This window comes from Globicephala melas, chromosome 3, assembly GCF_963455315.2.
Source record: "Globicephala melas chromosome 3, mGloMel1.2, whole genome shotgun sequence".
Taxonomy (NCBI): domain Eukaryota; kingdom Metazoa; phylum Chordata; class Mammalia; order Artiodactyla; family Delphinidae; genus Globicephala; species Globicephala melas.
The window spans coordinates 163,785,875-164,034,674 of record NC_083316.1 but is presented as its reverse complement, the minus strand read 5'-3'; the positions used below and the strand labels follow the sequence as shown (position 1 = coordinate 164,034,674).

General features: G+C 52.0%; 8 protein-coding genes and 1 non-coding gene across 32 annotated transcripts; 6 read left to right on the top strand and 3 right to left on the bottom strand.

Annotated features, from left to right (window-relative positions):
- The first annotated feature begins 11,675 nt into the window (after positions 1 to 11,675).
- On the top strand, positions 11,676 to 25,650 carry QTRT1 (queuine tRNA-ribosyltransferase catalytic subunit 1). Of its 2 annotated transcripts, XM_030879695.3 has the most exons (10): positions 11,676 to 11,938; positions 12,181 to 12,249; positions 12,345 to 12,483; positions 19,017 to 19,095; positions 19,236 to 19,351; positions 22,513 to 22,651; positions 22,885 to 22,960; positions 23,064 to 23,173; positions 23,261 to 23,348; positions 23,438 to 25,650. In XM_030879695.3, the coding sequence occupies exons 1-10, from the start codon at positions 11,696 to 11,698 to the stop codon at positions 23,588 to 23,590; spliced, it is 1,212 nt and encodes a 403-aa protein (XP_030735555.1). In that variant the 5' UTR covers positions 11,676 to 11,695; the 3' UTR covers positions 23,591 to 25,650. The 2 variants fall into 2 exon arrangements, with proteins under 2 accessions (XP_030735555.1, XP_060151576.1); XM_060295593.2 differs by lacking the exons at positions 22,885 to 22,960; positions 23,064 to 23,173.
- A 582-nt stretch (positions 25,651 to 26,232) lies between these two features.
- DNM2 (dynamin 2) lies at positions 26,233 to 119,006 on the top strand. 11 transcript variants are annotated; one of them, XM_060297125.2, is made up of 22 exons: positions 26,233 to 26,527; positions 59,242 to 59,315; positions 71,927 to 72,076; positions 73,455 to 73,658; positions 76,096 to 76,194; positions 77,806 to 77,966; positions 81,365 to 81,507; positions 86,080 to 86,215; positions 87,440 to 87,507; positions 89,356 to 89,494; positions 90,641 to 90,727; positions 92,981 to 93,051; positions 94,472 to 94,501; positions 96,857 to 96,908; positions 97,852 to 97,863; positions 101,680 to 101,793; positions 107,459 to 107,568; positions 110,345 to 110,456; positions 111,002 to 111,166; positions 115,062 to 115,294; positions 116,393 to 116,647; positions 118,609 to 119,006. In XM_060297125.2, the coding sequence occupies exons 1-22, from the start codon at positions 26,367 to 26,369 to the stop codon at positions 118,646 to 118,648; spliced, it is 2,616 nt and encodes an 871-aa protein (XP_060153108.1). In that variant the 5' UTR covers positions 26,233 to 26,366; the 3' UTR covers positions 118,649 to 119,006. The 11 variants fall into 11 exon arrangements, with proteins under 11 accessions (XP_060153108.1, XP_060153107.1, XP_060153106.1 ...); XM_060297124.2 differs by lacking the exon at positions 118,609 to 119,006 and adding an exon at positions 117,236 to 118,174 and having other exon boundaries at positions 26,234 to 26,527; XM_060297123.2 differs by lacking the exon at positions 118,609 to 119,006 and adding an exon at positions 117,233 to 118,174 and having other exon boundaries at positions 26,235 to 26,527.
- On the bottom strand, positions 118,737 to 121,932 carry TMED1 (transmembrane p24 trafficking protein 1). Its single transcript, XM_030879706.2, has 4 exons — positions 121,629 to 121,932; positions 120,838 to 120,935; positions 120,515 to 120,698; positions 118,737 to 119,763 (listed from the first exon to the last, which is right to left on the bottom strand). Exons 1-4 carry the CDS (start codon positions 121,809 to 121,811, stop codon positions 119,545 to 119,547), a joined length of 684 nt encoding a protein of 227 aa, XP_030735566.1. The 5' UTR covers positions 121,812 to 121,932; the 3' UTR covers positions 118,737 to 119,544.
- Positions 121,933 to 126,614: 4,682 nt separating this feature from the next.
- Positions 126,615 to 138,388, top strand: C3H19orf38 (chromosome 3 C19orf38 homolog). Of its 4 annotated transcripts, none has more exons than XM_030879741.3 (8): positions 126,615 to 127,323; positions 128,000 to 128,100; positions 129,162 to 129,492; positions 131,695 to 131,787; positions 132,749 to 132,776; positions 133,514 to 133,557; positions 134,762 to 134,796; positions 137,739 to 138,388. In XM_030879741.3, exons 1-8 carry the CDS (start codon positions 127,299 to 127,301, stop codon positions 137,883 to 137,885), a joined length of 804 nt encoding a protein of 267 aa, XP_030735601.1. In that variant the 5' UTR covers positions 126,615 to 127,298; the 3' UTR covers positions 137,886 to 138,388. The 4 variants fall into 4 exon arrangements, with proteins under 4 accessions (XP_030735601.1, XP_030735603.1, XP_030735599.1 ...); XM_030879743.3 differs by having other exon boundaries at positions 126,628 to 127,323; positions 129,184 to 129,492; XM_030879739.2 differs by lacking the exon at positions 126,615 to 127,323 and having other exon boundaries at positions 127,858 to 128,100.
- A 1,616-nt stretch (positions 138,389 to 140,004) lies between these two features.
- Positions 140,005 to 181,176, top strand: CARM1 (coactivator associated arginine methyltransferase 1). Its single transcript, XM_060297114.1, has 15 exons — positions 140,005 to 140,230; positions 164,429 to 164,554; positions 166,848 to 166,954; positions 167,902 to 168,006; positions 169,870 to 169,980; positions 171,052 to 171,229; positions 173,396 to 173,486; positions 173,668 to 173,749; positions 177,919 to 178,004; positions 178,196 to 178,285; positions 178,731 to 178,868; positions 178,959 to 179,048; positions 179,145 to 179,257; positions 179,411 to 179,488; positions 179,726 to 181,176. The coding sequence occupies exons 1-15, from the start codon at positions 140,005 to 140,007 to the stop codon at positions 180,097 to 180,099; spliced, it is 1,995 nt and encodes a 664-aa protein (XP_060153097.1). The 3' UTR covers positions 180,100 to 181,176.
- Positions 144,061 to 144,133, bottom strand: TRNAE-UUC (transfer RNA glutamic acid (anticodon UUC)). Its single transcript has one exon. It is a non-coding gene; the product is annotated as a tRNA-Glu (tRNA).
- Positions 180,602 to 186,240, bottom strand: YIPF2 (Yip1 domain family member 2). 6 transcript variants are annotated; one of them, XM_060297116.2, is made up of 9 exons: positions 186,107 to 186,240; positions 185,891 to 185,951; positions 184,965 to 185,119; positions 184,796 to 184,876; positions 183,779 to 183,866; positions 182,400 to 182,516; positions 182,148 to 182,314; positions 181,888 to 182,070; positions 180,602 to 181,800 (listed from the first exon to the last, which is right to left on the bottom strand). In XM_060297116.2, exons 2-9 carry the CDS (start codon positions 185,919 to 185,921, stop codon positions 181,687 to 181,689), a joined length of 936 nt encoding a protein of 311 aa, XP_060153099.1. In that variant the 5' UTR covers positions 185,922 to 185,951; positions 186,107 to 186,240; the 3' UTR covers positions 180,602 to 181,686. The 6 variants fall into 6 exon arrangements, with proteins under 6 accessions (XP_060153099.1, XP_030735595.1, XP_030735594.1 ...); XM_030879735.3 differs by having other exon boundaries at positions 180,602 to 181,589; positions 181,669 to 181,800; positions 185,891 to 186,178; XM_030879734.3 differs by having other exon boundaries at positions 180,602 to 181,572; positions 181,669 to 181,800; positions 185,891 to 186,176.
- A 48-nt stretch (positions 186,241 to 186,288) lies between these two features.
- TIMM29 (translocase of inner mitochondrial membrane 29) lies at positions 186,289 to 189,611 on the top strand. 2 transcript variants are annotated; one of them, XR_011377356.1, is made up of 3 exons: positions 186,289 to 186,438; positions 186,515 to 187,274; positions 189,472 to 189,611. XR_011377356.1 is itself a non-coding variant. In XM_030879726.2 (2 exons), exons 1-2 carry the CDS (start codon positions 186,345 to 186,347, stop codon positions 187,201 to 187,203), a joined length of 783 nt encoding a protein of 260 aa, XP_030735586.1. In that variant the 5' UTR covers positions 186,289 to 186,344; the 3' UTR covers positions 187,204 to 187,326. The 2 variants fall into 2 exon arrangements, 1 of the variants encoding a protein (XP_030735586.1); XM_030879726.2 differs by lacking the exon at positions 189,472 to 189,611 and having other exon boundaries at positions 186,515 to 187,326.
- Positions 187,469 to 238,812, top strand: LOC115865209 (GTPase HRas-like). 4 transcript variants are annotated; one of them, XM_060297121.1, is made up of 6 exons: positions 187,469 to 187,536; positions 189,472 to 189,662; positions 189,768 to 189,927; positions 190,413 to 190,609; positions 213,190 to 213,269; positions 235,823 to 238,812. In XM_060297121.1, the coding sequence occupies exons 2-6, from the start codon at positions 189,508 to 189,510 to the stop codon at positions 235,825 to 235,827; spliced, it is 597 nt and encodes a 198-aa protein (XP_060153104.1). In that variant the 5' UTR covers positions 187,469 to 187,536; positions 189,472 to 189,507; the 3' UTR covers positions 235,828 to 238,812. The 4 variants fall into 4 exon arrangements, with proteins under 4 accessions (XP_060153104.1, XP_060153102.1, XP_060153103.1 ...); XM_060297119.2 differs by lacking the exons at positions 213,190 to 213,269; positions 235,823 to 238,812 and adding exons at positions 196,690 to 196,823; positions 200,634 to 201,371; XM_060297120.1 differs by lacking the exon at positions 235,823 to 238,812 and having other exon boundaries at positions 213,190 to 214,506.
- Positions 238,813 to 248,800: the final 9,988 nt, after the last annotated feature.

Here is a 248,800-nt window from a genome sequence, read left to right as displayed (position 1 = left end):
TCCAAGTAAGGTCACGTTCACAGATATCGGCTGTTAGGACTTGGAAATAGTGTTTTGGGGGACAGTATTCGGCCCAGTACAAGGCTGGGTGAAGGTTTCATCTTCATTGATGCAGGCACAGCCCTGGGAGTTTGTCGGACACAGACAGGGTTACCGTAGTCAGGTCTGGACGCCACAGAGCCAGCAGCATCTTTGCAGCACAGGTAACTGTCCTGAGGAGACAGCTCGTGAGCCCAGATCCTTGGCACCCTGACTGTGCTCAGGGACCTCACTGGTGGTGATGCAGCTGGCCAACAACAGTATCCCAGCCCTCAGGACCACCCCAGGAAGCTGGGTTCAGGAAGATGTGGCTGACACCTTGAGCATGAAGAAGGCCTTGCTGCTGGTGCGTCACTCCTTCAAAGCTGACTGAGGCCTCCGCCCAGGCCTATTGCCCTCCAAGTCCAGGAGGCCAGCCTGGAGGAGGTCCTAGCAGAGCTGCTTCTCCAGCTCCTCCTCCTCAGCCAGGGCCATGGTGGGCAACAGCTGGCTTAGGAAGAGATGTCTTGGCCCACGTGTTGCTGGAGGGTGGTGTCATGCGTCCTGGAGTCACCAGCAGAGAGCACCAGGAGTACCAGCAGAAGGGTCGATGGCCCACAGCCTCAGCAAGTTGATCGGGACAGGGTGCTTGGTGGATAGGCCCTGGGGGTCAGTGACCTGGGACTGGGCACCACCCTGGAGGATGTCTTTGGAGGGAAGGTAGGAAGGGAGAAAGCACGCGACTGACACCTCATGGCGGGATGAGATGATGTCCCAGGGAGGGGCAGGGCCTTGCCGGGAATTTGAATTGATCCCAGGGATAAGTATTGGGGATCAGAGACCTAGGATGAAAGGGGGCTGAGCAGGAATGGGGGAGGCAAATCCAGGATTTGCGCCTCTAGATTTAGCAGTCACTGGGGCCCTGGTTGTCCCTGGGGTCCAGCCTGACCTGAAGTCACCACCCAGCTGCCCGACTACCCTGCCAGGGACCTCCGATCATCAACCAGTCTTGTGTAACCAACAGGGCTGGCCCTGCCCCTAGGGACCCAGGCCTGGACCTCTCTGCAGCTGGGCTGTCCAGCCTCAGGAGTCCATGTCCAGGTGTGAGCGCCACGCCGGCTCTTCCTTCCCTTTGCTGGCCTGTTCCAAGACCTCTGGACACAATTTTGGGCAACAGTGCAGCACGTGTTTTTGGCTGAGAGGCTCATTCTAACCCATCCCGGAATAAATGGAAACTTCATGTGCTCATTTGTTTCATTCACGCAACATGTATTTATTGGGTATTGCTTACGTATCAGTCCTGTACTGCAGGCTGGGAATGTGGCAGTGAACCTGGCCCCTGCCCTCATGGAGCTTCCAGGCACCAAGAGGGCCCTGTCCCAGCTGGGGCAGGGAGTGTCAGGCAAGGTTTTCTGTGTCTCAAGACAGTGTTGAGGGGGTGAGCCAAGGGTATGCCATGCCAAGGGAACAGACGGCTCAAACAATTCTGAGAGGTGGCAATGGACTGCAAGGAGCTAAAGTCAGATGAGTGAGGCATTTGGGTTGCAAAAAGGAAAAAGTGTGGTTTGATGTAATCCTGGAGCCACCCAGTGCTGGGCCTTGACAGGCAGGCAGAGGTCTTCTAACCTTTATCCTGAGGACAATGGGGAGCCATGGAAAGATTCTGAGCTGGGAAGAACCCAGGCCGAGTGATGCTCAGGAACAGTCCCTTTGGCTATTGGGCGAAGAACATGTGTGTGGGAGAGGTGAAAATGGAGGCTGAGAGACCAGAAAGAGGCTTGAGTTCTGGAACATCCGAGCTGAGGTTCAGAGTGATTATGTGGCAAAAGTCCACTGGACTTGGTGAGGGATCAACTTCCAGACCCAAGAGGGGATAAAACTGAATATCCCAGACAGCTGACTGGGACCAAGGGAGATGCATTGCCTTGCCCCAGGACACAGGAGGGAGAGGGGTCCAGACTCACCAGCTCTCTGCTGTGCTGTGGGAAAACAAGCAGGAATGTTTAAGGAGTGGCCACAGAGGTCATTCCGCACAGGTCGCAAGTCCTGGCCCTGTGGCCTTCCCAATGTTTCCCAAAATGCTGGCATCCTGGCACCAGGTCTGTGGGGGCCGAGACTATGTCACAAGACAGCTCCCACCCCCAGCTGGATAAACCAGAGAAAATATCATCCAGGCTTCTGGGAGCCCTATTTCAACATCAGAGGTATTCAAACCCCCAACTCTCATCCAGAGGTTCTGGATTTTCCACTCCACGCCCAGAAACTCCTGCCCTTCTGGGTTCCTGGACCTTAGTACCCACTCCTTAAGGGCAGTCCCCTACGTCTAGTTCTGGGGGGGCGGGGTACGCTGCGCAGTTGCGGGGACGCCAAGGAAGGGGAGGTTGGAGAATCTACTGAGAGTACCAACCCCGGTCACGCACCTGGAAAGGTACGCGGGCTTCCACTTGAGGGGCGCAGAAATCACCCGAGGACTCGCTTGTGCAAACACCACCCTTTCAAAAACGACGTCCTCCTTGCCCCTAGGACCGCCTCTTGGGGCACCGACGCTTCAACAGGGCCAATCAACAGGCCCCGCTCCGAATGGGTGCTTTTCACAGGCTCCGCCCCTTGACATCCTACGCTGTGTCATCGAGCCAGCGCTTCTAATTGGACAGTTTCTCAAGCTTCACCCATGGCCCCGCTCCTATGGGATGGGCACTTGCGCAAAGCGCGCCGCTTTTAATAGGCCGCTTCCGCAGGCTCCGCCCCGAGGGCGGCTGCCTCCCTGGTCTCCGGGCGACGTGCGCGGCTCTGTCCAGAGTGCTGAAGCCGCGCTCCTAGCGCTGCCTCAACGGGCGGTCTTGTGGCCCCCCCACAGCCCTCCCTGCTGAGAGGCGCCGAAACGGTAAAGGAGGTGCCACTGCACCCCACCTCCAACCCCGACTTTACCTCTGGTGATAGAAAAGGCTCCCTTCACTCCATGCTTCTATCTAGCTCAGAGGAACGCCAAAGTCCCCATCGCAAACCAGAGGCCTTTCAGGATCTCACGCTGTGACCTTGCCACACTCACCTTCCGCTCCTTCCTTCACTCCCTCCAGCCACACTGCTCTCCCTGATGCACTGCAAACGATCCAGATACATTCCCACCTCACAGAGCCTTCGCTCTCACTGTTCCCACTGCCTGAAATGCTCTCTCGGATCTCATTTGGCCCCTCCCTCATCTCCTTCAGGCCTTACCTCAAATCTCACCTTCTCAGTGAGTCTGGTCCTGACCACGCTACTTAAAATAGTCACCTCCCATCTCCTCTCCTTTCCTGCCCTCTTTATTCCCAACACTCATTACCACCCGAGACATGACGTGTTTTACAATTTTTTCTTGTTCACCCCTCCAGGGAATGGATTTTTGTCTGTTTTTTCACTGCTATGTTGCCCGCTGTGAGAACAGTGCCTGACACAGAGTGGGTGCTCCGTAATGTTTATTCATGTGTGTATGTTGGCATTTACTGTGTACCTTCATAATGACCCTCTACACCAATTTAAAGATGGAGACACTGAGACTCACAGAGTGGCCATCGCCTGACTAAAGTCACCTGGCTTCTGAGTGGCAGAGCCTGAATCCCCTCTTCCACTTCCTCTGGCTGTAACCCCTTCGCCCCTGCTCTGTGCTGCAATCCCTAACACTGCCTTCTTCAGGAAAAGAAGCTGTATGAGAGGGCGGCTTCACAGGGCTCAGACAGGCCGAGATTTCAATTCCTGTTCCTGGATTACTACTCCTGTGACCAGGAGGGAGTTAGTAAATATCTCTGCCTCAATTACTTTATTCATAAAATGGAGATGATAATAGTACCCACCTCATTGTCCTGTGAGAGTCCAATAAGGCAGTGACAGCGTATGGCTTACCAGACACCAGACACACACTGGCACCTGCTCCATTAGTGTTGGCAGCGTTGGCTCTTAATCATCATAATTTTTGGGGAGAACGAAAAGAAATATTGGAAAATCAGGAGAATGAGGCTAGAAAAGCTATAGGAAGAATGTTTCAAGAAGGTGGGAGTGGGCTTCCCTGGTGGCGCAGTGGTTGAGAGTCCGCCTGTCGATGCAGGGGACACGGGTTCGTGCCCTGGTCCGGGAAGATCCCACACGCCGCGGAGCAGCTGGGCCCGTGCGCCACAACTACTGAGCCTGCGCTCTAGAGCCCGTACGAACCACAACTACTGAGCCTGCGCGCCACAACTACTGAAACCCGCCCGCCTAGAGCCCGTGCTCTGCAACGAGAGAAGCCACCACAATGAGAAAGCCGCGCACCGCAACAAAGAGCAGCTCCCGCTCCCCACAACTAGAGAAAGCCCATGCACGGCAACGAAGACCCAATGAAGCAAAAAATAAGTTAAATTAAATAAATTTTTTAAAAAAGGGAAAAAAACGCATGCTTTAAAAAAAAATAATAACACAGAGTTACCAGAGTTCTCCTGTTAAGGGGGCAGGTGAAATGGCGTTGGAGAGGCTGTGCAGAAACAGGCACTTCCATATACTGCTTGCTGGTGAAGGTGCAAACGCCACAAACCCTATAGAGGGCATTGAATAGGATTTATTATTCTCTTTGACGTAGTCATCTAGCTGCTGGAAAATCTTCCTAAAGAAATACTTGCTGCCCTGTGAAATGACTTAAATACAAAATCATTCACTGCAGCCTTGTTTGTAGAAGCAAAAGATTACTCACAAGTGAGAATCAACAGGAGACCCCATAAGTGAGAGCTGGTCTACCCATACTTTGGAATACTAGACAACTTTTGAAAAAGAACAAGGATGGGAATTTCCTGGTGGTCCAGTGGTTGGGATGCCTCACTTTCACTCCAAGGGCCTGAGTTCAATCCCTGGTTGGGGAATTAAGATCCCACAAGCCATGCAGTGTGGCCAAATTTTTTAAAAATAAATTAATTAATTAAAAAAGAAAAAGAACAAGGAGACTATGTACTGACATGGGATGGCCTCCAAGGTGTACACAAGAAGGGAAGTGCATGCGCCACGGTTACTAACAAGCCTCCTTTTGTGTATAAAGGGATAAAAGTAAGTATTTAACTTAATATTTGCTTCTGTTTGCATGAAAAAACACTAGAAGGACGCAAGAATCTGATAAAACATGTTACTAGGAAAGGCTGAGTTGGAAAGTGAGTGTGGGGGTGATGAGTTTGTTCACCTTTTGTACTTTCTGAATTTTTTATACATTCAGAAATGTGAAATATTACAAATACAGAAAAGTGCATAAAATACAAAAGTGCCGTTCATTGAACACTCTTGTAGTTACAACCTCCAAAGACCAATATTTTGTATTTTTGTTCCATATGAAGATTTTATATATATATATATATATATACACACACACACATATATATTTTATTTTATTTTAAAATTTATTTATTTATTCATTTAGGCTGTGCCAGGTCTTAGTTACGGCATCTTAGTTAGTTCTTAGTTACGGGATCTTTAATTCGAGCTCTCAGTTGTGGCATGCATGCGGGATCTAGTTCCCTGACCAGGGATCGAACCCGGGCCCCCTGCACTGGGAGCACGGAGTCTTAGCCACTGCACCACGAGGGAAGTCCCAGTACATATATATTTTAAAAAGGAGTGTTCAGCTCAGCTGTGTTGAATTCTGCTGCCAAATCATCTGAGTAATGAAAGATGTCAGTAAATGGCTCAAACATCTGAAAATGTGTTCAATCTCAGCAGCATAAAATCATGGAATGCACATTAAAGCCAAAGGAGATGCCATTTCTCAGTCACCCGATCGGCAAAATTGAACAGTTCTATAAATATAGTTGGTGAAAACCTGATGAGGAAGCTTATCTACACTGCTGTTGTGGATGTCAATTGGTGTGATCACCTTGAAAAAAGTTGGTCCTGCCTTTTCAAGTTGAATATCCACCTGATCTAGGGTCCTGCAGTTCTATTCCTAGGATTCTTGCAGAAGTGTACAATGAGATGCACACACAAATGCTCAGAGCAGCACTGTTTATAATAGCAAAACCAAACACACAAAACAAAAGCTGGGGACTTCCCTGGTGGTGCAGTGGTAAAGAATCTGCCTTACAACACAGGGGACGCTTCGATCCTTCGTCAGGGAACTAAGACCCCACATGCCGTGGGGCAACTAAGTCTGTGCCACAACTACTGAGCTCGCATGCCTCAACTAGAGAGCCCGAGTGCCGCAAACTACAGAGCCCATGCGCTCTGGAGCCTGTGCACCACAACGAAGAGCCTGCGTGCTACAACAAAAGATCCTGCATGCCTCAACGAAGATCCCGCATGCTGCAACTAAGACCGGACACAGCCAAAAATAAATAAATAAATAAATGATGAATGAATCTTTAAAAACAAAAACTGAAGAGTTCACAAGTCCATTGACTGGAGAAATTATAAGTACATCGTGGTATATTTATACCAATACATAAAAAAGAAATGAATGGATCACAACTACATACAACACAAATGAATTTTACAAACATACTTGTAAGGAACATTAAACAAATCACAGGGACTAGATGTGGCATAATATGATTTTATTAGTGGAATAGCTGTGGGACAGACGGCAATTTCTCCCATACCTCCTTTTTGCTATTGAGTTAAAAAAAAAACTACTATGAAACTTATACTAGAGTAAGTTGTAAGGGTTTTGAAATTTTTAGACAATTCCATGAGTCAGTGATCCATGACTAGTGGAAAATGACAGTTCAAACACTCTGTTAGTCTATGAAAGATTCCAGAAGATTAAAAAAAAAAACTCCACCATTAGTATATTGAGATGAATCAACCCTAAACAAGACAACTGCAACAATAAAGTACATATTTTCTTTTATATGCTGAAAAATATGTAAGTATAGACAAGAGTGAATACTAAGGACTTCCCTGGTGCCGCAGTGGTTAAGAATCTGCCTGCCAATGCAGGGGACAGGGGTTCGAGCCCGGGTCGGGGAAGATCCCACATGCCGTGGAGCAATCGAGCCTGTGCGCCGTACTACTGAAGCCCCCCGTGCGTAGAGCCCGTGTCACCGAAATGGGAAGCCACCGAAATGAGAAGCCTGGGCACCGCAACGAAGAGTAGCCCCCCATTCGCCGCAACTAGAGAAAGCCGGTGCGCAGCAACGAAGACCCAACGCAGCAAAAAAAAAAAAAAAAAGAAGAAGGAAAAGAAAAATGAATGCATACTAAACATCACTTAATATTAAGAGGTTAAAAAAAAATTAAGAGATGAGAACTATTTACATGGGACAGGCATGGGAAAGATAATTCACAGTATACATTTTATGTGTATTTTTTAAGCATGTATTATCTATTTAAAAAACTTAAATCTATTTAATTAAAATGGAATCATAAGTCAAGTTTATTAAATTCCTGAGTTCTCAAAAACTTCTTTGTATTTCATACATTTTTTGTTAGTGCACACGTTTTATTTACATATATATATTTACCATATACTGTGGTAAAATATAAATTTTACCATTTTAAACTTTTTTCATATTTTCTAAAAGATTTCTTCCCCCCTTTTATTGAGATATAATTAACATATAATATAACACTGTACTAGTTTAGGTGTACAACATAATGATTTGATATATGTATATACTGCGAATATATTTAATTTTTTGAATGGGAAATAAAAACATCAAAAAATATTAAAAAGGTAATCGATCTTCTGCATGCTAGCTTGAGGAGCTTCACAGATCCACTTCTTAGTGAAACGTGAGAAGTATTATAAAACAATCATTTAAAGTCTCTGGAAATAATCTCAAGGGCATACAGTAAATGAGGAAACAACTATTGAAAAAAATCTATGAGTAAATTCGGCTAGACCAGGGAGCTGGTATTTGATATCTCCTACCTCCCTCCTTTATACCAGTTCAGCGAGATGGAAACTCCAGTCCAGACTGGAGTAACCAGTAGCAGGAGGTTGCTCCCCAGTCGGAGGGCTAACTTCTCAGGAAGGGCAGCAAGTCAGTATTTCTCATTCTACTCACAGCTACCTGTGTTGAGGCTTAGTTACAGACAAGTGCAGCTCTTCAAAGAGAGAATAACTGAGAATTTGCCAAAATTATGGAAAGACCACAATCCTCACATCCAAGAAGTCCAGGGAATCCCAAACAGGATAAATTAAAATTATTAGATACATCATGTGAAATTGCAAACTGGCAAAGATAACGGAATAATTTTTAAAGGAAACCAGAAAGACAAAAACAGATCTCAAGAAATAGCATTTACATTTACATTACAATATCACTTACTATTTCTTAAGTGATAATAGAAGCCACAAGTGGAATAAATTCAATGTGCTAAGAGAAAATAATTGTCAACCTAGAATTCTATATTCGGTGAAACAATTTTTCAAGCGCCAGTGCAAAATAAATTTCTTTTAGGTAAACAGAAATTTAGAAAGTTTATCATCACAGGGTTCTTATTATTGAAAAAAGTGTCAAAGAGGTACTTCTGACAAACAGAAATTGATCTGAGATCTGTGAGTAGAAGTTATAAGCAAAGATATTGCTATATATGTGAATATATTTATAAACATTGATTGCATAAAACAACAAGAACAACAATAATGCCAAATTTGTGAGGAAAAAAACCCCGGTCAAGATATCAAACACTGGACAGACAAGCCTTCTGAGTTCTGAGTTCAACTGTCTAGAAACCTTAAGTTGATTGGGACCATGGTAAAGGTAAAAATCTATAATTTGTTAAGTATGCCACTTAAAATTGCTAGAGCATCTACCACAAAAATATAAAGTGCACAGAAGTTTCATAAAATAAGAGGGAAAATGAATTGAGAAAAAATTTTTGATTGATTCAAAAGAAGGCAAGAGAGATAGGAAAGAAAAAACAAATATAAGAACCCACAGAAGCTACAAGAATAGAAAGCCTGTAAAAAGATGGTATCAGATCCATTATAAATGTATATTGGTAACCATTATAAATGTAAATCGACTAAACTTATCAATAAAAGGCAAAGATCATTGGAACGGTGGAAAAGTACAAAAATCCAGCTTTTTGTTGTTTTCTAAATATACACAAACAAGACAGAAAATTTCTAAATAGTGGGATATACAAAAATATTTAAGGGTTATCATAACATGAAAGTAATTGGGGAGGTTATTTTATTTTATTATTTATTTATTTATAAAAATATTAAAATATTTATCTATTTATTGGCTGCATAGGGTCTTAATTGCGGCACGTGTGATCTCTCGTTGTGTCTCACGGGCTCTTCGTTGCGGTGAGTGGGCTTCTCTCTAGTTGTGGAGCACTGGCTCCAGAGTGTGTGGGCTCAGTAGTTGCGGCGCGCGGGCTTAGTTGCCCCGCGGCATGTGGGTTCTTAGTTCCCTGACCAGGGATCGAACCCTCGTCTCCTGCACTGGAAGGCGGATTCTTAACCACAGGACCACCAGGGAAGTCCCCTGGAGTAGTTTTTTTTTTTTTTTAATTTATTTAACGAATTTATTTTTGGCTGCGTTGGGTCTTCATTGCTGTGTGCGGGCTTCCTCTAGTTGCGGCGAGCGGGTGCTATTCTTCGTTGCGGTGCGGGGGCTTCTCATTGCGGTGACTTCTCTTGTTGCAGATCACGGGCTCTAGGTGCGTGGGCTTCAGTAGTTGTGGCTCGCTAGCTCTAGAGCACAGGCTCAGTAGTTGCAGCACACGGGCTTAGTTGCTCCGTGGCATGTGGGATCTTCCCGGACCAGGGCTCAAACCCATGTGCCCTGCATTGGCAGGTGGATTATTTAACCACTGAGCCACCAGGGAAGTCCCTGGAGTAGTTATTTTAATATCAAATAAAAAGATATACACGGGCTTCCCTGGTGGTGCAGTGGTTGAGAGTCCGCCTGCCGATGCAGGGGACACGGGTTCGTGCCCCGGTCCGGGAAGATCCCACATGCCGCGGAGCGGCTGGGCCCGTGAGCCATGGCCGCTGAGCCTGCGCGTCCGGAGCCTGTGCTCCGCAACGGGAGAGGCCACAACAGTGAGAGGCCCGCGTACCGCAAAAAAAAAAAAAAAAAAAAAAAAAAGAATACCATGACCAAGCTGGATTTATTTCAGGAATGGAAATAAAATGTATATAATAAATTAGAAAGTAAATATTATATGATTGGACTTTCTTTTCTTTTCATTGTTTTTTTTTTTTGGCCCCCTCCAAATCACAGCCTGGCCAGTAGTGACACTAATCTCTCCAAACCTTTAGGCCTTTTTTAAGTTCAGTCCCAGAGGTGGAGGGCATGAGCTGGTACTACTGAGAAGGGGAAGACGGAGGTAGGTAGACAAGCTTGGGAGGACAATCATGAATTCTGCTTTAGACATGTGGAGTTTGGATGTCTACAGATGCCCACTGGGGGTGTCAAGGAGGCATCTCTCAAGAGGAGATGGGAGTTCAGGAGAGAAGACTATGCTGAGAATAAAAATTTGGGTATTGTCAATGTATAGAGGGTTTTTTTAAAAAAATTAATTTGTTTATCTTATTCATTTATTTTTGGCTGCTTTGCCTCTTCATTGATGCACGCTGCAGTTCTCTCTAGTTACAACGAGCGGGGGCTACTCTTCGTTGTGGTACAAGGCCTTCTCATTGCGGTGGCTTCTCTTATTGCAGAGCACAAGGCTCTAGGCGCGCAGGCTTCAGTAGTTGTGGCTCGCGGGCTCCAGAGTGCAGGCTCAGTAGTTGCGGTGCACGGACTTAGTTACTCCGTGGCATGTGGGATCTTCCCAGACCAGTGCTGGAACCTGTGTCCCCTGCATTGGCAGGCAGATTCTTAACCACTGCACCACCGGGGAAGTCCTGTATAGAGGTTTTTAAAAGCATCATATCAATTACAGGATATGTGATATACAGTCATCGGTGGTGGAGGGTTTTTAAGATTGGGGGAGTCAGGAGCAACTGACGGTGAAAATGTGAGCCAGTGTGGGAATATCAGATGAGTGTTGCTGACAATGGCAATAGCAAGTTCAAAGGCTCTGAGGTGGGCTTCATTGGTGGGCGCTTTCCAGACGTGGACTCAGTGAGGACTCCACCACACTGAGAAACTGGTAGCATTAGCCCAAGGCTTCTAGGTCAGGCTCTTGCTGAGATCAGCCGGGCTTTCGGCGGGTGGTCTCGAAAGGAAGGCTTCTGGGGCAAACGCGCCCTCTGCTGGCCAGGTCAGATATCAGCTCCATTTCCAACCATAAGATTATTCAAGTATTAATATATATCTATACTGTTATTATTAGTGGGTTAGGACCCAGGTTGTATCCCTGGTCGGGGAACTAGGATCCCGCAAGCTGAGAGGGGCGGCCAAAAAAAAATTGACAAAAGATTACGTCAGGCACTGTGTAAAAATCTATATACATCCATCCTGTCATTCAGTATTCGCAACGTCCCTATGTCTAGATACTATTATTCGGCCCATTTGATGGAAGATAAAATTATAGCTAGAGAGGCTTTTACTTCGAGGAATTGGCAGGAACGGGCCTCCAAACCAAGACAATTTTAATGTTTCGCAGCAGTGTGCTGCCTGTGGGAACTAACTGGGCGCAGCGCAGAGACAAGCTCGCAGACGTCCGTTTCCATGGTTCATCTGACGCTCTCCCTAAGCTTCGGCCCGCGTCGCGCGCCACGTGACCTCAGCCAACATGGCGCCGCCCAGGGTGTTCCACGGACCACGTGGTTCCGGCAGGCAAGATGGCGGCAGTTGTCAGCCCGACGTCCCTGGAGTCGGCTCCGCGCATCATGAGACTGGTGGCCGAGTGTAGCCGCTCTAGGGCCCGGGCAGGGGAGCTGCGGCTGCCACATGGGCCGGTGGCTACTCCAGTGTTCATGCCAGTGGGCACGCAGGCCACCATGAAGGGCATCACGGCCGAGCAACTGGACGCGTTGGGCTGCCGCATCTGCCTGGGCAACACCTACCATTTGGGTCTGAGGCCGGTGGGTGGGCTGTGCCCCGGGCTGGGCGGCGGTGAAGCGTGGGGGAGCCCAGGAGATTCCCTAGACCCGGGCACGCCTCCTAAACTCTATCGACAAAACGCATATCGAGAGTCCCGGATGGCTCAGGCCTTGTGCTGGGCGTGAGGAACCAGCGAGGATGGAAGTTGGCCAACCCTGTCGCCCCAATATGAGCCCCAAGGGTTGCCCTCACCCCTAGCCTGACCCTTCTTCCCCCACCCCAGGGCCCTGAGCTGATCCAGAAAGCCCGCGGTCTCCACGGCTTTATGAATTGGCCGCACAACCTGCTGACGGTAAGGCGGGGTCAGCGCCGGGATCCGAGAGCCCTCCTTGGGCGTGGATATTCCCAGTCCCGTTCTTGTCAGCCCTGCGGTGGGGTTTCCCTCAGGACAGCGGCGGCTTCCAGATGGTGTCCCTGGTGTCCCTGTCCGAAGTGACGGAGGAGGGCGTCCGCTTCCGCTCCCCTTACGATGGTGACGAGACCCTTCTGAGCCCCGAGAGATCCGTGGAGATCCAGAACGCGCTGGGTGAGCGGATACCGGGGAGCCGCCCCTTCCCCTGCCTTTCGGAGGTGGAGGTGAGGCGGGCCTGCTCTTTTCGTGCTGCTCGGCTTTGGGCAAGTCACTCCCCCTCCCTGAGCCTCACCTGAGGGGATAGTTCACAAAAATGACGATGTAATGTCAGTAAATCTCTTATCACAATGCCTGACATGTATTAGTAGCTTTTCGTATTATCTTTCTTGTTACTGTTTCTCTTAAATAGTAAATTAGCTGGGCAAAGATATGTTGAAATAATGGGGGCAACAAGGGAGGTATCGGGGAGGCTTTAGACCCCTCCCATCTCCATCAATATCCCCTATTCCTTGATAAGGATAACTAACATTTCTCAATCTCATAAAGTGCTATGGAAACAGGTTCAAAACTTCCCATCTTCCAAACAGACTGGTGCTTTTAGACCCCTCTATGTACAGATTCTGTGGCTTCTGCTTATAGCAATGGGCCTGGGTGCTGGTGCCATACCATCCGTGGAACTTACAGTCCAAAAGGGAGACAGGCATTGGTGAAAACATCTTAATTAGAAAGGCAGAAAAAAGAGAAAAAAAAAAACCCCCAAAAACAGTGCAGGTAGAGTGCATTGTATATTTCCATTTGTATTGGGGAAAAAAAACCCAAATTCCAAACACATGATTTGCTTACGGTATCTCAGGAAGGAAAAATAAGAAACTAGTATAGGTTCTCGGAGGGAAGGGAACTGAAGAGCTGGGTAGACAGGGAGCATTTAAATTCTCTTCCTTTTTAAAAAATTGGGATATAATTGACATGCAATAAACCGCACATATTTGAAGTGTACCCTCTGGTACGTTTTGACACATGTATACACCCATGAAACCTTCACCATAATCAAGGTAGTGAACATGTCCATCACCCCTAAAGGGTTACTTGTGCCCCTTTGTAATCCTTCCCTTGGTGGGCAAGAGACTTTTCACCAAATATCCTGTTGTATTTTTTTAAATTGGGGGTGCATTTAACATTTTGAATAATTATATATTATTATTAAAATAAGTTATTAGGGAATTCCCTGGTGGTCCAGTGGTTAGGACTCTGTGCTTCCACTGCAGGGGGCACGGGTTCGATCCCTGGTCAGGGAACTAAGATCCTGCAAGCCACATGGTGCAGCCAAAAAAAAAAAAAAATTTGTTTTAAAGGCACAAATAGATATAAGGTTGGGACCCTGACTGTGAAGGCCAAGTACATGGGACTTTTGGCATGATTCAGTCTGTAGGCTCAGGGAATGTTGCCCTAGGCCTAAAACCTATATGGATGAGGAGGAATAAACTAGATGTCCAAAGGGGCGAAGTATGTTCTGGAAAGAGGAAGCAACCAGTGCAAAGGACCTGAAGCAGGACCAAGACTGGCATGGCTGGAGCTGAGTGGGTTAGGGGGAGTGTGTGTGTGTGTGTGTGTGTGTGTGTGTGTGTGTAGGGTGAGGACAGGGAGGTGTTGGGGACAGGTCCTACAGGACCTTGTGAGTTTTGGTTTGTCCTTTAAAGAAAAAACTTGAACAAGAAAACATTTTGTATATATTTCTTTTTTTTTTTTTTTTTTTGCGGTACACGGGCCTCTCCCGTTGCGGACACACAGGCTCAGCGGCCATGGCTCACGGACCCAGCCGCTCCGCGGCATGTGGGATTTCCCGGACTGGGGCACAAACCCGTATCCCCTGCATCGGCAGGCGGACTCTCAACCACTGCGCCACCAAAGAAGCCCTGTATATATTTCTATATAAAGATGTGTGCAGGAAAGAGTGGTCTTCCCATGCCTATATTCTATCCATCTCTTTCACAAGTCACCACTGTTTCTAGTTTCTTATGTATTCTTCCAGAGTTTATGTAAATACAAGCAAGTTCAAATCTATTCTTATTTTTTCCATGATGAGAGCATGCTATTTATGGCACATTCTTCTGTACCTTGCATTTTTATTAATTTTGGAAAATTTCAAGTGTATACCAAAATAGACACAACCCCATTGACCTGTCACCCAGCTTCAACAATCACCAGGTCACAGCCATTATGTTTCATTAGTATCATAGCCCACTTTGCTTCTCCCATGTTATTTTCTGTGGGAATTTGCCTAAGATTGGTGTTACGTTTCATAGAATTGTCCAGTAAATCCCCCTGGGCCTGGAGTTTTGTTGTGGTAAGGTTTTTAATGATGAATTCGATTTATTTGATGAATTCGATTATAATGATGAATTCGATTATTTATTTTGATTTGGCTATTCAGATTTTGTGTTTCATTTTGGGTCAGATTTGATAAGTTGGATTTTTCAAGGAATTTGGCCATTCCTTGAACTTTATTTCAACTTTCTTGGCATAAAGTTGATCATTAATATTCTCTTATTAACCTCTTAATGTTATAGTGCCTGTAGTGATGTCTCCTTTTTCATTCCTGATGTTAAAAACTTGTGATCTCTTCTTTCTTGGTGTCTGTTAGGGGTTTATTGATTTCGAGTTTGTTGATCTTTTCCAAAAACCAACTTCTGGCTTATTCATTTTCTTCATTTGTTGGTTTTCTGTTTTGTTGACTTCTTTGTTTTTTTTTTTTTAAATGGCTTTATTGAGATATGATATACAGACAATTCACCCATTTAAAATGTACAGGTTGGGACTTCCCTGGAAGTCCAGTGGTTAAGACTCCATGCTACCAATGCAGTGGGCACAGGTGTGATCCCTGGTCGGGGAACTAAGATCCCACATGCTGCACAGTGCGGCCAAAGATAAAAAAAAAGAAGATCAAAAATAAATAAATAAATAAATATAAAATGTACAGTTCAGTGGTTTTCAGTGTATTCACAGAGTTGTACAACCATCACCACAATCTAATTTCAGAACACTTTTATCACCCCAAAAAGAAATCTTGTATCCATTATCAATCACTCCCTATTCCTCCCTCCTCCAGTCCTATGTAATCTACTTTCTGTCTCTATAGATTCGTGTATTCTAGACATTTTATGTAAATGAAATCATACAATAGGAGGTCTTTGTGAATGGCTTCTTTTACTTAACATAATGTTTTTCAGGTTCAGCTATGTTGTAGTATGCATCAGTACTTTATTCCTTTTTATAGCCAAATAACATACTAGTTAATAGAAATGCTTCATTGATTTCATTTTATTTTTTGATAGTTGCAATCTTATGTATCTTGTTTATTTTTAAATTTTTCGCTAGTTTTGCATTGGTTTTCTTTTTCTAGCTTCTTAGTCTCCGTAGATCATCTGTATTATATCAAACCGAATCTCAGACGCCCTACCACTTCACCTCTAAGTATTTTAATTTTTATCTCCAAAACATAGTTTTTTAAAAAAATTTATTTATTATTTTTGGCTGTGTTGGGTTTTCGTTGCTGTGCACGGCTTTCTCTAGTTGCGGTGAGCGTGGGCTACTCTTCGTTGCAGTGCACAGGCTTCTCATTGCAGTGGCTTCTCTTGTTGCGGAGCACGGGCTCTAGGCACGCAGGCTTCAGTAGTTGTGGCTCATGGGCTTTAGTAGTTGTGGCTCGCGGGCTAGAGCGCAGGCTCAGTAGTTGCAGCACACGGGCTTAGTTGATCCACGGCATGTGGGATCTTCTTTGACCAGGGCTCGAACCCGTGTCCCCTGCATTGGCAGGTGGATTCTTAACCACTGCACCACGAGGGAAGACCCATAGTTTCTTTTTTCTTTTTTTAAACATAATCACAATACCATCATCCCACCTACAAACAATTAACAATAATTCATTAACATCATCAAATATCTGGCCAGTGTTCAACGTTCCAGTCATTTCATAAATGTCAGTTTTTCTTACAGTGTGTTTACTTCAGGATCCAAATAATGTGCAGATACTGCAGTTGTTTGAAAGATCTCTTGTCTTTTTTAGTATATTATATATATTGCATATCATATAGTTCTGCCTTCCAATTCCATTTTTTTTTTTTAGCAATTTGCTTTTTCTTTTTGCTTCTTTTTTTTTCATTAAATTTTTTTTTTTTTTTTTTGGCCGAGCCGAGCAGCTTGTGGGATCTTAGTTCCCCAACCAGGGATGGAATCCATGCCCCCTGCAGTGGAAGCCCAGAGTCGTAATGATTGGACTGCCAGGGGATGCCCCAGCAATTTGCTTCTTCTTTTTTTAAAAAAGATTTATTTATTTATTTATTTATTGTGGCTGTGTCGGGTCTTAGTTGTGGCACGCAGAATCTTTCGTTGAGGCGCACGGGCTTCTCTATAGTTGTGGTGCACGGGTTCCAGAGCGTGTGGGTTCAGTAGTTGCAGTACACAGGCTCTCTAGTTGTGGTGCGTTGGCTCAGTAGTTGTGGTGCATGGGCTTAGTTGCCCCGCGGCATGTGGGATCTTAGTTCCCTGACCAGGGATCGAACCCACGTCCCCTGAATTGGAAGGCAGATTCTTAACCACTGGACCACCAGGGAAGTCCCAGCAATTTGCTTCTTGAAGAAACTGGTTCCTTTGCCCTATAGTGTTTCACCGGGTCTGAATTTTGCTGGTTGCATCCCCTGGGTGTCGTGTAATAGTTTTCCTCCACCCTCTAGATTTCTTGTAGGTTGGTACTTGGATCTAGAGGTTAGAGCCAGATTCAAGTCGTTCTTCCTTTTGGCAAGAAGTCTTCACAGTGTGTCTGTCCATCAAGGGGCATCTGATGTCTGCCTGTCTCTCCCAGTGAGCTGTCATGCTCCTCCCCAGGAACCATTATTAGGAATTGCAAACCGGTGATGTTCCAATTCTGTCATCCTTTCTTCATTTATTAGCCAGATTACTTCTGTAAAGAGAAACATTTCTCACCTACTCCTGGGAGAGCAAGCAGTTTAGTTCACACAGGAAGAGTGGGATTCATTCTTTTCCCTCATTTACTAGTTTTTATGGGTTGATTATGTAGCATCTTCTAGCAATGATAAACTAATGTTTAGTTTTTTAGGATCTCCATGCACTCATGGGTTTAAATGTATTTGATACACTTCAATCAATTGCAGTTAAAATCCTTATTGCTTCTCAAATCGCCCCATCTTTGGCTAGTGTGGTACACTGTGCTTTTTTCCTATAATGATACATCTTGGCAATATTTCCTTGTGATTTCTAACCTATAAGTCCACAGTCTCTAATCTGAAATTCTTGTGGCCAGATAGGTGTCAGAATTCAGAATTCTCACATTTTAGAAAGATAATAAAGGGTACATACCATTTATTACACAGTACCTCGATTGGGTCTGGGGCAGTACCCTGTGGTATTACACTTCACTTTTTTTTGTTTTTTTCGGTACGCGGGCCTCTCACTCTCGTGGCCTCTCCCGTTGCGGAGCACAGACTCCAGACGCGCAGGCTCAGCGGCCACGGCTCACGGGCCCAGCTGCTCCGCGGCATGTGGGATCCTCCCAGACCGGGGAACGAACCTGTGTCCCCTGCATCGGCAGGCGGACTCTCAACCACTGCGCCACCAGGGAAGCCCACTTCTTTTTTTTCAATTAAAAAAAATTGTGTTAAAATACACATAACATAAAATTTACCATCTTAACCATTTGTTTTTTCTTTTTTTTGGCTGCACTGTGCGGCATGCCGGATCTTAGTTCCCTGACCAGGGATCAAACCCATACCCCCTGCAGTGGAAGTGCAGAGTCTTAACCACTGGACTGCCAGGGAAGTCCCTACACTTCACATTTATTGCATTAACACTTATGAACCTTCACAGCAAATTAGGTTTTTAAAAAGATGACAACTATTGGGCTTCCCTGGTGGCGCAGTGGTTGAGAGTCCGCCTGCCGGTGCAGGGGACGCGGGTTCATGCCCCGGTCTGGGAGGATCCCGCGAGCCGCCGAGCAGCTGGGCCCGTGGGCCATAGCCGCTGGGCCTGTGCGTCCGGAGCCTGTGCTCCGCAGTGGGAGAGGCCACAGCGGTGAGAGGCCTGCGTACTGGAAAAAAAAAAAAAAAAAAAAGATGACAACTGTCTCAGGTTTTGCTGCCAAATGAGGATGCCATAAGCATAAGAAAAATCCTATGATTTTGAGAAGTTTCTGGATTTTGGATTTGTGGGAAAGAACCTTCCATTAAGGCCTGGACCATGGTTTACTTAACTAGACCCCTGTGACACTTGGACTCCCATCTTGCTATTACCCAACACACTGTGAAGAATCACTTGCTACACACGTCATTTGGTTCTTGAAGGGTAAATCTGCAGAGGTGGGATTTTTTTTTTTGGCTGCACCGCACAGGTTGTGAGGTTTCAGTTCTCCGACCAGGGATTGAACCCGGGACCTCGGCAGTGAAAGCGCCGAGTCCTAACCACTGGACCGCCAGGGAATCCCCGAGGTGGGATTTTATTCTACAGTAGTGCCAGGGCAGGGTTTTAGCTGGTGGGTGGCAAGATCAGATGTGCATTTTGAAAAGCTTCCTCTGGTTGCTGTATAAGCAGATTGGGGGTTAACTGGGAGTCAGCAAGACCTGGAGAGGGACCTGGGGTCCAGCTTGTCCTCAACGTGGGGACTTTCCCAGTGACTGTGTTCCTGTCTCACTCTCCAGGCTCAGACATCATCATGCAGCTGGATGATGTGGTCAGCAGCACTGTGACAGGGCCACGTGTGGAAGAGGCCATGTACAGGTGTGTGTGTGTGTGTGTGTGTGTGTGTGTGTGTGTGTGTTCGGAGAGGGAGGGGGAGAGGGAGAGGATCCTGGTCCTGCAGCCTTGTCTCCCTACCCCTCACCAAGTCCCTATGGCTTACAACCAGGGTCCTCTTTCAGATCAATCCGCTGGCTGGACCGGTGCATTGCAGCCCATCAGCGGCCGGACAAACAGAACCTCTTCGCCATCATCCAGGGTGGGCTGGATGCGGATCTCCGGGCCACCTGCCTCGAAGGTAAAGCCATGTGCCAACAGGACCAGGGCTTTTCCATTGCAGAGAGCCCCACGTGGGCCTGGCATGCGATGGTGCTGAGAGAGTTGGCGGTTTTTTTGTTTTTGTTTTTGGCTGCGCTGCGGCTTGTGGGATCTTAGTTCCCCAACCAGGGACTGAACCCAGGCCCTCGGCAGTGAAAGTGTGGAGTCCTAACCACTGGACCGCCAGGGAGTTCCCAAGAGTGATTATTATGTGTTGTTGTTTTTTTTTAATAGTTTCCTTGTTTTTTTTGATGTGGGTTGCTTTGTTTTTGTTTTATTTTTGTTTTTGTTTTTTTTGCGGTATGCGGGCCTCTCACTGTTGTGGCCTCTCCCGCTGCGGAGCCCAGGCTCCGGATGCGCAGGCTCAGCAGCCATGGCTCACGGGCCCAGCTGCTCCGCGGCATGTGGGATCTTCCTGGACCAGGGCACGAACCCGTGTCCCCTGCATCGGCAGGCGGACTCTCAACCACTGTGCCACCAGGGAAGCCCCTGATGTGGGTTGCTTTGAATTTTATTTTTTTCTGATGTTAACATTGCAACACCTATTTTTATTTATTATTTTTTCTCTCTTTTTAAATTTTTATTTATTTATTTTTCTGGTTGCATTGGGTCTTCATTGCTGCATGCAAGCTTTTCTCTAGTTGTGGCGTGCAAGGGCTACTTTTTGTTGCAGTGCATGCACTTCTCATTGCGGTGGCTTCTCTTGTTTCAGAGTACAGGCTCTAGGCGCGCAGGCTTCAGTAGTTGCAGCATGTGGGCTCAGTAGTTGGGGCGCGTGGGTTCAGTAGTTATGACTTGTGGGCTCTAGAGTGCAGGCTCAGTAGTTGTGCGGCACGGGCTTAGTTGCTCCGCGGCATGTGGGATCTTCCTGGACCAGGGATCGATCCCGTGTCTCCTGCATTGGCAGACAGATTCTTAACCACTCCGCCACAAGTGGTTGGACAAGAAGTCCAAGAGTGGTTATTAATTAACAAAAGAGCACTCTAGGTGGAAGGAACAGCTGAAGCAAAGGCCCTCAGGCAGCATGGAGCAGAGTGTGTTTGGAGAATAAAAATTCCAATAGCTATCAATTTTCGGGTGTTCACCAGGCACTATGCCAGACGCTGGTCATGGACTGACCCATTGAGGTTTCATAAAGATCCTGTAAGGTGGGAACTACCAGGTTCCCAAGGTTATAGGAGGGGAAACTGAGGCACAGAGCTGTTAAGTTACTTACGCCCAGCCACACAGCGTGCATGTTGCAGAGCTGGGATTTGAACCCAGACCTTGGGCTCTGGAACCTACAGCATTAACAGATACATGGAGCTGCTCCATCCCTGGGGAGTGAGACATGCAGTCAGTCAGGAGCAAGGGGTTGGGCCCGAGGCATTGTGCTGCTGGTGGAGGCCCTGGGACAGCACACCGAGCTGCTGGGGAGCTATGGAAGGCTGTTGAGTGGGAGAGTGGGAGAAAAATCCCAATGAGATAGGAAGCGTAAGGCCCATAGAGGAAGCTGGAGTAGTTGCCCAGGGGGAGGGTGACAGTGAGGCCTGAACCAAGACCGTGGTCATGGAGACAAAGTGGAGGCAGAGATGGGGGCTCAAAGGCAGTGAGGTGTCACGGACAAGACTCTGGGTTCTGGAGTCCACACAGCTGGATCCAACCCCCTGATCTGTTGCCTCATGGCTGTGCATCCTTAGGCTAGTGGTTTGGCCTCTCTGAGCCTCACTTTCTTCCTCTGTAAAATGGGAACATACTCCCAATGTCATGGGATCGAAGTGAGGAATAAATGGGAAAATTTGTTCAAGGTGTCCCACCTGCACCTGGCATCAGTGTATGCTGTTGTGAAGACTGTCCTGTTGTAATTCCTTTTGTCCTCAAACTGCCCACCACCCCCAGTCTCCACCCCCACCCTGGTCCAGTAAGTCTTTTTAATGGAGACCCACAGTCAGAAGTACATTTCTTGTCATGGCTCTGGATGCGTGCACATATATGAGAGTGGAAACCAAGGCTTCCTGAAGCATTTACCATTATACACGAGAGAGTCTTTGATACAATATTTTCTATTCTCATTTAAAAAAAAAAACAACAGCAACAACCCTGATCTCATCCCATCAAATCAAATTCATTTCTCAGCCACCTGCAGTTTGACAAGCACTGTCCCGGTGGTGCTTCTCAGTGCTCTGAGTCTCGCCTGCACCAGAACCCCCCAGGCTCTCCCTATGACTGGGTCAGAGTCTGGGGCCAGGACGGACCTGGGAAGCTGCATTTGAACAACTCATCCCCAGTTGGTTCTGCTGCTCACTCCGGCTTCAAAACCCAGCCCCAGACCAGGCCTGCTTTGTCAATGCTGTGGCCTCCCCCCTAGTTGAACTGGGCAGCTGGGGCCAGAGATAAGTCTTGGTTTTGAGGCTAGACCTGGGTTTGAATCCAGCCTCTGGCATATGTGGCCTGGGGCCAGTGGTTTAAGCTCTGCATGCCTCAACCACAGTGCAGATCTGCAGCTCCTGCCCTGCAATTCTGGAGCCTAATTGCCCACTTCTGTTTTTTCTTTTTCTGGTCTTACTGCGAGGCATGTGGGATCTTAGCTCCCTGACCAGGAATCGAACCTGCACCCCCTGCAGTGGAAGTGCAGATCCCTAACCACTGGACCGCCCAGGAATTCCCCTGCCCACTTCTAATATCCAAAACACGCAAGAATTTGCAATTCATTTGGTGGCAAGATCAGACTTACTGACCCCAGTTTGTTAGGAGTCTTTACACATTTTGTTGTCAAAATGTTACAGCGTTTGATGACAGGCTGTTCTTCAGCATGTAGGATGTTCACTGTTCTAAAACCTAGAAAATTTTGAAACACATCTGGCTTCATCTTAGGTTTCAGCTAAGGGAGTGTGGGCCCTGGGCCTCTCTCCTGAGGATTGAAGAAGAAGCCCTGACATGCAGCAGGCATTCTATAAACGGTAGCTGAGATCACCAGCAGCCCCCAGACACACATACACCACACATATACTCTCTCTCTCTCTCTCTGTCACATTTTCTTTTCCTGATGGCCTGTGGAGGTCTGGGCAGGGTCTGCCCTGAGGGTGAGGAGGAAGAAGAGGAGGAGACTGTGGCCTATTTCCTTTTCTCTGATCACCGCTGACCTTGCCTCTGCACCCCTAGAGATGACCAAGAGAGACGTGCCAGGCTTTGCCATCGGGGGCCTGAGCGGGGGTGAGAGCAAGGGCCAGTTCTGGAGGATGGTGGCGCTGAGCACCTCAAGGCTGCCTAAGGACAAGCCCCGATACCTGATGGGGGTCGGGTATGTGGAGGAGAGGGGAGATAGCCCTGCCTACGGGGAGGGGATTCCTGGGAACCCCTGCCTCTGGGGGTCGGGGAGGGGGAAGGACACAGCCCTGCTTGGGAGGGAACTGAGGAGGACATGGCCCTCTGCTGGGGGTGGTTCTGAGGGTGCCATTCTTGGGGATGGGGGCCCTGGGTATGTGACCAGGGCTTGAGGTTCTCTGCTCCCCTCCCCCACGGCCCCACCCCCAGCTATGCCACTGATCTGGTGGTCTGCGTGGCTCTCGGATGCGACATGTTTGACTGCGTCTTCCCCACACGGACAGCGGTGAGGCCCTTGGCAGGGGAGAGACCGGAGAGGGATTGCGGGGGCCAAGGAGGGGGGGGAAGACCTGGTTGACCCACCTTCCCCTCCCCCTGTCCACCCCCAGCGCTTTGGCTCTGCCCTGGTGCCCACGGGGAACCTGCCGCTGAAGAAGAAACAGTATGAGAAAGACTTCCGCCCCATAGACCCAGAGTGTGCCTGTCCCACCTGCCAAAAGTAGGGGAGGATGGAGCCTGGGGGCAGGGGGAGGGCAGGGAGGGGAGCAGGACCCGGCACTGCTGACCCCCCTCCTTCTGTCCCCAGGCACAGCCGGGCCTTCCTGCACACACTGCTCCATAGCGACAACACCGCGGCCCTGCACCACCTCACTGTCCACAACATCGCCTATCAGGTGGGCCTGTAGCTGGGAGGGGTGAGGCAAGGGGGATGGGGGTCTCCCCTATGCTGGTGGCTGATTGCTGACCCCCCTCCCCACTGCAGCTGCGGCTGATGAGCGCTGTACGCGCCAGCATTGTGGAGAAGCGCTTCCCCGACTTCGTGAGGGACTTTATGGGCACCATGTATGGGGACCCCACCCTCTGTCCCTCCTGGGCCACTGAAGCCCTGGCCTCTGTGGGAATCACACTGGGATGACCCCGCTTGGGGGAGGGAGGGAGGGAGGGGATGGGAGATATTGAAGGATTTTTTTTTTTTTTCAATTATAACATAGAGTGTGTCCGTGTCTTCTTGGGGAGGTGGCCTGTCTAGGTTCCCTTCCTGGTCTGAGTGTCACTGGGGCCCATGTCACCCCCACCCCCAATTGATAATAACAACAAGTAACCATAGCAGCAGTTGTTATCTGGAAACTGAGCATGTAGGAAGTGCTCAGAGTGGGAGCTGCATTCCTTTCCTGTGGCTCAGGCCCCCCAGCCATCCTGGGGGTGGAGAAACAGGTCCAGAGAGGGGGAAATCACTTGCCAAGGTCACCATCAAGGAAGAAGCACCTGGGCTCCAAAGCTCTGGTTCTTGACCTTGACTCTTCAGACTTAATCTAGTTGTCAGTAAACACAGTGATAATAACATGTGTGATCTAGAAGGTGCTTATACTGTGCCTGGCACTGTTCTAAATGGTCGTCAAGTGTGTTTAATTCTTGCAACTTTATGGTTCCCCATTTTACAGATGAGGAAACTGAGAAATGAAGTCACTTGGTCATTATCACCCAGCAAATAAACAGGCCTAGGATCTAATCCAGATATGGCCGATTACAGAGCTGGTGGTGCTCTTAGAAGCTACAGTTTTTTAAACTGAAAAAGTAACACTTGTAGGATCTACAATTCAAATATCATAATTATCAATTTGTGTATTCTTCCATAAATTTTCCATGTGTACATTTTTTCATGAATGTCAGCATCCTATACATGCAGTTCTGTACCTTGCTTTTTTCCCTTCTCTTAGTGTATCTCAAATTGTTTACACGTCAGTACATGAAAACTTCCTCAATCTTGTTTACAGATGCTGCATAGTATTTATTTAATGAGCTCTATGGATGAGCAGTTAGGGTGTTTCCAGGTTTCTGTGATCGTGGTCAAGGCTGCAGTGCCAAACATTGTCAGTCATTTTGCCTATCTCTGAGACTAATAGTTTTGGGTCATGGACCAGGCATATACCTTTGGCCACTCTGCCATCCTCCTACTCCTTCTTTCTCCATTCCCCTGTTACCACCCCGCTCTGTCAGACTACTTCCCCACCTCCTTTGCTGCTAGCTCCTTACTGGGCTGTCTCTCTGGCCTATGTATGCCCAGCATAATCAAATCATTTGTCTTAAAATTGTTCCACCTATTCCCGGCCTCTTTTACAAGTGGTCAAGAGTTCCCAGTTCCCAGAACCCCCAACGTTACCTGCAAAATAACGTGTTTTTTCCTGGGGAAAGGGTCCGTTGAGTTTCATCGGGTACTCGAAAAGATCCAGGGGCTTCCCTGGAAGAATCTGCCTGCCAATGCAGGGAACACGGTTCGAACCCTGGTCCGGGAAGATCCCACGTGCTGCGAAGCAACTAAGCAACTAACAACTACTGAGCCTGTGCTCTAGAGCCCGCCAGCCACAACTACTGAGCCCGCGTGCCACAACCACTGAAGCCCGCACGCCTAGAAGCCCATGTTCTGCAACAAGAGAAGCCACTGCAATGAGAAGCCCACGCACTGCAACGAAGAGTAGCCCCTGCTCGCTGCGACTAGAGAAAGCCCACACGCAGTGAAGACCCAACACAGACAAACATAAAAAATAAATAAATTTATTTTTTAAAAAAAGATCCAAGATGCGTTGAAGTTCAAGAGGCAGGGGAACAACGTTGGAGCGTTAGCCGCATCAAGACAGGCGTGAGCGGAACGTATTCCTAGGGGAGAGCACAGCGTTTGCAAGGGCATGGAGACGTCTTAATAGGAATGAAAGTGGGAGCCAGCGAGGCCGTGCTAGACTGCCTCTCCCTAGGAACTATTAACAGCCTGACTCTCACCTTCAAAGTGCATTGGGACCCCGCGCAGGGAGCTGATTTGCAAGCCCGGGCCCGAGACGCATTCTGGGACTTTTAGTTTTCTCTAGAGCCCAGAAACTCACAAGTGAGGATCGCCACTGCATCCTACCAGGAGGTGGCGCGCGTTGGCGAGTACTGCGGGCCTACCCTCTGCTCCGGAAGACTCCAGTAGACACGACAATCACAAGAACGGGAGGAGGTTCTTTGATGGACAGGTACAGTTTTCAATCAGAGTCAAGATTCGGAGGTTAAGTCCCACTCTCTTGATTTGTTGGCTGATGAAACGGGGTGATATTTATATAAACCAATGGGAAATTTTTAGGGAACTAGGTAGCGTCAAGTGACAGACCGTGGTTAAGAACCGATCCCTAGTATCATTGGCCAGCTTTGTTGACTGGCGATCTCCCTGCCAATAAGATTGGCGGATGTTCCTGCTATCCTGGAACTGCCCCTAATAGGCGGGGCCAAAATGCCTTTTCCCGAAACACCGCCTCCGGGCCTGGATAACTCGCTTCCCGCCGCTATTGGCTTCTAGCACAATAGCGACAGTTCTTTCGTCCAATGAGTCCGAGAGAAGGTCCCCAGGGGGAAGACTCATTTGGCCGTAGGCCCGTGCTTCGCTTTCATTGGCTTGTGTGCACGAGTGACAGCGCAGCCGACCAATCGGGGGTGGCGCGAGAGCTTTGGGTGCAGCCCCAGGGCCCGGGCGGGAGGTCGCTTGGGTCGGGTGTTGCCTGAGAACCGGATGAGGCGGCGACCGTGAGGCCGAGCCGGGAGCGGGCGTCGCGCCGAGGCCCGGGCGGGCGGGGAGCAACGGCCGCGGACGCCGCGGGGCCGCATCGTCGAGGGCCAGGGGCGGGCGGGGAGCGCTGGGCTCTCGGGCCGGGGCCGCCGGCGCCATGGGCAACCGCGGGATGGAAGAGCTGATCCCGCTGGTCAACAAGCTGCAGGATGCCTTCAGCTCCATCGGCCAGAGCTGCCACCTGGACCTGCCGCAGATCGCCGTGGTGGGCGGCCAGAGCGCCGGCAAGAGCTCGGTGCTCGAGAACTTCGTGGGCCGGTGAGCGAGCGGGGCGGCGACAGCGGGCAGGCGGCGGCCTAGGGCGCGGAGGGCGGACCGGGAATGGCGCGTCCTGCGCCGCCGGCGTAACTGCGGCGCTTGCGTGCCCGCGACGGGGACGGGGACAGGGAGGCGGGCCCTGTGGGACGCCCTGGGCGGAGGGCTCCCTGCCGGGGCTGGGGGGCGTGGGCCAGGAGGTGCGGTGAACCCCCGCCGACTCTCTGGCCCCCGGCTGTAGTGGGTGAATTATGCCATCTGGTTGTCTGTGGGTCAGGGATAGGTTCCCCTTCTCTGTCCGAAACCTGTCACCTAGATATATATTGGGCCGATCCCTGCGGTCTGGCTGGCTGTTCATTTATCTGGAGCAGTTTCTGTCGTCTGGTTGGCTGTCTCTCTGTCCTGGATAGGTTTCCCCGCCGCCACCATTTGGCTATCCATCTGTCCAGTACCGCAGGGCAGCCCCCTGCTGCCTGGCTAGCTATCCAGAATGACCTGTCCTGTCTGGTTGCCCATCCGTGCCCTTCCCAGACTTTAACACTTAGCTATTCCTCTGTTGGGTTACCCAGCTGGCCTCTGCTGTCTGTCTGACTGGCTGGCTGGACCTAGGAGACCCTGTTGTCTGGCTCTCCTGGGCTGACTCTTCAACTTGGTGCCTGGTGAACGCTGGCTCCTCTCTTCCAAGTGGACCCTTTTGTCTGTCTGTCCTGGTGTCTGTCCTTCTCCTAATCTGCCTGTCAGTGCCCTAGCCGTCACCTCTGTGGCAGGGGGTGGTGGGAGCAAGCAGAGGAGAAGGGAGCTGAAGGATGAGACCTGAACTCCTTTCTATTGGAAGTAGGACCCCAGGGGGAACTTCCTCCAGGAGTCTCTCCTGGCCCATGTCAGGGTGCCTCCGGGGCCCTGGAACATAGGGTCCAAACCCCAAGCTGGTATGCAGCCTTCCCTAGGCAGCCCTGAGAAGCCTCAGATTGCCCATCTGTCCAGTGGACAAATTCCACTCTCTGGGCTGTTTCCAGGATTCAGGAAGCTAATGGATGCGAATGGACCCTGTGGCCACTGAGGGCGGTTGGTTCTCCCCTCTCCCTTCCCCCACCTCTTGTCCTTCTGCCTCCCAGATGGGTGGCCACTTCTGCATTCTGGGAAGGACTCCATTTGTGACTGTGGCTGCCAAATAATAACGTCATAGTCATCATTATTATTATTGTTGTTATCAATGTTAAGAGATAATGTTCATCCAGCAGGCCCCAAGCTGAGTTGTTTCTTGGTTCAGCTCAGAAAAGACTTGCTATTTGCCCAAGGCCACCAGGCTGGCACTCAGTGGAGCCCAGCTGGGCACCCAGCCCCGCCCCTGCCTTCCCAGAGGCCTGGGATTTTGCTCCCAGCAGCACGAATTTCCTCCTTTGCTGCTTTGTCTCTGGTTCAATGCCCTCTGTCTACTGTGGCGGAAAGGTGTGTACTTGGGATCAGCGCGGCCTGGGTTGAGCCTCGGGCTGGGCTGTGGGCCCCCTGCTTGGCCATATTCCCATCTGCCCAGGCTTCCGGTGAGCGTCTGTAAAGCTCTGTCCATTTCACCTGCCTTGTGACCTCGCACAGATTGTTTGACCTCTTTGAGCCTTAGTTTCCCCTCTGAAAAATGGGGCGATGGACCCTCAACAAGACTGTTGCAAGGATGCAGTGACATGGTGTGTTGAAAGTGCTCACTTAGCATGGTGCCTGGCACACAGTAGGTGTACTTGGATGGGGCTGTTACTCCCCAGGCTGGTTCCTTACGTATCGACAACAAAGGCTAGTAAGAATTAAAAGTGCTCTGCAGTTACACACTGGACTTCATTTAAGCCTTATGAGACTGGCACTGCTGTGATCCCATTTTCTAGAGCAGAAAACTGAGGCTCAGAGAGCTGTGCATTCTTGCTCGAGGTTGTTCAGTGAGGGATTGAGGGCTCTGGGTTGGAGACCCCGGGTCTCTCTCCCATCCCCACCTCTTCTCGGGCCCCCTGCCCTTCACCTTTCCCTCCCACCCACCCTGGCATCTGGCAACGGCCAACTGCTATTGAGCTGGCTCCTGTGACGACCTCCTCCTAGAGCCTGCAGCGTGACGTCGGTCGTTAAGCGCATTAATTCAGGGCCCGAGAGCCAAAGCTGTAAAAAGGCCTCTCTTTGGGTATGGGGTGCTCAGACAGGAGCCAACTTCTTTTTATTTCTGGAGTGTGGGTAAGGCTTCTCAGCTACAAAGCCCTGCCATAGGGGGATGGCAGGCAGGCCTCGCTTTGAGTCCCACTGCCTGCTTCTTTTTGTGACTTTGGCTGAACTGTGCTGCAGCTGAAGACCCTTTTCCTCCCTTGCGCCCTGGACCCACACAGAGGGTTTCCCGGCTGGTTTCAAGGAACAAACAGGAGAGCATATCAAGCTCTGTGCCTTGGGGGCAGCACGGGCTGCTCTGTTTCCTTGCCTCCTCCTTGTGGCTTTTCTAAGAACTTGATCCGAGAGTGAGAATAGCCCAGATAGCCCAGCCCCGTACCAGGGGTTGCAGGTCCATGGCCACGGGGGCCGAAGCCTGCTTGCTCCGTCTTTTTTTTCACCAGCATGGAGTTTAAAATGTTTTGTTTTGTTTTTTATAAATTTATTTATTTTATTATTTTTGGCTGCGTTGGGTCTTCGTTGCTGCACGCGGGCTTTCTCTAGTTGCGGCGAGCGGGGGCTACTCTTCCTTGCCGTGCGCGGGCTTCTCACTGCAGTGGCTTCTCTAGTTGCAGAGCACGGGATCTAGGCGCGCGGGCTTCTGTAGTTGTGACGCGCAGGCTTCAGTAGTTGTGGCTCATGGGATCTAGAGTGCAGGCTCAGTAGTTGTGGCGCACGGGCTTAGTTGCTCTGCGGCATGTGGGATCTTCCCGGACCAGGGCTCGAACCTGTGTCCCTTACGTTGACAGGCAGATTCTTAACCACTGCGCCACCAGGGGAGCGCTAAAATGTTTTGTTTTTAATTAGCTGTCAACATTTAAAAGTGAGATTTTGCATCAAAATCAGATTTTGGTCATGCTAGCAAAAACCCCAAAGATGTTTAGGGTTTAGTGGTGTAGAGCACAGGCTCTGGGCCCTAGGCCTGGCTCTAGCATGTTTGGCTGTGTGACTATGGCCCGATTCCTTTTCCGTAAAATGGGGTGATTACTAGGCCCTCTCTGCAGGACAGGGTGAGCTAACGTGTGTTGAGTGCATGGACCCTGTACCCGTGGCTGCTGCTGTTATAATCATCGTATTCTGGCCTCCCTGGGCCTGTGCCTGGCACCAACTGCCTGGGTCTCAGAAGCAGCAGCCACTGGCTGCCCCATCAGACTAGGAGTGGCCCCTTGAGCTGCCAGAGTCCCCACTACTCCCTAGTGCTTGCCCAGGCCCATTTCATATTTGTCCGGAGCCTCCTGGCCCCGGAAACCTTTAAGGTTAAGGCCCAGGGCTTGTCCTGCCCTGTACCAGCAGATAGACCTGTGGCCCTAAAGAGAGGGGAGGATGTGGCTCCCTGGTGACCCTTGTCATTTAGCCTCAGGGTCTGGCAAAGGGAAGGGCTGTAGAAATATTCCCTTGGGAAAAGAGCAGGAAGGGGAGGCAGAGGTTGAGGCCTCCAGCTTGGAGTCTCCCAGTCTTGGACTTGATCCTGTCAGTCTTTGTCTTCCGAGCCTCAGTTTCCCCGGCTGGGAAATGGGGCTCTTAACATTACCTCCTCATGGGCCCCATTCAGGCCACCAGGTTGGGTGTGTTTCACCTCTTAGGGCATTGAGGGTGGAGTGAGGATTAAATGAGTCTCGGAAGAGTGTCTGGTGTGAAAAAGCACTTAAGAGGTAAAAGGTCATGCATTTTTCATTCGTTCACTGAAAAGTGTTTTCTGAGCATGTTCACTCTGTGCCCGGTTCTGTTCTAGGGCTGCAGACACAGCCCTGAGCAAGATACCAAAGCCCCTGCCCTGGGGGAGCTGACCTTCCAGCAGGACGCAGATAAAGAAGAAACAAGGTAGAAGATAACCGTTTTATGGAAAAAAAAGAGATTATGGAGAGGGCAGGGGGAGGTTATAGGTTTAAAAGGAGGGTCAGGGAAGGCCTCCATGGGAAGGTGACATTTGAACAGAGACTTAAGGAGGTGAGGGAGGACCTGTGGAGATCTGTGGGAAGAGCGTCCCAGGCTGTGGGAACAGCCAGGGCAAAGGCCCTGAGGTGGGAGTGTGCCTGGAACACGGTATAGTGGGCGAGTGGGGGGAGGTGAGGTGAGGGGGGTACTGGGGTGGGGCGGGGTGCAGGCCACGTGGAGACTTGGAGGCCAGGGAGGGCCCTGGGTAGAGGGAGAGCTGCTGGTGGCACTGTTGTGATCCTTCTGGATCTGGTTCTGGGCAAGCTGAGGGCTCTTGCCTTTGATGTGCAGCTCCGCCTCGGCGCTCTCAGTGAGTAGTGGCTGTGAGCACATGTAGGGCCCGGTGCCATTTTTCTTTTGACAAGAAGCAGTTACCCACGGACTCTACCGTTTCCAGCTGCGTTTCCATTTGGTCTCGGGTGATGGGTCCCTGCAGGGAGACGTAGCTGTATCATGGGGCCGCTGCGGGGCACACAGTGGGTACTGGATGAATGCGTGTCAGATGACTGTTGGCTCACGTCCCTGCCAGACTGAGGGGTGGGCACATGGCTTGCTCTTTGGGCTGGTTTGTCCCTTAACAGCTCTTCGGTGTTCAAATGACAGCTGCTGTTTCCATGGTCCTTCCTTTCAGGCAAAGCCGAAGGGCCTTTGCCTGTGTGATCTGTAGTACCCAGGCCAGCCGGAGCAGGCAGAGTCCAGAGGCACCTGCGGGAAGGTGGCATCCATCAGCTGAATGACCTCACTTCTTGGGCCTCAGTTTCTTTGTCTGGAAAGCGGGGTTCATGATGGTTCCTCTCTCCTGGGAGCGGGCTGAGCATTCGAATGAGCTATGAATGAAACATTAGACCTGTGCATTTTGTATAGCCCTGGGTCAGGACTCTGAAGATCAGTTGTTAATTTTTCTTTCCTTAAGGAAAAGGAATTCATGATTGTTAATATAAGTAACGCCTCATTTTAGCACAGACACTCATTGAGCACCTGTCAGTGTACTTTGAGCTCTGGGGATGCAGCTGGAACCAGCTGGTGAACCAGGTCCTGAAATGCTTGTGGGAGCCCGTTCCTGCTGTTTCTCAGTGGGAATGGTGACTGGCCATGAGAGTTTTTTTATGCTCATTCAGCATATGATGGTGGGAAATTGGGAGCAAAAAAGGCCCAACAGTATCGAATTGACGAGACAATGTGTCCAGACAACCAACTACGAAATAACTACTCAGAGTGATCTAGAAGAGAATTGAATGACCCAGAAAGCCTGTGCAAGACCTGTTAGGGCCCAGACCAAATGGACGTGTGAGCCCATCTTATTCCAAACAGTTGTATTTTCATAGTAAAAAGCCTGGAAAAATGTACAGCTTCGAACCCCACATGTGGGTTGTCTCCCCACATAAGTCTTTATTCGTTTTGGCTCATTTGGGGATTATGTTTATAACCAGGAAGACAGATTTCTCCAGAGCTCAGCTCTGGGCTGCCCAAATGCTTTTCAGAGTTATTTGTCTGGGGATAATGGCCCTTGCTAGGTACACGGATTGAAATCCTCTGGTAAAAAGTCCAGTTCATTGTGGGTGAGGGCAGAGGATGGCCTCGTGGACAGTTCCAGATTTGGAGTTTTCAAAGGTAGTGCGGGCAGAAAACGCTGGGCATGGCATGGAACCCTGTGTCTCTCTGGTGTTTGCATTTGGTTCAGAGCCACATCTGCCAAGCTTTTGCCCGATTTGAATGAAAATGCCGAAATTACAGGCCCCTCAGCTGCAGAAAGAAATGGGGACGTCGGCTAACCCTTAATTTACTGGGGTTGCCAACCGCATACTGTAATTAAGCCCTTATTGTTAGAGCTTGGAAAAATGCAAGCCAATAATGAGATATTTGTAGTCCATTAGCCCCAATCCGAATAAAGAAAAAAATTACCCTGCCTCCGAGGCAAAATGGCACTAGAGAGAAAAGGCTCCTGCTTCCAGGTACATTGGGGTTCCTGTTAGTATTGGCAGTGAGGTCCCTGCTAGATGCTGGGGATTTTCCCCTTTGGAGTCACCCTCACCTTGAACAGGGAGCTGGGTGGCCCTTTCGGTTTCACCTGCTGCTGGATGTTTATAACACAGTAAGAGCTGATGTTTGTGGAGAGTCACTGTGTGTCGTGCCCCAGGGACTTATGTCTAAAATCTGACCACATGGTCCCAGCCGTCCTTGGGGGCAGATACTGCCCTTAGCATCCCTGCTTCACAGGTAGGGAAACTGAGGCCTCAGAGGTGGACTGGCTTGAAGTCACATAGGGAGGAGGGCAGGAGCGGGCCCTGAGCCGGGCCTGTCTCCTCCAGAGCCCACTGCCCGGGGATAGTGGGGTTGGGAAGGTGTGGCCATGGCTTTTGGCTGTCAGGTCAGTAGTGGACACTACGGTGCTTGTATCTGGGGCTGGGGCCGAGGTGACGGATGGAGCGATTTCTGGCTTTCCGGATCCTTGAGGTTAACTCTGTGTCTGACAGCATGCCGGGTGCTGGGGACCCAGTGGGGACTGAGATGGACAGAGGTCAGCGGAATGGTTAAATGAGCAGTGACATTCTGAAGATGGAGAAGTGCAGTGAAAACGATGGGGAGAGTGAGAGAGTGGCTGGGCAGGGGCTGCTTCAGACGGGGTGGTCAGGGCGGGCCTGCAATGGAGCCAGCCCCTTGCAGACCCCAGAGAAGGGTGTCCCAGGCAGAGGGCTCCACAGGTGCCCCCTTCAGATATGGAAAGGGACCTGAGTCGAAGGCAAGACCACTGGGCCCATGGGGGTCAGGAAACTGCCTGTCAGATGCCTATTTTTCCTAAGTTTTTGTTTGTGTTTGTTTTTTTTTTTTTTTTGCGGTACGCGGGCCTCTCACTGCTGTGGCCTCTCCCATTGCGGAGCACAGGCTCCGGACGCGCAGGCTCAGCGGCCATGGCTCACGGGCCCAGCCGCTCCGTGGCATGTGGGATCTTCCCGACCGGGGCACGAACCCGTGTCCCTTGCATCGGCAGGCGGACTCTCAACCACTGCGCCACCAGGGAAGCCCCCTAATTTTAATTATATAAGTAGAACACTGAAGACTGAGTTCTCCGAAAAAGGGAAACCATGACAGATGAGGAAGGATACATTGCCCACCCTGTCCCTTCCTTCCAGCTCCATGTGGAAGCACCATTGTCAGTTTGGCATATATCCTGTCAGAGCCCTCTCGTGTTTACGTACATATGGACACGCTGGTACCTATAGAAAATACACAGCACTATTCGGGGTTACTTCTTTTGGGGGTACATCTTCTTTCCAGAACTGGGACTACCCTGTTTATATTGTTCAGAAACTTGTTTTCCAACCACGCAGCACATCCTAGGGGTCCTGCTTCGTCGAAATGTTTGTAACTGCTGCTTGGAGCTTCCTGACCCTCCCAGAGCGGTAAGAATGGAGGTGGGGGGCCAGCAGGAGTCACTGCGGCTGTCCCAGTGAGAGAGGACAGTGCTGTCTCACGTGCTGCTTGCCAGGATCCATGCTGGGACCTGGGTACAAGGCGCCTCACCTACTTCGAGGCCAGTGCTTGATCTCCGTCTACTGACGAGGAAACTGAGTCGCAGAGGTTTGCCCAAGTGGCCAGACTTGAACCCAGAGCCTCGGCCTTCATGGGTGGCCCCCTTCCCCCAGGCCTGCTGGCCTGTACCTGAAGTAGCATCCTCACCCCTGGCTCCGTTGGATTTTCCAGCCTCCCTTTTCCCCTTGGCTCCAGCTTCACAGGGTCCAGTTTTCCCTCCCTCTGCACTGCATTTGTACCTCAGAAGTTTCTGGAACAAAGCCGGGTGTTGAGGAATAAGTGAAGCCCTTGTGGGGATTTTTGCAGTGCCCATTGGGGTGCCCGGTGCCACGGCTCAGCTGCTCGAGTTGCCTCCTCTGGTGGCGATTGGGGGGCGGCTCTGGTCTTCCTGTCACACTGAATGGACTTTCCATGCCCTTGACATACTCACCATGTGCTAGGCACTGAGTGCTGTCTGTACGTCCTCTCAGCTTGGCCCCATTTTACAGATGAGGCAGTTGAGGGGCAGAAATGGGGCAGGCGGTGGGGGTGAGGCTCTGAGCCCCATCCTTACCCACTTGTTCACTCTACCTGAGAGGCCCTGGAGGTCCTTCTCTGAGGAGGTACTTTCCAGTGAGAAGGGAGTGGAGGCATGTGGGAGACGGTGGCCCCATAGGGAGCCTTGGGGTGGGAATGGTGGTCAGGGAATGCTTCTTGGAGGAGACAGTAGGTCTTTCTGTCTAGACGAGGACAGGCAGCAGCTGCCTGGAAGCAGGTAGGTGACTGCTACACGAGGACCTTTGTGCCCATCCTGCCTGGCTGTGGGCCCTGGCTCGAGGCTCATGGCCTGTTACACAGGGTGCTTTCTTGTTGTCACGGCTGCATAGTACTCCATGGTGCAAAGCCACCTTTGTTTGTTCACCAGCCTCTTGGTGGTGATGGATGCTCAGGCTGTGTCTAGTCACCCGCTCCCAGGATTTGCACGTGGACATGGGACACCTGTGTAGAACACATGTCTACACAGAGGAGGACATGGGGAGATGGATGGCCAGCACTGGGTGTGTGGCCCTCCCCTCCCTGGGTGTGGAGGCCAGGATGCTGCCTGGCAGCTGTTCACCTGGGTTGAATGAGTGGACTTGGGATTGGCCAAAGAGTCCATCCCAGGGCTCCCACATCAGCGTGTCCTCGCCGCGCTTCACCCGTCCCGACCCCTTCCACGACCTGGACCAGTGCAGCTGCCTCTGCCCTGGTCCCCTGGCACCCGCCCTGCCTCCCCCACCGCCCACAGTGTCCACAGGGTACCTGTGAACACCTGAGTCTGGGCATGTCCCTCTTCTGCCCACCACGCTCTGCGGCCCCCACACTTGGGCTAAAAGTCCAAGTCCTCCACTGGCCCCCCAACACCCCCGCCCTCGCCTGCTCCCACTGCCCCCCAAGCTCATCCCGCCGGCCACACAGCCTCCTGGCCGCCCCTGAACCCCCCAGACTCACGCCTACTCGGGGCCTTTCTCTTCCTTCCTCCACATCTCCTCTTTGTCCAGAGTTCTCCACACCCTGCCCCTCTCTCCTTGGGTCCCTGCTCAAACCTCACCCCTCTGAGAGGCCGTCCCTGACCTACCCTGGTTCACACAGGGCCCTGGCACTCAGACCGCGTGCCTAGATGTGTTTTCTTCAGAGCTCATCTTAGGACCGGAAACTGTTTTGTGTGTTGTTTTCTCCCCACCCCGCGGACGGCAGGTCCACAAGGGCAGGGATCTTCGAGCGTTCCTCGCCATTCTGGCACAGGGTAGGAGCACGCATATTTGTTCCGTGAAGGTACCTTAAGACCAAACTTGGATTAATTTCACTGCACAGATGTTCACTGAGAAGGGGACCAGCGGACAGCCCTGTGACTTGCCTTTAGGGGCTCATAGCCCACCTGGGTTGTGTGGGACTGAGAATAGAAGAGGGTTTTGGGGTGCTCCAGGGGGGACAGAAGCAAGTGTATCCTTTTTATGGGGAGGGCTGTGATTTGCCCTTTGGGCACAGGGTAATAACAGTAACAGGCTAAGACCTCGGGGCCGGCCAGGCATGGCTGTCTCTCTGGACCGGCTTCCTGGCTGTGAGATGGGGCCGAGCAGGGCCCCCTCCCTGGGCTGAGGTGACTGAGGTCCTGCACAGCTTCCAGTGAGCCATCCCTTCCGACTCTTGCTTCTTGCCTGGGTACCAGGCAGCCACTCTGTCTGGGCGCTCGCACACTCTCTCAACGGGGACCCGAGGTCTGAAGGCAGCTTCCCTCCCACCCACCCCCCCACCCCCCTGCCCGAGGATACCCAAGTGCCTGCTTGGACCAAGAACCAAGGAAAGGAAGCTGCTGGGGTCATCGCTTCTGAGTCCTGGCAGCCCATTAGTGTCCGTCACGGGGAGATGCCCAGTGCCAGACCCCTCCCCAGACCAACTTGAAACTCCCAGGGGGATTCCAGTCAAATGCCACAGCATGGAGAACCATGCTCTGTTTGTTCTGGGAGACCTCCTTTGCCTAAACTTGAACCCGCTTGGATCACAGACCCATAGCGTGTGGACAGGTGGCCAGCAGAGCTGCCCAGGGCCCCGATGACACCCTGATGCCCAGACGGAGGAGGAGGACGAGGCACCCTGGAGACTCTGCCCCATGACACGTTTTCCCAGCCATAAGAGTCTCTAGGGACTGGCAGGCCAGCAGGCGAGCACAGCAGGCAGGAACAGTCCCAGCTGGGGTTACGTCTGCTTGCCGGGTGATACGCCCTGGCACAGCCAGGCCAGCCCTGGAGGAAGCCCCGGGGTGGGCTGGGGACACAGCCCCTACTGTCCCAGCCACGGGGCCTCTGTCTTCTGTGCTCATGGCCAGGATCCTTCTGGAGGGTCACAGCCTGCTTGCCTACAAGGCCCTCAGCAGGCCCTGCAGCCAGGGAGCCAGTGGCTTTGGCTTTGAGGATGATACCCTCAGAGTTGTTCTTTTCTGGCTGGTGGGGCGATGGAGTCCCAGGGATCTATAAGTCAAGATCAGGGGCCTGTGACCGGGGGCTGTGAGCCGCCCACTCAGCTTGAGAGAGGCTGCCTGTGGTTTGGGCTGACACGTCTCCTCATCTTGCGACACTTCCCCTCGTCTAGGCGGAAGCCATTCAGGAGGAAGCCCGGCTCCAGCGGCCTCTGCCCTAGTGGCATCTCCCGGTGGCACCGCCTGGCACAGGTTGACAGCAAGCTCAGAGCAGGCCACTTTCTGAGGTGGGGAGGCCCCCACCTGGAATACGCTCCTGGCAAAAGGATGTCCTAGCTTGATTTTTTTTAAATTAATTTTTATTGGAGTGTAGCTGCTTTACAATGTTGTGTTAGTTTCTGCTGTACAGCAAAATGAATCAGCTATACATATGCATATATCCCCTCTTTTTGGATTTCCTTCCCATTTAGGTCACCACGGTGCATTAAGTAGAGTTAACATAGTGCTATACAGTATGTTCTCATTAGTTATCTATTTTATACATAGTATCAATAGTGTATATGTGTCAATCCCAATCTCCCAATTCCTCCCACCCTCCCCTTCCCCCTTGGTATCCATACATTTGTTCTCTACATCTCTGTCTCTATTTCTGCTTTGCAAATATCTGTGCTATATTTCTAGATTCCACATATATGCATTAATATACGATATTTGTTTTTCTCTTTCTGACTTACTTCACTATGTGTGACAGTCTCTAGGTCCATCTAGCTTGATTTTTAATTACAAGAGTTCTTGGACTGTTTACTCGCTGTAAAATACAGTTCTCTCCTATAGGAAGAGTAAGGTGGAGGTTCTTCTTGCCTTTTGCTTGGGACCACCTTCATCAGCTTGTAGCTCTTCTCAGATTCTTTTTCTTTATTTTTTTTATGTGTGAATGCCCCACCACCACCACATTAAATGCCAGGATTAAGTCTGTCTTTTTGTTTGGTTTTGGTTTTGTGTTCTTCTTTTTTTTTGACTGTGCCGTGCAGCTTGTGGGATCTTAGTTCCTGACCAGGGATTGAACCCAGGCCCTGGTAGTGAGAGCTCTGAGTCCTAACCACTGGACTGCCAGGGAATTCCCAGGTCTTATCTTTGATAGTCCAAAATCTCGCTGGAATGTGTCATGCCTCATGCCAAGTTCTTTGCTATTTAGTGTCTTGAGGGGTTTTTGCCTTTGTTTTGTTTCTTTAAGACATTTTTTATTCTGGCATAACTTTAGATTTACAGAAAGTAAGCAGGCTGTAAACATACAGGAAAGTTATGGGGATAGCACAGAGAGCTCACATATACTCTTCACCCGTCTTTACCTAAGGTTAACCTCTTACCTTGCCGTGGTGTATTTCTCACAGCTAAGAAATTAACCTTGGCATATTATCATTATTAATGAAAGCCAGAATTGATTCACATTTCCGCAGTTGTCCCCAATACGTCCTTTTTCTGTCCCAGGACCCCATCCAGGATCCCACATCGCATTGGGTCATCCCGTCTCCTTAGCTTCCGCCCAGCTATGACAGCGCCACAGCCTTTGCTTTTCATGACCTTGGTTTTTTTTTTTTTTTTTTTTTTGTGGTAAGCGGGCCTCTCACTGTTGTGGCCTCTCCCGCTGCGGAGCACAGACTCCGGATGTGCAGGCTCAGCGGCCATGGCTCACAGGCCCAGCTGCTCCGCGGCATGTGGGATCTTCCCGGACCGGGGCACGAACCCGTGTCCCCTGCATCGGCAGGCGGACTCTCAACCACTGCGCCACCAGGGAAGCCCTCATGACCGTGGTATTTTATAGACTGTCCCGCAATTTGGGTTTATCTGGTATTTTCTCATGGTTTGAGTGGGGCTATGGGTTGTGGGGAAGAGGACCACAAAGATGAGGTACTCTTCTCACATCTTATCCGTGGTCCATGATATCAATAAAGCTTCCCGTGGATGATGTTGACCTTGATCTTTTGGGTGAGATGGCATGTCTGTCAGCTTTCCTTGCCACAAAGTTACTTTTTCTCTCCTTTTTGTACACTATCCCTTGGAAGCGTTGAAGATTCTTTTTTTTTTTTTGGCTGTGTTGGGTCTTCGTTGATGTGTGTGGGCTTTCTCTAGTTGCGGTGAGCAGGGGCTACTCCGTTGCGGTGCACAGGCTTCTCATTACGGTGGCTTCTCTTGTTGCGGAGCATGGGCTCTAGGTGCGTGGGCTTCAGTAGTTGCAGCATGTGGGCTCAGTAGTTGGGGTGTGCGGGCTCAGTAGTTATGAATTCCAGGCTCTAGAGCACAGGCTCAGTAGTAGTGGCACATGGGCTTAGTTGCTCCGCCTCATGTGGGATCTTCCCGGACCAGGGATCGAACCCGTGTCCCCTACATTGGCAGGTGGATTCTTAACCACTGTGCCACCAGGGAAGTCCGAGTGTTCTTTTTAATATAATTGTTTGAATAGGTAGTATGTCCAACATGGAACCAAGTTCAAAAATATCAGGAAGAATGGGGAGAGAGAAGCTTGCTTCCTGTCCTCCTACTTCTACAGCCATGGCTAACCACCCTCGCTCCTCTCCTGCGTCCTCCCAGTTTCTCAATGCAAATGGAAGCAAATATGAATTTGTGTGTATCCACTTCCCTCTCCCGCCCAGCTTAACACCCTGTTGTGAACGATGAGGTTGTCACTTAACAGTATTTCTTGGAGATCTTAGTGTATCAGAACACAGAGCATGCTCATTTTTGTGGGTTTTTTTCCCCCACCCTAGGTATAAAATTTACATATAGTGAACACACAAAGAGTTACCACCACAAACAATATATAGAACACTCTTATCACGCTCCAAAATCTCCTGTGTCCTTTTGCAGTCACCGCCCCCCCCGCCCCGCCCCACTCCATTCTATCGTTTTGCCTTTTCCAGAATGTCATATAAATAGACTCATGCAGCCTTTTGAGTCTGGCTTGTTTCATTCTGCATAACACCTCTGAGAGCCATCCAAGGCTGTGTGCCTTGATAGTTTGATCCTTTTTGTTGCTGAGGAGCATTTCATGGTGTGTCTGGATCACTGGCTGTTGAAGTGTTCACCCACTGAAGGATGCTGACGGATGCTGGGTTGTCTCCAGTTCTGGGTGCTTATGATCAATGCTGATATAAATATTTATCTGCACGTTTCTGTGTGCCTTATAACTGTGATGCATTTTGAGAGATTTTGAATTAATTAAGGTTTTAAAATTTGGCTGTGCCACGCGTCTTGCGGGATCCTAGTTCCCCAACCAGGGATCGAACCCGGCCCCAGCAGTGAAAGAGCCAAGTCCTAACCACTGGACCACCAGGGAATTCCTTGTTCTTTTTCAGAATTGTTTTGGCCAGTCTAGTTTCTTTACCTTTACATGTAAATTTTAGAATCAGCTTGTTGGTTTCTGCAAAAATGGTACTTGTGCCTTGGTACATGGAGAGCTTTGCTATTAGTTGTTTTTTTTTTTTGAAATAAATTTATTTTTTATTTATTTATTTATTTTTGGCTGCGTTGGCCCTGCATCCTTACCCTCCTCCCCCTGCCCCATCACCTCTCTCCCCTCACCTCCTCCTATTCCTCTCTTTCTTGCTCTGTTCCAGCCACACAGGGCCCCACACTATTCCTCAAACATGTTAGACACAGTCCAACCTCAGGACCTTTGCATGTGCTATTACCTCTGCCTGGAAAGCTCCTTCCCTCAGATAGCCGTGTGGCTCGTGTATCATCTCTGTTGGGCCTCTGCTCAAATTGTTTCCTCAAGAGGCCCTCCCTGGCCACCCTGCTAAAATGTCCCCACCCTATTACTCCATCCTCTTGCTCTGCTTATTTTTTCCTGGAAGCACTTGTCACTCCGCGTCCTTGTCCTACCTGTTTATTTGGTTTATTATCCTACCACCCAGTAGTAGGTGAGTGCCCTGATGGTGTGGCCTTGCTCCTAGGTGTGTGCCAGCCCCTTGTACTGTGCCTGGCGTGTATTAGATGCTCTCGAAATCCATCTCCCTTTCGGTGTAAACTCACCCATCTGCGTCTCCATCACGAAGTGGGACCCACTCAGCAAAGGTAGCAGAGCCTGTTCGGTACCAAGCTCTGACCCCAGCCGCTACTCAGCTGGGGCCAAACAGAGCTGGTCACCACTTGGAGTTAGACTGGTTTGTGTGGGTCAGCAGAAGTTCTTTTTTTTTTTTTTTTTAAATAAATTTATTTGTTTGTTTTTATCTTTGGCTGCGTTGGGTCTTCGTTGCTGCACGCAGGCTTTCGCTAGTTGTGGCGAGCGGGGGCTGCTCTTCGTTGCGGTGCGCGGGCTTCTCATTGTCATGGCTCTCTTGTTGCGGAGCACGGGCTCTAGGCGCGCAGGCTTCAGCAGTTGTGGCTTGCAGGCTCTAGGACGCAGGCTCAGTAGTTGTGGAACACGGGCTTAGTTGCTCCGCGGCATGTGGGATCTTCCCGGGTCAGGGCTCGAACCCATGTCCCTTGCATTGGCAGGCAGATTCTTAACCATTGTGCCACCAGGGAAGCCCAGCAGTTCTTTTGTTTGTTTGTTTTTTGGCTGCTCTGGGTCTTCGTTGCTGCATGTGAGCTTTCTCTAGTTGCGGTGAGTGGGAGCTACTCTTCGTTGTGGTGCGCAGGCTTCTCATTGCGGTGGCTTCTCTTGTTTTGGAGCACAGGCTCTAGGCACGCGGGCTTCAGTAGTTGTGGCGCACGGGCTTAGTTGCCCTGCGACATGTGGGATCTTCCCAGACCAGGGATCAAACCCATGTCCCCTGCATTGGCAGGCAGATTCTTAACCACTGCACCACCAGGGAAGTCCCTCAGCAGCAGTTTTTTATCTTAAAGCTTTTTAAGATGGACTTTTCCCCTTGTTGGTACATAGGTGGCTCTTGTGCTTTTTGTTCTAAAATGACATCTTTACTGAGATATAATTCACAGACCATAAAATTCATCCTTTTAAAGTGTACTATCCGGCTGATTTTAGTGTTTTCAGAGTTGTGCAGTGATCACCAGTATCTAATTTCGGAACATTTTCATGTCCCCAAAAGAAACTGTGCCCATTAGGCAGTCAAGTCACTCCCCAACCCCAGCTCCTGGCAGCTGCTCATCTACTTTCTGTCTATGAATTTGTCTGCTCTGGACATTTCGTATGAATGAAATCATATGCTCTGTAGCTGTTTGTGTCTGGCTGCTTTCACTTTGCATTAATGTGTTCAGGGTTCATCCTTGCTATAGCATCTATCAGAACTTCATTCCTTTTTATGGCTGCATAACATTCCACTCTATGGTTATGTCACCTTATGTTTATCCAGTCCTCACCTGATGGACATTTGGGGTGTTTCCACTTTTTGGCTCTTAGGAATAATGCTGCTGTGAACATTTTTGGACAAAGTTTTGTGGGCGCATATGCATTCATTTCTTCTGGGTATGTACCTAGGAGTGGAATTGCTGAGTCATATGGTAACCCTTGTGTTTAACCTTGAGAAACCCCCAGACAGTTTTCCATAGTGACTGCATCATTTTACGCTCTCACCAGCATTGTAGGAGAGTGCTGGTTTCTCCACATCCTCATTAACACTTGTTATTATCTGTCTTTTTGAATTCAGCTTCCTAGTGGGTGTGAAGTGGTATTTTGCTCATCGTGGGTTGTTTTTTTTTTCTTATTTTCCTAATGGCTAACGGTAAGCTTTTCATGTGCTTATTGTCCATTTGTATATCTTCTACAGAGAAATGTCTATTCAAATCCTTTGTCCATTTTTAAAAAACATTTATTTATTTATGGCTGTGTTGGGTCTTTGTTGCTGCACTCGAGCTTTCTCTAGTTGCGGTGAGCAGGGGCTACTCTTCATTGCGGCACGCGGGCTTCTCATTGCGATGGCTTCTCTTGTTGCGGAGCATGGGCTCTAGGTGCACAGGCTTCAGTAGTTGTGGCATGTGGGCTCAGTAATTGTGGCTTGTGGGCTCCAGAGCACAGGCTCAGTAGTTGTGGTGCACGGGCCTAGTTGTTCTGTGGCGTGTGGTATCTCCCTGGACCAGGGCTTGAACCCGCGTCCCCTGCATTGGCAGGTGGATTCTTAACCCCTGCGCCACCAGGGAGGTCCTCCTTTGTCCATTTTTAAATTGGGTTATTTGTCTTTTCATTTGTTGGTTTGCAAAAGTTCTTTACATCTGGTATCAAGAACAGCCCTTTATGAGATAAATGATTTGCAGATATTTTCTCCCATTATGTGGGTTGTCTTTGCACTTTCTTGTGTCCTTTGAAGCAGAAAAGTTTTAAATTTTGATGAACTCCTGCCTTTTCTTTCTTTTTTCACCTGTGCTTTTGGTGTCATATCCAAGAAGCCATTGACCAATCCATGAAGATTTACTCCTATATTTTCTTTTATTTATTTATTTAAATTTTTATTTATTTATTTATTTTGCGTTATGCCGGCCTCTCACTGTTGTGGCCTCTCCCATTGCGGAGCACAGGCTCCGGACGCGCAGGCTCAGTGGCCATGGCTCACGGGCCTAGCTGCTCCGCGGCATGTGGGATCTACCCGGACCGGGGCACGAACCCGTGTCCCCTGCATCAGCAGACGGACTCTCAACCACTGCGCCACCAGGGAAGCCCGTATATTTTCTTTTAAATATTTTGTAGTTTTAGCTCTTACATTGAGGTCTCTGATCCAGTTTGAATTAACTTTTATATATGGTGTGGGGTAGAAGTCCAATGTCATACTTTTGCTTATAGCTATCCAGTTGTCCCAGCACCAGTTGTTGAACATTCTTTACTCATTGAATAGTTTTGGCACCTTGGGTTAAAAATCAGTTGGGGAATTACCTGGCAGTCCAGCGGTTACAGCTCCACGCTTCCACTGCAGGGGGGCACGGGTTCGATCCCTGCTTGGGGAACTAAGATCCCGTGTGCCGCAGCACAGCCAAAAAAATAAAATAATAAAATAAATCAGTTGGCCATAAATGCAAGAGTATATTTCTGGACTCTCAAATCTATTCCAGTGATGTTTATGTCTACCCAAATTCTAGTACCCCACAGTCTTCATTTCTGTACCTTTGCAGTAAGTTTTGAAATTGGGTAGCGTGAGTCTTCCAACTGTGTTCTTCTTTTTCAAGCTTGTTTTGGCTATCCTGAGTTCTTTGCATTTCCATATGAATTTTAGGGTCAGCTTATCACTTATTGCAAAAAATGCTGTTGAGATTTTGAGGAGGATTGCATTGAATCTCTAGATCAATTCGGGGAGTACTGCTATCTTAACAGTATTAAGTCTTCCAGGGAGGAGGGATAAATTAGGCGATTGGGATTAACATATACATACTACTACATATAAGATAGATAATTAATAAGGACCTACTGTATAGGGCAGGGAACTCTACCCAATGCTCCGTAATGACCTATATGGGAAAAGAATCTAAAAAAAAGAGCGGATATATGTATATGTATAACTGATTCACTGCTGTACGCCTGAAACTAACACAACATTGTAAATCAACTATAATTAAAAAAAAAAAAGTCTTCCAATCTGTGAACACAAGCTGTCTTTTCGTTTATTAGGGCTTTAATTTATTTCAACAGTGTTTTTTAGTTTTCAATGTAAACGTTTTGTGCTTCCTTTGTTAAACTTATTTCTAAGTATTTTATTCTTTTCAATGCTATTATAAATGAAATTGTCCCCTTAATTTCATTTTCAGATTGTTCACTGCTGGTATGTAATAATATAACTGATTTTTGTATATTGATCTTGCATCCTGAAACCTTGCTAAATTTATTACCTCTTATTTTTAAAAATTTTGCGATTTCCTAGCGTCTTCTATAGACGTGATCATGTCATCTGTGAATGGTTTTCCTTCTTCCTTTGGATGCCTTATTTCTTTTTCTCCCTGACTGCTCTGGCTGGATCCTCCAGTACAATGTTGAGTAGAAATGAGGGTGGGCATCCTTGTGTTGTTCCTGATCTTAGAGGGAAAACTTTGAGTGTTTCGCCGTTAAGTATGATGTTAACTGTGGATTTTGTGCAGATGTCCTTTATCAAGGTGAGAAAGTTCCCTTCTATTCATAATTTGTTGACTGTTTTTATCATGAAAGGGTGTTGGATTTTATCAAATGCTTTTTCTGCATCTGTTGAGATAATCATACAGTTTTGTCACTTACTGTATTAATATGGTGTATTGTATTGATTGATTTTTCCCAATTTTGGACCAACATTGCATTCCTGGAATAAATATCACTTGACTCTTGCACGTAATTTTTTTTTTTAATTTGGGTGCGCTGCACGGCTTGTGGGATCTTAGTTCCCTGACGAGGGATTGAACCTGGGCCCCCAGTAGTGAGAACGTGGAGTCCTAACACTGGACCACCAGGGAATTCCTGCGCATAATTTTTTTTTTTATGTTGTTGGGTTTGGTTTAATAGTTTTTGTTGTTGATTTGTGTGTGTGTGTCTTTGTTCATAAAAGATGATGGATTTGTGGTTTTCTTGTGATATTTTTGTATGGCTTTGGTATCAGGGTAACGCTGACCTCATAGAATGAGTTAGAAAGTGTCCTGGTTCGGGCTTCCCTGGTGGCGCACTGGTTGAGAGTCCGCCTGTTGATGCAGGGGACACAGGTTCATGCCCCGGTCCGGGGGGATCCCGCATGCCACGGAGCGGCTGGGCCCATGGGCCGCTGGGCCTGCATGTGTGCTCCGCAGTGGGAGACGCCACAGAGGTGAGAGACCCGTGTACTGCAAAAACAAAAACAAACAAACAAAAAAAGTGTCCTGGTTTAGGGGAAGAGTTTGTGAAAGACTGGTATTAATTCTTTCCATATTTGTTAGAATTTACCTGTGAAGCCACTTGAGCCAGGCTTTTCTTTGTGGGAAGATTTTAAAAAATTAATTAATTTTATTTTTGGCTGTGTTGGGTCCCTGTTGCTGTGCGTGGGTTTTCTTTTAGTTGCAGTGAGTGGGGTCTACTCTTCGTTGCGGTGCGCGGTCTTCTCATCGCAGTGGCTTCTCTTGTTGCGGAGCACGGGCTCCAGGCGCGCAGGCTTCAGTAGTTGTGGCGCACGGGCTTAATTGCTCTGCGGCACATGGGATCTTCCAAGACCGGGGCTGGAACCCGGGTTCCCTGCATTGGCAGGTGGATTCTTAACCACTGTGCCACCAGGGAAGCCCTGTGGGAAGATTTTTGATCAGGAATTCAATCTCTTGTTATAGGTCTATTCATTTTTTTTCTTTTTGAGTCAGTTTCAGTAGTTTGTGTCTCTCTAGCAGTTTGTCCATTTCATATAGGTTATTTGATTTGTTAGCATAGTATTTCCTTGTAATCCTTTTTATTTCTGTAAGGGCTAGTAATATCCACTTTTTTTATTCTTAGTTTTAGTAATTTGAGTCTTCTCTCTTTTTTTCTTAGCTAACGTAGCTAAAGGTTTGTTAGTTTTGTGGATCTTTTCAAAGGACCAACTTTGATCTTACTGATTTTCTGTATTTTTCTATTCTCGATTTCATTTATATCCTCTCTGATCTTTATTGTTTTCCCTGTCTGTTCACTGTGGGTTTGGTTTGCTCTTCTTTTTCCAGATTCTTAAGTGGAAGATTAATTTTTGATTTGAAATCTTTCTTCTTTTTTTATTTTTATTTTTTATTTTTTATTTTTTTTTCTTCTTCAGCTAAGACAGCAAAAGATATGATTTATTGTTACATGTTACATTCAGCCACAACTGAGAATAGAACTAGTCCAGTATGTCAAAGGTCCAGGGCAAAGGGCCAAAAGGGGCCATTTTGATACGAGCAAGGTGGGTCTCTCAAAGGCGGTCGAGGCGATCAGAATGGCCATCGATGTTCCAGATCCACTGAGACAAATTCTAGACAGTAGGCAAGCAGTCCAACAATTTGTACCAGCGTCCCTGGCCTCTGGCTTCCCTTGTTTCTTCTCCTGTGGCTTCCATGGGTGTACAAGTTTACTTGGACCTCTGCCTCATCTTTCTTCTTTTGCGCTTCAGCCTGCGCATTCGCTTCTTCCTCCACTTCGCTCTCATGGCGCGGAGGTTTCTCCGAAGATGGCGCTAAGGCTGAGAGCTTTCTTCTTTTTTTAGAAAAATTTTAAAATTGTTTTTAATTTTAAAAATTTTATGAAGCTTTATTGGGGTATAATTGATATATAGAAATCTGCAATCTCCTTCTTTAATATATAGGAGCTTACATCTATAAATTTCCCTCTGACCTGCTTTAGTTGTATCCTATAAGATTTGGTATGTTGTACTTTAATTTTCATTCATCTTAAAGTATTTTTCTAATTTCCCTTGTGATTTCTTCTTTGACTCATTCGCTGTTCGGGAATGTATTGTTTAATTTCCACATGTTTGTGAATGTCTCAAACTTTCCTTCTGTTACTGTTTTCTAACTTGACTCCATTGTGGTCAGAGAACATACTTCGTATGATTTCATTCAGTCCTTTCACAGTTAATCAGTCTTGTTTTATGACCTCAAATATGGCCTGTCCTGGAGAGAATGTTCCACGTGCCCTTGATAAGAATGTGTATTCTGTTCTTGCTGGGTGGAGTGCTCTATACATGCCTTCAGGTCTTGTTGGTTTATGGTGGTGTTCATGTTTTCCGCTTCCTTGTTGATCTTTTGTCCATTGTTCTATCATTTGTTTTTTGTTTGTTTTTTTGGCTGCGTCATGCGGCTTGGGGATCTTAGTTCCCTGACTGGGGATTGAACCCAGGCCCCACGCAGTGAAAACGTGGAGTCCTAACCACTGGACCGCCAGGGAAGTCCCGATCCATTATTGAAGGTGGGGTATTGATGTCTCCAACTATTATCGTTGACTCGGCTGTATTTCCCTTGCCCTGTGCTTTCTTTACGGCTGTGTAGTATTCCTCAGTCCCACTAAATCCGGTCACTCTCCGGCATGAGTTTTTTTTGTTTGTTTTTGTTTTTTAAGTAGAAGTATAGTTGATTTACAATGTTGTGTTAGTTTCAGGTATACAGCAAAGTGATTCAGTTATACATATAGTATATATTCTTCTCCAGATTCTTTTCCATTAGAGGTTATTACAAGATATTGAATATAGTTCCCTGTTCCTTGTTGTTTATCTGTTTCCTATAGTAGTGTGTGTATGTTAATCCCAAACTCCTAATTTATCCCCCCCACCCTGACCCCTCTCTCCTCTTTGGTAACCATAAGATTGTTTTCTGAATGAGCTTTTAGGTTGTTTCCAGTTTTCTCCTCCTGACAGAGCCTTGGGCGTCGACCAGCTTGCACATCTGCTAGGCTCAGGGCTGATCCCTGGAAGGGGGCTGCTGTGTTGGAGAGGGAGCAGATATAGGATCATCTTGCCAGAGACCTTCTGGGGGTACCAAGGAGGGTCTGTGGTGCCAGGGGGTGACACCCCCCCTCCATCCGCATCACCCTTGTGAACTGTCCTGTGGAACAGGGCCCTACGTGTGCCGGGCATTGGGCTTCATGTGACTTGTCTTAGTCCTGCCAATGACCTGACGGGGTGGGCACTGTTATTAGGTCCATTTTACAGATGGAGAAACTGAGGCCCGGGGAAGTCCTGACCTTCACCCAGGTCCCACAGCAAGGCTGTGGCTGAGCTATCTGGCTGCAGACTGTGCTCTGCACCACCACACTTGGCTCTCCTGTCTCCACAGGCAGCCGTGCCTGGCTGTCCTGCCTTCAGCATTCAGGGCTCCTTTCCATCTTCATTTCCGGATGTGTGGTATAGTGACTGGGATGGTGCCTGACAGTGGGGACAGGAACGAGTCCAGCTGGATGGGTGCCTCAGTGGTTGGGGAAGAGGGGTGTGCTGTTAGCTGTGAGGCTTTGGTCTAGGTGATGACCTAACCTCTCTCGCCTCAGTTTCCCCATCTGAGAAACGGCGTGGGTGAGAGTGTCCGTGAGAGTGAAACAGGGACTTGCGTGTGCAGAGGCCAACTCAGGGCCTGCATGTCGTACCCCAGAGATGCCAGCCGGGCTTGCTGTTTGCTCCTCAGCAGGCATTTACTGAGCACTTGCTGTGTGCCAGACACCGGCAGTGAACAAAGCAGACAGGCATCCCTGTCCTCACGGGGCTGACGGTCTGCGGCGGAGGACCAGTGAGCAGGAAGGAAGCGTGGAGGGGTGCAGAGCCCGGTCCGGGGAGGCGGTGAGGGCAGCCTCTCCCAGGAGGTGCCATCCGGCCAGCGTCCGAAGGAAGAGTGGAGGGCGCTCTGGCGTGTCTGGTGGCAGAGCAGCCCAGGTGGAGGCCTCAGCCAGCAGGGCCTTGAGGTGGGAGAGGAGGGAATGGTAGGGAGCAATGGGGCACTGGTTCAGGCAGGGCCTTGTGGGCTGCGGGGAGGCCACAGATTTTGTCCCAGGGTGTGCGGGAAGCTACCGGTGGGTTTTAAGCACGTGACGGGCGGTTTGAAAAGCTCTCCCTGGCTGCTGGGCTAAGAACATACGGGGCCGGGAGAGGGAGACGTGGGTGGGGGAGTGTGGCTGTGACCCAGGGGACTTAGCCTAAGGATGTTGGGACCAAGCAGGAGAGAAGGGGATGCATCTGGGTCTGTTGAAGGCAGTGGCGACAGGATTTGCTGAGAGGTGGGCCCTAGGAGGTGGGAAAGAGACCACCCAGGGAAGGGCGGGAAGCCCGTCCTGTCTCGTGTGTCCCTGTGCCCCTGGTCTGCCTTGAGGGTTCCTCACAGTGTGACACCCCATCATGCTGGCAGAGGCTCTGGGAAGGAGACGGGGTGCGGAGGGGATGCACTTATCCCCAGAGGCCAATGCCCACCCTCTTGCTTGAAGGAAGCCTGCAAGGAGGAAGGCTCTGGAATGCTGGCAGTGGGCTGGGGCGCTGCCTGGCTTTCCTTTCCACGTATTTACCAACACCCTGCCCCTGCGTTCGGTTGGGCCCCTCTGGGTGGCGATGTATACAGAGCTAGAAATCCACATGTGGCTGACCACCGTCCAGGGGCTACAGCTTCACGGCGAGCGCCCACCACCTCCCCAGCACCTGCGATGTCTCCTCCCTCCCCCAGCACATCCCATTTTACGGGTGAGGACGCCGAGCCCAGAACATGAGTGACTTTGCTGCCAAGGTCGCACGGCCAACACTGCGCAAGTCAGGCCACCTGCTGCAGTGTAGAGCCGTGAGGAGGTGTCAGAGGGACGCCCGCGAGGGTGGAGTTGAGAGCTCAGCTCTCCAAAAACTGGTGGTTTCCCCATCACCCTTGAAAATGTGGCTTGGCTGACCAGTTGCTTTGGAGCCTCAGTACAAATGGAAAGTTATGAATTAGTGGGAATTCCCTGGTGGTCCAGTGGTTAGGACTCTGTGCTTCCACTGCCCAGGGCCCCCACAAGCCGCACGGTGTGGCCGGAAGAAAAAAAAACGTTAAAGTTACAAATTAATATTTGCCTGTTATAAAAGTTATTTAAAAAGTTATAAAAGACCAAAATCCAAATCACATTGGAGACTGTAAGAAACAGAAGATTTTCCATTCTTACTCCATAGACGACCTCCATGAAGGGCTCAGGGTGTCACCTCCAAACTTACTGTCCCTACACAGGCAGGAAAAAAAAATGGAGGACACAAACGTTCTGCATGTCACGCTTTGCTTTCAGCACTACGGCCTGGATTGCTCCCTGGGCCAGTTCCAAGCTTGATTTAGCCAATTGCCTGCTGACGGACCTCTAGGTTGTTAATGGGTTTCACTCTGGAAAGTACTGCCGCAGGGAGTGGCCGTCCTTGCAGACCCACTCAGGAGAATGAAAACCCAGTGACGTGGGGCAGGAAGGGTCAGAAGAGGACAGTCAGGCCTCTCAGAGGAGGTGGCATCTGAGTTGAGTCCTGAGTGACCAGAGGAAGCCAGGATTATGGAAAGGCTCCAGGGAGAAGGTCATTCCAGGCAGAGAATGAGCATGTGCAAAGGCCCTGATGCAGGAATTGCTTCGGCCTGCTTGCTGTACCTTGACCACCAGTGTGGCCAGAGGGAGTGCGCGAAGTGAAGGTCGGGGTGAGGGAAGGGGGGTGATGGGGTGATTGCCCAGGGCCTCGGAAGCCACAGGGAGCACTCTGGAGCAGAGGAGGGATGTGATCTCATATTGTGTTGGGTTTTTCTTCGACTGCATGGGGCAGATGGTCTCTTTTGGGCACCGTGGTAAGAACTTTTGCAAACCTTCCACTCTACCTTACCTCACTTAACAGATGAGGAAACTGAGGCACAAAGATGTCACCCCCCCTGCACAGGTTGTCCAGAAAGGATTCCAGCCGGGGTCTGAAAGGCCCAGAGCCAGGGCTGCTGTATGCTGTGGGCCACTTCCTGCTTTTGCTCCTGGCCTGGCTGCCAGATGAGACCACAGAGCAAGTGACACTATGGCTGAGTGCCTGGCGAACCTGCAGGATTCCTGAGCAGGGAGGAGCCTGCTGGGAATTTTGTGAAGGGTGACACCTGGAAGTGAGATGATGAAAGCCGGCGGGGGGCACCCACAACCTATCCCATCGTCCCATCGTCATCCGAGCCTCAGTCTCCTCATCTGTGCAATGGCAGGTTTGGTCCTTCGTCCCACAAGCATTGGTCCCCTGCCTCGTGCCAGGCAGAGGACCCTTTCCCCGTGAGGCTGCCACTCTTCTAATGGGCGGGTAGGTGGGAAGGGATAAACCACAGCCATGTGAACAAATCAGTAAACCAGAAGGGGGCGGTTATGAGTAGAAGAGAGAATTGAGCAGGATGGTGGGTGACAGCGGGGAGCTGCTCCATATCAGGGGGTGGGTGCAGGGAGGAGACCGTTTGGCCAGGAGTTGCCAGCTGGCCTTGTGAATGCTGCAGGGAGAGGGTTCCAGGTCTAGGGAGCAGCCCGTGCAAAGACCCTGAGGCACACTGTGCCTGGTGTGTTTGGAGAACATGGAGGAGGCCAGTGTGGCAGCACTAGGTCATTGAGGGGAGAAAAGGAGGAGGTGAGGGCAGGGAGGTGACTGGGAAGATCACGCAGGGCGGGTCACATGGGCCACAGGGAGGACTTGAGCTTTTTTTTTTTTTTTTTTTTCCCCTTGGCCAAACTTCATGGCATGCAGGGTCTTAGTTCCCCTGTCAGGGATCAGACCCGTGCCCCCTGCAGTGGAAGTGCGGGGTCTTAACCACTGGACCACCAGGGAAGTCCTCAGGCTTGGGCTTTTAACCTGAGTGAGGTAGTAGCCCTGGGAGGGCTCTGAACAGAGGGGGTCATGCCCTGACTTGTGGTGGGCAGCCTGAGAGGCAACCACTGCAGTGGTCCAGGCAAGCGCTGGTGGGCCAGGCTGAAGGCCTTGGATGTGGAGAAAAGTAGGCCCATTCAGGCTCCATTTGGAGGTGGAAACTGCAGGACTTGCCGCCTGGCGGGGTGGGGGATGGGAGACAGGAGGACCCCCCTGGTCTGTGGTCTGAGTCAGGGGCATAGTCACCGTACCTGGCCCTTGGGGGGACCACAAGGACACTGTGGCACATGCCTAGGGACACTGAGTGCAGGCTGGGCTCCAGGTAGCCGATGGTTACTGTTGGATGGTATCAAGAGGGGATGTGGACGAGGCAGGGACCAGGGCAGGGACCAAGGGCGTGTGCACAGGCCGGATGTTGTGGCCTCGGAGACTGAGCGATGATGACCTCTGCTTCTGTTCTAGCAAAATTACAGAGGAGGGGCTTCCCCGGTGGCGCAGTGGTTGAGAGTCCGCCTGCTGATGCAGGGGACACGGGTTTGTGCCCTGGTCCGGGAGGATCCCACATGTCGCGGAGTGGCTGGGCCCGTGAGCCATGGCCGCTGAGCCTGCGCGTCCGGAGCCTAAAAAAAAGAAAAACTACAGAGGAGTCCCCCCAGGCAGGTGGGGGTGACTGGGGGCTCTGCCTCATTGGTGTCCCACCCAGGTTCCCATCCTGATTCTGCTCCTTCCTTGCTGAGTGGCTTTTGCAGGTCTCGAAACTGAGCCTTAGTCTCCCCATCTGTGAAATGGGCGTATTGACCCTGGCATCGTTCCTTTGGCGTTGCTAGAGGGTTTACTGAGATGTTACCTAAAATGGGGTTAGAGCTGGGCCGGGTGGGCGGCCAGGGTTCCCTGTATGGACTTTTGTGAGAGCCTGAGAGAGTCAGGCCAGACATGACCCTGGGGCACATGCTCCTGCCCAGGGGCTCTTGCTGTGGCTGGCATTGTGTGTGGTCTCTCAGCCCCACTGAGGCTTTGGGTGACCCCTTGAGGAATTGATGATGAGGAGGGGATCCCAGTATGGGGCCCTTGCCTGGGCCCTCACAGGCTCTGGCTTCAGGCTGACTCATCCTCTGCCGGCTTTTGTGTTTGTTTTCCCTCTCCTGGGGTTTTAGTCTCCACTGTTCCTGCATCTCTACCCTCCTGGGGACTGCAAGTCAAAGTGCTCCTGGAGAGGCCTTGTGCTCCATTCAGAAGACAGTAAATAAACAGCCTGGGCTTCTCAGTGGCCCACGGTGCCACCTCCTGTTGCGCCCTTCCCCTCCCTGCCCCCTACTGCCTTTCCCGGAGCCCTCATCACCTTCTAGGGAGAGGCAGCCCATTTTAGAGCCTGGAAACTGAGGCTCCAAGAGGGTGAAGTGACTTTTGCCAGGTCACGTATCCCAGTGATGGGCGGCGTCCTCCCATCCCACAGGTGGCTGGGCCAGTGCCCAGAGAGGACAGAGACCTGCCCACGGTGGGAGCAGATCTGGGCTTTGAAGCCAGGCCATCTGGCTCCAGCGTCCACGTTCCTCCTGTCCATTCAACGTTTAATGAGCACCTGCTGTATGACAGGCTCTGTTCTAGGTGCTGGAGATCCAGTGGTGACCAGTTTAGGTGAAGAGGTCCCATCCTGACACAGGACTAGACCTCCACTGGAGGCCAAGTTGGTGGTAGTGGGAAGGGGCATGCATTTGGGAGGGAGAGGTGCGATCCGCTGCATCTGCAGAGCCTGAGAGGAAGGCAGAGGGAACAGCCCTTGCAAAGGCTTGGAGGCCAGCAGTGCAGGGAACAACCCAGAGGCTGGGGCCGGTGGGTGGGGGGCGGCTACCAGGGGGCAGCCCTGGGGGGGTGGTGGGATGGGCAGGTGGGGGACCCTGTCAAACCTGGGATTGGTCATGTGACCTCTGCAGGAGGGAGGCTTGGAGGCCCAGGTCTCTGTTTTAGGAGGATGACCACATATAGCCTGAGAGGAGGATGGGTCAGAAGCCTGGGACCAGGGGTGGGCCCAATGGCTTAGAGGCCAGAGATGGTGCTTAAATGACCATAGTTAACACTTATTGAGCACTTACTGTGTACCAGGGAGCAGAATAAACCCCAGATCCTGTTCTGGGGAGCTGACATGGGGGTGGTGAGGGGCAGACAAGAAGCAGATAAGTGACATACAAGGGGTTAGTGCTTTGGAGAAAAATGAGGCACGGGAGGAAGATGGGGGGGCGGGTGGAGCAGTGAATGAGGGTGGGAGAAATCTCCCTAGGGAGGTGTCGTTTGAGCCAGAGCTGTGGGGCGCAAGTCATGGGCGGCCTGTTTTGCTACCTAGCTGCCCTCTGAGGTGAGAGGAGTTTCCCCATTACTAACTAGGAAACCCAGATCAGAGAGGCTGGGAAGCTGGCCCAAGGTCACACAGCATGCAGGGCCACCTCGGGGCACAGTGGCCCTTGTAGCAGCTGGGAAGAGAGAGGAGGGGGTGGGCACTTTGAGTCAGAGGGAGGGACTTGGTGACCAGTGGAGTGTGGGTGGGGTCAGGGAGGAGGAAGCTGATGACTGAGGCTTGAAAGTCGCCTCCTGATAAGTGGACAGTCAGTGTTGCGGGCAGAGCTGCTTGGGGGAGGCGGTCTCCTTCCACCACCCAGGCCAGGAGGGCCCCAAGAGTGCTCCTGCTGCTGCGTGCCAGGAAACCCTGTGGGTGGGCCTTACGGCACAGCCGGGCAGGAGCCTCCTTACTGAGCCCCTCCGAGATTTCTGGGGGGCTGCTTTTCAGGGACTGTTGAGGCTGAGGGTGGGTGTTGCAGTCCGGCGGCTTCTGGATACACGTCCCAGCCCAAGTCGCAGCCTTCCCCTGCGAGGGCCCAGAGCTCTCATCACGCTGGCCCTCGTGTTCTTCTGAGGCTCGCATTGTCTGTTGTGTGTGGTGTCACCATCGTGCTCACGGTGCCTGGGCCTCCTGGACATACCCCGAGCAGTCACAGGACAGCACGTGTCAACACCAGTGGCGGAAAGCCTGGTCCTTGCCGGGGAGATGCCTGTAGCTTCCATGGCAGACATGCAGGCCCAGAGGCCGGGGCCCTTGGTGGTCAGAAGCTCAGACCCCATGGGTTTCAGTCTACACTCCTGCCACCCCTGGTTGCCAAGTGACCGTGGGCAGTTGCCCAACCTCTGGGCCTAGTGACCTCCGTAAAATGGAGCTCACAGACCACCTTGTTGGATCTTGTCATGGTTAAATGAACCCATTTAGGGGCACGGAAAGTTCTCAGCGTTTTGCCTGGCATACAGTGAGCTCTCGACAACTGTTAGCTACTCTTAAAAAAATTGTTTTTTGGAGTCAGTAATCCATGCGGATGATGCAGAATTCAGAGATGTTCCAAAACAGTGCAGTGCCTCTCCCCCACCCTAACCCCCTGCAACAGGCCCCAGCCACCCTGGGCTCTGTGTTGAGGCTTTTTATTTACTTACAAAACACACTCTTCCACACGTTTTGTTTTCCGCACTTAATACACCCAGAAGGAAATTCCATGTCAGGAGATAAAAAGCTCTTTTTTGTTGTTGTTTTTGGGTGTGTGTGTGTGTGTGTGTACATGTGTGTGTGGCTGCACAGTGACACGAATGGGCCATAATATAATTAGTCTCCCCCATGGGCTTTAAAGTTCTTTACATCTGAGCTATTACTGGGAAACTAGTAAGATTATAATGTTTTTTTTTTTTTTTTTGCGGTACGCAGGCGTCTCACTGTTGTGGCCTCTCCCATTGCGGAGCACAGGCTCCGGACACGCAGGCTCAGCGTCCATGGCTCACGGGCCCAGCCGCTCTGCGGCATGTGGGATTTTCCCGGACTGGGGCACGAACCCATGTCCCCTGCATCGGCAGGCGGACTCTCAACCACTGCGCCACCAGGGAAGCCCAGATTATAATGTTTTTGTGGGCAAATTTTAATGGAGTGCTTGCTTTCTCTGTGCTTTGTATCTGAAGTCTTCACGAGTGCGTGTTCCTGGGCCTCCTTGTGCTTGTGAGCTTGAGATTGAACTTAGATATGGTAAATTGTCCTAATCTTACATGTACACCTTCATTTTAAAAATAAATGCATGCACTGGTCAGATCAAGATAGAGGGCGTTGTCATCACCCCACAAAGTCCCCTCCTGCCCCGTCTAGTCAGTTCCCCCAGAGGGGACCAACTGCTCTGATTTCTATCAGCAGAAACTAGTTTTGCCTGTTCAGGGTTAGGTCTGCCCTGTGACTCAGCAAGAGAAACAAGGGCATATGTCAACAAAAGGCGTGGATGAGAATGTTCATAGCAGCTTTATTTGTAATGGCCCCGAGCTGGAAAGACAACCCCTCGCTCCCCACCAAAAGCCGCATCAGCTTGCGAGCAGATGAACAGACTGTGGACCATCCACGCAGTGGCTCACGGGTCAGCTAGGAAAAGGAACCGGCCCTGATCACACACGACAGCGTGGAGGAGCCGCATGGGCGGGACATTGGGGATTCCATTCACATGCTGCTCCTGTCTTGTTTGGTCACTGACCAAAGCCCTCTTACCCCCATGATGTGTCTTCTTTGTCCCCACCCACACCGTCTCACGTGGTTCCTGTCAGGAGGTTGGCACTGGTGTCCCCAGCACCTCCAAGGTGCTCAGTACGTGTGAGTAATACTTGAGTGAACAAGCTTGTGACCTTGGCCAGGTCACAAATCCTTGCTGCTCCTCAGTCTCCTCACCTGCCAAATGGGAGAATGGGAGTCACGCTCAGGGCTTCACGCAGGTGTGAAGTACTCCGAGCAGGGCAGGGTTCTTTGTCATCCTCAGGAATGTGGCTCCATGGGGAGCATCTGAGGCCTGTGGAGGGTTGACCATGCCTGCCGCCAGGGGCTGTGGGCTTTATCCCCCCTGGGGCTTATGTGTGCCCTTGGGGCGTTCTTCCCTCTGTGTGCAGTTGCCTACTGCCTGCCTCTTGGCTCCCACCCTCACCCCTGAAGCTGCCAGAGGGGTCTTTTATTTTATTTATTTTTTATTGTTTTTATTTTTTGGCCGTGCCACGTGGCATGTGGGATCTTAGTTCCCCGACCAGGGATCGAATTCGTGTCCCCTGCATTGGAAGCGCAGAGTCTTAACCACTGGACCACCACCAGGGAAGTCCCCAGAGGGGTCTTTTAAAGCCACATACCTTTAAAAGCACACAGGGTTATGATCTGACTGTCCCTTAACAGTGACAGCAAGTGGCCTTGCTCTAAGAATGACGACCAGCCTTCTCCCCGTGACCTCCAGCACCACCGTCACCCCACCCCTCTCTGGGCCCGTTCACTTGTCCACTCCAGCGCCCCACTCTGCTGCTCACAGCGGCACCCCCATAGGACCTCCAGAGCCGATCTGCCCCTGGGATGTCCCTCATCTCACAGGCCGACCTGCTGCGTGGTCACTGCCGTGTCCCTGTGCCCAGCCAGAGGAGGCGCTGCATAAGCGTGGTGGGACCGCCCACAGGCCGATGGGGCGCGACCCTCATAGTGCTTGGCGTGCGGTGAGGGCGCGCCTCCTCCCTCATTCCGCCCACTGGGCTAACAGGTTCCCAGGGGTTCCGACACCCAGCCCATGCTGAGAACCAGCAACCTCCCCTGGGGCTCTCTCTGGTGTTCCCGATACAGGTAGGGTGCCCCTGAGACACTGGTTGTCACAGTTCCGGGGAGTGGTGTGGCATCAAGGATGCTTGCCTGTATGAAACACACCTGCCCAGTGTTCTGCACAAATTTCAGATAATCCGAATGTTTATCTGGGTGCAAAACTTGTTTAAAATTCCCTGAGCCCAGAACCTTGCTCCATTTTACATGGAACAACAAAGAATCCTTTGCCTGGCTTTGGTGATCTCTGAAAATGTTGCTTCTTTTGTGCCTGCCTGGACCCCTGCTCTTTTGCTTTCCTTTTTTTTTTTTGGCCGCGCCCATGCGGCTTGTGGGATCTTAGTTCCCCCACCAGGGATCTAACCTGGGCCTTCAGCAGTGAAAACGCGGAGTCCTAACCACTGGACTGCCAGGGAATTCCCTTGCTTTCCTTTCTTAATGGTCCAGGGTGGCTCCCGGCCTTCCCACTTTGCATGAATCCAGCTGTATTAGTGTAAGTCAGTGCAGGTAGTGCCTGTGTATTTCCATAGTGAAATACATAGCATATATATATATTTTTATTAAACAGATTTATTGAGGGCTCATTTACATGCTAGGAAATTCACCCATTTCAAATGCAGTGATTTTTAGTAAATGTATAGTAAGTATTAGTAAACAGCACTGCAGTCCAGCTTTAGGACATTTCCATCACTCCAGAAAGCTTCTCTGCTCTCAGTTTCCCACCCCTGGGGCAACCACTGATCCACTCCACGCCTCTATCGATTTGTCCTTTTGGGACAGGAAACACATCGTGTTTTGTCATTAAATATTTTCCTTTTATTTTAGTCTTTATATCATATGTATGGCATTATATTACTTTTAAAAATGTAGATGGGAAATGTACTGATCTGGGGACTTCCCCGGGCAGTCCAGTGGTTAAGACTCCGCACTTGCACCGCAGGGGACATGGGTTCAATCCCTGGTCAGGGAACTAAGATCCTGCATGCCACACGGTGTGGCAAAAAAAAAAAAAAAAAAAAAGAAGAAGAAGAAGAAATGTACTGATCTCTTTTGGGTCTGGGGGTTCAAATATTTGGCAGGGAAAGGGCTCTTTGGGCATGCTGGGTCTGGAGCATAGCCAGCTGGAGGGAAATGGTTCCGTTTGTCGCTAACCTCCAATCCAGCCCCTCCCCAATTCCTCTGTGGCCTCAAGACCCTCCAAGGCCAGAGCGTTCCCGGGTACCCTGCTGGGGTTGGTGTCTTTGCTGAGATCACCCAGATTGCAAGAGGGGATTGCTCCACTCCATGTGGCCACACTTCCTGGCCCCCCTGCAAGCTGGCCTCGTGAGTAATTTCTGACCCTTTCCCCCTCCCACAGGGACTTCCTTCCCCGAGGTTCAGGAATCGTCACTCGGCGGCCTCTCATCCTGCAGCTCATCTTCTCAAAAACAGGTACGATGGGGTGGCTTGTAGCCCAAACAGGAAGCGAACGTGGATGCGGTGCCCAGCGGGAGCCAGGGGCCTTCTGATGAGTCTCGGGTCCTAGGCTGCCATTTGGGTTTGAATTCACTTTTTCCTTGTATGCAGGGAAGTTGAAGCACAGTTCATTGAGCACCTCCACCCGCCCCCAGCATCCTCAGCTGTGACCAGGCCATCAGGTGCCATATTTCTGGCTCTGTCGTACATGACACGTTTTTGCTGAACACTTTCAGAATCAATAGCAGACACTGTGACACGTCAACCCGAAATGCTTCAGTGCATCTCCCTTTGCAATAAGGACACTCTCTTACACTCACAGAACCACACCCAAGAAAAGTCATCATTTCTGCCTGTTATCTTACACCCAGTCCATACTCATGTTGCCAATTGGCCCCCAGATATCTTCCCTGGCTGGTTCTACAGCTGCTCTGATCAGTCCCACACTACCCTTCATTGTCGTGTCTCCTCTTTTCATTAGAGCAGCATCCCCACCGTTTCTTTTTTTTTTTCCCCCACCGTTTCTTTTTAAACTACAACACTGACTTTTGGGAGAGACCCAGCCTGTTGAATGTAGAGTGGCCCACATGTAGATTTTTTTCTGTCTTTCCCTCGGCGGCCTCCGTTCTTCCCACACAATTCTGACATAACATGGGCATCTCTCCCAGCTTGAAACCCACTTGGCTTCCTTGTAAAGCATCTCAGGTCAGAGGCTGGAAGGGGAGAGGGGAGCCGTTGGGGGTGGGGCCTCTCTTCTCTCCAGAGCCCTCAGGGGGTCTCCATGCTGCTTCCCCACTGACCTGGAATGTCAGCCATGGTCGGTTCCGCACTCGCTGTGCCAGCGTCACCACAGGCCATGTTAAACACCCCCACTCGGGGAAGGCAGCTGACATATTCCCATTTTACAGATTGGGAAACTGAGGTTTAACCAGGTTACCTGCCTTTCACCTGGGATGAGTACCCAGGTGGGGTCAGACCTCGGACTCCACTCTCAGCTGGTTCTAGTCCCTTCATCTCACCTTCATCCTCCGGGCCTTCACCCAATCCACCTGCAGGAGGGCAGGACACCAGTGAGAGACGGCAGTTGATTGGTCCAGCGCCCGCCACGGGCAAGCCAATAGGCTGCCTCCTCTGGGTTCAGGTGTCCAATCAGCTGTGCCAGGAAGGGCAGCGACAGGGCCGCAGGTTTTCAGATGTCAGCGGGGTCAGAGTCACATAGGGCTTGGCCTATTGGGTTTCTGTTTCACATTCAGTAGGTTGGTGGGGGGTGAAGGGGTGAGAATCTGCATTTTTAATGAGTTCCCAGGTCATGCTGATGCTTTTGGGAAAACTACATTGGGAAAACCTCTGCCCTGGTGGGTGGGGGCTGAGAGCTAATACTGCCCAGGTTCAGATCCTGGCTTTGTAGCTTACTGGCTGTCTGGTCCCTGGGGAGGGACTGCTGCTCACAGCTGTGTTTCCTGTCTGGACAGTGAAGATAATAATAGTACTGCCTTTGTCGGTTGCCATGAAGACCGTATTATTCAGTACACGTACAGCCCGTAGAACAGTAGTGGTACCATCCCATTGGCTGTGGGTCTGTGCTCGCTGCCAGCCTGTTTGGGGACAGCTTGCTGTTTGGGGAACAGGTTGGCTGGCTTCCTGCAACAGAAGGTCCGTGGCATTGTCGTGGCGGGAGGGCTCCCCCATCACCTCCCCAGTGGCTGTCACCCAGCAATAATCCAGGGAGCACTGGCTGCATGCCGCAAGCTAGCGCAGGGCTGGGGCACAGTGGTGAGCAGGACCAGGGGTGCTGCCACCACCTGTCACCTTGCCTCTTGGTACTTCTTTTGGTGCTGAGGACAGTGTAGGGGGAGACTTGGGTTGAGAGCAGGAGGGAGACACATAGACATGGCCCTCACCAGATGCGAATATGTGTGGTGGTGGTGGGGTGACGCAGTCCATCGGTTGGGAGCATCACAGGGCTTCTCGGAGGAAGTGATGTTTGAGCCGAGGCTGACAGGTGCTTTGGGGTGTGTTGGGGGAGGGGAAACTCTCCCTCCTAGCAGAGAGTGGTACGCGTGAAGACCGTGAGGCAGCGAGGCCCAGTGTGGCCTGCTGGAGGAACTGAAATTCCTTCTGCTGGGGGAGAGAAGAGAAGCACATGACAAGTGACAGCCCTGTGGGGGCACATCTGCCCAACGCCTGCCCCGATGATGCTGAAATCTCCATTCCTGCCACCCCACTTTACAGAGGAGGGAACTGAAGCTTCCAAGCCCCTTGCCTGAGGGCACATGGGAGGGCCATCTTGAAAGCCAAGGCTTAAACTCATTCTGGGCGAGTGTGGCCTTAGGCCGAGGTGTGGTTTGATCAGATCCTGTGGCCACTGGTGGAGAAGAGACCACAGGGACCAGCTCTGGGGCAGGGGGACCAAGAAAGTAGGGATGGGGTGGCATCCGTGGAGATGGAGACATATAGTTGGATCCTGTTGGGCTGGGCCTGGGGGTGTGGGGTGGGGGAGAGGGGTCCAGGGTGTCCCACGTGGGAGTGCTTCTTGCTGTGTCCCAGCTTGCACAGTCTCCCGCCACCGACCATGGCATTCCCAGTCTCTCTTTTTTTTTTGGCTGCGTTGGGTCTTCGATGCTGCGTGCGGGCTTTTCCTAGTTGCGGCGAGCGGGCGCTACTTTCTTGTGGTGCGCGGGCTTCTCATTGCGGTGGCTTCTCTTGTGGAGCACAGGCTCTAGGTGCGTGGGCTTCAGTAGTTGTGGCATGCGGGCTCAGTAGTTGCGGCACACAGACTCTAGAGCGCAGGCTCAGTAGCTGTGGTGCACGGGCTTAGTTGCTCCGCAGCATGTGGGATCTTCCCGGACCAGGGATCAAACCCGTGTCCCCTGCATCGGCAGATGGATTTTTAACCACTGCGCTCCAGGGAAGTCCCTTCCTAGTCTCTTGATGTCCCAAGCAGATGTGAGCTGGGCCTTGGCCAGATGCCAGGGAGGCAGCGTGAGCACTCCGAGGGTCCCGGCCCTTCCTAAGCTCAGCCTGTTGGGTGCGGCACACGCGGGGTTGCTGTGGTCCAGCTGAGAGGGGAAAGCACAGGGGATTGTGGGAGAGTATACCAGACACTGGATCTACTTTGGGCCAGGGGCCCGGGGAGAATATTCTAGGCAGGGCAACAGCTGTGTTGTGAAGCTGTGAGGTGAGGCTGGGGAGGGCCTGGGAGGCAGGTGGCACATCCTGGCAGGTGTGATAAGGGGTTCAGGCATTGGGAACCCGAGTGGCATTCAGGGTGTGTAGAGACCGGCTTAGCCCATTGGCTGCCTTGTGGAGGAGGGATGGACAGGCGCAGGAGTGCGGGTGGGGAGGCCAGGGAGAGGTTGGCCTGGAGCCAGGTGAGAGGTGTTGGGGCCTGGCCCAGGGCCGTGCTGTGCTGGCGAGGGCAGAGTCTGCAGTGATCTCGAGGTGGGGAGCCCAGGTGACAGGCACCAAGGCACCAGGGCTGAGGGTGACACTGATAAGAGGGAGGAAGCTGAGCGCAGTGTGGGACTTGGTGATGGCTGGGGCTTTAGAGCTTTCTAGGGGCTACACGGGGCTGCATTGCTCCTAGAGATTAAAGTTTTGTTCAGGTGGTTCTCAGGGACAGGACTCCAGAGCCAGGCTGCCACTCCTTCCTATCCGCGACCTCGGGCAAGTAACTTCCCTCTCTGTGCCTCGGCCTCCTCGTCTGTGGAATGGGGTGGTAGTGGTGACTCCCTCGTGGCCCTGGCACCCCATGAGTCTGTGGTGTGGCTGTCGCCTCCTGTAGGGTCTGGAGTCCCTGGTACCATAAGTTCCTAATTCTCTGACTTCGGCAGCGCCCAGTGGCGCCCTGCTTCTCCTCGTCCAGGTAGGTCTCAGTGAGCCATTACTTTTAATTGGCTTAGTTTAAAAATTACGTTAGACCGCAGCCACCAGGAAGTTTGGTGGCTCACGGGGGAACCCTGCTCCTCCTTGGGAACCACCCCTGGACCTCGTAAACCCTGGGTGCTGGGGACTGTTCTTGTGTGGAATGTGCACGAGCCTCCCCTCCCAGCCTTGACCTTGGCCTGTGCTCACAGGAGCCAGAGAGGGGATGTCAGGGCTTGGCTCTCAGCTTCCTTGAGGCTTCGTGGCTCCCACGGGGCCTTGCTGGCCTCTGGGACCTCACCTCCTCCTGGTGCCACAATCTTCCTCTTCATCCTCAGGACCAGCTCGATTGTTCCCACCTCTGGACCTTCACCCTCACTGTGCGTCCCGCCTGGACCACCCTGCCCCATCCTCCTCCTCCCCTGGGTGAGCCCCACCCCAGTCACTGCTGCCTTAGTTCTTCTACAGCGTGCGTTATGAGGCACCGTCCTGTTCTCGCATTTCCTTTTTTTATTCCCTTAATACATATTTATTTATTTGTGCCGGGTCTTAGTTGTGGCATGCGGGATCTTCGTTGCCTCATGCAGGATCTTTGTTGCCACATGCGGGTTCCTTTAGTTGCAGCATGCGGGATCTTTACTTGCAGCATGCAGGATCTAGTTCCCTGACCAGGGATTGAACCCGGGCCCCCTGCATTGGGAGTGCGGAGACTTAACCACTGGACCACCAGGGGAGTCCCTTGTATTTTCTTTCTTTCTTTCTTTTTTAAATTAATTAATTCATTAATTATCTATCTATCTACTTATTTATTTATTCTTGGCTGCGTTGGGTCCTTGTTGGTGCGCGTGGGCTTTCTCTACTTGCGATGAGCGGGGGCTACTCTATTGCGGTGCGCGGGCTTCTCATTGCGGTGACTTCTCTTGCTGCTGAGCACGGGCTCTAGGCACGCGGGCTCAGTAGTTGCGGCACGTGGGCTCTAGGGCACGCAGGCTTCAGTAGTTGTGCCACACGGGCTTAGTTGCTCCGCAGCATGTGGGATCTTCCCGGACCAGGGCTTGAAGCTGTGTCCCGTGCATTGGCAGGCAGACTCTTACCACTGTGCCCCCAGGGAAGCCCCCCTCGTATTTTCTTGATGGTCTCTCTCTCTCTCTCCCCGTGCCTCAACATCAGTGCCACCAGAGCAGGGCCGCTGACCTGCTTTGTCCATCGCTCTCCCCTGTGCCCAGCATGGGGCCTGGCACCCAGTAGGTGCTCCGTCATCATGGGACAGGTGGCTAGCCATGCTCTTAAGGGCGGCTGCTGGGCTCCTTCTCTCCCGTGGGAGAGTATCCACGACTGTGTGTGCAGCACCTTTCCCTGGCCAGCCTGGCCCTGGCAGGGCCCTTTCTATAAAGCCTATAGACCCTGCCACGGTCGGGGTGTGGGCTTGTGTCTGCATAAGGAAACCAAGCTGGGAGCTGGTGAGGGTCAGGTGGGAGCCGGTCAGGATGGCAGGCTGGCACTGTCACCTTCTCCAGTGTGTGTTTTTTCCCACACCAACAGCCAGTTCTCCAGTTGTCAGTGGACACTGGTCCGGTGTGCTCCAGTTTAACTCAGTTCTGACACTCCCTACCTGGAGGCAGCATCACATCCCACAGGTCAAGGGGTCAGTCTCACCAGACTGTACCCCCGTACCTGCTTCAGATGCCGATCCCAGGTCCAAGCTGTCACCTGTGCTTCTGACCGCCCGACTCCAGATCAGAGGTTCCTGTGAGCCCCTCCTTGGGTTCAATCGATTTTCCAGAGTGGTCCACAGAACTCAGAGAAACATTTTACTCCCCAGATTCCCGGTTTATTATAAAAAGATATGTATAACTCAGGAAGAGCCAGGTGGAAGAGATGCATGAGGCAAGTTATGCGGAAGGGACAAGGAGCTTCTGCGCCCTCTCCGAGCTCGCTGCTCCCTCGGTCCCTGCACCTGCTCACCAACCTGGAAGCTCTCTGAACGCCATCCTTTTGGGGCTTTCTGGAGGATGTAGGGAATGGTTGATTAAATCATTCCCATTAGTGCTTGATTCAACCTTCAGCCTCTGTTTCCTCCCCGGAGGTCAAGGGGTGGGACTGAAGTTTCCAACCTTCTAATCACAGCTGGCTGGTTTCCCTGATAACCAGCCCCCATCCTTAGGTGCATTCCACGTCACCTCATTAACATAAACTTAGGTATGACTGAGAGGGGCTTATTATGAATATCACTCTTATCACTAGAACATTCCAAGGATTTTAGAAGCTCTGTGTCAGAAGTGGAGGGAAGACCAAATACATATTTCTTATTATAAATCGTAATGTCATACCTTCCCAGTGGCCAGAACGTGTCCTAGGATGGGAGGTGTTCACGACTTGCCTCAGATCTGGGGGTGGGGGGGGGGTTGAGGACCACACAGACTCGGAGATGCCACGGGCTTTGCCCCCTTCCTGCTCAGCTGAAAGCTCTGAAGAGTTCCTCAAGTCTGGATCCCTTCGGTTGTGTGGTGCGCAGGGTCGCCCAGGTGTCTCTGAGCCCCAGGTTGTTCCTCCTGGGCTGTGTCGGCCAGACCAGCATGCTTGTTGACAGGTTGGGGAAGGTAGACCCCCATCTCCGCTGCCCGGGGTCGGCCTGGTTGTTCTGCTCTTCGTTGGGTTGAGAATGGAGAAGGGATGGGACGTGCTCCCAAAGGTCAGGACAGAACCGTCACACACACCCCTGAAGCACCGAAACCCCAGGGAGCATCGGAAGTTGCCCTAAGCCCGGCAGCTGAGCTATCTGCATGCTGTCTCTGGGCCTGGCACTGTTTGATTGCTTTATCACATCGCTAACCCTGGGCTCTGTGTTGTCCTGTTTCACTGTGGGGAAACTGAGGCGCTCCCACCTCCCTCTCATCTTCCTGTCACCTCCCCAAGTCGTGCTGTGGTGCCTGACTTGTGTTCTCCAGGCCTGTTTTTTAAAAAAATTTTTAAAAAGGGGCTGTTTTTTTAAAAAATTCGTTTTTTTAATGCTTTATCAAGTTTTAGCATTCTGTATTTTTTTTTTCCTTATCAATTTATTGATTTTATTTATTTTTGGCTGCATTGGGTCTTCGTTGCTGCACGTGGGCTTTTTCTAGTTGCGGCAAGCGGGGGCTCCTCTTCATTGTGGGCACATGCTTCTCGTTGCAGTGGCTTCTTTTGTTTCGGAGCACGGGCTCTAGGCGTGTGGGCTTCAGTAGTTGTGGCACACGGGCTCAGTAGTTGTGGCTTGTGGTCTCTAGAGTGCAGGCTCAGTAGTTGTGGCGCACGGACTTAGTTGCTCTGCGGCACGTGGGATCTTCCCGGACCAGGGCTCAAACCCGTGTCCCCTGCATTGGCAGGTGGATTCTTAACCACTGTGCCACCAGGGAAGCCCCCGTATTCTTAAAGATATCCAGTAAATGTTTTCTTCTTAATATACATCTCTCCTATCTTTTTCTTCTTTCTATATCCTTGGTCCTTTTTCTTTTTTCTTTTTTTTTGGGGGGGCGCGCCACTCGGCTTATGGGATCTTAGTTCCCCGACCAGGGCTTGAACCCGGGCCCCCTGCAGTGGAAGCGCAGAGTCCTAACCACTGGACCACCAGGGAAGTCCTGAGGGCACCTTCTTGAAGGGCATGCCTGGGAGATGCCCGAGGCGGGGTGTTGGCTACTGAACACAATGGGGACCCACATGGGAGTCATGGGGTGGGGGAAGTCCTCCTACACTTCGGCACCTAATGCTTTGTAACAGGTCACCTAGTAATTAAGTTTTATTAAGCAGTTACTATGCACCAGGCACCGTGGAGTACAAAGACCAAAACCAAGTCCCTCGCACTCCCTTCTTGCAGCTCTGACTTTAGCAGGGGACACACAAGCACATGGTGGGTCAGTGTGAGGAGTGCCGCGAAGGGCCGGCTGGTCTGGGTGGGCCTCCCCAAGCAGCGTTGTTTAGAGCCAAGACCTGAAGGAGGCAGGGAACAAGTCCTGGGCGGAGGGCAGAACCTCCTTTTAGAAAAAAACTGCAAGTGCGTTCACTGACCCCATGGGACGCGGGTGGGATGCCCTGCAGTGGCTAAGGGTGGCTGGCTCTTCGGAGTTGGCAGCTCAGCTGCTCGCCGAGGGCCCGCTTTATCCTTGACTCCTGCTGTGCCCTGGGCTGGTCCCGTGGAGCCTCCGGGGACTGATCACATGTGGCTGGCCCTCCTTCCAGGGAAGCCTGCTGCCGGGCTCCAGTGGGGTGCCTGTGTGGCCGTCGAAATGCTGTGGCAGGGCCCAGGGACCTGAGGGACTGGCTTTGTTATCTGAGCACAAGGAAAGGAAGGTTTGAAAACGCTGCAGCTGCTCTGGGGATGGATGCAGCGGGGTCCGGGGACCAGGGCAGGCAGAGCTGGTGGTGGCTCGACCTGGGCTGCTGGGGATGAGTTGAGAGGGCGCTCTCCAGGCATTGCAGGCCCGTAGCTCAGCCTCAAGGCCCCTGAATTATTCTTTGAGACCGTACATCGTTAAAAAAAAATCACCTCCCCCATCCAAGCACTTACAGGGCTGTGGAAACCCAGGCTAAACACTCCGCCTATTTTTCTTTTTTTTTTTTCTTTTCTTTTTTTGGCGGTACGCAGGCCTCTCACTGCTGTGGCCTCTCCCGTTGCGGAGCACAGGTTCCGGACGCGCAGGCTCAGCGGCCATGGCTCACGGGCCCAGCTGCTCCGCGGCATGCGGGATCTTCCCGGACCGGGGCACGAACCCGCGTCCCCTGCATCAGCAGGCAGACTCTCAACCACTGCGCCACCAGGGAAGCCCATGTCATATTTTAATTTTCCTCACGGGGAAACTGAGACACAGAGGGGGAGCCTGGCCAGTGGGCATCCCCCCCCACCTTCTCTCCATCTCCTGTAGACTCCCCTGTGTCCAGAGCATCCTCAGGGCATGGGGAAAGGTGTCCACTTCAGAAAGATCACGCGGCCGTGAGGTAGGCCAGGGCTGAGTCGGGCAGGCCGCCCCTCCAGGAGACGCCTCCTAGTTCCTGGTACGTTGAGTCTCTCTTCTGAGCGCCTCTGGCACTTGCTGTGACATGCTTGTGCCGAGTCCATCTTCCTCGTCAGACCAGGACCCTGGCTCTGGGCTGGACCTGTGCCGTCAAGAAGTGCATTGGGAAGGAGGGAGGGAGGGGGAGATAGCAGGTGGTCCCATCAGACCCTGTTCCTGTCTAGTCTCCCGTATATCCAGCTTGGTGGCCGTGGTGGTGCTGGGCCACCTCACGGAAGCTGGAGCAGGGACCATGCTACCTTTCCGGCAGTCATTTTAGTTGTAAACGTAATTACAGCGCACCTACTGTGTGCTCAGAGTACTGTGCCCCGGGGACACAGAACAACACAGATTCAGATCCCTGCCCCGTGGGGCGGACCTTCTCCTGGGGATCAGAGAAAATACATAGGCTGACCAGGTAAACCATATTAGAAGGTGGCAGGTACTTGGACGATCCTAAGGAAGGGAAGGGGGAAAGAGACTGAGGAGGTTTGTCATCTCACTTTGGGGTCAGAGCAGGCCTCATGGAGAAGGAGAGGTGACATTCAAGCAGAAACCTAGAAGGGGGAGAGGGAGGGACCCGTAAGGGTATCTGTAGGTAGAGGGAAGAGTCAGTGCAAAGGCCCTGAGGCAGGAGTGGAGGGCTTGGAGTGTGAGAAACCAGGCAAGCCAGTGTAGCTGGAGGGGAGGGAGTTGGGGTCAGAAGCTGGGGGGAAGGAAATTTTGTAGCGCCCTGTGACATGTGGTGAAGACTTCAGCTCTTTTTTGGGGGGCGGGGGGCCGCACCGTGTGGCTTGTGGGATCTTAGTTCCCAGACCGGGGATCGAACCTGTACCCCTTGCATTGGAAGCGCGGAATCTTCACCCCTGGACCGCCAGGGAAGTCCCAAGACTGGCTTTTATTGGGGTGAGGTGGGAGCTATGGAGAGTTTCAAGGAGCAGAGGCTGAGGTCTGGCTTTAAGAGGGTCAGTGCTTGTGGGCGGAGAGGAAGGAGGGTTGGCAGAACCTTTCTTAGCTGGTATGAGCCTGGAATCTAGCCCATGGTTCCAAAGTGACGAGGAGCCCAGCAAAGAAGGCAGGTTGTGAGGGATGGGCCTGGCGGAATCCTTGACCTTCCTGTTAGGCACAGAGGGTATGGCTTCTGCTGTCCACTGACCCTCTGGGGAAGAAGCTGTGGCTCTCCAGCACCATCTCCTGCACATCTTTCAGTTACACAAAGGCACAAAGGGTCTGGCAGAAGGGAAGGCTGCCACACACACTAGGCTCTGGGAGGCTACAGCTGGCAGGTCCTGGTCCCATAAACACAATCCAGGGTGACCTGGCTCTGCCAGGGGAGGAGGTCCAAGGTGCACAATGGGGTTCCAGGTGGCATGGAGTCAGGGAAGGCTCCCTGGAAGAGGCAACAGGCAGGCTGGCCTGGCAGGGCAGAGGTTTGCAAGGGACAGGGCCTGTGTCCTGGTCCGCAGCCCCTTTCCCATCCTCCATTCCCCTGTACTCTAGGAAGGGGGATGGTACCTTGCAAGTGCTGAGCCCAGGGCCTTGAGCCGGAAGAGAGCTGAGGTTTTCTGTGTGGGTTGGAGGACTGTTCCATTTTTGGTGGCTGCTGCAGGAAGAGCAGCAGAGTATTTTCTCTTGTCCCTGTGGAGGGCTGGAGCACGACCGTCCTTGGGAACTGGGTCAGCTGAAGGGGTTGGGGTGGTTGGTCCTGTACCCTCCAGCCAGCATCTTCATTGCCCTGCTCCTGAGTGGCCAGCGCCCACATTGGGTAAGATCCTCAGTGATCTGAGCGCGGAGTCCCCCTGACCCCTGCAGCAGAGGTTAGAGAGGTGAAGAGCCTGTCCGTGGCCTCACAGAGGCCATGTGACTCGAGAGCGGCCATCTGGAGACAGATTATCTGAACTCCAAATCCCAGCTCCGCCACTGAGCTTGAGCCAGCTTGTGTCACCTCTCTGGCCTCAGTTTCCCTGTCTGTGATATGGGCATTATGGAGGTGCCTACCTGCTAAGGTGCTCACTTGTGAGGAACAAATGGGACCACATGCAGGGCCTGGCCAGAGCAAGCAAGGCCTGACTGTTGGCCATAGTTTGTTTGGTTATGGTGATGGGATGGCGAACCTCTTTGCATTCATTTCTGTCTGCTGTGTTCCACGTCTGGGTAGAGATTCCTCACCTGCCTGGCCTTTCTCTGTCGCAGGGGTCTTTCTCCCTCCTTTCTTCTGCTGCGGCTGATGGTAACACTGTGCTGTGATTTATGTAGCCAGGTCTCCTCCTGGTGGACATTGAGGCAATTTCTAGTCTTTTACTGTGAGAAACAGCGCTACAACGCTGTTTGCAACATCTTTGCATCTCTGCCATGGACCAGTTCTTTAGGCTGTTTGCCAGTGAGACTTACTTCCCTCTTTTTAGCATCACTTGCAGGAGCCATGCTCTCTGGGCCTAGAAGGTCCCCCATCCCCAACATATACTGTGAAAATTCAAACACGTGGAAAAGTCAGGAATTGTACAGCGAGTGCCTGTAGACTCAGCACCTACGTCCTGCGATGAACATTTTTTCTTCCTGCTTTATCCACATTGTGCTTTGGATTCCTCTGCCTTGATGATAGGACCAGCACTGTCGTTAGTCACTTTTATTTCCCTTCATCTCAGTGTCAGTAACGGCTTTCAGACACCCCGGGCTCAGAAGGCCTGAAGAAGCCAGAAAGCTTTTCTCTTGAGGGGTTCACGTCTAGGTTTGGGGGGCCCCATGAACAGCCAGGAGGGGAGGAGGGGCAGCGAGATGGGCTTTGGTGAGGCCAGTGGTGCTGCCTGTTCCCCATCCTGTGCGGGTGCCTTGGGGAAGGAGGACAGTGAGTCCCAGGGACACGCACCGGGGATCTCACCTGGCTAGAGGGAGCTGGCGGCTCAGGATCCCGCCAGGGCAGCGGCTTGCGGCCCTTTTGACTGAGATTCTGCGTCACGACCCAGGACCATCTCATGTAATATAAAACCGAAGCAGAAGCTTCATCAAACGTACATCACTGCACTCTGGGTGATGCATGCTTATCCTTCGTATCCTGTTCATCAGAAAAAAAGAATAAGTGCTGGTCACATCCACCTGTTCGTTGTTGTCTTTTGTTTTTTGTGGGTTTTTTTTGTTTTGTTTTTGCTGTACGCGGGCCTCACTGCTGTGGCCTCTGCTGTTGGCCACAGCATGGCCTCACTGCTGTTGTGGAGCACAGGCTCCGGACGCGCAGGCTCAGTGGCCATGGCTCACGGGCCCAGCCACTCCGCGGCATGTGGGATCTTCCCGGACCGGGGCATGAACCCGTGTCCCCTGCATCGGCAGGCGGACTCTCAACCACTGCAGCACCAGGGAAAGCCCTTTGTTTTGGTTTTGATTTTTTTTTATACTCATAATATGTCATGACGTGTTTTGCAGAATGTTTCATGAAAATGTCCGTTCCACAGAGTCAGGATTTTTGCCAGTTTTGTACCTTGTGGAATCCCTGAGGTCTGGAAGGGGGGCATGGTCTATAGGAGGGCCCCCCTCAAATACTTGTCAAGAGAATTAATCTGTTGCTCCCCAGATTCCTGGAAGGCCTGTAACTGATTGTTCACTTGCTCTGCTTGGCAAAGCACCTGTCCCAGAAGGCCCTCTGTTCCCCCGCGCACAGCGAGACCGCTTCTCTTTCTCATTTGAGCATCTTCCTTCCCTCTTCAGAATATGCCGAGTTTTTGCACTGCAAGTCCAAAAAGTTTACAGACTTTGATGAAGTCCGGCAGGAGATTGAAGCCGAGACCGACAGGGTCACGGGGACCAACAAAGGCATCTCCCCAGTGCCCATCAACCTGCGGGTCTACTCACCACACGGTAGGCAACAGGGACCCCTCACATACGGGGGCAGCGGAAGGCTGACTCCACGGGTCACGGGTCGGGTCGGCCTCACTCTCAAGAATACGGCCCCTCCCATTTCTCTTCACACACAACACAGCCCTCTGGATCCGTATCTTCCCACGTCTGATCTCAGCTCTAAGAAAAACAGCATACCAGGGAGACTGTCAGGAATGGTGGAGTCTGGGGTGAATTGCAGCTCGTATGCTCCTTTTAAAGGGGCAGCCACGGCTCTGCTCCCAGGTGAATGGTGGCCACACAGTGATGCCAGCCCAAGGCAGCCAGGTCTTCTGGTTCTTCAAGAGGAGCCAGAGAGCCAGATTTTTCTGCATAACGTCCCGATTTTAAAACTGCATCATTTAAACAAAGCAAGCAGCCTGTAGCCATGTATACCCTCTGACCCAGAGGCATGGATTGCTAACTTAAATGGTGTTTGGTGAATATCGCAGCTGACTCCTAACACCTCAGTATGGGTTCTTTGTGATGCGTTTATTTATTTATTTATTGGCCGTGCCATGTGGCTTGCAGGATATTACTTCCCCAACCAGGGATTGAACCCACGCCTTCGGCAGTGAAAGCGCAGAGTTCTAACCACTGGACCGCCAGGGAATTCCCAGTTTATTTATTTTTGAACAAATGATGCCTGTACATGGCTCATATTCAAGTTATAAAAGGGTATATCCAGCGAAAACCTACCTTGCCCCCCCAAATTACAAATATATTTCATGTTCTCGAAATGATACATCATGCCTATGTGGGCAGTTATGAACATGTATGTATATATTGTGTATGTGTGTTTCACAACTTTTACTCAAATCGTAGCATGGTATAAAAGTCGTTGATGCCTCTTTTTTGTATGAGTGCATCTCAAGAGTGTGTTTCTTACCAGAGTATCATCTTTTTGTTTTTAATAGTTCCTTGGTATTGGCTGGATCGATGGGCTGAAATTTGTTCGGCCATTGAGCGTAATTCCAGTCTGCAAATGCAAATGTCCAGATTTAAAACTGTATCGCTGATAATAACTGTAAATGGAGTATAACCTTAAAAAATTGTGAATCACTATATTATATACCTGTAACTTATATAATATTGTATTTCAACTATATTTCAGTAAAAAAAAGTAGTCATTTCATTAAAGAAACAAAGCTGTCTCACTGAAATAGACTACAGGAGGTGTCTGTAAGATGGGATTCCTAGGAGGGAGTTACCAGGTCAAAAGGTGGGATCCAGTTGGAGTGCAGGAGAAATCCTGAGGCCTGACCCCCAGCACTTGGAGAAGTGGGCCAGGTCCCTGCAGGGTTGTGCGTGCCTCCCTTGCCCTGGCTCTGACAGCCTCTCCCTCTGCTTTCCCTCCCAGTGTTGAACCTGACCCTCATCGACCTCCCGGGCATCACCAAGGTGCCTGTGGGGGACCAGCCCCCAGACATTGAGTACCAGATCAAGGACATGATCCTGCAGTTCATCAGCCGGGAGAGCAGCCTCATCCTCGCCGTGACGCCCGCCAACATGGACCTGGCCAACTCGGATGCCCTCAAGCTGGCCAAGGAGGTCGACCCCCAAGGTACCCCCCGAGCCCCACGGCAGCAGCTCCCTCTTCCCGGCGCCTTGGAGCATCACGACTTGCCCCACATCCTCGATTCCACGTCACTGGCATTCTCTTTGGCGCACAGCCTCCCCAGGAAAAGGCCTGGGACACAGAATTTCCCATGAGGGCCAGCAGTTCCGGGGGGCATCCCTTGGGAGGCCAGTGTGTGGCAGTTGGCATTGCTCCTTGGAAAGCTGGTCCCTGCTTCGCCTGTGCAGAAAGCTAGTCCAGGGGGGTGGGAAGAGGGCAGCCCTCCTTGGACACAGATGCGAGTCCAAATCCCACCTCTAGAAGTTCCTCTTCCTCCCCGAGGTTTGGTCCCTCCTGTCGAAATGGCAACAGCGGTCCTAACTTGTAGAGCTGTCAAGAGGACTGGAGGTCTCTCCATCACTGTTTGGGGGGTCTGGCAGGGAAGGTGAAAGGATAACGAGTTAATGAAGCCAGTTGGGGCAGGAGGGAGTGGTGGAGACTGGGGCATCTCTGGCCCAGGGCCTTCGTTCAGTAAGTGTCAGTTAAGCCCCGGCTACATGCCAGGCTCTGTTTCGGCCTTGGGAACCCGGCACGGGACAAAGTTGAGAGGGGCCCCCTGCCACCAGCGAGCTGATATTCCAGTGGGAGCGACAGAATCCCCCACTGGAAATAAGCAAGTGGAATAACTTCCGGTAGTCGTAAGCACTGGATGGAAATAGAACCCACTGAGAGAGGCTGGGTGGAAGGGGGTGCAGTCACGGGCCTCTGAAGATGTGAGGTTCTGGGCAAGATCAGAATGAGAAAAAGAGGCAAAACCCAGGAAAATGGACAGTGGGTGCTAAAGAGCGGGGGTGTCCAGGACACAGCAGGGGGACCGGTGTGGCCAGAGCAGAGTGAGCTAAAGGGAGGGCGCGGGAGCGAGGGCCGAGAGGGGCCAGGGCCAGTCGAGCAGGCCCCGTGGACTGCGGTGGGGAGCTGGGCGTGTGCTCTGAGAGCGGCGGGGGGTTAGCAGAGTACGACACATACCGAAATACATTCTCCAAATTGTCCGCTGACTGCCTGGATCCCACAGTGTTTTGGAAGGAGTTGGGGACCAGTGTGGAGTTGGGGGAGACAGGCTCTGTGGCTCACGCTCCCTAGTTTGTAGGCCTGGGGGACAGTCGGCAAAGGGGGCTCCTTTCCCGCCGGGACTGTGAGCTCCTCAAAGCTCAGGGCTCTGGCAGCTCTTCCCCAGGGTCATCCAGGTGTGCTTTCCTGGGAGGGGCCACCCCTGCCCACAGCGCCCCGCTCAAGCCTTCCTGTCCCCCTAGTCCAGTCCCAGGAAATAGTGTGTGACCGTGACTGCAGAGGCTAGATCAGGCAGTGAGGATGTGTGGCTGAAAACAGTTAAGTGAACTTGATGCTGGCATTCTTCCAGAAAAAAGCGGCTTTCTAACTTTGAAAGTATTCCTGATAATTATCCCCAAAATGTCACCATTGTAAAATGTAGGACCTAACATGTGACAGCTCCTCTCCCCCTGCAGATACTGGTGGCCACACTTGGCAAATATCCTTTCAGAGTTTGTTCTCCCACGTAAAGTTACATTTTTAGAAATGGGATGGTCTTTCCTTATTTTTCTGTAGTGGTGTGTGTTTGCCTATTACCACAGGGACATAGGTCCATAGCCATCCACCATGCGGCCCACTGCTGTCTTTGTTTTGTTCTTGAACATTTGGGTTGTTTCTGAGCTTTTAGGAACAGTGCTTCAGTGAGATTGGACATTTCTAATAAAGTAGATGCCCCCAGACCCCCTCCCCAGTCATCTCTCTCTACCTTGGGCTGCCTCTACCCTCCCCAAGCTTTGTGGGTGCTTGCACACACACACGCGCGCGCGCGCACACACACACACACGCCACACGCACGGCTAGAACAGAGGGGCCCTCAGGCACCAGCACGGGCAGTTGATCGATCTGCAGGGTTCCCTCGATTCTGGGCAACTTGGGACGAAGAGGAATTCCATGGGGTGGTTTCCAGTGTGGAATTTTGGCCATTCAGATGAGAGGTAACCCTAGAAAGAATTGTCACGGGTTAGTGTGTTACGTTGCATGCCACTCAGAGAGCACAGCATGGAGATTCTGACCTGGGGTTCAAGTTCGATGAGGTTGCCCCCTGATGCTGCAGCAAGACACCGTCGCTGGTCGTACCAGTGATGACGGTGGCCAGCATTTATTGATTCAACATTGGCCACATGCCAGGTTTATCCTCATGGACGACCCCCTGAGATTGGTGTGTTACTGCCTTCATTTGACATGAGGGAAACTAGGGTCCAGGCAGGTGATGTTATGGTTTGTCCCAGGTCACATGGCCTGGAAGTGGGGGGATCCCGCTGGGCCCCAGGTGGCCCGGGGTCGCCAGCCCGTGCTCCTTCCTCATGGTGCCCTCTGACCTCTGTGCTCTTTTCAGGCCTGCGGACCATCGGCGTCATCACCAAGCTCGACCTAATGGATGAAGGCACTGACGCCAGGGACATCCTGGAGAACAAGCTGCTCCCCTTGAGAAGAGGTGCGGCCCGGGAGGGCCTGGGGGCTACAGGGCAGGGGAGGGCAGGCAAGATGGGTGGGCTTGAGCAGCAGGAGAGCTGGTGCACCTTTGCTTTTGGAAAATGATTTGTTTTTGTTATCTTTACTGAAACCCCAGCAAATGCTCACAGATACAGTCACCATCCCATTTCCCCACTGCCCAGAAGTAACTGCTTTTCTGTTCCATTGTAGAACCTTTCTTTTTTTTTTCTGCCCGAGTGAACACAGGTAGCTTTTTCTTCTGATTTGCGTGCATTTTTCAGTTACACAGGGAATGCCTACTCACTCTGGCAACAGAAAACAAGTGTCCAGAAGAAGGAAACAAATCGTCCACAGCGCAACTTCTCCCCCTATTTAATACTCTGTGGTTCTCCTTCCCAAGAGTTCCCGAGGGTTTGTAACTTCTCTTAATGTTCAATACTTGCTTTCAAACATTCTCTCAAGTGGAGAGAAAAGTGCAAGGAGAACCACTGGCCCAGCCTCGCTGCTAATCACATACAGCTAACCTTCAATGCCCCCAATATCCTCTCCTGTTGTTCTTTCCTCCCTTGGGGGATCACGAAGCAAATCCTCGGCATCCTATCATTTGACACATAAATACCTACGATTCTGTTCAAACAGCTCCTCCTCCAGCCACTTTATCTGTACTGCTTCACTTGGCATCTGGCCATTGTAGTTCCCTATAAACCTGTCATTTGATCTAGACAGAGGCTGATGAGGCTCGTGTTTAAGTTTAGTTTCAGGTATTCTGACAAGAGTAGCCCAAGTATTTTTATTTTCAGTAAAATGAGAATAGCAAACATGTATTAAGTACCTATTACGTATCAGGCACGGTTCTGCACTGTTGGTGTGGAAGAACCCATTTAATCCCCGTAACAATCCAATGCAGTGGCTCTGTGCTCATTCCCCATTTTATGGATGAAGAAACAGAGGCACTGAGAGGCTAAATCCCTTGCCCCAGCTCGCAAAGCTGGCAGGTGGCGGAGCTGGTTTGGAACGCCAGCTCTCCAGCGCCACACCGCCTGGTGACCTGCTTTTCCATTTCACTTAGCAAAATAGCAGAATGTGTCCCTGTGAACATTCCCTTGAAGGCAAATACTCTTCAAGATGACTGTAAAAGCTCCTGTGGGGTCTCTCCTATGGGGGTACACGGACCATTACTCAGACCCCATTTGTTGGACACTTAGGTTGGTTCCTGTTTTTCACTGTGGCACAGTGTAGAATAGGTATTAATATCCAGCAAGATTAGCTGTCCCCCATTGCCCTTAATTTTGAAGGTTTTTTTTGCATTTCTAAAGCTCGGATTGTGGAATTCATCTTCTCCAGAGCTTTTCTCTGTCCAGCCTCTCACACCATGCTGAATATAACTTCTTCCTCCAAACACTTGGCGTTGCTTTTCAGGACTGTACTCGGTGTTTGCATTCCCCGTGTTGCTTCTGAGTAATGCGTATGGCTTGTCACCTCCTCTGTGAGTGACTTATAGGGCAAGATCCATGTCTACACCCACACACTGCCCGGTCCCGTGCAAAAAAGGGGACATCTGGGCTCCTTGGCTTGCCTGGCACTGCCCTGACCTGACCCTCTCTCCCCACAGGCTACATTGGCGTGGTGAACCGCAGCCAGAAGGACATTGAGGGCAAGAAGGACATCCGCGCAGCGCTGGCGGCGGAGAGGAAGTTCTTCCTCTCCCACCCGGCCTACCGGCACATGGCAGACCGCATGGGCACCCCACACCTGCAGAAGACTCTGAATCAGGTACGGCAAGGGTTTTGTGCAGTTGCTCAGGCTGTGCACTGCACAACAGCTGCCATGCACAGTGCCATTGGCCTTGGTCTAGAGCAGCACTTGTTTTAGCAAAATGGGTTCAGTGAACATTTGACTCAGGGCCTGGAGAAGAGTGGGTGTTCAGTAAGTCTGTCCTGGTACTGTTATTACCATCACTACTATTGTTACCATTATTTTATTTTTATTTTTTAAAAAAATTTTATTGAGGTATATAGTCGCTTTACAATGTTGGGTTAATTTCTGCTGTACAGCAAAGTGGTTCAGTTATACATATATATATTCTTTTTCATATTCTTTTCCATTATGGTCTGTCACAGGATATTGACTATAGTTCCCTGGGCTATACAGTAGGACCCTGTTGTTTATTACCATTATTTTAATTACCACCGTAATTATTTAGTCACGTACCCAGAAGTTTGCATACAGTTCCTGACACTGATGACCTGGGTTACGAATGCTTCGCCTGAACCAACACCGGGTGGCTAGCAGCGCTCGACAGTAGCCAAGCGGGAGGACTTCGGAGTCTGGCCTTCCTTGGTCCAAAGCCCAGCCCCGCCTCTCCGAGCCTCCCCGTCCATCAGGCGGGAATCATCCGCATCCCTGCCCCCAGGGCTGGCGTCTGCTCCATGAAATGCAGCACAGAGCAAATGCCAGCAGCTCTGGTATCTCACTGCTTTTCTAGTGTTATTTTTTTCCCACAGGTAGTATATTCACAGGGCTCATAAAAAAAACCAGTGTTTATAAGTATATAGTGGGGGGCTTCCCTGGTGGCGCAGTGGTTGAGAGTCCGCCTGCCGGTGCAGGGGACACGGGTTCGTGCCCCGGTCCGGGAGGATCCCACGTGCCGCGGAGCGGCTGGGCCCGTGAGCCATGGCCGCTGAGCCCACTCATCCAGAGCCTGTGCTCCGCAACGGGAGAGGCCACAGCAGTGAGAGGCCCGCGTACCGCAAAAAAAGTATATAGTGAAGCACCCCCATCTGCCCCTGCTTCCCACCCCTAGGGCACCACTGTTAACACCACCTGAGTTTCTTTCTGTTCATAAAAGCAAAAAGGAATTTTGAGAATCACATTTCTCTCTTTCTTGCATAGTCATGGATAACCGCCCCTTGGTTTTTGTTTTTTTTTTTTTTTTGCTCAGCAGTATCTCCTGGAGCTCTGTCCCTACAGAAAAAGCGTCCTCACTCTTTTTCGTGGCCCTGTAGTAGTCCCTGAACACATGGGTCTTAGTCTGTTTAAGCAGGCTCTTTTTGGAAGGCTGGTTTCTAATGTTCCTAGTCAGTAACAGGCTGCTGTTTAGTAACATCGTTTTGCACGTGTGCCACTTTCTACGAGAGTAAAATCCCTAATGTGGGATTATGTAGCTATATCTTAGCAGGCAGTGTGGTCCTTAGTGGCCCCGGGGTTACGAGGAATTCCCCCTCAGTGCTATATGGTAGCATCTCGGATGGGGCAGGGCCCGACAGCCTGAGTCCTTCATGACTGCAGTGGGACACAGTGGCAACGTGGGAGCTGGGCCCTGTCCTTAGGGAAGGGATGTTTCTAATTGGGGGCACCAGGTGGGGGCACCAGGTAGAGGCACAGTCGAGTGTTAGGCAGTGATGGGGCCGGGAAGAGAGCTGGCGCAGAGCCGGAAGGCAGAGCAGGCAGCTCAGCAGAACAAAGAGGGAAGTAAGTGTCTGGTGGGAGGGGCCCTCCAGGAAAGGAAGCAGCGGTCTGCCTGGGCAGGGGGTGGAGGGAGAGGAAGGGAAGTAAAACTCCCTGCAAGTGCCTGGGGCCCCCTCTGAGAGCCGCAGGTGAGCAGCCCAGCTCCACATCCTGGTCCCCCCACCCCTCCTTTGCCTCACGAGCTAAATGGGGCCACTGTAACGCCCCAGGATGCTGTCGGGGGCCGGAGTGGACTGCCACCCTTAGGGACCTGCAGCTTCCACAGGGAGGGGCCCCAGCTCACATAGGGCTTTGGGGTGACCATCAGATTCATTTGGCGGAGTGTGAGGCTCCTTCATGTGTTTTTCTCTAGCTTGATGGAGAGTTTGTCATTTCTTTTGTCTTGTAGGACAGATGTGGCCACAAAACACTGCTTTGCACTTTGTGGGTTTTAGCTGATGTTATGGCTATTATTCTTTTCTTCCCTTCTCTCTTTTTTCTTCTATCATAGCATTAAAAAAAGTCAGACAGTGCAAATATAGTGAATGTCCCATTTCCTCCCATCCCGCGATGGCTCTCTTCCCCTGAGGTGGCCAGTGTCACCACTTCCTGGGCTTCCTTCTCGAGACGCTAGACACTGATGTGTCTGTACCGCCAGCCTTCCTTTTCCTCCTGCTTCTCTTTTCCTTCTTTTCCTTTTCCGCCTTCCTTTTCACCACCTGAACAGTTAAGATATTTACCCACTGCTCTGTAACTAGCTTTTTCTTGAACGACCCATCTTGAGGCTCATTGCCTAACTTTTTCTGCACTGCTGCCCCCTTTTAAAATTTGTGAATAAGGAACAAATCCCCGTGGTTCAAAGGCAGAACAATAGGGCTTCCCTGGTGGCGCAGTGGTTGAGAGTCCGCCTGCCGATGCAGGGGACACGGGTTCGTGCCCTGGTCTGGGAAGATCCCACATGCTCCGGAGCGGCTGGGCCCGTGAGCCATGGCCGCCGAGCCTGCACGTCCGGAGCCTGTGCTCCGCAACGGGAGAGGCCACAACCGTGAGAGGTCTGCGTATCGCAAAAAATAAAACAAAACAAAAACAAAAGGCAGAACAATAGAGGAAAAGGGGGCTGCAGGGAAGGGTCCTTCCACCCACCTGGTCCATTCTGCCCTTCTCTTGTGAACCATCCTTCAGTCTGTTCGTGCAAATGAAAATGTGTTCTTACTTTCTCCCCGTCTTTACAGAGGGGAGCACATCATAGGTGTCTTCTGTGCCTTTTTTGGCAAACTGTTTCTGTTGTAGTTTGTAGGGCCCGTCCCCGTATCTGTACGTTCCCCCAGCATTCTGCAGTGTGGATGCACCATCGCCCGTCTGACAGTCCTTCTGTACCTGGGTCCTGCGTTGGCTTCTAGGCTTTTTTTTTTTTTCTCCCACCGAGCGGCACTTGTGGGAGGCTGTTCCCAGTCAGCACTTGGGTCCTGCTGCCTGGTCCTTGCGAACAGTTGCGTGTACTCCTTGGTGTGACAGCCTGGTTGATCTGCCCTCCCAAGGCCCCGCGGGCTTTTTGCAGCATCTCACGCTGTGGACGGAGCTGTGCCATCTCTCCCTGCCTCTCACGCCAGTGTGACTCCAGCTGGATGTTTCTGTTGGACCCTCGAGGCTGGGGGTGGAGCGGGCCCGCCCCTTCTCAGCATCCTGCCTGTGCTGACCTCTGACCTCTAGCCTCTCTCCTGCAGCAACTGACCAACCACATCCGGGAGTCACTGCCGGCCCTGCGTAGCAAGCTGCAGAGCCAGCTGCTGTCCCTGGAGAAGGAGGTGGAGGAGTACAAGAACTTCCGGCCCGATGACCCCACGCGCAAGACCAAAGCCCTGCTGCAGTACGTGCCCCTCCCCCCGCCTGGCGCTCCGGGGCCTCCACCTGGCCTCAGGCTCCCCCACTCATCCGTCCGTCTGTTCGTTCAACAAACACTTGGCCAGAGCCCCCTGTGTGCTAGGCCCTGTCTTGAGCACTGGGGTCTCCCCAGTGTGCTGGGCAGACACACCATATGCTCAGAACGGGGAGGGGGGAAAGGATGAGGCAAGATAAGTAGATGAGAACATGTGTACTCTGTGAAATGGCCGAGTATCAAAGTAAGGAAGGGGCTAGAGAGTGCCAGGGTAGTTATAGGGGTGCCATTTAAAATAAAGTGGCCAGTGAAGGCCCCCCTGAGACAGTGAGAGTCGGGAAGAGACCTGAAGAGGTGAGGAAGGGGGCCACGCAGAGTCCTGGGGTTGGGGGCCCGGCCAGTGCAAAGGCCCTGAGGCAGGATTTCATCCAGCATGTTGGAGAAGGCCCATATGGCTGGAGCAGAGTGAGCGAGGGGAGAGTGGGAGGAAGGGAGGGCGGGGAGGGAACAGGGTAGGGCCTACAGGGCCTTGTAGACCATGGGGAGGGCTTTGGTTTTTGCTCTGAGGTGGGAGCCATGGAGGGTTCTGAGCATTGGCAGGACGTGGCCTGACTCAGGTATTCACAGGCGCCCTCTGGCGGCTGCAGGGAGGACAGACATGGGGGGAGGGAGCCGAGCCATGTGTCAGCTACTTCTGCTTGCTTTCTTGGAATCCTCACCCTGACTCTAAGAAGGTGCTCCCGGCAGCCACCCAGCTGTGAGTCGGAGGAGTGGGTGTGCCCCGTGATCTCAGCTTCTCACCCGGGTCTTCTCCTGCCTCCGCACTCCAGGTGTCTGCCCTGCCGGGGACCCTTAGCTGGCTTGGCTAGAATGGGATCCAGAAGCTCCTTGGCACCTCAGATGGCGGATGGTGCCGCGTACAAGACCCCTCCCAGAGGGACACTGTCCTGTGTGGCCGTTATAGCCCTGACGTCCCCCTACCCTCTCTGCCAAGTGGCACTGCACACTGGTTGGATCGGGGGTGAGAATGCTTTTAACATCAGACGGCCTCAGCCCATTCCGAAAAGCTTTCTGCAGCGCCAGCGCTGGCCCCTTGCACGCTTTAGGAGATCTGGTGTAGCGCGTGCTGCAGAGGCCACGGCCTGGGGCTAAACCTGGGCCTGATGGGCAACCACAGGCAGGTGGCCACACCCCTCTGAGCCTCATTTTCTTCGCCCCTAAAATGACGACCACAGCCCGCAGCGGCTCTCAACGTCACGTGGCCATTGGGGAATCTTGTGAAGACGCTTTGGGGGCCCTTGGCGGGGCGGGCCAGGGGACACCCTCCACGACAGCACCCATCCCCCAAGGTTCGTGTCATCTTTCACCAGTGCCCTGAGGCCCGGCCCGGGCCCGGGTGGTTTTGACATCACAGCGGAGGTGCACTGCTATCATCTGCGGCCCCTCAGCGAGGGCTGGTGTTCCTTCTTTAGCGTCTTATCTGCAATCCCAGATCCTCCTGCAGGCTGTGGGCCACACAGACCAGCAGTCAGCAGAGGCCCTTGCTTCTTCCTTCCCTGCTGGCGGGCGTCCCTTTGAATGGCTTGTTGCGTGACCTCCTCCTCGGCCTTTATTATAAAATTGACTGCCTTCACGTGTACAGAGGGTGAAAACTTCCCCTCCCTCCTCTGCACCACGGTTCCTGTCTCCAGGCTCTTGTCTTACCAGAGAATGAGAACAGTGGCATCAGACTAGCCCCCAGTTCTGCTCTCTCGCGGCTGATGGAAGTGGCATCGAGAGCCTTCCATTGCCCACGGCCGCCTGGAGTATCCCATACGCTCTTCCCGTGACCCCATGCCCATAGGGGACATTCGGGTATTTTTTTGCTTCTTCGATAGATGCTTCTCAATTCATTGTTGAGCTCACAAGCGAGGATTCCCGCAGGGCAGACTCCTAAAAGAGGGATCACTAGCTTGAGGAGAACTTGAATTTGAATCAGTAGCGCTTCCGTGGCCTCCAGGGGGCCCCATGCCCGCTGGCCCTCCCGGCCTCGTTCTGGGCACCCCCTCAGGTCCCACACAGGTATATATGGTATGTGGCTCACTTGGAGCCAGTGATAGGAAAGCTAACTGTCTACTTTAATCATCCTCGTTACCATGATCGATTGTTCTGGGTCGAGCTTTTTCCTCCCAGGCACAGCTTGGTCCTTGCTCCGTGTCGGGGAACCAAGTTATACAATGACCTTCACCTCAGCTCCATCCTGTGCATAGAACACAGATCACTTAAAACCCTGGCAGGTTTTTTTCCCCAAGCAGAGGTGATCGGGGACATTTTTCAAACCAGCCCTTGTCCCTCAGCTTTTGTGTTTTGTGCCTGGATCTCTCTCCTTCTAGAACTAGGATCAGGAATGCACGTTCCCTAGACGTGCAGCTGTGGCTCTAAACTCAGGACCAGTCATCTCTAGGGACCGCTGGTCAGTTTTAGATATCTTACCTGCCCTGTACCTTGGTGTATTCATTTGCTGTGGCTGCAGCAAAGTACCACGAACTGGGTGGCTTAAAGTGAAATAGAAGTTTATTGGGAATTCCCTGGCGGTCCAGTGGTTAGGACTCTGTGCGCTCACTGCCGAGGGCTTGGGTTCAATCCCTGGTCAGAGAAGTAAGATCCCACAAGCCCCGCAGTGTGTCCAAAAAAAAAAAAAAAAAAAAAAGAAAGAAAGAAAAAGAAATGTATCGTCTCATAGTTATGTACACTGAGTGTCCAAAATCAGGGTGTTGGCAGGGTTGCTTTCTTCTGTGGACTTCGAGTGGCTTGCTGGCAACTTTGGGGTTCCCAATCTCTGTCTTATCTTCACATGCCGTTCTCCCTGTGTTGTGTGTCCAAATTTTCCCTTTTTCTAAGGACACCAGTCACAGTGGCTTAGGGGCCCACCCTTCTCCAGTATGACCCCATCTTAACTAATGACATCTGCAAAGACTCTTGTTTCCAAATAAGATCACATTCTGAGGTCCTGGAGGTCAGGACATCAACATGAATTTTGGGGGGGACACAATTTAACTCATGACAGTTGGTAAGTATGCTCTCTGCGTGCAGCGCGGACTCCAGGGCCCCTGGGAGGCTGATGCTCACGCATGCTGCGTCTTTTCCCTTCCGAGTCTGGCGGCAGCTGGCGTGGTCTTCATCCCGCTGCCTAAACCACTCCCTGCTCCGTACTCTGTCCTTGCTGTAGTGCTCAGCCTTTTACGACCTTGGCCCTGATTTGGCCACCGTTCAAGGTCCCCATTCCAGGTGCAGCATTAACGTAGGCCTTTTTGTGTCTCTGGGAAGGAAGTCAAGCGTGGGCGCTGTCTGCTTCACGTGGGCAGAGAGCTTCTGGGGATCTGGGACGCCCTGTGCGTGACCCCCTGGGTGTTCTGGAAGAACCCCATCCATTGGTGGCCGAGGCTGGCCGCCCTGGCAGCTTGCAGGCATCAGCTGTATTTGCCCGTAAGAGCCGGGCTTCTCTGTGCCAGGGAACTGCCAGCTCCCTGCTGCCAGCCCAGTGCGGGGCTGGTCCCGATTGGAGCAGCTCCTCTTCTGGGGAACCTCCACACAGTACTTGAGGAGATCCAGAATTGGGGGAATGGAAATGAGGAAATGATTCAGACAGACAGTGCAAGGGACTGGGGAAAACAATTAGAAATGCTAAAGAAGACCAAAACACTGATAAATATCTTGGTTCTTTACTGTTCACTTCTTCACAGCACTAATCAGCAATACTCTGAGACACTTTTTTTTTAAGGGCTGGGCTGGATTCTAAGGGGCCACGCGTGGCGTTTACCACATTTCATCAATTAGGTGTGCACTTAAAAAAATTTTTTTTTAACTTCTCAAACCAGATGATTCAGATGAATTACCATTAATTGGCAACATTTTTCTTTTTGGGGGGTGTCCAGGGCCATTAGTGCATTTGGGGACCAATGCCTGCTTTGAGTTGATGAAGTCTAGAAACTCCTTAAATCCTTATTACAGTGACCCTGTGTGGAAGTGCTGTTACAACCAACCCACTTTGCAGATGAAGAAACTGAGGCTCAGAGGGCAGAGCCACCTGTCCAAGGCCTCTCAGCCCATCAGTGGTGGAGTCCTGACCCAAACAGACTGGGAGGTGGCGGGAACCAGTGGAAGCCACCTGAATTGTGTGCAGGGGCTCCCTTTTCACGTTATGGTCCTGCTGGATCAGGCCAAACCTCAGGGCAGAGATTGCTAAACTGTGACCCCCGACACACACCCCGCACCTCCCTCTTGCCATCTGCAAAATGGGAGTAATAACTGCCCACCCCCGAGCCCCCAACTCAATGAGTGAATAGTCGTAGCAGGCCTATAGAGCGGGCCTGGTGTGTAGCAAGTGCTTGCCACTGGCTGCTCCTGGATTTTGTCTGGTTTTGCTGCTAAAAAATAAAAAGATGGGCGTTCCCTGGTGGCCTAGTGGTTAGGATACAGTGCTTTCACTGCGGAGGAAAGTAAGCCACGGCTTGACCAGGGACGTAATTCCGGAGCTGTGTTAAAACCTCTGCTTTGACCTTCGGGTCTTCTGTTTCCTCATAGGATGGTCCAGCAGTTTGGGGTGGACTTCGAAAAGAGGATCGAGGGCTCCGGAGACCAAGTGGACACGCTAGAGCTCTCCGGGGGTGCCCGGATCAATCGCATCTTCCACGAGCGGTTTCCCTTCGAGCTGGTGAAGGTAGCGCTGCCCGGCCAGGCCCTCTGGTCAGCCTTGACCCTTCTGCTCAGTCCACCTTGAACCCGGCCTCGTCCCAGGCCACGAGGTCTCGAGCTCCCACTTCCAGGCCCGGGCCTCCTTCCCTGAGCTTAGAGATTTCCAGCAGAGCTGTAGGAAAAGTTCCATTTTCTTCCTCTGAATACATGTTCTTTGCAAAGTACATAGAAAATATAGGTAAACTCACACGGGAAAATGTCCCCAGCATGTGGTTGAAAGGGAGAAAGCAGATTACGGAGCCAGCATGTACAACAGAACATACAGATGATAGTTACAACATCCTTCATATGAAATCATACACGCATGTCTAGATGTGTGTCTTTTTGCAGAGACAGACCTGCAAGAATATTCACAAAATGTCAGCTCTGGGTGCTGGGATTGGAGGTTTTCTTTTTGTTTTAATTGCTTGAAGTTTTATACTTTTTTACAGTGAGCACGTGCCACCTTTGTAAAAACCAGTCATGTTCTTTTCAATAGAAGAGCAACAGCTAAAAGGAAAAAAACACCCATAATCCTAACACCTACAGACAACGCCTCTTAGCACCTGGATGTGTGTCCTTTGAGAATTATTTCTGTGCAAATGCAGGCAAAAAGCCTCCCTGCGTCCACAAACACAATACATATATTCATCCATACCAGTGTGTGCATATGTATTTTTAAAAAAATTAATTATGCACCTTTGTATTCTTTTTTTTTTCAAATGATTTGCCATCTTTCCAAACTAGTATATACATTTCATGCGTTGTCAATGGCAGAACACTATCTTATTTTATGACTGTCCCATCGTTCATTTAACCAGTCTCCCATTTCGCGGCATTTAGGTTCTTTGCACATTTTTCAGCAGTTATGGCTGGTTTTGTGAATGTAGCTAATCCTTGATTAATTCCTCAAGATAAATTCCTAGAGCTCTTAAAAACGACCTTGTGACAGTATAGGTATGTTTTGATTTTTACTGTCACATAGCCCGGAAGAAAGTTTGAGTTGATTTTCCTTCCAAGAGAGCAAGAGTGTTAGTTTCAGAGCATCCTTGCTGAAACTGAGTTTTAATGTTCTTGAAAATTCTGACCAATTAAACATTCTGCCCTGTGAATGTAAATGGTACACAGGAGGTGACATTCCCTCGCTACAGACCTGATGTGGCGGTGCCTCAGGCACCTCCTTGCATGTGTTTGGTTTGTCTCTTCTCAGATGGAGTTCGACGAGAAGGACTTAAGACGGGAGATCAGCTACGCCATTAAGAATATCCACGGAGTCAGGCAAGTTCCACGGGGGGAGGCGCCGTGTTCCCTTCACCTCCATGGTGCCACCCTGCAGCGAGTCAGTCCCCACAATCCTTGGGGTGCCCCAACTGGGGGGGCCTGGAGAGGGCTCTGGGATGGTTTGCAGTAGCTGTCAGTCTCTCCCTCTGGGTCTCCAAAGGCACTCGAGGGTGGATGTGCTTAGTTCTGTGTGGATCTGTCGTAAGCCCTGCGGCTGTCCGCTGCCCTTGGGTTAAACATGGGTTAAAGGGCCCAGTTACCGTGGTCAGCCAAGTCGGAAAGCTCACTGCAGATTTGCCCTGGGGGGTGGGGAGGAAGTCAGACCCAAGGCACGATTGCAGGAACCCCAGCATTTGTCCCCGTCATGGGTGCCCCGGACTCCTCCTGGGTCCCCACCGTTTTGCTCCCGCCCTCCACGCTTGTGTCGCCGTGGGATCCTCACATCGCCCTGGGGGGGTTCCAGGTAGCGGACGCGGGCGTCCGACCCCCAGACTTGCTGCAACCTTGGCTCTCTCGGGAACCCAGCCCGTGCCTATGAAATCGCTGACCGTGCTTTGTTTCTCTCTGACTTATCTCCCTGCCCCCTCCCCGGGTACGGATGGTTTTAGGACCGGGCTCTTCACCCCGGACTTGGCATTCGAGGCCATTGTGAAAAAGCAGGTCGTCAAGCTGAAAGAGCCCTGTCTGAAATGTGTCGACCTGGTTATCCAGGAGCTAATCAATACAGTTAGGCAGTGTACCAGTAAGGTATTGGACCCTCGGCAGGGTGACTCCTGGCCTTGTGGAAACGGGGCTGTGGGAGTTTGGTATCAGGCTCCCGATGGCTGCTTGGCCTTTGCCCCGCTGGTCCCCCTCCCTCCCCTTCCCAGATTGCCTCAGTTTCCAAGAACGTGGCCTCTACCCAGAGGCTGGGGCAGAAGCGTTTTGGCCTGGGTGCAGCCTGGGGGTGCCAGGCCTCCAGATTCCAGACTGGTGGGCAGGGCTCCCTGGGACCCTGATACCAAGCTTAGCATGTGTCTGATGGGGGTCTTGCTGGGCTGTCGCTTTGCTGTCTTCTGGGAAGCAGAGAGGGACCTCGCGTCACCTGCTGGAGGCCAAGCTCCCTGAACCTCCCTGCCCCTCACAAATGCCTTCTTGACAAATGCCTGGCACCCTCAGGCTGTCCCGGAGCCAGCCACTTCTCTGTCCCCAAGGCGCCGAGAAAGGCCCAAACGCCAACGGCCTGAGGAGTGCTCGGCCCTGGGCTCGCCCCTAACAGCCTCCACCAGCTCCCGCAGGAGCAGTGCTGTCCCCAGGCAGTGGCCCTCGGACCCCCGGCCTGGTTCCCGGGGCAGCACGTGTTGGCCAAGGTGCTGAAGCGCTTCCTAGTGGCCAGTTTGTGCTTGCACGTCCCCCATGGCCGTGGAGCTCTGGGTCGGCCTTCCAAGGCAGGAGTTTCTGCTTCATCCTTCTGTTCTCAGTCTGGAAAAGCCCACATTTGCTTCTTAAGCTTCTTCGATTGGCAGAGGGAAGGGAAAGAAACCCAGGTGGTTTGGAGATGTTCGTCCTAGAGCCCATTGTCACAGATACGAAAAGGCAGGGCCTCCCCAAACCTTCAGCTGTTCGTAGGCTGACTCCCACCCGTAGCACTTTTGTAATTAAACCCCAGACTGAGCCCACCCCTTGGACCCAGGTCGCCTCTTGATCCGAAGCAGCTTCCGGGGCAAATGCGGGCGCAGGCTCCTCCATGCATGTCACTAACCAGCTGACTCTCGTTTCTTCTTTCTCTGTCTCCCGTCCCGCGTGTGTGGCCTGCACTGCCCCCTGGGTGTCTTTTTACCTCATCCCGCCCTCCGCATGACCCAGGACGGGGCTCTTCACCCCCGACATGGCCTTTGAAGCCATTGTGAAAAAACAGATTGTAAAACTCAAAGAGCCGAGTTTGAAGTGTGTTGATCTCGTGGTCTCAGAACTGGCCACGGTCATTAAAAAGTGTGCTGAGAAGGTAACAGAAGGTTTCATTATTATCACCTATGCCTCTGTCCCCCATCTCCTCTTTCCCATCGTGAGTCTTAACCCAAGCATCTGGGAAACTCTGCCTCGGCAGGAACCCCCTTCCGTGGGCCAGTGGTCGCTTGGAGACATCTCAACTTTGCCTTGGCTGACACAAGGGGGTGGGCCAGTCGCACTTGGGTTCCACCTTTGCATCTTGGGCCTCTGACGGGGATGGAAGGCCTTTGATGTCGCCAGATGCACTTACTAAGCAGGCAGCAGGGATGAGTGTCCATGCCCATCCCTGGAACGCTTTGAGAAAGGTGGTTTCCAAACTGCCACCAACGCGGTGAAACGCTTCGCCCGTGTGCTGGTCTGCGTGTTCTTACATCACAAGGCATCTGAGAATTTTTCAGAGTTCCTTGGCGGTCCAGTGGTTAGGACTCTGCAGTTCAGGTTTTGACCCCTGGTCGGGGAACTAAGATCTCACAAGCCGTGTGGTGTAGCCAAAAAAGAAAATGGAATTTTTCCTCTAGTGATTTTGACCATTGGCTCAATTTTTCCCAACTCGTGATCTTTCCCCAAACCATGGAAGGTGGGCTTCTGTGCGTTGGGTTGGTTGCTGCTGCAAAGGCTGGGGCAGTGGGGGTGCCAGAGGAGTGGATCCCAAAGGTGAGATGATTAGGAGCAGTTTCCCACCCCCCGCAAGGGAGTCCCTCCGAGGTCGATGGCCCAGATGCTGGCCCTCCCCCTATGCTAGAACGGGCGTTGCTGCGCACTCCTGAGCTGTGCTCAGGCCCTCGCCCTGGCGGCCCAGGGGCTTTAATTACACTGTGTCCTTGCTCTCACCCAGCACTTCAAGGGAGGGGGGTGGCTGTCACCCGCTTTCTCCACTTTCTGCCACTTTCCACCTCCGAGACGCATTCTCGAAAAGCACCTCTGCTTGTGTGCGGGCACCCTCTCGGTCTCTCCGGCCCACCGTCCCCTCACCGTCCCCTTCCTGTCTCCCGGCTGGAGCAGCTCTGAGACAGGAGCGGGGTGGGGAACCGGTGGGCACACTCCACGCCACCCCCCCCTCCTCCCATGTTCTCCGTTTGGCTCACTTTGCTGCCCAAGCCACGAGGACCCAGCCGACGCCGCCACTCTGCTCTCCCTCCAGCTCAGCTCCTACCCCCGGTTGCGAGAGGAGACCGAACGAATCGTCACCACTTACATCCGGGAACGGGAGGGGAGGACCAAGGACCAGGTACTGGCTTTTTGTTTCATTCTTCAGATACAGTTTATGTGCAGTAGATCTTGGTCGTGCAGTGTGAGTTTTTTTTGTTTGTTTGTTTTTTGCGGTACGCGGGCCTCTCACCGTTGTGGCCTCTCCTGTTGTGGAGCACAGGCTCCGGACGTGCAGGCTCAGCGGCCATGGCTCACGGGCCCAGCCGCTCCGCGGCATGTGGGATCTTCCCGGACCGGGGCGCGAACCCGTGTCCCCTGTATCATACGGCAGGCGGACTCTCAACCACTGCGCCACCAGGGAAGCCCTGTGGTAGCCTTTTGATCCTGTGTCCCATGCATTCAGGACTCATCCCTGTTGTTTGTGGTGTAGCCAAAGTGTGTCTCTTAGGACTGCCAAGTAGTGTTTCATGGTGCACGTGGACCACAGCCTGCTTATCCATTCACCCACCAGAACATGTTTGAGTGCTTTCTGTGTTTTCACACTGTCTTATGAAGACTGCATAAGCATACCCAAAGGTAGAGAGTGAGATGCCCCACACAGCCACAGTTCAAGTCTCACCTGTCACCTGCTCAGCCCAGGGCTGTCATCCTGCCTTCATGTGGCCCGACACCTGGTTTGGGTTATTTCCCCCACGGTGGTCCACTGTGTTCTCTCTCTCTCTCTCTTTTTTTTTTTTTTAAATTGAAGTATAGTTGATTTCCAGTGTGTGCCAATCTCTGCAGTACAGCAAAGCGACTCAGTTATGCACATATAGATTTGCTTTATATATATATATATATATATATATATATATTATTTTCCATTGTGGTTTATCCCAGGAGATTGGCCACTGTTTATTCAAACTGGAACCGAAACAAGCCCACCTGTTGTATTTGGTTGTGAGATCACCTTGTTTAGAACAGCTCCTCTCCCCTTGACATTGACGGAGAAGAAACTTACTCATTTGTCCTTCACAGGGTCCCCCATTCCCTCGAAGCTTCTGTAACCTGGAAGTTTTGTGAAAAGCTTGAGAGATTCTAATTTGTTTTGTTGTCATGGTTGGCAAGAATGCTACTGTCCCTTCCATACACACCAGAGCCCCCGGTTGCCCCACTGTTGTCATGGCTGGGCTCTGGGGCAATAGGACTCAGACCTTTTAAACCAGTGACAGTGTCTCCCGTGGACGGAGCACCCCAGCATTTTCCAACAGCCCCCCAAGATCCGAGTGCCTGGCCCGCTTTATGCTTGAGGGTTCAGAGGCACAGTGAAGTGACAGGGCTGTTTAAGGGCCCGTGTCTTATCTGAGACGACAACCTGGCTGGCTGGTGTGTGCCTTTGTGCCCGTGTGTTTCATTTTAATGTCCTTACCTGGCCAAATTACTTTTGCCAGTTTTTTGTTTGTTTTTAATTTTACCTAAGTATAGTTTTTCTGTTTTTTTTTTTTTAATTTTATTTATTTTTGGCTGCGTTGGGTCTTCGTTGCTGCGTGCGGACTTTCTCTAGTTGCGGCGAGCGGGCGTTACTCTTCGTTGCGGTGCGCGGGCTTCTTATTGTGGTGGCTTCTCTTGTTGCAGAGCATGGGCTGTAGGCACGCGGGCTCAGTAGTTGTGGCTCGCGGGCTCTAGAGCAGGCTCAGTAGTTGTGGTGCACGGGCTTAGTTGCTCTGCAGCATGTGGGATCTTCCCAGACTAGGGATCGAACCCGTGTCCCCTGCATTGGCAGGTGGATTCTTAACCACTGCGCCACTAGGGAAGTCCTTTACTGAAGTATAGTTGATTTACAATGTTGTTTAATTTCTGCTGTACAGGAAAGTGATTCAGTTCTCCATGTATATACGTTCTTTTTCATATTCTTTTCTGTTAATGGTTTATCACAGGATATTCAATAGTTTCCACCTTTGCCGTTTTAATGAGGCACTTATTGCATGCCAGGCACTACTCTCAACGGGACATATTGTGACCTACGTAAGCCTTTGCAGTGAGGCCTTACTGCCCTACTCCAGGCCTCGGAGGCCGCACTTGTGGCTACCACATTGGGCTGCCTCACTCTGCTCTTTTGGCCCAGTCTTTCTCACTTGTGAGCCCTTGGTGTCTGGAAGCACCCATGCCCCCTTCCCCCTGCAGATGGACCCCAGGATATGGGAAGGAGTGGGTGGGTGATCACTCTTCTAACTGGGAAACAGTGTGGTTGTTCCGGGGCACCCCCTGCTGGCGGGTGCGGGAAGTGCTCTGGCAGCAGCCCCTCCCTGCCACGCTGGGCTCTGTTCTCACCATGACCCCCGCTTTCCCCCAGATTCTTCTTCTGATCGACATCGAGCAGTCCTACATCAACACGAACCACGAAGACTTCATTGGATTTGCCAAGTATGTACTTTTCAAGATAGCGGCTGGTGGGGTGGCATGAGTGTCCACCCTCAGAGCCACTCCTTGAGAAAGGCGGTCAAGTTGGGATTCCGCTGCTGGGCCGGGGCACGAAGGTCTCTCTGTCATGGGTCCCCAGGTGAAGCACGGGGCCATCGGAGAGCATCTGGAAGCTTTGCTGGGTAGCAGCGACCCCCCCAGCCTCCTTGTCCCCAATGCACCTCCTGTGGGGCACCCCCATGGTTAGTTTAAGGAGGAAAGGGCGGTCCAGTGGTCAGAGACTTCAAGAAAGGGCAAGGCTAACTAGCGTTCACTGCTTCCTTTCCTGCAGGGCTTCTCAGAGCCTTTCGTAGACTCACGTGCAGCTTTCCCAGTCTCCCCCACGTGCACTGGGCCCTTTCACTGAGCCTCTCAGGGGCTCAGGGCTCCAGGGGCTGCTCTTGGGGAAGTGCTGCCAGGATTTGCATGGCTTCTGTCCATATGCTGTAGATTTAAAACTAGAACCTTCCACGGCACCCGGATAAGGGGCCAGAAGAGCAGGGCGCTGATTTCAGCAGGATATAAATATAAATGCTGGTGGCCTCCAGTGTCACCCGCTGATGCCATCAGCCCCCCGCCTCGGTGAGTATCACACAGATTGTTCTGATGGCTCGCGAAGGTCCTCTTTCCGGAGCCTGATAGAATAACAGGCGGTTGGTAGCCAGCGTCCTTGTATTTGTTTAGCCGGTATCGCTGGTGTGCTTTCATTGCACCAGGCCCTGTGATAACAGCAGTGAGCAGGCCCAGACCCAGGTCCCCACCCTGAAAGGAAGGTCCTGCGCCAGGGACAGAGCTGCCCCCAGGCAGTTAAGACACAGTGTGGTCAGTGCCGGGGTGGGGCTGTCCACCGCCCGTGGGAGTCCGGAGGGTGGCCTTGTGGCCTGGCCTTGGGGGTGCAGGGAGGAAGGGGCTAGCAGGCTGGGCATGAGGGTCTTCCCGTCCAGGGTCTCTGCTGGCTGAGTAGTTCCCTGGGTAGACATTCATCAGTGCACTCAGCTCTTCTGTGCTGGACACGTGGTTGGTGAGTGGAATGAATGAATGAGTGAACGAATGAATGGGGGGCATGATTAGAAGCTGCTGCCCCAGCCCAGGTGAGCTGAGGGCCCCGGCCGGACTGTCCCCGCTGTGGGGAAGGCTGAGGGGCCCTGGCCGGGCACTGCCCCTCAGGCTGGGCTCGCAGCCCCACTTGCTCCCGCTCCCCCAGCAGCCGGGTGTGTGGGGCCTGGAAACGCCGGTCCCCCTTTTCACGTTGCTGCTGTTTTCCTCACCTTGATGTCTCTGCTTCTCACACTTCATCCACAGTTCCTTCTCACAATCTCTCCTGTTTTTCCTTTGACCACTCCACTCTTTCCTCTGGATTCCTGGGCCTTCCCACTTCCCCCAGCTGTTACTATACTGAGCAGCTGGTGACCGGGTGGGTATTGCCTGCTGTGTGCCTTTTCCCTAGTGTGTGAACGGGGGACGCCCTGGCTGGGGGCGGGGCCCAGGGTGCCAGGCTCCACCCGGCCCAGGCCCAGGCCCAGGCCCCGGCCCTGGGTGGGATGTCGCAGGGGCCCCCGGAATAGCCACGGAGCACTGCCTTTGTCCTAGGACGGTGAACAAGCCAGACTTGGGCCTTGCCTTTTCAGAACCCCGAGGCTGAGAACCCACACGCTGTCGTTAAGCCAGTTCTCATAAGGAGGATGACAGTGGGAAAGGAGGGCAGGTGGAGGGGCTGTGGGAGAGGGCAGTGAGGGATGAGGCTTGGAGAGACCTTCCCAAGGAAGTCATGACAGCCAGGCGGTGGGGCCGGAGCGGAGCGGGGTCAGAGAGCACTGGAGACAGGGAAGGAAGGCTGAGAAGCCGGAGCATGAAGGCCAAGGCAAGGTGGAGGGGTGAGGTCACGGCCTCGTCACAGGAGGGCCTCAGGCCAAGGGGAGCACTTTGGATTTTCCCCCCAGCACACACCCCCCCCCCCACACACACACCACACAGACAGACACACACACACACCACACACACAGAGACACAGACACACACACACATGGGCACACCATACTCACACAGACACACACACACACGTGCGCACCCCACACACACAGACAGACACATGCGTACACCACACACACACACCACACACACACACCACACACACACACACCACACACAGACATACACACACCACACACACCACACACATAGACACAGACACACCACACACACAGACACAGACATACACACACATGCGCACACCACACACAGACACACATACACATGCGTACACCACACACACACAGACACACACACACACACACAAAGGAGGCAAGGGAAAGAGGGGCTGCGAGTCATGTGTGAGACCCAGGAAGCCCTTAGGAGGTAGAGCATCTGGGACCTCACCAGCACCCAGACATCACTGTGAGTGGCTTAGCTCTGTGTCCTTCAGACACTATTGATCCACCTCCTTGCTGTGCATAGAAGTTCTGGGGTGTCTTCTCACTGCCCTCAAAACACTAAAAACAAGGCCCAGAGAAAAAGTCCTTGTAGTGAATATATTGATCTTAGGGAAATCAGTGGATAAATTCCACTTCCATTCTTTTCTTTTTTTTCTGAGCCACACGGCATGTGGGAATCTTAGTTCCCTGACCAGAGATTGAACCCATGCCCCCTGCAGTGGATGCGTGGAATCTTAACCACTGGACCGGCAGGGAAGTCCCTCATTTCCATTCTTAATGTTCCACCGTTTACTGATCTAGGAACCGAAGCCTACTTCCTTAACATACACACACACACACACACACACACACACACACACAACCTTATCCAACAACCAGCTTGAACTTAAGCCTACTTCCTTAACACACACACACACACACACACACACACACACACACACACACACTACCTTATCCAACAACCAGCTTGAACTTTAAGGTAAAATTCCAGAGGCATTCAGTGAAGGGGTTAAACAAGATGTTTTGCCTTTTCATGTTGTTTCAAAAGTTCCAGCTAAAACAATATGATAAGAAAAGACAATATGACCCCTAAGTAACAGGAGTTAACAGTTGGTTGCCGGTGGTGATAATGATGGTCCGAGTAGAAAATATATTAGGACAAACAAGGGAGCTGAGTAGGTGCCCACGTACAAAATAAAGGAGACTTCGTCTGTCTGTTGTGAACTAGCCAGGAAACAACATAGATGAAGAAGTAAAGAGATCTGGGACTATAGGTAAATAAGGGACCTTGCAGAAACACATTGACCTTGACTGTCCTCTGACTTGGGTCAGGAGCCATCCAAGATGAGTAGCGTTTTCATGGCGAGCAGCTGTCCCATAGCCTCATCTCCCAGTCTGGATGGCCCTGTGGTCAGAGCCGCTCTGGGCCTCGTGCCCGGGCCAGAATGGGAGGAGAAAGCGGGAAGAAGCCTCAAGTTTGAGCCCCCAAACCCTGAAGGTTACTCTGAAGCCAGCATGGCTACCTCCCAGCCACTTGGGAATCCAGCTTCCCATGCCCCTCTTGGAAGCACCAGGACCCAGTGACTCCTAGAAACAGCTGGCACTCTCAGGAGTGGCCGAGATCAGGGGTGAGAAGTCAGGGTTTAATTTGGTATCTCGTTCGTTCCATGAGCCCGCTCTCTTTCCCTTGGGCAGCCCTTCGTACACGGGGGGCTTCTCTCTGCCTCTGCCCTTGGCCCCCACTCAGGAGAGAACCCCACCTGGGCCACGAGGGCCTCTTGCTCCTCGTCCCTCATGGGCTTCCTGCCGCATGAGCTCTCTCTGTGCTTTGGTTTCAGCGCCCAGCAGAGGAGCACCCAGCTGAACAAGAAGAGAGCCATCCCCAACCAGGTAACTGCCCACCGCTGCACCCTCCGCGGCCCGCAGCTCCACCCTCGGGGGTGGGAGGGCACTAAGGGACCACCAAGCCCAGCGATGGCACCTGGCTCATAGCATGTCCCGCCAGAAACCCCCACCCCCACCCCTCCAGCCTCTCACATCCACTTAGGTTTTAATATTTTGGGAAACCGGTCTTCGAGCGGCAGCTCTGGCAGGGCCTAGGGGGCAGATTTGCAGAAGGCCCTGTCTGACATCCAAGGCCACGGCTAGAACTTGACACTAAGGAGGGGGGCAGCCCAGTCCCTCTGGTGTCTGCAGCCACATTGGGTTCCCGGGCCCAGCCCTGGAGACTCGGAGCCTGGGGGGAGGCTGGTTGTGACAGGCAGGTCTGGGGAGCCTGGGGGTGCTTTGATCCCCATACCTGGGGAAACCCAGAGCTGTATGGGGGGTTCTCCACCTTGATGTCATGCCCCAGCCAGAGGCCTTGTGAAGTAAGAACAGCTTTATATAGGCCAGTATTAGGTGCCCTTTTTTTTTTTTTTCCTGCTTAAGAAAACACATCATCTTTGCAAAAATTTCTGCCGGTGTCCCCTGCCTTCTCCACATCGGGCGGGGGTGGGGATGGGGGCTCTGCTCTTTATCTTGCACGATGACAGAGCCCTCTGGAAAAGAAGGGTGTAACCACTGCATGATTTTTTTTTGCGCTTGCCATAGGTAATACATATATTGTTGCTTTTTCATTTCGGGAGATGATAATGAATTAAATATTAACACCATGAATATAATTAATAGCATGTAATTTTTTTTTCTTTTGCTGTTTTCTCCCCCTGCTCTTCTCTCTCCTCATTTTTGTGCCTTTCCTGCTTTTTCTCCATCCCCTCATGTCCCTTACGTCTCTTTTCCTCCGCCTGCTCTTCTTTGATTTCCCCACAACCCTAACTTTGCATTTTCAAAGGGGGAGATCTTGGTAAGTACTCACTTAGTGTGGTAGCAAACATTAGAGAACTTGGTAGTGGTGGAGACCATGCCACCCCATAATATCCCCTCCCCCCACCCCCGCCAAAAATAAATAAATAAATAACAGAACAACTAAAAATCCAGCTAACCTTTAAAAACCTCTGCCGTGGCTGCCGCCTGCCAGGCTTCGTGTTGCCCTGGGCTAAGCTGACTCACACAGACACTAACCTGACCACTGCCCCCATCTGGCGCCCACCCCTCCAGCCCATTCCTGACACGGTTTCCTAGTTTCCTGTAGGTCAGGGATGGCAAATACTTAGCTAACACCCCAGGCCTTTCTCCCTTCACCTCCCTGGCCGGGGATGATTTTGCTCAAGCCCTGCAAGAGCTTATTCTTGCCACTGCCACCACTCTGTTTCCAGACAACACCATGCAGAAATTTTCCCCTCCTGCACTCAAGGCAGACATTCTTAATTGATCCAGCACTCTTTTCCTTGTACCTCTCTCCTGTCCTGTGCCCCTGGCAGACATCACTAATTGATCCTGGCATTTTTGTTTCCTAAGCATGTCACTACTCCCCATTCCGTGGCAGATGTGACTAACTGGTCAAGGAATTTTTTCCCCCATGTGATAGCTTTGCACGTGATACCCCTCCTGTACCCGTGACAGACATTGATCAGGAGACTCTCTCCTGGATGCTGCCACTATCCTCCTGCCTCCATAGCAGATACGATGATTGATTAGGCTGTTCTGTTGCACTTGCCCCTGTCCCTTTGCCAATGGCAAACATCACTAATTGATCCTAGTGTCCTTTCCCACAGTGCCCAGAATTCTCACCACAGTGCTACCCATTGATTGGCGAATGGTATTTGCCATCCCTGTTTTAGGTAACACCTCCTCTCTGTGTGTGGCCCAGCCCAGCCTGGCAGGGAGCAGGCAATGCCCACTTCTGAGAGTTGAGCTCTTTTCAAGGTGATTGCCTTTGGGCAGCTGGCTTCCGCCCCAGCTCTCCACCTTGGAGACCATGGCCTGCGCCACCAGCCCTAACCGAGGCCTCCTTCTCCCGGGTTCTCTCCCCCCACACTGGGCGGGCACTACTGCTGCCCTCTGGCAGGGATCTTCTGGTGACCCCGGGATCTTTCCAGTAGCTGAGCTGAACCCCTAACAGGACCTGGAAGATGCAGAAGAGGCCAAAGCTTGCCATGGTTGGGGGCGGTTGCGGGAGGAATGGATCGTCCTTGGGCCCATGGTTCCCACTTTCCCATGTGTCACCCCAATCCCCTTTGAATGGTTTCTTTCCTCCAAACAGCCCAGAGGCATGTTTCTCCCCACACCCACACCCTGAGAAGTTTAGTCATTCTTTTCCTGCCAGATTCCACACCCCTAGCCACGAAGCCCAGCCCTGCCGTGTGCGTGGCTGTGGCTCCTGGGTCTTCCAGCCATGGTTTCCATCCCTGCCCAGGCGACTCACCCAGGGAGGAGGAGGTGGGCCCCAGCTGCGTCACTTCTCCTGGCAGCCCTTCCTCCCTCCCCCAGCATGCCTGCCCCCCGGAGCACGGGAACTCCGCCTGCCTCTTCTATCTCCCCAGCTGACCCTATTCCCGCCGCCCCCGCCCGCCTTTTCTAAGCTCAGTCCCTTGGGCACAAATCTGGCTTTTGGATGAGAAGGCCCGACCACTCCTTTTCCTCTAGACTCAGCGCCTGTGTCTGCCACCGGCAGCTTGCCCCTCCCCAGGTCGGGATTTTGTCTCTGAATCCCCTTGGGCTCCCATACAGGCAGCTCTCTGGGTGGCTCAAGGGCAGAGGGACCTGAGGGGGGCAGTGCTTCTCCAGGCCTAGCTAGCAACCTCCTGCCCCAAGGCTCAGAGGTGCCATTTCCAGCAGGGCCGCATGCCCTGGAGCATGACAAGGGCCCCATCTGCTAGCTTTGACCTCTACCTGACCCAGGGTGGAGGCAGGCGAGCCAGCTCGGCCACCAAGGGGTGGCGGTGGGGGGCACATCTGCCCCCTTGGGAACGAGGCTGGGCCTGGAAGCGTGGAGGCCTTGCCATGTGAGGACTTCTTCTCTGGGGAGCACCCAACACACACAGCCTCCCCCCTGCCCCTGGCTGTCGATCAATGACTGAAGTTTAGAAGCACCCACTTTAGACCTGGACTAAGACAAGGCAGGCCCTACCCTGCCCCTGGGGGAGCGAGGAACAGGCGGGGACAGGCACCCACGCAGCTCTGGAGATGCAGGGGCTCCTTCCGCCCCCGGCCTGACCACCCGTCCCACTTTGCCCGGGACTGAGGGCATTCCCAGGACTTTGAGGACTAAGCCTAGGGACCTCCTGGACAAGCCAGGGCAGGTCGGTCACCCTGCTGCCAGGACTGAGACCATGACCTCGTTGGGGCTGACAATCTCTGCCTGCTGCCTGACGGCCACAAGACTCCCAGGTGCTGTCTCGTCATCTCAGGGAGGGAGAAGCCTTAGCACGGGCTGCCAGCTGGTATTTCAACGGTGGCACAGCCTGGGCAGGGACTTCTATGTGGTGCAGAGGTCCCTGGCCGCTCTGTGGCCGTCTCTGCCTTCCTGGTCTCTGAGACTTAAGAGCTCATTTCCAGCCACAGGCGGGTGGTGGCCCTGTGAAGATTTGGTGTGCCCGGGGGCAGGACAGAGTAGACAGGATGAAGGCCCTCTTGAGCCGCATCCACTAGGGAGGCATGTGGGCCCCAGAGGCAGCCCCAAAGCCCTACCCCACCCTGGGGGTACAGCGCCAGCCCTTCCCCGCTGTCCATGGCCACTGGCAGCCCACCTCCTGCAGCTTAGCCCAGTTTGTCGCTGCCTTGGCCCCGGGTGTCCCTGCCTGCGCAGACTCGTGCTTCCCGCCACCCCGGGATCCCCAGTCCAGAGTGGTGGGAGGCTCCATCCCACAAGCGCCTCCATGGCCCGGGGAACATGGGAGTGTGGCCTCCCCCAGGCTACCTGCGTTTAGCTGTCAGGTGAGTCCCCCACGCAGGCCTGGGTTCCGTCTCCTGCTCAGATGACAGCAGTGGCCAGACGAGCCCCATATAGGGGGTCTCACAGCCCAGAACCCGGATGTGCCAGTCAGAGAAAAAGCCAAAGTGGGGCATGATCCTTGGCGGGTCCCCTGGGCTCAAACTTTTGTCCCCAGCCCTCTGGGTGGAGGAGTCTCTTCATCCTCGTATTCTGAAAAGAGCCTGTGGGGAGGGGAGCCCTGGGGCGGGGGCTGGCCTCGACTCCTGGTCAGAGCAGGTCCCTGTGCCCACCGAGTGCCTGCCTGGGTGAGCCGGGCAGCAGAATCAAGCCTCTGCCCGTTGCCTGGGCGACTCCTCCAGCTCTACATCCACAGCCGCCTTCCACAGGGCACGAGGGGCAGGGCCCAAGGGTGTCGCTGGTACCGCGTCTCACCAAGACAAGTGTGATTCCTTCAGTCACATCCAACGTGACATGCCCCCCCCCCCCCACAAGCCTGGGATGCCCTCCTCTGGGCCCCTTCCAGCTGGGAGTACCTTTTGCCACCTGTGCTAATTCAACCTAACACCAAGCTCAGAGGGGCTCCCCAGGGACCCAGTTCCCAATCACCCTGGGGACTGTGAGTGAGTCCACGTCTGCCCACCCGAGGGCCCCACGTTGGTCTCCGTTGGGAAGTGCTTGGGGCAAGGTGGCCTGGAATCGGGGTGCCTGGCTTTGGGCTGGAGGTGTCTCTGCCATGGTCCCCGTTTTCCCGCCTTGCTAGGGGCGAGGGTGCTGGCCACCGCGCTGGGGCAGGCCGGGCTGGGTGGTGGCCGCTGTCCCCTGCTGAGCCCCGCCCTCCCCCCCCAGGTGATCCGCAGGGGCTGGCTGACCATCAACAACATCAGCCTGATGAAGGGCGGCTCCAAGGAGTACTGGTTTGTGCTGACGGCCGAGTCACTGTCCTGGTACAAGGATGAGGAGGTGAGTGGCTGGCAGGGGTGGGACGGTTGGGCAATGGTGGGTCGTGCTCTCCACACCTCCCTCCTCTGGGTGGCGCTCCCTCAACTTACTGCTCGTTCGGGAAAGGCTCCCTGAGCGCCACCATACCCCGAAGCTTACCATTAGGATGGTATCAGCCAGGGCCGCAGGGTGTCCAAAGGCACTGTGCATCATATCCGAGCCCCTCACGGCCCCCCGTGCGGTTGTGCCTCGTGGGGGCTGGGCTCCCTGAGGAGGAAAGGGGCACGGGGGAGGCTCCAAACTGATCTCACCCTTCAAAATCATGGCAAGGTGGGGGCTTTCAGAGGGGGCACGGCCTGGGGTCGGGGACTCAGGTTCACGCCGAGGCTGCTGGGGTTCCATTTCCTACAGCTAACCCAGACTCAGCCAGGCCCTTAGCCTCTCTGGGCCTCAGTTTCCCCATCCGTGAAGTGAGGTAGAACGGCCCTTGCATCTTTGAGGTGCTCCGTCACGGTGTCTGTCTTGAGATCATTCCACATGTGCTTGGCCTCCTCAGAGGGATGAGGGAGGCCTCTGGGAACAGCACCAGGAATAATAAGCACAGGGCGTGGTGTTGCACGTTGCCTCGTGCCATGGTCTCCCTGAGCCTGTGGACGGGGCTGTGAGTGAGTGCACCCCTGTTCCCTGGCCCAGCGGGCAGCCCCACCGGGTGTTGCCATGCAGGTCCCTCCTCCGCCTCGGCCCATCCTCCCGTCCTGAGTGGCCCATTTCGTGGCTTAGTTCTCTTAACAGAACGACAGTACTGTGGCTTAGTGGCCTGGGAGTGAAGCCACTCCTCTGGTGTGACTGCCTGTTGCCACTCTGACACAGGCTTCCAGGGGCCACCAGCGAGGGCCAGTGTGTTTCTCTGGGCTGCCCTGTGAGAGATAACACAGGCGCTCCCTGTCGTCAAGGTGGTGTTAGGTGGCTCTCGATTTGCGTCTGTGACAGAGGTCCCAAATGAAGGCACTTACAGAGGTGGTCTGTTTCTTGCCCGCCCGGCGAGCTTGGCAGCCCTGTGCCGTGAGGCTGGCCAGGGCCCTGGCTCCGCCTCCCCCATGGCCATCGTAACACATAGCTCCTCCTCGTGGTCCAGGATGGCTGCCCCATGTCCATCACCACGTGGCCACAGGAGGGAAGGAGGTGCCTGACAAGGAAGGCACACGCATCCCTCTGCACACATGCTCCGGGATCTTTGCTTCCGCTCTGTGCTTTGCCCACATGGGATGGCACAGCCTCCAGCCCGGCCCAGGTGCCCCCAGAGGAGAGGCTGGGCTTCTCTGGTCACCCCTGGAGCTGCCCTACCTGGCTCTCCCCCCTTGGGGTTTTGGGGTGACCCCCACACCTGGGGCTTCACCGGCAGCTGACCCCATCCCGGGACAGGCAGGCCTGTGCCCAACCATGCCCAACCATGAGCCTGTATTTCCACCCAGGCTCAGAGACAAGACAGGTAGAACTCTGTTGGCGCCCCTGGGTAGCCCTGTCTTGTTTATGAAGCCCCTGCCCTGTGCCAGCCTCACTGGCTGGGAGAGCCTGCCGTGGTCCCACACGGAGAGCATTGTCTTCTTCCTCCTCCTCAGTAGATACTCACATTCCTTTTGTCAGGGAAGGAAACTGAGGTTCTGAGCAGTGACTTGCCCCCATGTCACGGCGTGGGGAAGTGTCCCCATGCGGTGGGTACAGAACACAGGCTCCCTGACCCGAGGCACCTCAGCCCCACACCTGGACCACTCCCCACTGCCCAGGCAGGAAGCGGTTCCCACAAGTGGCGGGTGTTTAAGAGTAGAATGTCATCATCCCACTCCCCGTGAGGCCAGAGCTCACCGCTGGAATGTCGTGAAGGCTTGGGAGCCCCAAGTCCCCCAAGGGACCTTGTCTGGGTGGCTGCTTCTAAACTGGGGTTGTCCAGGACCCTGGCGCCTTCCTGGGTCGAGATGCAGAGGGAGGGTGGGTGGGACTGGGCATTTCTCAAGGAACCTGCGTGGCCAGATCCGCTCCTCAAAATGGCCGGGGTGCAGTGTGGGTGGGGATGACGCTTGCACTTTTTCTCCCTCTCTTTCCTCCCCCGCAGTCTGAAGCTCAGTCTGCTCTGTGCTGCATCAGCTGTCAGATAAGCTGAGAGCTGGTTCGCACCTTTGGGCTTTGGGGGTCTCCGGGGCAGGAATGCCGGGCCTCGGGCGGTTGGAGAGGGGGCTTCTGGGCCCAAACCCTAGCCTGGCGATTCGCTGTATGGCATCATCGGGAGCTCAGTTTTTGACTTAAGGAGGGGCCCTTCATTTCTTCTTCATCTAGGGGTTGAAAGCAGGAGCCCCAGACCCTCCCTCGGGGCCCCAGAGCAGAGGCAGGGGCAGTGCTGGGAGGAGGGTCGAGCGCCGCTGGCGGTAATGAGAACCAGCAGACCTGTGAATGGGGCCCTGTGTACACCCCAGACACAGAGCTGCCTGGGATTGGGGAGGGGCAGTCGTGAAATCCTGTCTGTCTGTCTGTCCGTCCCCCGCCCTCCCCCCTCCCCGCCAAGTTAGGATCCCAGCAAGGGCCCTGAAAATCACACAACAGGGTGGCCACCCCTGGGGTCAGGCCACCATCGTAGAGAAGCCTCAGAGAGAGGCAAGACACCATATTTCTTTATTAAAAAAAATAAACAAGAGGAGGTGGTTACTGGAGGGTAGGAATAGGAGACTGATTCCACCAGAGCCCCCGACCCCTCAGCCGGTGTCGGGGCTCTCTTTGCCTCTGCCCGGCGCCTCTTTTCCTCCCCGGCGCCCGCCCCCGCCCAAGCCCTTCTTCTTTATTCCAGAATCTTCTGTCCAGGCCTCCAGCCTGTGGGGAGGAGGGCGGTGGGCAGTGGCACTCACCTCCTGGTCTGCCTCGCTGCGTGGGTGGCAGCAAGTTTGGGTGGGGGGCCCATCCTGACGCGCCGCTCGCCCGAGCCCAGCCTAACCAATGTGCAGACTACTGTACACATTCAGAGCCCCCTGAACAGGTAGTCTGAACACTGGGTTGGCGGGGCCGGCTGTCCGTCCTGCGGGCCCCCTGGGCAGCAGCAGGGCCACAGCGCCCCAGCACCTCCGAGCAGGCGAGGAAGCCACTGGTCCGCCCGCGACGATCTGCTTCGTCTCTTCTGACGTGGCACGGCCGGGGCCAGCGCGCATCTGGAGAAAGTTGTGGGTTTTCAGGAAATCCTAAGGAGGCGGGGTGGGGGGGCGGGGGGGAGGGCGGGGGGGTTGGGAGGGAGGGTTTGGGACCGTGGCCTCTGTGTGCAGGAGAAGGTCTCTTTGGGGGTGGGGGCGGGGTACATGCACGCCTCCGTGTCTGTGTGGTGTCTGTTTGTGTCGTGCGTGTGTGTGTGTGGTGTGTGTTTGTGTGTGTGTGTGTGTGTGTGTGTAGAGAGAGAGTGTGTATGCGTGCGTGCGGGCAGCATCAGGAAGGCAGCCTCTGTGCTCTGGGCGGAATCACGCTATAAACACTTCCAGATGTGGTGTCTCACTCGGGGCCCAAAAGGACTGTGACTCAGTTACTTGGCCTTAGCCGGCCAACTGGAAGCTTCCTGCCTCATGACATGATAGGGTGGGAGCAGCAGAGGCTCTTCACAAACTTCCGGGCCGGGAACTCCTGCCCTGGCCCTTTCTAAAGCCCCCCGCCCAAATTCTTCCCTGAGAGGTTGGAGGGCCCCGGGCTCCGCATTCCCTGGCCTGCCTGTACCCTCCTCCCCTGCCCTGGCTTCCAGCATGAATGGGGTTCCCACCTCCTTGGCTCCTCTCCTTGCCCAGAACCCGGTGGACTGACTGACCCTGGAGCATAAGAGTGACAGACAGACAGACAAAAGAAAACCCCTGGCGCCTCGCAAGCACCAGCTCTGGGGTGGGCATGTGCTGGGGACTTTCACAGTGTCCGTCCTCACCTTGCACCAGGAGGACGAGACTCCTACCCATCTTTGACAGCTGAGGAAACTGAGGCAGACAGGGGCAGTGACTTGCCCAAGGGCACATGGCTGGGGAGGGGCCAGGCCCAGCTGAGCTTCTCGCCTCAGTCAGGACTGAGCCCACGCACCGAGCCTGCCACTCGCTCCTGCCTCCCGTTGAGTAGTCCTGAAACTCCAAGTGGCCCTCCACCCTCTGGGAGGGCCCCTGGGTCCCTTCCCCGCCACCACTGTGGCTGCTGTTGATTTGGGGAGGAACCGCCACGTTGGGTTTTGTTCTGAGGCCTTCCGGAGGTCAGGGGTAGGATGGGTGAAAGGAAGTGAGCTGCTGTGTGAGGGGGGCAGGTCTCTCTTCTCCAGAGATGCCCAGGAGGTCAAAGACCAGGAGGGCCGTGGGGAGAACCTGGCTTCTGAAGTCCCACCGCGGCCCAGTCCACCCGCTGCGTGGCCCAGGGCGGCCCACTTCCCTCTCTGAGCGCGATGCTTCCCTGGCAGGGATGCGTGAGAGGGCTCCACGAGCTGCTGGATAAGCAGCATTTCCCATCAGCCCTTGAGAGCTGCTGTGGGTCGAGTGGGAGTCGGGGAGGGGCGGGGGGGTACCCTGATGCTGTGCTTTGGTTTCCTGGTGTAGAAAACCCAGTGAATGCACTGCCACCTCCTCCCCCCGCCCCCAGTAAAGGTTAATAGCAATGCATCTGCACGGGCCTAGGCGTATTGTAGGTGCTTAGCTAACAGGAGGTGGGCTGCAGAGTGGGACTCCCAGCTCGGAGACTCACCAGGCCCGTGCCCTTGACCAAGGGACGCGTCCTCTCTGAGCTGCTTTCCCCAGCAGCCGTCAGGACTGCCATGCCCAGCACTCGGTTGGCACTTTCTGAACAGGGCCACCCCGGCCATCAGCTCACGGGGGCCTCGCTTTCCAGCTCCCTCCCCCGCCCCCACTGCCTGCCCCTCTGTGCCTCTGTCTGTCTCTTTCTCTCGAAAATGGGATCATATTGGTAACTCACTTGCAGGCTCGTCGTGAAGAAGTAGTCATGTTAATGGTTTCATTCACTCAGTGGTTGGAATCTGGGTAGAGTCAGAGTTGGCCAGTTTTGAGCATCCACTGTGTGTCAGCAGTAAACCAAACAGACAGGAGTCTCCACCCCCCGAGGACCCAATGAGTCGGTCTAGGTGACCCTAGGTCAATAAGCAAGAAATGCGGGGTGGCAGGGGAGACTTCTCTGGTCCAGTGGTTGGGACTCCGTGCTCTCACTGCCGAGGACGTGGGTTTGATCCCTGGTCAGGGAACTAAGACCCCGTAAGCCGCGCAGCACAGCCAAAAAAAAAAAAAAAAGATACGTGGTGTGTTGTGTTACATGAGGGGAAGCGCCAAGGGGAAAAGTAGGGGGAGAGTTTGGGGTGGGGTCAGGGCAGGCCTCTCCTGGAGGGTCCCTCTGTACAAAAGAGGCAAGGAGGGCACCAGGCCGGTGTTGGCGGGGGTGGGGGTGGGGCATGCTAGGTGCAAAGGCCCTGGGGTAGGAGCCCGCTTGGGATGTTCAGAGTCACAGAGGCTAGCGTGGCTGGGGCAGGCAAGCGAGGGGGAGGGCGGTGCCAGACTAGCTCACCCGAGGAAAAGCAGCATGGGAGGCGTCAGGTGTTGGCGGTGGTCCTCCTGGTAGAGTCCAGCCCAGGGCAGCCTCAGGGCCTCAGTTAAACAGCCCAGGGTGACCCCTCCCCTTTCACCCTCAGGAGAAAGAGAAGAAGTACATGCTGCCTCTGGACAACCTCAAAATCCGCGACGTGGAGAAGGGCTTCATGTCCAACAAGCACGTCTTCGCCATCTTCAACACGGAGCAGAGGTGAGTGCCCCCGACCCCGACCCCCATCCCCCAAGGTCCCAGGGAGACCAATGGCCCTTGTTCAATCATTCTTCAGTGTCCACCGAGCACTTGCTGTGAACAGTCCCTACCCTGGGGTCTTACATTCCAGAAAGGGTGTCAGTCAAGAAACAGAAAAGTGCTTCTGTGGGGTGGTCAGCGGGGTGGGGAGGCTGAAACAATGCAAGAGCCGTGGAGGGTTCTGAGCAGAGGAGGGATGGGACCTGGCTCTGGTGCTCACCGGCGCCCCCTGGTGGCCACGAGGGGAACAGGCTGAGGAGGCGAGCTGGGAGACGAGGGAGGAGACGCTTGCACTGGCCCAGGTGGGAGATGGTGGGGCTGGACCCAAGTGGGGCTGAGGACATAGAGGAGGAAGGGGTGGATTCCAGTAGAGCGACTGAACTCCTGGCGGGTGTGGGTATGAGAGCAAGAAAGGTGTTGCTGAGGGACTGAGCTGCCATTGGCTGACATGGGGAAGGCAGAGGCAGAGTAGGCTCGGGGCCAGTCGGAGTCTGGGTTGGGGTGATGCTGAGGGAGAGGGGCTTGTGAGACACCACGTGGGGCACAGGGGAGCCAGCTGGGTAAGTATGAGAGACTGGTGTTCAGGAGTGCGCTCCGGGCAGGAACGTGAATTTGGGGAGTTGTCGTTGTGTGGAGGTGTTTCAAGTCTAATGGGATGAGATTCCCTGAGCCAGTATAACAGAGAAGAGAAGGGCCCAGGAGGCTCTCAGTAAACCCACGCCAAGGGGCGTTGGTGGGAGACTTTAGCAAAAGCAAAGATACTTCTCTCAGCTCAGGAAGAGACCCAGTTGGCAGGAGGTCTGAGAGCAGGCGGAAGGGCTGAGCATGGACCCAGGAGGGCCCCTGCCCAGACTCACACCCTCATCCAGGGAACCCCCAAGTCAGGGGTCAGCTGTCAGCCAGGGCCTGGTGGTTCTTCATGACTGGCCAGCAGGCAGTGACATCCTCCCTCTTGGCCCCAGGACCACCTTCCCCACTGCCCATCCACACGCACCAGATCCAGCTGAGCCACCTGTTTTGTGCAAGAATCGTTCTATCCTGCTTTGCTCTGGGCTGGCCTAAAACTCTTGAGACCCACTTTGACCATCAGCTGGCTCCAAAAACCTTTATAACCCTTTTAGGCTCATCTCTCCCTACCCCCCACCTCCCCTGCCTAAGAAACCCTAGGGTGTGTGGGAGACCCTGGGTTCTGCGATGGGACAGGCCTGCTGGGAAGCTCTTCCTGGCTGTGTAACGCCAGACAGCCATCCCACCTCCCTGGCCCTGTGATCCCCTGTGCAGCGGGCGGTGGCGGGGGGGGGGGGGCGGTGAAGATATTACCTAATGTATCATTTAGTGGTGAGTTCGGGAAACCCAGATTGATAGTAGCAGAAACAAGATAGAAGTTGGGGTTTTTTATGTAAATCAAGTCCAGACTTTACCATCTGGTGCAGGTTGGACAACCCCACAGGCATCCAGGCCCAGGCCCTCCTTCTTATTTCTCAGCTCTCCTCCTCTTTGTCCAAGATGGCTGCTCAAACTCCAGCCATCATGATGATGTTCCAGGCAGCAGGAAGGAGGAGGAGCAACAAAGACATGCTCCCTTTCCCTGCTCTCAGCTCCTTCCAGAAGTCTCAGGGCAGCCACTCACTGACTGCTGGTTGGCCTGAGCACTGTTGTGAGGCCATCCGTGCCTAACCTCAGACCCAGATCTCACTCGAAGACTTTGGGACAGCTTGGCCGTCTCAGTCACACCTGCCCTGTGGGACAGGATGGCATGCGTGTAGCATGGATCCTGGCCTATATATGGAGAACACTGCCCATAAACACTGGTTAGTGTCTGTCCGTTGTTCCCCCAGCCTTTTGGCTCTGCACCTTCCGCTCACAGACCCACATTTGCCCAGCAGTTCACAAGCCTTTGCTGGGAGTTTCAGTCCTGCCCTGGCCAGTTCCACCTCCCTCCCAGGAATCGGGGCACATGCTGGACCTTTACTGTCCAAGGCAGCAGCCACTGGCCACATGTGACTGTTTATTTATTTTTATTAATTTTTATTGGAGTTTAGTTGTTTTACAATGTTGTGTTAGTTTCTGCTCTACAGCAGAGTGAATCAGCTATACGTATACATATATTCCCTCTTTTTTGGATTTCCACATGTGACTATTTAAATGTAAATTGATGGAAATAAAATAAAAATTTACATTCACTTTCTCGGCCACGCTGGCCCCATTCCTGACGCTCAGAAAGAAGCCACCTGTGGCTCGTGGCTGCTGCGTCAGGCCAGAACGTTCTTTTGGATGATGCGGCTGTAGCTTCTCTAGAAAACACCTTGACAGGAGCTCCCCAACTGGCGGAGGGTGTCGTGGGTCACTGCCCACTTCTGGAGGGGTCGTTGGCAGCCTTTGGCTCCTCCAGGAGAGCATAAAGGAGGGGATGGGCAGTTCCCAGGGGAAGGAGAGGAGTAGCTGAGCCCACAAACAAAACACTGCAGATGCCTCTAGATGCAGACTCTTGCTGAGCACACGCCCTGCTCTCGGCACGGTTTTGGGTGTTACAGGCACGAATTCACGGTACCTCCATCAGCCCAACGGAGTGCAGGGGCTGCTGCCATCCTGGGGCCTCTGGTCATGAGTGCCCCCGGTCAGGGGTGAATCCTGGTCAGTCAGGCCAACCCCAGGGCCTGAGCTCCAGCTCACTGCACCCACCGGGCCCACGGGCAGGGTCAAGCATGCGCCTTTCCCTCCCTCCCTCTCACCGCAGGAACGTCTACAAGGACCTGCGGCAGATTGAGCTGGCCTGTGACTCCCAGGAGGACGTGGACAGCTGGAAGGCCTCATTCCTCCGAGCCGGGGTCTACCCTGAGAAGGACCAGGTGAGGAGCGCCCTGCCCGGCCGGCACACCTTGGGCTGAGCTGACCCCACCTGGGAGAAGGGCGGCCAGCATCTCACGGGATGGGTCATTTCAGGCTGTGTTTGCCAGCACTCTCTGAGGGCATGTAGCCCATACCCTCTTGAGCAGACAAAGCAGAAAGGGCTGGGGAGGGTTCTGTCATCGGCGCCCAGAAGGTTCTCCAACTAAAGTCAAGGACAGGGACACACGTGGACCAGGATCCTGTCTGCTTTGTTCTCTCTCCTTTTTTCCTGTCCTTGAGGCGGAGTGAACATGGCCCCCAAATTAACATGTTCCAATCCCCAGGTGAGAGGCACTAGCCCATCTTTGGACTGTGGTCACCCCCAGGTCCGGGCAGCTCAGCCCAGGGGCAGGCAGGGCCACGTGGTGCCAACGCGGCCATGAGGGGCCAGCCCCAGAGGGTCAGCTGCGGGTGGGGTAGGGCAAGCAATCCCCAGAGGAGGGGTGCTCCCCACGCTGGACTCAGGCTGCAGTCACCCCTCATGGCCTCCCCTCCCCGCTTGCAGGCAGAAAATGAGGACGGAGCCCAGGAGAACACCTTCTCCATGGACCCGCAGCTGGAGCGGCAGGTGGAGACCATTCGCAACCTGGTGGACTCCTATGTGGCCATCATCAACAAGTCCATCCGTGACCTCATGCCAAAGACCATCATGCACCTCATGATCAACAATGTGAGTGCCTGCCCCTCCAGGTCCCCCTTCCCCCAAGACGGGGCGGCCACAGCCAGATTTGGGCTGATCACAGTCTGTATAAAATCAGAAATGAGAGTGAGGGCTTCCCTGGTGGCGCAGTGGTTGAGAGTCCGCCTGCCGATGCAGGGGACACGGGTTCGTGCCCCGGTCTGGGAAGTTCTCACATGCCGCGGAGCGGCTGGGCCCGTGAGCCATGGCCGCTGAGCCTGCGCGTCCAGAGCCTGTGGTCTGCAACGGGAGAGGCCACAAAAGTGAGAGGTCCACATACCACAAAAAAAAAAAAAAATGAGAGTGAGTCTCACCACCTTTTAAACATCACAGTCAGGATCCTCAGCCTCTCTTGGGAAATGAGAAGGTACAGACACACGGGGCTCACACCCCCGTTTAATCGGGTCATTGAAGCTATCACCACGCTTGTGCATTTGCTCTAAAGTTTTCCAGCCTTACAGTAACCCTGGGAGAGGGCCTGCTATCATCCCCATTTTATAGACAGGAAAACAGAGGCCCAGAGAGGTCAAGAAGCCTGACCCAAGTCACTCAGAAGAGTGAGGGGTGGGATTCAAACCCAGGCTGAGTCTGTCCCCAGCTGTGACCTCCTGGTGGCCTGCAGCCCGGCCTGCCTTCACCCCAGGGTGTTACCTGCTACCTCCGGGGCTCCTGAACCTCTCAGGGTATCAGGCTTCTCTTCGGTGAAATGCAGCTGTACTGATGTCTCCTGCTCCAGGCTGCTGGGAGGGTTCAGGCCTTGGGCTCAGCACTAGGCACTCAGAAAGCTATGTAACCCAGGTTCAGTTTATGTTGTGACTGTAAAACCTCTAAATACGACAGAGTCTAAAGCAAAAATCCCATGTCCCTTCCCTTTCACTCCGTTCTTCCCAGTCTCTTCTTCAGTGGTGGTCAGTGTTAAGTTTCATGGGTGTCCTAGTACCTTGTTCACGTATAGATGGGATTTGCTGCAGCTATGAACTTTTAAATTCATGTATGCTTTGACCCAGCAGTTCTCCTTGTAAAAACGGAAGGGAAATTATCTATTTGTCTATCTATAATATGCCTAGAAATCTGGAAGTTTGTACAAGGACGTAGTGACCAGTTGCTCCCTAGAGGGAGAACTCAGGGGGCCTAAGGAGGCCAGAGTGGACAAAGGAGTTTTCACTGTATCTTTAGGTTATATTTTATTTTCCCTTTTACTCATTTTTCAGAATTTAAATGTTTGACTAGCTAGTGTATTTACGTGGTTCGCAAATGAAAAACTATCCAGCACTGTCATCTTTGTATGTGTTGAAAGTTCGAGAAAATTCATCCATCCATATATGTATTTTTTTCATGTTCTTTTCCATTATAGTTTATTATAGGATATTTAATATAGTTCCCTGCAGTATACAGTAGAACATTGTTGTTTATTTTATATATAGTAGTTTGTGTCTGCTAATCCCAAACTCCTAATTTATCCATCCCTCCACCCTTTCCCCCTTTGGTAACCATAAGTTTGTTTTCTGTGTCTATGAGTCTGTTTCTGTCTTATAAATGAATTCATTTGTATCATATTTTATTGTTTTTTGGTTTTTTTTGTGGTACGTGGGCCTCTCACTGTTGTGGCCTCTCCCGTTGCGGAGCACAGGCTCTGGACGCGCAGGCTCAGCGGCCATGGCTCACGGGCCCAGCCGCCCCGCGGCATGTGGGATCTTCCTGGACTGGGGCACGAACCCGTGTCCCCTGCATCGGCAGGCAGACTCTCAACCACTGCGCCACCAGGGAAGCCCAGTATCATATTTTAGATTCCACATATAAGTGATATTATATCCATTCTTCTTTATGGCTGAGTAGTATTCCATTGTATATATGTACCACATTTTCTTTATCCATTCATCTCTCGATGGGCACTTGGGTTCCTTCCATGTCTTGGCTATTGTAAATAGTGCTGCTGTGAACATAGGGGTGCATGTATCTTTTCCAGTTATAGTTTTGTCTGGGCATATGCCCAGGAATGGGATTGCTGGGTCATATGGTAATTCCATTTTTAGTTTTTTAAGGAACTTCCATACTGTTTTCCATAGTGGCTGCACCAATTTACATTCTCACCCACAGTGTAGGAGGGTTCTTTTTCTCCACACTCTCTCCAGCATTTATTATTTGTAGACGTTTTGATGATGGCCATTCTGACTGGTGTGAGGTATACTTCATTGTAGTCTTAATTTGCACTTCTCTTATAATTAGCGATCAACATCCATTTTTTAAAATTAATTTATTTATTTATTTTTGGCTGCGTTGGGTCTTTGTTGCTGTGTGTGGGCTTTCTCTAGTTGCAGCGAGTGGGGGCTGCTCTTCATTGCGGTGCGCATGCTTCTCATTGCGGTGGCTTCTCTTGTTGCGGAGCACAGGCTCCAGGCACGCGGGCTTCAGTAGTTGTGGCTCGCAGGCTCTAGAACGCAGGCTCAGTAGTCGTGGCACACAGGCTTAGTTGCTCCGCAGCATGTGGGATATTCCTGACAAGGGCTTGAACCCATGTGCCCTGCATTGGCAGGCAGATTCTTAACCACTGCGCCACCAGGGAAGTCCCCGACATCCATTCTTAAAAGGACAATTGTAGAAGGAGACTTCTCTTATGAGATCTCATACATCCATTGAATTGATATTTCAGTCTCAAAACCACTCTTGCCCTTAATGGGGAAGCTCTGGAAGCATCCCCTCCAAAATCAAGAACAAGTTGGCTATTTCCACTTTTATTTAATCTTCTTGTAGGGTGACTAGGCAATGAAGTTAGACAAGAAAAATTATTTATTTATTTATGGCTGTGTTGGGTCTTGGTTACAGTGCACGGGCTTCTTATTGCAGTGGCTTCTCTTCGTTGCAGAGCACGGGCTCTAGGCGTGCGGGCTTCGTTAGTTGTGGCACGCGGTCTCAATAGTTGTGGCTCGCAGACTCTAGAGCGCAGGCTCAGTAATTGTGGTGCAGGAGCCCAGCTGCTCTGCGGCATGTGGGATCTTCCCGGACCAGGGATCAAACCCATGTCCCCTGCATTGGCAGGCGGATTCTTAACCACTGCGCCACCAGGGAAGTCCCAAGAAAAATAATTTAAAGCTGTGAACGTCAAAAAGAATAGGAAAAACTGTTTGTATGTAAACATGAACATGTATACTTAGAAACCCCAAGAAAAGTAACTGAGGGATTTCCCTGGTGGCACAGTGGATAAGAATCCGCCTGCCAATGCAGGGGACATTGGTTCGAGCCTTGGTCCGGGAAGATCCCACATGCTCTGGAGCAACTAAGCCCGTGCATCACAACTTCTGAGCCTGATCGCTAGAGCCCGCGAGCCACAACTACTAGAGCCCGTGCTCCATTAGAGAAGCCACCGCAATGAGAAGCCCACGCACCTCAACAAAGCGTAGCCCCTGCTCGCCACAACTAGGGAAAAGCCCACACACAGTGACGAAGACCCAATGCAGCCAAAAAAAAAAAAGATATAATGGGAGAAAAGATAGCAATAAAAGAGATAAGATTCAGGAATTCCCTGGCCTTCTAGTGGTTAGGACTCCACATTTTCACTGCCAAGGACCTGGGTTCAATACCTGGTCCAGGGACCAAGATCCCACAAGCCATGTGGAAGGAAAAAAAGAAAAAAGATAAGATTTTAGGAATAAGTTTCACAAGAATCTGATGAAATGGGTTGGAAGAACACTTGCAAGCACCCCTGAGGGACTCGGGAGACAACTGAGTGGAGAGCTCACCTCCTTGTAAGTATCTCCCACGTTCTGCAGTCAGGTGAAAGACGAAGCCCCGCCCAGCATGCTGGGTGCTCTTCTGGCCCTTCGCAAGGCTGGCTGAGCTCTTGGCTGGTGTGGTGGGAAGCCCTGACCTCTCCAACCCTTGTCCTCAGACGAAGGCCTTCATCCACCATGAGCTGCTGGCGTACCTGTACTCATCGGCGGACCAGAGCAGCCTCATGGAGGAGTCGGCTGACCAGGCCCAGCGGCGGGACGACATGCTGCGCATGTACCACGCGCTCAAGGAGGCGCTCAGCATCATCGGGGACATCAGCACCAGCACAGTGTCCACACCCGTGCCCCCACCCGTTGATGACACCTGGCTCCAGAGCACCAGCAGCCACAGGTCTGCGAGGCCTGGTCGCCTGCAGGCTGCAGAGGCTGCTGCCTGCGGGATCCCAGCTTCACCCCCTGCCACGCCCCCATGTGTCCATCAGGGCACAACCCACGGGTGGGCGGGGTGCGGGGGCCCCCGACCACCGATGGCTCAGCACCCAGGGCTAGCCACAGTGTGGGACTGCCTCCTCGCCTAGGCCTGAAGGGACTGGAGACAGAGGGTTAAAGGCCTGCCTGTCTCCTGGTGCCTTCCATTGGTTAAGCCCCAAACAGAAGCCAGAGAGGGCAAGGGGCCTGGGCAACCCCGGCCATACGGGTGAGCCTCCTGGGGCATAGAGCATAGCTGAGAATGGCGGGCGGGGGGGAACTGGAGGGACACGTGGAGGGTGTAACCAGCATCCCCCGCCCTGTCCACCCTGGAGCTGAGATGGAAATAAGGCCCTGGCATGGGCAAGTCAGAGCATTGGGCAGGGACATCTAACCAGTGACAGGACAGATAGTGGGAGGAGAGAGGATTGGTCAGGGAAATCTCAGAAGGTGCCAGCCCTCCTGAGCCCTTGGGGAGCCTTGGAGTTCCTCGGGGAGAGGGCACAGCAACCAGCCTGAGGGGCATCAAGTGCTTGGCCCCAGAGGGGAGCCTTGGGTGGGGTGGGGGGGGGCACCTGGGACAGAGGCCTTTGGGCCCTGCAGCCTCTGGAGGCATTTGGACCTGATCTGAAGGGCAGGGCTGGGCTCTGAAAGGATCTTTGGCTATAGAGGGGGGATTAGAGGAGCGGGGGGGAAGGCCCGAATGGGGCCAGTGAGAGGGGAATGCCCACGGGAACGAGGCCAGAGGGAAGCAGGAGCCCTTCGCAGCTGAGGACAGGTGCTGCGCCCTGGCTCAGGTCTTGGCGCTGGACGGAGGGGCCCAGTGTATCTGCGCTGCCCCACGCCCAGGACCAGGCAGTCACCTGCATCTGGCTGGGTGGTAGCTGGTGCCAGCCCATGTTACAGAGGAGGCCACCGTGGCCAGCACCCCACGCCCCGCCTCGGGCTTCCGCGGCCACACGGATGCGGCCAGTGCTGCCACCCCCCCATCTTCAGCTCACACCCTCTCCTTCCTCCACAGCCCCACTCCGCAGCGCCGGCCTGTGTCCAGCATGCACCCCCCAGGCCGGCCCCCAGCAGTGAGGGGCCCCACCCCGGGGCCCCCCCTGATTCCTGTGCCGGTGGGGGCAGCAGCCTCCTTCTCAGCGCCCCCCATCCCATCCCGGCCCGGACCCCACCCCAGCGTGTTTGCCAACAATGACCCCTTCTCAGCCCCGCCTCAGATCCCATCTCGGCCAGCTCGGATTCCACCCGGCATCCCCCCTGGAGTGCCCAGGTAAGGCTGGACCCCCTCGCTGCCTGCCACCTAGAGCCACCAGCCTGTGCCCTGCAGGGAGCAGAGGAGTCACTGGCATCCCCATTGGGCTGGTGGGGAAACTGAGACTCAGAGAGGCCAAATTCACGGAGTGGTGGAGTCAGGGTGACTCCCAGGCTCTCGGGCCTGTCCTCTTTGTGAGCAAATGGGCCCACCACGTAGCTTGGGTCCCCTCCCACGGGGCCCCTTCCGGTTTTCACCTGTCCCCTTTCTGAGGATACGCACGTCAGTCACTGCGCCCGCCCCAGCCCTGCCTCTCCCCACCCTGCAGGCCAGGGTCTTTCCTCCCTACTTCTCCTGTGAGTAACCTGAGGTCCAGGGCGGGCGGGGGACTTGCCCAGGGTCACAGAGTAAGGGAGTAATGGCAGGGGTACTGATGTCCAGGCTTGGCACACTCCTTTCCAGCACCCGAGCAGCCTTTAGAGGAGCAGCCAGCTTCGGGCAGCAGCCTGGGGCAGCGGTGGTGGGGCCTGGGTCCTCCTCCTTGCCCTGCTTCCGGCCTCACTGCCCTCTCCCCTTCCCCGTCTATCTCTATTCTCCTTGCAGCAGAAGACCCCCTGCTGCGCCCAGCCGGCCTACCATTATCCGCCCAGCCGAGCCATCCCTGCTCGACTAGGCTGCGGGCAGCATGTTCTCGGGGGTCCTCGAGCAGGACCCTCGGTGCAGGAGCTTCGGTGGTCCGGGCCCATCCACCGCCACCCCTGGCCTTCCAGTCCCCACGCGGGACCAGGCTCCCTGCAGGCAGCCCCTGACTCTTCCCTAACCCTGGCCCCAGTCAGGGGCTGGCCTGGCCCCCATCCCCAGCTGGACACAGCACTGAATGGAGGGGCCCTGGAGCCCCAGGATGAGGGGAGCCGGGGTGTTGCACTTTGGGGGATGGGGTCTCAGGTAGCAGAGGAGGCAGCTGCGTCCTGAGTGCCATCTTGAATGAGGGGTCCAGGCTGGGGTGGCGGTGCTCACCCAGGGGCTTCTCTGGCCAGGAAAGCCTGAGTAGGCCAGGCTTTCTAGAAACGGCACCGAGGGTGTCCATACCCCCAGTCCTTGCTGGGGCACAAGGAGTGTGTCTGCTTCTCAGCAGTGGGAGCGCCCAGCGGCGAGCCAGGCCCAGTGGGCCCAGCGCTACCCGCCCGCCCAAGTTGTACATATTCCTTCCTTGGCCGTATTAACTGCACGGCCCAGCCTCGGCTGCCGGAGGTGCCTTTCCCAGGTCCGGAACACTCGGCCCGGCCAACCTCGCTCTCTCCTCCCTGGGCCATCTCCTCCTCCTGGGTCCCCGGGGCAGCCTGGGCTCAGGGCTGAGTGGGTGGGGAAGCTTCGGGGGCCTCTGGGCTCCCACTCAGGCCTCCCCCACGGGTCGGGCCCAGGTGGCCTCTCTGTGAGCAGACCTTCTCGCTCGCTCGGTTTGACCACTGTAAGTGCCTGCACTCTGTATCCTATTAATAAACTAAAATAAAGGGAAGACGCTTCTGGTGGCTGCTGTGTGGGCCTTTTGTGTTGACCTTCAGGCTGAGGACGGGGGCTGCTGGCCTTCCCCCTTCCCCCTGCACCCCCAACGGCACTGCTCTTGGGGAGAGGGTTCACTTCTGGAGGGGAGAGCTTTTACTTGCCTTAACACTTCAGGAGTAGGAGCAGACATTCACACAGCCACACACACAGGCCTGGCTGTCCCCCCACCTGCACCCCAGACGGCACTGGTTACAGAGGCCAGGACGGGGGCCTGCGGCAGGCGTTGCAGTTACTGAGGGGAGAGGGCCTCCTGGCCCTGCGCCCCAGACTGTGCAGCAGTCAGGCCCCCTCTCCACCCGCAGTCTCCTGAGGACTTTCCCCAGAGGCCCCCTTCGCCCTCTTCGGGGCACAGGCCTTCCAGCCCAGCCGGGGACACAGTTAAGCTTTGCTCTTTCTGATTTTTCTCTTGTGCCCAGGCGACCACCTCCATCGGCTCCTGCCCGACCTTTCTTCTGAGCTTCGTGGGAGACCCCTCCCGCCTGCCTGGCTGCCCCCTTGGGGGCAGGTCTGTCCCGGCTGGTGTCCCTGAGCCCCAATCACCAGGCTCTGTGATTTTTCTGACCATAATTTATTGACTCTGGTGCCCAGGCCAGACTGCCCTTTGTTCCATGAGGCTCCTGTGCGGGCTTTGGCCGAGGCCACCCCTCAGCCCTGTCTGGGGCCCCTGCAGGGACAGCGGGAGGGGCAGGTGGTCTTGGAGGCCCCGCTCCTGGAGTTCTGTTACCAGACCTCACACCCAGCCTGCCCCCAGCTGGGCCGAGGGGCCGGGCCCCTTCCTGTCAATAAAGTGACTGTTCTCACAAGAACACTGCGGCCACGTCTCCTTCCCGGCCCCTAGCACGAGCAGGCCACCCCCAGCAGTAGCACAGCCCTCAGGCGGAGCCACAAGGAGAAGAAGGGAGGCATGGCATCCCACAGCAAGCCCCTTCCTACCGGGACCTGGCTTGGAGGGCCAGTGGGGAGGGAAGGGGGAGTTTGCTTCCTGGGCCCCGTCCGTACCGCGTAGGGCTGGCGCAGGCTGGAAGGCTCCGGCTAAGGCACGTTTTACAGTAGGGGACAGAGGCAGGGCCAGAAAACGCAAGGGTTGCATTCGAACGCTGCAGTGCCCCCCCATGCACAATTTCCGGGTGCTAAGCCACCCCTCCTGGAGCGTCCATGTCTGCAAGCCAGCTGGTATTCCCTACCCAGCCCCTGAAGGGAGGAGATGCAGGGGGACCCACACCTCAGGCCCGAACTGCACAACCTCCCCTCCCGTAGAAAACTAAGCTGGGGAAGGGACCCCACCCCCGACTAAGTCTCACACGCATGCGCCTTGCTGCTCTTCCTTTCGCCTGTTCTTCCACGGCAGTGGGCTACGTAGGCACGGGCCGCTTGTCTTGAAAGAAGCGCTTGAGCGTGCAGACTTGCAGCACAGCCACGAGCAGCAACACAGCCACGTTCACAGCAGACCAGAAGTTGACCCGCTCCAGGTTGCCCTCTTGCAGGTTGCGGTCACGTGCCTCAAAGGCCCGCAGCAGAGTCAGCATTTGGATGCTGCGCTCAAGCCGGATCCTCATGGTCTCGATGGACTCCTATGGCACAGAAGGAGAAGGAGGTCAAGGTTTTGTCCTGCAGAATGGGGTGAGAGTTCATGTTTGGGGGGAGAGGGAGAGGCAGCTGAGAGCACAGACTCAGTGGCCAGGCTGCCTGAGTCTAAATCCCTCTGCCACTCAATGGCTGTGTGACCATAAGCAAGTAAATAACCTCTCTGGGCCTCAGTTTCCTCCTCAGAATTAAACCTCAGAGTTGCCATGAGAATTGAAGGCCTAATTTTGTTTTTGGCCGTACCGCATGGCTTGCGGGACCTCGGTTCCCCAACCAGGGATCAAACCCCGGCCCCTGGCAGTGGAAGCTTGGAGTCCTAACCACTGGACTGCCAGGGAAATTCCTGAGTGCCTAATTAAGTATAAAGAACATATTAGTGGTTAATAAATAGCAGTAGGTGAAGCCAGACTGCTTGGGTTCAGATATTGGCTCTGTCAGTTGCTGGCTGTGTGGCCTTAGAAGAGTTACTTAGCCCTCTTGTGCATCAGTTTCCCCAACTGTAAAATGGGGGATAATTAGAGCACACTCCCTACATATAAGGTGGTTATGGAGATTTAATAAGTTATTTAAGCCCTTAGAACAAGGTTTACACCTAGAAATGTTCTACTGTTACTAGGTTGGGGGCACCAGTATGTAGGAAAGGCAGGGTCAGGCCAAGGCGGACCCCAGTCAAGGTGAGAGGGTAGGGTCCAATGCCAGAGATCTGGGAGGAGTGGCCCCAGCTTGGCCTGGGCGCACCTTGATGTCCTCCATCTTGACATCCAGCATCTCCTCGGGCTCCACAGCCTCTGCCCAACCCTCCACCTCCTCATCATCCTGCAGGCTGTCAAAGATGAGTTCAAAGAACACCAGCTTCTCTGAGATGGTGCTGAAGGAGTTGTCAAAGCACAGCTTGTAATCCCCGGCCTCCGTGGGCTCCACCCTGGGCAGACAGACACACAGACATGACCCTGAGTGGCCGGCCAGCCAGACTTTTCAAGGCAGGCAGGGTGGTAACCCGAGGCCGCTGGTGAGGGGCAGGGCTGTAACTGAACCTGGGCAGCCAGCAGGACTTAACTCACGTGTGCACACCGTCTGCCTTGCGGGACTCACTGACCAGCAGCACTCCCTGAGGGCTCTCCAGAGTGAAATCCACGTCCAGCCCAGCACCTCCGATCACCTGGGGGGCAGGTAAGAGCGGGTGGAGGGCTAGGGGTAGGCCAAGGGCACCTGCCAGAGAAGGCCAGGGCTCGGCCGACCCGCACAGACCCGTACCGACCACCACCAGGGGCCTACCTGAGCTCCGACACCTACACCTGCAAGCCAGTCCCGCCCCTCTCCCGTGCCTCTGGCCGCGCCCCTTGCCTTGGCTCCGCCCCCATTGATTTGATGGCCTCAGGACCGGCTCTTTTATCTGGTCACGCCCCCCCTAGAGACCACGTCCCGGCTTGGCCACACCCCAAATGAGATGACGGAGCCCAGCCTTCTTCTCTTAGCCCAACCCCCGAGAAATTCTCAGGTTGGCCACGCCCTTTCTTGTACAGCATTCTGGTCTCGCCTTGCAACTCCCGCAATCGACCAAACCCTTTTGGCCACGCCCACCCTTGAGGGTCCTGCCTTCTGAAGGGCTCCCTCGTTCTCCCGATGGCCCCTCCTCCCCGCTGCCCCACTCTAGCCCCGCCTTCTTCCATTCCCATCTCTTCCGCTCCCACGCGCTGTCCCCGCCCCCTCCGCTTAGCTCTCCCTGGCTCCGCCCCCGCGCTCCTACGCACGGGCTCCTCCTCCTTCCCTCTTCAATGCATGCATTGCTTGGTCTGTATGGCCACGCCCTCTCTCCCTGGCTCCGCTCGCTCTACGGCCCGGGACACTCTACCTGGTACTCAATCTCAAGGCTTGCATTGGCCGGCGCGGACTGATAGAAACATTGCTTCCGCCCCGCAGGCAGTAGGAACGTGAACTCGCCGTCCTGGATCGGCGGGGGCCCTGCCCCTCCCACCCCCACTGGCGGCAATAGTAGCCACAGGGCCAAGGCTAAGGCCGCGCCGGCCGCCATCATCCGGGTCACCCTCTGGTCTGCTAATAGGTCGCGGTTCCTTTAAAGAGTTAGCCCTGCCCCCTCTGCTACTCGGCGGGACTCATTGGCAGCCGCTTCTGCCCGTTGTCCGAAGCCCGCGGAGCCAGGAGTGAAGGACCCCCTGAGAGCATAGCTGCCCGAATGAATGACTGATGCGCCTGAAAACACTCGACTTTCTACAGACGTTTTCTTTGCAAAGTCTCCACTTCTAGTCTCAAATGCTGGTGGGGGGGGCAAAAGTACAAAAATAAGACACGATGGTACATTCTTCTCAGGCAAAAGTTAAGACAACTGTAGTGGAGGTGGCCGGGTCTTTCCTGCGGTTTTCCCAGAGTACCCCGCGCGCGACGAGGATTGTGCGATCCAGCCTGGGTGTAGCGGATCGGAAATAGAGACAGGGCATGGCCCTGCACGCGACCCGTAGGGCTCGTCTAGAAAGGGTCAGCTAGGGTGGGCGGAGACCCTTTTATGTTAACGTGGGGGGCGACTTGTGCCAGGTCTGTGAGTTTGGTCCCGGGTCGGATGCCTAACCACTCATTCCTTGGCGCCTTAGAACCGTCACTTTATCAGTTTCCTCGTTTGTGAATTAGAGGTGATGAGAATTGAGATGAGACCTGGTCTATAGTGAGCGCCCCGCATTTCTTGCATATAGTTAGCACGGCGGCTTGGCCCCGCCCTGCACCCCAATGGCCTCAAACTCGAGGGCTAGAAGGTAAACAGTGATTGAAGTGGCCCAGGGTAAGAAGAATAACAGCCGAGGTGCTTAGCGTCAGAAGAGAAGAGAGAAGAGACTGTGGGTTTGGGAGGCAGGTTGCCTAGTTCAAAGCACGCCTCACGCTTTACTTGAGGCATCACTCTGCTGAGCCTCACTTTTCACATCCATAAAAGGGGTGTGGGGACTTCCCTGGTGGCTCAGTGGTTAAGACTCGGCGCTCCCAGTGCAGGGGGCCCGGGTTCCATCCCTGGTCAGGGAACTAGATCCCACGTGCATGCTGCAACTAAGAGTTTGCGTGCCGCAACTAAGGAGCCCACCTGCCGCAACTAAGACCTGGCGCAACCAAATACATATTTAAAGAAAAGGCGGGGGCGGGTGATACTAGTCCTCCTTCACTGGGCTGTTGTGAAGATTAAGTGAGATGCTTGTTTAGTGCATGGCATATCATAGGCCCTTAGTAAATATTATCCGTTATATTCCAGGTTTATCGCCCTTCCTTGGGCATGCCGCCAATTAACCTCTCCCTCAGTCTGGCTTAGAGGATTTGGAGGCGACCTAAGCAGATAATCAAAGATGTCGCTGGAGAAGTGGACTCTGGTGATTCCATCTAAACATAAGAAAAATGCTCAGATGGAAATTCTGAGTCTTTCAAGATAGGCCTGAGAGAGGTTGGCAGGTGGTGGTAATTACTCTTCGAATACAGCTGGTGGCTGTCAACTGTTTTTGGCGTTTGGAGAGCTTGGGGAAGTAACACTTTGTAATGTCAAAGTTTATGTATGATCACGCTTCGTACTCCTTTTCGTTCCAAGTTTGTCTATCATTCAGACTCACTACTTGGACATTTTGAAGTAGTTGTGGAGAACGAGTGATAACTTTTTTTTTTTAATGAGATGAATTTCACATTGCATTAGATTAATAATTTTAAGTGAACAACCCAGTGGAGTGGCATTTAGTATGTTCACAATGTTGTGCAGCCACTACTTCTACCCACTTCCAAAACATTTCATCAGCCTAGAAGGAGACCCTGTACCCATTAAGCAATTATTCCTCATTCCCCCTTCACCCCAGCTTCTGGCAACCAATCTTCCTCTATGGAATTAGCAATTCTGGGTATTTCATATAAATGGGATGTGTCTGGCTTCTTTCACTTAGCATGTTTTTAATGTTCATAATATCAGTATTTAATTCCTTTTTATAGCTGAGTAGTATTCCATTGTGTGGGTATCTGTTGGACACTTGGGTTGTTTCCACCTTTTGGCTGTCGTGAGTAGTGCTGCTAAGAACATGTGTATTTTGAGTATCTGCCTTCAGTTCTTTATGGTGTATTCCTAGGAGTGAAATTGCTGGGTCATATGGTAATTCTATGCTTAACTGTTTGAGGAACTGCCGAACTTTCCCACAGTGGCTGCACCGTTTTACATTCCCACCAACCATGTACGAGGGTCCCAATTTTTCCACATCCTCATCAACACTTGTTATTTTCTATTTTATTTTTAGTATGTCCTTCCTAATGGATGTGAAGTGGTATCTCATAGTGGTTTGTTTGTTTCTTTTTGGGGGATCAAGCCATTTTATTGAGGGGCATCGGGAGAGGGCCTTAAAGCTGGGAGGACAGTGATATCTGACATCCTTCTCCCGGCCCTGGGATCTTCTCAGCTTCACAGTCTCTGAAAGCTCATAGTGATTTTGGTTTTTTGGGTTTTTTGGCTGTGCCAAACAGCTTGTGGGATCTCAGTTCCCCGACCAGGAATTGAACTCTGGCAACAACAGGGAAAGCCCGGAATCCTAACCACTAGGCCACCAGGGAACTCCCGAAAGCTCATGGTGGTTTTGATTTGCATTTTCCTAATGATATTGAGCATCCTTTCATGTGCTCATTGGCCACTTGTATATCTTCTTTGGAAAAATGTTTGTTCAAGTCTTTTGTACATTTTTAAATTGGGGTGGTGTTGATTCATATATTATGGAATGGAAAAGGAAGAAAGAAAAACAATGAAAAACCTCTCCCACTCTTTGCCAGTCTCTGCTGGGGCACATCCATACTTCACCTGGGTGTTTATAACTCTGCCTTAGTCTTCTCTTCCTGTTTGCACCAAGTTTAGAAATCAGCCAGAGATGAAAGGGTAGGGTCTTCTCAGGTCTTTTCTGAGCATTTGTCCTGCCCTGGGCATGCACATTGCTCTCTAAGTTACCCAGTGTGTATGGGTACTTTTGAATGCCTTAATTACCCAAAGAAACTCTCGCCCCAGCTTTTCCTCCCAGCTTTTGGTAAGTCAGTTGTAATCTTGTGCCCCAGAGAACTGTGTTTTCCAAGAATGTGTTCTGAGTTAAACAGACAAGCACCTTGAGGCAGTCCCTCAGGTAACCCCCAGACATCTTAGAACAGACACACACAATACTGTGAGAACGAGGGCTGCTCTGCTCCCTTAGAAACTGGGGACCAGGGCCCTATACTTCACTTGAAGACACAGGCTGCTGTCTTCAAGTCCTCCACTGTGCTGGGAAAGGAGATGAGGAAGGGCAGGGAAAACACCATAAAAAGCTTTCCTGCCATGATCAAGTTGCCTCTTCTTGATTCAGCATTTCCTTGGTTGGCATCAACATTGAGCTGTTTTCCAGAGTTTGGATAAAGTTAATTCTTACCACTTCTGCTCAGTTGGTCGATGTTTCGGTGCATATAGTTATGAGCTCTGCCATTTTCACTGTTGTCTGGGGTGAATGGGTGATTCTTGTTTCCCTCAATTAAACAAAACCATCCCCCTCCCCAAGTATTCAATAAAATTTACTGAGTGACACTGTGAATAAAACAGACAATGTCCTCATGGAGCTGTCATCCCAGTGCTCCTCCACTAAATGATTTCAGGAAGTCAGAGGCACTGAGAAGTAAATGCTAGGTGGGTAGGTGGGGATGGTTCATCTCACCTGGATGGAGTTGGAGAGATTCCCCAAGAAGGTGGCATTGAAGCTCAGGTTTGAAATAGAAGGGAGAAGAGGCAAGCAGAAAAGAACAGTGCTCTGAGGTCAAAGGCTCTCAGAGACTTCAAGAGGCAGAAGGGAGATGAGGGTGGGGTGGGTGAGAGAAGTAGCCAGAGAAGAGATGGGAGCCTTCGGCAGAGGCCACATCATACAGAGTCCCTCTTCCGTTTGTAATGTTGGCCTAGGATCTTAGCCTGGGGTTCTTATAACCATGGGGAGTTAGCAGACTGGCTTCTGGAGGTCAGGAATCCCCTGAAATTATAACCAAAAGATTACAAGACCATGTGCTGGGCAGACTCACTACTTGGACATTTTGAAGTAGTTGTGTTTGTTTGCCCCACCAGAGCTGTTCTCTACCATTCCCTGTACTGCTTCGCAGTGGGAGGCAGGGAGCTGATATCTACACACCGGGTCAACTTGGCTTCCTTTTCCTCTTATTTCCAGTTGGGTTCAGCCCTGGTAGGATATCTGAGGGCCGAAGGAAAGGAAGGTCTAGGTATCTATTCCCTGGCTCCTACCCTGTCGGTCTGCATCTTTCCACCAAAGCTTGTAACTCCAGCTCTCTCCAAGTTCCAGAACTGTTTTCTCCCCAGCAACTTCAGCAACCCAACAACTGGCTGCTAACAGTTCCCTGACCCCAGGGAGTCACCATCCGTCATTGCTTTCCCTTCACCCTGCCCATGACTCCTCAGTCCTGTCTCTTAAGGGCATAATCTGTGTGTCAGCTGACCAATACAGGTATGTGTGGCTATTTCTGAATTCAAAATTCCAGGTTATAGGGACTTCCCTTGTGGCGCAGTGGTTAAGAATCCGCCTGCCAATGCAGGGGACACGGATTTGAGCCCTGGTCCAGGAAGATCCCACATGCTGCAGAGCAACTAAGCCCGTGCGCCTCAACTACTGAGCCTGCGCTCTAGAGCCCGCAAGCCACAACTACTGAGCCCGTGCTCTACAACTACTGACGCCCGCACGCCTAGAGCGCGTGCTCCGCAACAAGAGAAGCCACTGCAATGAGAAGCCCGCGCACCACAACGAAGAGTAGCCCCCGCTCGCCGCAACTAGAGAAAACCCACGTGCAGCAGTGAACACCCAATGCAGCCAAAAAAGTAAATAATAAATTTTAAAAAAAAGAAGCTAGGAAAAGAAGAGCCAATTAAACACATGGTAACTGGAAGAAAGAACAAAATAATGAAATAGAAAACTGAAGATAGAGAAAACAACAAAGCCAAAAGTTGGTACTTGGAAAAGATTAATAAAACTGATTAACCCCTAGCAAAGCTAATCAAGAAAAAAAGAGAAAAAACACAAATATCTATCATCAGGGATGAAAGAGGAAATATCACTACAAACCCCACAGATATTAAAAGCCTAACAAGGGAGAGTGAACAGGCTTATAGCAATACGTTTGATAAGTTAGATGAAATGGACAAACATGAAAATACAAGCATGCTAGTTGGAATCAAAGAAAATTACAAGGTACTATGGCAGGCTTCAGCAAAGGCATTTTTCTAAGTCCAGAGGAATCTGGAAAGATTTCCTAAAAAATGGCACTTAAACTGAGACCTGAAGCAGAAGTGGGATTTGACCAGGTCTATAGAATTGTGTTCCAGGCAGCGATGATGGAACACATGCAAAGGCCCTGAGGTTGAAATGAGCTTTGTGTATCCAAAGAAAAAAAGTCCACGCTAATGGCCCTTTTTCGTATCTGGCAACTACATGCTTACATCCTTCCTGGGTGTAAACCTCCAGGTGGACCTACCTGCTGGACTTGACCAGAAATGTTTGGAGACCAAAGCAAATCTGGTAAGACAGACCTTTGGAAGTTTCTGGGCTATCAACGGGAGGCAATTTATGCTGCAAACAATGTCATTTCCTCAGTTCTGCAGCTAGTGTTTCCTTCCACCTGGTTGGTGAAGCCCCTGAGGCTTTCCTCCCCTGTGGCCTCACACTGGGAACGCTCACACTACACTAGGCATTGCACTTCATGACATGAATTCTTTGGAGCTAGTGTCCACTACTCTTAGCCCCGTTCTTCAGAGCAGCAAGCTGAGGCTTCCAAGAAGGACCTTGTCTTGCCTGAGGTCACAGAGGCCAAGCCCTAACCACCATGCCCTGCCAACTTCCACCCCACATGTTTCAACTTCAGCACTGGTTGGGCCACATTTTGTGACTTGGGCCTGGGTTTCCCAAAAAACCTATGTTCCTTGTGCTTCCTCATGCCCAGGAGTTCTCAGGGGAAAAACAAAAAACAAAAAAAACCACGCACTGGACCATCTCATTCATTTTTCCCCTCCCATCTGCCGAACCTTGGCCCCTAAGGAACAGCGAGGTGCCAGGGTCTGATGTGCGTCCATGGAAGGGGTGGGGAGGGGAGAGAGTCCCTTTCAGCGCCCAAGTGTGTGTGTGCAACTTCCTGCCAATGAGGAAACACTCGGCTTAAATCAGCCCTGGTTCTTCTTTCCTTGCTCTGGCCTCACAGGAGGAGCTGGCAGTGAGCCGTGGGCCGCGCTGGTCTCAGCCAGATTTCCTGGCCAAACGCGCGAGGAGAGATGCCCTGGACCGTCCTGCTCTTTGCAGCCGGTGAGCCTGGTGCCCCTGTGCCACCCCTGCTCCGCTCCCTCCACCTCCCCAACCTTGCCTCTGCTGGGGGGTGGCAGGGAGGGTGTGTGTGTGCAGAAACCAGGTGCTGGAGAAGCTGAGCCCTGACCGATTTGCCCCAGAGCCTTGGAAATGCCCCAGGAGCACGGATTTCTCTTGTCCGGGCTCATTATCCCCACCCACATCAAGGGTACCAGAAATGCCAGCCCACCAGAGACAGCAGTGCCCACGCCCCATGACTCAGCCCTACTTGACCTCTGCAGGCTCCTACCTCCAGGGCTGGGGCAACAGGAGGATCTGCTGGGGGCTCAGAGGGTGGGGCGGGGAAGCTAGATAAGGGAAGGCTTGTGTCGACCTCACCTGAGCCAGGCACTCTGCCCGGGAGCCTGTGAGCAGCTGGGGAGACACTGGTCCCTCCTGCAGGAAGTCGTGCCCCAAAATCATATTCTTCACCACAGCCTGGAAAACAAGATAGAACCCCTCTGCCCTCCCCTTCTCCCCTCGGTCACCCTCCCTCCTGCCACCCAGGCTCCTTGAACACACCGCATCCCTTCCAGCCTGTGGCCTTTGCCCCAGACTGTCCCTCTGCCTGGAATGCTCGCCCCCAGTTCTTCCTGTGCCGTGTCTCCATGGAAGCCTTCTGTGGCTACCCTACCACCCTTGTCTCCCTGAGAAAGTCAGCCCCCACCCCTCCCCGGGGCAGGCATACCTTATCTGTCCGCATACCTTATCTGTCCCTCTATCTGTCTATCTCGTCTGCTGCTCTATCCCCAGCACCTAAACAGGGCCTGGCACGTAGTCAATTCTGTTGATCGAAGTAGTACGAGTATAATTGCGCTGCTGTAACATCCACAGCTATTATAATAAAATGACTCAAATGCAGCGATCTCTCACCATGTGCTGGGCACTCTACCCCTTCAACATCACAGTAGGGTAGGGAAGACTAGCCTCCGGTTGTACATGAAAGCCAAGGCCCAGATAGGGTGAGCCACTTGCCCAAGGCTACACAGCCAGGCTGGCCTCTGCTCTAACCACCCAGACAGCCTCCCCTATCTTGCTTCGCAGGCTCCTTGGCTATCCCGGCGCCATCCATCATGCTGGTGCCCCCACATCCCAGCAGCCAGAAGGACCCCATCCACATTGCATGCATGGCCCCCAGGGATTTCCCGGGGGCGAATTTCACACTGTATCAAGGGGAGGAGGTGGTGCAGCTCCTGCAGGCCCCCGTGGACCAGCTCGAGGTCATCTTCAACCTGAGTGGTGGCAGCAGGGAGGTTCCAGGGGGACCATTCCGCTGCCAGTATGGCGTGCTCGGCGAGCTCAGGCAGCCTCAACTGTCGAACCTCAGTGAGCCCATGCACGTCTCCTTCCCAGGTAAGGCCCTTCCATCATTCCTCACTGCCCCGGGCTCCATTTTCTCACCTCCGAGGCTTTGTAGGTGCTGTTCCCTCCACCTGGAAGTCATCACAGGACGAGCCACCTCTTGCAACTTGCCAGGACTTTCTCACTTTTCCTTGTTTAATCCTCACAGTCACCCCCATGCAATGGGTACAGCCATTCTCCCCATTTTCCAGATAAGGAAACTGAGGCACAAGAGATGAAGAGACTGGCCCAGGTCACCCAGCCAGCAGGTGGCAGAGCGTTAAACCTGGCATGCGTTCACCCTCCCTGAAATCCAGGCGTTAAACCTGCATGCTCTCCTGCACCCTCCCTTGAGCCCCTGCTATGTACCAGGCACTGTCCTTGGCACTGCAGGTTCAGCAGTGAATGAAACAAAGTCCCTGATGTCTCGCAGTTGACATTCCGAGGGATGGGGACAAACAATAAATAAGGAGTTTGGCAAACATTCAGTCTGCCAACAGGGGACAAGGAAAGTGGCAGGGATGAAATATAGCCCTGGCAGTGAAAGCGCCAAGTCCTAACCACTGGACTGCCAGGGAATTCCCAAGGGTGTCATTTTTTTTTTTTTTTTTTTTTTTTGTGGTACGCGGGCCTCTCACTGTTGTGGCCTCTCCCGCCGCGGAGCACAGGCTCCGGACGCGCAGGCTCAGCGGCCATGGCTCACGGGCCCAGCCGCTCCGCGGCATGTGGGATCTTCCCGGACCGGGGCACGAACCCGTGTTCCCTGCATCGGCAGGCGGACTCTCAACCACTGCGCCACCAGGGAAGCCCCCCAAGGGTGTCATTTTAAATAGAGAGGAGAGTGGCCAAGGAAGGTCTCTCTGAGGAGGAAACGTTTGAGCAAAGACCTGAAGGATGAAGAGTCAGCCACGTGAGTGTCGGGGGCAGGAGTGTTCCAGGCAGAGGAAGCAGGCTGTGCAAAGGCCCTGGGACTGGAGCGTGCCTGGTGTGTTTGAGAGACATAGAGGCGCCCCATACGGCTGAAGCATAATGAGCAAGGGGGAAAGGTGGGGGAGATGAGGGCAGGGGGGAGGCGATGAGGACTGTGCAGGTTTTTGTGGCTGCAGCAAGGGCTCTGGCTTTTCGTCTGAGACAGAAGCGCTGGGAAGGCTGATGTCTTCCTCTGGTCTTTCCAGGAGAGGGGGCTGGGCCTGGGCTCTGGATCAAGGAGCCGGAGGGAAGGAGGAGCCTCTGGGTGGAGTCTCTGCTTCACCATCAGTCAGAATTTTCCTGCTGCAAAGAGAACTTTGTTGCCAGCAGAGGCCCACCGGCTGTGATGACAGAACAGTCTCTGTGTCCTTCCCCGGCCTCAAGTTCCACAATCAAAGGCCCCCTTCTCTCACCTTGGTCCTGTGGTCTCAGAGTGGGGAAGTGACACCCCTCCTGCCCCAGGTGAATGAATGGACAAGGGCTAACACTGAGAACACCAAGTGTGTGCCTCTCCTCCCCTCTGGGCTAGTTCCTGACCTCCACTGGGATCAGGGCATCTCCTGCTGGCTTCCCTCTCTCTCCAGGGAGGGGCAGCCGAATCTTCTGCAGAGACATTAACTGGAGCTGGGGCTTCATGCTTTTGTGGCTGACCTCTACGTGGGCCTCAGGGTCCACCATGTGGCTGGGGGTGGAAGTTGTCTGACTCACTATTACCCAGCCAGCAGGACTCTTCAGGCCACAAGTAACTGAAAACTTGACTCAAATTGGCTTCAGCGACAAAAGGGGATTTGTTAGTTCACTGAACAGCACTGACTTCAGGCATGGCTGGATCCAGGTGCTCACTGATGTCAGGAATCATGTGCCACTTCTCAGCTCCGCTTTCTTCTGTGTCTTATTCTCAGGCAGGCCCTCCCTCTCAGGGTGTCAAAATTGTACCTTGGAGCCCCAGGTGTATATCCTACCAGCTTTGTAACGCTGGCCTGAGGAGTAAACCTCTCTTCCCAGTGGTCTAGCCAAAGTCCAGAAATTACTTTCATTGGCTCAGCTTGGGCAACATACCCCTCCCTGAACCAATCAGGTTGGCCAGGGGGAGGGAATATGCTAATTGGCCAGAAACAGGTTTGCTAGATCCCCAGGGTCTAGCAACACCCAAACCAAATGGAGGAATGACAGGAGTCCCACCTTCTCCCTGCAACCCCACAGTTCCATGACCTGCCCAATCTCTCTTTTCCCATCTTCCTCTAGTGCCCACCTGGATCCTGGCACTCTCCTTGAGCCTGGCTGGAGCCTTCCTCCTCCTCGCTGGGCTGGTGACCACTGCGTTGGTCGTCAGGAAAGGTAACGGCAGGCAGAGAAAGCATGGCCCACCAGAACTTGTGTATGCACTCCCACTCATACCCATTTTTAGGAGCACGGTTGGGAGTCCTTACTACAAAGGTTTAGCAGTGAAGAACCTTCCAGAATTTCAATGATGGTGGTGGGCAAGGGCAATTTATATATGTATATATACATGTATATATGTGTATATATATATATATATAAATTGTTGTAAAATATACATGGCATAAAATTTACCATTTTAACCCTTTTTAAAAAATTATTATTTTTTTGGCCACGCTGCGCAGCTCGTGGGATCTTAGTTCCCTGACCAGGCATCAAACCCGGGCCCTGGCAGTGAAAGTGGATCGCCTGGGAATTCCTTTTTTTAAAAAAATTATTTTTAAATTTTTAATTTTTTTCATTTTAACCCTTTTTAAGTGTCCAGTTCAGCACCATTAAGTATATTCACTTGGTTGTACAACCGTCGCCACCATCCATCTCCAGAACTCTTTCATCTTCCCAAACTGTAACTGTCCCCTTTAAACACCGACTCCCCGTTCCCCCTTCCCACAGCCCCTGGCACCACTGAACTCAGTCTTTAAAAACAAAATTAAGCGGGAATCCCCTGGTGGTCCAGTGGTTTGGACTCTGTGCTTTCACTGCAGGGGCCATGGGTTCTATCACTGCTCGGGGAACGAAGACCCTGCAAGCCACATGGCGTGGACTTAAAAAAACAACAACAAAAAACCCAACAATGTTACATGCTCATACCTTGTTTGAAGTTTTTACCAACCTACATTGATCATGAAATTGGGGGGAAAAAAGTGTCTTCAGTAGCTCCCCTGTTGAGTGGGAAATTTGCCAGCGAAGAAGGAAAGGCTGGGCTACAAATGTATGTGGGCCTTTTGGTTTCTTGGCTTTTTGCAACCAGGATGCAACCAGGACCAAAATCTAACAAACGCTTTTTTTTCTCTCCCAGTTAAAGTAAAAAACTTGCAGAAGAAACGGTGAGACCATCCCTGGAGACCCTCAGAGGGTGGTTTTGGGGAAAGAAAACTCAGTCCCAAGGCAGGAGTTCCTGATGGCCATTAAAGACTCTGATAGCTGGCCGGGTTCTGGGGGAAGAAGGGTCCTTCCAGGGCTCCACCCCAAACAGCGTCTTCTGGTGGGAGGCTGGCTTAATAGAAACAGGTGCTATTCAGGAAGCGCCTACGGTGTGCCCAGCATTGTGCTGCGGGACTCTGGACCCTGAGCTCACGTGATCCTCGTGGCAGCGCTGGAAGCAGGCACTAGGAATGGCCCCATTTTACAGATGAGGAAGCTGAGGCTTCCTCGCATCCCTTTACGGCCATTTGCCAAAATTTGCTAAGTAATCATTCTAGAAATCCACAATTGTGGGAGAGGCGAGTGGCGCCCCCTGGGGTTGTGCAGCACCCAACTTGTAGCCTGTAGACAGTGGCCCTGGTTCCTGGGCATCAGAATCTACTGGCTCCAGCCTCGGTTTCTCCCCTCTGAGAGAGGGGTGGACACCGTGCTGCCTAGTGGCAGAGAACTAGCAGTAGCCCCGGTGATGGAATCCTGACTTCACCTGGCTGTGGGGCTCCTGCGAGAGAATTTCCATCTGAGGGGATTCAGGGAGGATGCGGAGGTGGGGTGGGGAGGAAGGGCCAAGTTTGACCAGGGCTACCTGGAACGAGCCTCCTGCCTGAGACAAGTCATCACTTTCTCCCGAAACCCTCTGCAGGGAGCGAGAATCCTGCTGGGCCCAGGTTAACTTCGCCACCACAGGTCTGTGCCTCCCTGTTCCCGTCCCTCACCGGGGTAGGGTCACTGCCTCAAAATGCCATCGGGTCTCACTACTCGCTACTGAGCCCCTTGTATAGCTGCTCACTTCCCTTAGAGTTGAGAACACACGCTTCCCTCTTTCTCCCCCATCCCCTGCCGTTTCCCGACCAGGTTCACCTTTTTTTTTTTGGTGTGAACATCTTTCACCTCTTACCTCTCCTTGCCCCATCCTCATGCCTTTCACTCATTCTGCCCTCTGCCTAGAATACTTTTCCTCCCTGTGGTCTGTCTAAAGGTCGCCTCCTTCGGGAAGCCTTCCCTGACTTCCTAGGCAGGATCTACTCTTCTACTTACATGCCCCCAGAGCCCTGTCGTTCTTCTTACCCCCTCAGTAGAAACACAATTAAGTAATCATTGCGTGCTTGGGTGTGTGACACTCGCCTCCACCACTGGACCATCAGCTCCAAGGGGGTGGGGAACTGCATCTGTCTTGTCCACCATCAGGGCACCCGGCTTTCACAGTGCCTGGCACCGTCCTTAAATGGAGCCCCACTTGTGGTCCAGAATGTGCTGTTCTGCTGGCGGGGGGGAGAGGGACCCAGCCTGTGAAGTGCGATGCCCAGGAAGGGGCTCCAAGCAGAGAAAACTCCATTCTCTGTACTTCTTTCACTGTCTCACGTATTTATTGAGCACCCCGACTATGTGCTAAGGTCTGGGGTCTCCCAAGGTAACCAAGACAGAGGTGGTTTCTGTCCACAAGCCCATACTCCGGTGGGGAAACAGCCCATGGTGGGCCGGACCCTGTCTGGGCTAGGAGGCTAGTCCCCAGAGGAAGTGGTGTTGAATCAGAGACCTATAGCGGGGAGCAGGGAGTAGCTGGGTGAAGAGCGGGCAACCCAGGGTGGGGGAGGAGCTGAGAGGTGTTCTGGAAAGTGGAAGTGGAGACAAGGCACCATTTTCCCAGAGGTCAGCCAGAGGTCCCTGAGGGAGGGTTCTGAGCAGTGGAGGGACACAGTTCAATTTGCAGCTGTGCACAGTGCACCCTGTAGAATGGGCTGGAAGGGGGCAAAGAGGATGAGGGGTGATAGACCTTACGCCCTTCCTCATGGTTGACTTGGGGCCTGTGGGCTTGCGGGGAGGGCCTGGGGAGGGCGGTGAGCAGGAAATCTGAACCGGCCCCCATCCTGGTCTTCTCTTTCTGTTGCAGACATGTCCTTCGATAACTCCCTGTTCACCATCTCCGTAAGTCGTCCTGTTTCTCGGTCCCGATTTTCTACTGACTGTCATGACCATGGGAAGTTTGGGGCTACCACCAGGCTGGGTTGACCTGTTTGTCTCTGAGCTTCTGGGGTCTGGGAAACGCCCAGAATCACTGAGCAGGGATTGTTTGTGAGCTGAGAGTTGGCACTGGAAAATTCCAGGGGATTGGAGGTAGGCACGTTGTCCAGGCCTTCGTGGGGCAGTGGGTGGGCCCCTGGTTGTCAGCACTGCCTTTGCACTCAGAATGGTGACAAGGGACTCAGGGTGACCTGGTGGCTTCTTTGGGGTCATGGAGCCTTGTGACAATCTGGTGCACACTGTGGTTCGCTCCTGGTATAAAGAAAAGCCTACTTTTGTGTTCAGTTTCAGGAACTTCAGCTTAGCTGTCCCAGACATGCGTCTCCCTTTCAAGGGGGAGGGTCTCAACCCTCATTCCCATCCCCACTCCCCACCCCCTGCTTAGCAAGGGGTGTTGCTCCGCCAGATCACACAGTGTCCCGGCTGGGATTTGAACCCAGGTCTCTGGGACTCCTCTACACAGCTGCATCTTGTGATGGCCTTGGGGTACTTATTATTATTAGTTTACTAAATTAGAGATATCCGACCCCTGGACACGATGGATCAAGAAAATGTCCAGCTAGGGGAATTCCCTGGTGGTCCAGTGGTTGGGACTCCACACTTCCACTGCAGGGGGCCCAGGTTTGATCCCTGGTGCGGCATGGCCCGGCCAAAAAAACAAAAAGAAAAAAGAAAAGAAAATGTGCAGCTAGCTCTTCTCCATGCAGAGAGGGGTACAGGTCTGGGGTGCAGGTGGTCCCCCTTGAGGCGGCCTCAGAAGTTCCATTTGTGTAAGTGGACGCTTTGGGACTTCAGTCAGGGAGACTGGGGTGGAGTCAGTCTGCTCGGGGCACCATGGTGGGGAGGGGGGTGGGGGGAGGTTTGGATGGGTTCAACATAGCCTTCCTGGGCATCTGGACAAGAACAAGATGAGGCCCTTCATCCCTCAGAGCTTCTTAATTCTACAGGGGGAGACAGACAATGCCATGTGGGGTAGGAGTGACCAGGAAGCTCACTTAGGTGGGAGATCCGGGAGGTCTCTGAGATTAGCGACAAGCAGGAGGTAGCTGCGGAGGATTGATCCAGGCTCAGGACACGTTCTTGGCACGGCCCAGTAGGGGTGCAGCGGATTGAGGAGTAGAGAGGGGCGCCGCGCGGAACTTTGACTTTGACCCCAAGTGAAGGGTGTGCCATGAAAGGTTCAGGGCAGAGGTGGGACTTGACGTGATCTATGTGCTCACGGGCGCCCTCTGGCGGCTTCGTGAAGGATAGACTGTGGGGGACCGTGGACGGACGGGAGCTGGGGGACCTGGCAATGGTTCAGGCGCCAGACGTGGCGGGTAGTTTGGGCCAGTGTGTTGGCAGCGGAGGTGGAAGAAGCGAACAGATGCAGGTCAGGTAGATTCAGGGGATGGGAAACACGGCACTGATTTTGGAGTGGATGAGTGGGCCGAGGGAGAAGGAGGCGTGGCGGAGTTCCGGAGAGACAAGAGACAGGTCACCTCACTCAGTGCTGCCACAGAGCAGATGGAGACTGGACCCCAGTCACTGGTATACAGATGGTGGGAAGGAAGGGGCTTGGCACCGGCCTGTTCAGTCCTCTGAGATCGCAGCTCAGGGAACAAATCCTGAGCTGTTAAGAAAAGCCTGGCAGGCGGGGCAAGTTCTGAAACCTTCTGTGAGAAGTCACACCGCTCAAGGCAGTAGCCTGGTGATTACTGCCTCCCCCGCCCCCCCCCCCGCACCCTTTTTTTTTTTTTTTTTTAAGGCATTTAAAATGAAACGGTGGAAAACAGAGAAAAGGAAGGAGAAAAATAACTTATTTCCGTCCTGGTGACTTTAAAAATATATTTTTTTTAGTTAAATTTTTTTTTGACTATGAAATACATCCAAATGTAAAAATTATATACATAGTAAAATTCTCTTCTCTTTCTTAATCCCTCTCCACCCACTGGTCTCCCCCTCTGCACACAGACGTACAGGTAAATCACCATTAGGAGCTTCCTGCACATACAAGCAAAGGCAAAAATAGCAAGTCTATATCCTCACTCTTTTTAACACAAATGACAGCATGCTAGCCACACTGTTATGAACGATGCTTCTTTTCCTTAACAGTAAATTCTAGTGATCTTTGCTAGTTTTTAAAAAGAATCATTGTAAAATAGACATAAAATTTACCATTTTAGTCATTTTTCAGTGTACAGTTCTGTGGCATTAAGTGTATTCATATTGTTGTACAACCGTCACCACCATCATCCCCAGAACATTATCTTGCAAAACAAATCCTGTCCCGGGACTTCCCTGGCAGTCCAGTGGTTAAGACTCAGCACTTTCACTGCAGTGGCCTGGGTTCAGTCCCTGGTTGGGGAACTAAGATTCCACAAGCCGCATGGTGTGGCCAGAAAAAATAAAACTCTGTCCCTATTAAACACCAACTCCCTGTTTCACCCCCACTGCAGGCCCTGGCACCCACCATTCTACTTTCTGTTGCTTTGATGGATTTGCCTATTCCGGATTTTACAAAGAAATTATGCCATACAGTGTTCATATTTATGAGTCGTAGCCACCCCCGGGGAGGGGTGTTGGCATTCTCCCCCATTGTACAAAAGGGGAAACTGAGGCACAAAGGGGGCCATCACACCTCATCAGGGAGAGGGGGAGCTGCGATTCGATCCCAGGCTGTCTGGTTCCCTATTCAGCAGAGAGGAAGGCAGGACAGACAGCAGGATCAGGGCGCTGAAGCTGTGTGTGTGTGGGGTGAGGTGAGACCCAATGGACTGGGGGAGTCTCGGGCTCAGAACATGGGGCAACCCGAGATCCTGAAACCCCAAATCACCCGGTTCTCTATTTTTCCTCCACGGACAAAGAAAATGACTTCAGAAGAAGATGCAGCCACCCAGGATGCTCCCTCAGGCTCTGCTGCGACACCTGGCAACTCTGGGACCCGGAAGAGGCCCACCTCCACGTCATCCTCACCTGAGCCCCCAGAATTCAGCACATTCCGGGCCTGCTAGGGGAGCCCTTCCCTCTGTCTGCGTGCCCTCCGTTCAGCCCTCCCCCTTGAGCTGGCTGGGCTTTGCAGGGTCTCAGTTCCCTCCAGCTACGTTGGGGACTTCTCGCTGCTGCTTCCTCAGGGCAGTGAACAGAGGAAATGAAGGGGACCCCCTGGCCTTGGGACCTTCCTTGCAGAGGAGCAGGAGTGGGAGAGGGGATGCAAGCATCTGCCTGGAGGCTGGACAGAAAGCAGGAAGCCTCTCTGGATTGCCAGCTTTTCAGACCACCACGGAAGGAGCTGTTAGGATCCCTCAGCCAGGCCATTATGAAGTCTGAGCTCTCCACACACCCCTCCGCTTTCCTTCGTCCCATGCATAACATGGTGTGGACACCATGCACACTGTCCCATGCAAAAACCCAATTACACCTGACTTGGGTTTTTGGAGCATAGGGTACCTGGGGGTTATATTCTATGTGCCCTGCTGGCATGCCTAAGTTATTAATTATAATGCTTGGAGCTGTTCCCAAGGCCTCTGTGGAGTGTAATCCTTCAAGCCCAGGACCTCTGGGGTCCAATCACTGATTGCAGGGTGGGGGGGGAGGGGGCAGTACCCCTCAACTGCATGCAGTCAGGGTGGTGTATTGGGAGGCCCATGGGGGTGTAGGGAGGGGGGCAGTGCCATGTGGGGTCTCTGCTAAAGTCCTTGCATTGGTGAATACAGGAGGTGGAATGATGGAATGCTTGAGGAGAATGAGTAGTAAATGAGCAGGTCCAGGGACTTCCCCGCCGGATTAGTGGTTAAGACTCCTCCTTCCCAATGCAGGCGGCACGTGTTAGATCCCTGGTCGAGAAACTAAGATCCCGCAAGCGGCACGGTGGGGCCTTAAAAAAAAAAAAAAGCAGGTACCGGGAAGAGTGGCAGCTGGAGATAGCGGGCGGCAGCAAGCACCTTTGGAAGCCACCAAAGAGGAGGAGAATGGGGGCCTTGGAGCAGTGGAGGTGGGACTTGGAGGGAAGATGGGTGTGTGTATCTGTGTATTGAAAGGGGCACTAGGCCCTAATCTGCTGGATTCACTGGTCAGCCATCACTGCGGGAAGGGTGAGTGAGTTGCGGTGGGGGGGAAGGGGCTAAAAGAGAGGTCCAAGAATTTTTTTGTGGGGGCGAAGACAGTGAAGGGCCAAGGATGGAGGAGGAGGGCACTGGGGGAAGCGGCTGGAGATGATGGGGAAGAGAGAAGGAGAGGTTGAGTGCTCCGAGAGGGGGCAAATGTGTCGTGCAGAGGCCAAGTCCATGCTCAAACTGCTTTTCCAGAGGACGCGCTGGGGGTGGAGCCACAGGCTGGGGCGTGTCCCTACGTCCTGTCCCCGCCCCTCACTCCGGCCCTCCCCAAGAACCCAGAGATTCACAAAGCGAGACCAGTGGCGGGGTGGGGAGCAGGACCGGTATAGGGGCGGGGCGTCTTCGCAGCTGGACCCCGCCCCTCAGTGAGCCGCCGTACAAAGCCGGGCGGGACCAGGGGAAGAGCCCACCCTCAGGGGCGTGTTAGAGACTGTCGGGCGTCAGGCCCGCCGCCACCGTTCCCCTGGCTGGGGGAGCCACCTCACACAGCACGGCCGCTTGCGCGGGGCGGGGCTCCAGCGTGTGTCCGCACGGCCGAGCACCGCCCTTTGACGCGCGCTCCGAGCTGGGCAGCCGCACCGCCTTACAAAGCGCGGCCATTCGGGCCGCGCCGGGCTGGAGGCGGGGCCCAGCCCTAGGGGCGTGTCCGCGCGGCCGAGCACCACTTCTGACGTACGCTCCCGCCATCGCTGTTCCTGGGCCAAGGAGTCACCTCACAAAGCTGCGACCGCTAGCGCGGGGCGGGGCGGGGCGAGGCGGGGCCGGGCCGGCCCCGCCCCCCAGCGTGCTTCCTCCCAGAGCCCAGGGCCGCCGGCAGGGGTCGCTGCGTCACGGGGCTGGACCGCAGCGGCGGTGGCGGCGAGGCGGCGCGTGGCCATCAGGCGGCGCTACCTGGCTCGGCCTCGGCCTCGGCCTGTGCGGCGGCGGCGGCGGCGGCGGCGGCGGCAGCGGCGGCGGCCTGGGCCCGGGCGCGGCGGCGGCGGCGGCGGCGGCGGCGGGGCCTGGAGCCGGATCTAAGATGGCAGGAACGGCGGCGGCGGCGGCGGCGGGGCCGGGCGTGGGCGGCGCAGGGGCGGCCGGCCCGGGTGTCACGGGGCCCTGCGGGGCAGTGTCCGTGTTCCCCGGCGCCCGCCTCCTCACCATCGGCGACGCGAACGGCGAGATCCAGCGGCACGCGGAGCAGCAGGCGCTGCGCCTCGAGGTGCGCGCCGGCCCGGACGCGGCGGGCATCGCCCTCTACAGCCGTGAGTGCGGGGCCCCAGGGCCGGGCCGAGGGCCGGGCTGCGCGCGGGGGCTGCGCACGAGGCCGGACGGGCGGGGGGCCCGGGGTGGACCGGACGCAGCCGCGGTGAGGGGACCGGGGTCCCGAGGGTGAGGGGCCCTGATCCTTGGGGGCCTGGTATGGGCTCCGTGGGGCCGGGCCGAGGGAGCTGGATGTGAGAGGCCCCCGAGTGAGGGGTGTGGAGGAACGGTGTCAAAGGGGCAGAAAGAGAAAAGAGGGCGTGAGTGGTGGCCAGAGGTGAGGTGCCCCGAGCGGGAAATGGGGGAAGTAGTGAGGGCCCTGAGATTGGGAGGGGGTGGGCAGGAAGTGGGGGGCCGAGAGTGCAAAGTAAGAATTCGGAGGAAGCCGGGGGTGGGGGGGGCTGGGTGGGAGGGGAGGGGGCCTGGGCGTGGGAGAGGTGGGAGTCTGTGGGCGGGTGTGGCCGCTCTAGCGGGGAGGAGGGAGGGGTGTGGGCAGCCTCTGGCTATCTCAGGGGACCCTATGGACTGCCAAGGACGGTTGGAAAGTGGTGCCCAGTCTGGAGGGACCTGGAGCACCCTGTGCCACTCATCTGGAGGGCTTGGCGTTCCGGACCCCCGAGTGGGAAACTTCTAGATCTGGGGAGAGGGGTCCTGCGAGGGTGGTGCGAGCTGCTGTGTGTGCGCCTCGTGGAAACGTGGACGGGGAGGGCCCTTATCTGGATGCCCAGCTCCGAAGTAAGAGGTAACACGGACTCCTCCCTGGCCACGGACCTCCGATCTTCCTTTCTGGGGATGTGAGAAGCTGGTTACATTTTCTGAAGCTAGTTTCAAAACTGACATTAAGGTGGAAAAAAAAAAATCACAAATGTGTTTGCCAAGGACCTCGCGTCTTTGTAGTTCATCCTTTTTCTTTCTCTTGTTACTCTTTCTTATCAGTTCTCTCTGGTCACGATTCCTCCTTCACATTTTAAAAATAATTAATTAATTAATTAATTGTTGGCAGTGTTGGGTCTTCATTGCTACGCGTGGGGTTTCTCTAGTTGTGGTGAGCGGGGGCTACTCTTAGTTTCGGTGCGCGGGCTTCTCATTGCGGTGGCTTCTCTTGTTGCAGAGTGCTGGGCTCTAGGCGCGCGGGCTTCAGTAGTTGTGGCACGTGGGCTCAGCAGTTGTGGCTCGCCGGCTCTAGAGCACAGGCTCAGTAGTTGTAGCGCACGGGCTTAGTTGCTCCTCGGCATGTGGGATCTTCCCAGACCAGGGATCGAACCCGTGTCCCTCGCGTTAGCAGGCAGATTCTTAACCACTGCACCACCAGGGAGGTACCTCCTCCTTAACATTTCGTTATTCTGTTACACTCAGCTTGGTCTCTCCGGGTTTCTTGCACTGATGCTCTGTGGAGTCACTGAGGGGGCCTCTCCTGGCTTTGGCCTGTGTGAGTTTTTTGCCACTTCGGGAATGGGGATTTTCTGAAGGGAAGTGTGTGGAGCAGTTGGTTCCCACACAGGATTCTCTCCACACCTCAACTTGGAAAACCCAAAATAAAGGAGCTGTGCATCTGTCCCCAGCGTCGCACCTCTTTTTGCTGGGGCAGAGCTGGGTCTTCTTGGATCAGATGAGGAGAAAGAAGGGTATCCTCGGTGGGCATCGGAGCTCAAGAAAGACACTTAAGCTCAGCAGGATCCCCCAGATCACAAGCATGGCCATTCATTCAACACGCATTAATGGGATACAGAACAAAAAGGCAGTGTTTCTCAAACTAGGGTTCCAGGGCTGATCCGCAAAGGAGTTCCAGGGGAGGTGGTTTATCTTTGGTAAATAAACTTGATTTTAGAACAGTTTTAGATTGATAGAATTACTAGGAAGATAATACAGAGCGTTCTCATATACTCTACACATAGTCTCCTGTCTTTACATGTTTCTCCAGGAGAGTTTTTACTTTTGTGTTTTTGTTTTGTGGCTCTACTTGGAATTGTTACTAGTTACAAAGGGAAGACTTCCCTTTTTAGAGGTCATTTATAACTGAAGCGATCGTCAAGAGGAGAAAGTCCATGTTTCTCAAACTGAGAGCCTCAGTCTGAAATTCTTTCAGACCCCTGATGATACAGTCTCAGAGGTCTGAAATAATTTTTTCCTCTTTAGGCTCAAGTAACATTAGTGTGAGGTATTAGTGTGAAAGTATGGGTTCTGGAGTTGGCCACAGCTGGTTGTATTCGTTTTCCAGGGTTGCCGTAACAAACTTGGTGGCTTAAACCAACGGGAATGTATTCTTTCATAGCTCACGGGCAGAAGTCCAAAATCAAGGTGTCGGCTGGGCCACACTAGCTCCACAGGCTCTAGAGGAGGATCCTTTCTTGCCTCTTCCAGCTTCCAGTGACTCCAGGCGTTGGTTGGCTGGAGGCCACAGAAATCCAGTCTCTGCCTCTGTCTTCACATGGCTGTTCCCCTGTGTCTCTGTGCCTTTTCCTGTAAGGTCACCTGTTGCTGGATTTAGGGCCCACCCTAAATCTTAGATCCTTAATTATGTCTGTAAAGACCCTTTTTCTAAGTAAAGTCATATCCATAGGTTCCGGGGGTTAGGGCTTGGACATATTTTGGGGGGCATCCACTACGTGGGCTAGACTGGTGCCCTGAGGGTAGTTGTGGGTCTCTGTGCCTCAGTTTCCTCGACGGTAGAATGGAGGTGATGACAGGACTGTGGCACAGCGTGTTTGCTCTATGAACGAACACTTCTTCTTTGGAAGCAGCACCTGCTCTGGTAAAGGCCTGGTGATGGCCTCAGAGTTGGTCGGGTTACTGCTCAGGGCGGGGCAGCCCTGGTTCCTGAGCCAGCTCCGCCTGGGGAGCACGGGCCTCCAGGGAAGAACTTCTCAGAAGTCTGCCGGGGGAGTGCAAAGTCCTGGATCAAAGATCAGGCCCGGCCTGCTGGGTGTGGAGGGCTGGCTGACGGTCCCCTGGAAAAAGGCAGAGATGGTCCAGCCACTGGGGGGACTTAGGGGTGAACCACGCTGCTGCTGGGAGCTTTAGGCTTTCTCTCGGGATGAACTTCGTCCCTGGCTTCAGCATTTCCCAACCTGGACCCTTCTGGGACCCGAATGCTTTGGCCAGGTGAGAAGGCTTCAGGAACCCTGTTGTGCTCACCTGTCCCTCGTGAGGCGAGGTCTTGCGAGCCACTGGTGATTCCAGATCCCGGGCATTCGCCTCTGTGGGTGGAGCTGGGGTGGGGGCGGGTGGGCGGTCGACCGAGACATCCGCCCGAACCTCCCAGTGTCTCACATCTGGGAGCTGAGGGTCCTGAACGTGGAGTGTGACTGGTGTGAGTCACCAACTACGCGGCCTTGAACTAGCCATTTCACCTGTAGCAGCCCTGTAGCGACACCTGTACACGTCTTCCGTTTCCTCACCTGTGATGGGAATAGTGCCACTGGGGTCCCGGGCATGTGGGGGAGGTGCAGCACGGGGTTGTGGAGCAGGGTGTCCGGCGGTGAAGGGTAGATCTGTCTATAGATGTTATCAGTGGTGGTGCTACTGGCGTGGAATGGTGAAGAGCTGGCTTTTCTAGGAGGGAGTCCCTTATGCTGTGGGGCTGCCCAGCTGCCTTGCACCCCCAGCAGATGGGAGGGGGGCCCCTGGACTGCCACCTCTGTCTCAGGCAGCAGGGCTGGGAGATGGGTGTGGGTAGCAGGACAGCCAGCCCCTTTCCTTGACGTTTGCCCCCTCCCTGTGGGAAAGAGGACAGCTGAGGAAGATCCTGTCCCAGTCACCCTGCAGTGAATGGTGACCCCCCCCACCCCTTCTTTTTTTTTTTTTTTTGGCCTCGTGGCTTGCAGGATCTTAGTTCCCTGACCAGGGTTCGAACCTGGGCCCCCGGCAGTGAAAGTGCAGAGTCCTAACCTCTGGACCACCAGGGAATTCCCTCCCCACCCCTTCTTGCCAGTTGATGTCAACCTGGCCTGCGTCCATGAGATTGGCTAAATGGCAACTACCGAAACTGGGCCGTTTTCCTTGGGCAGAGTTGCTGGCTTCCCGGGCCTTGAGGAAGCTTTGGCACAGGCTCTGGAGCCCTTGGACATGGGCTGCCATCCCCTTGCAGGGAGGCAGCTCCTCGGAAAGCCCATCGTGGGGCGGTGGGGCGGCGAGCAGAACAGACTCTCAGTTCCTCAGCCCCGTGGCGGCCTTTCTGGAGCTGACTGTACTGCTTTTCTCTTTCAGTCCTCTGACCTGTCCCCGCTGCATTGGCTAGGAAGGGATGTACGGCAGGGCTGGCTCTGAAGGGCTAAATTTCAGTTCGTGGGGGACGTGCCAGGGGTGGAAACCCCAGAGAAAAACCCTCTGTAAAAGCAAGGTGAAGCATGACCTGCTGTTCTGGAATCAGGACCCTGTGACTTCCTTCAGTCACCCTCCTGGTAGCCCACACCCCCGGTAGCTGCGGCAGGGGGGTGGTAGTGAGAGGGTTTGGAAGAGTTTGTCCTCCACCCAGCCTTGAGGACATTCAGTGTCAAGCTGGGGGGAAGACCCAGAAAGTTACACCAAAAGGCATTCACGTTTCAGTGGTGCCTGCTAGTTGCTGCTGGCTGCAGTCATTTATTGAGCACTTACTGTGTGCCAGGCCCTGCTTAAACCAGTGTTGACAGACTCAAATGCTTGACTTTGGGGGCAGCTGGGGAAAGGATAATAATATAAAGCAGGGCCTGTGGGCAAGCTATGGCCCGTGGACCTGATCGGGCCTGTGGCCAATTTTTTAACCGGTGATAGCTAAGGGCGGTTTGTACATTTTAAAAATAATTAATTAATTAATTAATTAATTTTTGGCTGTGTTGGGTCTTCGTTGCTGTGCCCGGGCTTTCTCTAATTGCGGCGAGCGGGGGCTACTCTTCGTTGCGGTGCGCGGGCTTCTCATTGCGGTGGCTTCTCCTGTTGCGGAACACGGGCTCTAGGTGCGTGGGCTCCAGTAGTTGTGGTGCACGGGCTCAGTAGTTGTGGCTTGCGGGCTGTAGAGTGCAGGCTCAGTAGTTGTGGTGCACGGGCTTAGTTGCTCCGTGGCATGTGGGATCTTCCCGGACCAGGGCTCGAACCCGTGTCCCCTGCATTGGCAGGCAGATTCTTTTTTTTTTTTTTTTTTTTTGCGGTATGCGGGCCTCTCACTGTTGTGGCCTCTCCCGTTGCGGAGCACAGGCTCCGGACACACAGGCTCAGCAGCCATGGCTCACAGGCCCAGCTGCTCCGCAGCATGTGGGATCTTCCCGGACCGGGGCACGAACCCGTGTCCCCTGCATCGGCAGGCGGACTCTCAACCACTGCACCACCAGGGAAGCCTGCAGGTGGATTCTTAACCACTGAGCCACCAGGGAAGTCCCGGTTTGTACATTTTTGAAGTGTTGATTAAAAAGATTAAAAACAACCCAAGGAAGAATATTCAACCAAGACCATAGAGTCCTGCAAAACCTAAGATGTTTACTTACTGGCCCATGACAGAAAAAGCTTGCAGACCCCTGGGATAAATGAATGAAACAGGCAGGAGGAGGGGGGACTTGGGGACTCAGCCCCAGCCAGGGTTGGCAGATCTGCCACAGCTTAAGAGAAACTGAAAAGCCCTTCTTTGTGTAGATCTGTTTGTTTTGATTGTGAAGTGTCCTGATTGCTCAGGCCAGATAGAGTACACTTTCTGGACTGTGTGGGTCAGTTAGACTAATAGGTGTGGCCCTTGCTGTGTGTTACCACTGGTCTTTAGAACAGTTCTGGGAGGTCGGCACACCACTCCCATTTTACTGCTGGAAAAGCAGGGGTGAAAGGGCTTGACCAAATAACATGGCTGGCAGGCAGCAGAGCTGGCTTTGGAGTTCACGGCTGTTGGACCTTCTGCTCACTGCAGAGTGGTTCAGTGGAAAAGGGTGGTCAGGATTCAGTTTATCTGTGCATAACAGAAACCCAAAGTGGCAATGGCTTAAACAAGATGGCAATTCATTTCTTGTGCTTTCGTCCTGAAGCCTTGGAGGTTGGCAGACCAGGGCTGGTGTGGAAGCTCTGCTCCAGGACGTCCTTGGACCCAGGTCCTTCCAGCTAACCCCTCTCCCACATCCGGGGTTTGGGTCTTGTCATCATGGATCAACATGGCGGCTGGAGTCCAGCTATTACACCCTGGTTTTCAGACAGCAGGATAAAGAAAGGGACAAAGGATGCCAAGAGCATTGCCAGGTGTCTGTTAGGGAAGGTTCCCAGGGCTGTGCTTCTGCTTGCATCCCATTGGCTAGAATGCAGTCACATGGCCACCACTAGCTGCAAGGGAGCCTGGGAAATGTAGTCTTTAGTCTGAGCAGCCCTGTACTCAGCTAATTTCGGGGTTTCTCTTTCAGTGGGAGAAAGGGGAAACAGACATTGGGAGACAGTCACCTTGGCCACAGTAGGTAGGATGTGGATGTAGCCACCAGTGTTGGGAAGGATACTCCTGGATTGTGGAAAGATGCTCAAGTGGGGGGTGGGGACAGTAGCCTGGTGTGGAGCAAAAGGGTCCCTTGGAGGAGCTAAAGGATGGGTAACAAGGTTGGGCCCAGGTCACTTTCCCGAGTGACAGGGCCTTTTCCCTTATGCGGTCAGGAGCGGCCTGCCATTTTTCACGGGGGCCTAACATGATAAGAATGGTATTTCTGAAGATTACTCTGGCAGCAGGTTACGCTGTAGACAGGAGCAAGGAGAGAGAAGCCTGCAGAAGCTTCCAGGCGAGAGAATGCAACAGAAATGTAACCGAATAGTTTCACCTTAGTCTGCCCCTGAAGCGTGTCAGAGGCCAGGAATCATGTTATGGAACAAAAGGTGAATTCTGCCCAGGGCAAAGGCAAAGGGCAGATGGCAGAGGCCATGACCCATGGCCAGGGGTCGTGAGTGACCTGCCTGCAGGGTTAGCTCCACTGTGTGGTTAAAAGGAGACTCCCAGTATTTTAAAAATCAGAGGATTTCACATCAAAATCTGGCTTTGTACTTCTGAAAAAGCAGAAAGTCTGGCAGTCCTGGGCCTTCACACCCCGAGGCTGAGTTGGATGGCAGTGCTGCCTTCAGAAGGGGCAGGCACCCCACATGGCTAGAGTCCCTTCCCTGCTTGCTGCTTGCAGCACAGGCCTCGCACCAGGAGCCATTTGCCCTCTCACTCGCAGCGCTTTGTCTCCTTTCTTTTCTTTTTTTTTAAATTTCATTTCTGGCTGCGTTGGGTCTTTGTTGCTGTGTGCAGGCTTTCTCTAGTTGCGATGAGTGGGGGCTACTCTTCGTTGCGGTGCGCGGGCTTCTCATTGCAGTGGATTCTCTTGTTGTGGAGCATGGGCTCAAGGCATGCAGACTCAGTAGTTGTGGCTCATGGGCTCTGGAGCGCAGGCGCAGTAGTTGTGGTGCACGGGTTTAGTTGCTCTGCGGGATGTGGGATCTGTGCAGTGGTTTGTTTCTTAAAATAGAGAGGCATTTCTCTGAACCCAGGTTTCCATCGGGGGTGGGAAAATGTTTCTTACCCTTAGCCCACACCCTTCTTCGTCCCCCATCCCTTTCTCTAGGCCGCTGAGTTGGAGCCCCGTGGAGCTGGGGGCTTGTTACCCCAGTCCAAGTTGACCTGGCTTCCAGTCCCGAGCCCCGCCCACTGCCCACCTCCGAAGCCCCTCCCCTTCCTCACCTCTCCCTGCACCTGTGTAGCCCACAGGCCCTCACTGGCAATTTGGAAGTCTAAAAGGTATGAAAACCTAACTTCTTACTCATTTGACAGCAAGCTCTAACCTGACCCAAACTGGGGCACAATTCCCCCCTGAGCTGCCATGTGGGGCTCCCTGTAATCTCTGGGTATCCAGTTTAGAATGACCGTTCCCGCTTTTGGCTGCAAGACTGTGCTCGGTTCTGGACGTTTCCTATAGTTTGCTGGGGATAATCCATGTTATCTGAACCTTGTTAGCTTTCTTCAGATCTGAAGAGTTTGTAATCTGAAACACACCGGGCTGCACGTGTTTCAGGCAGGGACTAAGGGCCTGGCGCGGTACCCCCGTTGGGGTTGTTTGGGCCCATACGTGAGATCACGGGTGGAAAGTGGCCGGCGTCGTGAGCAGCACCTGGCAGGAAGCACAGGCATTAGGTGTGGGGGCCTGCGTGAGGTGGGCGTGCAGGGCCTTTTGGCAGAAGGAGGAGTATGGTGTGAACTCAGGTGATTCTGTGCTGCCTTCTGGGAGCAGGTCATATCTAGCAGAATGGGGGAGGCAAGAGAACCCTTGGCGGCAGGCGAGGCTCCTTGCCTGGGGAGCCTGAGGAGGCACCTGAGGAGGTGGTGTGTTTGCCAGGACGTCGGGAGAAATACCCATCCCAGATGGGGGGAGGGGGGGGTTGGAGGGCCAGACCTGGGCCAGACTTGGCTGCTCCCATGGAGAGTGGAGGCTGGGAGGGGCTTCAGGCAGCTCAGAGCTGAGGCTCTCAACCCGAAGTCCTTGGATGGCCCCTGGGAGGGGGTTGTCCCATGATCCCTTGAAATTATATGCCGCTTGCATAAGGGTAGAGGAACAAGAGTCCATAGCTGGGACCTCAGAGGAGCCTCGCCGGAGGCAACACTTCTAAAATGCCTATTAGGTCTGTGTGCTCCTGGTAGACTGTGGCTGTGACGCTGTAGTTGGTTCTCTGTGCATTTCTGGGGGGAGAGGCTCCCTTGCTTTTGATCCTCCTCAAAGGGATCTGTGACCCAAGAAAGGCTGACAGCCACTGAGTTCAGCAGCAGATTGGGGAGTGAAGTGGATGCCCCTGGCTTGTAAGGGATGGTCAGTGGGAGAAGCGGTGTGTGTGTGTGCGTGTGTGTGTGTGCGTGTGTGTGTGTGTGTGTGTCCCGTCCTCAGACAGGGGGAGTGACTTTGAAAGGCAGGAATGCCAAGGGCAGGTCACTGGATTTCAGGAGGGGCAGCCCCATCCGAGGGCTGGGGTGGGGGAGGGAACCCAGGCAGATGGCAGGTCTGGGGAAGGCTGGGTGGAGAGTGGGAGGGCGACCCGGGACAGCAGGGCCCACCAGCAGTTCTCTGAAAATGGGGAGACCTGAACTTTCATTCTTTCAACCAGAAGCGTATTCAGAGTGGACTTGCTGTCGCACTGTGGTCGTTACCATTTGTCTAACTTTAAACAGCAGAACTTTACTGAGCATCCGTTGTGTGCCAGGTTCTGTTTTAGGAGCTGGGGTTAAGCACGTGGGCCCACACCTGTAGGTCTTGGGGCATGTGTGTGACAGGCATTAAGTCAGCAGGCACCCGCTAGTGGTCAGCGCCTTGGAGGAGGTAAAAGGCACTGAGGCTTGCGAGTGCTCGGGGCGGGGCTGCTCAGAGTGAGGGGCAGGAAGGGGTTGGCCACAGATGGTCCCTGCTCAAAATGGGGCGTTAACGCCACCAGGAGAAGCGCAGGTGAGGCAGTGCCTCACCATCGGCATGACTGCTCTGTGCCTCAGTTTCCTCGGCTGTAAAACGGGAATCTTGGTATCCTCTACCTTGGAGGGTTGTTATGAGTTGTGAGCTAATAGAAGTAAAGTGCTTAAAATAGTGTCTGCTGCTCAGCAGGCGGGAAGAGCTGCTGGGGAGTGAGCCTGTGGGCCCGCATGGCCAAGGACAGCCGGGGGCCAGTGTGGCTGGAGCAGGGTGCGTAGGGGGAGGGCCGGGCCCCAGCAAGGGGCTTGGCGTTTATTCCCAGAGTGTTGGGGAGGGAAGCGACACCTGTGGTTGTGTCTGGGCTCAAGCCCAGTTCTGTCCCCTGTTCTTTCCTGGCAGGGTGATCCTGGGCGAATGACTCAGCCTCACAGATCTCAGCTTCCTTGTCGGTGGGGAGGTTCCACTGAGGGGCTTGGCTGGTGCCAGGTGATCACCTGTGCTCGGACTGTAGGCACGCTCCTAGTTTCGGGGAGCAGAGAAAAGGCGGAGTAAGAACTCCTCTCATTGTTGCGGGGGGGAAGTGGCCCAGGAGCCAGTCTGAAGAGAGTGGGGCAGGAGGCCACCAACCGGAGAGAGTTGAGGTGGGAAGGAGGCAAGTCCCGGGGCAGGGGGCAGTGGCTTAGCTGGGGTCTGCTGTATCTCTGGGTCAGTCCTGCTCTCCTGGGTCCCTGTCTCTCGGCCAGGCCAAGGGACGGGCCTGCTTTGCATTCCTGGGTTGGAATGCCCGCCCTTCTCACTCCTGGTCTGCAGCAGTCCTCTTGAGCATCAGAAGCAGCTGGAGGTCATGATTAGCATAGGCCGTGGAGCCTTATCTGACTTGACCTTGTGACCCTGGCCAAGTGACCCTAGTTCTCGCTCGTTTCTTCCTGGAGCATGGAGAGTGGTCTTGGGGGCTGGTATTAGCCCCACACACACAGCAGGTGAATGACATGGTGTAAGATATCATTGGTCTCCTAAACCTGCTGTGTGGTCTGGAAGAGGTGATGGTGAAACCCCCAGACAGGTACAGGAGGAGCTGGGAAGGGCACAAGGAGGTGGCCTTGGAGATCCCGCCCAAGCCCCTCCAGGTCCCGAATGATTCACTCTGTGCGTTCACCCTCCTGTTTTCTCACTTCCGGGACTTGCTTGGGAAGCTTCAGGATTCGGGGTCCCAGGAACAGTGCCGGCCGGGGCTGTTGGCACCCTTCACGTCTGCCCGGAGAAACCATGGCACTTGCCCTGACGCTCGTTACGCTACACAGCTCCGACCTTTGGTTTAAGAACCCCGAGTCCCTGACTTCTCCCACACCCACCTCTTTTGTTCCCTGAAAACCAGTTCTGTGAAGGAAGTTGAGACCAGGCTTCACCCACGCCTGCAGGAGTTGGACATGGAGGCTCTGTGGCCCTCGTGCGTCTCCCCTGGTGGTTATTCTTTAGATCACTTACTTTAATGGTTGTTTAATCAACACACACAGACGCCTGGTCCTTAGGTGCACTTGACAGTGTGTGCATCCACGTAACCGCCACCCAAAGCCAGACCTAGAACTTGTCCCCCAGCCTCTGGGTGGGTTTTGTTTGGTCAGGTGGGTCTGTCCCCTGACGCCAGGCAGTGCATACTTGAAAACAGGTCCAGACTGGTGGGGCGGGGCGGGGGGGGGCCGGCGGGTGTGCTCCGTCTCCTACCACCCCCCATTCCTTGCGTAGTGAGAGGAGAACCCCTTTGCTTCCCTCTTTTTGTCTGTCTCTTTCAATTGATTCATCGCCCACAGCTTCGGTAAGAGCGGGTCTGAGCTGTTTTCCTTTAAGATTGTTTGGCGTATTTGCTCCCCCGCGAATTGTGTTCCCGTGGCTGGGGTTCCTTTTGGCTGGACGTGTTACTCGTGTAACGGTTTTGTGTGTAGAAACCTGCCTGACAACACAGGAACTGGTGAGATTCTGGCCGGGTTGGCCGCAGGAACCCTGGCAGATCCGTGCTCTAATGAAAAAAGGATGCTCTTTTAATCCCCCCACAGGGGGCACGTGAGTAAATACAATCAAAGGCAGACTGGGGGGCGTCCTGCAGACCCAAGAGGGACATTCCAGGAGCTTGCCACATTCTTCTCTGAGCTGGAGGGGAAAGCAAAGGCAGGCTGGGGCTCCCAGACTTCTGTTGTGTGTCCTGGAGGCCACCTCCGCACAGCCTGGCTCTGCTCTGAGCCCTCTGTGTGACCGGAGGTTGGCATCCCTAGGGATGGATGAGCCCTGGGTGGGGGATGCTGACGGGTCACCTGGCCTTGACTCCCTTCCACCGCCACGCCACCCCCGTGCCCTGCCTATTGCCGCTTTGAGGCCCTACCGTGGCTGACGTGGGCTGAGCCCAAACATGTGGCGGGCGGGCGCCGTGCCAGGCACTTTACGTTCACTGACTTGCCTCGCCGTCAGAACAGACCCTTGGGGAGCCACCGGAGCCACAGCTCATCCCCGTTTCCTAAGGGAGGAAACTGAGGCACTCAGTGGTGGGCGGCAGTCGGATGCCAACCCAGCTTTGGCCCTGACGTCTCGACTCAGCCCTGCCATCCCTTGGGCGCAGGTGAGGAGTCAATGCCGTAAAGGAGAGGTAGCACCTGGCCCTTGTGGTTTCTGTCCTGTGTCGGGGCAGTGGCCCCGGTGGATTCTTCTGGAGCCTGAAGCCAGTCTTTCCTCATTCCTGCCTCGTTGCCGATTCCGTCATGGTGTCAGGCAGCCTCTGTCCCCTCTCGCCTGGGCCACATCTGGAGTCAACATCTGGTGAGGCAGCCTCGGGTGGGCGGGAAGGGGCCCTCCTACCTCAAACATCCTGTTCTCTGAGGCTGGAGGGGCTCCCGGAGCTCCGGGGGCCTGGCGGAGGCCCTTCCGGCAGCCGTGAGGCCCCAGGACATCCTGTTTCACCTTTTTCTTTGTCGATGGGCCCTCCACTGGGACTGCAAGTGGGCCTCAGCCCCCTGAGCTGGTTTCCTCCATCACTCCGCCGCCGAGGCTGCCTCTGCCCCGTCCTCCGGCCTCTTCCGGTTTGGCCTCCCTGGAGCCACCCTGACCTGAGGGTTGAGGCCCCTCAGCTGGCCAGAGGAGGGACATGTTTGAGTTCCCCAGACAGCGACTGGCTCAGCTGCCTATGCTGGCGCAGCGTCCCCGGCAGCTGCGGGAGCCAGAGCGTGGAGCGTACCAGCCGCTCTGAGGGGGTCCTGCAGCTGCCCTTGACAGAGCTCGCCCCCCCACCTCCGTCCTCACGGAGCACTGCCAGCCCAGCTCCTGCTGGCACAGGTGGTGGCCGCCCTCAGTGATCCCTTCCAGCCCTAGGAGGCAGGCTCCAGCGGGCTCAGGGGAATGGTGCCTGCCAGCCATGGTCAACCAGCCAGGCCTGGCTCTGCCCGGGCCCAGGGCCCATGTCCTTCCCAGGGCCTTGAGCGTGGTCCCCACAGCCCCCCAGGGCCAACTCTCCTCCCAGAGGCTGGGATGGAGTTCGGCTCTCTTTCATGAGCTGCTGAGTCCCCAGGCTGAGCCGCTCCCAGCATGTCAGTTCTCTGTGCCTTGGTTTCCCCTCTTGAAAGTGAGCTAAGTGTGCCCAGGCAGGTGGGTGGGAGCATTAGCTGAGCTACTGCACTGCGTTAGGTGTTTGCCTGGTACCACATATAGCAACAGCTTCAAAGTCATGGCCAGAGAAGAAAGGCCCAGCAGAGGAGGCTGGCAGAGGAGGCCGGCAGCCCAGCGCATGGAGTGAGGGGCTGGGCTGCTGGTTTAGTTGCCTCCACCCCCCGCCCCCAGTTATCCGCTAAGCCCCCGTGCTTTCATGGGCCAAGGAACAGGCGCACATCTGCTGTTCCTTTTGTAGCTCACAAAGCCCAGGGCTGCAGGCTGATTAGCATGGAGGGGGCAGACATTTGCATGTAATGGCTCCTGCCCAGTCGGAGCCCCTAGTATTCTTTTCAGAAAAGCCAAGCCCTTTCTTTGGTCCTTCTTCTCTTGGGGTTGCCCTTCCACACACCCCACAGTTAGACTCATCTTTGGGCCCCTCCAGACCAGGCCTGCAGGACCAAAGCCTCCAACCCCTAAAGGCAGATATCGCCCCCCAGCCCCCACGGACCAGCCCTTTGAGAGGAGTCCCTGCTGACACCCCCTCCCCGGCCCCTGACCCCCTGAAGCCAGAGCTGACTTAGGAGGTTTGGGTGTCTCCAGTGCGGGGCCTCTTCTCCAGCCTGTGGTCAGCCCCACTGGAAGGCGGGGAGAGGTGACAAGGGGCGGGCCAGCAGAGGTGGGTGACTATTATATTGTGAAATATTTTCGAAGAATGAAGGAGAATACAGCCAACACCAAGAGCAGTCACTGCCACCTTAAGAGATAAAACGTTGCCCATAGAGCAAAGGGCCCCCTAACTTGTCTCCTCCCAGGGAGGTAACCTCCTGTTCAGCCAACACCGGTGGTCAGCCTTCACACGAGGCCACTTTGACGTGGCCTAAAGACCCAAGCTGACACCTCGGAAACCTAGGAGCAAGACTCCTCCAATCACGGCATGAAGCTGGTGCCTCTCAGCCTCGGCCAGATGGCTGCTCTGGGTCTGAGTGGCCTGCACCAAGCCTGGCTGGGTGCCCAGTCGGGCTGGTCCAGTGGCCAGATGCCTGGTCTGGGCCCAGTGTGGCCTTGTGTCCAGAATTCTCTCTGGGATTCCTTCTCTCCAGTCTTTGCGTCTGGTCAGAGTGCCATGGGGATATGGGGCCCCGAGGTGGATGTTTTGTGCTCAGAACCCCTGCTATGTGCCTGTGGGTCTTGGGCTGGGCACAGGGTGTGTTGGTCCTCATGACGGTGCTGAGCGATGCATTATTATTTTATTTTCCTCGACCTGAAAGGTGGGGGGTGGGGGGTGGAGCCCCAGGTGGCAGAGCCCAGATTCAAAGCTGGGTCTAACGGACTCCAAAGCTGGAGTTCTGGGATCTGCACGTGCCGTGGCCTCCCTGGCAGGGAGGCTTCAGGAAACCCAAGTCTCTAGTGGCCCCGGGCACCCCAGCCTGGCCCTGCCTGCTGCTTCGCCTCCATCACACCCAGTAAGGGGGGGAGGGTTGGGTGCAGGCCTGTGCTAGGCAAGACGGTCACCGGCTGAGAAGCCAGTGTCCTCCATCCTCCAGCCCTAGAGGTCACTTGGGTCACAGGACCTGAGGCTGCAGAGGAGGGATCAGAGCCATTCCCACTACCCTCCCCCCATACCAGCAGGGTCTGACCTGCTCACTTCGGAGAGGGCCCAGGCGACTTGAGTGGGCACCAGGCCTCCCCCGCTGTCACGATTGCCTTTTGTCTGCTTATCCTTCAGGAACGTGGTAGAAATTCAAACCGCTCAGGAGGGTGTAACATGAAAAGCCCGTCTCTTCGTCCTGCCTGATCCTGGCCTGCCCCCCGCGCCGCCGCTCGTCTTCTGGTGCGCCCTTGCTGCGCGGTGTTTCAGGCACACACGGGCTCGCGTGCACACATCTCCCCAGGAACCCACTGGACTCAAGGTTCTGCAGGTTTAAACCATGCAGTCATTTCGTGGTGTTTCTTTCTAGACAAGCCCCAGGCAGGCAGCACGCCTGGCCCCTCCCCCTCCCCGGCCCCCCGCTCATTTTTGCACCTGTGGTGTGTGTGTATTTTACACCATCTGCCCCTAACAGTGCGGCTTGGTCATCTTAACATGTCAGCGTCTGCAGACAGAAATCTATGCCTTTCCATCGTCTGTACCTTCCTTCACTCATTCAGTGGCTCTTTAGGTTTTCTGCTGCTTTGGACAGTGCTGTATCTAGGTGTATCCTTGCAGACATTCAGAAGTAGAACTGTAGGATAAGGCCCCGCAAGGGGACTTCTGGGTCAGAAGTCTTTGACAGAGATGCCCAGATGGGGGCTGGCCCAGTGCGCCGGGGTGCTTGGGGGAGGGGTTGGGATTCACCCCGGGACAGGGCCAGGCCAGAGGAGCCCAGGGTGACCTCATGGTTCTCAAATACCCCAGGGCTGGGCAGTGCGGCAGCAGCTGCTCGGAGCGTCTGCGAGGACAGCACTGGAGCAGCCGGCTTAGGTTACAGCCAGAGAGGGAGGCCAAGCCGGGCTAGGATTCCCCGGGGTGGGATTCTCTTCCGAGACCGTAACCATGGCTGCTCCTGATTATGCAGTGCATAGGACACTTACTAATGCCTCCCTTATCTCATGGAATCCTCACGGCAGGGAGGGTTTTATCCTCACTTTATCCCCATTGCACAGATGGGGCTCCTGAGGTTCGGGGTGAAGGCAGGTGGTGGGGCCCTCCAAGTGGGCTGTGTCCTCTCACCCTGCAGGCTGTGCCACGATCACCTTTGGACAGATGAGGAGACTGAGGCCCGCAGTCACATCTGGAGGGCGGCACGGTTGGCCCTGAGCCCAGGTCTCCCTGGATGCCCATTCATTTTGACCACTGCCCTCCTGGCCTTCCCTGCTGCGGAAGCGGGGCAGTGGGGCCTGGTGCCTCTGGAAGACGGGAGGCCCTTTGAGGAAGGCGAGCCCTGCATCCCCCCAGGACCTGGCTCGGCCTGGATGTCGCCGCCTAGGCAGCCTGCAATCTGTATTGCACAGGGCATCGTGCGTATCAGACCCCCGAGTCCCTCCAGCCCCTCTTACCCGGCCTTCTCACTGGTGTCACCTGCCTTCCTGTGGTGCCCGGGAGCGTGGGAAGGCAGGACCTGGCTGGCCTGTTCACTGTGGTGCCCTCGTGCCCGTGCTTGGCACCGAGCGGGCTGCAGGCCGAGCCACCCAGTGAGCCGATGGCCCCGAGCAGAGGGTGGGCCGAGGAGAGCACCCTGATTTCTCCACGCCTCGTCCTCCTCTTCACCCAACCCTCCTCTCTCCTGTGGAATATTTTCCTCTGGAAGGTGAACAGCCTGCGTTTTATTTGGCAGTAGGAGGTGATTTAATAAAAGACCTCACATATGGACAGGCGTCCCCCCACCCCCAAGTCTGCCAAGGTAAATAGCTTTAATTATGCCTTGCTTGTGGCTGTAATAGTTTTTCTGCTAGAAAGGCAAGGACTTGAAATGTGGCCCTTTTTTGGGTTGGTTGCTTTTCTTTTCCCCCTGAGCTGGTGGCTGCTCTCCCGTCTTGCCCTCCACCTCTCTGTTGTCCAAGAGGCAAAGAGATGGTCTCATCTCACACGAGGATGGAAGGTTCTACGGGAGGAGAGAGCTTGACTCCAGGCATTTGTCTCCATTCCACTGGGTCCCTCTGACACAGGTCTGTCCAGCCTGAAGGGCTCAAGGACCCCCTGCTTGTTCCAGAGCAAAGGGGAAGGGGAGAGAGGGCAGAGGTTACCGTGGGGCTGCCCAGTGCCCAGCGTCTTCCAGTAAAGTGACCTTCCCCAGGCCACACACGCCCTCGGCCTGGGCAAGTGGACCCCCATTCTGGCTGCCTCCTGCATGTAGGGAAGGGGCCCAGTCTCCCTGACCCCAGGCCCCGGGGTGGGGGCCGTGCAGGTCAGCATGCCCAGGTGCTGGGCTGGGCACTGGGCCAGCCACGTGCGGAGCCCTGGATTCAATAAGGAGTCAGCCTGCGATCAGGGCTCATCCAGGAAGTGCTGGAGAACCTTCCTGGTCTTCCTCCACCTGGAGGAGGTGACAGGGATGCAGGGGAAGAGAGGCAGGGTGCCAGGGAGGGTCTGCGGAGCCACGGAGGCTGGAGAGAAGGCCTTCTGCCCATGGTCTGGAGGGTGGTGAGGTCAGCGTGGCTTGACAGGGCGGTGGAGGGGCTCCGTTGAGGTCGTCCGTGTTAGCAGGGGCTCACGAGCCCCATAAGGAGTTTGGACTTGTTCCAGAGGGCTCCGGGGAACCACTGAGGGGTGCAAGCAGGGAGGAGAACACAGCAAATCAGCCGCGTTAGATGCTGTGACTGGGACATGCCTGGAGGCTGAGCACGTCCCCCGGGGTCTTCTGGTCAGTGTCCCTGAGAGAGGATGCCTACCCCTCCCTGAGGCCGCCAGCTCTTTTGAGGCCCTCCTGGGTGCCGGGCCCCGCTTTGGGCCCAGGAGTGAGGGTGGGGAGCAGGGTGTTGCCTTCAGGCCTGGGACCGGGGAGCCCCTGTGCCTCAGTGTCTGCCAGATTCTGCTGCCCTGGGTCCCACGGTGCTGTCCAGGGAACCGACTGGGAGGGACATCGGGTGGCGCTGTGCTGGGTGTGGGCAGGCAGCCTGTCCCCGAGAGCCGCCTGCTTCCCAGCCTCCGTCGTCTCCTGCCGGGACGGCAGCTGCCCTCCAGCCCTGGCCCTCTCTCGGCACGGGGTCCCTCTCGGTACTGCCTGTGGCTCTGGGGGAGCCAGACTTCTGAGCCCCAGGTCCACCGGGGCCTCTCTCACCTCTGCCACAGCCTTCCTACAAATCGCCCGTCTTGCCTGGGAGCCTCTGCAACCTCTCTGGGCTGCAGCCAGGAAGTCCCAGTCGCCCCCATTCTCCCTGCTGGGCCCCTGCAAGGAAAAACACTGCGCCTGTGTGTGTCCCCTGCTCTCAGCACTCACACTGAACACTTCTGATCCCCAGGTGTTGGGCAGGTGTCCCCACACACCCAGCAATTCTCCAACACCATCCGGCTGTCTGACAATTCAACTCAATTCTGAAACTGTCTACCTGGAGGTAGTGTCAGATCCCACAGGTTGAGGGCTCAGTCCTACAAGACTGTATACACCCCACTTCAGACGCCAGTCGCAAGTTCGGCTTGGGTCATCAGTGCTTCCCATCAACCTGCTATAAATCAGAGGTTCCTAGGACCTCTTCCTCAGGTTCGATTAATTTGCTCCCGCAGAGCTCAGGAAAACAGTTTACTTACTAGATGACTGGTTAATACAGAAAGATGCAACTCAGGAACAGCCAGATGGAAGAGCTGAACAGGGCGAGGCGTGTGGGAAGCAGTGCAGGGCTTCCGTGCCCTTTTCGGGGGCGCCAACCTCCCAGCACCTCCACGTGCTCACCAACCTGGAAGCTCTCCTGAACCCTGTCCTTTTGGGGTTTTTTGGAGGCTGAGGAGGGGGGCACTGAAAGTTCCAACCCTCTAATTACTTGGTTGGTCCCCATATGCCTTTCTAAGTTCTATATCCTGGGGTGGTTGAAGGGGGCTTCACATGAATCATAAAAGACACCTTTATCGCTCTTATCACTTGGGAAACTCCAAGAGTTTTAGGAGCTCTGTGCCAGGAACAAGGACCAAATAACATACGTATTATAGGTCACCGTATTACCACCCCCCTTCCTCTCTGCTTTCCCACATGCTGTTTCCTCTCGCTGGAGCATTTGTTCCCATTCTCTTTCCCTGGCTGGTCAGGTGCCATCTCTAACCTCCCACAGTGCCCCTGTGCCCCTGGCCTCAGTGCCCAGCACCTGGGGATCCTCGTCACTCTGGCCGCCTGGCTCTCCTCACCCCCTCTGGGATGGGGAGGGTGTCTCCTCTCACGCCACTGCCGGGTTTGTGATAAAGTTTTATTGGCACATAGCCACGTTCCTTTACATATTTTCTGCAGTGGAGTTGAGTCACAGTAGCAGAGATTAAATGGCCTGAAAAGCTGAAAATATCTATTTTCTGGTCCTTTACAGAAAGAAGCCCAGAGGGGTGGTGCACACACTGGCTAGGAGCACAGACCTGGAGCCAGTCGGCTCAGCCCCTCGCCCTGTGACCTTGAGCGAGATACCTAACCTGTCTGAGCCCCCTTTTCTCATCGGAGCCAGTGGGGGTGGTAGCAGTAGATACAGGGGTGCTGTGAGGGGTCCGTGGATAGCGCAGGAACAGAGCCTGGCACCTGGGAAGTTATTACTCACAGTCTGGCCTCCCAGCCCCATCGTGGTCTCAGCAGGGTGTGAGTGGGTGGGTGCTGGGCCACGCCGCCTGTGGAAGCTCAGTGTTTGTGACTTGGATATTCAGGGGCCTTGCTCCCCAGGGAGCAAGACAGGTGGGGTGGTTTTCCTAGCTCCCCCCGCTGCACCCTGAGTGCTGCATTGCCTGTGGATTTGTCCCTGGCTATTCCGGCCCCTCGTCCCCTGGCCCCAGAGCCTGGGCGGGACAGACTGCAGTGTGGTGGCTGGGACGCCAGCCCGGGGTGGCAGGCCGGGTCCAGGAGCAGGGTGGACACGTTTGTGATGGCTGCGGCATGACTAATACTCCTTGGGCCGAGTTCGTTTCCCGTTCAGAGCCCGTCTTGGGTGAGCCTCTGCGGAGCCTGTTCACCGCTCAGCCCTCCCGTCCCATCACTTCAGGGAAGAGGGACACCGGCTCTGCCCGACCTGGCTGCGGGGGGAACCCAGCACAGCCTCCTGGTCTGCAGCCCCCTTTGTGGTCACCCCCAGTTAGAGCGACGCGGCAGTCTGCCAGCCCCTCTCCCACTTCCTGTCCCCACCTCTCCGGGGCCGCGTACATGCAACAGCCCCCGAATGTGCCGGCTGGTGTGACCAGGGTGGCGCTTTCTGGCTTCGTTTCTGGAGGCAGGGCACAGAGCAGTTCTGCCTCTTGCACCACATGCCCACTGCTGGGTCTGGGCCCTGTGGGCTCCGGGCCCCTTTCCTGGGGGGAGAAGCCCTCTCCCAGGAACCCCTCCCCCGGGGCCCAGGAGGCAGGCTTCACCACCTGGCTGGGATAGACCCAGCGCCACCACTTCTGCCCACTGTCCTGGGGGCCCCCTCTCAGTGAGGGGGCGGGGAGGGGAACAGCGATCGACCAAAGGTGCAGAGCCCTGCCCACTGGGGACTGGGGCACTGAGCGTGGCCATGGGAAGGGGCTGGGGAGGGGAGGTCCTTGACTGCCAGTCCGAGAGCTTGGACTTCTCCTGAGACTTCAAAAGAGGTAGGCGCCTGGTCCTGCTTTTTGAAATTATTTTTTGGTTTGTCATATATTTACCTGGCATCCCCTGTGTGCCAGGGACAGGCCTGTGGGTGTATAGCTGTGACTTATACAAAATGCTGGCACCATGGGCTTTGGTGGTCCCACCTGTGATGGGACAGTTCAGGTTGCCCTTAGCCCTGGCTTCCCTGGCCCGAGCCTCTGGATGCGGCCAAGCTTCCCTTAGCCACAGGTCCCTGTGGTCGCCTGCCTGGCGCCAGGTTGCAGGGGCTGCCTAGGGCAGCTGGTCGGGTTGCCAGGCTGCTTTGTAAACAGGCCCTCCCTGGTCTGCTCGCTGCCACACAGGAGTAGCTGACAGATCGGCTTTATTTTCTGCCCCAGGAGTGGGCATGGGTACCACGTCAAGGTTTCGGGTCCCTTCCTGAGACCCATTTATAGCTGGACTTGGGAGCACCTCGTCTTGGGTCCCCTGTGGGTGCGGCGTGGCTGTGAGCCTGGGGCTGGCCTCCCAATCCGTTCTTCCCTCCTGCCCGCTGTCAGGAGGCTGCCTGTGCCCTGCTCCCCGCTCCCTCCAGGAGGGGTACCTGGCTCCAGAGGTGGGAGGTCATCTGGCAGAAACCCAGGCTGTGGCCCAGGCTTAGGGCTCACACTAAACAAGGCGAGAGCAAGGGGCTCAGCGGACACCTGTAGGCCCTTCACATCCAGATTCACCCATTGGGAACATTTTTCTTGTTCTATTGAGATAAAGTTCACATAGCGTAAAACAATTGAGTTGCATTTAGTGCACTCACAGTATCAGGTAACCATCACCTCTATTTCCAAAATATTTTCATCATCCAAAGAGAAAAACCTTGTTTCCATTAAGCAGTCATTCCCCATTCTCCCACCCTCAGCCCCTGGCAACCACGAATTTTGCTTTCGGTCTCTATGAACTTACTGGTTCTGGATGTTCCATATATATGGGATCATATACCTGTGAGCTTTTCTGTCTGGCTTCCGTCACTCAGCACAATGTTTCTGAGGCTCCTCCGTGGGTTGGGACCTTATTTCTTTTTATGGCTGAGTGATATCCCATTGTATGGATGGACCACATTTTGTTCATCCAGTCATCAGTTGATGGACATCTGAGTTGTTTCTACTTTTCGGCTGTTTTGAATAGTAACACTTTGAATATTTGCATCAAGTATTCATTTGAATACCAGCTTTCAATTCTTTGGGGTATATACCTAACGAGTGGGATCGCTGAGTCAAATGGTAATTCTGTGCGGCTGTACCATTTTAAGTTCCCACCAGCAGGGTCTGAGGGATTCAATTTCTTGCCAACACGTGTTATTTCCCCCTTTTTTGTTTAAAATTACAGCCGTCCTGCTGGGTGTGCAGTGGTATCTAATTGTGGTTTTGAGTTGCAGGTCCCTGATGACGTGCACCTTTTCACATGCTGGTCATTTGTATACCTTTGGAGAAACATCTCTTCAAGTCCTTTGCCCGTTTTTGAATTGGGTTATATTTTTGTTGTTAAGAGTTCTTTATATATTCTGGACAATAGATCCTTATCAGGTATATGATTTGTAAATATCTTCTTCCATTCTGTAGGTTGTCGTTTCGCTTTTTTGTGTGTGTGTGTGGTATGTGGGCCTCTCACTGTTGTGGCCTCTCCCGTTGCGGAGCACAGGCTCCGGACGCGCAGGCCCAGCGGCCATGGCTCACGGGCCCAGCCGCTCCGCAGCATGTGGGATCATCCCGGACCAGGGCACAAACCCGTGTCCCCTGCATCGGCAGGCGGACTCTCAACCACTGCACCACCAGGGAAGCCCCCGTTTCGCTTTTTTGATACTGTCCTTTGATGCAAAAAGTTTATTTAAAAATTTTTTTTTTTTTTGGCCATGCTGCATGGCTCTCAGGATCTTAGTTCCCCAACCAGGGAGCAAACCTGGGCCCCTGGCAGTGAAAGCACCGAGTCTTAACCACTGGACCGCCAGGGAATTCCCCAAAAAGTTTATAATTTTGATGAAGTCCAGTTTATGTAGTTTTTCTTTTGATACTCTTGCTTTTGGTGTCATATCTAGGAATCCATTGCCACCAAGGTTTCAGAGATTTACCCCTCTGTTCTCTCCTAGGAGTTTTATAGTTTTCACTCTTATGTTTAGGTCATTGATTAATTTGAGTCAGGTTTTATATATGGTGTGAGGGTAGGAGTCCAGCTTCATTCTCTTGTACAGGGAGACCCAGCTGTCCCAGCACCATTTGTTGAAGAGACTATTTTCTGCCCCTTGAATGTTCTCAGGACACTTGTTAAAAATCAGTGGGCTATACGGGACTTCCCTGGCGGTCCAGTGTTTAAGAATCTGTGCTTCCAAGGCAGGGGGCATGGGTTCGATCCCTGGTCGGGGAACGAAGATCCCACATGCCGTGGAGCGGCTGGGCCCGTGAGCCATGGCCCACATGAGGCATGGCCAAAAAATAAAAAACAAACAAACAAAAAAATCAATTGACTATAAACATAGGGTTTATTCTGGACTCTAATTCTATTGATGTATATGTCTCTCCATTTGCCAATACTATTCTGTTTTGATTACCGTACCTTCGTAGTGCGTTTTGAAATCGGGGAGTGTGAGTCTTCCAGCTTTGGTTTTGTTTTTCAAGATTGTTTTGGCTGTTATGAGGGTGATTGGGAACACTTCGCACATTTGTACTCATGCTTCTCTCTATAAATATATTTTGTCGTTGTTGTTGATTTGGTGAACCACTTGAAAGCAAGTTGCAGACATCACAACAATTCCCTTTCCTTCCATGTGTATCTTTCAATAATACGAACATTCTTCTGCAGAATAATGCTCCTGTCACATCCAGATCATTTGAAGTTATGGCTCCTGCAGCCCACACATTTCCCCACTTGGCCTTTGTAGCTGTTGAACAGTGTTCATTAGGCTGCAGTCCAGGACCACACCTGGCATCTGATGGTCACGTCTCTTTAGCCTCCTTCACTCTGGAATACTTCCCAGCAATTTTTGCCTTTCCTGACTTTGGCCGTTTTGAGGCAACCAGGGAGGTTGTCTTGCAGACTGCCGTGTGATCTGGCACTGTCTGTTGTCCCCTCGTGATGGGACCAGGGTGTCTGTCCCGCTGCCCCACGTCAGGGCGACAGCTTCGGGTCGGTTTGTCTCCTGGTGATGCCGTGTCTCACGGTTCGGCTGAGGTGGGGTGCCCCATGCTTGTTGAGTGAATGACTAGTAACAGTAGTAGTGGCGGGTGCGGGGATGCAGTGCTTCCTGTATGCGTGTGTTGGGCCTGACCCCTGCCCCACCGTTAGTCCCGCTTGACAGATGAGAAAACTGAGGACTCAGACCTGCTCTGGTGACACACTAAGTGGAGTAGGTGGGGCGTGAACACAGGCCGTCTGGGTCCTGTGGCCACACTCACAGTACCTGCAAGAAGGAAGGGGCTCAGCGGGAGGAAGCAGAGGCGCCACTGGCATTTCTTTCTTGACCCCCGCCCACCCCTGCTCAGCTCTGAAGGCCGACGACGCCCCCATGTGACACGGAGGGGCTGGTGGCTGAAGGTCCGACTCCCTCAGCTGGGCCTGGGCTGCCCGCTGGGTTCCCGTGACCCTCTGACCCTGCCGGGCTTGGCCTTCTCTCCCCTGTGTCTTCCCACCTCAGTGCCCAGGAGTGACATGGGGCTGGCACCAGCAGGTGCTCCGTGAGGGAACGTGCCCCCTGGGCCCCCCAGTGCCTTGCAACTCCCCGTCCCCTCCCCTCAGCCCCGGTTGCCCTGTGGACACCTGTCCTCTCCTGCTGGACAGCCTGCATCCTGTGTCCCCGCTGGGGATGCTGACCAGCCAGCGCCTCGTCCTCAGCGTAGGCTGGGCAGGCAGGGCACATGGCAGCGCTTGTGGGGCGGGTGTTGTGGCACCCTGGAAGAATCTGGGGTGCCGTGAGGGGGGGGAAGGTGGCCCCAGGACCTGGCGGCTCACGCCCGCCTCCCTCCTCTCGCAGATGAAGACGTCTGTGTGTTCAAGTGCTCGGTGTCCCGGGAGACGGAGTGCAGCCGTGTGGGCAAGCAGTCCTTCATCATCACCCTGGGCTGCAACAGCGTCCTCATCCAGTTCGCCACGCCCAGCGGTACGTCTCCCTTCTGTCCCAGCAGCACACGAAGCGCCCAGAGCCAGGGGGCTTAGGCTCTCAGCCGTGGCGGGCGGGGGGCCTGGAGCCCGGGTAAAGCCCATTCATCTGACCCAGCGAATGCCCCACCAACATCAGAAATATTCCCAAGTAGAAATATGTCCACGGTAAGAGTACGTGCTCGCTGCCTGGACTCTGCCCCAGGCCTCGCCGGCTCCTTTGGGTCCTTCTGGGCTCTGCTTATATGTCCCCTCCTCTGAGAGGCCTGTCCTGACCTGCCCACACCCCAGGCCTCTTGGAGGAGCCGGTCACATGGGGGTCAGGGGCCCAGCCCTCCCGCAGCAGTGGATGGGGTGAGACAAGGTCCTGAGGTTGGCAGAGGCTTTGTTCCGAGCGCAGAGGAGACTCTGGAGGGTTCTAAGCAGACCCATCTGGGGGACACATGAGCAGGGCTTGCGGAGCCCCAGGCGAGTGCTGCTGGTGGCTCTGGGTGGGGGTCAGCAGTGGAGGTGGTGAGCCGCCCTGGGCTGGAGACCCCTCAAAGGGTCCAGCAACCGGGCTTGGTCCCTGCAGAGCCGAAGTCAGTGGGCCTGGTGGTCGGCGCAGGGGCTGGGGCAGGAGAGCCCAGGATGGAGAGGCCGCCTGCCCACGGCTGCCCCCAGCTTCCCCAGAGCCCTCTTACTTGTCTCAGTGCCCCCGTTGGAGAGAGGAGGCTCCCCCAGCCCAGACCCTCAGGACTACCCGCCCTCAGGTGGCCTGGCTTCAGAGCTGAGAGAAGGCCGGGCTGGGAGAAAGCAGCCAGGTGGCTGACCACCTCCTGCCAGAGCTCCACATTCCATTTCCTTTTTTATCCAAAATCAATCCCAATTCAATGTTTAAAAAAATAAGTTACAGAAACACCACCAGGGTTGTCATTAAGAGTTGATGTTTTAGATCCGCCTAGTCTTTTTCTGCTTCATGGATAGTTATATTCTGATTTTTTTCCTTTCAATCCTATCAGTTTCTTAAATTATGGTCAAGTATACATAGCAACAATTCTACCATGTTAATAACCCTTTCTGAGTGTACATTTCAGTGGTATTAAGTGGTATTAAGTATATTCATTGTGCACATTGTGCAACCATCCCCACCATCCAGCTCCAGAACTGTTTTATCTTCCCAAACTGTATATTTTTAAGATATTGTCTTTTAGGTGTTTTTTTTTAATTTATTTTTGGCTGCATTGGGTCTTCATTGCTTCACGTGGGCTTTCTGTAGTTGTGGTGTGCAGGGGCTGCTCTTCGTTGAGGTGCGCGGGCTTCTCATTGCGGTGGCTTCTCTTGTTGCAGAGCACGGGCTCTAGGTGTGCGGGCTCAGTAGTTGTGGCGTGAGGACTCAGTAGTTGTGGCACGCAGGCTCAGTAGGTGTGGCGCATGGGCTTAGTTGCTCCACGACACGTGGGATCTTCCCAGATCACGGATCGAACCTGTGTCCCCTGCATTGGCAGGCGGATTCTTAACTACTGCGCCACCAGGGAAGTCCTGTCTTTTAGTTAATTGTGTTAAAATACGCCTAACGTAAAATTTACCATCAACCATTTTCAAGTGTCCAGGTTCCAGAGGTATTAAAGCACATTCACGTTGTTGTGCAACCATCTCCACGCATCTCCATCGCCCATTTTCATCTTTCTAAACTGAAACTCTGTTCCCATTAAACACTAACTTCCCCTCCCCTACCCCCTCCCCTCCAGCCCCTGGCCCCCACCATCCTATCTGTCTTCATGATTTTGTTTGCTTCTTTTTCTTGATGCAATTTAGTGGTCTGTGTTCATAAACATAGTTCATTTGCCACGTAACACCTGGTCCTGCAGACCCCTGCTGACTGGTTCTGTCATGTGCTTCTCAGTGTCCACTGGGGTCCATCCAGTCCCCTCTGACCGGACACTGGGGTGGTGTCCCTGTGTCCACTTGCCACCCACAGACACTGCCGTGAGCTGTGGGTGGACCCGCGGGTGTCTGCTGGGGTGAGTCCCAGAGACTTGATGCCCGGGTCATCCTTTGAAGGCTTTGGCCAAGCTGCCCTCTGGCGAAGCAGCGCCAGCCGCGTGGAGCACGCTCGCCCCTCACACCTGCCTTCTCCCGTGCCAGTCACCAAGGGCAGGCTTGGCTGCCCTTCTTCTTTTCCTTCAACTTCAACATTTGTGTGTATGTGTGTGTTGGGGAGGCGGTTTCAGATCACTCGTGCTCAAGGTAGAAAAGTCGGGGTGCACGCCTAGGCAGAGCCCGCCACCCCTGAGCCGGCTTCCCCCTTCCAGATTTCTGTTCCTTCTATAACATCCTGAAAACCTGCCGGGGCCACACCCTGGAGCGGTCGGTGTTCAGTGAGCGCACGGAGGAGTCCTCTGCTGTGCAGTATTTCCAGGTGGGTACATACTGCCTGGGCCAGGCTGCTGCCCCCGGTGGCCCCCAGAGGCCATGCGGCACAGGGCAGGCCCACCCGGGTTCATGTCCTGGCTCTGCCCCTTACTCGCTGAGTAACCTTGGGCAGGTTTCCTCCGCTTGCTGGGCCTCAGTTTCCTCATCTGTGAAACAGAGATGCCAGTGCCTGCCTACGAGGGTTGCTGGAAAGATTTGAGTGCAGGTGAAGCTCAGGTCCACAGGCATTTTGAGTAATGATAGCATAGTTACAATGTCCTGAACACGTAGGGCATGCCAGCCACTGGCCCCAGCGCTTTGACACGTACGGAAGTACTTGAACCCTCCCAACAACTCTAGGAGGTAAGTACTATTGTTGTCCCCATTTTACAGATGAGAAAACTGAGGCTCAGAGAGGTTAAGTGACTTGCTCCAAGTCACACAGCTATTATGCAACAGAGCCAAGATGGGAAGCCAGGTCTGCCTGATGCCAAAGCCTGTGCCCCTGCCCAGGTGCCACGCTGCCTCCCGATCGCCTGTTGTCTTACAAAGAGACCCCACAGCACCTCACCTGCCTGGCGCTCTGAGTTCTAGGGTTCTGTTTGATCCACTCCTCCACTTCTTTGGGGCCCCTAAGATGGGGCAGGTGGCCCTTGATCCCAGAACCCTGCGTGTGGCATATCCTGAGTTCTCCTGGGTGGCTTCCAGGACCAGGTATCAATCAACTGTGTCCTTTGGCCACAGTGACGGTGGTGGTGTCCTCCTGGGGGCTGCCTCTAGCTTCCAGCTCCCTCTACCGGAGCAGGTAGCCAGGGAGTCCAGGCCAGCAAAGGGGGTGTGGCCTCCCCAGGGAGATCTCTGCCCGAAGTGGACCCTCCTCTGTCACAGCGTCGGCCAGGGCCTCCGCCGTCTGTCTGCTGCGTGCCCTGTGCCATTGGCATGTCTCTGTTCCAGTTTTATGGCTACCTGTCCCAGCAGCAGAACATGATGCAGGACTACGTGCGGACAGGCACCTACCAGCGCGCAATCCTGCAGAACCACACGGACTTCAAGGACAAGGTGAGCGGGGCCGGCTGCATCCACCCTGCTGCCTTCCTCCCTCTCCCTCAGGCTCCGTGCCCACCTCACTGGCTCAGTAGCCTCTATTTTTTTCCCCCCTTTGTTCATTGATTTTATCTTTAATTTTTTCAGATTGCAAAAGCAAAATCTACTTTTTGTAGAAGCCCAGTGTGTATCAGATGGGCGTGAAAGGCCTCTGTCATTTCCCTCCAGAATGACCACTGCCAACAGTAAAGCTCTCTTCTTCCAAAATTTTCCCCATGCGTATACCAGCATATATATTTTAGGGTTATAGTCTTTTTAAAATACAGATATACAAAATAGGACTATTCTACATTCGCTTCCTGCAAAATACTTTTCCCCCACTTAATGTTGTGTCGTGGCATGTACTGTTAAGTTACGTGGAGGTAGTGTAATCTAGTCACTTCCCTAGGTGAAGTCACTTCCCTAAATATATTTAAAATATATTTAAATCTTTTTACTGTTACCAAGTAGTGAGCAGTTGACCCTTGAACAGCATGGGTTTGAACTGCACTGGTCCACTTATATGCAGACTGTTTTCGATAGATAGGAGCAACTGTGCTACACGGTCCACAGTTGGTTGAATCTGCGGCTGCAGACCCGTAGATATGGCGGGCCAACCGTATGGTTATACTCAGATTTTCTACTGGGTGGTGGGGTTCGCGTCGTCCCCGACTCCCGCATTGTTCAAGGATCAACTATATACTCGTGATTAAAAAGAGACTAGAGTATATATATTCGGAGGTGAAATTTTATTCTGTTCTCTTCTCACGGCCTAGAGTTTGTTTTTCCCTTTTAACCACATGAAAGCTTGTGGTTTTCTCGACATATCTAGGGGACTCTCCACATGATCCACGTGGATCTATGTCATCCGGCGCCTTGGTGATACACTCCCCCAGCATTGCTGAGAATCCCCTCAGGTGACTGAGCCTCCCGGTCCCAGGGCCTGAGCCCCACAGGCTGGGGAGGAGTCATCCTCGACACAGCGGCCATCCCTATGCCCTGGCGGCTGGCGTGGGCAGCACTGGGGCAGTGTTTGGGGCCCGGGAAGCCCGTGTCCCTTCAGCACGGCCTCTTCCAGCTCTCCCAGGACGCAGATCCATTTCCTAGTTCATCCAGAGCTCTGAGAGGCACCCGAGGCCCTCCCACCCGACAGCACCAGCCCCCCTGCTGGGCGCTCGCCCTGTGCCCCACCACTGCGCCCAGAGCAGGTCTCCTTTAGCGCGTGCGCACCAGAAATGTTTATCCTGATTCCGCTTGTGTGCGGAAGCAGTCAGACGAATCCAGACTGTGGGACAGTCTACCACACACTAGCCGGGACTCCTCCCAGAGCCTGTGCTCTGGGGCCCAGCAGCCCTGGAGAGGGCACCCGAGTGGGAGCTTTCCCCGGGGCTCTTCCCAGGTTGCGGGGTTGCCCTGTGGGGCCTGGGGTGGGAGGCTGCCCTCCTCCTGCTGGCCGCGTGGCCCTAGCCAGTCAGCCCTGCGTCTCAGTGGTTCTGCTGCGGGGCTCAGAGGTGTCCTTACCCAGTGAGCACTCATTCCCACGTGCTGCATAGACAGCCCATTCCTTCTTGAATCGGGTCTGAGAGTGTGTACTGGTCTTAACATCCTAGCTGTCCTCAGAAGTCCCACTCTACCACCTTCGGATCCAAACTGCAGGCTCCTGTGGCTCTCAGAAAGCACCCTCGTGGGCAGCTGTTGGTGTAGAGGGGAAGCAGGCCGCAGGCCGGAGAGCGTGCTCCGTGGGTGGGTCTGCGGGGAGGGAGCGCCCCGTGACACGCACATCTTTACGATCACGTCACTTTACCACTAATTTGTCCTCACTGCCCCCTCCTCCCTCAGATTGTTCTTGACGTCGGCTGCGGCTCTGGGATCCTGTCGTTCTTCGCCGCCCAGGCTGGAGCGAGGAAGATCTACGCGGTGGAAGCCAGCACCATGGCCCAGCACGCCGAGGTCCGTGGCCCTCAGGGTCCCAACCTGTCTCCGTGCCCCAGCTCTGTGCCTGCTCCAGCCTGGGGAAGCCAGCCCTGCTGGGAGCCCCCAGGAGACCTGACCCCCGGGTCCAGGGGAGCCTGGGAATATCATTCTCTACTTTGGTCTCTTGTCCCCGAAACTGAGTGGTTTCGGGGGGAGGGGCTTGCTGGGCCTGAGGTAGTCTCCCTTCCGTGATGGATGGCGGCCCACCGGGTTCAGGGGTGATTTGGGGCCTTCAGGAGCTTGATGGACTGGTGCTTCAGGGGTGGACTGTGCAGTCACACAGACCAGGGTGGGATCTCGGCCTGGGGCAAGCCCCCCACCTCTCTGAGCCCCACCTGAGAGGTGGATGACAACAGGATTTCATTTTGTCAGTTGATGCTTTTTTGGCACTGAAGCCCTCATTCACAAAGTTGAAAACCTAAAAGCTACAAAGGTAAACAGTGAGGATGCTTCCCTCCCTGACCTCTGGCTCCCAACCACCTAGATCCCCCCCACTGGAGGGAGAGAGACGTATGCAGAAGCTCCCCGGAGCCGCTCCATGAGCCCCCATGGGCTTCTCCACCCGCCAGCTCCCACACGAATGTACACGCCACCGTCCTGCACCTGGCTCTGCTCTCTTTACGATACGTCTGTGTCATCGTGTAAAGAGCTTCCTCACTCCTTCTAGTGGCTGCAGAGCATCCCTCTGCCTGGACGAACCATTGTGTGTGGAGACACAGGCTGTAACTGACACTGAGGCTGCTTCTCAGTCCGTAGCACGAACGCTGCACCGCATCCCCTGTACACGTGTCCCCTCTCCGTGTGAGGTCACGTCTGTAGGGCAGATTCCTAGCATTGGAATCGCTGGGTCGGAAGGTGTGTCCAGCTTTAGCTTTGGCGGCTGTAGCAAGGCCTACTTGTCCTCGTCCCCAAGGTGACATCAGGAGGCTGCGGAGCTGCAGGAGGGGCGACCTGACAGGGAGGCAGAGGGGAATCTGGTGGCCGAGTGTGGACGGAGGCCCTCCCCCGCGAGGACCCCCATGACCCCTGTGGCTCGCCCGCCCTCAGGTCTTGGTGAAAAGTAACAACCTCACGGACCGCATCGTGGTCATCCCCGGGAAGGTGGAGGAGGTCTCACTCCCCGAGCAGGTGGACATCATCATCTCGGAGCCCATGGGCTACATGCTCTTCAACGAGCGCATGCTCGAGAGCTACCTCCATGCCAAGAAGTACCTGAGGCCTGGGGGTGAGTGTCCCTGCTGGTGCGGGCCACTGCCTGGGTGGGCGTTCCCTGGGCCCGAGGCCAGGGGTGCGCACCTGGGGCCCCTTCAGAGAGCCCCTGGCTGCCGCTTAGTCAGCACGGGTGTGGTTCAGCTCCCCACTGGCCTGAGCTGGCGGCCTGGGGTACAGAGGGCATCTGGGCCTTCACCCCCGCTCCCTACCCAGACCTGATCTCAGCTGGCTGGGCCCCAAACGAGGCCACGTGTCCACTTGCCCGGTCTGCTCGGTCAGGGTACGGAGGAGCTTCCCTCAGGCCCGCGGAGAGCCACTGGGCTGCCTCTGGCATCTCATGGCCCATGGGGGACAGTGTCTGGCTGGGCTGTGGTCGGAGCAGGACATGTTCTGTGGCCGGCACCTTCCCCGAGGAACTGCCCTGTCGTCTTCATTCCTAGCGTTGTAGACCCTGCCCTCAGCCTGACAGACTCCTGCACTCATCACCATGGGGTGGGGTTGTGTGTGTGTGTGTGTGTGTGTGTGTGTGTGTGTGTGTGTGTGTAAGAGAGAGAGAGTGGGAATGGGGGTTGTGTGTTGGGGGGCAGCTGATGGCTGTGGTCTCCTGTCTGTGTCACTACCTGCCTGTCTGTGCTCTGGGGTCATTGGGTCACTGTTGACACCTGCTCATCTGTGTCACTGATGGTCTGGTCTGTGCGTGGCCGTGAACATCTGCCAATGTGTCCGTTTCTCTGCTCAGTTCTGGGCACGTTCTGAGTAGTTCTGTACAGGAAAGGGGCTGTGTGTGTGTGCGCGTGTGGTATAAGACGACCCCCGCCAGGGCAGAGCACGGGAGGTCCGTGCACTTGCGGCCCCATGGAGGGCAGGGGAGGAGTTGGTCTGTGGGGAAGGACCTGCTTCAGGCTCCACTCCGAGAGGTGGGAGGTAGGAGGTGGCTGCCATTCCCCACAGCTCTGTCCTGCGATCCAGGTGTGTGGGAAGCCAGGCTGCCCCAAGGCTTGTCCTAGACCTGCTCTCATGCTCTGCCCTGTTGATGGGCCAAGCTAGCCGGGGGTGGGGTGGGGGGGAACTGGGGAGGGTGGGAGTCGGGGGGGGTGGGGAGCAGCAGCCCTAGCAGGATGTGGACTCCTCCTTATGGGACGGAAGGACAGACAGGAGTCAGGCTTCAGTGGGCAGCTGCATACTCATCCCACTGGTCAAGCAGCCTGTCCGGGATGAGGCCTGGGGCTAACCTCTTCCCCTTCAGCCTGCATGAGTGTGGCTTCATTCCATCTCAGGAAGCTCTTTTGGGGGATTAAGGGAACCCTCCCCGCAGCTGCACAGTTTTAGGTGCCTTCAGGGCTGGGGGTGCTTTTCCATGATGCTCTGGGGGGCTGATGGGCTCCTCCTGGGCAGGGGGCCTGGCTTGTGGCCTCCGGGCCAGTGAGCCCCTCCCTTCCCCACCCCAGTGGCTACAGCTGAAGGAAGGCTTGAGAAGGCAGATTTCCAGCACCTCAGGTACTCTTCCCTGGAATAAGAGGAGGGAGGGAGGCCCACATCTGGAGGCCAGGTGACTTGGGGCCCTAGACTCTAGAAGTAGGCGGGGCCTCCTGAGCCCTGGCTCTCCTTGCCACTGGCTCTGACTCATCTGTCTGTTCCTTGAGTCCCCCTCTCATTTCAGGCCATGCAAGTGGTCCACCCTGCCTGCCAGAGCCTGGGCAGTCCTGCGGTGGGGATTCAGCTGGGGCCCATGATGCCATAGCCTGGGGCTCACCCTTGCTCGGTCCACAGCACTTTCCTTTGCCTTCCCTGCTGCACGCCTTTCCAAGAGACACGGTCTGGCTGACGGAGCAGGGCCCCTGGAGGCCTGGCCACACCCCAGACACTGCTTACTTACCCCTGAGGCTCTGGCAGGTGCTTTCCTGTCTCCCAGCCCTTGTAATGGGACTTGAGGCCAGGCCCCCCTGCCTCCCTGGCTAGCTGTACAGGTTTAGTGAGGAGGTGTACGTCAAGTATTCAGTGGCCGCTGGCAGAGTAGGTGCTCAGTATCTCTTCATTGCCTGAGTGCATGAATGAGTGAATGATGAGTGAGAGGCTGGGAAGGCCCAGAGCTGGGGTCCTGGGGCCCTTTGGAGGCTCTGCCAGGTCCTGCTGAATGTCCCACCCTGACGCCAGTACCCCTCCCTGCCCCCACTCCCAGGAAACATGTTCCCCACCATTGGTGATGTCCACCTCGCACCCTTCACGGATGAACAGCTCTACATGGAGCAGTTCACCAAGGCCAACTTCTGGTGAGTGTGCCCCTGGGTGTCCTGCCTTCTCAGGGATGGCCCCACCTTTCTCTTATTCCTTATCCTCAGTAGGACCTAAAAGACTTGGGCTGGATGAGGGCCAGCTGGGAGAGAAGGCAGGCTGCCCCAACTGTGTCCTGCTGCTGGTGACCTTGCCATGGGGGGCGGGGGCTTTCTGCAGGTATCAGCCATCCTTCCACGGAGTGGACCTGTCAGCTCTTCGAGGTGCTGCGGTGGACGAGTATTTCCGGCAGCCTGTGGTGGTGAGTGGGGGCACCCAGGGCACTCACTACCACAGTAGCACTGGGCATGGCCCTCCTCTGGGGGGACAGGAGAGGGGCATGGGCTTTCCTGTAAGGCCTTATGCAAGCTGTGCAGCACTAGGCAGGCCACCGTTGCTCTCTGAGCTTCTGCCCCTGCACGGAGCTCTCACACAGGGATGTTGGGAGTTAAGTAGCAATGCATGTAGAGTGCTTAGCGCATAGTAAGCACGCAGTAACGTGTTTACTGTCATTAGATGAATTGATCCTTGGTGAACTGATTTTATTTGATTGATTTTAATTATTGAGATTTTTGAACTGATGTATAGACCCATGGTTCAAAAATCAAAGAAGTATAAAAGTGGAAAGCCTCCCTACGTCCATCTCCAGCCACAGTTCTTTTTCCTATAGGCAAACAGTCTTTGTTGTGTGTTTTTCTAGAAGTCTTATATCTAAATGTGCGTATACAAATATACATATATTTAACCTTTTCTCCTTTCAAAGTATAGCATAATCAACATATTGTTCTGCCTTAGTTTGTCTGTGTTCAGAGGATATACACTGTATGATTTTGGTCCTTTGAAATTTGTTGAGAGCTGCTTTATGCCCAGTATGTGGTCTCTCTTGGTTTATGTTCCCTCTGTACTTGAGAAAACTGTATACCAATCACTTGTTGTGTACATTGTTATATTAATATCAGTTCGGTCACATTGGTTAATCATGTTGGTCAAGTCTTCTCTCTCTCTACTGTTTTTTTTTTGGTCTGCTTCTCCTATCTACTACTGATTGTAGATTTATTTTTCCATTTAGTTCTGATAGTTTTTGCCTTATTTTTTTTGACATTACTGTTATTAGGTGCATTCAGGTTTAGGATTATTTTTATATCTTCCTGTTGGATTGATCCTTTTGTCACTATAACAAGTGTCTTTTCTTATCTCTAGTAGTACTTCTTACCTTACAGTCTTTTTTTTTTTTTTAGTTTATTTATTTATTTATTTATGGCTGCATTGGGTCTTTGTTGCCGTGTGCGGGCTTTCTCTAGTTGCAGCGAGCGGGGACTACTCTTCGTTGCGGTGTGCGGGCTTCTCACTGTGGTGGCTTCTCTTGTTGCAGAGCACGGGCTCTAGAGCGCACGGGCTCAGTAGTTGTGGCGCACGGGCTTAGTTGCTCTGCGGCATGTGGGATCTTCCCAGCCCAGGGCTCGAACCCGTGTTTGCTGCGCTGGCAGGCAGATTCTTAACCACCGTACCACCATGGAAGTCCTTACAGTCTATTTTTTTCTGACAATAGTTTAGCTACTCAGGCTTTCTTTGGTTAATCTTTATAGGATACATACTTTTCATCCTTCTTCTTTCAGCCTTCTTATAACCTATTACTTAAGGTTTACCTCATGTAAATATCATATATTTGGGTTTTGTTTTTTAACCAGATTGACAGGTTTTTGTCTTTTAATTAGAATATTTAGACCATTTGTATTTAATGTGATTACAGCTCTTTATGGCTATAAATCTATCATTTTACTATTTTTCTATTTATCCTGTTGTTTCTTTTTAACTCTTTTCTTGCTTTCTTTTGTTTTAATAAGGTATATATTATTTATCCCCCTCTTGATTGTCTTTCACTAGTTTTGGGAGACTCTAGGGCAGCATCTCTTTTTTTTTTTTTAAATTAATTTAATTAATTTATTTATTTTTGGCTGCGTTGGATCTTTGTTGCTGCGTGCAGGCGTTCTGTAGTTGCAGTGAGCGGGGGCTACTCTTCATTGCGGTGTGCTGGCTTCTCTCGTTGCAGACCACGGACTCTAGGTGCACGGGGTTTCAGTAGTTGTGGCTCGCGGGCTCAGTAGTTGTGGCACACGGGCTTAGTTGCTCCGTGGCATGTGGGATCCTCCCAGACCAGGGCTCGAACCCATGTCCCCTGCATTGGCAGGAGGACTCTCAACCGCTGCGCCACCAGGGAAGCCCAGCATCTCTTTAAACACTACCTCTGTCCCATTCTCTTTCTTCTTTTGGAACTCTGATTATGTATACATTAGACCTTTTCACCATTTCTCAGATGATTCTTATACTCTTTTCTATACTTACACTTTTCTATCCCAATTGCATAATTTTCATGTTTTCTCCTTATCCATCTCCCAGTTCCAATCCTCTCATCACTATGTCTAATCTGAATTTTTTTTTTTGTTTTTGGAAAAAAAAATTTTGTGTGTGATGAGAACTTTTAGGATTTACTCTCCTAACAACTTGCATGTATAACGTACAGCAGAGGTAATTATATTTATCATGGTGTACATTCCATCCCTAGTACTTATAACTAGAAGTTTGTAGTTCCTTTTGACTGCCCATCCAACTCCTCCTCCCCCATGGTTTTCTAAAATTTCAGTTCTAGAGTTTCATTTTGCTTATTTTTTTTTTTATTATTTCAGTTCTCTGTGAAATTTGTTCACCTTTTTTCCTTAAACATGTTAATTCTAAGTCTCTGATCACTTTTAGTATCTGGATAAGTGGTAAGTGTATTTCTGTTTTTTCTTCTGGTTTTTGGTACTTTGGTTCTGTCTCTTGGTATGCCTGGTCATTGAATGCCAGAATGAAAAATTATAGAGGCTCTGGATGATGTTTTTCTATCCAAGGATTCGTTTTTGTTCAGGCAAGAAGCCATAATGACAGATTACCTTGGTCCTATGAGGCATTTAAGACATTTGGAGGTTGCTTTTCAGACTCTGCTTAACTGGCATATCGCCCGGTTTCCCTGTAAGGCAGCAGTTCTCAAACATTTTCGTCTCAGGACCCTTTTACATTCTCAAAAATGTAGGATCCCAAAGAAGTTTTGTGTGCATTGTATTGATTGATGTACCGTCAATATCTATTGACATTGAAAACTAAACCCAAGAAATTTAAAAATACACATTAGTTAATTTAAGGATAACAATAAAAACCCATTACGTGTTAACATAAATAGCATTTTTAAAAAGAAAACTATATTGCAAAACTTTCCAGCAAGAATTAGCGACATTTTAAATTTGCAAATCTTTTTAATGGCTGGCTTAGCAGAAGACAGTTGGATTCTGCTTCTGCATTCAATCTGTTGTGGTATCACAGGTGAGTGAATGAATGAAAAGGGCAGAAAACAGTGTTATATGGTGAAAATAGTTTTGACCTTGAGGGTGCTCTGGAAGGGACCTCATTTTGAGAACCGCTGCTTTAGGGCATAGTCTTCATGGTCTCGGTGAGCCTGGTGGTTCACAGGGCCCCTTGTTCCATACTCCGAGCACCAACATGGTGCTGAACCTTTCATTAGCTTTTTAATCTCATAGAAGTAGCTTTCTGCTTGATTTCCCTACCCCCATCCCACATGTAGCTCAGGAATTGGCAAATGCCACGAAGTGAAATCACGGGCAGACTGTCCACCTCAAATTTCCACATTTCCGTTTTCTTTAGCATCTTGGCCCCTTGAGTGCTAGCTGCCTTGGTAATCCCGAACCCCCATTTTGCTTTCCCCACCCAGGGAGGCTGCTGAAAGGCCCCGTCCCAAGGGGAAAGGCACAGGCCGAAAAGCATCTCTCCTCTCTCTAGGATCTTGGCCCCAAAGCTGTAGCTGCCGTGGTCGCTCTCCAGTGATTTCAGACAACTGGGGTTTTTTTCCTTTGTTTTTTATTCAGTTCGTATAGTTCTTGGCAGCAGTGTTAGTCTGATAAGAAATCTCCGTCATGGCTGGGAGTGGACGTCAGTGCACAGTTCTCTTTTTCTTTTTCTTTTTTTTGTGAAGTTGTTTAACAGTTTACCTTAGAGATCTTTCCCCATCATAAACAGCCTCTTCATTCTTTTTCATGTACATAATCTTTTATTGTTGGGCCATTACTTGTTTCATTAGATGGTTTCCAGCGTGTCGCTGCTATAGGCAATCTGTAACTCCATGTGTAAGTTTGTACACGTGCACGTAGATCCGTAGGTTAAAATCCCAGAAGTGGAACTGCCACGTCTTTAATGCAGATGAATGGTTGTCATTTTGCGAGCTGTCACCTAATTTCCTTCCATTGTGTTGTACTAATTCCCCCTCCCCCTAGCATGTCTGAGAAGGGCAAACTGGTTTTAGCTGAGTGGCCTAGGCGCCGTGGCCAGACTCAGGACTTCACCCCGTGCCTGAAGTCAGGTCACACCTCTGATCTCTCCCAGGACACATTTGACATCCGGATCCTCATGGCCAAGTCTGTCAAGTACACGGTGAACTTCTTAGAAGCCAAAGAAGGAGATTTGCACAGGTACTGGCACCCATGCCCTGTCCTCCTGGGTCTGGCTCCTGCTGGAGGTCAAGGCCGCAGCCGGCTCCCTCAGGCAGAATTCTCCTCCCCAGGGCAGGCGGGCAGAGACTCAACACCTGAGTACCCCTCTTCTCTCTTGGCAGCCCCTGTTCAGCTAGCTTCCCCAGCAATCACTGCCCTTTGCCTTTCAGGATAGAAATCCCATTCAAATTCCACATGCTGCATTCCGGGCTGGTTCACGGTCTGGCCTTCTGGTTTGACGTCGCTTTCATTGGCTCCATGTGAGTGTAACAGGGCAGAGCAGGTGGCCCCTGCTCCTGGCCCCAGGGACTTGCCTGCAGTTGGGAAGCCCAGGCCTGGCTGGCTCAGATGATGAACTGGGGGCTGCGAGGGCAGGACCCGACTCCTCTGGGTTCCACTGTTTCTTCCAAAGGCAGCAGGCGCTGGCCTTCAAGCAGTAGGCTGTTGTGGTGGGGTGGGTGTCTACCCTGTTCTGAGTGACTGTTACTCACGGGACCTGACTGTGTCTCTTGGCATGTATGTCAGGGTGAGTGGGTGCCCCATAGCTGTGGGGCTGTGTGTTAACTTCCTGGACAGCCAACCTGTCTCGGCTCCAGGGCCCCAGGGGACCCCTGGGTGGCAGGGCACAGATGCCTGGGGAGAGCTCAGGGTGCACAAGGTGGGGGCTGCAGCCCGGGCAAACGCATGCCTCTTCCTGCTTGGCAGAATGACCGTGTGGCTGTCCACGGCCCCGACGGAGCCCCTGACCCACTGGTACCAGGTCCGGTGCCTGTTCCAGTCACCACTGTTCGCCAAGGCCGGGGACACGCTCTCAGGGACATGTCTGCTTATTGCCAACAAAAGGTGTGAGCTGCTGGCCAGGGCTAGGGGAGGCAGGGCTCCAGTCCATCCATGCAGCCGGCTCATGGCCGGCCCCTCCTGCCTTCTCTACAGACAGAGCTACGACATCAGTATTGTGGCCCAGGTAGACCAGACAGGCTCCAAATCCAGTAACCTCCTGGATCTGAAAAACCCCTTCTTCAGGTAGGATGGGCCCTTGGCCTGCACGTGGTGGGAGGGGGCGTGCCCCTCCTCGCCTGCAGCCCCTCAGCCCTGTCGACCGGTCCGTCTCTGCCACAGATACACAGGCACGACGCCCTCCCCGCCGCCTGGCTCCCACTACACGTCCCCTTCGGAGAACATGTGGAACACCGGCAGCACCTACAACCTCAGCAGTGGGATGGCCGTGGCTGGTGAGCAGGCCCATGTGTGGGTGGGGCAGGTGCCAGTGTCACTTCCTGGACACACCTGCCGGTGCTTCCTGAGTAAACGCTGGCAGTTCTGGCCCCTCGAATCCCTGCCCAGGACACTGTCCCCCGCCCCTGACATGTCCCTCCCCGGCACAGGGATGCCGACCGCCTACGACCTGAGCAGTGTTATCGCCGGCGGCTCCAGCGTGGGGCACAACAACCTGATTCCTTTAGGTGAGCGCATGGGGGGTGGGCGCGCTGGGGCGAGCTCAGGCCTTCGGCCTCACCCCCTTTTCTTCTTCCCGGGGGCTGAGGTCCCCCGCGCCGTTCCTCTCTGCCTCGCTCTGCCAGCACCGCGCCCACACTCCCCACATCCGAGTGTGAGCACCCACTACGCCAGGCACGTGGGCCGGGCGGGCTGGGGGCGGTGACGCCATCTCCTTTCCTTCCTTCCTTCCTCTTGCTGCGCAGCCAACACGGGGATTGTCAATCACACCCACTCCCGGATGGGCTCCATAATGAGCACGGGGATTGTCCAAGGTAATGGTGGGCGGGGGGAGCAGGGTCCCGCGGGTGTGAGGGTGCCCACCGCCGGGCGCCCGCCTGCCCTCTCGCCTGCGCTCTCTCTCTCTGACTCTGCCGTGGGTCTGGGCGGGCGAGGGGGCAGAGCTGGCTCCTCAGTGCCCACACCCCGCCCCACAGGGTCCTCCGGTGCCCAGGGCAGCAGCGGCGGCAGCTCCAGCGCCCACTACGCGGTCAACAGCCAGTTCACCATGGGCGGCCCCGCCATATCAATGGCCTCGCCCATGTCCATCCCAACCAACACCATGCACTACGGGAGCTAGGGCCCTCCGGAGTGGAACGGACTGACAGCACCAGGAAACCAAATGAAGACCCTGCCCACCCCCCCTCCACCCGGGTGGCTCTCACCCTTGTACCGGAGAAGCCCAAACACCCGCTCACAGCCCTCTTTGCTATGGGAACTTGAACACTTTTTTACACGATGTTGCCGCCGCCCCCAGCCCGCTGCCCGCCCACATCTTGGCCCTGAGCGCGTGTCGCTGCCATATTTTACACACGATCGTGTCGTGGGAGCCCTGTTACCCGCTCCTGCCCTCTCCACCCTGACCTGGGTTTGAAATCTTCTGTAACAGGTGTGTCCGGGCCTGACAGCTGCAGGCCTGGCAGGGAGGGAGGGGAGCAGCTGCCGCCCGCGCCCCCCCTACCCCCTGCCATCCCCCGGCCCCTCAGGCCTGCCCCCTGCCTGTCTCCAGTGGGAAGGCAGTCCTGGCCAGGCGGGGCCTCCCCTTCAACTACCAGGCCTTGGTCACAATGGGCGTGACATGCTGCTTTTTTTAATTTTATTTTTTTACGAAAAGAACCAGTGTCAATCCACAGACCCTCCGAGACATCAGGCCGGCCGGGCCGAGCCAGCAGCCCCTCTCCCCGACTCAGAGGCTCAGTGGCGAGGGGCAGCCCTGCCGAGTCTTCAGGATGGGGCGGGGCCGGGCCTCTGGAGCCCCTCGGCCCCCTCCCACCAAAGGGTTCACCTCACACTTGAATGTACAACCCACCCGGCTGTCGGGAAGGCCCTCCGTCCTCGGCCCCTGCCACTTGCTGCTGTCCTGTCCCTGAGCCCCTGCAGGTCCCACACCCACACCAAGAGCTAGAACAGGTGGCCTCGTGGGCCCTGGGGGGAAGGGTCACTGTCAGCCGCTTGAGCAGACACAGAAACCTCAAGGGTCTGTCGTGGAAGGCATCCTTTTTCCTTGTAGCTAACGTTAGGCCTGTGTATCCCCTTCAGTATTTGTAGATGCTCCAGTCCCTACTACTATGATGGCATTTTGGCCCCTCCCCAGCCTGGGAAGGGGCCTTGCAGGGACCTCTCCAAAAAAAAGAAAAGAAAAAAAAAACCTAATAAACAAGGAAATGTATGTTTCAGCACAGGCAATTTTCTTCTACTTCTGCTCCCCGTTTCTAACACCCCAAAACTCGGATGTGGTGGAGCTCAGGCTAGGCCCAAGGCCCACTAACTGGGCCCCCCAGGAAGAGCAGGCACAGCCGTGGCTGGGGTGGCCCCCTGTGCTGCCCGCCCATCCTGGCAGGTGGCCTGTGGGGCAATGGCTGCCCTGGAAGCTCCCTGTTCTGCCCCTCTCCCGCCTTTATATAAATTCTTTGAATCACCTTTGCATAGAAAATAAAAGTGTTTGCTTTGTAAGAAAAGTCTGGAAAGTAGCAAAATCATCTCGAGGTCTCAGGGGAGCCTTCAGTCACCGTCTGGGGGGCAGGGCAGGCAGAGGCACCCCCTTATGTTGGGCCTGAAAGAGAGAAACTCCTAGGAGTGGCCCCATGACTTCTAACCTTGGGATGGGGGCCGGAGACCCCCTCAGCCACAGCTGGAAACAGTTCCTCACCTGCGGGCTCCAGTCTTCCTAGGCTGCTGCGGACCTTGGTGGGGGCGGTGACAGTAGTACGGTTGGGGGCTGAGATGTGGCCTGGTGGGGAGGTGCTGCGGGCTCCAGAGGTAGCGGCTGGAAGAAGTAAAACTGAACCGAGAGAAGCCTGGGTCAGCATCAGAGCCAGCAAGCCAACCCCTACCCCAGGCCCAGCCTGTGCCCACCCCAGCCCGGTACCTTACAGCCCGTGGCCAGGAGGGCGTGGAGCAGCACCACCACGGAGAGCAGCAGCACAGCCGCCCACCGGGTGTCCTCACGGACAACGGGCCAGAGGGTGAACACCAGGCCCGCGGCTGACAGGGCCAGGGCCAGGGCCCCGGAGAGCCACTGCAGCCATGGGACAGGGATGAGCCACAGGACCTGGGGACGACACAGGCAGCTGCTACCAGGTTGTCCCCGTGGTGCCCGGGGCCCACCCGTCCCTGAGCGCCACTCACCACAGTGGGGATGAAGACAAAGAGGGAGTAGCCATAGACGCACACCGTCTCCAGGAAGGTGTAAGGCCCCATGCGCTCCCGGACACCCTTGCGCCACTGCAGGAAGCCCCACAGCGCCAGCGGCACGAGCCACGCGTAGCAGTAGATGGCGGTGCCGGCCACGGTCACTGCGGGCAAGGCAGGTAATCGCCCCTGGGCCACGGCACCGCCTCCCCCCCCCGCCCGGTACCAGGCCTTGCCCACTTCACTTACCTTTGTGGAACTGGGGGCTGTAGTGGATGGAGGGGTCCCTCCTCTGGGCCAGTACCAGGGTCAGGTTGCCGGTGACGGCCAAGACAAAGGCCAGTGTGGCACAGATCCAGAAGGGGCCTGCGGGCGGGGCATGCTCAGGGTCCCAGGGTGGGACCTCCCAGGACAGGTGACTCGTCCCATCTTGTCCCAGCCTCTTCCCAAGCTCCGGGCTGCCTCCACCCCCTCCGCCCCCCCATCGACCCGACTCATCGACCCGGCGTCACACCAGCAACAAACTGGCAGCTGAATCCAGTGCTGGCGCCCAGCACTCATCGATGGCCTTTGACATAGCTGACGCCCTCCTTCTGGAAACACTCTCCATGTGGTTCCCAGGACTTTACGTTTTTGCTTTTGTCTCATCTCACTGGCAGCTCCTCAACCTTTTTGACTCCCTCAGCTCTTTAACAGCGGGGAGCTGGCCTGGGGCCCAGTCTTCAAACCTCTTCTCTGCATTCATTCACCCCTTGTATGATCTCGTTCAGCCTCAGGGCCTTATGCCACCTCTGTGCCGACGACCCCCAAATGTCTCAAGTCTGGGCATCTGCCCTGAACCTGCAGCTCCTATTCAACGTTCCCACTCCACCCCACCACACTCACCCTTTCCCCCCGAGTCGCACGCCTTTCCGCATCAGTAAATAGCAACTCCCGCTTTCTGGTAGTCCAGCCAAAAACTCTGGAGCCTCCTTATCTCCTCTCCTTCCACCCCACATCTGACGTGTTGGCTTCATCTTTGACGTGTGCCAGAATCCAACACCCGGCGCTCTCCACCCCAGGCCAGGCCCATCATCCCGCGCTGGACCTCAGCAGTCGCCTCCTCCCTGGTCTCCCAGCTTCTGCCCTCCCCCCACCCTGCCCCCGCCCCGGGCCCAGAGCACCTAAGGACACTTAACTAAGATCCCTTCTCACCACAGCATAGGAGGCCTGTGTGATCTGTCCTGTCACCTCTGTGGCCTCCTGGCAGCTCACTCCAGTCCAATGACAGTGCTGCCCTGCAGTGCAGGCCTGTTTCCACCACATCCCACTTCTGTAATGTTCTTCCCCGGGGTCTCCCCACACCCCGCCCTGACACCAACCAGGCTCATTCTCTCACCCTCCTCAGAGGGGTCTTCCCTGACCAACCCGTGTGAAATCACAGTTCCCATCCTCTAAACCCTGTGCTTCTCTCCCTAGCCCCAACGCCCTCTGCAGCCTCATTTGGCTCTATCTCCCTGAACAGAGTGTAAGTTTCACGCTCTCCGTGAGTGATTCTGCTTTGTTCTCAGCTGTATACTGGGGCCTGGCACTCAGTCCACATTTGCCCAATGAATAATCAAATGAACTGAATGCACAACCTCACTCACCATACAGGTCTGGCCGATTCCGCAGATGGTGCCGTACAAAGTTGTGGCCGGGCCGGGGCAGCAGCGAGCCTTTGATCCGGTCCAGGACCTGGGGAGCAAGGCCGGGGCCTAGGATGGAAGCCCGCCTGGGGCTCTTCACCACCCAGGAGGAAAGGGGTCAAGCTCCTCAGGGGCTCCTGTCTTCCTATGGCCTGGAGCCCGCCCCTTCCCCGGGCAGCCCCCGCTCAATATCCCAGTGTCCCACCACTCTGAAGGACGCTTCAGGGCCTGCCATCTTCTTCTTTGCTTCCTCTGCCTCCAGCTTGGCTGCCCTGGACTCCCCTTTTGGCTCTCTCCCCCCTCCCCATTAACAGTCGTCAACAAGTCCTAGTCCTGGGCGTTCTCCTTCCCCCATCTCTCCCAACGTGTTACCTACTCCGCAGCCCTGGTTTATTACCATCTCCCACCCTGGCCTGGGGCCTCCGATCCATGTTCCATGCTACTCAAGCGTCTCCTGCTCTAAACCCTTCCATGACTCCCCAGCACCCTTAGGATAAAACCCAGACTCCTTAACGTAGCTCATGAGGCCCTTGGTGATCTGGCTTCTCTCCGCCAGTCCCCCACCTCACTGTCCAGCCTGAGTGACAGGTAGCCTCTGCAGTAGTGTGTGCCTTCTCTCACCTTTGGTCCTCCGCATGTGCCGTTCCCTGTGCCTGGAACATACTTATGCTTCCCTCCACTCTTCCTGGCTAGGTCTGCCTTCTCCTCTAAGTCTCAGCAAATTCCTCACCTCCTCCAGTGGGCCCTTCCCTAACCCACCATATCACTTGTGTCCCCCATGTTCCCAAGAGTCCTGGTCATGCCACGTCCTTGCAGCACACACAGTCACACCTACCAGCCTGGGTAGGAGCTCTTGTTCTCCCAGGTGCATATTGCCAGCACTTGCCCAGGGCCTGGTGCACAAGAAGTGCTCAGTGACTAGTGGCTGAACCCCAAGCGTGACTCCAAGTCCCATCCCACCAGCTTTCCCGGCCTGACCTGTGAGGTGTCCACGTCAAAGAAGCTCTGATAGTAGCTAAAGGTCCAGAAACCAGGCTGCTGCTTCTTCTCCTGTAGGAGCTGCACAGTGCAGGCTTTCAGCACTTGAGGGGTGGCAGGGGTGGGTGGCTGGGACAAGGGGCAGGGCACGGGGACTTATGGGACTCACCGCGGTCTTGTCACTCTCCTCCACCTCGTCCTCAGCTCCGTAGCTGCCACCTGAGTCCATGGCCACAGCCACGTGCTGCTGAGGAACTAGCTGATCACCTCTGGTGGTGGCCTCATTTGGGGTCTGGGCCAGCAGATTAGTAGCTTCCTCGAACTCTGTCAAGAAGGCATACGGGACACAGGCATATTTGGGAGTCAAGACAATTTAGTTTCGGGGCTTCCCTGGTGGTGCAGTGGTTAAGAATCCGCCTGACAATACAGGGGACATGGGTTCGATCCCTGGTCTGGGAAGATCCCATATGCCGCGGAGCAACTATGCCTGTGCGCCACAACTACTGAGCCTGCGCTCTAGAGCCCGCGAGCCACAACTACTGAGCCCATGCGCCACAACTACCGAAGCCCACGTGCCTAGAGCCCGTGCTCTGCAACAAGAGAAGCCACCGCAATGAGAAGCCTGCGCCCTGCAGCGAAGAGTAGCCCCCGCTCGCCGCAGCTAGAGAAAGCCCGCGCACAGCAACGAAGACCCAACACAGCCAAAACTAAATAAATAAATAAATTTATCAAAAGCAAACAAAACAATTTGGTTTTGCCCACTGCTCATCTAGGGGCCAACGCTAACCGTAACCACCTGGGTGTTCACCCCCAACTCAGGGCACGTCTTCCTCAACTCTGGTGAGTGGGAAAGAGGTGTGTCCTCTCCCTTCTAACATGGGCCCGCAATTGAGGGCTGATCCTGGAATGAGGTAGAGGCTCGGGTTTGAGGCCTGAGTTTAGGGCGGGAGCGGGATTCGAGTTAGGGATGGGTTTCATGCCTGGGCCGGGGTTCACAGCTGACTGGGGTTCGGGTTAGATCTGAGCTGGAACCTGGATGGGAGGTTCAGGCCAGCGGAGGGGGCAGGAGTCGGGCCCGGTCGCGGATGCACTCACCGTGGAAGGCCAGCTCGTCTGCCGCTGCCATGGTCGCTCAGGGCCGTCACCGCATCCCGCTCTGAGGACAGAGGCCAATCAGGCCCGCCCCCGACCTCTCTCGGGGCCCCTCCTGGAGGCTAGCCTCAGCCCCGAGCCCGGTCTGGCGGCTAACCGCACCCACCGGGGCGTGAACTCGCCGCTCCTGCCCCACAGGTGCACCCACAGCCCCCTCACCTTCGGCTACCTCAACCGGCGGGGCCCCGGCTCTCTGCGCCTGCGCAACCCGCCTGCCAGCCACAGACGACCGTACTCCGATGTGACAGGAACATCCGGCGTCGGTCCGTATTCTACCCTCTTCCGATGGGAATCCACTTCCGGCAGTGTTGACGCTTGCGCAGAAGAGACTCCCCGGGCCTTCTGCTTCGCCTACCTGGCGTTTCTCTTCGGAGTACGGACGCAAAGCCGGAAGACAATGGCGGCGGCCGTTCGGAAGAGATTTTGGCCCCGAAGCCGTGCAGAGACTGGTGACACTGCGGCCGCAAAGCCCGGCGTGTGGGCACGGTTGGGTGAGTAGCGGCGGGAGGCGGCGGGGTGGGCGGCCGCAGCGGCCGCACCGCCCTCACCGCGCTTCTCTCCCCTCAGGCGCCTGGGCCCGCGCGCTGCTCCGGGACTACGCTGAGGCCTGCGGGGATGCGGCGGCGGCGGCGAGGGCCCGACCCGTGCGGGCGGCCGTGTACGTGGGGCTGCTGGGTGGTGCGGCGGCCTGCTGCGCCCTCGCGCCGAGCGAGGCGGCCTTTGAGGAGGCGCTGCTCGACGCGTCGGGGACCCTCTTGTTGCTGGCGCCCGCCACGCGCAACCGCGACTCGGAGGCGTTCGTGCAACGGCTGCTCTGGCTGCGGGGTCGCGGCTGCCTGCGCCACGTGAGCCTGGGTCTCTGCTCGCTGGTGTACGAGGCGCCCTTCGACGCCCAGGCCAGCCTCTACCAGGCCCGCTGCCGCTACCTGCAGCCCCGCTGGGTCGACTTCCCGGACCGGATCCTGGATGTGGGCTTCGTGGGCCGCTGGTGGGTGCTGGGGACCCGGATGCGCGACTGCGACATCAACGACGACGAGTTTCTGCACCTGCCGGCACATCTGCGCGTCGTCGGGCCCCACCAGCTGCACTCGGAGGCCAACGAGCGGCTCTTCGACGAGAAGTTCAAGCCCGTGGTGCTCACCGACGATCAGGTGGACCAGGCGCTGTGGGAGGAGCAGGTCTTGCAGAAGGAGAAGAAGGACCAGCTCGCCCTGAGCCAGGCCGACCCGCTGGTGCCGTCGGAAGTCGCGAGATGAAACCCAGACCAGCCTGGGTCCCGATCGGGCTCTGAGCCCCGGCAGACTGTTGGCCCGGGATTGTGCAGTTGGTGCGAGTGAGCCTCAAACGCGGAGTGACGGAAATAAATTATTTGCACTGTTCTCTCCCTGCGTTTTCACAAAATCGGGGGCCTCCCTCTCACCTGTTGCTTGTGAGCTGACGCTAATTCAGAGCCTCCTTGGTCTAGGAGTTGGGGAGAGCAGAGCGGCGTGCCATGTCATGTTCAGCACTGCCAGAGTTAGCAAGGAGCATTAGACTGAAATAAGCCTTTTTTCACTGGGCTTCACAGCCTGAGATATCACAGGTGTTAGGTAACTCCCAAGTTCTACTAAGAACTTTGAGACTGACCTGGGATAGGTCAAGTGCCCTCTCCACACCTCAGATTCTTTTTCTGTAAACGGGAGCACAATCTGCTCGGGGTGTTAGCAAAATCAGAGACCACCAGAATGCACTTGGTACCTAGCAGGCCCTCGCGGTGTGCAGTGGGGCTGAGTGGGGAGGATTGCAGCTCTGACTCCACACCCTTCCTGCCTGCCCCTGGGAAGGGAGCACAGCTCCCCAGCTTCACCTGCAGCCCCGCAGGGCTGCCCCGGGAAGTGCTCAGTAAACGGAGGCCCACAGAGCCGGGAGCCTGGGTTCGCTTCTCTCTCAGAACAAAAGGATGCTTGGCTATAACAGGAACGTTTTCCAGTTCTCTCTTTTTCTTTTCATACTTAAGTAGCTTGAATCACTTCAGCTTTCCAGGCCAGTCCAGGAGTTGGCCTCTAGATGTCCTCAGGGGCTGCAGGAGCCGGGCCGGGCGAGGTGCCTACTGTCCTCGCCAGGCACGCGGGGGCGCAGGTGAGACACGGGCAGAGGTGCTCTGCTCTGCCTCACCCAGGCCAGCCCCTCTGGCTGTGTGTCTCTGGCCCTGTCTTCCGGGACCCCACAAGTGTGCTGGGTGCCCCCGAGAGGAGGCCCGCCCGTGACCATGGGGCAAGGCAGGCCTCCCACCCGCCAGAGCCCCATGGACCCCTGCGAAGAGCTCGGGCACCGCATGGCCATGACACACACCAGGCGAGCCTGGAGTTTAGAAAATCACTGCCCACTGACCCTGCAAGGGACCCCCTTCTTTAAGTATCACAGAATGGGGACACCCCAGCTAGGAGCGTTGGCCCCAGGCCCTTTTCCTTTCTTACCTGTCCCCTGTTGCCACACCTCCTTTGAGTCTTTTCCTGTGATCACCTTCTGCTTCCTGGAGCTCTGGCCCCCGCCTGCCCACCTCGTCACCTGCCTTATGTTTTCCAAATTTCTTCTGGCACTGGGGCCTCGTGGGTTTCCCTTTATTTCCCCTTTATGTAGATCTTTTCCTTGGAGCAGAGCCCCATCCTGCCAGGGCAGGGATTCTTTCTGTCTGCCTGTCGCCCTCTGCCTGGAGCAGCACCTGGCGTGCAGTAGGCGCTCAGTGAATACTTGTCAGATGCACCAGCATGCCAGGTGGGGGGTGGCTGCAGCTGCTTGTCGGCTGCCACTTGCCAGTCCCGGCACACTGCTGTGCCCTCCACTGTGGCAAGGCCTGTTCTCGTGGGGACACTGGTATCCTCAGCCCGCGGCACCTCCAGTTCAGGCTTTTTGCCTACCCAGCAGCTTCTAATTCAGGTGCTTGCTTGGGAGATGCTCTCGGCTGTCTGCCCTGTGTTTGGGGGGGCCGGCTCCCTGCTTCTCTCACACAGTCATTAAGTGTAGCTGGAGGTAGGACCACCCCCCCCACCTCTGGGCTGGAGGTGCCACAGATGAGCGTCTGGGCCACCCTTCTGGCTGGGGCCCCTGTTACCTGTCTGGGCACAGAGGGCAGGCCAGGCCTGGGCATGCTGGCGCAGGGAACTCAGTGGGTGTGCCCTGCGTGGTCTGGCCGTGGTGCGTGAGGCTTCCTTGGCGGGCGGGACAGGAGACCACTGCAGTGCCTTGTGCTGTGGTCCCTTGAGGACTGATGACGGAGTATGAGCTCACGGTGGTGGGTGCCAGAGGCGTGGGGAAGAGTGCCCTGACCATCCAGCGCGTCCAGAACCACTCTGTGGATGAGTACTTTCCCACCATAGAGGTGAGCCGGCCCGGCTCCCGTCCACAGCCCAGCTCCTGACACGGGCTTGTCTCCCACCCACACTGCAGGAGGGGTCTCCTTGTCATTGGTCCTGGGGGCCATGAGAGGAGCGAGGGAGGGTCCCAGCCCTGGAGGGCCGGCTGTCTCTAAGCAGTGTCCTCCCCAGGACTCCCACCGGAAGCAAGTGGTCATCGATGGGGAGATGTGCCTGCTGGGCATGCTGGACACGGTGGGCCGGGAGGAGTACAGCGCTATGCGGGCCCAGTACACGTGCACCCGGGAGGGCTTCTTCTGTTTGCCGTCAACGACGCCAAGTCCTTCAAGGGCCAGATCCTTCGAGGACATCCACCAGTACAGGTGAGCTGCCCGGCAACCCTCGGGGGCCTCCCGTCCGCTCTCTGCGTGTCCCGGGTGCAGCCGAGCCCACAGCCCACTGGCCAACTCACACCTTCCCCCTTGCAGGGAGCAGATTGAGTGGTTGAAGGACTCGGACGACATGCCCAGGGTGCTGTTGAGGAACAAGTGTGACCTGGCCACGTGTACCGTGGAGTGTTGGCAGGCCCAGGACCTGGCCCGCAGCTATGGCATCCCCTACATGGAGACTTCGGCCAAGAAGGGCCAGGTGAGCCGGAGCTACCCCCCGCCCCGCCCAGGGGCAGCTCCCTCGATGCAGAGCAGCCGCTCTGGCTCTGGCTGTAGCTCCAGGACCCTCTGGGACCCTCTGGGACCCCTGTTGCCCAGCAGCCCCTCACGCTGTAAGTCTCCCTGGACGTCAGGACAGCGAGGAAGGCCAGCGTCTGGGTCTGGGCCGACACAGCTCCCGGGGGATGTGGAGGTCCCTAGAGAGAGCTGCCCTGACCAGGCTGGAGCGGTGACCCTGGGGCCCCAACCCCTGTACCCCCAGAGCAGCAAGGAGGTCCCAATCGGCCCAACCCCCCAGGAGGCCGTGGGGGAGTTGCTGAGGACAAGCCTCCCAACAGGGTGGCCCTGGGGATCAAGACGGGCAGGGCCCAGCTCCCCGTTTGCGGGGCGGGGTGAGGAAGGGGCTGGGGTTCCACTTGAGGCCAAGGCAGTGGTCCCCACAACGAGCTGGCCCCCTCTTGCCAGGGCATGGAAGATGCCATCTACAAGCTGGAGCACAAGAACCGGCAGCACAAGGCGAGCAAGCTGGGCCCGCCCGCCCCACAGGGGTGGCCTGGGCTGCCTGAGCTGCAGGGCCTGCTCTCCCAACTGAGGCACAGGCGACAGGCGTGGAAGAGGCACCCGCAGGGAGGATGCAGGGAAGGAAGCTCCGGCCCGCCCAGGTAGGAGACGGAGGGACCATGGGTCTGCCGGGACCCCTTGCGCAGACTGTCGTGAACTGATGCCACTGGCCCCCCAGCTATCACTCTTCTCAGCCCCATACTGGCCCACTGGGCACATGCTGAGTCACTGTAGAGAATCTGATGGGCTTGACCCTGGTGTTGAGCTGAGTCTGGGAGGCCGTTGTGCGTGTGGCCCCCCAGGAGGCATGTGTGAACCTCAGCTTGGTCCTGCTGGTGGCCCCTCTGTCTCTGGGGGCCCCGGGTGCGTCCTGCAGAGACCCCCTGGGTGCTGCAAGAATGGGCCAGTCTAGCACGTAACACATGAAACTTTATTCACCTTCAACCAGCAAAGGGGGAAACTAAGACAAAGGGTGTCCCTTCCTCTGGGAGGGAGGCTTTCATAGGGAAGGGCTCTGGGGGCGGGGAGCTCATTTGGACTCCGGCTGGGGTCGTATCTCCTGAGTTTTGGGGACCCTGAAAGGCAGTAACTGACTTTGGCAAAGGCAAGGGTGCAGCCTGTTGGGTCCAGCCCGCCCAGAGTGCCCTCTGCTCTGCCTTGTGGGGCCCAGATGGCTGCGTGGGCTCTGGTATCGGGCCAGCCCTGCCTCCTTATGTGTATGGGGGTGCGGTCGGCCCACCTGCCCCTGCCACCCCCTCGGTGGAGGTGGCCTGTTGCTCCCAGAGCCACCTCAGGTCACCGAAGTGTCCTTGTGGGGCATGTCTAGGCCCCAGCTGGTCATGTGCGGCTCCGAGAGGGCCCGCCTGGCGTTGGGCCAGAATTCTGGACTGGCCCGGGTGGCCCCTTTAGGCACCATTCTGGCTGGCGGGGTGCTCATGGCGCGCCTGCCCTCCCGGGGCCCAAATGCAGGCCAGGCCAAGCCCTTCAGGGTCAGGACTTTGTGCCGTGCAAGGGGGGCACCGTCCCGCGGGAAGGCCAGCGTGAAGCAGCAGGGCGTGTCGCTGGCTTCCCGGAGCCTCGGGGTCCCTGTGCTCACAGTCACCTTGTCTTCTGGAGGCCCCTGTGTGTCCAGCTTCTCTGGGGACACAGACGTCAGGGGGTTGTAGGCACGTGCGCGGCCTTGGGGCAGCTCTTGGGGCGCTGCCCTGGCTCCGCTGTGGCCGTGCTGGTCACTGCCCCGGGAGGGGCGCTGGCTGCAGGTGCCACAGGGCAGGAGGAGCGTCCTGGGCCTGGCAGCGCTGTCTTCAGCAGGCTGGGCAGAGCCAGTGGCAGGGGGCCTCAGTGGGGTTGCAGGGCCAGGCCTGTCGTACGGCCCTGGGGGTGGTCCGGCCAGGCGCTGCAGGGGAAGGGACCCAGCCTTCTGGCTGAAAGCTGATGTCCGCGGGCCACTTGCCTGTGGCCTCATGGTTCACTGGGAGGTTTGGGAGGGAATTCCATCGCCGTGGCAACAGCCAATCCTGAGGGCTGTCCTGGGCTGTGGACCGGCAGGCCAGACGTGGAGCTGATGTTCCTTGAGGGAATGTTCTGGAAAGAGCAGATGGGGTGGGGGCTACCTCCCTTGGGGCCCCACAGGAGTCTGGGTTACTGGAAACGTTCATCCCTGCTAAGATTTCGATTAATAATGTGGCATCTTCAGGATCAAAACTCAAGTTTCATGACAACAGCAATGCTTGTTAGGCCTCGAGCTAATTGTTAAAAAATCTTTCCGCTGCGGCGAGCACCTGGCAGCCCCATCAAGTGCGGGTCTCATCAACCCAGGAATTAGGTGCTGTTTCTGTCCTGAAACGTGGAGTCTGCACCCCAGCCTTTCTGCTCAGTCTAAGATTGGGGAGCCCCCTACATCATCTCTGTGACCCTGTGCGCCTGCATCCTTACCATCGCGTAGAACCCCCTGGAAGGGGCAGGGCCTGGGCGCGGGGATACTCACGGTGTCATACACGGAGTAGGCTGCCAGCACGTGGAACAGGGCTTGCTGCCTGGGGAAGGGCACACAGGGGTGCTTGTTTCATGCTGATGCTCTTGGTTTCATATTGTCTGACAAACCCTCATGACAAAACAGGTGTGCTTAAGAAATAAGGAAAAAAAGCAGTGAACTCTTCAGGACACCTCAGTGTGAAACATTTTTCATGGGTAAAGTGTACATGTAAGGAAACGCATAGATTCCAGGTGTACCGTGTGATGAGCTTTGATTTTCTTTATTTTTTCAGTTTGCACACGTAACAGCTCAGTCTCTGGGATGCACGGCCTGTGGGTTTTCACACAGGGTGGGGCCGCTGCATCCGCCCTCCAGCGTCAGCCCCCAGCCTCGCAGCCCCGGCAGCCACTGCTCCTTATCCTCCCGGGGTTGCGCCTTTTCCAGAACGTCCTGTGAATGGAGTCATACATGGGTCTGGATTCTTTCACTGAGCAAAACAAGTCTAAGACTCACCCGTGCTTTGAGTGAATCAATAGCTGGTTCCCTTGTGTCCCTGAATCGTAGTCCGTTTCATGGAATCCCACGGTTTTTCCATTCCCTCTTTGAAGATCATCTTGGTTGCTTCCAGTTGTTAACAATCATGAGCAGAGCGGTGAAGATTGCATGCAGGTTTTATGTGGGTGTATGTTTTCTAGTCCTTTGGGTAAATCTGAAGGAGCATGATTGCTGAGCACATGGTGAGGGTGTGTGCGGTTTTGTAAGAAACCCGCAAGCTGTCTCCCATGGTGGCTGCGCCGTATGCATCCCCGCCGGTGCTGGACGGGAGTTCCTGTTGCTCCACGTCCTCGCCAGCGCTTTGCTTCTTATTCTGCACGAGGCTTTCATTAGGTATACGATTAGCAAATCTTTTCTCCCACTCTGTAGCTTTTTCATTCTCTTAACTGTGCCTTTGCAGAATGACAGTTTTACATTTAGATACGGTTGTACTTGTCACTGCTTTCCATCATGATTTTATTGAAGTTCCTTACTGATGGGCACTCGTGTTTTTCTGATCTGGCAAATGCACAAGGGCCAACGGAGGGCTCCAAGCTCATGCTCTTCCCACCTGTAGAGGATGCTGTCTGTCACCTCCGCGCTCTTAGCTTTAACAGTGTGTTCATGGTACCTGATGACCCCCAGCCAGAACCCCCTGAGATTCCTCGACCTTCCCTCATGGTTGTGACCTCACTGCTGAGGTGAGACGGACATGGTGACGTTGATTTGGTGCCAATGTGCAATCTCTTAGGAGCGAGGTGATCAAGCATATTTTATCATTCCTTCCTTTTTTTTGTGAACTCTCCCTTATCATTTCTCATATTTTTGCCTTGTAAGAAATTGATTTGTAGAAAGTCCTCATCCATTAAGGGCATTAGAACTGTAAATGTTTTCCCCCAGTTTCATAGTTTCTTTGAGTTTGATTAGGGATTTTCCCCCATGCAGATACTTGATTTTCATGTGGTTGAATCAGCCAGTTTTTAAAGTGGAATCTAGGATTTTGTCTGACTTAGAAAGGCTTTTGGTAATTACAGTAGCATTAGTGTAACCTTTATCTATGTCTTGTAGCTGGCGTGCCTAGTCCCTCTTTCATGCTTTTACAGGGTTTTCCCAGCAGTTCTCGCTTAGTTACTCTGCATGTGAACTTTCGAATCAGCTCCTCTAAGTCCCGAAACAGCTGGCACGACATCTTCTTGGGGCTCCTCCATGTCACCGACTCAGGTCGTGCACGTCCTCAGGGCACGGCACCCCGTGTGGTCTCTGACTCCCCCCCACACCCGGTCGTGGGGAGGGGTCGGCAGGCTGGGCACGTGGTCAAGTTCCTGCAAGGAGGGCCCTCGGGGGTCTGTAACTTCTCAGAACTAAGACCCCACTAAAGCACAGCAACGTGAATAAGGCCCTGCGTGGGCACCACACCAGCCTCCCTGTGCTGTCGGCCTGGTTCCACCACGTCACCTGGCGCCGGTGTCCCCCTCCAGCTCTGGCTCCCGAGGAGGCCTGTGCGTGCCTGGGGTGGGGTGGGGGGCGTCCCACTCCTCCTCTGCACCCAGAGGAGCTGGAGCAGATGGGTGCTCCCCAGATTTGTCCCCCAACTCCGTCTAGGAGTGGCTGGGGGTACAGACTGAGGGGCGGGGGCACGGGCTCCAGGACTGCCCAGAAGGGCAGGAATCAGCAGACTTTCCCATCCGTCACCCCTGCCTTCCGTCCTCATGACAGGAAGGGCCGGAGCCCAAGCCAACAGGACTGGGTGGACCCTCCGTGCCAGGCGCCCCTGACCAGTCCCAGCGGTCGAGGTGGCTGGGGACCGGGGACGTGAACTCACCACTCGCTGTCAGCTTCTGCCCCACAGTCAGGGTGTCAGGTGGGGCCCCATAGGACAGGAAACAGGACAGAATTGGAAATGACTGTGGCCTCAGCCGGTTCTGTGCCCACGGCCCTCCTTCTGTGCAGCCCCCGACCCACAGGGATGGGACAGGCAGTGACAGCCCAGGCCCTCACTCCCCAGGGGCAGGGACGAGGGGCGGCACCCCCAGGGCCCGGACCCTGCTCAGCCGGCCCTCTCCTGCCCCCTGCTCCCGCCCTTGAACCCTGGCCCCAGCACAGCAGCCACCCTGGCCTGGAGACCCCACGGGCCATGGACCCCGTCCATCCTGTCCCACCTCTGGGCGTCTAAGCCTCCTCCCTGGAGGGAAGGAGAAATAAAACTCCCTGTTTGCATAGGACATGGTTGACTTCAGAAAATTACAGGATATCGACAAAAACACGTGTAGAAAGACAGAGAGGGCTCAGCAAACCCATATATGTGTCAACGGGTGCCTCCCTGCTGACAAGGATCAATGGCGTGGAAACCAAAGACACCGTACCGGCTACAGTCACTCCCCGGAAAATAAGATATTGATATATACATATAACCGAATCACTTTGATGTATACCTGAAACATTGTAAATCAACTATACTTCAATTTTTAAATAAGAGCAAAAAAAAAAAACAAATCTAAAAGCCAGCAAAACCCAATTCTCTGTGGTGATATACAGGGAGTCAGGGCATACTAAACACTGGTGTGATTCATGACAGACAGCCACTGTCTCTGGCCTTTGGGGAGGGGCGGGCTGGAGACTTGAGCTCTCTTGGAAAAGCTTGGGGGGCTGGGTATGTGGATGTCTGTTGTGTGAGTCTTCATAGTTTTGCATCTCTTAAATTTTGCATAGTGAAATGTGGAACATCGGATGAAACTGGGAGTGGGTCAAGGGAACAGCAGCCGAGTAGCTGGCTGGTCTTTCATTTTTCACCGGATGAGGTCACCTGCTGCCTGCTCAGTACTGCCCAGGCATAGGGTCTCTGGGAAATCACAGTTTGGAATTAAAGATGAGCGTGAAACTACCTCTATTCCCTTTTCCAAAATGTTCAGCAGAAATTTGGGCCCAGGCACCAAAGCTCTATTACTTGGGGGAAGAGTTTGCAGAGACGTACCGACTGTACGGGAGCTCTCTTGTAAGCACGGTCTGAAAGCAAACAGCCCACAGACTCCAGTCTTTCAGGGGTGCTTAGCAAATTAAGGAGTGAAAGCTGGGTTTTTGGAAGTAGGTTTTAAGGACTGTATTTCTTGGAGTAGTCCCATAAAGTGTATATTTGTTGCAGTGTGGCAGTGTCTAAAAATTGAAATCAGTGTAAATGTCCAGGAGGAAACAGTAGTTAACCCCAGGCCCATCCTTCTTAGGAAATAGCACAGTCATCAACAGGAGGGCGAGAATTATATGCACGACATGGAAGGATGGCCAGGTTATGTCATGAACTAACAAAAGCAAGTTTGGAAGAGTTTAAATTCCCCAAAGTAGAATTGCTGGGTTAAAAGATGTGTGCATTCACACTTGTTTGGGTGGCTACAATTTTAAAAAAAACTTGAAAATAACAAGTGTTGACAAGGGTGTGGAGAAAATGCAACCCAACAAAATGCACTGTTGGTGGGAATGTAAAATGATGCAGATGCTGTTTTTGGTGATTCCTCAGAAAGCTAAGTGTAGAATTACTGTATGAGCCAGCAATTCCACTCCTAGGTGTGTATCCAAAAGAACTGATAGCAGGGAATCCAACAGATACTCATCCAACCATGTCCATTGCAGCACCATTCACAATAGCCAAAAGGTAAAAACAACCGTCGTGTCCATCCTCAGATGTACGTGGTCCATCCATACAATGGAATACTATTCAGCCTTAAAAAGGAAGGACATTCTGATACCTGCTGCACCATGGATGAAACCTGAAGATATGCTGAGTGAAAGAAACTGGTCACAAAAGGAAAAATACGGTATGATTGCATTTATATGAGGTCCCTAGCGTAATCAGAGTCATAGAGACAGAATGTAGATTAGAGGTTTCCAGGGGAGGGGTGAGGGGGATGAGGAGTTAGTGTTTAATGGGGACAGAGTTGCCCTTTTGCAAGGTGAAAAGGGACCTGAGGATGAATGGTGGTGATGGTTGCACAACAATGTGCATGTACTTAATGCCACTGAACTGGCAGCTTAAAAATGGTGAAGATGTTAAGTTTTATGTTATGTGTATTTTATTACACACACACAAGCTACTTAGAGGAAAAAAGGAAATCATACAGTTATTTGAGGAAACCATGGGATTATCCCTTTCTAAGCTTTTCTTAGGAAAAGCCTTCCTAAGTATGGCTCTAAAGCCAGAAGATGAAACTCTGATAATCGACTCCATAAAATAAACTTCTTTGTGGCCAAAGTCAAAAACTTACTAGGAAAAAATATTCACATCCCAGATCCCACAGGTTCAGGGCTCAGTCCCACGAGGTTGTCCCCACTTCAGATGCCAACTGCAAGTCCCAGGCTGCCCCTGGTACTTCTGACTCAGTGGTTAAAGAAGGGGTTTCGGGCTTCCCTGGTGGCGCAGTGGTTGGGAGTCCACCTGCCGATGCAGGGGACACAGGTTCGTGCCCCGGTCCGGGAAGATCCCACATGCCGCGGAGCGGCTAGGCCCGTGAGCCATGGCCGCTGAGCCTGCGCGTCCGGAGCCTGTGCTCCGCAACGGGAGAGGCCACAACAGTGAGAGGTCCACGTACCGCAAAAAAAAAAAAAAAGAAGAAGGGGTTTCCACGACCTCTCCTCAAGTTTGATAATTTGCTAGAACAGTTCACAGAACTCAGGGAAACACTTACTCATGCCTACGAGTTTATTATATAATAAGGGATACAGATGAACAGCCAGATGAAGACATACATAGGGTGAGGTCCGGAAGGGTCCCGAGCACAGGAGCTTCTGTCCCCATGAAGTTGGGGTGCACCACCCTCCTGGCACGTGGACAACTCACCAACCCAGAAGCTCCCTGAACTCCAAACCTTTGGGATTTTTATGGCGCTTCATCACGTAGGCAAGGTGGATCATTAGCTCAATCTCCAGCCTCTCTCCCCTTCCCAGAGGATGGGGGTGGGGCTGAAGTTCCAAGCTTCTCACCATGGCTTGATCCTACTGGCGCCCAGCCCCCATCCTGAAACTATCCAGGGCCTCACCCAGAGTCGCCTCATTAGAACAAAAGGGACTCCTGTCACCCAGGAAATGACAACAGGTTCAGGAGCCAGAGCCAGGATCCAGAGCCAGAGACCAATATATTTTCTGTTATTTCACGTATGCCAACACCATTTATTGAACCCTCTGTCCTTTCTCCACAGTTTTGAGATGCTGTCTTTTTTTTTTTTTTTTTTGGCCGCACTGTGCGGCATGCAGGTCCCCCAACTGGGGATCAAACCCACCCCCTCATCAGTGAAAGTGCAGAGTCCTAAGCACTGGACCACCAGGGAATTCCTGATACCGTCTTTTTAAAAGAAAATTTATTTTATTGAAGTATAGTTGATTTACAATTGAGATGCCGTCTTGATGATCTATTAAATACCTGTATTACAAAGTGAGTTTTACATTACAATTTACTTAATCTGTTATCGGCTAATTCTTTCTAGAGAAAGCTATAATGAATATTCTTGTACATATATCTTTGCTTCCCGCAGCCCCCCCCCCACCCCCCGTCCACCTAGAATTGCTAGTTTAAATGGGGTGACTTTGGAAATTGATTTAAACAAAAAAATCTAGCAGAGTCTTCAGTTCTGTTTGCTTTCAATTCCAAACGGGAAAAGGGAAACATCGAGAATCATCTTAAGGTTTAGCAAAGAAAACTCAGGAGTATTTAAACACTTCTGAAGCTACCTGATGGTTTTAATATGACCAGGACAACAACTTAAAAAGATAAATAGTCTGAATTAAATTTTTTTATTAAGTGATTAAAGATACTTTCATGGGACATAGAAGTAATCTTTGTGGTGTGGGTGTCTTACAGGCCTCCCTTTGTAAGATACATTTGCAAATTCATATTTCCCAGGCAGCCTGCTTTTCTACAGCTGTGAAAAAAAGGGATAGTGAGAGAGACAATTGTCTCCTTATCTTGCTAGGAGTTCTGTTACTAGCAGTTTGGAGATGGTATTTTAAGGCCAAAACATGAAATTCCTTTATTTAGCCTGAAGCCAGTGAAAGCGTGTAGGCTTAAGAAGCTCAGAAATTTAAAACAGGGAGGGAATTCCCTGGCGGCCCAGTGGTTCGGACTCCATGCTCTCACTGCCAAGGGCCCGGGTTCTATCCCTGATGGGGGAACTAAGATCCCACAAGCCGCATGGCACAGCCAGAAAAAAAAAAACCAAAATTAAACAGGGAAAAAAGATAGATGGGGTTGTAAATGACACATGACTTGAGGGATTTATGTCCTATGGCTCTGCATTCTTTTAAGACATTTGATGCATTATTGCCAAATTTCAAGGACTTCTTGTCTGAAGGCAAAGTGGTAACAGCCCTCTCCCCTCGGGAAGGCTTCACCTACAAGGTGTTTAAGACTCAGGAGGGGTGAGAGCGAAGATTCTGGCCAGAACTAGAGAGCCACAGGGGTGGCAGGATGAGGGGCTTGGCACTAGAGTCAGCCTTGGGTATCCACGGGTTCCACGTGCTGGGATCCAACTGATCTCGGGTGGCCTCAGCCTGCAGAGGCTTGAAGCAGGATTTCGGTTCCAGGCCAGAGATTGAAGTCAGGCCACAGCAGTGACAGCGCTGAATCCTAGCCACTAGACCAGTGGCGGGTGGCAAGGCCCTGGCCCATCAGCTGTGTAGAAATGAATTTCCACATAGAGACGGAAAGTAGTGAAGCAAGTCAAGTGTTTATTAGGAGGAAAAAGGGTACCTGTGGATAGACACATGGGCGGGCTCAGAGCAAAAGTCGCGCCCTAGTGGGAGTTTGTATCACTCATATGGGGCATTTCTTCTGGGTCTCCTTTGGCCAGTCATCTTGCTTTGCCTGGTTCTGAGTCCAAATTTGGTTTATCTCAGGGTCCTCCCATGCGTGGGTGCACATCTTAGGCCAGATGGATTCTGGCTAAGTGGCCTATGGGTAGGTTGACATCACCTACTATATCGGTGGCACTCCCTCCCTTTTTGACCTCCAAGGAGCGTTTCTGTGCGTGTGTAGTCAGGAAGGTCTTCTTGACCTCGAGAATGAGGCATATGTGGTCCCTTATCTGGGCAGGGCTCAGCTCCTCCTCCCTCCTGCTATTTTGGAGTGTCTGTCCACAGGGGACGAACTCCACCAGCCCAGCCTGGGACCCATCTATCTCCTGCCTTGCAACCAACCATGGATGGAAAATACTCAGGAGAAAAAAAATTCCAGAAAGTTCCAAAAAGCAAAACTTGAATTTATAACTATTTACATATCATTTACATTGCATTTACAACTATTTACATAGCACTTCTACTGTATTAGCTGTTGTAAGTAATCTAGAGATGATTTAAAGTATATGGGAGGGCTTCCCTGGTGGCGCAGTGGTTGAGAGTTCGCCTAACGATGCAGGGGACACGGGTTCGTGCCCCGGTCTGGGAGGATCCCACATGCCACGGAGCGGCTAGGCCCGTGAGCCATGGCCGCTGAGCCTGCGCGTCCGGAGCCCGTGCTCCGCAACGGGAGAGGCCACAACAGCGAGAGGCCCGTGTACCGCAAAAAAAAAAAAAAGTAAAGTATATGGGAGAGGGCTTCCCTGGTGACACAGTGGTTAAGAATCCTCCTGCCAATGCAGGGGACACGGGTTCAAGCCCTTGTCCGGGAAGATCCCACATGCCGCGGAGCACCTAAACCCATGCACCACAACTACTCAGCCTGCAGTCTAGAGCCCGTGAGCCACAACTGCTGAAGCCTGCGCGCCACAACTACTGAAGCCCGCACGCCTAGAGCCCGTGCTCCGCAACAAAAGAAGCCACCGCAATGAGAAGCCCACGCACCGCAACAAAGAGTAGCCCCCGCTCGCCGCAACTAGAGAAAGCCTGCACTCAGCAAAAAAGGTCCAATGCAGCCAAAAATAAATAAAAATAAATAAATTTATAATAAAAATAAAAAAATAAAGTTTATGGCAGGATGTGTGTAGGTTATATGCAAACACTGTGCCATTTTATATCAGAGTCCTGAGCATCTATGGATTCTGGTATCCCCAGGTCATGGGCAGGGGGGGTTGTCTTGGAACCAATCCCCCTGGATACCAAGCGGTAACTGTACTGGGTTTTTCTACCCCTCAGGTCCTGAAGCATCATGCAGCAATTTAGGGAAATCTTTCCACACTGCGTTAAACACTGGTGTAATCTTTTTTTTTTTTGAATTTTATTTTATTTATTTTTTTATACAGCAGGTTCTTATTAGTTATCCATTTTATACATATTAGTGTATACATGTCAACCCAATCTCCCAGTTCATCCCTCCCCACCCCCCGCCGCTTTCCCCCCTTGGTGTCCATATGTTTGTTCTCTACATCTATGTCTCTATTTCTGCCCTGCAAACCCATTCATCTGTACCATTTTTCTAGGTTCCACATATATGCGTTAGTGTACGATATTTGTTTTTCTCTTTCTGACTTACTTCGCTCTGTATGACAGTCTCTAGATCCATCCATGTCTCCACAAAGGACCCAATTGTTGTAATTTTTTTAAATTTTTAATTGAAGTGTAGTTGATTTACAATGTTGTGTTAATTTATGCTGTACAGCAAAATGATTCAGTTTATATATATGTCCATTATGGTTTATCACAAGGTATTGAATATAGTTTCCCGTGCTATACAGTAGGACCTTGTTGTTTATCCATTCTATAATAGTTTGCATCTGCTAATCCCAAACTCCCAATCCATCCCTCCCCCTCCCCCTCGGCAACCACAAGTCTGTTCTCTATGTCTGTGAGTCTGTTTCTGTTTCGTAGATAGGTTCATTTGTGTCATATTTTAGATTCCACATATAAGTGATATCATATGGTATTTGTCTTTCTCTTTCTGACTCACTTCACTTAGTATGATAATCTCTAGTTCCACCCATCTTGCTGCAAACACTGGTGTAATTTAAACACATACTGACCTTTTAATCCCCCTGCCCTACGACCCAGGCTCATCCTAAGTGAAAAATCCAACACTCCTCTCTGCTGTTCAGCTAAGGATGCCTTGGGTTTCTCTCTCACTAAATTCTCCAAGATACTCTACTGATTGAATTCTACAAGTCACAGAAGGGAGGCAATGACATGATTCTCCCTTGCATGTATGTATTTTGGCCCCATGCGGCTTATGCGATCTTAGTTCCCCGACCATGGATTGAACCTGCACTCCCTACAGTGGAAGCCTAGGGTCTTAACCACTGGACCGCCAGGGAAGTCCCTCTCCCTTGTATTTAAAGTGTGTGAGGGACTTCCCTGGTGGCGCAGTGATTAAGGATCCGCCTGCCGGGACTTCCCTGGCAGTCCATTGGTTGAGACTCCACGCCTCCACTGCGGGGGGCACAGGTTTGATCCCTGGTCAGGGAACTAAGGTCCCCACGTGCCACGCAGCGGGGCCAAAAAAAAAAAAAGAATCCGCCTGCCAATACAGGGGACACGGCCTGGTCTGGGAAGATCCCACATGCTTCGGAGCAGCTAAGCCCATGTGTCACAGCTACTGAGCCTATGCACCGCAACTACTGAAGCACACGTACCTAGAGGCCATACTCTGCAACAAGAGAAGCCACCACAATGAGAAGCCCACACACCGCAACGAAGAGTAGCCCCCGCTCACCACAACTAGAGAAAGCTCGCGCACAGCAATGAAGACCCAACGCAGCCAAAAAGTAAATTTATTTAAAAAACAAAATAAAGCATGTGAAAAGGAGAGCAGGGGATTGAGTCAGTCACCATCCACCTGTGCCGGGTCAGGCCAGACTGTATGTTAGATCTTGGGGACACCAGGATGATCTAACACTTGCCCTGCAGAGTATCAAGGCAGTCAGACACCATCACAGAAAGGACAGCACATCTGGGGGGATGGGAACCAAAATGTCAGCTAACAGCGGTCCTTTGCCTATGGTAGGAGAATGAATTAGGATTTTTTTCCTTGTTGCTTACCAATATCTCCTAAGTATTTTACATTAAATATGTAATTCTATAATTCAAGTTAAATAAATATTAAAGAGCTGGCAGTAGACTAGAGGATGCTTTGGTAACAAGGGAGGGGGCTGGGGACACAGAGGTACAGTGGACAGGATGGAAGGTGGAAGGGGAGGAGAAGGGTCCAGAGCTGAGGGATGAAGCTTCTGCTCCAGCCAGGGGAGTGACAGGGACCAGATTTCCTCTCCCATCTGACACAACTCCCAACTTGGGCAAGATGTATGAAAGAAGGTTTTCAAGACACTGGACATGTCTTGGAGGGACAGTGGCTCCTGAGACCCACGTGACCGCACCAGTGTGCTGCTTGAGAAAGTTCCAGGCTGTGGTGCTGGGGACCACGTGCTTCGGAGCCCGTGCGTCACAGCTACTGAGCCTATGCACCACTCTCTCCCTGAGCGCCCAGGGAGCTGAGAGTCCAAGCAGACCAGGGCAGGCAGACACCACCCGAGTGGCCCTCGCAGGGAATGCGTGAACACGGGGGAGGATGTCCCCGCAGTGGCATACCACGTGGCAGTGAAAAGAAACCAACTCCCGATCCAAGCTGCCACCTGAGTAACATGGTGGAGTGAAAGAAGCCGGAAGAAAACGGTACATAGTGGATGATTCCCAGCTATTTAAAAGTCTAGAAAACGCAGCCGGTTTTAGTGACAGAGAGCACATCAGTGGTTGTCTGGAGGGAGAGGGGAGTGTGGGTCACAGATGCTTCATGGGTATATACACACGTCACAATGAATCAAACTGTGCACCTTAAGTATACACAGTTTACTGTATGTCAACTGTACCTCAATAAAGCTGTTTTAAATAAATAGGCTTCAGTTTTAGGTTTACAGAAAAACTAAGCATACAGTAATGAAAGTCTCCACAGACTCCCTGCCAGCCCCCGTTCCCCCACCCAGTAGTTTCCCCTATTATTAACATTTTGCTTTAGTCAGGAACATTTGTTACAATTGATGAACCTACAAACAGATATATATATATATATATATATTTTGAAGTATAGTTGATTTACAATGTTGTGTTAGTTTCTGGTGTACAGCAAAGTGATTCAGTTACAAATATATATTCTAATACATTCTTTTTCATATTCTTTTTCATTGTGGTTTATCACAGGATATTGAATATAGTTCCCTGTGCTACACAGTAGGACCTTGTTGTTTATCCATTCTTTACATAATAGTTTGCATCTGCTTATCCCAAACTCCCAATCCATCCCTCCACCATGGCTCGTTTATTTTTATCATTGAATATATGCCATTGTCTGGATGTACCATCGTGTGTGTATCCGCTCACCTATTGAAAGACATCCTCAGAGCTGACTGGGCAGGTTACGGCAGACACCACGGAGCGGCACAGCAGGACGAGTTGTGGCGCGTGGTGACCACCAGAGGGCGCCAGATCCCCCCTTCTCTCTCACCAGGACGGCACCAGCAATTTCCCCCCTGTCCTAACCCCACTGTTCCCTGTGCTAGGGTTGATCGGGTCTTTTCCTTGAACTAGGGTTGATCTGGAAACCACTTGTGGGAAAAATTAAGTTGGACTTGTTTCCTTCGGATTTAAAACCAAGGTTTCATGACTAGATGCATGACAGGGGGCGGGGAAGGGGTGGTACTTTGTTGAGCATTTATGGGGGCTTGTCCAGAATCTCTCCCCCAAAGAAGTTAACTGAAGAGTCAGCTGGATCTGCCCTCTGTAGAGATGAACTTAGCTGTTGGGGGGCGGGGGAGGGGGGAGGAAAAGCAGCCCCGAGCCTGATTTCCCATGACTGCAGTGCCAGCAACCCCTTGCCCAAGGCTGCTTGCATCTGGTTGGATGAGAAATCAGGGGCCCAGCAGAAGGGGTGATGGCTTGGAATCTTTGGTCCGAGGGACACCCCCCGTTCCTCTATCTATTGATTACGTTAAACTGCTGTTGCTGGCTGCAGACAGAGCTGCCTTCCCGGGTGTGTGCAGGGTTCCCCCGTGGATTCAGGGCAGGTGATGCGTGCCTTGTCTTCACCCTGTGTTCTCAGTTATGGCTCTTTAGGGAAGATAGTGCCTGTTCCAGAAACACAGATCGATTTTTTCAGAATGTATTATTAAGGGCTCAGAATAAGGAATCTTATGCCTACAAATAAGTTTTTAATTAATTCATGATAACTTATTACACACTGAATCGTATTGAGGGACGATTATGCATTTAAAGCCATGTAAGTGTTCCCATGAAAACTTGAGTGAAGCTGGAACTTTTATTAATTTATTTATTTATTTATCGGTGTCTCAAGGCATGAGGGATCTTAGTTCCTCGACCAGGGGTGGAACCTGTGCCCCCTGCAGTGGAAGCGTGGAGTCCTAACCACTGGACCGCCAGGGAATTCCTGAAGCTGGAACTTTTTTTTTTTTTTTTTTTTTTTGGTACGCGGGCCTCTCACTGTTGTGGCTCTCCCGTTGTGGAGCACAGGCTCCAGACGCGCAGGCTCAGTGGACACAGCTCACGGGCCCAGCCCCTCCGCGGTTTGTGGGATCTTCCCGGACCGGGGCACGAACCCGTGTCCCCTGCATCAGCAGGCGGACTCTCAACCACTGCGCCACCAGGGAAGCCCCTGTATAGCTTTTTTGTCCCTCATTTCCTGCATTACAGTTTTCTTCTGTTTAGTTTTTTTTTTTTTTTAAGTGAAACATTTAAATGCCTCTCCCGTTTCCTTTTGTGTATATTCTACAGCTATTTTCTTTGTGGTTGCCATGGGATTGCATTCAACATCCTAAAGTTATAACACTCTAATTTGGATTTATACCAGCTTAATGTCAATAACACACCAAACTGCTCCTTTACAGCTCCATCCCACTTTTTTCAGTTGTTGCTGTCACAAAATCGTATCTGCATACATAGTGTGACCAAAAACATCAACAAATAATTTTTAAAGTACATTAGTTTCTTAAATTATATATAAACTGGCTTTTAGACTAGTAATTGATTTATTTTTAAAAAGTGTATCAAACTCTTAAATCACATAGAAAGCAAATAGTGGAGTTACAAACCATTATTTACAATATTATTACAATAACAATAGCTTTTATAATTGCCCATGTATTTACCTTTATTGGGCTCTTTATGTCTCCATATGGCTTTTTTTTTTTTTTTGCTGTGTTGGGTCTTCGTTGCTGCGCACGGGCTTTCTCCAGTTGCGGCGAGCAGGGCTCCTCTTCGTTGTGGTGTGCGGGCTTTCTCATTGTGGTGGCTTCTCTTGTTGCGCAGCACTGGCTCTAGGCATGTGGGCTTCAGTAGTTGCAGCACGCAGGCTCAGTAGTTGTGGCTCTCGGGCTCTAGAGCACAGGCTCAGTAGTTGTGGCTCATGGGCTTAGTTGCTCCGCGGCATATGGGATCTTCCCTGACCAGGGATTGAACCTGCGTTCCCTGCATTGGCCGGCGGATTCTTATCCACTGTGCCACCAGGGAAGCCCCAGGGTCCATTCATTTATTTTTAACATCATTATTGGAGTATAATTGCTTTACAATTTTGTGTTAGTTTCTGCTGTATAACAAAGTGAATCAGCTATATGCATACGTATATCCACATATCCCCTCCCTCTTGCATCTCCCTCCCACCCTCCCTATCCCACCCCTCTAGGTGGTCGCAAAGCACTGAGCTGATCTCCCTGTGCTATGCGGCTGCTTCCCACTAGCTATTCTACGTTTGGTAGTGTATATATGTCCATGCCACTCTCTCACTTCATCCCAGCTTACCCTTCCCCCCTCCCCGTGTCCTCAAGTCCATTCTCTACATCTGCGTCTTCGTTTCTGTCCGGCCCCTGGGCTCTTTAGAACCATTTTTTAAAATTAATTCCATATATATGTGTTAGCATATGGTAGTAGTTTTTCTCTTTCTGACTTACGTCACTCTGTATGACAGACTCTAGGTCCATCCACCTCACTACAAATACCTCAATTTCGTTTCGTTTTATGGCTCAGTAATATTCCATTGTATATATGTGCCACATCTTCTTTATCCATTCATCTGTCAATGGACACTTTGTTTGCTTCCATGTCCTGGCTATTGTAAATAGTGCTGCAATGAACAATTTGGTACATGTCTTTTTTTGAATTATGGTTTTCTCAGGGCATATGCCCAGTAGTGGGATTGCTGGGTCATATGGTAGTTCTATTTGTAGTTTTTTAAGGACCCTCCATACTGTTCTCCATAGTGGCTGTATCAATTTACATACCCACCAACGGTGCAGGAGGGTTCCCTTTTCTCCACATCCTTTCCAGTATTTATTGTTTGTAGATTTTTTGATGATGGCCATTCTGACTGGTGTGGGGTCATACCTCATTGTAGTTTTGATTTGCATTTCTCTAGTGGTTAGTGATGTTGAGCATCTTTTCATGTGTGTGTTGGCAATCTGTATTTCTCTTCTTTGGAGAAATGTCTGTTTAGGTCTTCTGCCCATTTTTGGATTGGGTTGTTTGTTTTTCTGATATTGAGCTGCATGAGCTGCTTGTATATTTTGGAGATTAATCCTTTGTTAGTTGCTTTGTTTGCAAATATTTTCTCCCATTCTGAGGGTTGCCTTTTCGTCTTTTTTATGGTTTCCTTTGCTGTACAGAAGCTTTTAAGTTTCATTAGGTCCCATTTGCTTATTTTTATTTTTATTTCCATTACTCTAGGAGGTGGGTCACAAAGCGTCTTGCTGTGATTTATGTCATAGAGTGTTCTGCCTATGTTTTCCTCTAAGAGTTTTATAGTGTCTGGCGTTACATTTAGGTCTTTAATCCATTTTGAGTTTATTTTTGTGTATGGTGTTAGGGAGTGTTCTAATTTCATTCTTTTACATATAGCTGTCCAGTTTTCCCAGCACCACTTATTGAAGAGGTTGTCTTTTCTCCATTGTATACTCTTGCCACCTTTATCAAAGATAAGGTGACCATATGTGCATGAGCTTATCTCTGGGCTTTCTATCCTGTTCCATTGATCTATATTTCTGTTTTTGTGCCAGTACCATACTGTCTTGATTACTGTAGCTTTGTAGTATAGTCTGAAGTCAGGGAGCCTGATTCCTCCAGCTCCGTTTTTCTTTCTCAAGATTGCCTTGGCTATTCGGGGTCTTTTGTGTCTCCACACAAATTGTGAATTTTTTTGTTCTAGTTCTGTGAAAAATGCCATTGGTAGTTTGATAAGGATTGCACTGAATCTGTAGTCATTTTCACAATGTTGATTCTTCCAATCCAAGAACATGGTATATCTCTCCATCTGTTTGTATCATCTCTAATTTTTTTCATCAGTGTCTTATAGTTTTCTGCATACAGCTCTTATGTCTCCTTAGGTAGGTTTATTCCTAGGTATTTTATTCTTTTTGTTGCGATGGTAAATGAGAGTGTTTCCCTAATTTCTCTTTCAGATTTTTCATCATTAGTGTATAGGAATGCAAGAGATTTCTGTGCATTAATTTTGTATCTTGCTACTCTACCAAATTCATTGATTAGCTCTAGTAGTTTTCTGGTAGTATCTTTAGGATTCTCTATGTATTGTATCATGTCAACTGCAAACAGTGACAGTTTTACTTCTTCTTTTCCGATTTGGATTCCTTTTATTTCTTTTTCTTCTCTGATTGCTGTGGCTAAAACTTCCAAAACTATGTTGAATAATAGTGGTGAGAGTGGGCAACCTTGTCTTTTTCCTGATCTTAGAGGAAATGGTTTCAGTTTTTCACCATTGAGAACAATGTTGGCTGTGGGTTTGTCCTATATGGCCTTTATTATGTTCAGGTAGATTCCCTCTATGCTTACTTTCTGGAGAGGGTTTATCATAAATGGGTGTTGAATTTTGTCAAAAGCTTTTTCTGCATCTATTTAAATTATCATATGGTTTTTATCCTTCAATTTGTTAATATGGTGTATCACATTGATTGATTCGTGTATATTGAGGAATCCTTGCATTCCTGGGATAAACCCCACCTGATCATGGTGTATGATCCTTTTAATGTGCTGTTGGACTCTGTTTGCTAGTATTTTATTGAGGATTTTTGCATCTATGTTCATCAGAGACATTGGCCTGTAGTTTTCCTTTTTTGTGACATCTTTGTCTGGTTTTGGTATCAGGGTGATGGTGGCCTCGTAGAATGAGTTTGGGAGTGTTCCTCCCACTGCTATATTTTGGAAGAGTTTGAGAAGGATGGGTGTTAGCTCTTCTCTAAATGTTTTTTGTTTTTTTGGCGGTACGCGGGCCTCTCACTGTTGTGGCCTCTCCCGTTGCGGAGCACAGGCTCCGGACGCACACGCTCAGCGGCCATGGCTCACGGGCCCAGCCGCTCCGCGGCATGTGGGATCTTCCCAGACCGGGGCACGAACCCGTGTCCCCTGCATCGGCAAGCGGACTCTCAACCACTGGGCCACCAGGGAAGCCCTCTAAATGTTTGATAGAATTCACCTGTGAAGCCATTTGGTTCTGGGCTTTGGTTTGTTGGAAGATTTTTAATCACAGTTTCAATTTCAGTGCTTGTGATTGGTCTGTTTATATTTTCTATTTCTTCCTGATTCAGTCTTGGAAGGTTGTGCTTTTCTAAGAATTTGTCCATTTCTTCCAGGTTGTCCATTTTATTGGCATAGAGTTGCTTGTAGTAATCTCTCATGATTCTTTGTATTTATGCAGTGTCAGTTGTTACTTCTTTTTCATTTCTAATTCTGTTGATTTGAGTCTTCTCCCTTTTTTTCTTGATGAGTCTAGCTAATGGTTTATCAATTTTGTTTATCTTCTCAAAGAACCAGCTTTTAGTTTTATTGATCTTTGCTATTGTTTCTTTCATTTCTTTTTCATTTATTTCTGATCTGATCTTTACGATTTCTTTCCTTCTGCTAACTTTGGGGTTTTTTTGTTCTTCTTTCTCTTTTTTTTAAAAAATAAATTTATTTATATTTTTTTATTTATTTTTGGCTGAGTTGTGCCCCCGTTACTGCACGTGGGCCCTCTCTAGTTGCAGTGGGGGGGAGGGCTACTCTTTGCCGCGGTGCACGGGCTTCTCACTGAGGTGGCCTCTGCCATTGCGGAGCACGGGCTCTACGCACGCAGGCTTCATTAGTTGTGGCTCGTGGGCTCTAGAGCGCACCCTCAGCAGTTGTGGCGCACGGGCCTAGTTGCTTTGCGGCATGTGGGATCCTCCCCGACCAGGGCTCAGACTGTTTTTTGTTTTTAATGGGTGGTGCTGTATTCCTTTCTTACTGCTTGTTTGGCCTGAGATGTCCAGCACTGGAGTTTGCAGGCAGTTGGGTAGAGCTGGGTCTTGGTGCTGACACGAAGACCTCTGGGGGGCCTCACTCTGATTAATATTCCCTGGGGTCTGAGGTTCTCTTTTAGTCCAGTGGTTTGGACTTGGAGCTCCCACCACAGGAGCTTGGGCCCGGCATCCGGCCTGGGAACCAAGATCCCACAAGCTTCATGGCGCAGTTAAAAAAAAAAAAAAAAGGAAAGAAAGAAAGAGAAGCAGAAGCAGTACAATATCAAAGAATAAAAAACAAAATAAAATTAGAAAGATAAAAAATATATTAGGAAAAATAAAACTATAAATTGAAACAACTGCAACAAGGTAAAATAAAACCACAACAGAAAAAAGAAAAAAGAAAAAAAAAAAGGAGGGGGGGAGAAGCCAAAAGGAGAGGACAATAACAAAGTATAAAGAATAAAATAAAATTAGAAAAATAAAAGATTCCATTCACTTTTCATCACACTCTTTTATCTCTCTGTTACTCAGACTCAGTAATTACTATTGTCCTATCTTCATTTATGCTGATTCTTTTTCTACTGGCTCAAATCTGCACTAGAATTTCTTTTCCGGCTTTTTTTTTAGGTTTTATGTCTATTTATTGATATTTTCTTTTTGTTCATACGGGTACTTTTGCTGTCCCCTTGTTCCCAATTTATAGGCAAATAGCAGGACCTGAATTCAGACCCGGGTAGTTTGGCTGAAGTCCGAGGTCTTAACCATTGCCCCTCCTTGCCCTGGCCATGACTTCTACATTAGTTCACCTCTGTGGAGCACATCACCCTGGGACTTCTTGGTTAGTTACCTAAGAGGATACAGGGGCCATGGGGCAGGAGACCCTGTAAGATGACATGCGTTAAGTGAGACCATATGCTTTAGCCTAACCATGCCCCCCCAAATAAAAATACAAAAACAGAAAACTCTCCATCTTGTTCAGAAGGCATTTAAGGTAACTAATTTTTAGCACATACCACATTGGAGGAGGAAACAAGATGGCCTTTTCTTCAGCCCTCAACACTTGCTAAATGGTTTCCAATGACTATGAGGACAACATAGGTTATCTGTTAACCATGAAAGTCTTCACACTGCCTTGTACACCCCTCCTGGTTCATCTTCGACTTCTCCCTCCTTGCTCACACTGTTCCTAGCTCTTCCCAGGCTTGGTTATACCTCAGGGTCTTTGCATTTGCTGTTTCTTCAGCCTTAAAGCTTTTCTTCCCCACATGCCTGCCTGGCTCCATCCCTTCATCTTGGCTTTGATCCACATCACCTTATTAAAAAGATTTCTCCTGACCGCCCTGCTGAGATCCCTCTCTAGCCTCTTGTTCTACTTTGTCTTTCTCCCAAGTATTTTTTTTTAAACATAAATTTATTTATTTATTTATTTTGGCTGCATTGGGTCTTCGTTGCTGCTTGCGGGCTTTCTCTAGTTGCAGCAAGCCGTGACTCCTCTTCGTTGTGGTGTGCAGGCTTCTCATTGCGGTGGCTTTTCTTTGTTGTGGAGCACCGGGCTCTAGGTGCTCGGGCTTCAGTAGTTGTGGCTCGCGGGCTCTAGAGCACAGCCTCAGTAGTTGTGGTGCACAGGCTTAGTTGCTCCGCGGCATGTGGGATCTTCCTGGGCCAGGGCTTGAACCCATGTCCCCTGCATTGGCAGGCAGATTCTTAACCACTGCGCCACCAGGGAAGCCCTCTCCCAAGTATTCAGTGATGTCTTCTGTGTCCATTTCCCCCATTGGATGAAGGTCTGAAGGAGCAGGGATCTGTCTCTCATGTTCACTACTTCCTCCCTGGTGCCTGGCCTGTAGTGCACACTCGGTCCATGTTATGGACTGAATGCTTGTTCCATCCCAATTCATATGTGCAAACGCTAACCCCCAGTGTGATGGTACAGTAAGTGGGGAGTTCGGGAGGTGATTAAGTCATGAGGCTGGAGTCCTCAGGAATGGGACTTGTGACCTTATAAAGGGAACTCAGGGAGCTCTCTTGCCCCCTTTTTCTACCACAGTGAGAGGACACAGTGAGATGTCCCTCTATAAATCAGGAAGTGAGCTCTCACCAGCCATCAAATCTGCTGAAGCCTTGATCTTGGACTTCTCAGCCTCCAGAACTGTGAGAAATAAATTTCTGTTGTTTATAACTGTTAAGTCTATGGTATTCTGTTCTAGTAGGCTGAGCAGACTAAGACAGTCATTATCTGTAGTTAAATGAATGAATTTACATCCTGCACCTTACATTCTGCAGAGAAGGCTTTTTCTACAATGACCTCACAATGACAACAGATGGAAAATCCCACCCACTCACTGAGCAATTATTGGCACTTACTGATGTCAGGCATTAGGTCCCAGTGGCTATAGGTTATATTTAGGTTTCCTGCCATCATAATGCTACATCTTTTTCAAAGACCAAGATTCCTAATTGTCTCTATTCTTCAGACCATAGGTTGGAGGCTGCTCCACTTCAGCATGTGGTCACTGGAATATCCCTTCACCTGTAGGGTTTCAGGCCATTACTCCATGTAGCTCTGCTTTGAAATGCCACCTTGCAAAACAGTTGAGACCATTATGAGCCCTTCTGCTCTTAAAACATTGTATACTTGATCTACAGAGATGGAAATAGTTTAAATGGAGATTTAAAATGTACCAGTATCTTTTCCCCTCCCAGGTCTGCCTTGGTCCCTGGGCAGCCATGTTCCTGGGGGGATGAAGGTGATGTTGATAGGGTACAATGTTACAATGGAGATGACTGGGACTGATCCTATGGACCGTGTTCTTGGAGTTATGCAAGTGACATTGATAGGGTATAACATTACCATAGAGACAGCTGAGCCTGGTGCTATTAGCTGCAATCATTCTAGCTATTATCCTGGCAAAAAGGGTGTGAAGAAATTAATTTGCCAGCAGCTCCAAGGACATGCAGCTGCTACAAATTCTGTGTTAGTCTGTGTTTCTACCAACAGATCCACGAATATCACCTGGAACCACTGTGAAGATGGAATATGCAAAATCGCCAGAGAGGATGCCAGAAAAACCTTCCCAGGTACCCTTTGTTGAAGGTTTGTTCCAGATTAATTGCCTGATAAAGCAGAGATGTTTGTGCCATTTGTTTTAAAGCATAAACAAAAGAAGAAAGATAAAGAACAAAAAAGCCCACCTTGAAAGTTCACAGTGGGTCTACAAATCAACAAGAGCAGCTGGGGGTTATGCCTCTATATGCTTTCTTTTTTAAATATTTATTTATTTGGCCGCGTTGGGTCTCATTTGTGGCATGCAGGATTTTTCATTGTGGTGAGTGGGCTTCTCTCTAGTTGTGGCGCACAGGCTCCAGAGCGTGCAGGCTTAGTAGTTGCAGTGCACAGGCTCTCTGGTTGTGGCGCGCGGGCTCTAGGGTGTGCGGGCTTCGCTGCCCCGTGGCAGGTGGGATCTTAGTTCCCCCACCAGGGATCCAACCTGTGTCCCCTGCATTGGAAGCCGGGTTCTTAACCACTGGACCACCAGGGAAGTCCCTCTACATGCTTTTGCACCTAGATTTTTGAGCAGATTTTTAGTTTTATTTCAGTGGGCTCACTGTTTCATGTACTGAATTTTTGCAAAGTAAATTTTCTGTCATTAGCATATGTGGCAGCTAGTAACACTTGCTCTAATTAGAAGATAAGAGTAAAAACAGATGTGATGACAACCACTATGGAAATCGGCATGGCAGTCCCTCGAATTGTTAAAAACAGAACTACCATGTAATCCACTTCAGGGCATGTTCGCAAAAGAACTGAAAGCAGGGTCTCCCCTACACCTGTGTTCACAGTAGCATCATTTACAACGTGAGGGCTCTCTTCTGGATTGGATGTCTCATCCAGTCCACACACAGCATAAAGAAGGTGAGAAAGCTCTGCGGGGTCTCTTTTACAAGGCAACTATTTCCATTCACGGGGGCTCCACCCTCCTGACCTAATCACTCCCAAAGGCCCCACCTCCTAATGCCATCACCTTGCATTCACACCCTGACCCTTGACGATAAATAACCCAAATGCCTCAATACTGAAAGAGAACTTTTTTTTTTTAATTTTTAAAATAGTCTCCACTCTTGGCATCCAACAAAATCCCTGGCACTGAGAGGCAGCAAAGATAGTTTTAGTCCTGCCCTCCTGGAGTTTACCATTTTCTGGAGGAAACGGACTGGGAACCTGTGTAGTAAAGAGTTTAACTTTGCCCCCAAAGAGGTCTGGCCTTTGTCTCAAGCTCCTGGAGATAATCGCTAAGTGTCTTTGTTTCCCTGGGGGCCTTGGGTCCAATGGATAGTCTTTTTTTTTTTTTTTTTAAGATTTTTAGAATTTCATGTAATCAATGGATAGTCTTATGATGTGACTTAGGCTGGGGGCCAGAAAGACCCACGGTGTGATTTAAGGTGGGGGCTTTTGGTCACACGGTATCAGTGGACCTGTAGACTAAGATCGACCTTGTGGGCTACCAACCAATCAATCAATCGCGGCCACGTAATGGAGCCTTAGTAAAAACTCTGAACCGGAGGCCCAGGTGAGCATCCATGGTTGGCCATACTCTGTGTACCTCATCACACATCGATGACGGGAGAGGAAATGATGCCTCCATGGGGAGAGGGCGCTAGGGGCTGTGCACTTGGTGCTTCTCCTGGACTCTGCCCCGTGCACCTCCTTCCCTTGGCTGATTTTGATCTATATCCTTTCCCTGTGATAAACCATAACTGTGAGCATAACAGCTTCAGGTCAGTTCTGTGAGTCTTTCCAGCAAATTACCAAACCTGATGGTGGTCTTGAGGACCCCTGACCTTGCAGTTGATATCAGAAAGGAGGGGCGGTCTTGGGTGGACTGTGTCCTCAAGTTTCATAGGTGGCTGTAACCCTTTACGGCAAATAATTAAATGAAAAATATTTATTTGTAATTCTCATAGTCCTTTGAATTAAAAAAAAATCCAACAAGGAGAGTTGCTCTGAGAACCCAGCTCTTCTAGATGTTATTCATGCTAGAATTTTTAGAGTTTTTCACTGTTTGAGTCCAGCATGGGCTGATTTCAGTGTAGGCAGAGTGCTCTGAAGGTTGGGTTTGACTCCACCTGGGGACAACTGCCTTTGGGAGGTTCTCATCACCCCTTCAGGGACCCCACTATTCTTGGTTTAGGTGCGTGTAACATCTGCAGTTCTGATTTCTCCCAGCTGGGTTTCTGACCCGTGGCCTTGATGAGGGAGCAGTCCTCTGAAAAGTCTCCCCACTTCTTCTGTAAACAGCCATTTGGGTGTTGAAATAACCCTATAAGGATTACTCTTTGGGGGTTCTATAAAAGCTGCTACAGAGTTAAAACACTTTTGGTGACTGAGTCAGTTTTCCTGGGTCTCTCCCATGCATATGTATTATTAAACTGAGTTTGATTTCCTCCTGTTCATCTGTCTCATGTCAGTTTAATTCTCAGAGCAGCCTAGAAAGGTAGAGAAAATTTTCTTCCTCTCCAACAATACTCTCATGGTGAGATACGTTTGTCAGAATCCATCAATGTACAACACCAGGAGTGAACCCTACTGTAAACTCTGGACTCTGGGTGATCATGATGTGTCCACGTAGATTCATGGATTGTGACCAACACACTGCTCTGGTGCAGGATGTTCATGGGATAGTTGGGAGTGGGTTCTAGCTCGTGTGTGTGTGACTGGGGGGACAGAGCAGGGGACATAAGGGAACTTTCTGCTCAATTTTGCTATGAACCCTAATCTGCTCTAAAAAAGTAATAAAACCTATTTAAATGAACAAATGGAGTTAAAACACTTTTGAAATATCAGGAGGATGACCACAGTGAGATGTCACCTCACACCCATCAGGATGGCTAGTATAAGAAAACAACAACAAAGAAAATAACAAGCTTTGCTGAGGATGTGGAGAAGTTGTGGACTGTAGGTGGGAATGGAAAATAGTGCAGCCACAATGGGAAATAGTACGGTGGATCCTCAAAAAAGTAAAAATAGAATTACTATGTGATTCAGCAATTCCACTTCTGGGTATAGAACCAAAATAATTGAAAGCAGGGTCTTGAACAGATATGTGCACACCCACATTCACAGTGGCCAAAAGGTGGAAGCAAGCCTAGTGTCCATCAAACAGATGACTGGATAAACAAAAGGTGGTCCATCCGTACAGTGGAATATATATATATTTTTATTGAATTATAGTTTATTTACAATGTCATGTTAGTTTCAGGTGTACAGCTCCATGATTCAGTTATATATATATATTCTTTTTCAGATTCTTTTCCCTTATAGGTTATTACAAAATATTAAGTATAGTTTCCTGTGCTATACGGTAGGTCCTTGTTGGTTATCTATTTTATATATAGTAGTGTGTATATGTCAGTCCCAAATTCCTAATTTATCCCTCCCTCCCCTTTCCCCTTTGGTAACCATTAGTTTGTTTTCCATGTCTGTGGGTCTATTTCTGTTTAGTAAATAAGTTCATTTGTATCTTTTTCTTTTTCTTTCTTTTTTTAAGATTCCACATATAAGTGATATCATATGATATTTGTTTTTCTCTGTCTGGCTTACTTCATTTAGTATGATAATCTCTAGGTCCACCCATGTTGCTGCAAATGGCATTATTTCATTCTTTTTTATGGCTGAGTAATATTCCATTGTATATATATACCACAGCTTCTTTATTCATTCATCTGTCTATGTACATTTAGGTTGCTTCCATGTCTTGGCTATTGTGAATAGTGCTGTTATGAACTTTGGGGTGCATGTATCTTTTTAAAAAAATTTTATTGGGGTATAATTGATTCACAATGTTGTGTTAGTTTTGGGTATACAGCAAAGTAAATCTGTTATACAAATACATATATCCACTTTCTTTTAGATTCTTTTCCCATATAGGCCATTTTTAGATTCTTTTCCCATATAGGCCATATAGGCCATTCCCATACAGAGTATCAAGTAGAGTTCCCTGTGCTATACAGTACAGGTCCTTATTATTACATATAGTAGTATGTATGTGTTAATCCCAATCTTCCAATTTATCCCTCCCCTCCCCTTTCCCCCCAGTAACCATAAGTTTATTTTCTACATCTGTAACTCTATTTTGGTTTTGTAGATAAGTTCACTTCTAGCCTTTTTTTTAGATTCCACATGTAAGCAATATCATATGATATTTGTCTTTGTCTGACTTACTTCACTCAGTATGAGAATCTCTAGGTCCATCAATGTTGCTGCAAATGGCATTATTTTGTTCCTTTTTATGACTGAGTAGTATTCCATTGTATATATATGTACCACATCTTCTTTATCCATTCCTCTGTTGATGGACATTTAGGTTGCTTCCATGTCTTGGCTAATGTGAATAGTGCTGCAGTGAACATTGGGGTGCATGTATCTTTTCAAATTATGGTTTTCTCTAGATATATGCCCAGGAGTGGGATTGCAGGATCATACAGTAGGCTTATTTTTAGTTTTTTTAAGCCTCCTCCATACCATTCTCCATAGTGGCTGTACCAGTTTACATTCCCAACAACAGTGTAGGAGGGTTCCTTTTTCTCCACACCCTCTCCAGCATTTATTATCTGTTAGACTTTTTGATGATGGCCATTCTGACCAGAGTGACGTGATACCTCTTTGTAGTTTTGATTTGCATTTCTCTAATAATTAGCGATGTTGAGTGCTTTTTCATGTGCCTGTTGGCCATCTGTCTGTCTTCTTTGGAGAAATATCTATTTAGATCTTCTACCCATTTTTTGATTGGGTTTTTTGATTTTGAGCTGTATGAGCTGTTTGTATATTTTGGAAATTAATCCCTTGCATTTGAAAATGCAAATATTTTCTCCCATTCTGTAGGCTGTCTTTTTGTTTTGTTTATGGTTTCCTTTGCTGTGCAGAAGCTTTTAAGTTTAATTAGGTCCCATTTATTTTTTTTTGTTTTTATTTCCATTACTCTAGGAGACAGATCCAAAAAGATATTGCTGTGATTTATGTCAAAGAGTGTTCTGCCTATGTCTTCATCTAGGAGTTTTATAGTATCCAGTCTTACATTTAATTCTTTAATCCATTTTGAGTTTATTTTCATACAATGGAATATTATTGGGCCTCAAAAAGGAAAGAAATTCAGACACCCGCTACAACATGGATGAACCTTGAGGACATCATGCTCAGTGAAATAAGCCAGATGCAAAAAGACAAATAGTGTATCATTTCCACTTATATGAGGTCCCTAGAGGAGTCAGATCCACAGAGACAGAAAGTAGGAGAGTGGGTGCCAGGGGCTGGGGGAGGGGGATGGGGAGTGAGTGTTTAATGTGGAGAGAGTTACACTTTTGCAAAACAAAAATGTTCTGGAGGTTGGTTGCACAACATTGTGAATATACTTAACAGGACTGAACTGTACACTTAAAAAGAGTTAAGATGGGCTTCCCTGGTGGCGCAGTGGTTGAGGGTCTGCCTGCCGATGAAGGGGACGCGGGTTCGTACCCCAGTCCATGAGGGTCCCACGTGCTGCGGAGCGGCTGGGCCCGTGAGCCATGGCTGCTGAGCCTGCGCGTCCAGAGCCTGTGCTCCGCAGCGGGAGAGGCCACAGCGGTGAGAAGCCCACATACCGCAAAAAAAAAAAAAAAAAAGATGGTAAATTTTATATTATATGTATTACAATTTTTTAAAAAATCAGGGATATGAAATTGTTGAAAACGGAGCGATCTCAGAGCTGCCCAAAAGGAGTACAGCCAAGGCTAAAGGTAAGGATGAGCTGCTGTATGGCCTGGAGCTGGCGATTTTGTGCGGGACCTGGCCTGGCAGCTCAAGCTGCAAGCAAGGACCCTCCGGCACCCAGCTCCCTGTTTGATGAAGGAAGGTTTAAGAGAACGGGCTCCTGCAGGGCAGATGCTTGCTCTCAGCTCATGGTCGTTCCTGTTTGTCCTTTGATATTTGTGTCTGCAACCTCTGTTTGTTTGGCAGCACTGAGTGGTATTCGGGATCTTAGTTCCCAGACCAGGGATCGAATCTGTGCCCCTGGCAGTGCGAGTGCAGAGTCTTAACCACTGGACCGCCAGGGAAGTCCCTGGTCTGCAACCTCTGGGCAGAGAATTTTGCCTGAAAGGGACTTTGGAGGTGACCTGGATGAAGCCCATTGTGCTATGTCTTTGCATGCCAGCTTTGCCTTCTTCAGATTTGCAGGCTTTTTTTTTTTTTTATGGCTCACAAATTGTAGTTTATTGAATTTTTAGACACATATAGAATAATTAAGCATTACAAATTTGTTTTAACATTTCTGTTGAAAAAACTTTAAAGTGTATTACATACATTCTTTAGTTTCATAACCACAATACACTCTATGATGTTTAATTTTTCATGGTAACAAAGGGCTTTGAATATTAATCAGTATACTAAATATTAAACTATTATAATAGGTACAAGAGATTTCCTAGTACAGTATTCGTACTTTAACCCAATAGCGCCCTACAGATGAGGAAGATAATGTATAGAGGTTATATGACTTGCCCAAGGTCCCATGGCTAGTAAACAGAGCCAAGTCTCCTGTGAAGTGCCTTTATCCATTATACTATGACTTCTATGCATACAGAAGAAATGAGAGACGAGATCAGCTTCTAATCCTGGTAATGTTGCTAGACGAGCTGTTTTGAGTAGATTCCTGATAGGTCTCACTACCATAAAATCAGAATGAAGAAAGCACAAGTGTACAAACCATAGAATTTTTTTTTAAAATTTAAATCATGGCGTAGGTAGATGGAGGCATGGGTCAGGGACTTAAAGAAAGAAGAGTGAAGGCAGGGACAGAACATTCCAGCCACACAGCCATGTCACTTCCGAAACAGGTTTACCTGCGGGGGTCTCCGAGTGCAGCCAGAGGAAGGAGGTGTCTTTTGTTCACAGTGAAGATGGATTAAATACTCAACCTGGGGACTTCCCTGGTGGCACAGTGGATAAGACTCCACGCTCCCAATGCAGGGGACCCGGGTTCGATCCCTGGTCAGGGAACTAGATCCTGCATGCATGCCGCAACTAAGAGTTCGCATGCCACAACTGAGGAGCCTGTGAGCCGCAACTAAGGGGCCCGCCTGCTACGACCCGGTGCAACCAAATAAATATTAAAAAAATAAAACCTCAACCTGGTGGCTTCCCCCTGCAATCCTCACCCCCAGGGCTACCTGCATCAAGGCCACCCTTCCATTGCTGTGGGGGACTTACAAGCTGGTGCACTGACATGTCCAATGAGAGGAAAATCACTTTGATTTTAAGTGGTCAGGTGGTTAAATGGAGAACACAGGAAACCTGCAGGCGTGAAACCTTAAGTTAATAATATCTCGGGATTTCCCTGGCAGTCCAGTGGTTAAGACCCCGCGCTGCCACTACAGGGGGCGCGGGTTCCATCCCTGGTTGGGGAACTAAGATCCCGCATGCCATGTGGTGTGGCCAAAAAAAAAAAAAAAAAGAAGAAAAAGAACATATCTCACCAGTATCCTAGTCTGGAAATTGCTGTGAAACAAATGTTTTTTAAATTTTTTTTACTTTTTATTTTTTTTAAAGATCATATTTTTAAAAAATTTATTTATTTTTGGCTGTGTTGGGTCTTTGTTGCTGCGCACAGGCTTTCTCTAGTTGCGGTGAGAGGGGGCTACTCTTTGTTGTGGTGCACGGGCTTCTCATTGCAGTGGCTTCTCTTGTTGCGGAGCACAGGCTCTAGGTGCGCAGGGTTCAGTAGTTGTGGCTCGCGGGCTCTAGAGCGCAGACTCAGTAGTTGTGGCTCATGGGCTTAGTTGCTCCACGGCATGTGGAATCTTCCCAGACCAGGGATCGAACCCATGTCCCCGGCACTGGCAGGCAGATTCTTATCCACCGTGCCTCCAGGGAAGCCCTCTCCACATGTTAATGCGTGTCGGGCAGTATCTCACTGTGGTTTAGATTTGCATTTCCCTAATGATTAGTGTTGTTGAGGAAATATTTTTTACATTGGAAATGATTTCAAGGTGACAGAAAAGTATCTAAGCTTATATAACCGCCAGCCACTTGTTTTCAGAGATGACAGGGATGCTCAACTTGGTTCTCATCCATCTTCTGTGCTGTAGCATGACTTCTTTTTTCTTCAAAAACTGAAAATACACACACCTGGGCTGGGCCCAGTGCACCTGGACACACAGGTTCAGCTGCTGGGGAGGGCCGATGGCAGCTGCAAAACCACTTCTGACACGTGATCCCCAGGAAGCTCAAACTCTTCATGTAGGCAGAAGCCAGCTGTGCTGAGAGGCCGGCTTTCTCTCCCCAGGCCCCACTGGTCCACCCTTTGCCTTAAGGCCAGCTCCTTCTCTGGGTGTCACCTGCAGCATCTTTCTAGCCAAGGACAGCTTTTCAGGCTCTGGCTTCTTGCTACACACTCTGCCTTCGGAGAACTTACCACAGGGAGATTGTAGAGGGATTTGTACATTCAGGTTTCTCATGTTACGTCCCCAGACCTGACATGTAGACATCAGTGACCTGGTCTGTCTTCTATGCTGGAGAAACGTCTGCTCAACTCTGGCCACCATACTAATTAAAAACATAGTTCTAAACTGTTTATTTTCAACTTCAAAAATACATTACAGGGACTTCCCTGGTGGCGCAGTGGTTGAGAGTCCGCCTGCCGATGCAGGGGACATGGGTTCGTGCCCCGGTCTGGGAAGATCCCACATGCTGCGAAGCAGCTGGGCCCGTGAGCCATGGCCGCTGGGTCTGCGCGTCCAGAGTCTGTGCTCCGCGGCGGGAGAGGCCACAGCAGTGAGAGGCTCGCGTACTGCAAAAAAAAAAAAAAATTACATTATTATTAGTGTTACCAATTCAACATGTGTTTAGATTTATCCAGTTACCACTTTTTTTTTTTGCTCAACATTCCTTTTTGGTTCTCAGTCCTTCCCTCTCAGATCACTTTTTGTTCTGCTTGAAGAATGTCCTTTTTAAAAAAATTTCTTATACCATTTTATTTTTTTAATTATTATTTTTTATTTATTTATTTTTGGCTGCGCCCCGCAGCATGTGGGATCCTAGTTTCCCCGACCTGGGATCTAACCTGTGCACCCTGCAGTGCAAGTGGGGAATCTAAACCACTGGACCGCCAGGGAAGTCCAGAACGTCCTTTATGGAGGTCTGCTAGTGGCAAACTCTCTCTTTTTATTTGAATGAAAATGTCTGCCTTTTACTATGTTCTTTTTTTTATTTAATATTTATTCATTTGGCTGCGTGGGCTTTTTAGTTGCAGCGTGCGGGCTCTAGTTCCATGACTAGGGATCAAACCCGGGCCCCCTTCTTTGGCAGTGTGGAGTCTTAACCACTGGACCACCAGGGAGGTCCCTTTTACTATGTTCTTGAAAGTTGTTTTCAGTGCAAAGTTGACTTTGGTTTTTCAGAATCCAAAATTTGTTTACTTATTGAAGATATGATTCCTTCTCTTCTGGTTTCCAGTGCTGCTTCTGCAATGTCAGCGCTCTGTATAATTGTTCTTATTCTACCTGATCTGAAAGTCATCTCTTTGTTTTAGATATTCTACAGTTTTATTACAATTGGACTACATGTGGAGTTTTGGGGTTTTTGTTTGGTTTTTTTGGCCACGGCAGGCGGCATGAGGGATCTTCCCTGACCAGGGATCAAACCCACGCCTCCTGCAGTGGAAGGGCGAAGTCTTAACCACTGGACCACCAGAGAAGTCCGGAGTTATTATTTTGATAAATTTAAAATTGAAGTGTAACACTGTATAGTGAAGAATTACCCAAAGAGAGGTCTGGCCTCTGTCCTAGCTCCTGGGAGGTAACCTCTAAACCCTTGGGATTCTCTAAGTGATAGGATGTATTGGCTATTATTGGAGAGCCCCTCAGAACACACTGTTTTTGCTGTTAGTTTCAAGTGTACATCAAAGTGACTCAGTTATACATATATATAATCTCTTTCAGATTCTTTTCCATTATAAGTTATTACAAGATATTGAGTATAGTTACTTGTGCTATACAGTAGGTCCTTGTTGTTTATCTATTTTATATATACTAGTGTGTATATGTTAATCCCAAACTCCTAATTTATCTCCTCGCATCCTGGTATCCCCTTTGGTAATCATGTTTGTTTTCCATATCTGTAAGTCTATTTCTGTTTTGTAAATAAGTTCTTTTGTATCATTTTTTAAGATTCCACATATAAGTGATATCATATGATATTTGTCGTTCTCCTTCTTCACTTAATATCTAGGTCCATCCATGTTGCTGCAAATGGCCTTTCATCCTTCTTTATCGTTGAGTAATATTCCACTGTGTGTATATATATACCACAGCTTTATCCATTCATCTGTTGATGAACATTTAGGTTGCTTCCATGTCTTGGCTATTGTGAATAGTGCTGCCATGAACATTGAGGTGCATGTATCTTTTCGAATTAGAGTTTGCTCCAGATATATACCCAGGAGTGGGGTTGCAGGATCACAATGTAACTCTATTTTTAATTTTTTAAGGAACCTCCATACTGTTCTCTATAGTGGCTGTACCAATTTACATTCCCACAAACAGTGTAGGAGGGTTCCCTTTTCTCCACAGACTCTCCAGCATTTATCATTTGTAGACTTTTTGATGATGGCCATTCTAACTGGTGTGAAGTGATATCTCACTGTAGTTTTGATTTGCATTTCTCTAATAATGCCTGTTGGCCATCTGTATGTCTTTTTTGGAGAAATGTCTATTTAGATCTTCTGCCCATTTTTTGATTGGATTGTTTGTTTTTTTGATATAGAGCTGCATGAGTTGTTTGTATATTTTGGAAATCCATCCCTTGTTGGTAGCATCATTTGCAAATATTCTCTCCCAGTCTGTAGGTTGTCTTTTCATTTTGTTTATGGACTCCTTTGCTGTGCAAAAGCTTTTTTTTCTTCTTAATTTTTATTGGAGTATGGTTGCTTTACAATGTTGTGTTAGCCTCTACTGCACAACAAAAGGAATCAGCCATACACATACAGATATACTCTCCCTTTTGGGCTTCCCTCCCATTTAGGTTATCACAGTGCATTAGGTAGAGTTCCCTGTGCTATACAGTATGTTCCCATTAGCTGTCCATTTTATACATAGTATCAATAATGTATATGTGTCAATCCCAGTCTCCCAATTCCTTCCACCCCACCACTTTCCCCCCTGGTATCCATACATTTGTTCTCTACATCTGTGTCTCTATTTCTGCTTTGCAAATAAGATCATCTATACCATTTTTCTAGATTCCACATATGTGCGTTACTATACGATATTTACTTTTCTCTTTCTGACTTACTTCACTCTATATGACACTCTCTAGGTCCATCCACATCACTACAAATGACCCAATTTCATTCCTTTTTATGGCTGAGTAATATTCCATTGTATACATATACTACATCTTCTTTATCCATTTCTCTGTTGATAGATATTTAGGTTGTTTCCATGTCCTGGCTATTGTAAATAATGCTGCTATGAACATTGGGGTGTGTGTGTGTTTTTGAATTATGGTTTTCTCAGGGTATATGCCCAGTAGTGGGATTGCTGGGTCATATGGTAGTTCTATTTTTAGTTTTTTAAGGAACCTCCATACTGTTTTCCATAGTGGCTGTATCAATTTACATTCCCACAAACAGTGTATGAGGGTTCCCTTTTCTCCACACCCTCTCCAGCATTTATTGTTTGTAGATTTTTTGATGATAGCCATTCTGACCAGTGTAGGGTGATACCTCATTGCAGTTTTGATTTGCATTTCTCTAATAATCAGTGATGTTGAGCATCTTTTCATGTGCCTCTTGGCCATCTGTATGTCTTCTTTGGAGAAATGTGTGTTTAGGTCTTCTGCCCATTTTTTGACTGGGTTGTTTGTTTTTTGATATTGAGCTGTATGAGCTGTTTGTATATTTTAGAGATTAATCCCTTGTCAGTTGCTTCGTTTGCAAGTATTTTCTCCCATTCTGACGGTTGTCTTTTCATCTTGTTTATGGTTTCCTTTGCTGTGCAAAAGCTTTTAAGTTTAATTAGGTCCCGTTTGTTCATTTTTGTTTTTATTTCCATTACTCTAGGAGATGGATCAAAAAAAAGTATTGCTGTGATTTACGTCAAAGTGTTCTGCCCATGTTTCACAGTATCTGGTCTTACGTTTAGGTTTTTAATCCATTTTGAGTTTATTTTTGTATATGGTGTTAGACGGAACACACTTGACAGTTTAAGCTAACTTGGTGACTCATGGTGGGCCCCTGGATTGTTTATGCTAACTCAATGACTCGTGGTGGGTCCACGCCAGAAACACCAACCATGTAATTAGATGGATAGGGTTGGCGTCACGCGATATCCAGCGAGGGGAGGTGGGGACGGGGGCTGGAGATTCAGCCATGTGGGCAATAATTTGATCATGTAAGTATTCAATCAATGATTCCTACCTAAGAAACCCCAGTAAAAGCTCTGAACACTGAGACTTGGGTATACTTTCCAGGTTGGCAATAAACTCTGTGTATTGTTGCAGATGTATGTGTCTGGAGGATAATGTATCCCTGAGGACAAGAGAAACTTCTCGATGTTAAACCTCCATTGTCAATGCCATGGTCAATGCTGGAGAAACATTTCCTCTGAGATGCATTGGGCTACTTTTTTATATATGACCTATATGTTTTTTGTTCTTAATCCCTCCATTACGGTCTTCTTTGGTGTTTGATGGGTATTTTCCCTAGTGTGCCATTTTAATATTATTTTTTTTGGCCGCGCCATGCGGCATATGGGATCTTAGTTCCCCCACCAGGGATCAAACCCACACCCCCTGCACTGGCAGTGTGGAGTCTTTTTTTTTTTTAATATTTACTTATTTATTTGGCTGAGCCAGGTCTTAGTTGAGACACGCAGGGTCTTCGTTGCTGCATGCGGGATATTTAGTTGCAGCATGTGGGACCTAGTTCCCTGACCAGGGATCGAACCCAGGCTCCCTGCATTGGGAGTGTGGAGTCTTAATCACTGGACCACCAGGGAAGTCCCATAACCACATTTTTTGAGAATAAGATCCATATTGCTCCCCATTCCCCACCTGGAGATAGCATCAGACCCACAGGTTAAGTAAGGGCTCTGTCCCACGAGACTGGCTCCCAGTCTCTTTGATGCCAATCGCAAGTTCAGGTTGTCACCTGTGCTTCTGACCAACTGGCTATAAATCAGAGGTTACCCACGACCCCTCCTTGGGTTCGATTAATTTGCTAGAGCGGCTCACAGAACTCAGAGAAACATTTTACTTACTATATTACCGGTTTCCTACAAAGGCTATGAAAGGACCCAAATTGACAGCCAGATGAAGAGATACACTGGGCGAGGTGCTGAACGCAGGGGCTTCTGTCCCTGTGGAGTTCGGGGCTCAGCACATGGATGCGTCTGGTTCACCGATCCCATCCTTTTGGGTTTTTATGGAGGCTTCATCACATAGGCATGATTGATGAAATCATTGGTCAGTGGTGATTGATTCAACCTCCAGCCCCTCTGGAACTGAATGTTCCAGACAGGGTTGGTTCTGTCAACGAGTTCCCATCCTCAGGTACTTTCCAACAGTCGCCTCATTAACATAAACTCAGGTGTGTCGAAAAGCGCTTGTTAGGACTATCAAGACACCTTTATTGTTCTTATCACCTAGGAAATTCCAAGAGTTTTAGGAGCTCTGTGCCAGGAATGGGGATGAAGACCAAATATGTAGTCCTTATTATAAATCACAATATCACAGGGCACAATTTGAATGTAGAATCAATTACAAATACCAGATTAATTGGATGTGGGAGGTGAGAGAAAGCCAGGCAGTGAGGCTGACTCTGCGAGTGTGGGCCTGAGCACCCGGAGGGATGGAGCTGCTTTGGATGGACAAACAAGGTTGTTATTACTAGTTTTTATTTTTAATTTAATTTAATTTAATTTTGCTTTTTTTGGGTCCCAGCGTGTGGCTTGTGGGATCCTAGTTCCCTGACCAGGGATCAAACCTGGGCCCTCGGCAGTGAAAGCGCAGAGTCCTAACCGCTGGACTGCCAGGGAATTCCCTATTAGTGTTTTTTAAATGTAAAGTATTAACTTTAAAATAATTAAAAATCATTCACATTTTGGTCATTCGTCTCTGTGAACACGTTTCAAATTCTAAACCAAAGGGTCCTATCGGTGGTTCAGGTGAATTCATTTAGTTGACTAGTGTTTGCTGAGCACCTATTACACACCAGGCACTATTACAGACACACGGGATACATTGGTGAACAACACAAAGACTCTGCTTGGCGGGGGGGCACGAAGGACAGAGGCTGTTGGCACAGTCAATACATGATTGACATAGTAAATAAGGAAATCAGAGAGTGTGTTAGAAAGTGGTAAGTGCTATGGAGAAGGGCGGCTGGGAGAGCTGAGTGCTGACGGAGGGGTTGCAATACTGAATAGGGTGATAGGAGTTGTTGAGACTGGAGCAAAGGTCTATGGGAGCTGAGGGAGGGACTTCCCTGGCGGTCCAGTGGTTAAGACTCCACACTTCCACTGTAGGGGGCATGAGTTCGGTCCCTGGTCGGGGGAACTAAGACCTCGCATGTCATGCAGAGCGGCCGAAAATAAAAATTTTAAAAATAAAAATGAATAAAGGAGCTGAGGGAGGAGTGATGCGGATATCTGGGGAAAGAATGCTCCAGGCAGAAAGACTGCAGGTGCAAAGGCCCTGTGGCAGGACTGCGCCTGGCAGGCTGGAGGAGCAGTGAGGAGGCCGGTGTGGCTGGAATGAGTGAGTGGTGGGGACTGGCGGAGGCGAGGGCAGGGGGCCTTGAGGACCATGGTCGGGACTTCAGCTGAGGTCAGTGCAGCCACTGAGGCTAGTCCTTCTAGCCTAAGAAGATTCCAGAAGCTCTGATTGCAAGAAATGCTGTATTTACCTTGCCCTAGAAATATAATCCATGGCTTCTTCCACTTTATTCTTTGGGAAATTTTAAATATGGAGAAAAAAATCTAAGTCCAGGATGTAGGGGAGTCTGGTAGAGCACAGCAGGCCACTTCAAGACGTTTGATAACAGCACATCCAAGGGACCAGCAGATGACTGTTAAAAGGAAAACCAGCCTTGGAGCCACTGAAGGTGCAGCTTTCCTTCCCCTGGCTCTCACCAGCGAGGTCTCCCAGCGGTAATTACCGCATGTGCACGCTGACTCAGGGCCCGGCTGGCACTTTGTAATTCCATCCTGTCCTGTGAGCTTCAGCACTGATCTCAGAAGCGCAGACAATGAGCATCATGATGGAGGCATGCACGTCCCTTCCATAAACACAGCGGTCATGATCTCCATCAGATAAAAACGATCTCCAGGGTTCCCCAGGGTGCCTGGATAAGCCAGCAGAATCAAGTCTCAATTATCCTGGGCTGAGGCTTCTCACACTGTCTCTCAGCCAGCACCTGAGGATCTGGGCTGTGCTCATCAGAGGTTAGCTGGATGGCTTGGATTTATTACGGCTTACGAGGTTTTTAAAAAGTTGAGGTAAAGTATGCATAACAGAAAACTGACCATCTGAACCATTTTTCAGGGTACAGTCCGTGGCATTAAGCACATTCACATTGCTGTGCAGCCATCACCACTATCCATCTCCAGAACTCGCGTCTTGCAAAACTGAAACTCTGTCCCCATTAAACACTCACTCCCTACCGCTTCCCTCAACCCCTGACCCCCACCATTGTCCTTCCTGACTCTGCAGTTGACTGTACTTTAGGGACGTCATATACCATGTGGAATCATATGGCATTTATCCTTTTGCACTTATAATGTCATCCATGGTGTAGCAGGTGTCAGAATGTCCTTCCTTTTGAAGGCTGAATAATATTCCATTGTATGGATGGACCACGTACATCTGAGGATGGATGTTAGGGTTGCTTCCACCTCTTGGCTATTATGAATAATGCTGCTTTGACCATGGGTGTACAAATATCTGTTTGAGTTCCTACTTTCAATTCTTTTGGATCTATACCTGGAAGTGGGATTGCTGGATCACATGGCAGTTCTATTTCTAATTTTTTTTTTTTTTTTTTGGTGGTACGCGGGCCTCTCACTGCTGTGGCCTCTCCCGTTGTGGAGCACAGGCTCCGGACGCGCAGGCCCAGCGGCCATGGCTCACGGGCCCAGCCGCTCTGCGGCATGTGGGATCTTCCCGGACCGGGGCATGAACCCGTGTCCCCTGCATCAGCAGGCGGACTCTCAACCACTGCGCCACCAGGGAAGCCCCTATTTCTAATTTTTAAAGGGATCTCTATACTGTTTTCCACAGCATCTGCACCATTTTACATTCCCACCAACAGTGCACAAGGGTTCCAATTTCTCAGCATCCTCTCCAACACTTGTTATTATTATTTTTCTGATAGTAGCCATCCCAATAGTGCGAGCTGGTAGTTACTCCTGAGTTGTTGTTGTTTTTTTTTTAACTATCATTTATTTATTTGGCTGCGCTGGGTCTTAGTTGTGGCACGCAGGATCTTTGTTGATGCGTGCCGGCTCTTCGTTGTGGGATGTGGGATCTTTGGGGTTTTTTTTAACATCTTTATTGGAGTATATCTGCTTTACAATGTTGTGTTAGTTTCTGCTGTATAACAAAGTGAATCAGCTATACAAATCCATATATCCCCATATCCCCTCCCTCTTGGGCCTCCCTCCCACCCTCCCTATCCCACCCCTCTAGGTGGTCTCAAAGCACCAAGCTGATCTCGCTGTGCTATGCAGCTGCTTCCCACTATCTGTCTTACATTTGGTAGTGTACATATGTCAATGCTAATCTCCCAGTTCGTCCCAGCTTACCCTCCCCCGGCCATGTCCTCAAGTCCATTCTCTACACCTGTGTCTTTATTCCTGTCTTGCCCCTAGGTTCATCAGAACCATTTTTGTTTTTTTTTAGTTGCGGCATGTGAACTCTTAGTTGTGGCATGTGGGATCTAGTTCCCAGACCAGGGATCGGACCCGGGCTGCCTGCATTGGGAGGGCAGAGTCTTAGCCACTGGACCAGGGAAGTCCCACTGCTGAGTTTTCAGAGGCTGCTTCTGCCTTCATGGAAGTGTGTCTCGGGTTTATAAAATCATTAAAAGACCTGGTAAGCAGCCCCAGGGAGAAGTAAGAGCCAGATGAACCCAGGACAGTGAAACTCTTCTCCGGGAGAAGCAGCGCCACTGAGGCCCACCCCACGGTGCCTTTCCCAGGGTCACCTGGTGACAAGAGCTCATGCGTGGGCCATGTTGGAGGAACACCAGCTTGGGCAGAGATGGGTTTCGTTTCTTCAGTTCACGGTTGGACAACCTGTTCTGCCACAGTCTCACGGATGCCACTCCCAGGCTTAATTTGCACTGCAGAATGAGGTCAGTGGAAGAAAGGGAGGAGACGACACACGAGAGGCAAAGGGGAGGTGGATGGAAGGGGGCCGGGCAGGACGGCCACCTGGTTTTGTCACATCCACGCCCTGCTGCAGGCTCCCCTGGCCACGTGTGTGTGTCTACACAGACCCCAGGGCTGGGGGACGATCATTTCGGCCGTGATCCTCTTATGAACAGGAGAAGGTAAAAGGATGCTTAGAAGCTACCCTAAATCAGGTCCCTAAATCAGTGCTTCTCCATGGGGGATGATTTTACTTCCAAGGGACATCTGATCATGTCTGGAGATATTTTTTGGTGGTCAGAACCCTGAGGGGGGATTTTTTTAGTTAGGAAAATTTTTATTTCAAAAAGTATTGAGGGCATCCTAAAACCTTAAACAGGATTCTGGACACTGTAAACTTATAGAACAGACAAATATGCCAATCTGCCTCCTCTCTGGGGCTGGAACTGGATGTTGGACTGGAGGAAGGGTGTCCTTTATTACATAGCAGTCTCTGAAGTCATAAAAATAGAGAGTACTTTATAATAGTAGATCAGCATTAAATACTAGCCACTGAATTTTCATAACTGAATTTGTCTTATAGACTAAGTCTGCACATCCACCGTGTAGAGACAACCGCAACCCCCAGGTTGGCCCAGCCTCTGTCCCCAAATCTGTCCCCAAATCAGTGTACAGACATCTGTCAGTGGTAGGGCTCCAAGCCTAGAACTCGCACCCACGGGAGGGGAGGGAAGGAGACAGATGTTTCTGAAGGATCCTCCGCGATCCTGGACCCCCACCTGGAAGCTGAAGGGACCTGCTGGTGCTGAGGCTGCTGCCTCCCTTTCCTACCCTTGATGGGGTCCTGATGGTGGGGACCTGGGTGGTTCTAGAGAGTGGACATGGAGGAGAGTGGACCCACAGGAGAGGGATGCAAACCCCGCCCCATCTCCCTTCACTGGCCCACACAAAGCCAACCATCATTGGAGAGGCCGCCAGACGGCAGGATAGTCAGCTGCGTGGTGCTCAGTCACGGAGAAGTAGCAAAAAGAAGAGAAAGACCAGGAACCCAGGACACTGGGCCCCCTGCCACAAGGGAGCTTCTACAGGGAAGATCAGACAAAGGCCTGAGCCCCAAGGTGGCACCAGTGAGGGAGCCTGGGCTCTGGCCTTTGGTACTGACCAGTGATGGATGGATGCCAGGGTCACTGCTCAACGCCCTACAGTCCCTACAGTGCACAAGACAACCCACAGTGACGCTGAGGTCGAGAACCCCTGCCTGACACCATCTTCTAACAGACCCTTGAGAAAAAGGCCCTGACACGGGCCAAAACCCAACACACACCGCCTGCTGATTTTCTTCCACAGAAGGGGGTGAAATGCTACATTGTAGATGTTTTCAGTTTGCACTCCCTGTGGCCAGCTCCACCCTGGCAAAGTAGAGAAAACAGAGCTTCTCTGCCAGCTCTGAGGATGGTGATTGAACCTGTCTGTATGTCCACACCAAAGGTGTCCAGCAAACTATGTCCTGGTGCCCATGTGTTCCTAGTCTATTTTGGTGATGTGATGGTTAATTGTATGTGTCAACTTGGCAGGGCTGTGGTGCACAGACATTTGGTCAAACGCTATTCTGGACGTTCCTGTGAGGGTGTTTTTGGATGAGATTCACATTGAAATCAATAGACTTTGAGCAAAGCAGATTGCTCTTCACAACGCAGGTGGGCCTTTTCTAATCAGCTGAAGGCCTGAACAGAACAAAAGACTGACTCCCACCCCCACCCCCAAGCAAGAGGGAATTCTGCCAGCAGACAGCCTGCAGGCTGGAACTGCAGTATCAGCTCTTCCTGAGTCCCCAGCCTGCCAGCCCACCCTGCAGATTCTGAACTTGCCAGTCTTCTTAATCACCTGAGCCAGTTCCTTAAAATCAATCTTGAATGAGTCTGCTCATGCTGTCATACCAACTCACCATAAACTAGGTGACCTCAAAAACAGAATAAAAATTTTCTTTTTCTTTTTCTTTTTGGCTGCGCCACACAGCTTGTGGGATTTTAGTTCCCCGACCAGGGACTGAACCTGGGCCCCCAGCAGTGAAAGTGCCACCAGAGAATTCCCAGAAAAAAATTTTTTTTCACAGTTCTGGATGCTGGGAAGTCCCAAGATCGAGGTGCCAGACAACAGAGTTTCTAGTGAGGGCTCTCTTCCTGGCTTATAGACGGCCACCTTCTTGCTGTATGCTCACATGGCAGAGATAGAGACGGAGATGGAGACGCAGAGAGACAGATTAAGACTGTTCTCTGGTGTCTGTTCTTATAAGGACACTAATCCTATCATGTCAGAGCCCCACCCTTATGACTGCATTTAAACTTAATTACCTCCTTGCAGGCCCATCTCCAAATACAGTCACATTAGGGGTAGGAGTTTCAACACGAATTTTGGGGAACACAATTCAGTCCACAGCAAATCTCTTTCTATCCATGTACACATCCTATTGGTTCTGTTTCTCCAGGGGAACCCTGACTATGGAGGTGAGATGAGATTTTCTAAATAAAGCAACACAGGCACTGTTTGTCACAGACAACTGAGCACAGGTGACAATGGTCACCTAGGGTTCCCCTCCCCTCTATGGCTCTGTGTATAACCTGCAGGCAGCCAACTCTCACCCCTATCTCTAGCTCTGCATTTTCCTCTGCGCCCATCATTGGCAGCAGCAGTTAAGGGCACGACCACCAGAGTCCACCTGCCTGGCTGTGACTAGGCCAGCTCTGCCAGGACAGTGGTGACCTTGGGTAGATTATTAACCTCTCTGTGCCTCAGTTCCAACTACAACGTGGGGGCAATGGTAGGAGATGCAGCAAAGGGTGTGGTGAGGGTCATGTACATATATGGATACGGACGTACAGTTTTTAAATGAACAGACTTTGTTTTTTAGAGAAGTTTTAGGTTTACAAAAAATTGAGCAAATAGTAGAGAGTTCCCATGTATCTCCTCTCCCCACCAGTCCTCCACCCCATAGTTTCCAGTTTCCCTAATTGCCCTCCACCCCATAGTTTCCAGTTTCCCTAATTATTAACATCTTGCATTAATGTGAAACATTTGTTACAATTGAAATTGGTTTACAACTGAATCAATATGGATACATTACTATTAACTAAAGTTCACGGTTTACATTAGGGATCACTCATGTTGTATATTCTACTTTTTTAATAGGCTTTATGTTTTAGGGTAGTTTTAGGTTCACAGCAAAATTGAGCAGGAAGTACAGAGATGTCCCCTATAGCCCTGGTCCCCCCCGCCGCATGCATAGCCTCCCCCACTGTCGACATCCCCCACCAGAGTGGTATATTTGTTGCAATTGCTGCACCTACACTGACACATCATCATCACCCAGAGTACACAGTTTATATTAGGGATCACCCTATGCTGCACAGTCTGTGGGTTTGGACAAATGTCTAATGACATGTATCCATCATTACTGCATCACACAGAATGGTTTCACTGCCCTATAAGTCCTTTGTGTTCTCCCTCTTCCTCCCACCCTTCCCCCCAAACCCCAGGGAGGGGGAGGTCTCCTTTTACTGTCTCCGGTTTTGCCTTTTCCAGAATGTCATATAGTTAGAATCACACAGTATGTAGCCATTACAGATTGGCTTCTTTTCACTCAGAAATACAGATTTAAGTTTCCCCCATGACTTTTTGTGGCTTGATCTTATTTTTCTTTAGTGCTAATATTCCATTGTCTGGATTTACCACAGTTTGTTTATCCTTTCGTTTATCGAGGGACATCTTGGTTGCTTCCAAGTTTTGGCAATTACGAATAAAGCAGCTAGAAACATTCATGGGCAGATTTCTGCATGGACCTAAGTTTTTAATGCATTTGGGTAAATACCTAAGAGCACAATTGCTGGATGATAAGAGTATGATTAGTTTTGTAAGAAACTGCCAAACGGTCTTCCAAAATGGTTGTACCAATTTGCACTTCTACTAAATTTTTTTTTTGGGGGGGGGTACATGGGCCTCTCACCATTGTGGCCTCTCCCATTGCGGAGCACAGGCTCCGGACACACAGGCTCAGCGGCCATGGCTTATGGGCCCAGCCGCTCCACAGCATGTGGGATCCTCCTGGACCGGGGCACGAACCCGTGTCCCCTGCATCGGCAGGTGGACTCTCAACCACTGCGCCACCAGGGAAGCCCTACTACATTTTAATTTACATATTCACGGTTTAGAATAGCAGCTGGTACCCAGGAAGTGCTATGCAAGTGTTAGCTATTGTTGCTAATATTAATTTCTGGTCCTTTAATGGTGCCTACCTTTAGCACACACCCTTTGGCTTGCTAAGCTCATCCTTTCAACACCTTTGAAAAAGGATTCCCTCCTAAGCCTCCCTATTCCTCCCAACAGAGGAAGCATGTCTAACCAGTCTCAGGCAGGGACAGAAGTTAAATCTAAGCCAAGTCCTTGTGTAGGAAGCCAAGGAGAGAGGCAGAGAGAGAGCATTCAGGCTGAGGAATCATGGGCAAAGGCTGCGGGACTAGAAAAGGACAAAATGGGACCTGCAGTTGGATGTGCACGGCTGCTGTTTCCAAGCAGGTAGAGGAAGATTTGCAAGGGGGGAGCGGCGGGGGGATAGGCAGGGCCTTGTGGGCCACTTTACAAAGTCAGGGCCTCGTTCTGAGCCACTCAAGGGTTTATTTAAAGTAAACACATAATATTTATACATGGACTCAGCCCCAAAGGGTGTAAGCGTCTGCCTTCCTGGATCACAGCTCCTCCTAGGGACCAGCCCAGAGCTGTGCTTAGAGAGGGCCCACCCCCTACCCAGACGTTTGACCCACAACAAGCTTTTGTTTTTTTTGAATTTTTATTTTTTATTGGAGTATAGTTGATTTACAATGTTGTGTTAGTTTCAGGTGTACAGCAAAGTGATTCCATTATACATATACATAACATCTATTCTTTTTTCAGATTCTTTTCCCATATAGGTTATTACAGAGTATTGAGTAGAGTTCCCTGTGCTATACAATAGGTCTTTGTTGATTATCTATTTTATAGATAGTAGTGTATATGTCAATCCCAACCTCCTAATTTATCCCTTCCCCTCACCTTTCCCCTTTGGTAACCATAAGTTTGTTTTCTCTATCTGTGAGTCTGTTTCCGTTTTGTAAATAAGTTCACTTGTATCACTTTTTTAGATTCCACATATAAGTAATATCACATGATAATTTGTCTTTCTCTGTATGACTTACTTCACTTAGTATAATAAGGTCCATCCAGATTGGTTCAAGATGGCAGAGTAGAAGGACGTGCTCTCACTCCCTCTTGTGAGAACACTGGAATCACAACTAACTGCTGAACAATCATCGACAGGAAGACACTAGAACTCACCAAAAAAGAAACCCCACATCCAAAGACAAAGGAGAAGCCACAATGAGACGGCAGGAGGGGCGCAATCACAATAAAATCATATTCCATAACTGCTGGGTGGGTGACCCACAAACTGGAGAACACAGAAGTCCACCCACTGGAGTGAAGGTTCTGAGCCCCACGTCAGGCTTCCAAACCTGGGCGTCCAGCAACGGGAGGAGGAATTCCTAGAGAAGCAGACTTTGAAGGCTAGCGGGATTTGATTGCAGGACTTCTACAGGACTGGGGGAAACAGACTCCGCTCTTGGAGGGCACACACAAAGTAGTGTGCGCATCGGGACCCAGGGGAAGGAGCAGTGACCCCACGGGAGACTGAACCAGACCTACCTGCTAGTGTTGGAGGGTCTCCTGCAGAGGTGCGGGGTGGCTGTGTCTCACCGTGAGGACAAGGACACTGGCAGCAGAAGTTCTGGGAAGTACACCTTGGCGTGAGCCCTCCCAGGGTCTGTCATTAGCCCCACCAAAGAGCCCCGGTAGGCTCCAGTGTGGGGTCGCCTCAGGCCAAACAACCAACAGGGAGGGGACCCAGCCCCACCCATCAGCAGACAAGCAGTTTAAAGTTTTACTGAGCTCTGCCCACCAGAGCAACAGCCAGCTCTACCCACCACCAGTCCCTCCCATCAGGAAACATCCACAAGCCTCTTAGATAACCTCATCCACCAGAGGGCAGACAGCAGAAGCAAGAAGAACTACAGTCCTTCAGCCTGTGGAACAAAAACCACATTCACAGAAAGATAGACAAGATGAGAAGGCAGAGGGCTATGTATCAGATGAAGGAACAAGATAAAACCCCAGATAAACGATGAAATTAAGTGAAGATAGGCAACCTTCCAGAAAAAGAATTCAGAATAATGATAGTGAAGATGATCCAGGACCTCAGAAAACGAATGGAGGCAAAGATCGAGAAGATGCAAGAAATGTTTAACAAAGACCTAGAAGAATTAAAGAACAAACAAACAGAGATGAACAATACAATGATTGAAATGAAAAATACACTAGAAGGAATCAATAGCAGAATAACTGAGGCAGAAGAACGGATAAGTGACCTGGAAGACAGAATGGTGGAATTCACTGCTGCGGAACAGAATAAAGAAAAAAGAATGAAAAGTAATGAAGACAGCCTAAGAGACCTCTGGGACAACATTAAACACAACAACATTCACATTATAGGGGTCCCAGAAGGAGAAGAGAGAGAGAGAGGACCCGAGAAAATATTTGAAGAGATTATACTCGAAAACTTCCCTAACATGGGAAAGGAAATAGCCACCCAAGTCCAGGAAGTGCAGAGAGTCCCATACAGGAGAAACCCAAGGAGAAACACACCGAGACACATAGTAATCAAACTGGCAAAAATTAAAGACAAAGAAAAATTATTGAAAGCAGTAAGGGAAAAATGACAAATAACATACAAGGGAACTCCCGTAAGGTTAACAGCTGATTTCTCAGCAGAAACTCTACAAGCCAGAAGGGAGTGGCATGATATACTTAAAGTGATGAAAGGGAAAAACCAAGATTACTCTACCCAGCAAGGATCTCATTCAGATTCAATGGAGAAATCAAAAGCTTTACAGACAAGCAAAAGCTAAGAGAATTCAGCACCACCAAACCAGCTCTACAACAAATGCTAAAGGAACTTCTCTAAGTGGGAAACACAAGAGAAGAAAAGGACCTACAAAAACAAAACTAAAACAATTAAGAAAATGGTAATAGGAATACACATATCGATAATTACCTTAAACATGAATGGATTAAATGCTCCAACTGAAAGACACAGGCTTGTTGAATGGATACAAAAACAAGACCCATATATATGCTGTCTAAAAGAGACCCACTTCAGACCTAGGGACACATAGAGACTGAAAGTGAGGGGATGGAAAAAGATATTCCATGCAAATGGAAATCAAAAGAAAGCTGGAATAGCAATACTCATATCAGGTAAAATAGACTTTAAAATAAAGACTATTACAAGAGACAAGGAAGGACACTACATAATGATCAAGGGATCAATCCAAGAAGAAGATATAACAATTATAAATATATATGCACCCAACATAGGAACACGTCAATACATAAGGCAACTGCTAACAGCTATAAAAGAGGAAATCGACAGTGACACAATAATAGTGGGGGACTTTAACACCTCACTTACACCAATGGACAGATCATCCAAACAGAAAATTCATAAGGAAACACAAGCTTTAAATGACACAATAGACCAGATAGATTTAATTGATATGTATAGGACATTCCATCCAAAAACAGCAGATTACACTTTCTTCTCAAGTGTGCATGGGACCTTCTCCAGGACAGATCACATCTTGGGTCACAAATCAAGCCTCAGTAAATTTAAGAAAACTGAAATCATATCAAGCATCTTTTCTGACCACAACGCTATGAGATTAGAAATCTATTACAGGGGAAAAAACCGTAAAAAACACAAACACACGGAGGCTAAACAATATGTTACTAAATAACCAAGCGATCACTGAAGAAATCAAAGAGGAAATCAAAAAATACCTAGAGACAAATGACAATGAAAACACGACGATCCAAAACCTATGGGATCACAATCTGAACCTAATCAAGAGGAAACATCCAGTGAAGTCAAAGTGAGGGACAGATTACAAAGTAGCTGGTTTGTAATTTTCTAAAGTGTCAGGGCGGTCAGGGAAGACTGAGAATCTGTTCCGGACTGAAGGAGGCTGGGGACAGCACAACCAAACCTGTGATTCTGGACTTAATTTTTTTTGTTATAAAGGATATTGTGGGGAAAATGCGTAAAATGTAAAAGGAGCCTGAGAATTAAAATGGTAGCATCACGGTTAAGTATCACTGTTAATTTCTTTTTTTTTTTTTTTCTAATGTTACGCGGGCCTGTCACTGTTGTGGCCTCTCCCATTGCGGAGCACAGGCTCTGGACACGCAGGCTCAGTGGCCATGGCTCACGGGTCCAGCCGCTCCGCGGCAGGTGGGATCCTCCGGGACCGGGGCACGAACCCGCGTCCCATGCATCGGCAGGCGGACTCTCAACCACTGCGACACCAGGGAAGCCCAATAAAGCTATTTTAAAATAAAACCTAAAAAAAATTGTGGTAAAATACACATAACAAAAAATTTACCATTTTAAGTGTACAGATTAATGGCATTAAGTTCAACCACAGTGTTGTGCAAACATCACCACCATCCATCTCCCGAACTTTTTTTTTTTTTTACGGTACGCGGGCCTCTCACTGTTGTGGCCTCTCCCGTTGCGGAGCACAGGCTCCGGACGCGCAGGCTCAGCGGCCATGGCTCACGGGCCCAGCCGCTCCGCGGCATGTGGGATCCTCCCGGACCGGGGCACGAACCCGTGACCCCTGCATCGGCAGGCGGACTCTCAACCACTGTGCCACCAGGGAAGACCCCATCTCCAGAACTTTTTCATCTTCCCAGACTGAAACTCTGTCCCTATTAAACACTCACTCCCCATCCTCCTTTCCCTCCCCCAGCCCCCAGTAACCTCTATTCACTTTCTACCTCTATTAATTTGCCTGTTCTTGATACCTCATATAAGTGGAATCATAACAGTATTTGTTCTTTTGTGTCTGGCTTATTTCACTGAGCATAATGTCCTCAAGGTTTATCCATATTGTAGCATGTCAGAATTCCTTCCTTTTTAATGCTGAATAATGTTCCATTGTATGGATGGACTACATTTTGTTTATCCAGTCATCGATTGATGGACACTTGGGCTGCTTCCACATCTTGGCTGTTGAAAATAACGCTGCTATGAACATGGGTGTGCAAATATCTGTTCAAGTCCCCAGTGGTAATCTTTTGCAAAATGATAGTATAATATCACAGCCTGGAGAGAGAAATACATATTTTTCCCATTACTCCCCCTTGCCCCCCAGCTTTATTGAGATATAACAGGATATTGGCATGGATACAGTTCACTGATCTTATTCAGATTTTCTCAGGTTTGCTTGTACTCATTTGTGTGTGTGCCTGTGTATTAGGTTCCATTCAATTGTACCACCTGTGTGGGTTTGCATATCCATCACCACAGTCAAGAAACGAAACAGTTTCAATACCATAAGGATTCCTAGTGCTGCCTTTTTATAATCACACACACACCTCCTCTGGCAACTGATAATCTGTCCTGCATCTCCAAAATGTTGCCATTTCAAAAATGTTACATAAATGGAATCATACAGTATGGCTTTCTCTCTCTCTCAGCGTGACTGCATAATTCCCTGACATTACTTCATTCAGGTTGTCCAATGGATCAATAGCTCATTCTCTGTAATTGCTGAGGAGTCATCCACGGTACAGATGGACCACAGTTTGTTTACCCAGTCACCTGTGTGAAGGATGCCTGGGTTGACCCCAGTTTGGGGCTATTACAGATAAAGCTGCTATGAATATTCATGCACAGGTTTTGCGTGAACATTCATTTTTATTTCTCTGGGATTAAGACCTAGGAGTACAGTTACTGGGTCATATGATAGTGGTCTGTTTAGTTTCTTCTGAGGCTGCCAAACTGTTTTCCAGAGTGGCTGTACCATTTTACATCCCCACCTGCAATGTATTATTCCACGTGTATTCCAATGTATTCCAGTTTCTCCACATCCTCACCAGCATTCGATGTTGTCACTAATTCTTCTTCTTTTTTTTTTAAAGGGAACTTTATTATTTTTATTTATTTTTTTGGCTCCTTTGGGTCTTCCTTGCTGAGCAGGCTTTCTCTAGCTGCAGCGAGTGGGGGCTACTCTTCGTTGCGGTGCGCGGGCTTTTCATTGCAGTGGCTTCTCTCATTGCAGAGCATGGGCTCTAGGCTCGTGGGCTTCAGTAGTTGTGGCTCACGGGTTCTAGAGCACAGGCTCAGTAGTTGTGGCGCACGGGCTTAGCTGTTCCGCAGCATGTGGGATCTTCCCGGACCAGGGCTCAAACCCGTGTACCCTGCATTGGCAGGCGGATTCTTAACCACTGCGCCACCAGGAAGCCCACTAATTCTTATTTTAGCCATTCTGATAGATGTGTAGTGATTTCTCATTGTGGTCTTAATTTACATTTCCTTAATGGCTAATGACACTAAACATCTTTTCGCGCACTATTTGCCATCTGGATATCCTCCTTGGTGAAATGCCTAAATATATCAAGCCTAGCCCCAATCATATGTTTGGCTTATATATGTATATGTGTGTGTGAAAAATGTACTGTGATTATTCTTGATGGAGGTCCAAAGTGTAATAATTCCAAACTAGTGTTTTAGAAGAGCTTAATAAATTCAACCTAAAATAAAACACTTTTAGACATATTTATAGTTAGAATAAAAAACCTATCGAATTATGACAAATGTGGGGAGTTAGGTTTTGCCCTGTAGCTGCAGGAAGTGACATGATTTAGTGCAAGTGTAACATGATATGGTGGTCATTTGCTGAGCTGAGTTAAAACCTGGGCTTCCGGCTAAAAGAAATCTATTGCCCTGGGTTTATAATTTGGAAGGATGGCTGCTTGTTCTCTGCACAACGCATCTCACTGCTTGATTTGGGGAAATCGTTTTCTTGTGATGCCCATTTTTCAGGGCAGGAGGTCATGTTTGAGGAATAAATATATGTTTGGTTAATAAATAAGCAGTTTCATGCCTAAGGAAGATCTGAAGAGATTACTCAAAAAGTACTCACTTTACTGTGGCAACTGAAGAGGACGCATTTCACATTTTCACCTGCTGGACGTGTGTAAGCATTTTATTTCAAGCCCTTGACGTTGAGTCAAAAGAGAGAAGTTCATTTTCTCTGCAATGGTTCATTTTAGGTGTCAGTTTGGCACATGGTGCTTAGCTGTTTGGTTGAACACCAGCTTAGATGTTGCTGTGGAGATTTTCATAGATGTGATTAATGTTTAAATCATACTGAGGATGTTGAGTCAAGCTGGTCACCCTCCATCATGTGGATAGGCCTCATCCAATCCGACATAAGAGCAAAGAATGAGGATTCCCAATGAAGAAATTCTCAAGACTGTAGTACAGAAACCCTGCCTGAGTTTCCAGCCTGCTGCCCTGCGGAATTCAGACTCAACACTGAGACATCCTCTATTCCCTGAATTTCCAGCTACTGGCCTGCCCTACGGATTAGGCTTTGGACTTGCCAGCCCCTATAGTCATGTGAGCCAATTCCTTAAAATAAACATCTTTCTCTCTTTATCTGCATAAATATAAATATACATATACGTGTGTGTGTGTGTTCTCTTTCTCTATATATGTATATATATTCCATTTCTCCAGAGAAACAGAATAGGATGTATATATATGTACATCCAACATCATATTGATTCTAGAGAACCCTGACACATCCTCTGAGCCACGTGAGAAACTCCTGCCTAATAAGGCAGCAGATACCAGAGGATGTAGACGTGAATGCACAGACTCCGAGACTGCTAAGACCAACTGGGAATTGTATTTTCACCGCGTGAGGAGTGATGCTGCAAACATCTGGACTTTTATACACCTCTTTGCATTCCTACCCTTCCCTCCACACCTGGCACTCTCCTTCCCACCGGGGAAGGCAGGAGGGGCAGCTATCATTGTGCCAGGCAGCAGATGGGGAGGGTGACTGGGACCTGGACACGGGAGATGAAGGGCAGAGCCTAAAGCTGTGACTTCAGTCCAGGGCTCGAGTCATTCTCCCCACTGGCATCTGAGAAGCCGGGAGTGTAATACTGACGCCTCAGGAAGCATCTCGTAAACCGGCAGCAAGGAGTCACCCGGGAGTGCTCCTTCACTCTCTCTCTCGTGCACCAGGCATTTGGCACTGTGCTAGGTGCTGGGATGCATGGGTGGTGGAGACAGACACAAAGTTTATGTTTCAGCATGGGGGATGAGTACCGTGGAGAACAATCAACTGGGAATGCAAGGTGGAGGCGTCTGTAACATTACTGGTATCCTCTGGGAGACAGAGCCATGCATGGGTTGGGAGCACACGGGCAAAAACTCTGGGGCAGGAATGTGCCAGGTTTGAAGAATAGCGAGTGAGGAGGCCAGTGGTGGGAGGGGAATGAGCCAGGAGAAGGGCAGTAGGCGATGCAGTCAGGGAGGGGACAAATGGCCTACAGGTCCCTGTGATGACCGACTTTGGTCTTTTAAATGTGTTTACATTTAAAAAATAAACTTTATCTTGGACTTCCCTGGTGGCACAGTGGTTAAGAATCTACCTATCAATGCAGGGGACATGGGTTCAAGTCCTGGTCTGGGAAGATCCCACATGCCGCGGAGCAGCTAAGCCCGTGTGGTATTAACTACTGAGCCTGCGCTCTAAAGCCCACAAGCCACAACTACTGAGCCTGCGCGCGTAAAGCCCATGCTCCACAACAAGGGAAGCCAGCGCAATGAGAAGCCCTGCACACAGCAACAAAGAGTAGCCCCGCTTGCCGCAGCTAGAGAAAGCCCTAACGCAGCAACGAAGACCCAATGCAGCCATAAATAAATTAATTAAAAAAAGTAAACTTTATCTTTTAGAGCAGTTTTAGGTTCACAGCAATATTGAGCAAAAGGCACAGAGTGCCTTTTTTTGCATCTACTGTTTTATTTAAGCATATTTAGAGATAAATACACGTCAGAATTTCAACATATGTCACTAGGGAAAGGAGTACATGCACCACACAATGCGAGACACTGTTTGGTAGAGATGTCACCATACTGAATCAGTCATGCACCTGGCTCTGTTAAACAGAGCGTTTCAACATATGTCACGAAAATTGCCATGTTGATGTTTGCTTTAAACATGCACAGTGCTCCCCTCTCCCTAGCTCTGTCTCATGTGTCATCTTATCAAGTACAAAAGCCACTGGTAAAGCTCAGTGTTAAATATATTTTCATGTTTGGTATTAAAGGTGTGCTACCTAGTTTATGCTTTTCATAAAAATCTAGTTATTAGTTAAATAAATTATTTTAAAAAGCAGTGTGCAATAAAAAAATTTTTTTTCAAATTAACAATCTGTAATTGCTTTCCCAAAGATACATTTTTTTTTTCATACACATCCATCATACACTGTAACCAAAAAAAGCAGTGTACATGAAATAAGAGAAAATAAATTTAAAATCCATAGCATAGGTAAGGAGGCTCTAGTCTGGAGCACAGCTGAGTTTCCAGCAATATAAGGAGGCTCGAAAGTTTCTTTTGTAAGAATGCCTGCTAGCAAGGGTTCCAGCCAGGTGGTTGGTTGGTTTGTAAGTCAGTCTTGAGTACTTGAAACAGTTCTGTGTTTTTTTTTCCTTAGCGTTTAGAATAGCCATCATTGTCCTGCAATAGGCAGAGCTATCACGTCCAGGAAAAATGAGGGGGGGCACAGAGTGCCACAAATGGACAGCCTCCCCCCTATCAAAGCGCCCCCCCATCAGTGGCACCTTTGTTACCACTGATAAACCTAAATGGACGCATCATCATTACCCAGCATCCACAGTTTACATTAGGGTTTACTCTGGGTGGTGTACATTCTAGGCGTTGGACAAATGTATAATGACAAGCATCCACCATTGTGGTATCATACAGAGTAGACAGACTGCTGTAAAAATCTTCTGGGCTCTGCCTATTCATCCCTCCTTCCCCTAAAATCCCTGGAAACCACTGATCCTTTTACTGTCTATATAATTTTGCCTTTTCCAGAATGTCATAGTTGGAATCATGCAGAACAAACATAAGCCTTTTCAGATGGGCTTCTTTTACTCAGTAATATGCATTTAAGGGTCTTCTATGTCTTTTCACGTCTTGATAGCTCATTTCTTTTGAGTGCTAATATTCCATTGTCTGGACGTATCACACTTTATTTATCCATTCATCTACTGAAGGACAGTGTGGTTGCTTCCAAAGTTTTGACAGTTAAGAATAAAGCTGCTAGAGGGACTTCCCTGGTGGTCCAGTGGTTAAAACTCCACGCTTACACTGCAGGGGGCACGGGTTCAATTCCTGATTGGGGAACTAAGATCCCGCATGCCCCGTGACGCGCCAAAAAAAAAAAAAAAAAAGGTTGCTAGAAACATCCAGGTACAGGTTTTTGTGTGGACATGTTTTCAACTCCTTGGGGTAAGTACCAAGGAGCATGATTGCTGGTTCATATGGTAAGAGTATGTTTAGTTTTGTAAGAAACGGCCAAACTATCTTCCACAGTGGCTGAACCACTTTGCATTCCCACCAGCAATGAATGAGAGTTCCTGTTGCTCCACATCCTCACCAGCAATTGGTGTTTTCAGAGTTTTGGATTTCTCCCATTCTAATAGGTGTGTAGTGGTATCTCACTGTTGTTTTAATTTGCAATTCCTTGATGACATATGATATTGAACATCTTTTCATGTGCTTATTTGCCATCTGTGTATCCTCTTTGGTGAGGTGTCTGTTCAGGTCTTCGTTTTTTAATTGGGTTGTTCATTTTCTTATTGTGGAGTTTTAAGAGTTCTTTGTATATCTGGATAACAATCTTTTATCAGATAACTTTTCAAATATTTCCTCCTAGTCTGTGGCTTGTCTTCTCATTCTCGTGATGGTCTTTGCCTTTTATTCTTGGTGAGATGGGAGCCATTGGAGGGTTTTGAGCAAAAGAGGGACATGATGGAACTGAACATTTTAACTCCTATTAAATATCCAAATGGTGGTATCTGAGAGGCACTTTTCTGGAGCTCCAGGTCCAGACAGGAGATAAACATTTGGAAATCATTAGCATGTAGATTTTTTAAAAATTAAAGTGAGGGACATCCCTGGTGGTCCAGTGGGTAAGACTCCACGCTCCCAATGCAGGGGGCCCAGATTCGATCCCCAGTGGGGGAACTAGATCCCGCATGCATGCCGCAACTAAGAAGCCCACATGCCACAACTAAGAAGCCCGCATGCCGCAACTAAAAAAAGATCCCAGGGCTTCCCTGGTGGCGCAGTGGTTGATAGTCCGCCTGCAGATGCAGGGGACGCGGGTTCGTGCCCCGGTCCGGGAAGATCCCACATGCCGCGGAGCAGCTGGGCCTGTGAGCCATGGCCGCTGAGTCTGCGCGTCCGGGGCCTGTGCTCCGCAACAGGAGAGGCCGCAACAGTGAGAGGCCTGCGTACCGCAAAAAAAAAAAAAAAAAAAAAAAAAAGATCCCACATGCCACCGCAAATAAGTCTGCAGGCTGCAACTAAAAAAAGATCCCGCATGCCACAACTAAGACCTGGCACAGGCAAAATAAATAAATAAATAATAAAATTTTAAAATAATTAATGTGAGATTCATATAAAATTAAACACCTAAAGATGAATTATTTAGTCATATTTAGTACATTCACAACAGTGCGTAAGCATCATCTCTATCTAGTTCCAAAATATTTTCATCATCTGCCAAATAAAACCCTGTACCCATTAAGCAGTTACTCTCCTCTTACCCCCAGCCCCTAGCAATCTGCTTTCTGTCTCTATGGATTTGCCTATTTCAGACATTTGAAATATACAGACTCATACAATATGCCGCTTTTTGTGTCTGACTTCATTTGCTTAGCATGTTTTCAAGGTTCATCCAGACTGTAGCACATAATAGGACTTCGCTTCATTTCATGGCTAAATATTCATTGAATGTATACAGCACAGTTTGTTTATCCATTCCTCTGTTCATGGATATTTGGACTGTTCCAACCTTTTGGGTATTATGAATAGTGCAGTAGTAATGAACATTTATTTACAAATATTTGTTCAAGTGCCTGCTTTCAATGCTTTTGGGTAGATACCTAGGATGTAGATGATTTTTTTTCCTCACCATGCGGATTGCGGGATCTTAGCTCTCTGACCAGAGACTGAACCCGGGCCAGGGCAGTGGAAGCATGGAGTCCTAACCATTGGACTGCCAGGGAATCCCCTGGAAAAATTTGTAAAGTCACAAGACTGGAAGCCAAGGGGGTGAATGTAGATAGGGGATGAAGGTCTGAGTCCTATGGCAGGTCATTCTTAAAAGATCAGTGTGAGGAGGAGGAAGACACAAAGGAGCTGATGATGGGGTGGGAAGAAACCTAGCAGTGTGTGGTGCCCTGGAAACCAAGTGAGGAGATTGTTCTAAGGAGGGAAAGTGTCAACTGTGGCCACCAGCCCGAGGAAGGTGAAGCTGAGAACTGACTCCTGCCTTCAGCAACAGGTAAGTCCCTGTGACCTGGACAGGAGTCATATCACTGGACTAGGAAAGGCCTGAAAAGAGCAAGTTTAATGGACATTAGAGAAGACCTAAATAAACAGAGAGATACTCCATGTTCATGGATTGGAAGATGGTGATTCTCCACAAACTGGTCTACAGATTCAGTGCAATACCAATCAAACCATGACCGTGATAAGTCACTGTTTTTGGTAGAAATTTACAAGTTGATTCTAAAATTTACATGGAAATGCAAAGGATCTACAGTAACGAAAACAATTTTAAAAAAGAACAAAGTTTGAGTACTACTTGATTTCAAGACTTACTATAAAGCTACAGTAATCAAAACAGTGTGGTCTTAGCTTAAGGGGAGGCATATTGATTAATGAACAGAACAGAGAGTTCGGAAATAGATTCACACTTTCTGTCTCAAATAGTCAACTGATTTTTGACAAAAGCACCAAAGCAATTCAAAGGGGGAAGCAAACAGCATGGAACAACTGCATATACCTATGGAAAACAATGAACTTCAATCTTACCTCATACTACATACAAAAATTAACTCAAAGTGTATCACAGACAGAAGTATAGTGCTAAAGGCATCAGTTTTGCTTAAACTGGGATCTCACTGTACAGCCATAAGCCACCGGTCTATAGGATTATTCCTAAAATATATCTTGTCCTTAAAACAGGACTCCTTTTTTGGCCTTGCTACATGGCTCTTGTGGGATCTTAGTTCCCCGACTAGGGATTGAACCTAGTCCACTGCAATGAAAAGTGCTGAGTCCTAACCACTAACCACTGAGTCCTAACCACTAACCTAGTCCACTGCAATGAAAAGTGCTGAGTCCTAACCACTGGACAGCCAGGGAATTCCCCCCAAACAAGACTTCTGATCCTTCCTTGCCAGTGTCCATGTCCCCAGTGTCCCAGCTGCAGAGAAAGCTGGAGTTCACACAGGGCCCTCCTTCTTCACCTCAGTCCCACTTCCATGTTTATCCATTCTAACTCCAATTTCATCTATCTCTAGATGTGAAGACACCCTCTTTACCCTGGGCCACTGCAATGGCCTGAAGGGGGCTCCCTACTTCCTCTCCTTGCTCCTTGTCCCGCCAGCCCAGTCTCCACCCTGCAGCCAGAGCAGCATGGGATTCTCCTGATTAAAGCCCTCCAACTGCCTCACACTGTGCTCCAGAAAAAACTTGAGATCCTTGCTACTGCCCTGCCTTGCCCAGCTACTGCCGACATCCCCCTCACAGCCACAGGAGCTGTTCCCATGCTCTTTTCCCTCTTCAGGGTCTTGGCATACAGAGAGGTCGAGCTGACGCCTCAATCCCAGGAAGGCCCCATGTTATGATCTCATCACACCCTGGGCTTTTCTTCCATTGCACTTAGACTCTCCTATCATGTATTAGTGTGATCAATGTGGGAGACAGTCAGCTGAACTCAAGGACTATCTGCTCCAAGGGCCGGAACCCTGCCTGCAGGCCTATGACCAGCTCAGTGTCTAGCATGTTGAGGGCGCTTAAGAAATATTACTTGAGTGTATGAGAGAGACCAAAGTCCAGACTCCATTTGCCCATTTCCTGTCCACTACCCAACATGACAAGCTAAGGTTCTGAGAACTTCCAGGTGGCCTGCTTTCAAGGATTCCTCATAACCAACCTGTGGAGGTGAGTGCTGTTATTGTTTGC

What these genes read in the sequence shown, in the direction of transcription:
- C3H19orf38 (XM_030879739.2), top strand. Translation starts at nt 127,873, where the DNA reads ATGGAAGGGGTGGGGAGGGGAGAGAGTCCCTTTCAGCGCCCAAGTGTG. An exon ending in CATGCACGTCTCCTTCCCAG is followed by an intron (nt 129,493 to 131,694) that starts GTAAGGCCCTTC and finishes ATCTTCCTCTAG; the next exon opens with TGCCCACCTGGATCCTGGCA. An exon ending in AAAAACTTGCAGAAGAAACG is followed by an intron (nt 132,777 to 133,513) that starts GTGAGACCATCC and finishes AACCCTCTGCAG; the next exon opens with GGAGCGAGAATCCTGCTGGG.
- LOC115865209 (XM_060297119.2), top strand. Translation starts at nt 189,508, where the DNA reads ATGTGCCTGCTGGGCATGCTGGACACGGTGGGCCGGGAGGAGTACAGC. An exon ending in CTTCGGCCAAGAAGGGCCAG is followed by an intron (nt 189,928 to 190,412) that starts GTGAGCCGGAGC and finishes CCCTCTTGCCAG; the next exon opens with GGCATGGAAGATGCCATCTA. An exon ending in GTCACAAAAGGAAAAATACG is followed by an intron (nt 196,824 to 200,633) that starts GTATGATTGCAT and finishes CTGCCAATGCAG; the next exon opens with GGGACACGGGTTCAAGCCCT.
- YIPF2 (XM_060297116.2), bottom strand. Translation starts at nt 185,921, where the DNA reads ATGGCAGCGGCAGACGAGCTGGCCTTCCACG. An exon ending in AGGAGAGTGACAAGACCGCG is followed by an intron (nt 184,877 to 184,964) that starts GTGAGTCCCATA and finishes TGCACTGTGCAG; the next exon opens with CTCCTACAGGAGAAGAAGCA. An exon ending in TTGACGTGGACACCTCACAG is followed by an intron (nt 183,867 to 184,795) that starts GTCAGGCCGGGA and finishes CTTGCTCCCCAG; the next exon opens with GTCCTGGACCGGATCAAAGG.
- QTRT1 (XM_030879695.3), top strand. Translation starts at nt 11,696, where the DNA reads ATGGCGGCAGTTGTCAGCCCGACGTCCCTGGAGTCGGCTCCGCGCATC. An exon ending in CCGGGCCACCTGCCTCGAAG is followed by an intron (nt 19,352 to 22,512) that starts GTAAAGCCATGT and finishes CTGCACCCCTAG; the next exon opens with AGATGACCAAGAGAGACGTG. An exon ending in CGATACCTGATGGGGGTCGG is followed by an intron (nt 22,652 to 22,884) that starts GTATGTGGAGGA and finishes CCCCACCCCCAG; the next exon opens with CTATGCCACTGATCTGGTGG.
- TMED1 (XM_030879706.2), bottom strand. Translation starts at nt 121,811, where the DNA reads ATGATGGCGGCCGGCGCGGCCTTAGCCTTGGCCCTGTGGCTACTATTG. An exon ending in GCCTTGAGATTGAGTACCAG is followed by an intron (nt 120,936 to 121,628) that starts GTAGAGTGTCCC and finishes CCTGCCCCCCAG; the next exon opens with GTGATCGGAGGTGCTGGGCT. An exon ending in TCAAGATGGAGGACATCAAG is followed by an intron (nt 119,764 to 120,514) that starts GTGCGCCCAGGC and finishes TCTGTGCCATAG; the next exon opens with GAGTCCATCGAGACCATGAG.
- TIMM29 (XM_030879726.2), top strand. Translation starts at nt 186,345, where the DNA reads ATGGCGGCGGCCGTTCGGAAGAGATTTTGGCCCCGAAGCCGTGCAGAG. An exon ending in CGGCGTGTGGGCACGGTTGG is followed by an intron (nt 186,439 to 186,514) that starts GTGAGTAGCGGC and finishes CTCTCCCCTCAG; the next exon opens with GCGCCTGGGCCCGCGCGCTG.
- DNM2 (XM_060297123.2), top strand. Translation starts at nt 26,367, where the DNA reads ATGGGCAACCGCGGGATGGAAGAGCTGATCCCGCTGGTCAACAAGCTG. An exon ending in GACTTCATTGGATTTGCCAA is followed by an intron (nt 93,052 to 94,471) that starts GTATGTACTTTT and finishes CACTTCCCCCAG; the next exon opens with CTGTTACTATACTGAGCAGC. An exon ending in TGCACCTCATGATCAACAAT is followed by an intron (nt 111,167 to 115,061) that starts GTGAGTGCCTGC and finishes CCTTGTCCTCAG; the next exon opens with ACGAAGGCCTTCATCCACCA.
- CARM1 (XM_060297114.1), top strand. Translation starts at nt 140,005, where the DNA reads ATGGCAGGAACGGCGGCGGCGGCGGCGGCGGGGCCGGGCGTGGGCGGC. An exon ending in CTGCTGTGCAGTATTTCCAG is followed by an intron (nt 166,955 to 167,901) that starts GTGGGTACATAC and finishes TCTCTGTTCCAG; the next exon opens with TTTTATGGCTACCTGTCCCA. An exon ending in TTCACCAAGGCCAACTTCTG is followed by an intron (nt 173,487 to 173,667) that starts GTGAGTGTGCCC and finishes GGCTTTCTGCAG; the next exon opens with GTATCAGCCATCCTTCCACG.